Source organism: Amblyomma mixtum, chromosome 8 (assembly GCF_055824585.1).
Source record: "Amblyomma mixtum isolate Tamu chromosome 8, ASM5582458v1, whole genome shotgun sequence".
In the NCBI taxonomy this organism is placed as follows: Eukaryota; Metazoa; Arthropoda; class Arachnida; order Ixodida; family Ixodidae; genus Amblyomma; species Amblyomma mixtum.
The window spans coordinates 48,790,652-49,035,380 of NC_143019.1; the positions used below are offsets into that span (position 1 = coordinate 48,790,652).

The window sequence follows — 244,729 nt, forward strand, 5'->3', positions numbered from 1 at the left end:
TGTGTCTTTTCTCCGCTCCAAAGCATATGTCATTCATTGGAGTCAAGGCGTACGCAAGATGCACGAAAGATAAGCGGTGTGTGTGCGGAGCGGTGAAGTGGGCGAGCGAGGGAAAGGCTCTGCTGCACTACTAATTAAAACCTTGTTTTGGGGGGCTCGCATAGAAGAAAGGAAACTGAGAAGGGAGCGCGCACGCAGAGCGTCTCGTGACGTGATCACGGCGGGGGGGGGAGGGGGGGGGGGGGGCGAACCAACTCCCTCAGTTTTACTATTTTTTTACTTTTTATGGCTAGGGTTCAAGGCTGTCACCGCACGCTCCCTCCGCAGTTTTTTTTTTTTTGTTCCTTCATGCGGGTTTGTAGGCATGAGCCAGAACAGAAGGCGCTGCGGAAAGCCTTGTGCAGACGACGCGACGCCAAGGCTACGCCCAACCTTCTCCCGTCAGTCAGAACGATGCACCAATGGAGTGCCTTTAGCGAAAGTAGCCCCCCTTGACGTCAGCGGGGTGCAGAGTAGTGGGCCGGGCCCGTTTTTGAAGGAAGGAAAGAACGAACGGGCTTTGATTTGGATTTTCGCAGCTTTTCGGGGCGCGCATGGCTCTAGTATTTTGCAGAGGTTATCTTCGATGTCTCATCTATGCAGTGGGCTTGTTTTTCAAAAATGTCCGGACCCTGGGCAGTGGCCCTTTAAGGTCAAAAAGATATGACAAGTAAACAAAGAATCGCACGGTCGCCCAACGGTTAATTTTTGTTCTCTCAAAGTCGCATTCTTCTGCCTCTATAGTTTTGCAGTATGGCCGAGTATTGCCGGGGTGCTGGCGCGAGTTCCGCGGTCTCGTCGGATGCTCGGAAAGTAATGTATCCTCGAGCTATCCTGTCGGCCTCTTGGTTCCCTGCCACCCCCGTGCGCCCCGGTACCCACACAATTTCCCACTGCACAAATCTCTCAGCAGAAAGGGAGCTGTCACTTGCAGACAATTACAAACAGGCTCTTTCCCAAAGCTACATATACTAAACAAAATGCACCTTACGATATACGCGGACAAATGTGCCTGGTGCGACGAAAAACCTACCCTATGTCACATCACATGGGCCTGCCAAAACATAGACGCGGTCCCCAAAATACAAAACCCGAGTGCGGAGCAATGGGAGACTCTGCTGTCCAGCGACAGCTGTGAAGACCAACGAGGTCTGGTACAGCAAGCTCAACGGGCGGCAGTGGCCAGCGGAGCCCTGGACTGAGGGCAACCGACCATTGATTAGAGGCGGACGACTTCGACAGAGAAGGCACCTGGGGATAAAACCAACACGTCTCTGAAGATGCCCCCAAACCGCAGGAAAAAGAATTAGTGGAAATAAAGTTTTCCCTGCCTTCCTTCCTTTCTTCCTTCCTCCCTTCCTTCCTTTTTTCCTTCCTTCCTTCCTTCCTTCCTTCCTTCCTTCCTTCCTTCCTTCCTTCCTTCCTTCCTTCCTTCCTTCCTTCCTTCCTTCCTTCCTTCCTTCCTTCCTCCCTTCCTTCCTTCCTTCCTTCCTTCCTTCCTTCCTTCCTTCCTTCCTTCCTTCCTCCGCCGCGGTGGCTCAGCGGTTATGGTGCTCGGCTGCTGACCCGAAAGACGCGGGTTCGATCCCGGCCGCGGCGGTTGAATTTCTTTGGAGGAGAAATTCTAGAGGCCCGTGTACTGTGCGATGACAGTGCACGTTAAAGAACTCCAGGTGGTCGAAATTTCCGGAGCCCTCCACTACGGCGTCTCTCATAGCCTGAGTCGCTTTGGGACGTTAAACCCCATAAACCAAACCAAATCCTTCCTTCCTCCCTTCCTTCCTCTCTCCCTCCCTCCCTCCTTCCCTCCCTTCCTTCCTTCCTCTCAAAGTCGCACCACACATCAGCTTACGCAGAGCCACACAGTGGCGGAGGGGAGACGTATTTTAACACACCAAAAAGCTCAGTCGCGACTCAGGTCTGAAGCCTTGCTTACGTGCTTGCCAGAACCATAGAGTTTCTTACTATTACCTAGAGGGAAAGCTGGCGGCGCTGCACTTCAGCCACCATGGACGCTCAAAGCATCATGGGGCGGTGAGCTACTTTTGCGGAACAGTTGTAGTTTTTCAGGAACACGGAGTGTCATTACTAAGATATTTCATTCCAAAAACGCTGTCCGTGTGTGCGCAGACGACTTTCGCGCGAACGCAGTGTGCAAAAGCCATAGTAGTGAAAACGCGACGACACACGACGCCAATAAAAGGTTTTACTCTTCCGAAATGTCATTAAAAAACCTCTTAAAGTATCTAAGCAACAACATTTTTTTTGAAAACATATTTACTTTTAAAAGTGCTACTGTTAATTACGCAATATTAGTTTTTATAGTGTTCTTTACTTGGCCAATAGGAGAGCGAGTCGTCTCTTATTTTGGGCAAATTTTGCACTTAAATGCTTTTCTGCTCGTTTGTTGCAATCATTAGACAAGATAATGAATGTTAGGACGTTTGTAGTTATCAAACAGCTTTATTTTTCTATTATTTTCTGGCCAAAAGTTGCAGTTCCGCAACAAGTAGCTCACCGCCCCATGATGCTTTGAGCGCCCATGGCGGCTGAAGTGGTCTCGAGGGGTCGCCATGCAAACTCCCATAGACGGGCTGCCAGCTTTCCCTCTATAGGTAATAGTAAGAAACTCTATGGCCAGAACCGAGTGCATGACATCCGGCGCCTATTGCTCATAGACCAAGCGCCCGCTACCACTCCGGCGGAAGCAATACGGCTGAAGGAGTCTCCCGCAAGCGCCCGCGCTTTTTTGCTCTGCCGGAGGCATCACGCCTGGCGCCAGTCTTCGCAAAAGCGGATCTTCCGTGTTTCCGCAGTTGCTTGCGGCCAAGGTTGTAAGTCCGGAGCTGCTTCATGCCAAAAGCAAACATCTACAACCATGTCGCCCCAATTAGGTAACTTGACCAAGACAGATAGGACGAGCGGTACGTGGTGAATTAAATGCGGAGTCAACGGGCGCGGTATACGAGAAGAACGGAGGATAATTTGGATTAAGGTTGGTTTGTTTACAGGGTTTAACGTCCCAAAGCGACTAAGGCTATGAGAGACGCCGCAGTGGAGGGCTCCGGAAATTTCGACCACCTGGGGTTCTTTAACCTGCACTGACATCGCACAGTACACGGGCCTCGAATTTCTCCTCCAAAGAAATTCAACCGCCGCGGCCGGGATCGAACCCGCGTCTTTCAGGACAGCAGCCGAGCACCATAGCCACTGAGCCACCGCGGCGGCCACAATTTGGATTAAGCTCATCAGTTTATGGCCAAGCAGATTCGTATCTCCGTCAGATCCAGCTTCCCGATTCGCCTGCGCTACGGTATGCGTCACCGATCCCGACCTATACCGCCAAGAAACAGCGACTGGCCCTTTCCAAGCTCTGCTGTTCCAAGGTACACTTCAGCACTAGAAGAAAAAAAAAAACACCTACGCCCTCTGACGAATAAGAGAGAGCACCACGAAACCACCTCCTACTTTCGGACACATATAGAGATCCACGCGTACTGTAAAAATGTGTGCACGAATGGCCGCACACGGCGATGGTGTGTTTACTCACGTGTTCGTCGTCGAACGGCGCGGAGCAAGTCTGCACTGCTCGGCGGCAGACGAGAATGAATCACTGCGCGCGCCGATGGACATTCAAAACAGCAAAATTCCGGCCGCTTATTTCCTTTATACCCCTTCTCGTTCCGCCACTCCTTCACGCCACCTAGGAAACACCCGAGCTTGATTTGAAAGGGAGACGTTTCTCCACCTTTGTCAACGCCTCACGAGAGGGCGTGCATTGCGGTCGTCGTGTTTTTTTTTATTCTTTTTAGAGCGACAGTGTGTTATCGAATGTTCGAGACGGCGGCTGTCTCCTCCGTTTCGCAATGGCGGCAGCTCTTACGTTTATTGCGTTTGTTGTTTCTTAGCCGCGGTGGCTTCAGAAACAGGGGAAGGGAGAGGCGACCGCCGGGCAGCGGCCTCGGCCGCTCGTCTGGGCGCTCAGGCGCAATACGCTATGCTCGTCTGCCGCCGTGTATCGGTATCCCCGCGTCCCGTTATCCGTAGGCCACTCGCCTGCCTGTTCGCCGCGTTCAAAGCCCGCGATTTCGATGGCCTTGGATATCTCCACGATATAAATTTCCGGTCTGAGTGAACTGTTATTTATTCTCTGTTGTTCTCAGCCGCACCGCTACGACAGCTCAGCGCGACATTTATAGAGAAAAAGAATCGATAAAAATCATTTTAATTGGCTTTTCAGGAATGGACGAAGTTTTTATGGAAACGACGCTAAGGCGATAACACTGAGCCTGATCTTGTGGGAACTCCTATCGTCATCTTGAGAAACCAGATATGTTTAATTGCTGTGTAAAGGCGGCAACCTGAACTCAGTGCTCACAGGAGTTGTGTAAGGGCTCCTTAAATTTAACAAATTTAGTACAGGGTCGGTCAAAAGTTCCAAAGGTCTGCTTCCGAGCAATATAGTCGGCCAGTTACGACACCACCGAAGCTCAAAATATTTGCGGAGAGTAGAAGTATCCTTCTGACCTCTGAGAACCTTGATGACTTTATCGCCATCATTAGTGCCAGGATGTGGCAATGAAAAGCAGACCCTGTGGCCTGGGAACTTTTGACGAACTCTGCAGGGCTGAGGTGATCCTTAAAGATAGAAAATGACTACAAAATAGGGCACACAAGAACTAAGAATAATAAGAAGAAAAAAGCGTTCAGTTTTTTAAATTTTGTCATTGTACCTAAGTTTCAAGTGTTCTGATTGCCTGTTTGTATGAACGGAACGACAAATCTGACGTAGCAGTTTATTGTATGGTTTATGTATTCGAGTTTTGTAGCAAAAGAACCTCACCGAGAATGATCCATAATTTTTCGAATGGGTGGTGCGTCTAGCGCGTTGGATTAAATCGATCTGAGTGCATGTGTTGCCGGGTGATTTGTGAGAGTAATCGAGAGACAGCTTATGCGATGAATGAGTTTAAGGCTAGCAGATAGGAATTATTGAATTACTTTAGGGGCTGAATGCTTAGCACAAGGTATGCAAATGCGACTGAATCATGTCTTTTTCAAAAAAAGAATGGCGTGCAGTGCTGTGTTTTGACTCGTTTGAGCTGGACGGAGTGTAATCAGATACTGTGTAGACTGTGAGGAGATAAGCGAGTGTATGATGGCGCGATATAAGCGTACTGAATGGCAATATTTACCGGAGCTTGCGATGGCCGAAAAGTATCGTTTTTTTTTCTCATGCTTCCATTTAGATTCAAAAACTTTCTGCACACCGAGGCAAAACATAGATCGACACTCTTTTGCAGTTCCTGATGTACGCAGTTGGGATTGTCAACCATCACCATATAAATTGCCTCCAACTTTTATAGCGTAGGTGTATGCTGGACATTTTCCGGGTTTAATGGCCTTGGCGTTGTATGTCGTGACGGAAAGCTGCCACTTTCGGCTCTGTGCTAAAGAGAATGTTATCAACACTGCACTATCTTTGGTCTATCTTTGCACGGTTGTGCCGCTGAGCGACGCGATTCAGAGCTGAAAACAGCTACGTAAACTTCTTTACGAAACACGTCGGAAGCGCGCGAAGCGGATACGATGAGACACGGCTTCTCTACCGTCTGTTATTCAGCGAACGTGAAGCAAATACGTACTCTCACTTGAAAAACCAACACAAAAGGAAGTATCGTAGATATGGAGGGGGAACGAACAGATAGGGCGTAGAGACGAGCGGAATTCAAGAAGAAAATTTCCGCTTCCCGTCGCAGGGGCACACACATATACCACATTGCACGGAATACATTCTTGCGATCCCTTCTGTTATGTCCCTCCCTCTTTGGAGAGGAAGGAAAACTGAGGCACTTATCGCCTCTTTCTTCAATAGCGCTTGTCAGTGTCTGGGCAGAATGCTGGCACTGTCAAGACCATGTGGCCTTCCGAAGCTTCAGTGCTGGTAGACATTGAATGCCGTGTAAGTTTAAGGTGCCGGAGTGAATGAACCTTGTCTGCCATTTCGCCCCGCCTCGGTGGCTCAGTGGTTACGGCGCTGGGCTGCTGACCCGAAAGACGCGGGTTCGATCCCGGCCGCGGGGGCCGAATTTCGATGAAGGCGAAAAGGTGAAATTCTAGAGGCCCGTGTGCTGTGCGATGTCAGTGCACGTTAAAGAACCCCAGGTGGTCGAAATTTCCGGAGCCCTCCACTACGGCGTCCCTCATAGCCTCAGTTGCTTCTGGACCTTAAACTCCAATAAACGAAACGAAACGAAACTTGTCTGCCATTTCAATAGACCGATTTCACAAAGCCTACTGCGCATGCGCGCGTTTACCGGAAGTAGCCAGCCGCCATCTTGGTTGTAGTCCTTCGTGGCGTCGTCTGCACGACAGCTCACATTACTTTGCGCCTTGACAAGCATTATACCCGGCCGCACTTTCCGCAGTTTCGCTTATTGTGTTGAGCTCTATAAAGGAAACAGAGGCTCCACGGCGGAGTTTCGAGGGGTGCAATGCTGATCGCGGTAGGAGCAGCGCAGAGAGGGTGGTCAGTGCCCCTTGAAGTGGAGTGAACGTGGTGGCGACGCTGCGCTTGTTACTAGAACCTTGCTTTGGAAAATGCTGCAGGTGACGATGCAAACGCGCTTGACCGCCGCTTTCGGTAATTTTTTCAGCAGAATATTTCAACGCATAGCGATGCACGCGATTTTATTAACGTCTTCGGACAGTATTTACATTTCTTGCCACCACACTTAGCTGTTCCAGTATTCGCTGTATTCATCTAGGCATTCGCTACAGACGTGTCACACAGCGTTTGTTGTCTTTATTTTTTCGTCATAGCCCTTGCTGAAAACTGGCCATGCGGTAGTTTTTTTTTATTCACATAAACACATAAGTGTATTCACGACGTGCTCGGCGGGTCACCAGCAGGAAAGATGAGCATTCGAGCGAGCTATGACGTTTTTCTAAATGGAGATGTGACAAATGCTTGTGTTCAGTACAAAATGAGAAAAAGACAAGCCAATCGGGGAGCTTTTGAGTACGCTTAATTAGGGTTTAGGGGTTTTTAATTTCGTGACCAATAGTTTTATTTTAATTATTGATACACTAATTACTTTTTATTTAGGTTAATATAATCTGCCAGGGTGTCTCCCGTACGACTCACTCTCGCTAATTTCGCAGTACGAGTACAGCAGATGGCCTTTTTTTCGAAAACAACGGGCAAAATGGGGATGATATCTCGGCATAAATGGTATGTGGCTGATACTGGAATGTCACTTATGCTCAACGACCAGTGAGCTGGAATTATTCCACATTTCTACAGTTTTATAGCCTCGCTTTCTCATTCCGTGAAATAGAGAAAGCATTATCGCTAGTATGGCAGCTCGAGACATCAGGAGTGAATACGTGTATCAAAAGAAAATTGTGGGTTCCTGAATATGACAATAAATCTGAGCACACTTGTTCCCTTACAACCTTGCACCGGGCAGAAATCTCTGCAAGGACGGCTTGACGACGCAGCACGAAGGCAAATCCGATCGCCTTCTTTTTAACAATTTAAGGGACCGCCTCAAAGCTGAGCGGCGCGTAAAAGACATTTCATACAGCTTCAGAACTTGAACATTTTTCAATGTCCACTAATCAACAGGGACAATACGGCTAGATGCACTGAACAAGACTTCTTCACCTGCCTTTCGTGAACAGCTTCTACGCAATGTCTTGGGTACTTTTTCTCTTCTATAAAACGAAAAATCCTGGACCCTCTGCTTCGCACAGTTGTTGGAGCTCATGACACCCCTTAGGTGTCCACAGTGCCGCAAATCTAGCATTCATGCAGAGAAACATCGTGTGTCGACGCAAGCAGGGCTGCTTCTAGCGCGTGCGCCAAACACCGCGCCGACGCGGCCGCCGGCCGGAGTACCACAACTCCCAGAGTGCATCGCGGCGGTGGTGGCGTAGCGCAACTGCTTGTGAAATCGGTCTATTAGTGCGCAGCGGCTCTGTCTGTAGCACAGCTGCGGCCGCGGTGTAGTTTTATAACTGCCACTTCGATGCCCCGCCTGGTCGGACGAAGGTGGAGGATGTCAGAGTGATAGGCAGAGGTCAGCACGTTTCGCTGCTTTCCTGAACCGCTGAACTGCACCGGATACGATCTAGAATGCTACAGAACCTTTTTGGAAACTAAACATTTTGACAGATTTGCCTGCCTGGTTGGGTTTGAAGACATATAATAAACTCTAACACATCTCCAACCAGAAACTTTAATTTGAAACCCAAAGTTTCGGAGCCGGCTCGGCTGCTTCTTTAGGGGTAACTAGTTGTCCCCAGTGCCTAGGGTTGACTAGGCGTCTCCAAGAACCTTTTTGAAGGCGCCAGCATTGTTCACGAGAGATATACGTGCACGTCAAAACCGCACCGATGCGTCGGGATGATTTTTCTTGGAATACTTCTGCTCTGACCGTCCCAATACAGACATTTCTAGACACATGTTAGAGAGGAGAGGTAGGCTAGTTGGTTTTTGGAATTTTGAAACGTTGCTGCGGAGTAAAAGACGCTGGCATAGCAGATGATCAGAAAAGCATCTGAGTTACAAGCTAGCAAAGGGAAGAGTGCGTTGAGGTAGTTGAAAGCGAACGCAGAACTAAAAAAAAAATAAGAGTGGGAGAGAAAAGAAAAAGGACATTCGATTTGCGTAGTTAGGCCAGATGCCAATTAGGTGCGGTAGCGGTGGGGTTTTCACTTCGATTCCGTTGTTCTGATCCAGTGTTCAAGGATGGCAGTTGTTCGAGTAGTGATATTGATTTAATGTTCATATACTATGCGGAAATGGTCATTCGCTCCATTCATAGATCCCTGGGAGTCTTCCTATACTTTCTGGCAGTGGCGCACCTGTGAAGCGATGCGCCACTGCCCTTCAGTAGCAGGTTCTGCCATCGGTGGGTGTTGCATTGCTTGGATTTTGCGATGACTCAGTGGTTTGGTATGATCGGTATTTGCCTAAAGAAGGGGGGGGGGGGGGGGGGGGGGGGTGACTAAGGGATGAGTAATAACTCGGGATGTTACGGTAGTGTTTTAGCAGGCACCGAACCTGTTAGCTTTTCTGCATTCCGATGGGGTTAGCAATGATTCGGGATATTACGGTAATTCTGAACCTATTAGCGTTTCTTCATTCCGGTTCCGACGAAACGCAGCCAGTTAGGATGTGGAATAAACCAGTGCCCCCGTGCTCAACGACAGAAAGCCGTGTGTGTGTAGCAGTAGTGGTAGTATATGTAACTTTATTTTCCGACACATACAGGATCGGCTTCCGCCCATCCGCCTAGACGGCGGCCTGTAGTCATTGGACCAGGGCGGCGTTTTCGGTCAGTCGGACGATTCTCAGCTGAGTCTCAGAGCCTGAGCTGTGCATTATAGTCTCCCAAAGATCCTCGGTCCTAGTTTCTTTGTGTATGTCATATGTTTCAGGACAGGTCCATACAATGTGCAAGAGATCTGCCTTACCTTGATATAACCGACATCTATCTGAGAATTGCCCCGGATGCCACTGACTCGTCCGAGTGACGCGTCCGCTAAGTAACCGGACCCATTACATGCGTACAATCGAAAAAAAAAAAAAGACAACGCTTACACTTCTTGCATAAGCGTCGGTAGACGTACGGGGCGTTGACCTTGGCTCCGTGCCAACCTGATACGCAGAGCTACACAGACACGTCTGCGCGCACGCCGCGTCGGAAAGAGTGAAGCCACGCTCAAAACAACGGCTTCTTTTTTCTTTTTCTCGATGCCGGAGGAAAGGATGCGTACTCTCCAATTCGCAAAGAGATCTTTGTTTATCTGAACCGCGAGGCCGACGGAAGCGGACATCGTAGAGGCGTCTACGCGACCGGCCGTCGAGGGCGGCCTGTTCCGCTCTTCCCTCGTCCCGTTGCCTGTCGGACTTCCAAACGACTGGAAAGAGGGAAATGTCGTGCCAGTCCGCAGATCGGGTTCCCGCCATACTGTTACCAATTACCGTCCGATTTCTTTAACATCTGTGCGCTGCAAGCTTCTAGAAGACATTTTATTCAAATCACTAGTGACGCATATGGATACAAACCGATTACTCAGTCCATTTCAGCACGACTTTAGGCAAGGCTTGTTACGCAACTAACTCAATTCACCCACGTCTTGGCGGCAGCATTAGGCGACCGATACTCAGTGGATTGTATTTTTTTAGACTTTTAAAAAGGCCTACGTAGTAGTGCCCTTTTCCTTTTACTACAAAAACTAGCTTGTTATAATATTTCTCCACAAGTAATATCCTGGATTGGTGAATACTTACGTGCTCGGCGCCAGTGTGGGCTTGTGGATGGAGCTGAATCTAGCATTGGTGACGTCACATCAGGAGTTCCCCAGGGGTCTCTACTGGGGCTCCTGCTCTTTCTGATTTATATCAATGAGGTAAACGTAAAAACCCGGTCATGCGTAAGAATATTTGCTGACGATTGTATTCTGTAGAGAAAACTAAGTTAAGAATGACCTAAACAAAATACGTGACTGGAGCCAGAAATGGGGCATGAGTCTAAACCTAAACAAAATGGTGTACATGCGGTTTTCTAGAAAAAAAGTTTCAGAGAATTTTCCATACAAAGTAGACAACACGCCTATAAGATAAGTTACAGAGTATAAGCATCTGGGTGTATTTTTCGTTCCTTCTTAATCTTGGAGTCGGCACATTGACTACACTGTCCCTAAATCCTGCCAGCGGCTCGGTTTTTCGAGACGTAACACGCGTGAATTTCCTCGAAACAAAGAGGATATGTTGTACAAATCTCATGTCACGTCAATACTATAGTGTGCATGTACAATATGGGACCCTCCTACTTTAAAAGATAAAAATACACTGGGAAAAGTGCAGGCATTAACAGCCCGGTACGTGCTTGGCAGGCCAGTACGAGAAAGGCAGCTTAGTGCAACTTAGGCCCAATAAACATTGAAATCGGAAGCGCTTTAGCAACGCAGAATGATGTCTTGGTTAAAGATATACTTCATGCAATATGTTATTCACTTAATGGTATCTCCCGCAACACCTATCTCTTTACCCCTTATCACATATCGGCACGTGTGGACCACGAACATGTAATTCAGGAGTACAGATGTAACACCGTAACATTCAAAGAAGCGTCCTTTCCAAAAAAAAAAAAAAAACGATTTGGCAATGGAATCGCTTGCCTGCCGCTCCTGCGCGCATTTCTTCCAGTGACGCGATCTGTTCTTTACAAATGATACTATCTATTTGACGCTGTTAATTTTTCGGCTGTTCTCGGTGGTATTCTCGGTGTAGATAGCTGTCACTTCTGGATTTTACGCCCACCAGGTCCTTATCTACTTGTGCGTCTGCTCAGCTAGATATCATGTTGCCGTATTTTCTATGTACAGAGGGCAAAACGCTTGTCTAGAACACGTTCTGGGCGTGTTTCGGGATGAACACGTGATATATAGCGATAACATTTGGTCAAAAATGCTCTGGATGTAAGCATGTGCCGTTAAACTAATAGGATTTCATCGTCATATTTAGCCTTCCTGGTCGCAGCTGCTTTGGGATCTGCTGAACACACAGTTCGATCGTTCTAGGCATGTGTTTTGCCCTCTGTACTTCGCTCGCCTTCTTGCGACCTTGTTATACCCTTGGATGTTTTTCTATTTTTATGTCTAGCTTCGTGTGCAATGTACCTGCAAATTTGTGAAGAGTCGAATGTATTATTCTTCCCCACTCACTGTAATGCTTGGGCAAAGGTGCTGTGAGTAATAAATAAATAAATAGAAACTAATTCTTCGCACAGGAACTTTTATTACGAACACATGTGGTAAAAACATTTACATATTTGCAAATAGCTGTACATGAACGTGAGCACGGAATGTACAATGTGCATGCACTACTGCCACGTACATGCAATAACAACCGACGGTTCATTGAACTCAATTCTATACATCAGGGCACAGTTCTTAGGTGATATTCATTCAACGAATGTCTACTCAGTTGCTGAACACGCTTTTCAGTCCATTCAGTGGATGACAAAATAACGCTTTGACTTGATGTGACCCCGCTTTGACCCCGCATCCGTTTCGATCTCCAACGTTTTTTGGCATGAATCTCATTTGCTGGGGAAACTGTTGACTGCTCATTTTTCCCCACATCGAAAGTAAAAAAAAGGACATTGACTCCTCTGTCCCTGGAGTCTATGAGCCAAGTCCAACCAGCCGAATGGACTACAGTTGAACCTCGCGTTATAAAGAATTTGAAAAGGCTCGGTGATTGCTTCGTTATAACTGCAGTTTCGTTATAGCCCGTGTTGAGTGAGCTTCCAAGAAGAATCATCATTTCTTCGTTATAGTCATTATTTTGTTAGAAATCGTTTCGTTATAACGAGTTTCGACTGTTGTGCCGAGACATGCTTGAATAAATAAAAGACACCGGCGTGCCACTCAAGGCTGGAGGCAGGCGGTTCTCGTTTCTCACAACAACAGCAATCTCACTTAAATAGACATTGAAGAAATGGCCTGAAAATATGCGGAATACGTTAGATATTTCGGGCCGTCGAGACACTTGCATGGAGTTTTTCAACAGCGCATGGAAAGGTTTAGACACTCGCTTATTTCCTTCGCGACCCTTTTTCCTCACTTATCGCGTTGCATGCTGGAAACTCTATGAATGCCCTTAACCTGCTAATTCCCTATGTGTATCCCATAAAAAAAAAACTTAGACAGTCTAAAGACGTCTATAGAGTTCTGTCTCAATAGTCTATATACCCTCTATAGAGAAATCGTACAGAGCAGACCGTCTACAGACTTCTGTCTCAATAGTATATATATACTCTCTATAGAGAAATCCTAGAGAACAGACTGTCTATAGACTTGTCTCAATATTCTATATACTGTCTATAGACAAATCCTAGAGGACAGTCTATAGGCAATACATAGACAGTCTATAGATTTATGGCCATACACTTTTAGTAGACTTTTGTCTATAGACATTCTATAGACTATGAATAGACAAAAAGGCAATGACTCTATAACAAGTCTATAGTCTGTCTATGGACCATTTTTATAATTCATCACTCCTCCGATGCCTGGTGAATCACAGTTTCCATGGGGCCTCTTCTTTGTGAGCGAGGCGCTCGCGATTCAGCGCTTCTGTTCGTTAGCGAGCGGTCGGAGATGAATTGCATGTGACGTAAGAAAAGTCATCCCGACGAAGGAGACTAAACGAATATTGGTGAGGGATGGGAAGGAGCAGAAGATTGACGACGCGTGTGCTTCATCATCCTGCAAGCGCCGGCGAGCGTATGCCTCGCATGGTACCTTAAACCCAAAGAAAAGCGGATGGTGGTGTAAAACATTTATTTATACTATAGACCTCCTTCACCTCGCGACGTCACGGAGATGCGATGGCGCTGATGTCAGTAGCGACTTTCGCGTGGTAGGCAAAACAGGTTCCGCCTGGCCGTGCCTACTGCAGCTGCTGCAGCTACCGGCGGCTGCATATCGTGGCTGCGCACTGCAGAAGCAGCATGTACTGACCAGCTGGGTCACTTTTCGATCCGCATAGTAGCATAAAACGGAAAGTTAGATTAGCCTCAATAGGTTTCTAGCTTATAAACACCGCATTAGGAAATGGGCCGCGGTAGTAAAAGCGCGAAGCTTGGGTGTCGACCGGCGCTGCCAGTCAACGTACTTCATAGCAGGGAAATTGCCGCGCTCATTCACCTGAACAACAGCATGGTACGCTTAAAATTGCGCAAGGAAAAGAAAAAGCACGTATGTAGCTGCGCACACCGTTTATAAACGATGGCTGCGCACGTATTTGTCACCCTGAGCTGATGTGCACGGGCGCCGGCAGGGTCACTCTCCACCAAGGAGTGCGTTATTTTCTTGATAGCACAGCATGTTTTAACGTGTCTAGAAGTTATACGAACGTATAATGACGCGTTTTAGAGCATTTAATACATACTTCAAACTAATTCTTAACATGACCGACATAATTATTTGATTCTAGTAGAAATAAGTCTGGTAAGTTGTGACAATCTTGCGCGGTCACGTTGGCATGCTTCGAACAGCGTACTTTAAGTGTGATAAAAGCCATATGCTCTTCATTGCATCATGCATGTATCATAAGCTGCTTCATGAAGTAGTACATGATCGCGAAGCCTGTTTGGAAAGAAGCAACCGCAGACGGGCTACCAACAGAGGCACGTATGTTAGCAAGATTGACAGGGGATGAGGCAGTGAAAAGTGTTTTGTTTATTGATGCATGAGATATGTAACCAAATTTGGTGCAAATATGAAATTGCTCTGCTACTTTCAGTAATGCGTTTTATTTTCAGGTAGGTAAAGTTCTTGGATAATTATAATTAACACCTTAGTCAAGTAACCCCGGGTCTTGAATACTTAAGTAGAAAGTGCGGAAATTTTTTATGCCAGTTTCGAAAGCCCTATTCTCTATGATGGCGGTATTACTTCGTTTTTGTTAGATTCTCAGTACCTGTCTCATAAAAATAACTAGCATACTACTGCTCGTGTAGGAAAAAAAATCGAAAGATTTATTGCACTCCTCAACGTCTCTGGAATCGTTCGCGACAAATAGAATCATTTTATTTCCATTCGTTACAAATTTACGAAGGGGTGAGTGATGCCAATCGGAAAATGTGGTAGAGCACAAAACAAACCTTTAAGTGTATTATGGCCTCGTTTATGGCCTCTTCGCTTTCGCTTTGGTCAAAGAAATGCGGCGCTGAAATCAACGAAACCTCTGATCCCTGTTCTTCGTAGTGATACTACCATTGTGGTGCTCCGTCGTCGGAAACCCGCAGAATTCGCGACGCGCCAGGGCCATCAGAAAACCTATTACCTCACAATTTTTGAGGAGCACAGATCTAAAAACCCGAATTTTATGAATTTCCACTGAATATTTTACTATAATTTTTCGTAGCCAAACAGAATACCCAGGGCTAGGAAAGAATATAATTCCAGGAATCCAAACTTTTCACTAAATCGACCAGTTTAAGAAGGGAAGAAGTCGGCCAGGCTGGTGCCTGATATGACGGCTAAAAACAGCGGTTACGCGAGACAGATGAGATCGAGACACGATCGACGCTGTCCCCACTTTTCGCACTGCGCGACACGTCTGTCAACAGACGGTGAGCGCACGTCGGCTCTGCTGAAAAAACGCCAGTACTTCCCTCACCACTGTACCGAGGTAAAATCATTCTGGCTAGTGCAGAGTGTCAAAAACATTACTTTAGTCAATGCCTAGGGTAGAAACCAACGGTAGAAACGATTTCTAGCCATAATACAATACACTGTGGCGAAATACGCCGTACATGGCCAACGCGAGCCCGTGTACTTCGAGGAATACTAAGTTGAAAGCATCAACCATTGCTATGATTCTCAGAAACTCAAAACGCGCCTACAAGCCTTGAAAACCGGCGCTGCACCACCTCAACTCTCCGCCACTCCCTGGCCTCTTGCCTACCGCGAGCCCGCTAGCGACTCCAGCGCCACCTCGCTTGTTTGCAAACATGGAGGAGGTCTATAGACAAGAGAGGTACTTGCTTGGACCGTGCCTGAAGGGCCCGGCCCTCACAATCACTAGGAGGGATCCCTAGTCCGAGACCCCGGTGGCCTCCGCGGCGGCCCGGGCTCTTGTCACCAGGGCTCGTTGGTCCTGAGAGTTGAGCAGCCGAGCAGGGCAGCCTCCCAGTCCTCTCGGGTGGGGTGGGGGTGGTGTGGGAAAGCAGGATTGGCAGGGCATACCCACACCATGTGATACGTGTCCGCAAACACTTCCCCACAGTGTGGACACTCGCCCGAAAAGGCCGAATTAAAATGTTTGAGCACTGCCGGGCACAGTACCGTGTTGGTGTAGAGGCGAAGTAGCCAACGCTCCTCTGCCTTCTTGAGGCCTTTACAGGGGGGTGGGTATCGGCCGTGAGCGTTTTGATACAGGAGAGAGATCTCCCGAAAAGTAATAGCCGGATTAAAGCGGAAGCGTTCCACCACGCGATAACAAGATAGAGAAATACCGCTGTCCAAGCGGGTTTCAGTAACTGCGCGAATCGCAGTGCTAATGCCCGTCTCACATGTTCGCACGTCTAGGGGGCGCACGCTGCCTCGAACGCTGAGCGACAGTATCGTCATTATGCTGCCAGGTGTGAGTGCATCTACTGCTTTTTGCTTTCAGAAAAATCACAGCACTTTTCTAAGCCATAATTTCAACTATGTACATACAACGGTGTAGACGAATCTGAGTACCCAAAGCACGATCTTAATAAATATAAGCAATAAATATAAGGGGATAGACCGTGACTCAATGGGAAAGATTGAGCATGCGGAGAAAACAAAGTATGGCTCACGCGAAAAATTGGCACGCAGAAATATGGCCAAGCGCATGAGTAAAAAAAAAATATAAAAATAGCAGCGAAAAGAATCTAAGTTCCATCCACACTGAGGATCCACCCGCGCATTTTGGAACACAGTTAAGAACACATCCGTTCAGAAGCCGCCGTTCAGACGCAGTGCAAGCTGCAGACTGTTGTTGCAGTGGTTCAGGGCCTCCTTCCAGTACGCCGACCCTGGCTCTGCCCAAGTCCGGGAACTCAACTTATTGTACACATGTATGGCGTAGCTGTCCTTGTACATATCCCTTGTGTCTTCGCTTGCGTTGGCGACGAAGAACAGTTTCCATTTTTCGTAACGCACCGGCAGGAAATCCCGGTAGGGTAACACCTGCGTGGAAGAGCACCTCGAATAAGCAAATGTGGAGAGTTTGGTGCTGTGCAAAGCCTGTTATCCCGAAACTATAGCTTGTAAACCAAAGGAAAGGAGAAAATCGAGAGCGGAACACTACGCACTTCACGAAAACACGCGCCTATACACGCATAGGCTTTTTATTACGATATAGAATTTAAACACGCAACATTCATATGAAGCTGTGAACGTCCACTCTCTCAGGGGAAAAATTAGGCTGCGATTCGACTTGGCCGAACCAAATGAAAGCTGCGGCGCGAAGCTCTCGGTTATGTACAGCTCTCGACGCTGACGTCACACCCACACTCCATCACGCCATAGTCACGTGGTCGAAGGTCACGTGACTTCTACCGCACCTCCACACCAACTGTAAGGTCAAAGGGCAAGGGTGGTTCGCTGAGTGGACCACACATGTCCTTTGATCTCTGACCTTGACATTTGCTCTTTGACCTTACAGTTGGCGCATAAGCGCATAGCAACACCAGCCACAGGCTCGAACCAGAAACAGACATAAGCGCATAACAACACCAGCCATAGCTCCATAGTTCCACCAAGGTCAGTCAAGGTCGGCGGCTAGTCACGCGCAGTGTGAGTTAGAAGTGTGAGTTAGCGAAGTGTATGTAGCTTTCGCTACAATGTCACTTTCCGACATGATGCACTTCCACCTTTGGTTCACTTCATTCATTTCGTTCGCAGAGGAAGGACACACACAAACAGTGTGTGTGTCGTCCTTCCTGTGTCCTCATGGTTTAGCGTAGTTTAAAAATGAGCGAAATGTACCAACTCGCCTGCCAGAAGACACTTCTTGGATATGGTTCACGACAGGTCAAGTTTGTCGATAGATTTATGCTGGCCTCTATGTGCCTTAACACAAGATGCGGTTGGCCGTTTTGCATCTGCCCGCTAACAGCACTGAGCTCTCGCCACCAAACTACCGGATTGTTAGCTAAGATGAAGGAGTATCTGAAGAGTGAGCGCGTCGCTTCCGACGAAAAGGCCACCATTTACCAACGCAGTTCCCCCGGCCCTGTGACCCAAAAAGTTTGGCTATTTCTACGAATTATAACTGCGCTCGAGGAGTGGCTTTGCCTACGAGCTATTTGAAAGCGCACGCATTTTGCCGAAATGTCGGCAAAATTTGAGCCACAGCGCCGACGGTAACGGCGTTTCTGAAATTCTAAAAACTGATATGGATATTACCTATAACGATTCTCGGCGGCATATAAGGAGACTAATAGTAATAGTTAAAGTAAATTATTAAGGAATAGTTAACCATCCTGCTATATAGTTAGCACGTGTTAGTTGAATTCATATATGTTATTCCGAAAAAAGCGTCCTTTTAACTCAAAAAGCGTATATAAAAAAATTGTCGAACATTTTACATGAAACACCCGGTATATCGACTCATCTGTGGCCCCCCAAAAATTGACAGGACGGTTTCCTGTGGTAAATGCGAGATTCAGCGACAGCTGTTAAGTTATTTATACTTCTCGATATGTTGTGGTAGAAAATATGACAGCGACCTCAGGTCTGTATAGATCTAGGACACTCTTTACGCGCAACCACGTACCCGTTGCGCGTTCTCACGCTCTCGCCGTACCCTCCTTCCGTGGTAACCATCCTCCGGCTGGGAATTCCTTCGCACTCCCGGTATACCCTCTTCTTTCCACTGTAACCACCCCCTAGATGGTTCCTGTGGCATCACCATTCACTGGTTACGCATTTCTCCGCTCACGTCATACCTATAGACTTTTAACTATCCTCTCAGTGCTTAAAGGGACACTGAGGAGAGCACTATTAATATATTTTTTATAGCAAAATCCGATAGTTCGGCATGTCATGGCTTTGTTGCCACTTGGCCGGCAGCGAAAAATGCATTTATTTCTAAGAAATTTGGATTCGAAGTTGAAAAGGTTTTTCCCGCCGCTGTGATTCAAACTTGGGATTCGGCTATGACGACAGAGGACTAAGTGACGTGAAACATGACGTGCATATGACGTGATGCAGACTCCGTGATTTCTGACGGCCAGCAGTGCGGCCTAGCAGCAGCCGAAAAGAAAGCTACCGCCGGCCGCACGTTGAAGGCATCTATCGGCTATTGCGGCCGTCGCTACAGTCGCTTCGCTTACGTTTGCACCGGCGTTTTGCGAGCGTTACGATGGATCTCGTTCTCGAAGTCGTCAACGAAGTTCTTGCAAATAGACACCTTTAGCATACCGTGTACCTTGATACCGCTAGCGGAATACCGGGAGCCCGCCTAACGCCGGCGAGCAGGCGCTGATTGGTCCCTATGCTTCAGGCAAGCGCGTAGCTGCCCGGCACGTGGCGCCATCTGGCGACATCAAGGAGATTTGCGCATGCATTGGCTGCGCCTCAGTGATTTGTGTTTCTCGTGTCCTAGCGTTGCTAGAACCATTGGTTCTAGCAACACTGTTTTGTTATATGACGTCATGACGCTTGTACTTGCGAGTTTGGCCTGTGGCGGCGATACCTGTATTTTGGTTCTTGCTCTTTTCTACGTTACAAGAGCTTTGTTGTCAGTATGAATGGCGTTTTTGTAATCAGGAGCTGGTATTCTGTCGATACAAGCCAACTTCAATTTCTCCTCAGTGTCCCTTTAACATTGCAACGCACCCACCGGTTACGCCTACGACAGACTACTAAATACTGCTACTACGCGAAACCCAGGTAAATTTATCGGTTTGCACAAGAAAAAAAATTGGCTGTGGTTTAGCTCTGGTGAAACCTGGAGTGACGCGAGAGCGAGCGCTCCCCCCCCCCCCCTCCACTCCCCCCCACTCGACACGGCGCCTGCGAACAGTTGTTGCTGCTCGGTTTCGCCGGCGCGCCGCGCCGCCGGTAGCAGCAGCAGCTGCTCCGCACCACGTGACCAACCGGCTCAAGGCCACGGAGCTCAAGGGTTGCCACGCTGAAGGCTCGTAGAGCTGGCGTAGTGCAGCTCTCGCTACAAAAAAAAAAAAAAAAAGCTCACTGTGAAGTCCGCATCGCCGCCGCATCGGTGTCCGACCACTTCCTCGACGCTTCGTTTCCCGCAGTAATCCAGCGTGGCTCGGTGCAGCAGACGTGGTCCGATGGAGGCCCACTCTTGGGGCCTGTAAGCCCTGGCCGCGCGTTTCATCAGGGCCATCAGGAACGGGTCACCCCGGGGAAAGGCCATGAACCCATTGCTGACCATGTCGCCTTTTTCCTGCCGGTTGAAAATAGCGAATGGTCTTCTGTGACTGCCATCTACCAGAGGCCGATTTCCGCTAGAGTTCATCTGACACGTCATGAAGCGAGATCTTCTTGCCGCCATGCAATGCTTTCATATCCGAATTTTTTTTCTATCCCCCCGCTGTCCCAAGCCATGTGTACCAGGATAGATTTAAACAGGAGTGCAGCAAATGCGGCGGCAAAGCCACCGTAGACCACATCTTCTGGGACTGTCTGACAGATCCCGTACCAGTATCGCTTCAGAGGCTCGCGCACCCGGGCCCGTGGGAGACCTCGCTGCTCAGCTCCGACATGGAAACCCAATTACAGGTAGCGACAAGAGCCCAAGAGGTCGCCGCCAGTCTCCACTGACGGCCACCTAGCAAGGTGAACTAATCCAGTTCTTACTCAAGCCTGTAATTAAAGTTTTCCAATCCGATCTAGCCAGTCGCCTCGGGAATGGCTAGACGCGAAGCAAAGGGGAAAGAGATAGGCTTGGCTTTCGCTTTACTTGTAGTGGTTTTTTGTGACCGCTGTTTAAAACCGTGCATAATTATTTCATGAATGGTAGCCCATCATATCCAGATCGTATACAAATAGCGTTGAGCAAGCGCTTACGGACTCACCGCTGGCGACTGGCTGACAAAAGACGGCAGGGAGTCCAGCGACCGCAACATGACGACATCGAGGTCGAGGTAGACGCCACCACGTTTGTAGAGCACGGCCAGCCTGAGCGCGTCCGCCGTATGTTCGACGGGATATGAACTCTTCTCGAGTGCTCCTGACCGGTACCAAGCATACAGCGGCGTCCCCCGGAACTCCGCGAGGGGCTGTCAATGAGAGTGCAAGGGAGTAAGCACATGGAGTACAGGAAAATCGATTTTGAGTACATGGAATGATGGATCCTCAGTGGGAGAGTGTAGAGGTCGGGGCCCCAATCGCGCTGAGCTATAGTCGCTGTAAACATTTCTCCTCGTATGAAAAATATCTGCTACTTGTACAGTTCTTCTTACCTCACCCAACGACTTTCTCATGTGCAGCGCGCTGGGTTGAAACTATTGCGTTGCCGGCATATCTTTCTTGTGGTTAACAGTCACACTTGCGGCGATATTTGAAGGGGCTCTGAAAGGGGCTGTAATAAAGTTGCGGTATGGCTGGGATGTTAAAGGACGCCGCTTCAGGGATATCCTCCAGCAAGAATTTTTTGATGCGCTGTAGAGGCTGAGTTATCAGTAATAAAAATTTGAATTCTGTCTTTACGTCAGGTAAAGACGCGATTGCTGCCAAGTCACAATATGCCGCTCAAGAACGAAGCTCTTCAGAACTTAAACTGCATTCTATGCCTAGATGCCTGCCGACCGCTGTGGCCACAGTGCAGTGATCTTACTCTCCGTCATACGAGAATAGAGGCGGTCTACAGCACAGCCCAGCATTTGTTTTTCGGTGCACAGGACAGAGCGACAGTGACATACGGTCCTTGTATGCCCAGCGCCGCAAGACAGTCACGGCATATAGGCACTGTATGCAGGGAATACAAGAACAGAGTGCATGCTTTGAATAGAAAACCGCATTGAACGTCGCCTTGGCGTCTCCAGGGCTCGAGGAGGTCGGCACTGTACTGAGGCTTGTTGTGGGTTACAGGTGTTGTTGTTGCGACTGTAGGAAGGATGAAAGGAAAAGTGCACGGGCCTGCCCACTGGCTCAGCTGAACCACAATCGTTGCCACGTTTTAGACAGAGGAGAGTTGAAAGGGGATAGTTGCGCGCGTCGCAACAACCGCGTCCGCCGAAGCGACGACGCCGGTTGTAACATATATGGATTAGCCTTGCGTTAGGTTAGCCAAGCACATGAGCACAAACAAGCGTCAAGCAGCCACTGTCCTCAGCTTACTGAGTCCATGCATATACAGGGTGTTTCACCTAAGACTTTCTGCAATTTTTAAAAATAAGCTATTTGAATTAGATGCCCGCTTTTTCTCGCATTGCATTGTCAGTGGTGTAGTACATCACAATGCAGCTAAGACGTGCTAACTAGCAGGCTTGATAACCGATATTTAATAGTTAACTTTTAAACTATTACCCTTGGGCTCCTTAATTATTGAGAGGCATGTAGCCCACCGTAAGTAATGTCCATATCCGTTTTTAGAATTTCGAGAACGCGATTATCCTCGGCGCTGTGGCCCAACAAATTTTGGCTATTTCGACGAGTTAGGTTCACTGGAGAGGTTGCTTTGCCTGCAGGCTTCTCAAACAGCATGTATTTTGGCGCGATGTAGGCGAAATTTGTTGGGCCACAGCGCCGAGGATAATCGCGTTATCGAAATTCTAAAAACGGATATGGACATTATGATGTACTACACCACTGACAATGCTATGCCAGAAAAAGCGCGCATCTAATTCAAATAGCTTATTTTTAAAAATTGCAGAAAGTCTTAGATGAAACACCCTGTATACATGCGTGAGGACTCGAGTGACCAACGAGCGGTTCTTTAGATAATCCACAGACTGCTTGTGAATGGGAGCTAAGGCTGTGCTTATGACGCGGCCGCTAAGCAACTGGACCCCACACAAAAAAAAAACACGAAAACAGTCGAAGGAAGACGCTTGCTGTTCTGAAAATGGTTTTTTGAGGAGAGGAAATGGCGCAGTATGTCTCACATTTCGATGAACACCTGAACCACTCTGTAGGAAAAGGGAGGAAGGTGAGAGCGAGAGAAGAAAGAGAGAAAGAGGTGCCGTAGTGGAGCTAGGGCTCCGGAATAATTTCCATACCACCCGGGGATCTTTAACGTGCTTTTCTCAAAAACCAATTTACCGACCAATTTTTATCTTACAATGCAAAGCACACGGACGCCCTTTGCCTTTCACCACCATCGAAACGCTGTCACCGCGGCTGGGTTCGAACCCGGGAGCTCCGGCTCAGTAGCCAAGCGCCTTAACCACTGAGCCACCACGGCGGGCGGCGCTTGCTGTAAAAATTGCGAGGACACTTTGGCAACTAAAGTGTTGAGAGGCGAAAGCCGAGGACACTATGCCGTGACGACTTCCGGTGGATGTGACGTCACACCGATCCTGGTGCTATATCGATACCCAAATACTACATCTTTCGGGGATCTGAAGTGTTCATTACGCTTAATTACACATTTTTCCATCTAATTTGACACAAATCTGACGTTTTCCCGACGATTCTGTGACAATTTTCACTATGCCGTGACGACTTCCGGTGGATGTGACGTCACACCATACCCGTGGCTATATGACGTAATTTCGACATTTTTGCCTATAATTAATTAACTAATTAATCTACAGTCATCAAACATGGCTTCTAGGTTCATTTTTTCCTCCTGTATCTGAAGCAACCATTCGTTCTCTCATCTTTTTTGTTCCCGAGTGAACACGAGTTAAACACTGCGAAAGGTGTGCCACCCTGTGCTAACGGACGACAGTATGAGCCATTAAAGGCTTTCGCCTTAAAATGCGCGGTATTCGGCGACAGCCGCTGTACTGTCCGTCCCTGCGCATTGTGTGACTATAGAAGTCGTCACATGCGGCATCCCTTCACCTCCGCTTCGGCTAGTCGTCGCAGCATTGTGGGCAGCTCGCCGCTGCCGTTTCCTCGTTATCTGCACCGGGTACCGTTCTGTGTTTGCGCGGACTGCTCCGCCGACCGCGAGCGCGGCGCAAAACAGCACTTGACCTTCTCAAGGCCCTCGGAGCAGCCGGCTTTTTGCGCTGCGGGGAGTGCGTGGGGAGCTGAATTCTCAGCTGTTTCCTGTTCTAAGGGTACAGCCCAGTGTCCAACATAGCGGCGCCCTTTGGCCACTTTTATTCGAAAGCAATACTACTCTCACTTTCAAGCCCTCGCGTGACCCGGCCGCAGTTACGTTTGACCTTTAGCGGAGTGAATATGGGCGACCAACTCGCTCCTTCAGATAGCCCGGCTGCAGTTACGCCGCGCCGCGCACCTGTGGAGCTACTGCCACTGTGACGTCATACCAGCTGTAGATTATGGGCGACCAACTCGCTCCTTCAGAAAGCCCGGCTGCAGTTACGGTGTGTTTTTGCCGCGCTGCGCACCTGTGGCACTACTGCCGCTGTGACGTCATACCAGCTGTAGATTATGTTTTCTTTCTCTCAGTCGCAACAACATCAAAAACAAAATATGAAAAAAATTACCGAAGACGCTTTGAGTCGTCGCGCGGCGGAGGCCGGTAGCCACGCGTGACCTGTAGACGCGGGGCACTGCGTTCCTTCAGTTCGAGGCGCTGCGCTTTTGCTTTCGCAACCTACCAGGCTTAACCAAAGCTAAGCCTCTGCCAATTTTTTAAAGAGGCCTTCCGTGGAACATGACTTTCACTCGCGCGACACTAGCGCGCCCGTATATGGCCGCCAGGCTGAACTCCGAGCTTTCAGAGCACCGCGATTGCCGTCGAACCTACTACTAATAGCTGTCGATGTAAAAAGGCATTGTCCAACCGTCCACACGCCTTTTGCTCCCTTAAAAACACTCACCTTGATGTTTCCCAGAACGACATTCGGGATGGACTGGAGTCTTTCGACGAAAGGACCGGAACTGATAGTTCTTGTGCGGCTTCCATTGGCCACTGACAACAGGTGCACCGTCCAGTTAGGATGAAGCTTTGCTGCTGATTCGACCGCGCAAGACATGCGCGCGGTGATCTTGCCCTTGCCACCAGTTTCCAGGAAGAAGATTCGGGAAAACCAGGTACTTTTCTGAGGTGCGGAACTTCCTGCGCAAACGTGAGCCTCTCATGAGAAGACCTCTATGGTGGGGTGGTAAAACGTTTTGTTGCGGAAGCAACACTATACGCTAGGTGTGAGCGATTTAGCGGAGCCCCGGAGAGCCCCACCTGCGCATGCGCGAGGAACGAATGTGAGACAGTTACTGCGTAATTTCCTTTCCTCAAATGCAATTTTCATTTCCTTCATTACGGCTCCTCTTTCTCTTTCTTCTTTCAATCCCACTTCCTCCCTTCCTGTACGGTGCGGTTCAGGTGTCCACCGAGATGACAGAGAATTACTGCGCCATTTCCTTTCCTGAAAAAGCGTTGCGTTCGAAGGGCAAGGCATCGCGCCGAACGGGTGGTGGCGTTCCGTGGACTCCCCGGCAGCGCTACAACATGCTGTTGCATTCCACTCCTAAAGGCGAAGCTCAAGCGTCATTAATTAGCAGTTAATTAGCACTTAGTGGTTAATCAGTAATTAGCCATTAATTAGTAGTCGGTGATTCCTTGGTAATTAGTGCTTAATTATGTATGATGTCATCCAGTGATGACGTCACCAGTGCCTAGTGCTTAATTATGTATGACGTCACCAGTGCCACAGAGGCAGTCAAAGTGGTGAGGGAAACGCTTTCGCCTCTACGCACTTTAGACAGTCAAAGTGCCCCCTGAGATGCCACCGCCGCTGCGATTGCCGCGCCGTTGCTTCCGCAATTCTACTCGGGATGGTATTGGTCAAACCACAGCCAATTTATTAAAACTGTGTTTATATGAGAGGCCTAAGAGGTCGCGGGACAAAGTGACGAGGGCGCGTTGTTGGATCAAGTACCTGGAGGTGCGCAAGATGGGCCATGGTGGGAGTGGGTATAGGAACGATAGGCGGCGGACTGGAAGGCTGTGCGGCACTGTGTAAGGCAGTGTTCTATGTCTGCGTTTGTGTGTAAACGGTTTCTGCTCTGAGGTGTGGAAATGTACTGGGACGAAGTTTGGCTGGTGTATGAAGCGGATTGAATTGTATGCGGAGAAGGATTCGACTACACGGATCGATAGTGTCGGGTGTGGCGGTGGTGAATTAGCTAATTGCGTGCAGTATTCGTAGACACTGACTTTGTAAGCCGTGACAGTGAGCACCGCCGGTGGGATTGTTCTTGCGATGGCGATAGCATCGCGGCGAAGCTTGTGAGCAGCTCAATGCCGGCAATGCCCATGCCCAAAAATGCCGAAAAAAGAGGGGGAGGGGGATAAACCAGCAATTAGTCACTTGCCTGTAATTGCCTGCTTTGCAGGGGCTGTTCCGTAATGTGGCATGTTTTCGGTCCAGATAGGACCGTCCATTATAAGGAGCAGTGACAATATCCCCGAAACCAGGATACACACTCCAACTGCCTTCATCATCCTGAAAAAGATAACTTGTCAGACAGGTCAGACAGCGCAGCCTGTGAAGAAGTCGAGCTCAAAATCTAGATGGCGTGTGCTCATTTATGTTACACATTTGTGAACCCATGCAAAGTTCCCATTCTTTCTTTATCTGTGTATTTATAATGCACCTATTAAAGTATTCTAATGCAGTCGAACGTAGATATAACGAAACGGGCTATAATGAAATAATGAATATAACGAAAGAATGACGATTCTCCTTGAGAGCTCGGTCAACATGGGCTATAACGAAAATACGGCTGTAACTAAGTAATTGCCGGACCCCTTCAGCTTCGTTATAACGAGGTTCAACTATCGGTTTTATAGTTTTTGGTTTTATGGAGGTTTAACGTCACAAAGCGACTCAGGCTATGAGAGACGCCGTAGTGAAGGGCTCTTGAATTTTCGACCACCTGGGGTTCTTTAACGTGCACTGACATCGCGCAGTACACGGGCCTCTAGAATTTCGCCTTCATCGCAATTCAACTGCCGCGGTCGGGATCGAACCCGTGTCTTTCGGGTCAGCTGCCGAGTGTTCATGAGAATCTCAACAGGAACACACACATCACGTCTTAATCAGAAAATCGGTGGCAGTTTTCTTCGCCAATGCATCAGAAACGCAACTCAGAAGTCATCAGAAATACGTGATGAGTGTGATGTGCCACTGAGGCACCGCGGCGGCCAGAGGTTCAACTACTATATAATGTTGGGCGTGGCTACTTATTGCGCTTTGGCGCCACAATTAGCATTGCTTTACGATGCCAATAAGATCCCGATCCCACGCCTGTGCCTTATTTCCTGAGTTTCCATTAAACCTTCAGTTGTTAGTCAGCGCCCATGTCTTCTCTTTCGTTGGTCTTTGTGTGTTTTGCGCTGGTCCAAGATGAACTAATTCCAGATTGACTAGCACATGTAAGCATGCACTGTGAAATCGTCAGACGCCACCCGGAGCGCTGTACAACAAGCGCTTGCGTCACAATTTCGGTGCAAATGCAGCCGAGAGAACTGAAGTCGGGGCTGGTCAATGGGCGTTCCTCTGTTTAAAACTGCCCCCTCCCCCGCCTGGTCCCCCCCCCCCCCTCCAACCTCAGTGTAAGGGCGTGTTCGGTCCCTTACAAATCTTTTTAGACGGTTGATAGACTGTCTGTTTTTTAGGCAGTCTATAGAATTCTGTCTATAAAGTCTGTAGACTTTCTACAGACAAATCCTAGAGAACAGTCTATAGGTAATACAAGTGGTATAGACAGTCTGTAGACAATCCGTAGATTTATGGCCATACACTTTTAGTAGACTTTTGTCTATAGAAAGTCTATAGACTGAATACACAAAAAGAAATATCTATAGGAAGGCAACAGAGTCTACAAGAAGTCTATAGACTGTCCATATGGACCATTTTTATATGGGGTACGTTCACGGACATACCTGGGAAGCTGATTCTAACGGCGCCTCAAGGAGCGGCAGTGTACAAAGCCGCTTATCTCGCTGAGAGAGAAAGAGGGGGAGGAGGAGGAAGATAAACTTTATTTCCGTCGAGAGCCCGTCCTCCAGAGCCAACACGCTCGGAGCTGTTTCTGGCCGAACGCCGAGAGCCACAGCGCGCCGAGTCAATCAATAAAAAAATGAACAGGCTCTACATTACGCAACAAGAAGCAAGCCTATGACCTGTTTCCACCGCGATTTATTAGGAAAGGAGAGACGGAAAAGATGGTTGGTTGGTTTATGGGGTTTAACGTCCCAAAGCGACTAAGGCTATGAGAGACGCCGTAGTGGAGGGCTCCGGAAATTTCGACCACCTGGGGTTCCGTAACGGGCACTGACATCGTACAGAACCCGGGCCTCTGGAATTTCTCCTCCAAAGAAATTCAACCACCGCGGCCGGGATCGAACCCGCGTCTTTCGGGCCAGCAGCCGAGCACCATAGCCACTGAGCCACCGCGGCGGCAGAGACGGAAAAGAGAGCGAAATATTATCAGAACAAATCAAGCCCCCCTCCCCCTCTTCGAAATATTGTAACAGTTTCTGCCATCTTTCATCTACGTGATGGGGGAGGGTGGGGAAAAAAAGCCGAGTGGTTGGCTTTGCGCGCTCCCCTGAAACCTCGGAAGAAAATCCAAACTGAATAAATGAGACAATTGCGCACTCTACAACAATTAACAATTATTATTATTTCAAGATACACCTAAAGGCCCTCGTCAGGACGGTATTACATAGGGGGTGGTAAAAAATCGAACATGAATGTACAAGACGGAACATCTAACATCACTGAGAGAGAAAAAAACCAACAATGAAAGCGCAATAACTAATAGTCAGCAAGTATCAAAATGTGGCGGAACAACAAAACGCAAAATGAACATAATAAAAAAATAAAACTTAATAAACATAACGAAAAAACAAAACTCGAACAATTACGGTGAGCAGAACAGAACTAGAGGAAAACTACACATGCCTTTGAATTTTTAAAGGTTCATGAAATGATGTAGCATTCGTTTCATTTGTGATTGTGGAAGGCAACCGGTTCCAATCAATAATGGTTTTGGGTATGAATGATTTGGCAAAACTTGAAGTGTGACTTGTGATGCGTTTGATCTTGAAAGGATGGTCACGGCGTGGAAGCACTGCTGAGGGTAAGTGAAAGAAATCGTCGTGAAGCAACGAATGATGGTAAATTTTGTGGAAAAGTTAAGCGAGTCAGTTTCGTGACGCTAGTAAAACGTGAGTAGTCAAGGTACAGTCTATGTCAAAAGTTTAGAGCCCAGGGGGTTTTCTCCTAAGGCTTGCAGTGGGACTCCTGTAACATTCGTCGTAGTCCTACCCATTGGAGGAGGCAGGACCAGAAATCTTGTTACCTTCAGCAAATTTGGAGCGCCTGAGATGCATTACGAACCAGACAGTGTGCTTCAGAAGCAAACCTCCTGGGCTCCAAACTTTTGACAAAGGCTGTACGTATAGAACATATATAGAACGTATAGTAGTACGTATGTAGAAAATATACCTACAGGTTGCAGCTTCCAAGAAATCAGAAGTTTAAGCGAGAAAGCAAGCTCACAGTCTGTGCGAGACTTTTTCCTCTCTGTCAGTAATTTTTGAGAGCATTACACACAAATCAAATGTCTAAAATGTGCGCGCGACCCACCTTTCGCGAACAAATGGTTTGGTTTAGTTAGTTTATGTTTGTTTAACGTCCCCAAAGCGACTCAGGCTATGAGAGACGTCGTAGGGATGGACTCCGGAAATTTCGGCCAGCTGGGGTTCTTTTAACGTGCACTGACAACGCACAGTACACGGGACTCTAGAATTTGGCCTCCATCGAAATTCGACCGCCGCGTTCGGGATCGAACCCGCGTCTTTCGGGTCGCGAACAAATGAGAAAAAGGAAAATCAGGACTAGGCCTACCTCTATTCATCCAAGACCGTGCTCCGAGAATGACCATCACTCCTTTCTTCTACACCGAGTACTCCCTCCTTTCGAGTCACACAGCCAAAGGAATCGCATCATCGCGATGCCAAACTTCCCCGCGCTTCACCACGGTGGCCTCCGAGATGCTGTTGCACTGCTAAGAAGTTAGGATTCGTCCCGAATTCCGACCATTTTAACCGTTCCTCGCTTCTGCAAGCTCTTTACGAAAGAGAGAGACTCAGAATCTTCTCATGTGCCGCTTTCGGGAGAAACGAGCTGTCACGGCAACAGTGGCGGCACACAGTGAAGCAGCTTTGCCTCCGTGATGCCAAGTTGGCGACTCTTCACCTCGTCCGGTCGCGCCGATCACGGAGTCCAGTTCGGAGCAGGCGGACACTAAAACCACATCCAGCGTCGACGAATGTGCACGACACGCAAATGAGCGCGCCTCCAAGCGCTGCTCCGCTCCGCTTCCTCTCCCTTTCTATCCCTCTCCCAGTTACGTCTTCGGTTGCATTACCTCCCACTAATAAAAAAAAAAAGCGCTACCACTTCCGAGACATACGAGTATGAGATGTACGAGAGTGATAGTGAGCGTGAGCACGTTGTCTTCAAGGAGGTTAGTGGGTTATTTCCCTTCGGCAGTTGCACCTTCGATATCTCTATCAGAACCGCCATCACCGGTATCGAGAGCACAGCGGTGGCATTGCGACACCTCGGCTTCCTGCTCGTCGTGCACGGCGCCGCACGAGCTTCTTTGGCCGCCCGAGGCTTTCGCCGCTCTAGCAACCGTCCAGACTTCGCTTACCGCCTGCGCTGAGATACCGGGTTGTGTGTACTGTCGCCTGTGTCTGCTATTTCCTTACGTGCCAAGAGCCGCTGTCACCGCACCGCTATCACCCGCACGGACTGTGCCCGGCCGCGGTGCCTATGTTGTGGAGGCTATCAATGTGGAAGCTTCGGCTGTTACGTAGACCTGCATCACTGAGCTCCACGGGCTGTTCGAGATTGGTACACTCTAAACACGAATACGCCTATATGGGAGTAAAATGGGAGTAAGATGTCCTCTAGTACACTGTTTTTTTATGAAAGAGAGTGCCCTAGAGGACAGATTATTCCCTTTTTACTCTTTTCTCTTTAGAGTGTTGTGAACGTCAACATTTGGTATGGGAGGCGTCATTCCGGTCAGTGCCTCGGGAGGGTATACTTCGGAACTACTGTGGCTCTCGCTAGCAGAGTACAAAACTTCCAAGACTCGCGTTAAAACGAAAGGGTGGGCTGCTGGGTGGTTCGATTTTCGGAACATTTATTTTGTACAAAGTGTTTTCTGTCTGAAAGATCGCGCGGATAATTTCCCACCCAAATACATCGCCGTAATTTGGTGCAGCAAAGTGACACTTCCTTGCGCTTTCCGTATGGTTTCAGGGGCTCTATGTCTTCTTTCGCGTTCAGTCCTAGAAGATGCCATCGTGTACCCTGCCACGCAACCGCGCAACTCCCTCAGATATACACGATACGTCACTCCTCGCATTAAAACTAATTACGGTATGCAGATGATCTCGTACGCTGTTTCGGTCTTAATTAATAAACTCCCATTCATTTACACCTTGTCTCAGGACTTCAAAACTGCTCGTTCATTTAAAAGTGTTATTAAATTTTGCCTTCTTTCAAATGTTTGTACTTAACCTGGTTTTGATTCCCTATTTGCTCGATACGTTATGTTTAAGGCCTTGTCCGCTGTGTAGTGTTTCATGCAATGGGTGCCTCATGCTCCAGTGGATGCATTAATTTCCTATTTTGTGTTGATGTTTCGTTTTAAACATTGCCCCACAGTATTTCTTCTGTGAACTTATATCTGTACTTGTTTTTTTTTTTCTTTTTGCTTGGGGCCCGGGGCCCCGTCAGGCAGAATTTATGTGCATTTAGCTCCGGGCTCCAGGATTCTTGATAATCCGAAATAAAATTCAGTTCAGTTCAGTTCAGCCGCCAAATCCAGTTTCCCGATTCGCCTGCACTAGGACATGAGTGACCGATACCGACCTATACTACTGCCGAGAAGCGGCGCTTGAGCGCTCTGCAAGTGATGCAAACCCAATATACTCTAATCGCGCCCTCTACTCGCTATCATGTAGCACCAAAAAACCTACTCCTACTGCGGGACACGTATAGTATATTCTTGATTCACGGGTATACGAATGACAGCACATGGCGAAGCTCTCACCGCGTCGACGGGCGCCACGAAGCAAGGCTTCACTGCTGAGCATGCAGGCCAATGAATCGCAGCGCGCGCCGATGGATATCAAGGCAGGAATAACGGCGGTTTCGACCGCCTCTTCTCTTCGCACTCTCTCTCGTATGCTCCTCTCCTTCACTCCGCAAACAATCGAGCTTTGCATGGAAGGAAACTTTTTTCCTCCTTTCTCGATGCCTGACGGCGATGTTTCCGCCTGTAGCGATGTTTCCGCCGTTCGCAACGCCAACACAACGTTGGTCCACTGTTTCTTAGCCGCGGCATCGGAAACGGGGGACGCGAGAGGCGCCGACGCGACCTCCCGGCCTCCGCCGTTCGCCTAGGCGCGACGTGTTGGCGCTTTACTCGTCCGCCGCCGTGCACAGGCCTCGCGGCGTCCCGTTGTCCGTAAACCCTTAAGCACGAAGGCACCTACACGGGATTATAAAGGGAGTAAGTTGTCCTCTAGCGCACACCGTTTTAAAGCAGAGGAAACTTACTCCTTTTTTACGCCGTTCTGTTTGAAGAGGTCGTTGGCCCGCCCGTTCGCCGCGTTCAACGTCGGCGATTTCGATGGCCTTGGATATCTCCCCGATTGAAATTTACAGCCTGAGTGAACTGTCTCGTTATTCTATGTCGTTCGCAGCCGCACCGCTGCTCCCGCCGAGCGCAGTGTTTACAGAGAAAAATCATCGATAATAATTCTCTCATTAATAGAGTTTTCAAGAGTGGACGAAGTTTGTATAAAAATGATGCTGAGACGTTAACACTGAGGCTAATCTTGTGGCGACACCTGTTGTCGTCATCATAAATGAGATATGTTTTATTACGTGAACCGGTGGTCGAGTTGGTGAGCCACAGAGTATTAGCCTGTGTTGGCCATTTAGCTCCACTTATCCCTATTTGTCTCCTAGCGCACCAGATGCTACGAGGCGGCGCTTCTCTGGTTTTTGGTTGGTTTATGGGGTTTAACGTCCCAAAGCGACTAAGGCTATGAGAGACGCCGTATTGGAGGGCTCCGAAAATTTCGACCACCTGGGGTTCTTTTACGTGCACTGACATCGCACAGTACACGGGCCTCCAGAATTTCTCCTCCAAAGAAATTCAGCCGCCGCGGCCGGGATCGAATCCGCGTCTTCTCTACCGCCTGTTATTCTGAGGACATGAATGTGTACTCTCACTTGAAAAAAAATTGCCAGTGGTTTAGCGCTGATTAAACCTGGAGGATTGCGAAATCAACGAGGAGAGAGAGAGGCGATGGAGAGCGCGCTATGCGCCGCTACTGCGCATGCGCAACTGGCGAGCGGAGTCACCCGCGCAGCGACGGCGGCGGCGCGCCAGCTGTGCGCCGTCCTCGCGCATGCGCAGTATGGCCTTGCGTCAGCTCCGCTAAATGGCTCGGCGACTCGTGTAGTATTGCTTTCGCAACCAAACAGCACAAGAGCGATTCTCGGAGATATAAACGGGAAGCGAACCGATAGTGTGCGGAGACGAGCGGAAGCAGGAAACCCCGCGCTTCCTGGCGCCGGGGCAGATACACGTGACGTCACGTCATTCATTCTTGCCATTCTCATCCTTGCGTCGCTCATGGCAGCGTACGGACAGCTGGGACCCTATTCCGTGGCCATTTCGCATCCGTCTGGTTCTCTCTCATTGGTCACTCAGATATACCCGCGGTTTTCAAGGGTCTGTGGAAAGCGACCCGGCCATTGCGCAGAAGGCGAAGTTCAGGCTAAAGGTATACACGCTGTAGCTGTTTCCTGCCAAAGGCAAACACCTGCAACCGTTTCGTCGCGGCAAGTCCAATCAGAACTGAGGTGCAGGATTCATTACGGTGCCAACGTTTAATATCGAGTTTTGAAGATCGAAACGCGATATCAAAGGTGCTCAAAGGTGCACGATATCAAAGGAAGATCAAAGGTCCTCTACAAAAAAGCAGCCTAAACTACGGATCAACTCCGCAGTTTACGCGCTCACTCAAGCACGAATTCGTAACTACGGCAAATCTATAGTTGGTTTGGTTTATTGGGGTTTAACGTCCCAAAGCAACTTAGGCTTATGAGGGACGCCGTAGTGAAGGTCTCCGGAAATTTCGACCACCTGGGGTTCTTTAACGTGCACTGACATCGCACAGTACACGGGCCTCTAGAATTTCGCCACCCGCGTCTTTCGGGCCAGCAGTCGAACGCCGTAACCACTCAGCCACCGCGAAATCTATAGTTGCTCAGTTCGTCGGCGCTACGACAGAGTCATCGATGTTGAGATACATTGAGTTGGGGGAGCTTACAGTCTACAAGTAATAACAGACCACTTGATCCAACTATAGCTACTTCCCTCGCGATGCTCTGAGTGCAATTTGAACTGCTTGTGTTATTGCGACACCCCCCCCCCCCCCCAAGTGTTTTCCCACTTATTTCATTTCCGTACTTTTTAATGTGTAATTTATATACTACTGCTTTGCCATATATATTCTGTTCTATTTGAATCACCTGACGCTAATTTCACGTCAAATTTGTTATTCTTGTTATTTTTTGTTCTTTTGTTATGCTTTTCTATGCTTACATGCTTTTGTATGACTGTTTCACATCACTGTCTCCCCCCCCCCCCCTTATGTAATGTCCCAGACGGGATCTTTAAGGGTTCAATAAATGATGATGATGACAAGTGCTGTAAATACAAGCCTCTTCAGAACTGTAAAAAAAAAGACCGCCTTCGGCTATCGATTTAATGAGAGAGAAACCGCCCCCCCCCCCCCCCCCCTTTTCTTCACCAAAATGACATTCGGGATCCGTACGTGTGTCTACTACGGAGACACGTGTCTTCCTAATTCACGAGCGTTATAAAGTTCACGGCGCCAATGGCAGCACACAGTGGAGTTGTGTTGCTCTTTCTAGGACTAATTCAGAAGGCAGACATACCCTATAGTCGTCGGACGCCGAGCACAAGTTTCCGCTGGCACGTGGGCAAATGAATCACAGTGCGCGCCGATGAATATTCCTGGCAGCAAATGCGGCGCAGTAGTTGTAGTAGAAAGTGGACGTACTACACGAAGTGGAAGGGAAACTGCTCGGGTGGTGGCTGACGAGTTATCACTACCACCACTGTCAGCGTAAGTCGACGCCGCTTCTTTTTATATCTCTCCCTCTCCTTGACGTCACATCCGAAACAATCGAGTCCCGCACGAAAGGAAACGCTCTTCCTCCTATCTCGATGCCTGACGAGTCGGCGCGCATTGCTGTTGTCGAAGAGTATTCCTGCGTCCTCTCCGTTTCACTACGGCATATTCACGCGAGGAGGCGGCGCCGGAAGCTGAAGTTTGACGCTTGCGAAGCCTCCCGCGGCAAAACCGCATATGAAGCGCGTCTCCGCTACATGGCCGACACCAGGTGGCCTGAGAAGCTCTTCAGGTATATTTATATTACTGGCGTTCGGACACAGGGGTGTGCCCGTGTGCAATCCTTGTGTCGGAAAAACGGCTTCTTAACGCACACCGGAGATGAGGCTGCAGAGCGCAAGAATGCTATATGTACTTAAGCACATCAGGAGCATAGGTCCTCACGCTCACTCATGAGTGCACTCATATCACCTCACTCACACTCACGCCTGTGAGTGTGAGTGAGTGGTCGTGATTGTTAGTGGACGTGAGTGCTAGTGAGTGGATGCGAGAGTGGGTGGTCATGAGGGTGAGCGTGAGTAGACATTAGTGGACATGAGTGATGAGTGGTTGTGAGTCGACGTGAGTGACTGTGCGTGGACATGAGTGATGAGTGGGCGTGAGTGGCGCGTGAATGTGATTGGTGGATGGACACGACAGCGAAGAATGCCTTTTTTCAGAATGCCTTTTCACATGTATAATGTGCTCTTTAAATAAGATGTTAAAGGGTCAGTCTACTCACCGAGATGAGTGTATAAATAATGGCATATTCTGGTAGTTGGCACCCTATAACATAAATAACGAGGGGTTCGCGCCCGGTTTAGGCAGGAATTTATATTTTATTTCGGCGTTAAAAGTCGCATAAAAAAGCATGGTGGCGACCCCAAACGTTCATTTTGTTCAAGAAAGTGGTAGTCTTTTTTTGTAGAAGCATAAGTGAATATACTATGTACCATTTGTATGCCCCAATGTCAGAGAAACGCACGTTTTGTTCTAGTAAACTGTAGAAGGCGTACCGCTCGCTCTTTCTGTAAATCACATGAATATTTATAGTTACACGTACGCAAAACGCAGGCACATTCCCACTTTTAGTTCAGCGTATGCTAGCAGAGACGCAAAAATAAACTCAGCCTATAGTGGCGCCATCTGGTCGTCAGGACGGGAACCATTGCTGTAAACAAACCGACTCTCCACTTAAGCCTAGGAGCGGCAGAATAGTCACTCTAATTATTAAAATAAAGCAAATTTATCTTTTATATGTTTTCTTATAGGCGAGATGAGACGAAGCGAAAGACAGGCGCCCAATTTATGGCCAGTGAACGCACTGAAAAAGGCAGCAACAACGAGAATTCAGTCCGAAGCGAGAGGTCCGGCTTCGGCGGGCGCCGCCATGTTTGTCGCCGCGCGGCGGAAATCCAGATGGTTGCCAGATGAGACTACCATCTCATACAGATGTGTTCCCACATTAAAGGGACACTGAGGAGAGCCCTATTAATATATTTTTTATAGCAAAATCCGATAGTTCGGCATGTCATGGCTTTGTTGCCACTTGGCCGGCAGCGAAAAATGCATTGATTTCTAAGAAATTTGGATTCGGAGTTGAAAAGGTTTTTCCCGCCGCTGTGATTCAAACTTGGGATTCGGCTATGACGACAGAGGACTAAGTGACGTGAAACATGACGTAACATGACGTGATGCAGACTCCGTGATTTCTGGCGGCCAGCAGTGCGGCCTAGCAGCAGCCGAAAAGAAAGCTACCGCCGGCCGCACGTTGAAGGCATCTATCGGCTATTGCGGCCGTCGCTACAGTCGCTTCGCTTACGTTTGCACCGGCGTTTTGCGAGCGTTACGATGGATCTCGTTCTCGAAGTCGTCAACGAAGTTCTCGCAAATAGACACCTTTAGCATACCGTGTACCTTGATACCGCTAGCGGAATACCGGGAGCCCGCCTAACGCCGGCGAGCAGGCGCTGATTGGTCCCGATGCTTCAGGCGAGCGCGTAGCTGCCCGGCACGGGGCGCCATCTGGCGACGTCAAGGAGATCTGCGCATGCATTGGCTGCGCCTCAGTGATTTGTGCTTCTCGTGTCCTAGCGTTGCTAGAACCATTGGTTCTAGCAACACTGTTTTGTTATATGACGTCATGACGCTTGTACTTGCGAGTTTGGCCTGTGGCGGCGATACCTGTATTTTGGTTCTTGCTCTTTTCTACGTTACAAGAGCTTTGTTGTCAGTATGAGTGGCGTTTTTGTAATCAGGAGCTGGTATTCTGTCGATACAAGCCAACTTCAATTTCTCCTCAGTGTCCCTTTAATAAATTCTATTTTAAAATGTTCTACCGCACTCCTTGGCACCACAGCTGGCTAAACGGTAATTTGAGTAAAGAGCTATCGGTTGCCGCAAAGAAAATATGGTCGATAAAATTCAGTAGACTGACCCTTTAAAGTTGTCTTTGAAGCTTTCTCTGTGTGTTGTGCCGGTGCTCGTACTGCATTGTCTGAACAAGTGTCAACTTCTGGGAGGGGGGGGGGGCCGGGGGGGGGGATGGGGGGATGGCGCTTTGTCAAGCATCTCACTGCCTTTTCGCCATTCTCCCAGACACTTGTACCTGTCTAAATAAACTTCTTATCTTCTTAAGTTAGGCGCGCGTGATACGACGGTATCCGCTTGGCTATTTTCATGTCGCTGACAGCTAAGGGGAGCATAGTATATTCACTGCCCAGGGCGCTCGAAGGCGACGCAGCGTAAAGCAGCATTGAGTTGACCAACGCTCGAAACCGACTTGCGACACCCCCAAAATCGGTTTGGCCCATCCCCAAAATATTTCGTGCTGAGCATTGCTAAACCGCCAGCCATTTTTCTTTTTTACTATTTTCCGTATTCTCGCACCTATCGCAAAGTGACCGCTGTGTTTAAGAAAAAGCCATTCGACCGACGACCGTCAGAATGCGCCGCTGAGATGCAGCGCCAGTTGAACAGTGTCCGGGCAGTAGGAATGCGCCGCCTGTCTGTAGGCACTCCCGGACTCCGTGAGCGCCCCCGAGCTGTGCTTGTTGTAGACGTGCATGACGTAGCTGGCTGTACACATCAGCCACACCTCGCTGCTTGCATCGGCGGCAAAGAACGCCTCCCACCGTCCGGAGGGCACTGCCAAAAACATCCAGTGGGGGAGCACCTGTGAAAGATTGGCAGGTGGGATAAGGAAGGTCGCTCCGTCTGTACAGTGGCTGTGCGCATGCTCAGGCCATCACCGTTTTGAATTAAATGTTTATATTTTTTTATTTTATTTATTTGGAGATACTGTCAATCCTTTTAGGGATTTTTACAGGAGTGGATTAAGTGCCCGTATAGATTTGCTCATAGAACCATACACACGTTTGTACACAAGAGTATGCGAAGACCACTACAACAAAAAAGAGGCAAGCACATAAAAAACACACACTTAGAATACCGTCATTCATGCACTGACGTTATCACAGATTTACATTTATACATAAAAAGCAAAAGGAAGACACATAAGTGATGACATCACATCCTCGTTGTTGACAGTACAGAAATGCTAGAAAGTTCAACAAATTTGTCAATTAAAGACTGCGAGACCACACTCTGATCTAAAGAATTCTACTCACGCACAGCTCGCGGGAAAAACGAAAAACTGTAGGTATTATTGGCACAAAAATATTCTTGGAGTGTCAATTGATGCTTATGACGGGTTTCTCTGCAAGTATTGAAAGAAATGTAGGTATCAGGATTTACTTTAATCATGTTATGCAAGATAAGGTACAAAAATTTCAGACGTTGTAGCAGCGCACGGCTGGTTAGTGTATGAAGCCCAATCTCGGTCAGCATCTGCGTGGGTGAGTCGGTGCGCTGGTATCTGTTGCAGATAAAACGTGCGGCCTTCCGCTGGACAGCTTCGAGCGTAGATATTTGATTTTGGGCAAACGGAAACCATGCCACGTTCGCATATTCCAAGATCGGGCGAATACACATCACATAAGCCAAAAGTTTGGCTTCCCTCGTAGAGTACCGCAGGGCCCGTTTTAGATACATTAACTTCCGCATCGCTTTGTTTGCCACATAGTCTACATGAGCTGACCAACCCATATCTGATGAGACCACGACGCCCAAGTACTTATACTCAGTGACTGTTTTGAGAATCGTACTGCTACATCCGTACGAAAAACAACGCTTAGATTTCTTTTTTGTTATAGACATTGGCACTGTTTTGCTAAGGTTTATGGCCATTTGCCAGTCCGTGCACCATAGGGCTATCAAACCAAATTCCTTGTTGAGAGCAATTTGGTCTTGCCGGTTCAGAACTTCTCTATACAGGACGCAGTCATCTGCGAACAGTCTTATCTTGGAATCCACCTGACTAGCTATGTCGTTTACAAACAAGAGGAACAGGATAGGCGCTAAAACGGAGCCCTGTGGTACACCCGAGAGGACTGGCATTGTTCTGGAAGTATGGGCGCCGAACTGAACAAACTAGCGGCGGTCAGATAAGTAGCAGCGGATCCATTGCACAACTGGCCCATCCCCTAGAATATATTTGAGTTTAAGAAGCAATCTTGCATGGCAGACACGGTCAAAGGCTTTTGAAAAGTCCAGGTAAATTACGTCTATTTGTGTTTGGTCATTTATTGCTTTAGCGAAATCGTGTACAATCTCAACAAGTTGGGTGACAGTAGACAGACCTCTTCTGAAGCCATGCTGGTGAGGGTGAAGAATGTTATTTTCTTCGACAAACTGCGTAATAAATTTTAAAATGATATGTTCTAAAATTTTGCAGCAAGTACACGTCAGAGCATAGCATAGCCTCCGGGATCCGCGTTGTAAATTCGGCGCCGACGCATTCATTTTAGTCGCGAAATCGGCCGGCGATGGCGACACCAGTTCTGCGGTACCCTGTTGATACAGGCCAACTCGTATTTGTCGCCAGTGTACCTTTAAAAGGGCCTCTTTAGATAGACTGCAGCCATAATGACGTACACGGATTCTATTTGTCGTAACCAAAATATGTCCATCGCACGTGTAACCGTATCCAGGAAAACTTCCTCATCTCATCCGCCCACCTAACTTTCTGCCGCTCCCTGCTACGTTTGCCTTCTCTTGGAACCCACTCCGTTACACTTAAGGGCCAGCGGTTCAGGACCGACAACCTCAGCTTTCATTATTTTTCCTGAGGTTGCGACGAAGCAGGTGGGGGGGGGGGGGGGGTATAATCATTGTCCTAGCATGATCGTCTATCTGTTATCAATTACATTTTCCCCATTTGCATCATGATGACCGGCGTAAAGTTGAACAACGATCAGAAAAGCTCACCGTGAAGCCCGCGTCACCACCGCATCGACGTCCGACCAGCTCCTCAACGTGTCCTCTGCCACACTGAATGAGCGTAACTTTACGCAGCAGGAGGGGTCCGATGGAAGCCCACTCCTGAGGCCTGTAGGTCTGGGCCGCACGCTCCATCAACGCCAGGAGGAACGGGTCGCCGCGATGGAAAGCCAGGAAACCGTTGCTCACCATGTCACCTCCTCCCTGGAGTACGAGAAGAGCAATTGATTTCTAAGGAGGATTCTAAGGAAGGAAAGAGGATTTCTAGGGAGTAAGCTGTCCTCTACCGCACTCCCTTTTAGGGTCCAGGGTATGCTGCCCAAGCCCCGAGGTGGATTTTCAACATTAAAAATACGAGATACTTACAGTTGGCAACGGGAACAAAATTCCCTCTTCAAAAAATGCGAAGTTACAGCAGAGACGAAGATTTTAACCGAGGTGTCAACCTCCTATACCTGCTTACCTCAAGACCTCCGGAGCCGCGTTTAAAAGCTTCCTCCCATTGTAAACTGCATCAAGTTACTATATATGCGTCCGTTGCCAAGAGTAAACATTCCGTACAGTAAGGTGTCCACGGCTGGCACAGGACGGGGTTAGTTGAATATCTGTAGGAGCGGCCATTGTTCTGCAGTTCACGTAGTTAGGCTGCCGCTGTTAATTACGATGATGATACCGCGCGGAGCCAGACTGTCTACGTCGAGGAGCAAAGTGGACCTTGGCGGTTCCTCTTGTTGAGCATAGCAGTGCGAAAGAAGTAAAGACGGCACTGACGCAAATAGAAAGAGATGTGCTCTGGCCGGTGTAGTGTTTGGGATGCCCCCCCCTAGCCTAAGTGGATTAAGGCAGCGGACTTCCTCGACCGGGGTGGCCACGGCGGCAGCGGTGAAGGTCGAAGACCGGCGAAGGCCGCAGATGCGAATAGGGCTGGCGAAGGCATTAGCAGCGGCGGAAACAGCGACGGAAACAGCGACGGAAGCAGTAGCGACTGTGGCAGCGTCAGATGGCCGAGTTTACCCTCGGGTCGCCGGACGACGGAGTGGTGCACGCTGCACGAGGTCAAGCTGTTGCTGTTAATTGAAAGACGGCTGTGTCCTCGACAGAGGCCTCGTGTTTTGGACAGCTGGCGGGGAAGCACGAGGACGTTCATTCACCTGCTGGTAGACTGCGGGAGATTAATTTCCCGCTGTGTTTGATGACTCAGCCTCTGCCCCCTTCCCATCAACCGAGTTGCGAGAGAGCGGGACAGCCCAGCACCGCCCCTGCCGTGGGTGGTACAAACAGCGTCCACATCTGCCCATGCGATTGGACATCGTTCTTCGACCTTTATTCCCCAGTCAGGGATCTGGGGAATCCGAGCCCTATTTAACGGGAAGTTGTTTTGAGACTCCCGTTGAATCCCGTTGGCGAAGAAATTCCCTTCCACTGAGAGTCCCTCTAAGTTGCTCTTTTGTAAATCATGTAAATAGCCTGTATAAAGTTTTTCTTCTTTTATCTTCGTAACCCCGTCTCCCGACCTCATCGTTCCATTCTCCGGCCCGACCACGCTACCAGATCCCAATACCGGCAACCGAACTGCTTTGTTTTGCTTCTATACTTGTATGGGTGTCGTTCTGTCGCTTCGTGGCGTCGCGTCGTCGGTGGCGTCATCTGTGCACACCACACCCACCATCCCTATATTGACAACCTGCAGCGCCCCCCCCCCCCCGCCCCTTAAAATGCAAGATCATGCTAGGTCAGAAAATGTCCTTATGCGCCACAAAAGCCTAACACTTAAACCAGCCCCATTCCGACACCCCTTGATTGCTTAATGCACCCGGCTACTGCGAGAGTCAAAGCCGCACTCCCATAGCCACCTCCACTCCATCTCTGTTACGCAATATCGATTGATGGACCGCCATGCGTGGCTCAAAGTCTCAAAAATGAAGCATGCCTTCCCTACACCCCTACTACCACAACGCACAACCCCCGACCCTGGTGCACAAAACACTGCGACAGGCATCAAGATTTCTCTCTCGAAAGTGACAAATCAAATCTTTATTTTCATGTTCGCCAGGGACAGTAGTTTTTCTGCATGCATATTGTTAGGTGTAATCATGGCATGGGGGAAATCATGGAATTGCAACCTGAGCAAGTGAATCAATAACTGCTTTGTTCATGTTTCTATTGTTGCTAAGACGAATTTTTTTTTTGGTAACAATTTGAAGTTAAGCACAGATTCGAACAAGGACCTCCTCCTCAAATTCCCTTGGTTGTCTCACAGCAGGAGTTGGCCGGTCTATCCCCAGCGGCTGATTAGGCCTAAAAGTTTATCGTGTGCACGAACCTATCCCCACAGACGCATAGGCCTAAGCGCGACTACTTCACGCTTGACAATCTCAGGACCGGCTCACGGGCAAAGTGCGTATAATAGAGCGTAAGCTGAATGACTCACCGCTGGCGACTGACAGACAAAGGGTGGAAGGGAGTCCAGCGGTCGTATCACGACCACGTCGAGGTCGAGGTAGACGCCACCGCGCTTGTAGAGTACGGCCAGCCTGAGCGCGTCCGCCATATGTTCGACGGGATAGGAACTATTGTTCAAGACTCCCGACCGGTACCACGCTTCCAGCGGCGTCCCCTGGAACTCATCTCGGGGCTGTCGATAAAAAAAGGTGTACACTTAAGCTCCACCTTGAAAGGTATATGTCGAGACAATTGTTGGTATGCTGTCGGCATTCTTCTCCACTTCACAGTGTTATGGTTTATGGGGGTTCCCCGGAAATTTCGACCACCTGGGGGTCTTTAACGTGCACTGACATCGCACAGTACACGGGCCTCTAGAATTTCGCCTCCATCGAAATTCGACCGTCGCGGCCGGGATCGAACCCGCATCTTTCGGGTCAGCAGCCGAGCACCATAACCACTGAGCCACCCCCGTTGGCCTCCGCGGCGGCTACTTCTCCACTTAATGCCAAAGTTCCCTTTCGCAACACCGTTGTTAGCACACTCCAACAAAACTCTTGGCTATGAGATTATTTTGATTAGTTACGCTGTCATAGCGCACTAGGTGCAAGCAGTATAAAGGGAGACGCGTAGTTGACACTTGCGAACAAAAAATGTATTGTTTTTCAGCAACGAGCTTGAAAGGGGATAACTGGTACTCGTCCAGGGAAAAAGCTACTAGGAAAAAATCAGAACGCATCCTTCGCACTTGCCCAACGACTAATATGCCTAATATGTCTAACGACTTCAGAGGCGACATGTTTGTTCTGTTTGTGACTTTGACGAACCTTTCGTGAATTGGCTAGGTCAGGAATGAAACTGTCAATGCGATGCCTGGCCTCTCAGTTGCACCGCCCCTGTATTATCCGCCGTGAATGCACGAAGGCAGACGCACAAAACCGTTAAAGGAGCGTAGACACCTAATTTTGGTAGCGTGTTTTCTTCGCTATATTGATGCGGAAGACACTACTATGCATGAATCACCATGTGGTATTCGCCTACTACCGCACCGAATTTTTCTGTCATGCTGTTTCGGTTTCAGTTTTAACAGCCGAACGGTGGCTGTGACGTCAAAGAGAGGTTATAGGTCACGTGAGGCATGAAATAACTGCGATATAATCGCTGCTTCATCGTTTTGATCAACTAGTGCTGAAGCCAGCCTTCTTCAAGAGCCGGAATGACAATGTATGTAGAGGCACCGATAATATTGCAGTTTTTCATGCCACATGTTACCTAGTTACCTGCCCCAGCTTGTCTGGCCTTGTCTGTCTTCATGACTGGTATTAAAGCACCTTTCGTCAACATGTACGTTACACTATAACCTCTCTTTGACGTCACACCCATCGTTCGGCTGTTGAAACCGAGACCGAAACAGCGCAACAAAGATACTCGATTGCAAATTATTTATCGGTCGTGTTAGGATACCACGTGGTAATCCGTGTATAATAATACCTTACGCATCGTTACAAACAAGAAAACACGCACCCAAAAGTTAGGTGTCTATACTCCTTTAATGGTCCCGTCTTCCACGCATCGAACTGTCCTCCATACCTCGATGTAGCTGAGGACGACATTTGGGATGGACCTCAGCACGTCGACGAAAGGGCCGGCAGTGCCTTTGTTCTTGCCACCGGCCGTGGACAAGAGGTGCACCGTCCATCCCGGATGCAGCCTCGCCGCCGACTCGACAGCACAGGAGAAGCGTGGCTGGAGCGTTCCGGGGCCTCCGGTCTCGAGGAAGAAGATTCGGGAAAAGTTGGACTTCTCGGAATTCTGAAGGAGCGATCCTGAGCGAGAGAACAGCGATTCTGACGTTTAGGCTCCCGTTCTCCAGAACTTCTGGTGTCGCCGTCGGCGCCGCTGCGGCGGGGAAAAAGCAGATGGCTCACCTGCCACCTAGGTCACGTGACCTTGTGACGTCATCACAAACTGCCCACCGGATTGTGAGCAAACCTGCACACCATGGAAGGTGGCAGATAAAATAATGATTGGCCGCGAGAGGTTGCTTGGGAAGATCAACGTACTACCTGCGGGTCTCATAAACCCCACCGGTGGCTGTGCTTGCAGCAGCCACCTGCCGTGGCAGTGGCGTGTCGCTTAACCGCTACACCTCTGCGCCAGGAGTGTACGACTCCCAGCTATCTATGAGTGTAGAGAATGACCGTGTCAGCGAAGTAATATGCACAGAGGATCCCAGGCTGTGGTAGGGACCCATTAAAGCTATAGCGTCATATCCACTCATAAATGCATACAAGCATGCATGCATGCATATGGCCACCGCGGTGTCTCAGTTGTTAAAGGGCCCCTGCCCACCCCCGGGCAGCAGACGCTCTCTACCTCTCTTTGAGCGAGCCTCCTCTCCTTCCATTCCCTCCTCGAAATTCTTCTCTCCCGCTCCTCGTCGAGTAGGCTCGGCAAGGCAAAATCACCCCTTCTTTCTCCGACGTAAGCTGGAGGCGTGGTGTCTGTGGAGTGCGTCACAGGGTACGTCATGGCCCCGCCTTCAATAGAATTCTTTTCTTGGTTTTTGCTCCTGGGTCTGTTCGAGGGGAGGGGGGGGGGCGCTGCGGGCGCGCACACTGAACGATCGAGAGGCTCGATCGGCTCGACCACCTAGACTTGTTAGCGAGCGCATCCTTTCATACATCTGTTTGTCATTCCCAGTTAGTGAGTCACCTTTTCATTTTTTTTAGGCCTCCCCACCGCTTCACGAGCGGAGGGGCGGAAGTCGGTTCTGTTCGAAACACACGGGGAAGTGCGGGCCCGGCAACCGCTCGTTTGCTTTTCTTCATGTGTGTTTGTGTTCTGAGTGTTTGTGTCGTTTCTCCGCTCCGAAGCCCATGTCGTTCATTGGAGTCAAGGCGTACGCAAGGTGTATGAAGGATAAGCGGTGTCTGTGCGGAGCGGTCAAGTGGGCGAGCGAGGGAAAGGCTCTGCTGCACTACTAATTAAAACCTTGTTTTGGGGGGCTTGCATAGAAGAAAAAAAACTGAGAAGGGAGCGCGCACGCAGAGCGTCTCGTGACGTGATCACTGCGGGGGAAGGGGAGGGGGGGGGGGCGAACCAACTCCCTCAGTTTTGCTATTTTTTTACTTTTTATGGCTAGGGTTCAAGGCTGTCACCGCACGCTCCCTCCGCAGTTTTTTTTTTTTTGTTCTTTCATGCGGGTTTGTAGGCATGAGCCAGAACAGAAGGCGCTGCGGAAAGCGTTGTGCAGACGACGCGACGCCAAGGCTACGCCCAACCTTCTCCCGTCAGTCAGAACGATGCACCAATGGAGTGCCTTTAGCGAAAGTAACCCCCCATGACGTCAACGGGGTTCAGAGTAGTGGGGCGGGCCGTTTTTGTTGAAGGAAAGAACGAGCGGGCTTTGATTTCAATTTTCGCAGCTTTTCGGGGCGCGCATGGCTCTAGTATTTTGCAGAGGTTATCTTCGATGCCTCATCTATGCAGTGGGCTTGTTTTTCAAAAATGTCCGGACCCTGGGCAGTGGCCCTTTAAGGCGCGCGGCTGCTGACCCGAAAGACGCGGCTTCGATTCCGACCGCGGCTGTCGAATTTCGATGGAAGCGAAATTCTAGAGGCCGTTGTGTTGTGCGATGTCAGTGCACGTTAAAGATCCTCAGGTGGTCGAAATTTCCGGAACCCTCCACTACGGCGTCCCTCGCAGCCTGAGTTGCTTTGGGACGTTAAACCCCCATAAATCAAACTTACATATACATAGACCCGCGCGCGCAAGCGCACACACGTCCATCCATAAATGGTAAGCGACGCGGCCAAGCGCTAGTTCCTACCGCTGTGTCCAGAGGGCGCCATCGATCGCGGCGCAGCGCCGCTACCTTCCCTCCTCCTCGCACTCCTTCGTGTCACACCGCTTACGCCGACGACGCAAAAGAACAACGTGCCCTTAACTGCTGTCGCAGTAAAGCACAGACACGGAAAAGAGACAACTTGCCTGTAGTTTTTTGCTCCGTATGCGACTTGTCTGCAGGCCATCTGGGCCTGCCCACGATGTGGTAGCATGCGAGCAGCGTTAGCAGCAACGTCACTGCTAGGAGCGGCCTCGCCAGCCTAAAGCGGGTGGACGATATACGTGGTCAGTGAGTGCAAGATTGCGAAGCAGTGAAGCTTCACTACTTTCGCACTGAGCGAATTCTTATGTGGCATGCTCGTCTTGAAGAGATAGTTGTATGAAGAGGCTCATCTCTTGTAAACGGCTTGTGCAGTACGGCGGAGCCGAACAGAACGAACCACTCCATGATCCGCAAGTGTAGTGCTCAAAGAGACAGAGAGGAGGCTATCTCGGGAGGAAAATACGAACATTATGCTAAACTTCGCTGCTTAGCGCATAAACTTCCGGCCATGGTACGATCTGCTTCTGTCTTTATGTTTAGGCTGTTTTTCGTTTTAGCACAGTTTCCTCTCCCAACGTGGCTGATGGCTATTTGGCGGCCCACAGAGCACATGTTTTCAGTTCTGCGGCGTAAGCAATGGAAAGATCGATGACGAGCGATATACTCATACGCCTGTGGTAATGTTCGCATAACCGTGATTCTTGGTCCAAGTTCAGGCACCTATAATGTGCGCAGCCTAAGCTGCATGACTGGAAGGTAGTAAACGGAACATTTGCACCTGTTCGAACCGAAATCTGGAAACATCGAGCGTCCGCTCACAACGCCAGTGATGCTACTATACGTCCCACTCATCGCTTGGCAATGTGGAAGTTCCCTGCCACGGTGGCCGCATTTTGACGAAGGCAAAGCGCAAAAACGTGCATTTGCTGTGCGATGTCAGTGCCATACCATGTCGTGCAGTACTATGTATGCCGTACCATGCCACAGTGAGGAAATGCGGTAAGAATGCTGATGCGCGCTGCTTGCCTTTCAGGCTACTTATTAATGTGTGATGCCGAACAAAACAGAGTGTAAATGTTGTAAGAAGGCTGATGCAGGCTGCTTGCCTCTTAGGCTACTTGTTAACGTATGATGCCGAACAAAACAATGTGTAAATGTAAGAAAGCTGGTGTGGGCTGTTTGCCTGACAGGCTGCTTATTAATGTATGATGCCGAACAAAACAATGTGTAAATGTTGTAAGAAGGCTGATGCAGGCTGCTTGCCTTTTAGGCTACTTGTTAACGTATGATGCCGAACAAAAGAATGTGTAAATGTAAGAAAGCTGGAGTGGGCTGTTTGCCTGGCAGGCTGCTTATTAATGTATGATGCCGAACAAAACAATGTGTAAATGTTGTAAGAAGGCTGATGCAGTCTGCTTGCCTTTTAGGCTGCTTGTTAACGTATGATGACGAGCAGAACAATGAGTGTGTACGATAAGAAGAGTGATGCGGGCTGCTTGCCTTTCAGGCTACTTGTTAACCTGTGATGCCGAACAAAAAGCTGCTTGCCTGACAGGCTACTGTACAATGCCGAACGGAACAACAGACTGTATATCAGGGAACAAAACCATGGCTCTCACTTTCTGGTGCTGTCTTGCATGATACCTCTTCTTCCCGGAACACCGCTGCGGAGAAAATCGCTACGCAGCCGCAAATTCTTGCCGGGCCTTGAGTGGCAGCGCGTCGGTCCTTTGTGCTGTCGCGGCTAGCCTCGAACCAGATCACAGCGGTGTACTCGGAGCGCGGAATGAGGCAAGCGAGAGGAACATGTGACCCTCGTTATGCGCGCATGTGCAGTCTGACCTGAATCTCTTCACAGATAATGAAATAGATAAAAATTCGGTCTAATTCATGCTATGTCTACACTATTCCACTGCAGGATGCATGCATCCGTGCTGCGCGGCGTCTTTCCTTCCCATGCATACTGTATACGGGTGGCGTTGTTCGACGTGTCTGCATTCCTTTCTTTATTCTTTCTTTTGCGTACTAGCATGGGCGAGCTATGGAAAGAAAAATGGCAGGTGTAATGTTAGGAGACCGCAGGCGGGCGGAGTGGAGAGAGAGAGAGAGAAACAACATTATTTGCTCGAGCTAAATACGACGTCTGCTTAGACGCCGTCGATGGGAGTGGTTCCCTCTTCACGGGACCCATATGCATCCCTGGCCGCCTGGCCCCTGGAGATCAGGACGAGCTGGTCTTCCACGGCGGGGCTGGTTAGCAAGGTCTCCCATCGCTCGGTAAGGGAGGATGAGGGATGGAGTGGGGTAGTGGGACAGGTAAGAGGTGGGGGGATTTCCTTGATGAAGTTGCATACTCCAATGTCATGTTGGAGTGTGCCTAACTCAGTCTTGCAGAAATCACATTCCTTCTGGTACCTTTCCGGGTACATCTTGTGTTGAAGGTAAGGGTGCGGGAAGGATCTTGCCTGTATCTGCCTGTAGATCGCTTGCTGTTCTCTGGTAAGTGATTTGTGAGGGTGATGGAACAAACGGAGGTTAATGACACCCTAGTCGAAATCAAGAGGAAGAAATGGGCTTGGGCAGGGCATGTAATGCGAAGGCAAGATAACCGCTGGTCGTTAAGGGTAACAGAGTGGATTACAAGAGAAGGCAAGCGTAGCAGGGGCGGCAGATAGTTAGGTTGGCAGATGAGATCAGGAAGTTTGCGGGGAGGCCGCAACTGGCAAAGGATAGGATTAATTGGAGCAACATGGGAGAGGCCTTTGCCCTGCAGTGAGCGTAGTCTGGCTGCTGCTGATAATGATGATGACGATGTGCGAACAGAAAAGCACGTATGCGCCTTTTATGAATCAGCCGGGCAGGTTTTTCCACACTTGGATATTTACTTGGTTCTTCCCACCTGTCTTCCCACGCCAGCTATCCAGAAAGAATAGCTCCATTAAGTCTCGTTTTTGCACACGTAATTCTCCGTATGATGGATATTTTGCACGGAGGCCTGCTGTTGTATTAGTCATTCTCTTGTGAGTCATATATTAGTTTTTGCGGAGTCATTCTTCGTCCGGCCTCTCCTTCATTTCACCTATCAGGGGTGTGTGGTGAGTGGTGTGTGGTGAGCGGTGAGTGGTCTGTGGGGTGCGGTGTGTGGCGTGCGGTGTGTGGCGTGCGGTGTGCGGTGAGGGGTATGCGGTGAGTGGTGTGTGGTGAGTGGTGTGCGGTGAGGGGTGAGTGGTGTGCGGTGAGGGGTGTGTGGTGTGCGGTGAGGGGTGTGCGGTGAGGGGTGTGTGGTGTGCGGTGAGGGGTGTGTGGTGAGGGGTGTGTGGTGAGGGGTGTGCGGTGAGCGGCGAGCGGTGTGTGGTGTGCGGTGTGTGGTGTATGGTGAGTGGTGAGTGGCGTGCGGTGAGGGGTGAGGGGTGAGGGGTGTGTGGCGTGTGGTGAGTGGCGTGTGGTGAGTGGCGTGTGGTGAGTGGTGTGTAGTGTGTGGTGAGTGGTGAGCGGTGAGCGGTGTGTGGTGAGGGGTGAGTGGTGTGCGGTGAGGGGTGAGTAGTGTGCGGTGAGGGGTGAGTAGTGAGCGGTGTGCGGTGAGCGGTGTGTGGTGTGTGGTGAGTTGTGTGTGGTGAGCGGTGAGTGGCATGGGAGAGAGGGACACGGTTAACAGGTGGCCGGTGGAGAGAGGCGCTCTTTAACATCACGTAGCAGGAGGTGTTAAATCAGCAGATTGGGCAGCCGTCGCCGTAGCTCAGTTGGTAGAGCACAGGACACGAAATTCAGAGGTCGTGGGTTCGGATCCCACCGGCGACATGGGGTTGTTTTTTCTTCGGCATTTATTGCTCTCCCATTGATGAAAAACTGCAAAATTAAAAAAGGACGCCTGCTATGTTCCTTGGTTTTGGTGGTTGTTGGCTTCCGTCATGTATGTCACAACGAGCACATCTTTTCAGAATTCCTCCATGATAAAAAGTAGTCCGTAGTTGAAACTTTTCTTTTATACCTAAACAAGAAGCTGATCACAAGAAAAAGTAAGCGGCAGAGTTCTGATACCTGGCTTGTTTACTGTTACGATCGGCCAGCGGAGTAATACATGACGCCAACTTTTTGGAACCGTGTTTTCGAAAAATATCGCTCGTTCGACTCAGACCTGCAATTAAAATGAAGCGCGTGACTGATCACCGAGTCCTGGCTTCCACAAAACGTGTGCGCGTAGCCTTGGAGCGGCCATCGCGGTGAACTGCAGGGAGTTCAATTCATCCCGCAGGCAGGAAACCAGCCAAGTCATTTCAGCAGGAACACAATCGTGATGCCTTAGAACGTAACAGTGTTCCCCACACCATGCTAATTCTTTGAGCTGGCTCAATAGTTCGGTGCAGGAGCCCCCCTCCCCGACTATGTACAGAGCGCGTACAACAGTTTTTTTTTTACTTAAAATGTAACCCTACAGACTATAGTATACCGAAGTACGATAGCCGACTTATTCCAGCCCTTCATTTGCCGCTTGCTTTCTTTGTATATTAGTTTACGAGGTGCTCTCTTTCCAGGTAGCTATGTGCGAACAAAAAAAAAACAGACCTGCTTCCGTAGTGAAAAACCTGCTGCGACAGCTGCCCTGCGCGGGCACCTCGAGTTGCGTACTAAAAGGCCTCTTTGTTTGTTTTTAACCACTGATTGTCTGTTAGAATTCGAAACGAGCGTGTTGTAAATATGGTTAATTCCAATAGGCGATCCGGGTCGCTTTTTGTCTTCGAAGAGGCAAAAAAAAAAAAAAAAAACTGGGGACACTTAAGCTTCTCCTTAAGGGTAAATTCTCATACATGCAGAAGGTCATTCTCTACTTTACATTCATAGATCCCAGGGAGTCCTCATACCCATCGCCCGCCGCGGTGGCTCAGCGGTTACAGCGTTCGGCTGCTGGCCCGAAAGACGCGGGTTCGATCCCGGCAGCGGCGGCCGAATTTCGATGAAGGCGAAATTCCAGAGGCCCGGGTTCTGTACGATGTCAGTGCCCGTTACGGAACCCCAGGTGGTCGAAATTTCCGGAGCCCTTCAGTACGGCGTCCCTCATAGCCTGAGCTGCTTTGGGACGTTAAGCCCCAATAAACCAAACCAACCTCGTACCCACCCTGGCGCAGATGTGCAGTGGTTAAGCGATGCGCCTCTACCCTGCGATGACAGGTGCGCCCAGTGGTGGGCTTTGTGTGACCCGGTTGCTCTTCCCGAGCGGCCAATAATTATTTAACTGCCACGGACTATACGGTGGGCAGGTTGTGATGACGCTGCAAGGTCACGTGACCTAGGTGGCACACCTACCTCCTGGGCTGCTTGCTATCCGGGCACCACCTGCCAGAGTCGTGCTCGTGTGATTTTTCGCTCACAACGCCGGAAGCGCCGACGCCTGATTTTTTGGGCAACGTGGCCTTTAACGCTATAGCGCGTGAAAAGCAACTTGAGAGACATCAGTGGTAAGGCGCTTGTCTACCGAGCCGGAGTACCCGGGTTCGAACCCGACCGCGGCGGACGCGTTTCGATGGAGGCGAAACGCAAGAGGCGCCCGTGTGCTGTGCTATGTCAGTGCACGTTGAAGATCCCCAGGTGGTCCAAATTATTCCGGAGCCCTCCACTACGGCTCTTCTTTCTCTCTTTCTTTTTTCACTCCTACCTTCCTCCCTTCCCTTACGGCGCGGTTCAGGTGTCCGCCGAGATATGTGAGACAGATACTGCTCCATTTCCTTTCATCAATAACCAATTTACCAATTTACTTAGACAAACGAGGCCTACGTCATTCGAGACCATGGCGCCGCGTATTTAGCAGCAGAAGTGGGCGTAACTGGACGATGGTAACCACGGAGAAGGAATACGGTTACCGTGGAAAGGGGAGGGTGTGGCGAGAGCGGAGGGTGGTTGGTTGCCATGGGAACCACCCGCAGAGAATGGTTACCCTGCAAAATAATTGGGAAGGTTGCCGTGGTAGGAGAGTATGGCGAGAGTGGAAGTGTGTGTAACCGGTGAGTGGTTACCAGGGGGACCACCCGGAGAGTGGTTACCGCGGAAGGAGGAGGGAGAGAATGGCGAGAGCGGAGGAATGTGGCACGCTCCGTCTGCGACGGCTGCTGTGGAACGCGCCGCCCTTACAAAACAAAATTTAGACAGTCTTTAGATGGTTTATTGGTTTAGTTTATTGGGGTTTAACGTCCCAAAGCAACTCAGGATATGAGGGACGCCGTAGTGGAGGGCTCCGGCGAATTTAGACCACCTGGGGTTCTCTAGCGTGCACTGACATCGCACAGTACACGGGCCTCTAGAATTTCTCCTCCAAAGAAATTCAACCGCCGCGGCCGGGATCGAACCCGCATCTTTCGGGCCAGTAGCCGAGTGCCGTAACCACTGAGCCACCTCGGCGGCTAGACAGTCTATAGAGTGCCCATAGACTTCTGTCTATAAAGTCTAAAGACTCTCTAAAGACAAATCCTAGAGAACAGCCCATAGGAAATACAAATGCCATAGATAGTCTATAGACAATCTGCAGATTTATGGCCGTACACTTTTAGTAGATGTTCCGATATCGCGACTTGCGACTCGGAGATCATCCTATAGAAATGATCCTATGAAGGTGAAATTCTAGAGGCCCGTGTACTGTGCGATGTCAGTGCACGTTAAAGAACCCCAGGTGGTCGAAATTTCCGGAGCCCTTCACTACGGCGTCCCTCATAGCCTGGGTCGCTTTGGGACGTTAAACCACAATAACCAAACCACGTTTAGTAGACTTTTGCCTATAGACAGTCGATAGACTATGAATAGACAGCAAGCAATATCTATAGGAAGTCAACAGAGTCAACAAGAAGTCTATAGACTGTCTACAGACCATTTTTATGCCCGAGGGGAGGCTCAGTGACGGTGGCGCCGCACGCCAGGAGCGACGGACTGGAGAGGAATGATCAAAGAACGAGCATGTAAAACCAGGAATAGTGCTACCAGTGCTACTAACAACTATACATACATGCATGTCGTTGTCAAATTCTTGACAATATTTTGCGAAATGTAAATATCTGAACAGCTGTCGATCTTACATTACGGAGTATAGGAACTGTTGTGCGAGTTTTTTTTTTGTTTTTTTTTCCCCTTTTTCGCGAGCTCGTTTTTTCCCCTCGGCTTTCTTAATTCTGTTCTGACCTTTTGTAAAAATGCGCGTAACGAGATTAGTGAAAAGTTGAGATCGGTGTTTTGATAAAGCGTCGATAAGTCCTATTAGATGACCACAAAATTGACGTTGTTTTCTAATGAAATATCCGTTTGGTGAAAATCACGTAACCTCAGCCTTCGCTAAAATTCAGTGTCTATATGCATGTGCGTATAGCTTGCAGAAATGCAGGTGATAGGAAGCAAGCAACTTTCTGCGGCAAAAAAAAAAATTAATTTGCGCGAATAGAAGGTAAATAAACCCCAAATTTCCGCGAGAGAAATAAAAAAAAAATTGTTTTGGCTAAGCATGTTTCGCCATCTCAAAATCTCCCTTGATTAAATTGCAGGACTCTGGCATGGTGACCCCCTACACACATCGTGTATTCATGTCACTGCACCTACACTGCCTTACACAGGGTGCGCATCGTCCGGGCACCTGAGCACGCTTTACCCATGGTAATAAACGCGTTAATGCGATAACCCGAGAGCTTGCTCACTGGGCTCCATTGGAAGAGCTGTCCGACCCTGGCAATTAGCACCGACCGAAACACTGAATGACACCGAAACTCTTGAACATTGCAGAAACAGGAAATATTTCCCTCGCCACATCCTTCCCTTGGCCGGAGAGTAGCCGTCGCATGGTGAGAGCTTTAAACTTATCCCTTCTCCTATCTATTTACCCTTCTACCCCCCCCCCCCCCCCCCGCCCCCGATATCCCCTTTCCTGTCCCTTCTGGGGAGCAAAGCCCAGTCTACCAGTGCACCTGGGAATTCCCGCAGTGTTCTGGTTTCCCACAACTTCTTCCTGGGAGACTGCGCTGACCAGCTGAGACTCTGAGCAACAGCGACAGCTGATCCCCACAGCGCGAGCAAATGGGGCCCCGAACTGGGTGCTCCACCCCAGGGCAACTAAAAATAGTTTATTCTTTCTCTCTGTCTTGCTTGAGATAATTACCATATTTGCACGAATGTAAGGCGATTTTTTTATCGGTTCGTCTACTTGAGAACGAACCTTGTGTTATATTCGGAACCAAGGTGTGAATATAGCAGGCATGGCCCCCCTCCCCCCAAATAAAGTTAAACACCTCCCCCTTCCCTCTTGGGCTCCTCCAGAAGAAAATTCTTGGCTAAGTGCCTGTAATATAGTGCGAATTTGTTTCCTCCAGTCCTTCAAGGTATCTAAAGCGACCTTCACCACCGATCTTGCGAGCTGCTAGAAGCCAGCGTTTCAATGCCGTTGGAGCAAAACCCGCTACGTGTAAGGGCACAGTAGAAAGTGGCTACCGATGCAGAAAGAAGGCGGGGCAGGTCGTTGTGAAGCCACTGAAAAGTTGTGTGCACTAAGGGAAAGAAAGAAGGCCAAACGGGCGCAGGACTGCAGAGCAACACGAAACAACAAGCAGCGGCGGCGCTCCGATGACGACGGCCACCGTTGCCAAGGGGTCTGCGTTCATCTTTGCTGCGCTCGATTGTGGCACGCAAATCTGAAGCGTTGTCTCATAAAACTCTGTGGGGGCGCTTAAGTCTCTTTAACAGTGGAACGCAGCACAATTAGATTTCACTTTCTAGTAGTTTCTGTTGCAAGATGAAGGTAGCTAAAGTTGCCTTCACCACTAGTCTTACGAGCTGCTAGAAGAAGCCAGCGTTTCAACGCCGCTGGAGCGAAGCCCGCGGCGCACAAGGGCAGAGTAGAGTCGATGAGAAAGAGTTTATTTCCAATTGTCGGTCCATCAATCGCCATATTGGGATTACTAGCTGTAGTAGCAGGTACCCTGTGACAGTGCCGACATTTCCATATGTGACATTTTTTTCTGATTTTTTTAATTTCCATTCTCTATATAGGCTGCTCACAACCCGGTGGGAAGGTTGTGGTGCCGTCACAAGGCCATCTGACCTCTCTCGACCAATCGTTAATTGAATTGCCACCTGCCACGGTGGGCAGGTTGTGTTCACCTCACAAGGTCACGTGGCCTCTCTCGACCAATCTGTGAACTTTATGACGCTCGACGTTGGCTGGGTTTCGGAGACAACTTTAATGCTATCGCATTAAAACGCCAGCCTATTCGTCGCTTCCGTATTTTGGCGTGACTCCATGGGCGTCCGGAGGGGGGGGCAAGGGGGGGCGGCTGCACCCCCCTGGAAAATCACTCACTCGAACCGTGAGTGATGGCCGCACGTCAGGGGCGGCGGTGCGCTCAGCCAAAAGAGTAAAAGCGGCCCTGCTTCCACGCTTTGGGTCACATCTGCAAAGTGCCGCGTCCGGGGACGCGTCGTTGCAGACATACAGCGGCACCGGCGAGCATGTGTTTCGAGTCGTCTTGAGATGTGTGCCTGTTTCTTTGATCTCTAGAGAGATAGCGACACGGAGGCAGACAGTGCACACCCCGGCCACCGATGAATTCTTCAGGAGGGAGGGACAAATCAGCCGTGTCCATCCCCGCTTTGTCGGACTGCTCAGGGGCAAGCGGGCGATGAGTTGGCGCCGCCGCCGCTCGCTGTCTCCTCCGATCCACGGGAGAGCGCAGTTCGGTACAAGCGCCGCTTTCAGAATTTTCGGCAAAGGGGATTAGCTGCTTTTGTTCACGGTGACGCAGTCTCCAGAGGCGCCCCCACACCAGCGTTCCTTGCGTCTTCTCCGGAAACCAGCGCCTTTGGTCAAGGCAGCCCGATGGCGCCTGCCTGGCTCGCCTGTCACCTCTGGCTGGGCCTCAAATCCCAACAGCGCCCATGTACTGTGCGATGTCAGTGCATGGTAAAGAGACCGTCCGTCCCTCATAGCCTGAGTCGTTTTGGGGCTCTGAACCTCATAAAAACACACAAAACAAATTTTCCGACCGGAGTGGCGAGTGTCCCTTCCCCTCGGAAGTCGCGCGGCGTTCCTTGCGTGTGCGCGCCTCTTTGTTTGTGCTTCGGTGTTTTTAGTGGCCGGTTGTCAACGAAGCTGAGAACAACCAAGACAGCGGACGAGAAAACGACGAGCGGCGAGTAGTGTGTGTGCAAATACTCGACTGTGCGGTTGCGCGAGCAAGATGGAGCGAGGTGTATGAAGCTGCGAGCGTGCATTTATCTTGTAAATAAGTTTTCGCTGCATACATAGTCATGTTTTGTTTTCAACGTACGCATTCAACCGTTTTTCCAATCAATGTGTATATATTTTTAACACTACCAACCCCGAGGAACTCCATAGCCAGCTTTGTCTCGCGCGGTCCCGAATGATGGATATTCGACGCTTCTTCAAGCGTCAGCGGTTGTCTGACGAAGCATTATCCAAATGCGCCCCTGCAGATTCTGGTGTGACATGTGACAACGGTGTAGCATTTGAACAGAGTGATGCAAGCTTTTATCACCGGACAGTAGCTGATGTCGTCGACTCCATGGAAGGGACTCTGTCAACAGTGAGTTCAGGTGATGCAGCAGGCCGAGATGATTCCATTTCTCCTTTCTTGGGATTCAAGTCCGGATTTGACCAGAGCGATGAAACCTTTCATCACCGGACAGTAGCCGGCGTCAACAGTGAGTTCAGGTGATGCAGCAGGCCGAGATGATTCCATTTCTCCTTTCTTGGGATTCAAGTCCGGATTTGACCAGAGCGATGAAACCTTTCATCACCGGACAGTAGCCGGCGTCGTCGTCTCCATGGGAGGAACTCCACCAGCGAGCTCCGGTCACGCAGTAAGCCGAAACGATTCCCTTTCTCCTTGCTTGGGATCGAAGTCCGGAGACAACATCAAGAAAACAAATAACTTGCCTCAAGAATATGACTTAGGAGAGTTTCTAGGCAAAGCTAAACTCACTGGCATACCGGACTTTTTGAAGTTACGTCTTCTTACTAAGCCATGGTCGCCAAATGTCACATATGATTTTAAGAAGGATGTAACACCTGGAAAGAGGCCTTTTCGACATCAGTGGCTGGGAGATTACGCCCCCTGGCTTGCGTACTCAGCGACAGCGAAAGGCGCCTTTTGTCGTTTTTGCGTCATTTTTCCTCCGCGTGTTCACCGGGGTACTCAAGGTAGTTTTATCGTGCGCGCTTTCAGTAACTACAGAAAAATGCACGAGGCGTGCAGGGATCACGTAAAATCCCAATGGCACCAGGAGGCAATGACGGCCTCACAGAACTTTATGGATGTGATGAAAGGCAAGCAGCTACCCGTTGTACAGCAGCTGAACAGAGCACTGCACGCGCAAGTTGAAAGGAACCGTGAGAAACTATTTCCAATAGTTTCCACCATTGTCTTTTGCGCGACGCATGACTTGCCGATTCGCGGCAAGCAGTCCGATAGTGGAGTCTTCAATGATCTGCTTGACTTTCGTGTAGAAGCTGGAGATACTCTACTTCAGGAGCACTTCGCTTCTTCTGCTGGCAATGCCAAGTACACTTCTGTCCGCGTCCAGAACGAGATCATCACAATCTGTGGCGACATCCTGAGAGAGCAGATAGTTACCGAAACTAACAAAGCGTTTGCTTTTTCCGTTCTTGCTGACGAAACTGCAGATATTTCAGGAAAAGAGCAGATGTCTATAGGCGTTCGCTTTATTGACAAGGCGGAAGTCGAAGTGTGCGTTCGAGAGCAGTTTTTGGGATTTGTAGAGCTGGAGCAATTAAACTCCGCTTGCATCGCCGCGGCAATCTTGAAGCTTTTGACGAATGTCGGACTGATTCTTTCGAACCTCGTTGGACAGGGGTACGATGGATGCTCTACAATGGCTGGAAAAGAAGCTGGAGTGAACAAAATTATACAAAAACAGTTCCCGAAGGCACTATTTTTCCACTGTGCAAGTCACAAACTAAATCTCGTCATCAACGATTTGAACGACGTCTCTGAAATTCGAAACACAATTGGGATAATCAAACAAACCATAAACTTCTTCCGCGAGAGCGTGCTCCGGAGAAAATTGGTGCCCAACATTCCGATGCTGTGTGAGACAAGATGGTCTGCAAAGTACAAGTCTATTAGGATCTTCTCTCAGCATTACGTGGCCATAGTCGAAGCACTCGAGCAGCTCGCGTCCACGGAATCATGCTCGAACGCTGCAACTAGACAACGAGCTCACATCCTCTACTGCGCAACAACAAGCTCATCTTTCATCGTCTGCTTGCATATTGTAGCGAAGTACAGCGCTCGGCTCGAACCAGCTACGAACATTCTGCAAGGTGTATCCATGGACTTCCATTCTGTGCATGGCCACATCACTGAGCTACAACGTATTTTTCGCGGCCACCGGACAAACGCTGTAGAGGAGTTCTCTAACATCATGAATGCAGCAAGGGAGGCAGCCAATCACTTAAATGTGGTGATATCTGTACCAAGACAAGTCTCTCGTCAGGCCCACCGAGACAACTACGGGATTCAGTCGCCAGAGGAATACTACCGTGTGGCAATATATGTGCCGTACTTGGACTCCCTCACTGCTTCTTTAGCTCGGCGCTTTTCTGAAAGCAATGAGAGGAGCTTCAAACTTCTCCAGCTGCATCCATCAAAAATGAAGCACTTGAGCCGTGTTGAGTTCGCTGTTCTCGCCGAAGAACTCCAGTGCTTTTACGGCATCGACAACTTCAAGGAAGAGGCCATCTCTTGGTACGAGATGTGGTGCAACAAAACTGGGGACCCATCAGAAATAACTTACTGCGAGCTTCTACATCAGGCCAAGACATTCTTCCCTGGTGTTGCAAAAGCCATTGAGGTGGCTCTGGCTTTGCCAGTTACTACCTGTACGGTCGAACGCTCCTTCAGTACAATGAGGAGAGTGAAAACGTGGCTACGCTCAACGATGACAAACGACAGACTGGACGGCCTTTGTATGATGAGTGTGCACCGAGAGCGTGTAATGAAGCACAGAAATGAATTTATCACCAGTGTCATCACGCAATTCGCCCAGAAAAATCCGGGGCGTCTACAGTTTCTGTTCAAGGAAGACTGACTGAGTGACTGTCGTTGCGTGTTTGTGAACATATTGTGCTGTGTGCTGGTCATCAATCCGGGTGTGTCGAGAACCCGTATGCAGCAAGACTGAGCACTCTTCTCCACGAAGTGATAGTATCTTTTTGCATTTTTATTAATTTTAATTGTTTCTTCGTTGATAAACTCCAATGTATCTCTCCTAGCCTCGCTTTAATTTGCTGTTTGTAATTTTTCTTTCATGTGTGTATTTTACTTATTTATTTTATTTGTATATAAATAAATAAATTTACTCCGCAAATAGTGCCTTTTTGCTACGAACATACCCCCCCCCCCCCCCCCTCCGGCGCCAACAACCAATGGGGCCCCCCCCTGCAAAAAATTCTGCGGACGCCCTTGCGTGACTCTGTACATAATTTTTTTTTTTTGGGGGGGGGAGGGGGGGGCAGCTCTTGCCTGTGGTTGGCTTAAACAGCTTGAGATTAGATTATAATCGTTATAATATTTCATTTAAAATGTTTCTAATAAGGGAATGCGCAAAAAGTGTAGGTGTTTTCTCACTGTGGTGCAATGAAGCGTTCAATTTTGCCGCCATTTCATTCAACGTTTAATAAGCAGGTTGTTATTGCGACGTCCAAACAAAATTTAATCGTCTCAAGTAATTAAAAGCTACACAGCGTAACACAAATATATTTTACTTTTATGCGTCTTGGACCTTTTACGCTTTGTAGTTGAACTTGAATGGAGTCATGTTGAGCGTGTGACAACAGAAATGGCGGCTGCGTCGTCGTCAGCTGTGCGCGAGTGTGTGGCTGTTTCTACTTTCGTGCCCTGTGTTGTCAAAGCTGCCGTGTGCCAGCGCTGTGTTTCGAAACGATGACTGTTCGCACCTAATAGGACAGGCAGAAACTATGGTGGACGAAAGTGCTGCGAATTCGTCTCGGCTGACCAAGAACGGCGACGATCTCGGCTGTGACGAGGAGACCATCGGCTGTGGTTCTAATTTGTTGACAGAGTTCACCAGTCACGTGTACCTCGGTCAGTGGGAATGTGCTCGTGCCTGTGCTCTGACAGCCTTGCGAGAGCCGTTCACGTCGCCGGAGCAGAAGCAGTTTGTGAGGGAATACATTCGTGGCGTTTCGCTGCTTCCCGCAACTTTCAGGTGTGTAGCACCGGCGCGGCTGCGAATACGCCCCTTTTGCTCGAGCTCGTGTAATGTGTTGTTTGAATGTTGTGCTACGTGTTTCCGTGAGCCCTGTTCAAGGTGCAGTGCGTAGAGAAACGGATCGGGTCGCACGTAATCGGCGGCTGCTCAAACCAACGTGTCCGCGGGGTTGTGCCGAGCACTTAGCGGCTGATCCGAAAGCACGTGCACCTTCGCTATCCGTTACCTCGGGACTCAATTGAGCATTCTTCTCTGCATTCTTATCTGTCCGTGGTAGATTAAACAAAGGCATTGGTCTGTAGCAGACGTACGGAGGTTATCTCGTGTAATCTCAGTTTTGTTCTTGGCAGTACAGTAGTTGACGGTAAAGCACTCAGTGCGAAAGAGAGAAAAAAAAAAATTAACGGGACGTAATATCGCATAAAGAAGTCTGAATTTTCTGTGCAACTAAACGGTGTGTTGGCAGCTTTACATTTATCCCCGTAAAAGTTGATTCATACATATGTATTTTGTGTGTGGTTTGCCATTTTCTATGCTGGTGGAGAAAGCCAGTCAGCTTGGTTATTGGAGATGTTTTTTTTTTTTTTTTTTGCATGAAGGTGGTGTTTGCTCATTTGCTGTTGCTGTTGAGATTACACCTAGTGAACACCTTTACAGCTCTGTGTATGCATGTAATACATAATAAGTGGAGCTTGGAACATGTCCTTTATTTTAGTTCTAACAGATAACTGTGGAAACCATTGGTGGTGTTTTTATTTTTTCCAGCACATGTGCTAATCCCCTACTCCTGTCACCGAACCACCTAAGCTGGCTTGCCGCCAAATTCCTTGAAGATTATTGCTTTGAGGTTTGCCGCTTTTTTTGCAATATTCTCCACTTGTTAATTGAACAGAGCTCGGGATAGTAGGTAATCTTTCCTTCCTTCGTTTAGGACAAACCGTCAAGTTTGGCACATGACGCAGAGTTGAGGGTCCTTCTCTGCACAGTCGGTGGGGAACTCCCTGACGAATGTCGACAGGTTTGTTCATTATTCTTACCGTGCTGGAATAAACTCTGTGCCATTTGTGTTCTGAATATCTTTTTATTTAGTTGAGGTTGTGGCAGTAGAGTCTGCGGCTCTTGTGTTGCCCATCAAAACATTTGTACATTATGCGAAGCCATTGCTGTTCATTAAAGCCGCACTTTAATATGCTGCTGTGTAACAGCACTATGTGATTCATGACTAGTGCATCGAGTCAGGGAGAGTTTCTTCGAAGTTCATTTTGTATGTATTGGTAACACATTCTGTTCACATTTAAAATGAGCTGCACTTATCTTTTTAAAATTGTACAGTTCTTATGCCTTAGTTGCAATGCCACTTTGTCAGTGAGGTTTTGCTGGTACATTTATGGTTACTCAGTGGTTATGGCACTCGGCTGCTGACCCGAAAGACGCGGGTTCGATCCCAGCCACGGAGGTCGAATTTCGATGGAGGCGAAATTCTAGAGGCCCGTGTACTGTGCGATGTCAGTGCACGTTAAACAACCCCAGGCGGTTGAAATTTCTGGATCCCTTCACTATGGCGTCTCTCACAGCCTGAGTCACTTTGGGACATTAAACACCCATAAACCATAAACCAAACCATAAATTTAAAGTAAAAAACTAACATTTTGCGACATGCATCTGCATGCATGTTCTCTGTTTAACAAGCTTTTGCTATGTTTTTATACGGGGATACTGAACATGATATAGATGTCACTTGTGTCTTACGCCAGAGGTGTAATTGTTTGTCACTTACTGTGAAAATAAGAAGGCATGTTTAACTAGTTATTTTGAGAGCAGAAAAGACATCACCTTTCTTTTTGCTGCTGTTTTTGGTTGAGGTTCCAGTTCTTACGGTTTCCACTTTTTGTTTTCAAGCTGGCTTATGTAATGTAGTTTGTGATGTAAGCACGAATGAAAAAGTAAATATTGAAATGGGCTACCTTATAGAATTGTAAATCTTAGGAAATCTTTGTAAATTAGTCTTTCTGAATGTAAGGTCACAAGCAAGCAGGTGACAGTACTCTGACACAGTTCATACAACCAAGCACATTTTTAAAATGTGCTCAGCCCTCTAAGTGTAGATTGAAAAAAAATAATTAAGAAATGCTAATTTATTTTTGCATGTAACTAATTTTCTAATGCTTTAATATTGCTTTGCATACTCTTTGTTGCTGACATTCATTTGAAATTGTAGAGCTTACGGAGAGTTTTCGTAAAAAAAAAAAGTATGCTGGTGAGAGGTGAGAGGTATGCTGGTGCTCTTGCAAGGTGCTTAAAGGGCCAAGTAGTATCACCGCAAAAATGACCAAGAAACACATGTTAATCTGAATCTGTCTGCTGAGTTTGTCTGCTGCAGAATATATTTCTGTGATGTGAAATCATAGACAAACTTGCAAGTGCCGGACCTAATGCATGATGCATGCGACCTGCCGTGGTGGCTCAGTGGTTATAGTACTCGGCTGCTAACCCGAAAGATGCAGGTTCGGTCCCGGCCGCGGCAGTCGAATTTCGATGGAGGTGAAATTCTTGTGGCCTGTGTACTGTATGGTGTCAGTGCACGTTAAAGAACCCCAGGTGGTCGAAATTTCCGGAGCCCTCCACTACGGCGTCTCTCATAGCCTCAGTCGTTTTGGGACGCTAAAACCCCATAAACCAAAAATGAAACCAAGGGCATGAGAAAAGAAATTTTATTAAAGACTACATAGCGGGTGGTAGGGCAATACCGTGAGGCGATCCATGTATTCTGATATCTTGTGCGTCATTACAGTGAAGAAAACGGGCAAATAAAATCAGGTGTTTAATGTCCTGTAAATGTGTTTATCATCAAAAGGTATACAGATATCTATCCGATCTGACATCTCTGTCTTAGGTGCTTTGTGAAGTCCATCCTAAGTATTAAATATTTTGGACATTATCTACTTTGTTTCTGAATGCAGGAAAAAACCTGTTTTCAGGTTATAACTTAAGAATTCTAAATTATGCTAAAGATTTGTCAACTACGATGATCACTAAGTTGAGCACGTTGAGCAGGTTTATCAACGGCAGATCAAGATGGGGGAAAGTGATGTTGCACATGAAATGAAAGATCAGTCACTGTTTTGCTTTGGGCATCAAGTATATTCTGCATATGCTCAATTTCGCAAATGTGTCAAGCTAGCAAATTTGTTTGACATGGTTTCTATGCAATGTCTGGCTCTTTAGTGCAAAAATTTCTAATCTATGGTTCTTTCGTTCTCTCAAGGAACTGTACGAGGCCTACTGTACTACATCAGCACCAACCCTCAGTGGCGAAGTGAACAATCCTCTTTCACCAAAATGCCTTTCATCATTAAAGGACCTGTTTCTGAAGGATCCTATAAGGACCAACCTTTTGGCTGAGCACATCTTCCAGCGCCTTGGAGAGCAGAGTAGCCTTGCACACCAGCTTTGGAAGGTGCACTTGGATGCTCTACATAGTTGCGTGCAGCAAGTTGAAGGGGCCCTCTCAGCATATGAAGAAGTTGAGGACAGGCAGAGGTTCCTGCTCCTGAGGCTAATAGTGACACTGCCAGACCCACTAGTAGCACGTTGTTTAGGGGACCCACAGGTGAGTCTATAGCCGTTTTCATGACTTCTAATGTGTCATATAGCTTCAAGCTAAATATTAAACTCTTCAGGGTATTGCAGTTGGAACTTTCTTTAACCCCCAATGGACACTTTTTTTCAAAGTGTTACCAAAATCGCCGCTTAGTACCCGTGCTGTCATCTCTTGGCAAACCAAGAAAATGGTTTCGACAAATCACTAGCTTTTGGATACGAAAAAAAACAAACTGGAAATTGTTTTTCTGGACATGAAAGGCATAGTAACTGTCTTGCTTCTTGGTGGACACTTCAACCTTGTCGTGAGGGGACGAAGGTGGGAGTGAAAGAAGAAAGAGGGAAAAAGGTCCTGTAGTCGAGGGCCAGAAACACAGGATAAGCTGGACTTGTAATGAGCCAGAACAGACATTAGACTTGTGACGAGCCTGGCTTGTCCAAGTGCGCTGGGAAATTAACTTCGCATAGTTACCGCAAAATGTTTTGTGGTTTCATATAACACCTCTATGAAGGCGATATGCCCACGAAATATCAGCGGGATTAAAGGTTGTGTAGAAGTTATGGAAAGCAAAATTTTGGTATGTTGAGGAAACTAGAATATGCCGTGTGGTCAGAATGAAGACTGACCTGTTTGTCTGATTCAGAATTTGCAGTGTTGTGTGCTTTCACAGTCACCCTGCATAACTTTCTGATGTCAGTTATGTTGCTGTATGATGTGGTCATGTCTAATATGAGCTAAGCAGCTGATGACACATTATTGTCGCATCATGGACATGATGATGATTGTGAATGTTTCACTCGTGATTAGTTTCTTCACGTGCGCTGTGAAATCATTGACAGCATGATCTTACAGCAGTAACATATATTAACCACCTTGAAATTGAAAAAGAAATTAATCGAAAACCACGAGATGAGTTGAATTTCTTTGGAGGAGAAATTTAGAGGCCCGTGTACTGTGCGATGTCAGTGCACGTTAAAGAACCCCAGGTGGTCGAAATTTCCGGAGCCCTTCACTACAGTGTCTCTCATAGCCTTAGTCGCTTTGGGACGTTAAACCCCATAAACCAACCAACCAACGAGGTGATTAAATTGTGTCGTTGCAATAAATGAAAACGCATTGTGCACAACATTTTTGTTATTGTTTATTAGCACATTTTGACGCCAGTGTGAGCACACAAAAATTTTTCATCTGAGACACTTTCTGCATGTTTCTCAAGTATGAGCTGATCTTTGAAGTGTCAAATAAAAAAATGGGTCCATTCAGAATTGGAGATGTTGCTCCACGTAGTATACATAACTTGGCGTGATGAGAGCTGTACAGAAGAAGCCTGATGAAGTGAAAATTTTCATTATCCAAGTTTGATTATGCCTGTACCATGCATCCCTTGGACTGGAAAGCTTACAGAGTATGTTCTTTGTTTCTTACACTTGCTCTTTCTTTAGTGGGATGATGGCCAGTTAGATTCGATCATTAATGACCTGCTGAATCTGATTGATGGAGGCCTTCTCAGCGAGCTCTCTGTCTTCGAGTCCATTGTGTGCCGGAGGTCGCCTGTGCTGTCCAAACTTTTCGCGGAACGTGAGAACGAGAGGCATGGACGTCTTGCTCCTGCCGACAGTCCCCTCTCGCTGGCCGTGTCTGAGGAGTCTGGTCAGCTGGACCTACAGGAAGCATTTCTCAAGTCATATGTCAGAGGAGAGCATTTCTTGGAGTCCATATTTGTAAGTAGTTCCTTTTTGAGGGGTTCAGTTGACAAGGGAAATCTTAAGGGGGATGCATTTAGCAAAAAGTATTGCTTGATGTAGTTGCATCAAATTTTTGAGCAAACTAGAAATAATTTTATGACTACTCTCACAAAATTTCACTGTGCAAAAAATTGTTTTCTAATATATATTTTTCCTGTGACTCTTGTAAAAAGGCTGCAGAGCTAAGAAATTGTGGCAGGAGGCTGGTTAAAAATTCATTGCGTTCCTGCATGCTACAGGTGAAGACATTCTTTGAATTTTTTTTTTTCGCAAGCCACAAGTTTTTGTTTTGAATTTTTGCGATGCAGTGTCCGTTGCCACAGCTAGAGTGAAAAGAAAGGTTCATAGAAGAAATTTAGAATTCATAAATTTGAAAAACAAAGAATGTTTTGACCTGCAGTATGGCTTGAAGAATACAACAAACAAATGAGGTCAGATTAGATAAAATAGTTGTGAAGAAATCTGCTTTACAAGGTGAGCATCCAGCCAGAAAACCAAAACGGAGAAAAACGCAGATTTTTTAAATGTTTCCCTGCAATGCACAGCCGCCACGGTTCACGAAACTTTTTTTTTTTTTTAGACTACTACTTGGTCAATTTCAGCAATGAAAGTTCGGGACAGCATAAAAAACAGAGCATACAAGCAGATACAGCAATTATACAGAAATTTTTTGGGGTCATTTTTTGGGGATTTTAATGCGACGGCATCCACGTGGCACTGCGCACTGCTCCATCCAATTTTTGTTCTTCGTTAATCCATTGTACAACACTCCCTGGCTGTGTTTATGTTTGCTAAGCAGCAAATGATGTTTTTATTGCTGAGAAAATATGAATTTAAGAATGGAACATCTTTTTCCTGCCATTGATTCACACTCGCAAATCAAGACTGAAAACGACTGTGTGATCACGGCTTGGAAATGCATGGTGGTGTAGCCCATCCTTGGGGATCCTTGTGAGAAAAAAACTCTAAGTTTGCTTGCGATAACGGGCAGTAGTGTCAATAGCTGTATTTCATTTTTTGGTCTTCTCTAGCTTATAAAAGATTTGATCTCAATAAAAGTAGCCATATTTGTAATTAGATAGTGGCAGTCTGTTGATACAGGCCAACTTTGATTTGTCCCCAGTGCCTCTTTAAACGGGATCTGAAATGCCATTAATTCCGCCTGTAGTTCTGATTTTTGCCGCTCTGTTTCTCATTACCAGTAGCTGGCAACACCACAAAGGTGATGAAAGCGGCAACAGCTTCTAGTTCTGGCGTCGCATTCTCCACGTGGCACCGCTGTAATGTGGTGTAGCCACTCTAGCTTGCATTTGACTTTCAGTCGCTTTGTGCCAGCAGTGCTATGCAGAGAAGCCAGCTTAACATACTTGGTGCTTGGGTGTTCGTAGCCTCCCGAATTGCTGTGAGCGGCTTTGAAGCAGTGTTAAATTTTTTGGAAGAGGTATCTCCCTACTCTCTAGTAAGGGATGACTGAGTTTTCGTTCCTTCACTGGATAAATTGAGGTGCTCTTTCATTGTGTTCTTGGTGAAATTTTATATTATGCATTGTGGCTGTATTGAACTATTTTACATTTCTTTACCTGTTTACTGTGATGAGGTTCGACCGTAATGAACTGAAATGAACCCTTTGTAGTACAGCATATATTTTTTGCAAAACTGGTGAAAAACTTTTGATTTGCCGAGCCGATGAGAAAGAAAACCAAAGTAATGTTCAACAGCCTAGCAAGGGAACAGCAGTTCGCAATTGGTAGCCAGGTGCTGGGAGTAGTAAGAGAATATGTCTACTTAGGGCAGGTAGTGACCGCAGATCCGGATCATGAGAGGCAAATAACTAGAAGAATAAGAATGGGGTGGAGCGCATATGCCAGGTCCTCTCAGATCATGAATGGTACCTTACCAATACCCCTGAAGAGAAAAGTATACAACAGCTCTATCCTACCGGTACTCACCTATGGGGCAGAAACGTGGAGGCTAACAAAGAGGGTTCAGCTTAAGTTAAGGACAGCGCAGCGAGCTATGGACAGAAAAATGATACGTTAAGAGATCGGAAGAGGGTGGAGTGGGTGAGGGAACAAACGCGGGTTAATGACATCTTAGTTGAAATCAAGAGGAAGAAATGGGCTTGGGCAGGGCATGTAATGCAAAGGCAAGATAACCGCTGGTCCTTAAGGGTAACGGAGTGGATTCCAAAAGAAGGCAAACGTAGCACGGGACGGCAGAAAGTTAGGTGGGTGGATGAGATTAAGAAGTTTGCGGGGATACAGTGGCGGCAACTGACAAAGGACAGGGTTAATTGGAGAGACATGGGAGAGGCCTTTGCCCTGCAGTGGGTGTAGTCAGGCTGATGATGATGATGATGAGAAAGGTATAAAATCTATTTGGGCTTGGTCTTTCAGAGTGCCGCCATAAAGAAGTTGCATAAAGGAGAGTCTGAGGCCGCCCTTCGTCTTTTTTCACATCCTGTGCTGCGAGACTTTTATATCGTCGCCTTGATTCGTGCCTGGAATGAAGCTGTCTCTGATGATGAAGCAAGTTGTGTGTTGCAAGCATTGGATGAAACTAAGGTACGTAATCTTCCTGAAAACTTCCTCTGCTTATAGTGGTACTATTCGGCCAGGGGCCTAATAGTGGCCACATTGGAAAACGCTGTAATGCTGACCACTTTTGAGCAGATTGTAAGGGGCTGAATGATAAAAAATGTAGGCAGTGTAAGCAGTAAAATATCTGCAGAATATATTTGGGTGAGGGCTGTACTCTTGTAGGCAATGATGGGTGCCAGGCACCAGATACAGCGTCAGATTGTGTGGATCAATGAAGCCACTTTCGGTAAAGTGCCACACGCAGCCAAAACTGCTAGAAAGAAGTGCGGCGCTCAGCCACATATATGCAGATATACAGTCGAACCCGGATATATCGAACCCGCATATTTCGAATTATTGGCTATATCGAACACACAGATTACCCCCTTGAAAATACTATGTAAAAGTATAGGACAGTTGCGTTGTATATCGAATTCCATTTTCGCCGGACATTGGATATATCGAACGCCGCGCCGCGCCGCGCCCCTGGAAGGTGCGCTTTCCCCAAAGACATTCCTGTCCGGTCCTCAGCCGCCTCAGCGGAGAACATTTCCGCAGTCAGCAGGCGCAGGGCCCTTTTTTTTTTTTTTTGTTCCCCGTTTTTGCGCCCCACCGGCGCGAGCTTTCCCGCTCCTCCTCTCCTCCTGTACCGCCGGCGTGTGCTCCGTCAAGGTCATTGGAGATCAGCGAAGAGAGAGCGCCGCATGGAGACGCGCGGCGACCACTCTTCTTGGGGAAAGAGAGAGAGAGAAAACGGTCGCTCGTGGGCACATCGTGGGTCTGAGGAAAAGAGAGAGCTCAGAAAAAAAAAAAAAAAAAACGAAGCCCAGAGCGCCGATCTTTCTCCCTGCTCTTTCTTTTCCCTCTGTCGTTCCTTCGCAGCCGGGTTGACTGCCGCTCGCATAGGCTTCGCTCTTATCGCTCCATCTGCGCCTCGCGTGTTTTTTTTTTTGTGTGTGTGCCTGTGTTTCAACGCGCGACGTGAAGCAGGCCCCAGTAGCCAACTGTTTTGGCAAGTGGCCGGAGATGAATGTCCGGAATATTTAGATGACGATGAGTGCTTGGACGACGCGTTTCGCGACTTGTCCAATTTTCTCGGCGCCGTTCCGTCCGAAGTGACTGTTGAGGACTTTATCGCTAACAGCGAAGTTCAAGCGGTAGCTGGCGTTCAAGACGCCGACTCCAGCGATGACGAGGGCAACTGTGTTGTCGAAGAAACGCGTCCATGAGCAGCCACTGAACTGGCGTCAGCGTTAGCCTGATTCGGCGCTGTTGCGGCGAAATGGAAGGCACTGTGCTCTCGCACCTGGACAGTCTCGAGAAGATCGAGGCCAGTGTTTTGAACTTCGTTTCCCAGGGGAAAAAGCAGCCCAAAATTAGTGATCTTTTTTTCCGCGAAATAAAGCGCTTTCACATTGCGCGCCCATACTATGTGATTCGCGGCTGTTCCAAACGGTAAGCCACAATTTGTTATGATCGGGAGTGCAGTTTTAGCCTATATCTGTATATCGAATTTTCGCTATATCGAACTATTTTCCGATCCCCTTCGAATTCGATATATCCGGGTTCGACTGTATACAGTACACATGGCGTGCACAAGGCATACACAAGGCATTCTTTCTCATATCCACGTTTCAGTGTGTCAGATTATTTGCTTGAAAGATTTCTTTATAAAGTTTTTGTTAAAAATCGGCCGCAGGCATTGCGAAGGTTTTCTAATGTTCAAACTTCCTAATATTCAATTTAACATGTATTTAAAGTTCAGTTCAACTTCGAACACAGTGTGTTTAGGAGGGGTTGTGTAAGCTGTACTTACTGTGCAACAATATGGGCCTTATTGTATTTTCGGTTGGTTACTCACAGCACTAGTGGTATTTAGGCGCACAAATGTGTTTAATCACATCTTTTGTTTACTGCTCAGTTCTCTTCTATTCTTATGTTGACTGCAGGCAGTCAGGTGGGCCAATCGGGAAACCGACAACCTTCTCGAGGAGTTGCGTTATCGCCTGCTTGTTACGGACTGGATCATCTCTGTTCAAAGGTATTGCAGCTGCATGTTTTCAAAGAATACTGTAGCGATATCCAGTATGTCCAAGCAATGTGTTTTTTGTGTGTATTTGCTTGTGCATTTGTTTACTGTAACTGATGTATTCACAGCATTTAGCTAAGATTACTAGTATGATACAGGTTTCTATGCTCCTATACGCCTGCTATAGACATGCTTTAAAGGTGCACTGAAGAGGATTCTGAACTTGTCTTTTTGCCGCGGGAACTCAATCTACACGTTCCTAGCATTCTTAGAAACTGCAGCTTATTGCCCTGTATCCCCGATTTCCCTAATTAAATCGAATTAACGTCCGGCTCCCGCCCTTTTTTTTTTAATTCTGCCTCGTACGATGGGCGGAGCCGACCAACGCGTGAAGTTCCTTTCTGCCAGCTCCGTGGAGGCTTTGCTTTCGCTTCATTTTGTTTTTTAGGTTTCCATGAATAAATAGTTTCATTCGCAGATAATATAGCCGCAAAGTAAGCCCGCAGAAATAAAAATACGCGCGGACTATTTGCTACTACGGACTACTACGTATTACTCCGCCGACGGGACTGGGTGAAAGGCACTCCACGCGTTGGTCGACTCCGCCCACCGTACGAGGCAGAATTAAAAAAAAAGGGCGGGAGCTGGCCGTTAATTCGATTTAATTAGGGAAATCGGCCATACAGGGCAAGAAGTTGCAGTTTCTAAGAATGCTGGGAACGTGTAGATCAAGTTCCCGCGGCAAAAAAACAAGTTCAGATTCCTCTTCAGTGCACCTTTAAGCTCCTGCTAAGTTTTTTCTATGAATGAGCCTTGAGTGTTTTTTGCTACCCGTCTAGGTTTGTTTTCTAACCTTTCGCTGCCCACTGTCATGAATTTGCGACATTCCGCTTGCACGCTCTTTTCTCATTACTACATGGAGCTCGGATATAAAGTTTCATGTCAACATGTTCCAGCTGCCAACACTTTACGGCGAAAATGTGTGACGTGTGTGAAGCTGTGTGAAGGAAAAGGCGGTGCAAACATGCGACATCCAGCCGGAATTCAACAAATCTTAGCCTCTCATTTTATGACAAATGTTGTGGGGAAAATAGGAAGGCATTTGTTAGATAAAAAATAGCTACTGCCCCAATGGTGATCTAGTTTTTGGAATTCTAAAAACTGATATGGCTATTACTAACAGCTGGGTAGTTCAGGTTCAGTTTTATTTAATAATGCATGCATTAAAAATGAACACAATAAAATTAGGGTAGAAGGAGGTCCCAAAGTACACGACTGTCAGTGGTGCCTTCTTGAAGAAAGCAAGTGAGGTAAAATCACAAACAATGTTAAAGGGAAGCTGAAACGGTTTTTTGAGAATTCGAGGTTATTCAGGAATTCGAATCTATCAAGCATCTAGATAAAGCATGAAAATTATTTTTGCATTAGCATTTAAAATGGTGTCATAATCGTCGATTAAAACCGCGACGATGTTTAGGCTTCTCCTCACTACGTTGTAGGAGTGCGGAGAAACTCGGCAGTGACGTCAATGTTGCCGAAATTTCAGATTTCCGCTGCTTTCGCCTGCATGCTGCTATGTGTCGTCACATGGCGCCAAACAATGCATCGTGAGCTTCACCTTCGATGGTGTCGATTTTATTTCATGGAATAACCATTTCTTCGCTGGAAACGCACTGCTGTCATATGTGACGTCATTATCGGGGCCTCTGCTCGTCGCTGTGCACTTCAGAGAAGCCTGAACGCCGACGACGACTTTATTCGGAGATTACGCCACCATTTTAAATGCTAGAGCAAAACTATTTTGCAGGCAGTACCTGCATGTTTCGCACATTCGGCAACCTTAAACTCATCGAATTCTAAAACCGCTTCAGTAGCCCTTTAACTCTTTCGCTACCGCGGAAAAATGCCCGATTTGGAGTGTACTGAAAGAAAAATTTTTTTCACAAGAACTATTACACCCCACACATATTGCAATGCATGAAATTGTAGCTTATTAGTTGCACTTCTGAATGAAACAAACAGAAGAGTTGTGTGTGCAAAAGTAAATGAACATTTATTTGTGAAATTTGCTAAAAACACAAAAAAAGTATATAGCAAAAACAAAAATTACCGGCTGCACTAAGCCCGAGCTTGATTAGAGGAAAACTGGAATATACAAACTGTTTCACATGTTTATAGCTGTCATTATTCACAGTTTCAGCTACGAGAAAAATTTACTGCACTTTCCATGGCTTGTCAAGTCAGGGGTCATGACTGTGGTTTCACTGTGAAGAGCAATAAGGGGTGGAGATGTGAAGCAGAGGTAGACTGACAAGTGCTTCACATAAGGTTTTATCTTTGTTCCTGCCTTGTTCTCTGATAGCCGAGCTTGCATTTTGTTCTTTTTTTTTCATTCTTTTTGGTTGGTGTTGAATGGATTCTATCAGAGGATTGGGGGCGTGGACTTCTTTTCCCTCATCATACCCGAAGATTTCTTGAATGAGCTGCTCCCTGAAAGCCAGCTGATAAAATTTGGCATTTTAGGCAAGCTCTAAAACATCAGGATGGATGAAATATGTTTTATCGATGTGATTCAAAAGACAGGACACTTTCCAAGTGTTGCCAATATAAGCTGCCGCCACTGAATCATCCGGGTCCGTTACGTGCAAAAAAAAAACAAAAACAACAAATGCGAAAAACCAATTTTGAAAAATGATTTTTGATGGCAGAGGGCCAGAATAGATTATTCTGGCATTTCAGTAGAGATACAGTCGTGGCAGGTCAACAATTCCAATGTAAATGATGATTCCAATGAACATCAGAATTTCCAACAGATTCACCTCTTCCCATGAGCCGTCACGCCGAATTTGCTGAAAATCTTCATCCATGCATGCTTATTAGTGTTTCCGCACACGGTCTTCATCATTTCCGCCGTAAAGAGCATCAAAAAAAAGTCGAGAAGTCGAGCGAATCTCCGAGCGCCGCTCCGCAGCGATGTGCCGATATGGACACCTAGCTGTCGTCTTGGTTGAAAAACGCGACGCGACCTTGAGCATTTGGCAAACTGTCTTCGCTACACATTGTCAAGACCCTGAAGCACAAAAATAAACCACTGTCATCAATTACAAACCGTATGCACCGCAGAAAACACACAGCGAACGAAAACAGAACTTGCATGCAAGTACGCACTGTCGTTCCAGGCTCCCGAGGCAAAGTCTCGCTGTCGAAACCGAAATCCGATGTTTGTACATTGTTGCCCGACTAATAACCGCTGCTTTTGTAGCAAAAAACGAAACCGAAACCGGCTGACGTGCTCGGTGTCAGCTTTCGCTTTCGAGGAGCCACGCGGCGACACGGACGCCATTTTCTCCGGCTGACGCTGCTGCGGCCGTTCAAAGTTTTATTTTTCACGGCGCCCCCTCATGTCAAAACACTCAAACCAAGACTGCAATTGAAAGAGCAGTTGTTGAGCTTGCTAACTAGATGGCGGAGCACGTCCACGACGCTCCAAAATGAGCTTTTTTGCGCGGGCGATTTGCATCGATCATATGCGAACGACGGCCTATGGCGCGGTAGCGAAAGAGTTAAGCAGGGTGTCAAGTAATAAGTTTAAAAATACTACTGACAAAAAAGTGATGGTGACAGTAAATTGTGTCAATTGTGTCAATAAAAAAAAGGAAAAATTATATATGGTACACATATCAACTTAGATACATAATCTCTACAAATCTTTAATTGTAGCCAGGCACCTAAAAGTAATAGTTTAAAATTAATTAGCAAATATCAGTTTATAATCTTACTATTTAACAGTGCTCACCTGTTTTCTGAAGTCTGCGAACACTGGTATTATTGCATTGCAGAAATCGTGTTCATATCCCAAAGCGCCTATATTTAAAAATTAATGCCGGGCTTCCCTGAAGCACCTGGTATTGGTATCACCCTTTTCTGTCCACTTGGACTAAAGGAGTTGCAATACAAAAAATATTTGTGCACTGCATGGCCACATTCTGGTGGAAGTGAAATCCAAAAGAATGCATGGGTGCTATGCTGTCTCAGCGCACGTTGAAAAACCCCGGTTGGTCAAAATTATCCCAGAGCCCTCCACCACAATGACTCTTACTTCCTTTACCCTGTCCTTGATTCCTTCCCTTACGGCCTGGTTTCAGTATTTACCATGAATGAGGAAGTTACCGTGCCTTTCCTATTCTCATAACCATTCCACCTTACCACATTCGCTGTGATTAGAGTCTCGTAGGGAATTTGGCGTCAAATACTGGCACGTGTACACTTGGTGTCAAAAGTTTATTAGGCAAAGAAATATCTTTCTTTGAATTCAGTGTACATTGCTTCAGACAGAATGCTGCGCTCTGTTATTTTCATGCTCAGAATTGGTCTGCATGTATCTCTTCCAGGCTGCATGTAAAGATGATGCTGATATTAATTTTTTTGCTAGTACTGCATTCTATAAGCTTTGACTGGAGGTGTGCATAATATTATTCTTGAGAGCTATAGTTGTTATCAGAATATTATTAGTATGGCGCATGTGAACATCAGTTCATGTTTATGTTCTTGTTTATCTCGTGCTTCTAGGAAAAGAAAGTCCTCGCTGACATCCGTGGCAGACGTGAAGGGCAGGCGCCGTACCATCTTCAGCATGCTTCAGCACCAGTCAGTGCTGCGTGTGCTGCACAAGACGCTGGGCCTCGGGGAACTGGAGCGAAAATCTGTGTTCCACCTGCTCAGCGGGCAGTGTAACAACACGGTCGAGCAGGCAACAGGTGTGACCACTGCCACAAGCCCCGCACGCAGTCGAGACTGTGCACTGTACCGAGGATACCTGGCCATGCAGCATGCAATGAAGGCACTGCACTCGGCCATCGTGCTCCACCATCTGGGCTGCAGCGCCGCCAAGCTTGGGGAGCAAGATCAGCTGCAGGAGGACATTCCGGATGATGTCATCTTAGAACGATACGATTCTCTCGCCGACGCTGTTGCTGTGTATGGATTCGGGCCGGTGAGCATCGTCGTTTTTGTAATATACTTGGCTGCATAGCTTTCAGAGAGGCTAAATACCCCAAACCATTCATGCATGGCTGCATGCTTTAGGGAAGTAGCATTCACTAACCTTCTAATGAGTTCAAGCTGATTCACCTCATTTTGCCCGAATTGAGTTTTTTTTTTAACAATCTTAAAAGCACTGCCCAAGGGGTATTCTCACCAGAATTTTTGGGGGGGGGATATGAAAGTGGCTGAAGTGTAGGCATCAGATGTGGTAAAGCTCACATTGTCTCTGCGGGTATTTAGTTGCGAGGGGGTGGGGGAGTCTGTGTTAAGGGGGGAGGAGGGTCTTAAAACTGACCTTTTTTATTTGTGGCTAGAGTCTCATGAAATTTTGCACACAGATGTGTTTTTCTCTTCTGATTTCAAAAATCTAATCATAATTGAGCTGGTGGCCTTAGATCAAAAGTTATCTTAAATTCTAGAGTGTAATCAGGTAATTTCTTACGCAGCTTTAATGAACTTTCTCATTGCATTTTGTTGCTTTTAATTACATGATTTGATAGCCAGCGAATTCCCATACCCGATGCCCATACCCTGTGTGCAAAATTTCATGAGATTCTAGCCATAAATAAAAAAGTTAGTTTTAAGACCCTCGTCCCCCCTTAAAGAACTGTTACAGTAGTTGCCCCTTTCTCACTTTTTTTTTCCCCTGCATGTTGAGAATCTTCATCCTGCTTTGATGGCTTCATTTGTCATGTTGCTTTCTCACAACCAGTTCTCCGCTGCTGACATCACATCCTACCAGTTATATAACTGATTATGTAAGGGGGACTTGGTGTCACTTCCAGCAAATGCATAGTGGATTTAATTTCAATTTGTAGGCTTTCTGTGAAGCAGAGCATTGCCACCTGGTTCGGATGATCACGAATAAACGTTCTTCTGTCATATGTTCCCACAAAATATCCAAACGTCTTGGAGGACAACTCATTAAAGTGGATGCTGGGACAAACCCAGGTCTTTACTGTTTTGTGTTTGGCAGTGCAACAGTTTAGATAGCATCGCACCAAGCGTGGGTAAGAAGTCATACCAAATTTTTTTTAAAGATATAGGTAACAGTTCGATGGAATTAGGAATGACACCTCATTCTCAAAAGTTCTTTTCCCTATACCATCTAACCCTCATCAGTTAATTATTTTCATTCTACATCTCCTAATGCTGTTTTCTATGCACTTTATCAGATTGTTTCAGAATCAGGTTTATTAGTGATTCTGAAGGTGTTTGCCGGATCTTATTACAAAAGGGTAATTTAAGTGTTTGAACCTGATTTCAGCAGTAGGCCGCATTTTCATTTCTATTGCTTATTTTTCTTTTCTTTTCTGTTTGGGCCAGGTGTACAAGCATGCAGTTTTAGATGAACTGGGACGCTTTGAGGAAGAGGTTGGTCGACTGTTTCCCTTGACCTTTCGTTTGGAGCTTCTCGAGAACACCTTCTCACTCCTCTTCGTGACCCACGTCAACCTGCGAAGAGATGCTACAGATGATGAGGATGCAACTGATGCTGAGGACGACGCCCGAAGTGATGAACATCATTCGAATCATTCACCAGTGGAAGTGTCGATGACCCCTGACACGCATGAAACAGAATCGGATGAGGACATCTCTAAAAATGATGCTGAAAACCAGACTGCTGCTGCCACTGGTGAGTTTTTTATGCACAGTTTCTTTATGTGTGGTCGTTAATATAAGGTGGTTAACTAAGAAACTGTTTTGGGTTTAACTTGTCTACCTTTATAGGTTGATGTTGTTCAATGGCCGTGTGTCAGTTTTATGAGAATTAACACAACGAAGCTTCGAGTGACCATCTCGTATGAAACTTTTCAGTTTAAAGTTTTAATTTTACTTGGATCAAACTTCTCTTGTCTGCATGGTAAGCTCGTCCCAAGGCTCAGCTTTAAATACGAATAGCAGAGTCTAGTTGTTTGTCTTGTAGGGGCAGCAAAAGAATTGGAAATCGTGCTTAACCCTTCTGTGGAGGCCACTCTTAAAACAATAAAAAAATGCGTGCAATATTGATAAACTTTCTCGGCGCATAAAAAGCGTTGTGCAAAGCATTGCTGAACATCGTATCAGCATATGTTCGAATTTGTTATTGAACATATTATTTGCTGCGTCCCCCTCTTAAACGCCCAGAGATATTACTTAAGGGGTGGACAAATCTACCGAGAGCAATTTTTATGTGCAAACAGCGAGGGCAAAACAAAAGATGAAAAACAAAGACAAAAGAGGAAATACACTAGTTGAGTAGCTGCTACACATAATGAGTGTAGATGTGAAGGAGGCCAGCAGTCACTGAAACCAAGGAAAGCATAAGGGAATATTTTTTTTTAATTTGTGGTATTAACCAATGGAAAATTAAAAGTGTAACTACACTATGACTGAAAGGTGATTGATTAGGAACTAGAAGAAAAGGCAACCACATGCCACCGGTGAAATCCAAACCCATGACTACTACATACAATTTCACATACGGTGCTGTCCAACCTTTTGCTGTTGGGGGTGTCTATGCTATGTGCAACCTAACCCTGAGAGTTCACCACCCTCATCTAAAGCAGCAAACGTAGTACTTCCTGTACCACCGTGAGTATTACGACCTCCGAATTGTAAAGTCGTATAGTGCGCACGTACACCCCTAGTCAAAAGTCTTTAGGTCGTATCGTTCGCTTTTCAGCCATATAGTGGAGCACTTATTAGACCCCTCAAGCTCTGAACCCAAGTAAGGCAATAAGAACCCTCATTCTCATTCGTCAAAACCTGTTGGCTTTCGAGGGGTTGCAAGTTCTGCACTGTGCAATTAAAAAGCAAGCTATGTGGCCTGACGACCTTTGACTAAGGCTGTACACTTTATAAAACAAAGGAATAGCAACAGTGCACAAATATAAGAACACAGCATGAGAAGGAAACAAACACGGAACAGCTTGTATGGGACAGTTTTAAGGCGAAAGCCTTTAATGGCTCATACTCACAGCCATGACTCTGTCCGTCCGTTACATCTGAAGTGAGTCATAACTAGTCATTACTAGTCACAAGTCATGACTACATAGTCAGTAACCAGTCAGCTAATTAACCATGACTGACTAGTCATGAACCAGTCATGGCTAGTTAGTAATTAATCAGGCATGACAAATTAGTTATTAACCAGTAAGCTAATTAGTCATGACTAACTAGTCATGAACCAGCCATGACTTGTTAGTCATTAACCAGTCATGACTGGATGAATTAGTAATGACTAACTAGTCATTAACCAGTCATGAGTGGTTAGTCATCAGATGCATCAACAGTAGCAGCCAAAGTTGCGTGGAAAGGTTTTCGCCTCGCTCACTTTAGATCTTCAAAGGGCCCCCTGAATTTTTTGTTTGCATTTATTAACACCGTCAAGGAGACAGGCTCCTGAATCAAGGCTTGTTTGCATTGGTTCTTTATTTCCCCGTCTTTTGCCCAGCTGTGTCTGCATCCAGCAGCGTTGTGAAGGAGACAAGTGATTCGCTCTCAGGCAAAGGCAGCACAGCCAGCAGCAACGCAGGCACTCGGATGGCCACAGGCTCGGTGGGCTTCCTGTGCCCCTCGTTCCTGGTTCCCAGTCTGCTGGGCTCCCTCTCCACTATTGTCCTGGCCACACAGGCAGAGCTGTTCAACCGGTTGGCCCAGAGGAAGGCTCGGGTGAGAAGAAGTTAACGATAGTGTAATTGAGTTGGAAACTTATTCCATTCAATATTTATGTTTTCAAAAGTGCCATTTGTTCTTCTTTGAGCACAGTTGCCTTTGTGTGGCCTCTGAATTAACCGTCTTGCATAACTTGACTTACTTTTTCAAGGCTGCAAAAAGCCACTTCAACTCCTGCTATTTTTTTTCCCATTGTTCTCAGATTATGTGAAACAGTATGCATGTGTGCTATCATGAACACGTTCCTATGGCAATAGTCACATGCTTAATTGCCACTGTACTCAAGTTTTAATTCGTAGAAAAGCCAAGCAGTTCAGCAGCACTGCTGTGAGGAATCAAATAAGAGTATGGCAGTAAGGTCACATAAGACGTACATACCCAGGCTGCTCTTCATTGCATGGGATGGTTCGGTTTGGTTTTGCTTTGTTTTGTTTAATTGGGGCTTAATGTCCCAAAGCAACTCATGCTATGAGAGACACCTTAGTGAAGGGCTTCGGAAATTTCGACCACCTGGGGTTCTTTCGTGCACTGACATCGCACAGAACACGGGTCTCTACAATTTTGCCTCCATCGAAATTTGACCGTCGTGGCCGGGATCGAACCCGCGTCTTTCGGGTCAGCAGCCGAGTGCCCTAACCACAGAGCCACCATTGTGGATGGCATTAGCCTACTCCCTAAGAGTACTACATGGTTACACATACTCATGGTGTTGAAACTGAGATATTTAAAAGTTATGACTTGAAAAAAAGAAAAAAATCTTTTGCTTCAGCCAGAGGACAGTTTGTCGCAGCCTTGTCTTTTTGCCGTCATTCACCAGGAGTCGGGTGGTGGAGACGCGCTGCCTAATGAGCCGCCAGTGTCGTCCTCAGTCAGCTGGGAGGAGCTGCCTTCTCGCTTGGACCAGCTGCGCAAGCATGTGATTGAGGCCCAGTGGCGGTACGACCTGGTCACCTCCTCGGAACCTGCACTGCAGGCAGAGCCACCTGCATCGCATCCCACTCCTCTCGACATACTCCAGGAAAGCCCAAAAGGTACTACTTGAATTGTCTATGTTGTGATATAAGTGCTGTCGTGTTAAACAGTGCATTCTTTGAAAGTCCTTTATTAAGAGCTCTTATCACGCTTCTCGATTGGGGTCTGCTACCGCCTTCCTTCGACATGAAATTTTCTAAGTCCGAGGAATTCAAGATGGCGGCCCCCATAGTAATTCGATATAGCAACCAAATTGGTGATTGATTGGTGACGTCATTAGTATATCGAATTGGTGATTGACGTCACCAATTTTGCGATGCCATAATTAACTAGTCACATGACTATGTTTAATTGCATTTAACTTAGTGATTAATGAGGCATCATAAAACGAATTAGATATTTGGAATCCTCTATATGAGTAGAACAGGTTAGACACCAAAATTAACTAATGAAGTTAATGTTTAGTTATGGTTATGCTTATATTTAATCGCTTATAATTAACTAACCGATAACGTCATGATCTAACTCAGATATTTGTAACGGGCTCGATGAGTAGGGCATGTTAGACACCAATATTGTCTAATTAGGTTAATAATATTTACTTATGGTTAGGCTTAACATGGTGGCCATGTCATCAGCACTCGGAAGCTCACAATTTCATACCTCATGGCGACCGGGCACCTACCGCCTTGAGGTAAGGAAAAATGGCCCTCCAAAGAGTTGAAATGCTTTTTCGGCCCAAATTGTTGAAAAATATCCGACCTCAAGGTGGTAGGCACCCGCTCGCCGTAAGGTATGGAAAATTAGCCTAATCACGTGGCAATATATCACATGGATGATAGATGGCGCTACCGAACAGCTAACTCTCGTTACTTCGTCTTCAAGACGGTGGCAGCATTTTTGTACCCTCTCTTTTTGTGTTTTATTTTTACAGTGCTTGTTAACAAGAGTTTTTTTTTTCTCGTGTTTTTTTTTCTTTTGTCATTTGTCACGTAGTATTAGGGGCTCTTTAATATTTTAAGTACATTTTTGTGATGGCTAGCCTGCCATTCCATGCTTTTTCACATTATTGCGAGTTTCCTAATCCAGAAACAGCTGCCGTTGAATAATATGCTGTGGCCTAAATAGAACTGTGCTCTTAGGCTTTTGCAGTACCTTAAAGGAATCATTTGTAAGAAAGGCTCAGTTGAGAACTTGAAGGTGGAGGGCATTGGTGCAAAGAAACAAACACAAAAACATCAAATGCATAACAATACTGCATGAAGGAGCTCTTGATTAACTGAGAACTACTTCATAGGGGGCCTCACTAAACTTTAATAAAACAGGCAGTTGTGAAGTTTACATGTGATAGTGAATGCAAATGAGCTTCACTTCATTGTTAAATTTAAGCAGATGTGAGCATGTATGTGCTTTATGGAAATACATTAAAGGGACTATGAAATAAATTTATTGAGATTACGTAAAGATCGGCAATCCATCGCTCGCCACCCCAGCGCAAGAATTTTTGAGCTAGCATCAATAACAACGAAGTTATAGACGATTAAAAATCGCGCTCCTCCTCTCCCCCCTCAACTCGTACGCGCGGGGCACCATACAAAAATAAAGAAAACAGCTCTGGGACTGGGCTCCGCCCATGAATACATCATTCGCTGACGTTCGGTTTGCGACTTCCGGTTGTCCCACTCCCGAGTAGCAGCGTGCGTCAGCAGCGTCTCTCCGGTCTCTGCGCTTTCTTGGCTCCCGAACTCACGACAGAAAGAGGCGGCAGAGGTAAATTGAAAACATATGGGCGAAGGCAATGCCCTTGCTCGCGCTTGCCGGAGGGGGTCGCGCGGCGGCTCAAGCAGACGATTTTCACCGCTACCGGAAGTGTGCCCGTGACGTCGTAGCTGCCACGGCTCAAGCGAATGACAGCGTGTGGTGGCCCGCCGACGTCATGGGACTAGTGACGTCTGTTTTCCCGATTTTGGTTCCAAAATGGCTTCCTACGAAGACACCAAACGGCCCGCGAATTTTAAAAAACATGATTTTTAAAAATTCATAATAAATTGCCGGCTCAGTTCCGAAGACTCATACTTGGTGTCAATGCTTCTAAGCATCACTTCTGACATTTACAAGCGGCTTTTAATTCTTTGCATGGTCCCTTTAAAACAAACATGCACATTGGCACCCAGTTCGAATCGAAGTGCTATGTGCAATATAAAGGTTTGGGTTTTGATGTAAAGTTTACGTTGTAGTTCAGCTTAATTGCTCGCATTGTTTTCACAGGTAGTCCAGCGCTACAAAAAGCGGGAAGGAAGCTCAGAAAGCGACGGCGTCGGACTTCAGCCATGTTGCAGCGAGGTGACTCGTCAGTAATTGAAAAGATGCTGGCCAGTTTCGAAGCGCTGCTGAAACATTGCCTCTGGCATGGAAATTATGAGAAGGCCGAACAGGTTGTTCAGGTAACAACAATTTTCTTGTTTGACAGCGAAGGTTTTTATAAACGCGTGTGCATGCTTGACTTCCAGAATTACGTTAACTTCAATGGTTTTCTGATACTATCAAGCATGAAAGGCGACATTTTATGTGGTCGATCCTTGTTTCTGCAAGTGCCTAATTAGAGAAGGGAGAGGATCACATTGCTAACTTTTTTGTTCAACCTGTTGGTGCTCGTTCGGAAATTTTTTTTAGATGTATTTCGTTAAGGCCGAGAGACAATGCCTTGTCTTTGAAACACCTTTTTCATATCTTCGCATCGTTCAAGCTCCAATTTTGCTACATCACGTAGCTGTCGATGAATACCAAAAATAAAGCCTTAAATCTTGGTGTTTCATCGCTGTACTTTCCTATTCATAAGGGAAGTGACAGATCTTGTGGTGCATTTTGTGGAAGTTACGAGGAGTGTGTTCCTTGTTATTTCTATTCAGGTTGCTGCTGGAGAACAATTTTTATTTTTCTATTTGAAGCACGTGCTTTCATACTGTCTGCACCATGTGGCACGGCTATGTGTGTTAAATTTGCAGCTATCTTTGAGCTACGTTGCACACTCTTACTGAAAGCATGGCTAGACATAACAAGCAAATACTCCTCTTCGGTTTTGTGAATGTTCATTGTGTGCATAGCTCTGCACAAACATCTTTATCTTTGACTGGGTATTTTTCGGATATGGCCTTATATTAGCTGCACCATTTTTGTTCTGCATCACAGAGAGGTTCTTTCATTGACTTGAAAGTGAAACTTGTTTGTCGTAAATATCCTATACTATATGTAATAACGCCCCGCCGTGGTGGCTGAGTGGTTATGCTGCTTGGCTGCTGACACGAAAAGGCGCGGGTTCGATCCCAGCCGCGGCAGCCGAATTTTGATGAAGGCGAAATTCTAGAGGCCCGTGTGCTGTGCGATGTCAGTGCACGTTAAAGAACCCCAGGAGGTCGAAATTTCCGGAGCCCTTCACTACGGCGTCTCTCCTTGCCTTAGTTGCTTTGGGACGTTAAACACCAATAAACCAGTAAACTATATGTAATAACACATCGTATGTAGAGCCAACATTGTTTCCTGTAATGCTAATCATCCTGAGATTGTGCCGCCAACACTCTGCCACAGCTGTCATGAGCACTGAATGAACAAACATTTCAGTATGTGTGCAAAATGTGTTGTTATAACTGCCGCCGAAATATAAATACCGACCTTTTCAAACCACTTACCCCGCAGGTTCTTAAACTCGAGGGCACCCACGATGCCCAGGAGCTGCAGTTCAGCCGTCGTCTGGAAGAAGTCACTCGAAACCTCACTAACATTTCAACCCCTGCCAGTCGCCTGACTGGCTCCAGCCCACCAATTCCCACCACCCTCGTTGGCCAAGCAGCGCGCGAGGGCCTCCACCTGACCATGGCAACTGCTCTGGTCGATCGGCTGCTCTGCTCCGACGGAGTGCCAACCATTCCAGAGGCCGAGCTTTTGATTCGCAACAGATCGGGTTCATTTAGTGCCGGTTCTGAGGGCGTGGCCATCGCCAACAATCATGCAAACATCGCCGGTGGAAATGTGGTTGGACGGAATTTCGCGGAGGAATACGGAAGTGGCGGTCCGCATGTCGCAGCTGTAGCAGATCTGGCACTTACGGCAGATGTGCCGCGCGATGTGGCAGAGCGCCTGCTTGCGCTGTCAGTTAGCAAGCGGGAAACGGAAGTGTCGGGAAACCTTCACGGTCGAGTTCCACGCTTGACGACAACTTTGGAAGCATTGCGGCGTTTCCTTCAGGAGGCCAATGAGGATGATGGCTTTGTTGGAGCTGTAGGGTGCTGCTTGAAAGACGAAGAGACTTCACTCAAAGCCCTGCTTGTAGGCTACGTCGACGAGTTTGACTCAGAGAAGCTTCGTAGACAAAGGACTGCTTGGCAGCAGATCGAGGCTCTGTATCACAAGGTGATTCCATGGTTTCACATTGTTCAGCTCAGGGACGCGCTGTTGACCTGGGCCATTTTTCTTTGCTGTAACAGGATGCTGCGCTTAAAGATTTTGGCTCCAGTGATGTATGAGTTTCAGACAAAAAATTTTAGCATCATGGATGTACTTTTGCAACGTATACCTCAAGCAATGTAACCATATACAACATGTTGCATGGGGAGCTGTTGCAAGCCATTGTTCTATTTCGAAAATGGTTTACATGTTAAAAGGCATTTATATGTTAAAAGCACACAGTTGTGTACAAAGCGAACTCACAGGTTTTTGTGACTCTGCTACACCCAGCATTGATTTCTTTGTTTCAAGGGGATTAAGTGCCTTCATCCTTCATGTTTCAAATAGCGTGCTTCTTTACACCAACTTGCGAATGCATTAAACAATGTTTTTAAAAACAGTGAGCTTAGTAGTGAATACTCTGATTTTTATAGACCAGTGTTTGAGTATTCTGGATCGTAGAGAATGGCTGTAAAATGTGACTGGTTCTGAACGCCTCTCGGTAAAGCTGGCTGCTTGTTCACTCAGGTGCGCTGCCTTCTAGATCGTCACATGCCGTCCTTGCTATCTTCGACCTCATCTTCCTCGGGCGATGAAGAGTCGCGTGTGGAACTTCATCGTTCATTCCTCCAACTGGCCAAGGCCACGGTCTCCGAGCAGAGGTCCGAGCTGCTGTTCCTGCCAGCAGTCAAGTTTGACTTCCTCCGTTCTGTGTACGCCCATGCCCGACAGCTCCACAGGGCCATCCGGGAAGCCTCGCAGCAGTCGAAGACAAAGAGTGCGTAACAGATGGCTTGACCTCTGGGATTTATTCACAAATTTTTTATTCACTCATTCGTCGGTCTAGTCACCCACTCACTGCACTCACTCGCTTATTCACTAATCGAGTCACTCACAGCAAACATGCACGTGCACTTACTCCCGCAGTAGTCCTGTCAGTTGCATTTTACTTTAGGCAAGACCTAATGGAACAGCAAAAAGCACGTGTAAATTGTTTGACCATAAAAATGTGCTGTGCAGAGATACAAATGACTAAATGGCCTGATGCTCAAAGAACTCCTTGATGTTTGCATACGCCCAGTTTAAGCTGATATGCATTGCAGTTACTGCATTCAGTAGTGTGATAACTGTATGAAAACTGTGTGAACTGCCGTTGAATGAATTTCAGACAATATGCAGCGAAGGTTTAATATTTTACAAGGTCCTTTATCCAGAAGGGCTCACATCTTAATTTAGGCATACTCATTTGCTTAAATATATATCTAATGGGTGACGCAGTGATTGAGGTACACTCTTAAGTTCAGGTTAAAAATGTTGCCATTTCTTGCTACTATTTACTTTTCTTTTCACATGCAGTGGCTTGTATACAAGGGTCTGGAGATTGTTGATAGTATCTGTGGGTGCATTTTTAGTCTCCTCAAAGCTTGCTCTTCAGTGAAGCCGCCTACTTTTCATGGCTGTGTGACAAGATCCATAGGAGCTTCGTGGGCACTCAAATATTCTTCCAATGTATGAATTAAATCATGCCTTTTCAGTGACTAGAGATTTCAAGACCTACTGTTTAAACATCCAGTCTTGCTGAGCAACTGCAATAATTCGCAGACTCGGCAGTGGAGTGAACTGGCGCAGCTTAATATTTGGATGGCTCTCTTTTTCATACATATAAAACCAGACCTGTTAGTGGTTATGACCAGGTGTATAACTTATCCTTTGTTGCCTTGATGTTCAGTCATGTGTACTAGTGTTGAAGGGTGCAGTGCTCACACTTGGTTAAAAATCACTGTTTTAGAGGATGCAGCTAATGCTACTCCATTAAATAATTTAATGAATCAAACAATCTCTCAATCAAACAATGTCCTATCAACACCTAACTTAGGTTAGTGAATTGGAAATGTGTACTTTTAAACACTTAAGATTGTAACTACGGCAATATATAGCACTTGGTGTCAAATTTGAAACCATAGATACCACGAAACTTGGGGGCATGTATGGTGCCTTTACTTTTTTTTATTGGATCCAGATTCTTGATTTATATTCAATTTGCATGTGCGACACAGCATTTCCTGCTTTTGTGTTGAAATAAGTCCTTCGTTCTTACGAAGGTCTAGTTTTAACAGATCGTGCTGCGAGTGCTTATTGTCGACGAGTTTCTTGCTTAATTGGCTCTGAATTTCTCTTCTCCATTGAGTGGCATATGCAAGACTTGGCGTTGTGTGATTCGCAGTGGCAAGGATGTCTGACGACAGCTACTTCTGGGTGCTTGGTCAGAGTCCGTCGGCGCTGCTTGCTCGGCTTGTCCTGCGGGAAGAGGTCGCTCCGTCGCGGCTGGAAGCACTGGCTCACCAGATGAAGCTTAGCCTGGCCAACGTCCTGGCCCACGAATGTTGTCCCAGGGTCCTCCTCAAGACTGCTCGTCTGTCAGAGGATCAGGGTTCACCAGGTAACTGTCTTCTTATGCTTTTGAACTGAATACGAATATGAATAAAAACCGGCTTTGGATATCGAAAAAAGAATTTCGAAAAAGGATAAACAGATAAATGTTAATGCCCCTCCCCATCTTTTCTTCAAAATAGTGTATGGTCTTTGCATCTGAATTCACTGAAATCAAAGAAAAAAAAAAACAGCGCACTTTCTCACTGTGATTGTCGAAGTGAGTGGTAGGCCATCTTGCGCACATCAGTCGTAAGTGGGAAAGCCCACCTGCGAAATTTTGCACGAGGTTCATGCCTAGTTGTGTCCGAATACGATTGGTCCACATGGCACTTTAAACTCTGTCGTGGGATAATTTGCCCAGATATTGTGGTTTTGCCACAGTCGAGCTTACGAAAGTTGGCGTGGTATACGATCGCTGGCGAATATCCAAAAATGTCTGAAAATGCGGAAATTCTCGAGTGTCAGATTCTCAGATACAAATATGAACGAAAATCAAACATGTTCGATTTGTCTTTGAAATTTTGAATATTTGCACACCCCTACTATAAATCTGTTGCACACCTGCCGTGGTGACTCAGTGGTTATGGCGCTCTGCTGCAGACCCAAAAGGCGCGGGTTCGATCCCAGCCCTGGCGGTCAAATTTCGATGGAGGCGAAATTCCAGAGGCCTGTGTACTATGCTTATGCCAGTGCATGTTAAAGAACCTCAGGTGGTCGATATTTCCGGAGCCCTTCACTATGGCGTCCCTCATAGCCTGAGTCGCTTCAGGACGTTAAACCTCCATAAAAAAAAAAAGATTTATAATTTATGGAGTTTAACGTCCCAAAGCGACTGAGGCTATGAGAGACGCCGTAGTGGAGGGCTCCGGAAATTTCGACCACCTGGGGTTCTTTAGCGTGCACTGACATCGCACAGTACACGGGCCTGTAGAATTTCATCTTCATTGAAAAAAAAAATGTGTTGCACACTGAGGAAGCAAAGTGTGGACAGCAGTGCATAAAAGTGAAAAATTAAAACAAAGTGGTCATTTGTGCACTGCATCGTCATTGAACATCAAGGCTATGTGTTGACCTCATGCAGATTCCTAGTCTATTTTGTACTGTAACTTTGAGTGGAAAGAGAGAAAGCTCTAATGTATTTACAGACGAGAAATGAGGTGTTCGCATGTTGTTTTGGTGGTGTCAGGGCTACAAAAAAAAGAAAGGAAAAAAATAGCTGGTGGTTTGGCATTGTTTATTTTTCTTAAATATTTATTTCATAGTGAGCAGATATTCGGTTTTCGATTTTATATTCGAAGCCATTTTTTTCTTCACATTTGTATTGGATTCGTATTTTAAGATTTCAGCTTTTTCACACCCCTAATAATTATTGATCACATTAATCTGCTGTCCCTTGCTGTCTCAAAGTCTGCATAACAGTGGAATGAAGAGCCCTGCGTGCGTGCGTGCAAACAGGCGGGCGGGCAAGCGGGCAAGCAAGCAAGCGGGCGGACGGGCGGGCGGGCGGACGGGCGGGCGGGCGGGCGGGCGGGCGGGCGGCGAGCGAGCGAGCGAGCGAGAGAGAGAGAGAGAGAGAGAGAGAAAGATTGTTGTTCTTGTCGCACATTTGAATGGCAGCACTTAATTTAACCTGCTGGACTGTTTGCTCTTAACTGTGTTTTGAATGTTTTGTGTTGCTCACTCCGTGAAAAGTCGAGCGACATTCTGAAGTGCGGGGTAAAAAACTAATTTTACACTGAATAGATTTTACTCCTAAACATGCAGTCAAATCGGGCTTGTCTAGATTATAGCGTTGTTCTTATTACCTCCGCTGTCTTGCTTCTGACCTTTCTTGCACGAATTCGTTCACTCCTGCCCTAGATTGTCCCAGGGTGCTGAATGACTGCAATCAAAGTGCCAATGCCGACTCGTCTCGGCACCCGAATTATGTGGTCAAGTGTCTCTTGAAGAGCCTAATCAAGCTGATGGAAGGTTCGTACTGACTTCTTTCTTTGCTACGTTAAGCGTGTTGTCACATGGGTGAGTTTCTTTTTAGATTCTTTGGCTGGCATTCAGTTAAACATTTGACTCAGTCTTTCTCCTTGCACCTTGTTAATTGCAGTAAAACCTCAATAATTTTAACCCGGTTAATTCGTAAATCCCGGATAATCTCCCCATGTATTTGAATTGCAAATCTGGGTTGAGTTTGAGGTAAAGCTTTTCCTTAATCACGTAATGAATTGACTTCCTTTATTTTATGGTTTAATTAGTTCTGTGAGGAGTTAAAAAAAAAATAAACAGTTATAGTATGAATGTGTGCGTTATGCCGAAAAATATGCAGGACTCATGAATATTGCTTCGAGGTTATGACACCATCACAGGCTATAAGTTGTCACATTGTGCAGTTTTGTGTCATTGCAAGTAGACTGCTTTTCCTGTGTTAGAAGGAAGATGTGGGGTGTCCGAAATGACATCAGAAAGAATCATGTCTAATGAATTTTAAAATTATCTTGGCCATCAAGGGCGCATTTAAGGGCTTTTTACTTGCGTTTAAACTTAGAGACAAGTGGTTGTAATGCCTGAAACGCACTTTTATCAAGTACTGTAGGATGCCTCATTGTCTCATGATGGATGCATTTGTGGCTCTTCTTCTAAAAATTGCTGATTAAGCTTGCGTGCAGGCAATGGTATATAACTTTGATCAATTTTCAGTCAACCTGGTTAGGGCTAGTACTAAACTTTGTACTCCTCAAAACTAACTGTTCAGATATCACCCCTGGCCAAAGTTCGAGCACATGCTAGATAGGGATTTTGGCCGGAGAGGATTTGTTCCTGCCCCATCTAGATCTGCAGCATTTGATTCATGCTGTTGCTGCTTCTTTCCATCATCACCATTACCTACAACATCATCTTCAGCTGAGTTCAGTTGTGATCGCCATGCAGCTTGACGATCACAAAAGTCGTGTATATGTCTCTGAGCATAACTAAAAAAGTCAAATCTTTGTCACCAAAAAGACTGACGTGGAGATTTCAAAAGCTTTCTGCGTTGAAAAATCAAGAAACACGGGCTTGGGTATCCTGCTTCTTCCTTACGAACAAAGAGATGTATGCCTTGACAAAAGCACGTGCACCAGATAATGTGGTGATTTGGGCCAACTGGTGTGAATCAGAGTTCTGTTATTGGCCAGTGTGCTAGGTTTCAGTTTTCAGTTTCAGTTTCAGTTTATTTCCCACAACACGTACAGGGCATGTACGAGGTGTGGCGAGGGTGACGGGATAAAAGCTGCGTCAAGGGCAGCTTGACTGGCCCCGTCTCCCCGAACAACATGGCAGCAAGCACGACAGTTTAGAAGGACATAAAATATAAATGATGGGAAGAATAACAAGGAACAAATGGAAAAAAAAATATACGAACAAGATAAGTGCAAAAACAGTGAATGAGTGCATTAGTTAAAAAATACAATCAAATCTTACAGTACAGGCTAGTTAATAATGTCAAATAATTTTTTCTTGGTTAGAACCCGCAGCTGCTCTTCCGTTAGCTTATATTTGTTAAGAACTTAAAGGAAACATTTTATAGATGTGCTTGGAAGTTGCATTGTCTTTTCTGTCTCCTGAGTTCAGTAATCTTCAGTACATCTAGCGCTGTGTCCTGCGAAATCACTCCTCGTCCCCTGTGTGTTTTTCATTTTTTTTTTTTGGGGGGGGGGGGTGCGATGGTTGCACTTTCCCTGCCGGTCTCCCTTGGCCCTAAGCTTGCCCCCCTTACTCCACCGCAGCACACGTCGAGAGCAGTGATGCTGTGGTCACATTGAGGGGTGCCAGGACCCTTGGCCAGAGCGAAGCTTTCATCTTGTGGGCCGAAGGCTGCGTAGCCCTCGGCCATGTCGACCTCTCACAGCTGCACAGGGGCGTCGGGCAGCTTGCATTCTTTGTCAACCTCGCCAACCTGCTCACGCTGCACGCCGCTATCCTCCAGGCTGCAAGCATTCCTGAAGATGTAAGTATATGTGCATTGTCGCTAAGAGACAGTAAACACTACATTGTACTGTTCATACATTGTACTGGTCAACCCCACCAACTTAGGAAACCAGCAAAAAGAGAAAAAAAGTTTGAATTTCGTATTGGTCGACCAGTGGAAGCTCTGAGTCAACAAGCAATTAAGCCGATCAATATAGCACATCACATATCGGAGCCACAGCGGTGCTATAGGAGACATCAAAGGAGATGCTGCACTGCGCCGAGCACTAAGATCCTTTGTTCTGAGGAACACAGAGATAAGACGCGGGACATGAACACCTTCGTTTCATGCTATTAAAGTTCAGCAGACACCCCCCCCCCAACGTCCACAGCATTACTGATGGCTTACATTATTAGCAGTAATCCTCCATGGCTGCATGGAAATCTTAGCATCGTTATTGCATGCAAAAAAAAAGTGCTTTTGCTGTTTTTTTTAGTATTTGACATGTTTTCTGGCCACGTCGAACTTGCATGCTTCATGCATAAGATGATGGCCTGCTTAAATGCTTTTGAGAATGGTGTCCTACGGTCGGGGGACATGACTTGTCATGTGGGAGAGTGACTGGGAGCATTTTCGTTTTTACGAGGCCATGCATGCGGTTGGGCTCCATTGACGTTTTTTTATGTCAGCTTTATCTGGAAATCTCTTGGGGTGGCTCTTTTTAAAAAGAAGGAGCAACAATGGTAGCTATGGGGGTAGCAACTATTGTAGTTTGTGAAGGCTCAAAGGTGACCAGAACACAGGACTTTCCTTGGTGACATCATTGGGATCATTTTGGGATCATTTTCTTCCTTCCTTTTCTCTCTTTCTAGCTGGTTTTGAGCCCCGCCCTAGTTGTGATTCACCCGTTAGCCAACCCCCAAGTTAGGCGAGTGTGATTTAAAAAAAAAAAAGCAGGCTGACCTATACCTGAGCAAAAGCGGTAAAATGCAATGCTTGTCTGGTGCTATTTCCTGGGATTGGTGATGTTCAGGATGTGATTCTTGTATTGAACCAGGAGTTCCTGGGATTTCCTTATGTGAAAGATATGTAGAAGATGTTAAGCATGTGCATGTAGATGATAGCACTGGCTTTTGGAATGTGCTATGTTGGAAAAATTCACATAAAGCTGAGATCATGATCTATTGCAACACTACTTTTCTGCACCTATGTGGTCAGCACACCATGGCGCCATCATCTGTGCATGCACATGATGCAATGTCACATTGAATGCCAGACTTCCTGCAACTTGAACAAAAGCCACTTTGTGAAAAAGCGTTTGAACAGAACCTTTCAAACATTTTAAGAATCATACTGCACAATATTGGTTAGCTGGGCTAGTCAGTGCGGATCCATTATTGAAGAAACTATCACATGAGAAAGAATGAAGTGGGAATAGGTGACATACAGCACTGATTCTTGTGCACTCTAGTGTCTTCAATGATGCATGTTAAGAAATTTCATGGGGTGTTTCGGGATTAGCTCTGGCATTTTCGCTGTGTAAGGGAGAATGCTGGAGCTGAAATTTTCAGTGCTGTCTTCCACAACAATTGCTCACAGGCAGAATTCAGCTTTGTGGTCTACTGTGAACAAGGGAAAGCTAGTGCTTGCTGGCCATCACGCTGCCAGCTAATCTCATTGAAATTTTTTCGTGGTTCCTCCTACTTTGATAATCATTGCTTTTGCTCCCTGGGTGAATGTCGAGAAAGCCATTTTGATTTTGCAATATTCTGCCCTGTTCGAAGGAAGTCTCGGCAACCACCTTTGTGCCAGTCACCTCACCCCATCTTCACCAGAAGGCTCTCCAGGAGAGGCTAGTGGCCTACCGCGTGGGACAGCTAGGCGTTGTCTCGTGAGTTTAACCATGTTCTTCCTTTTAACTTTTTTTTTTAATGTTAAAATAACTAAGCCGAGTTTTTAGTACTGGCAAAGAAGGCCCAATTTTAAAATCCAGACGTATATTCTTTCATGTGGCTGGAATGCTGGAGTGGGCATTTGCACTATAAAGCAAATAGTGTTATGACCTGATGTTTTTGCTCTTGATAATACCTCACATTCACTAGCTGTTTCAGGGCTGAAGTACACATTTGGGATTTGCAATTTCTTGAGATGTGTGCATGAGCAAAGAAAGTATCTTAGTTCAGGAAAACAAAAAACATGAGGATTTGGAAATCAATCATGGTGGTAACTAGGCGTAAACTTGACATAGAGGCAAAAATAAAAGAGAGGACGCTTGCCATATCATAGTTATGGCTTAAATGATCTGGTTGGTTGGTTGGTTTATGGGGTTTAACGTCCCAAAGCGACTAAGGCTATGAGAGACGCCGTAGTGGAGGGCTCCGGAAATTTCGACCACCTGGGGTTCTTTAACGTGCACTGACATCGCACAGTACACGGGCCTCTAGAATCTCGCCTTCATCGAAATTCGGCCGCCGCGGCCGGGATCGAACCCGCGTCTTTCGGGTCAGCAGCCGAGCACCATAACCACTGAGCCACCGCAGCGGCAAAATACTAATACTTAAATGATCTAATACTAGTGCTAAAATGTTTTAGCTATGCCACAGTAGCAGTGATTAGTAAAGGCATTCAGCATTTAAAGACGTAAATCATTCTTGTGGTTGTTCAAGAGGTAGTTTTTTGTCATAGAACTGTCAACTCTATTGGTCCAGGTGTAGCTGTGAATCTGCCGTTCACTGTAAAAGTGTCTTGAGCACTCTTGTAGAAAGTGTGTTAATACTTGTCGTTCTAGTTCATAACTCTTGACCGTCGTTTTCCAGGTTGTTTTACATCAAAAGAAGGCTGCTGTTCTGTGATCATCAAATGGACGTTATTGGTACTGATGGACATGATCCAATTTTGAAAATGCTGAGTGAGTGTCCTTTTGCTTCATGTTTTCAGTTTTTCGGGTCTGTTTTGTGATAGAACTTTTTGTAATTAGCATAGCTCTTTTGGCACAGCCAATTTGTACTCGACTTGGGAAAGTAGGTAAATTATGAAAATCAGGTTTAAAGTTATAGTTTTGAAATCATACAAACTAGTATATTTGACTGTACTGTTGTTCACATTATGTGGTGGATATGCATAATTTGCCCTCGGCATGGGTGTTTGGAAGTTTAAAAAAAAAAAAAACTGCGGGAAACTAGAGTGCCTTGCTGAGTGTATGTGTTGTGGTGCCAAAGTATACTTCCTATTCTTTCAGTCTCCCAGGAGCCACCCATCAAACGAGAATTTGCACCCCATTTTCACCCCAAGGTTGTCTTTGCTTTGGTGCAGGGCCACATCTCTGACCCCAAGCTAGAGGTCAGTGCTCTGTTGACCTGTCATTTTGTACTGGTGCCAGCAGAACTCTCTACCACTGCCATTCAGCTGGATGCTGTCTCAAAATTTCAAAGTTTTTTTTATTTCTTGCATTTCTGATATACTAGAGCTTTCAGCAATATACTTTGATTGACTCACTGTAGTGGCAGACATGAAGGAAGTGCAAGACTGCATTCTGTCTATGAAAAAAGTCGCTGCCTGAATGACTGCAAACGGCCTTTGAGGGCATGGGCGGAGTTGCCTGTATGCACGTTTGTTTTGTGTTTCACAACAAAGAAATACAACGTCTTCATGTGCTTTTTCTTAATCCAGGTGGTTTACCCAGAGACCATAGAAAGTCAGCTTCAAGTGGCAGTGGACAGGTGTATGGCCCGCATCAAGGCCATGACAAGACAGGGAGTCAGAATGGTAACTTTTCCTGAGCAAGATTATTGTGTTTGAAGCATTTTATCTTCTTTATTTTTTTCTCGAAGTTTTTCTTGAAGTGCTAAAGCGTACTACAACAGTTTTTTTCTTTAGTTGTAGATATTTTATAATGCAAACTCCTGTGAGCTCCAACCGAAGGTTCTTGTTTTTTCTCAGGTTTGTTTGGATAAAAATAGGAGGTTTTGGGCAGAGTCAGGTTGTGCATTACTTGATGGCCGGGACATGCTCAAAAACGAAATTCAAGTGTTATTAGTAGAGAAGCCATTTGGGAGTGCACAGAGAGAATATATTTGTTTGGCAAAGCACTTACCTTGTTTTCTGTGGTTGGTTGTAAACTTTAATTAAACTTATTATTTATTATTATTTTATTCAATACTGCCAGCCTCCATTTGGTGGCCAAGGCAGGAGTGGTACAAGGGTACATCGTACATCGCGACAAAACAAAGCAAGTAAAAATGCGAATAAAGAAGCAAAAGCTAACACACAGGGTTTTATAGAAAGACAAAGAGCAAGGTTAAATGCACTCGGTTACCCAAACATACAAAAGAAAGCAAACAAAAGAGCATGAATGAATACACTGCGCTTAAAATGACGATATGACAGCAGATAAAAAAGACTTCTGATCTGTCAAACGGACCACGTCACACGGAAGCCCGTTCCATTCCAATATCGTTCTTGGAAAAAAAGAAAACTGATACGCTTTCGTTCGGCACCGTGGCACCATGATTGTCAAATTGTGTTTATTGCGCGTTGGTCGTGAAGTGTTGTATGCCATGTAGGTCTCAAAATGAATGTTTGTTAAGTTATTAACAATTCCATGCAACCCCATTGGGCAGGGAACGGTGGATTTAAGCACTGGCATTGCTTTCAAGCCAGTGATGTGCACCTTTGTAGATGAGCTGAGCTCACTGGATGAGCATTGTGGTGCGCAAGTCCTAGTCACTGGCGAAAACTGGCTGAGTGCTTAATGGGCATTCACACATGATTTGCTATGTGTAGGGCATGGAGAATGTTTATAAGTAGGGGCAGAAATTTTAGAAATTTCCACCCTTACGTTTTCGAGATTTGGTTTTAAGGGGAAAAGGGCAGTATTCTTGGCATTCAAGGCATACCTAGCTGGCTTTTGAGTGCGAGTTACGCTCAGGCAAAGGTTAAAACTGACAAAGTAGTGAAGGCAAGGGTGTGATGCAATGGTGATATTGTTGGAAGTGCGCTTATGCAATTTGAGATATTACTCCGCTAGCTTATACACCTCTGCAGATCGGGAAGCATCACTTCCTCGCTGCCTGCTTGCTAAGTGCTGTTCGTTAACTATCATCACCTGCTCGTAGCAGTTAAGTATTTTTTTCAACTGTATGTAGGACACTGACACAACAGCGTGCCTGGGCTTCGTGAAAAAGTGTCCTGTTTTGGACATCGCGATGATTGAGCGACAGTTCCTTTGCTGCCATGCACACACAGACCACGCAATGCCCCATCCTGTTGCTCAGCCCAATGCGACAATCCAACAATGCATGTTGACCTAGTTCTTAAAAGTAATCTCACGCTTGCCTTTTTGTCTGTTGGCCATCTCGTTTAATTTGCATTACTTTTCTAATTATGATACCGATTCAATGTCGACCTAGCTCTTAAAAGTAATGTCACATTTGCATTTTTGTCTGCTGGCCACCTCGTTTAATTTGCGTTACTTTTGTAATGATAATACCAATTCAATGTTGACCTAGTTCTTAAAAGTAATGTCACATTTGCGTTTTTGTCTGCTGGCCATCTCGTTTAATTTGCGTTACTTTTGTAATGATAATACCAATTCAATGTTGACCTAGTTCTTAAAAGTAATCTCACGCTTGCCTTTTTGTCTGTTGGCCATCTCGTTTAATTTGCATTACTTTTCTAATTATGATACCAATTCAATGTCGACCTAGCTCTTAAAAGTAATGTCACATTTGCGTTTTTGTCTGCTGGCCACCTCGTTTAATTTGCGTTACTTTTGTAATGATAATACCAATTCAATGTTGACCTAGTTCTTAAAAGTAATGTCACATTTGCGTTTTTGTTTGCTGGCCATCTCGTTTAATTTGCGTTACTTTTGTAATGATAATACCAATTCAATGTTGACCTAGTTCTTAAAAGTAATCTCACGCTTGCCTTTTTGTCTGTTGGCCATCTCGTTTAATTTGCATTACTTTTCTAATTATGATACCAATTCAATGTCGACCTAGCTCTTAAAAGTAATGTCACATTTGCGTTTTTGTCTGCTGGCCACCTCGTTTAATTTGCGTTACTTTTGTAATGATAATACCAATTCAATGTCGACCTAGTTCTTAAAAGTAATCTCACACTTGAGTTTTTGTCTGCTGGCCATCTCGGTTAAATCGCGTTACTTTTCTAATGACGATACGAATTCCTTTTACAAGCACAGCTCTAAGTACTACCATTTGCTCATTAAATACTGGTAAATAGACTGTTCATTCTGACATGAACTCTGAGATAGCACCTAAATGACTTTTGGCCACAAAGGAAGTCTGCGTTAAATCACTGAAAATAATATTAGCCGAAAACTTTAGTTTTGAAATAGCCCTTGACCCACTTTCTGCCCATATTCATTCTCCAGATAAATTGTGTTGCATGTATGTAGCCTTGGCTTAGAGTAAAAGCATCAAAGTAATCATTGGAGATAAATCCAACTGCTCTTGAAGAATTATCGCATCAGATGTCCAATCTGCCCGTAATTCTTATATTATTTTCCTCCTAGATCATTTTCCCTTGGCAAATGCACTTCTTCCTGACCACTCACATGCAGCTGGACGAAAGCTGCGAAGAACTGAGGAGCTCATTAGAGCAAAGTAAGCTTGTCTTTATGTTCTTGGGAGTGTACTTTGGTGCCTTGCTGCCAAGAGGTATTTGGAAGTCTAGCCTTGAGTAGCTTGACTGGTGACATTACTGTCATCCTTATTGTTACCACCTGTTTGAGATTTTTTGAGCTGAAATTGCACAGCTTTGCCAGCATTTTTTTTTTCTGAGGTGGACCAAACTAACAGGCATTGACTATGTGTGTGTCCTTTTGTATATAATGCATTGAATGAACTGCACTTCAGTATTGGTTTTAGTTAATTAAGCAAGCTTTCTTGAAGTTCTTTATGCCTTGTGCCTTTTAGTTTAACTATACGAGGGGGTACCCAAAAGAAACCGGACTAAATTTTTTGGTCGGCAAAGCTTCTGTGGTACCGCGTTTTGCCACTAGGGGCGCATAGAACGAACATTCCAGAGTCAGTAAGCCGAGTGCCGTCGTTGAAGGAGGTCAGACTAGTTTAGGCACAGTTTTAGAGTGACGACTGTTTTGTGTGAATGTCGTTTTTGCAATGGCTGATTTTCGTGAACAGCGTGCGCCGGTGAAATTCTGATTTTTGCTCGAAAAAAGTTGAATGGAAACTCTTGAAATATTAAGAAAGACTTACAAGGACGATGCTATGGGGACAACTAACTCAAGTGTTCCTGAATCGAATCCTGAATCAAAGCAACAATCATGCCAATGGAAAACTTCAAATTCACCTCGCCTCAAGAAAGCTCGTCAAGTGAAACCAAACCTCAAAACAATGCTGATTTGTTTTTCGACGTGAGAGGAGTCGTCCATTGAGAATTTGTTCCGCAGGGTCAGACAGTTAGCCAGGCTTTCTACTTGGATGTTTTGAAAAGATTGGGCAACAGTGTGCGGTGGAAGCGGCCAGATTTGTGGCGGTCGGGTGACTGGTTTTTCCATCATGTCAATGCCCCTGCTCACACAGCCCTGTCTCTACGACAATTTGGGCCAAAAATGGCATGACCCCTATGCCTCAACCCTCATAGTCTCCCGACCTTGCCCCGTGCTACTTTCTTTGTTTCCTAGAATGAAAAAATAGGTGAATGGAAAGCATTTCGCTGATGTTGCTGAGGTGAAGAAAAAAACGACGGAGGCACTGTCAAGCATCACAAAAGATGAATTTAAACAATGTTTTGAAAAATGGAATGAAAGATTCGACAAGCGTGTCATTGCAAGTGGGGAATACTTTGAAGGAGATTGAAGGTCGGTGCTTAAAATGTGAACAAATAAGTTCAAACAAAAATAAGTCCGGTTTCTTTTGGGTACCCCCTTGGAAGTTGAGGTTTTAAAATTATGGTACCGTAACAGTGGTATGTTCAACATTCTTTAAGAGCCTTTTGTGATGTACAAGCCGAGCATCATATCTTACAAAAACAGAAGTGCAGTTTTTAAGTCCAGCTACATATAGATAAGTGGTAGAAAAAAATTTTTACGTGAATTGATACTCCCAAGGTGTCAGCCCTAAGTCTTATCTGAAGCATGTGTGCATCTAATCTTAGGAGGCAGCTTGAGCTTCGGGGTATTTCTTGCAAAGGCAAAGCCACACCAGTTCATATTGCATTTTAGCAAGCTTCTTTGTATGTACTTGGGTTCCTTCATTTGAAAAGCATTCGTTGCATATGTAAAGAAGCAAATCAGTCAGTTAATGTGGACAGCCACAGTCTTAACTAAAATGTTGCTGCTCCGTAGGCCAGCATTTCTGAGAGCAAGCTCGAGTTCCGTCAGTTTCATTTTCATTCTAATATTCCTTTTCTGTTGGTGCCAGCCGCCGGTGCTTCAAGCGGCAGCTATATTTCTTATATGTCATACAAGCACTTGCGATGCTTACGGTGTTGAGGCGAAAGCCTTTAATAGCTCACACTCGTGGCCATGACTCCGTCCGTCCATCCATCCGTCTGTCCGTTACATAAAACGTTTGTGATTTGTGGAGTTTACAACAGATGGCGCCACCCATCCGAGCGTGCTAACCACTGTGGTACACCGACTTCCTGCCAACGCATATTTATTTATTTATTCAAAATACCTTACAGGGCCCAGAAGGGCATTGAGTAAGGGGGGCAAAAACAATGGATTAAGCAAGTAGTAAGAATAAATTAAAAACAACGCGTGATACAATGCAAAAATTAAACACAATTATAAATATACAGGGCAAAACGTACTAAAAGACATACATCACCGCGAGCAACAAAAATTAAATTAGTAGCAAGAATGCATCGCATGTGCCCAATACACATATGCAGTTCTCCTTGTCTAGCGTGAGGATGCTGGAGAGGGTTGCGGGAAACGCTTTCGCCTCATCGCACTTTAAATCGCCAAAGTGCCCCCTCGAAATTTTTTTCGTACCTCTGCTTGTTCTGCAGTCATTCCAGAGGAGTTTGTTGTGGAGTACCAGAAGGAGGACGCCATGTTTGGCGTGGTCCTGGAGGGTTCATTGCCCCTGGTGGCCTCACTGGAGTCTTCAGATGAGCTGGAGACCTTCGGCACCAAGGTTCCGCCGCATGTTATGAGCTACCTGGAGAACCACTGTCCTCTGCTTGTCCGCCTGCTCAAGTTCATGCTTCCAAAGGTGAACTTTTGATTAACAAATTAAATTAACTTACAGCTTGTTTTTCAGCGTGAGTCTTGTAGCCAATGCTTCAACAAGGGGACATGTCTTGGTCTGGACATACCAAGCAACTTTCATACCAAGCACCTGGAGGCTGTGGAAGGGACTGATTTTTAAAACTGCCGTTTCTTTGTTTGCATGGTTTTCCCTCTTCCCGCAGCACTGCCAGCGTGTTGGAAGGTACAGCTGCTTGCAGAAGTTTTGAAATGTGGATGTCGCCAAAAAAACTTAATTGTCTTGCAGCCTAAGCAGGCAGCTTGGAATCGAGTTTAGCACTGAGCCCTCATGTACGTGTGTGAGATGTATTGGTGAGCCCCTAATATCAAGGCTTTGAATCTGGAATGTCAGGAGATTGACCTCCTTTGTGGCTTCTCCATTCTGAAAATTTCTGCGGACTCTTGAGTAGGCTTTTGGGCAAGATGTACAACCTAAAAGGAGGTGACAACTGAAAGGAACATGAAGAGGATCTTTATATAGTGTTTTTCAGGATTGTTATAGATGCTTGTTTTTTTTTGTTAGGTGATTTTGAAAGTCATGAATGCAAAGCTCCCAACTGTTTCTGTTCTTCTGAGGTTCTGTTGCACTTGTACTCTTAGCTCCACCAGAAAGCTGTTTTACATCTCGGGTTTCTAGCCTCTGAAGCAGATGTTGAAGAGTTCGATCAGTTTGTTCCAGTATTGCTACTTCTTAAATTCGTGCCTCCGCCGGTTTGTCTGTTTGCATGCAGGCACCAAGAAGTCCACAGCTGGAAGAAGGCGTCAAGTATCGAGGTCTCCCCTTGGACAATTTACTAGCACATGTGTATGGACTGTGGATGCAACTGTTGACACCACAGAGCCATGCCGCTTGGACTGCTATGGCCCTCCGCGGTTGCTCCAGCCCCAACGTTGTCTGGGAGGCCCTTAGTGGTGCGGCAAGTCAGCGAGACTGGATCAGCGTCCTGCTCATCATGGAGTTTGTCGATGCTTTGGATGGAGCAGCGCAAGGCGACTTGGTTTTCTACAGGCGCTGCATTCTTAGCCTTCTGGCTGCTTCAGAGCTGGATGTGGAACACGACACTTCTGAAAGGTAACGGGGCTTCAGAATCAACTGCATAAGTTTATGGGACATAAAAGCTGAGGAAAATTAACTTTTCTTACACCCTGTACTCCAGTGGCGTAGCCAGAAATATTTTTCAGGGGGTGTTATTTAGCAGAAATGTTTTGCTTGAACGAACGCATCTCTCATTTCTGTGAAGCATTTCTTCTCGGAAGGTCGGCGTTTGAGACCGATGTATGAAAATACAAATGGCATTCTAGATGGACATAGAATGTTTTTATATTTGTCAATAGATCTATACTTGTTCCTCAGAAATTGCGATAGTCTCTCTTCATACTCATGTACGCAAGTATGTGCCTTCGCTGAATGGCAGTTATCGACAGCCTTTGCTCAGGTATACCACTTTTTTTTTTCCTGGTGCTTAAAACGAGACCTCTTTACCATAAAGTTCCAAGAGAATGCCCACCCAAACTATGGAGATGTGAAGAAAAAATATGCACTGTTCCAACTTTCAGGCAAAGTGCCAAAAACTAGAAAAAATTGCTGGCGGTTTAGCATCGCTCTGCACGGGATATTTTTCAAAAGCAGGTTGTGAGGAAGTTCTGAGGAAATTCAGCTACAACACAGCGCGTGGGATCAGGAAATTTTTTAGGTTACTTGTACCTGACACTACATTTGAACAGCTGTTACACAGCAGGAAATCTGGAAGTTGTGGTGCTTTCCAATGTGGGCACTGAACCCCTCTTGGATGTCCTGCGGACATCCTGAACATCCATTGGACGTCCAGGGGAGTTTCAATGCCCATTGGGTTCTAGCAGTAAAAAGGTTGTGTTTGCTTTAGTTGCAAGATCTTGTATTTTTAGTCATTTCCGACATTTTCATTCTGATGCCTTCATATTGCAATGAAGTGCCGGTTCTTCTTGCATGTGCAGTGCTGTCGGTCCCTGGACTTACGCAATGAGGATCAGGGACCTGCCTCTGCGCTTTGACTGTGTGCTGGCAAACTATGTGCACTGGCCGGACAGTCATGCACTTGAGGCTTTGGAGGCACTGAAGTCAGAGTGTCAGTATGTGGGCAACGCAGAGCTCCACAAGAAGGCCTCCGAGGAGCTTGACAGGTTCAACCTTTATCAAGAGGTGTGTGTACACTGCGTGCTAATTAGCTGAACTTTTTTAATGCGAGAGCAATGTATGGCTCTGCTGCGTCACCAAAAAGTGCCCGCAAAACATATCTGCAAATTTTGTTTGCGCGATTACGATAAATAGGTGAAAGTGTGATTGTGACAGATAGTTTGGTTGATAATTTCGTTGATAAGATGTAATTAGTTAATTAACTAAATGCAAAATAATGCGAAAGAATACACTTAGGCATCAAAATAGCCATGGCCGTCGCTATAATACATGGACGTCAGAACAGCCGCAGACGTCGTGTAGTATGTGGATGTTTTGCTTTCGCATTGTCTAATGCGGGTTGCGGCAGTGGTCTCATAGTTTTTTTTTTTTTTTGTCTTCAGCTTACTTTATTGAAAATATATGTCAGCTATTTGCAGTGACGCTCATCAGTCTTTCACAAAAGTTTATGCTGCCACTGTTGTGTGATCAGTTTTGCCGTTTCCAGTGTAGCGTTGCCTTTCATGTGCTGTGCTTATAAAGCTGCATTTTCGTTATTTGGCGCAATCACTGAGTTATTGCAAATGAAAAATGTAAAATGTGCCACCAGTACTTGACGAGACCATTCATTGACGTTGCATTGATGTAGTTGTCTCCTTCCTCTTTATTATTTTGCTGTGGTTGAGAGGTGGTAGTGACGTAGTGGTGGGAACGTCGAGTTTGATTTGAGTGACTGGAAAATTTTTAATTCAATTTTCTATGTAATAAATGCGTCCTTTGTTACTGCAAAAATATTAGTGTTCCCAGGAAGAGCTGCAGGATAAATTTTTTTGGAGAACAAAAATTGGATTGATTTACACCCGGTGTCCCTTTAAAATTTGTTACATTTAGCTTCATAATTGCCTCCTATTTTGTATATATTCCTGCATGCAAAGTCAACACAACAATTTACATCTTTGCTTTCTTATTTCACTTAGATTGCAGAAAAACTGGTGACCGGTGGAGAAGGAGACGATGACCAGCCCTGCACCTGGAAGGACATTGCACTGAAGTCAACATCGGAGCCACTTTTTGTTTTGCAGAAGCTGTTTGAGTTTTCATTATACGATGTTTCTTGCCGGTGGTCTGATCTGCACACGGTTGGCCGGGATTGTTGCAATGTGAGGCTCTTATTTAGCATTTCTCTTCTTGTAATTAGTCAGGTTTGCAGCCAGTGGATAGTACTAGCTGCCAGCTACAGCTTGTGAATATTGTGTACTAGTGTACTCGACACAGAAAGTTGTGGCCAGAGAATACTAGCACAGTCTATTGGTTTGACATAACTGAAAGAAAGAGCTAAAAGACAGGACGGATAGATGGCTACACCATCGCCATGACAGCGCTTCTTGCGTTGTCTTCTATTTATGCTGTTTTTTCTCATTTTGCAATTAGAGTTTGGTTAGCAACAGTAGCAAGAGCTTGGCATTGAGGACACTTTAGAAAGCAATGAAGGGGTGGCGTTAATGGTAATTTGAAATTAGTTCTTTTACCCTTTCAGTGATAGTTTTTAAAGTTAAATCTTTGTTCTTCAAATTTCTTTTCAGTAATTTGGACAAAACAGAATCATTACAACTGTTCTGAAACACAATTCAAGAAATTGCTTTTCACACTGTAGTCTGTTACTTTTCAGTGTGTGGTATCATGAATTTTGTTGAGCCCGGTATGTTCTACATTCAGAAAATTATTGGGTCTTGCATTATGCATTCTGTTGCTATCCTTAGACGTATTACTTTGCTTGTGCCGGCGCCTAGTTACATGCGTGCCACAAAAAAAATATGCGCCTTCACATAGGGCTTTTCATAAAACAGTCAATCACAGATAGAATTTGCCCTCAATGTGAGTCCCAATGCCAAACTATTTTTTATGTGAAGTAATATACAGATAAAAAATTGGCTTAATATACATAGAATATTACATTGTGAGCTGGGGGCTTTTATTTGTAGGGAAGTTACCAAATTCTGGTGCTTTCGTACAAGGCTGTATACCTGACGTGCATTATGACGGGTCCTCTTAGAGATCACATTGTTCATGAACGTGGTACTTCTTAATGTGCAGATTGTCACTGAGCTCAAGGCACTTCACCTGCTGACGCAGTCGCCACCAATGTCAGATGAAGCCTTCAAGGTTTGTGCTTTCTTGGATTTCTCAATGCACACCATATCAGAATTCTTGCCAGAAGTTATTGAAGTGCACTTGTAGCCATGCTGTTGTGTATTGATGTGAACAAGTTTCACTTGAAACTGCCGATGCTAGCCATCCTCACTTAAAAACCAGTCACTTGACAAAGCGTTAGACAAGATTTTGCATTGGAATTGGCTAACTTTCAGCAGGGATATGGTGTCTGCAGCTGGCAAAGGACAGGGTTAATTAGAGAGACATGGGAGAGACCTTCGCCCTGCTGTTGGTGTAGTCATTCGGATGATGATGATGACGATGAATTTTCAGCTCTCTACACACATGCCCACAGTCAAAAGTTTCTGCAAAGCAGTATTAAAAAAAAAAAATTTATCGCCTTCGCAAGAAGCCTGGAACAGGAATATGCAGCCAAATTCATAATGTGAAAATTACACAGTGCACCTTAAACCTCAAGGAACATTGGAAATGAAGGAATTAAACTTCTGAGCCAAAGTTGCATTCCATGAACTCGTGATGGCGGACATAACGTTCAATTTAGTTAAATTTGAAACCACATTTTGTTCAATTTCCTGACTGCCACATGTGCAGATACATTTCTGCCCATTCATTTTTATTACTTTCACTGCAGATATGTATCTGAATGAGCAGAATATAACCCGGTGTGACGGAAGTCATAGCTTCACTTCAGATGGCTTTGAAATTGAGGTTGGCACTAAAGAAATGAAGTGGTAAAATTTGCAGCCGTGCCAAACATTTCCTATTCTTTTGAACTTTGCTGTTTTTTCTTACTACTGCCCACCCAGCTCACTGAAGGATGGAAGAAAGACAGTGAGGCGTTCCCCCTTTGGCAGAAGGTGCTTGACCGGCTTCCCAGTGGGCCTGGAAAAATTCTGCTGCTCGACTACCTGACAGAAATGTACAAAGATTGCCTCATGGGGGCTGAGTTGGTCTCCTACCAGCGCTCGGGAATAGGCCTTAGGGTATGTTGCTGCATCTTGGCGGACACCTTTAAAGGGTTAGGGTTACACCGTCACAACAGTGCACAGGTGAAACAAGCGTGAAAAATTTCAAGTAAATCTTTGTGTTCAGGGAACTTGCTTTCTGGCTTGAGTGTCTGTTAATAGCTTTGCAATGCATCTAACATGGTTGCCTAACATGCACACACTAGCATAAATTTTAACAAAGAGCGAGAAGGAAGTCTCAGTTTGTTCACCAACGCTTTGACTAGGGGACATGATTCTGTCTGGGAAGACAAGTTGAAGACAAGACCCTTGTTAAAACATTTGTTGGTGAGCTGAAGTTTTCCTTCTTCATCTTGTTCATACATGTTGCGATTGCAGAAGGACAAGGACAAGTAGGAGGAAAGACGACACATACATTGCTGCTGCCAACTGAATGTTTACTGAAGGAAGCACATACTGTATTTACTCCACTGTAACATTGCTTAACTACTGCACCCCTGTGCCAGGAGTGGTATGAGGACTCCCAGCGTTCTGTGAATGTAAAGAATGACCAGTTGCGCATACATGGGCATTAACTCATTGGCGCTGTCGCGTCATACCATTATGGCAGAGCTGTAACAGAATCTCCAGCAACATAAAATGTGTTCATGTGATCGCCCCTCAACTTCGGGAAACAAAAATGAAATGATGTTAGAATGCCGCCTTGGCTGACCAAAGAAACTCCCAAGCCACAGATATCAACTAAGGTGAACGACACAGTGCATTACATATCGGAGCTGCAGCGGCGCAGTAAAGAACTCATCACAGGAGACAGAGGTGCACTTGTGTGCCGAGCGCATATTTTATGCTTTGTCCTGAGGAAACGCGATACCGTATGCAAGACTTGAAGGCCTTTTGTTTCATTGTGTTATAGTTCAACTCACTCCTTCAACATCCTCAGTGCTGCCAATAGTACGTAAACCATTTTGGGAGCTTTCGTTGCTTTCCTTGGGACCAGTACTTGACGCACTATTCAAGGTCATCGAGCTCGTAGGCTGCCTAGCAGTCTTCCAATAGCTCCATGGTTAAGATGATGACGACTCATTTAAATGTTGCTGAGAACAGCCAGCGACATTCAGAAGGCATGACTCACCGTGCGGTTCGGCAACTGGGAGAAGTGTCCTTTTTACAATGAGGCCTCTAAAGGACGTGGTCGATGGGGTGATGGCACGGCAGGGCTTCATGTTTATCTTTGTATCAGCCTTATTTGGAAAATCTTTCTTGCAGCTCTCTTGAAACAAAAGAGGCACGTGAGACCCATTTTTTTTGGTACCTTTGTTTGCAAACTTCTACCCTTTTTTTGCGTATACTGTGACCTTGTTCCTCGCATTAGATTCATGCTCTTTCATTTTTTCCCTTCACAAGCCCACAAAGACGACCCTTTTGTTAGTTATTTTTTTTTTTGCCCTGTTTCGTGCCCGCAAATCAACCCTTGGAACTACAGTCATAGTCACATTACATTTTGGGTAACTACAGTATGTATACACTGCTAACAAGGAGTGAAAAAAATAAAAAGTAAAAAGAAGGTAAGAAGTGGTAAAGGAACGCATGGAGGTTACGTTCAGCAAAGCAGGCATATCACGTAGCAGCACCAAAAGGCACAGTGTGTTATGTTGGCAATTTCTTGTTCAAGTTCTATGTCTCAAAGAATTACCTTCTACCTTTGATAAACACACATGCATAATATAAAACAGCATAATTACAGATGCTGTGCTAGCACTTAAAAAGGTTCCACCTGTCCAAAACGGCAGGTGGAAAAGTGATAGGTTGCTGTATGGTTGCGCTTGCATGGGCTTTAATTTCTGCCTTAAATTTAGGTTCTTCCAAATAGGTGTAGCTTCGAGTAACCTTGTTCATTCCTTGAAAGAATGCTGCGGTGCTGCTTTCCAGATGTACATGTGCATTGACCCTCTGAAACGGCACCATTACTCTGCCGTCGCCAATGATCCGGAGCTGCTGCTCGAACAGCTGCTCATGAATGCTGAGGTCAGTGCTGCTTGATTACTTTCACATTGGGCTTTGATAAGTGTTCGAAACAGAACTGGGTACATCATGATGTTATTGGTGCACAGCGTCTTGGCGTGTTGCCCAGGTTCGCGCTGCGTACGGCACGAAACTGAGGAACATGCTAAGATAAAGTGACCATATTCTTCTGGCCCCAAAGCGGGACATTAAGGGGGGGGGGGGGTGGGCATGTTCTTGCCTGAAAAGCTTCTTCAGTACAATGGAAGACGCAGCAGCTGACATATTCCGCTTGTGCTTCACGGTGCCTATGTGTTTTAAAATTTCAAGACGTCCAATGCGGGCGATGGAAAAGTCTCTTCCACATTTCTCGCAGCGGACATCGTACTCCGACTTCACTTTCTTCAGGAATAGGAACTCTTTACCCAGTTCTCCATTGAACTTGCACTTCCATTCAGGCATTATCATTGGTGCGACAAAGAAGCATTAAAACAAACAAACGCAAGCACGCGGAGGGAAGAGCGCGGACAAACGCATAACTATAGCATAGGCAAACAATTTTTGTACCCGGATTTAACTTCAGCTCACTAGCTAGCCAACACTAAAAGTTTTTGTGGTTAGGTCTAGCTATAGTTCGAGAAAAGGACGAGAAAAGACGCGACTCGCCATTGCGAGCGCTTTTCCGCGAGCCGCCTGGCAATGGCTTGTTTTTGCCATTATTTAGGCTGGTTTGTGGAGCTAGGCAGAGCGTGTGTAGCCAATGTAGTGAAGGCGGGACAAAACGCCGTCCCACAAGCATGCTGGCAGGACAGCAGGACCAGGCCCACAAAAGAGGGACATGTCCCGCCTGAATCGGGACGTCTAGTCACTTTATGCTAAGAAAAGCTAACACTTCAAAAAAAAAAAAAAAAGTAAATTCTCAGCGACTAAAGTAAGGGGTGGGCTCACTACACGAGCAGCTATGATATCATCTGCCCCAAATTCACAAATTATTGGTAGTTAATGAATGTGCATGTATTGAATAGCAGCGCCCATGCAGTTTTGATGTGCACGAGCTCGTGGTCGGCCACTGCTTAACCTAATGCCTTTTTTCTCTAATTGTATTAGGTGGACTCAGTGGGCAAAGCCCTTGAGGTGACTGCCAGTTTCCTGGATGACGAAAAGTCTCCTTTCACCCGAGATTCTGCCAATGCCATGCTCAAGTCCTATGCATCCAAAGCTTTGGAGGTGCTTCTTCTTCCACCTCGTGCAAGTAAGGTTTTTGCGGTCCTTGTTTATGTACCAAACTGCAAAATGGCAAACATAAGTTGATCGAAATTTATCAAATGAGATGCAGCTGTAGGGAGGGAGAAATCAGCATGAGCCAGGTGGAGACATCTGGTTTTATTAACATAAAAGCGTTAAGGGTACCTTATTGCAGAAACCCAGCGTCAGTGTTGAGTGAAAAATCCTAACTAAGCGGCAACGCGCGTCCTTGAAGAAGGAGCAGAAAGTTTCCACTCATCATGATATCCGTTGAGAGGCGGTGCAGAGCTGTGACGTCACCACTTGTGTATAAAGGAGGAGAAGCGTGCTCACTTTCCGAGACAAATATCATGTTTTACTCTTTATGCTTGCATAGTCATTGTCTTCATCAACTGCCTGTGTTCTTGCATGTTCAGCTAGCAGTTTCTTGCACTTTGCTTTGGAAATCATGGTAAGGAGAGTAGCGAACAAAAAGAGTTACTGCGAATAAAGGACTAACGTACAAGCACTAACATGATATGCCAGGTGCACAAAGCTGGAAGGGAATGTACTGGGCATATTAGCATGAATCCATGAACCTGTAATCCAGAATCTAAAGAATGGTGTGACCACGACTCAGACAATGCTTGTTTAGTTAGCTCCTTGTCTGTCGTAGTTTTGCCCTTTTTTTCCTTTCTTCATTTTGGATCTATGTATAGCCAGCTAGATCGGGAAGAAGCCTCACTCAGTTCCCTGATTGTTTCGTTTGCCTTCAGCGGAGCATGACGTAACTTCACAGTCTGCTGGCAGCAGCTCTTCGGCAAAGAACTCTGAAGGCAGTTCGTTCACGATGCCATTGAAGCCTCCTCCGCAGTCGGAATGGATCCCTGATGCTGCTGTATCGTGCTGCATGGCCTGTCACATTGAATACTTCAGTGTGGTGAGCCCTCCCTTTCTGCAGTCTTCCTTCTTGCATGTGTTAATTATTCATTACCAGTGGGAATCGCCTACCTCCTAAAATTACAAAGGAAGGGAACGTAGCCATATTTCAAGAACTTGTGAAAAGTGATACGCCAATTGCCTTTTTTGTATGCTTCTTGAGCTTTTAGTCTTTTTCTTTTTTGCACCATGTACAGCCTTTGTTAAAAGTTGGGACCCCAGGGGGTTTGCTTCTGAGCCACACTGTGTGGTTCATAATGCAACTACAGCGCTCCAAATTTCCTGAAGATAAAAAGATTTCTGACTTCTGGTCCTGCCTCCTCCAATGGGTAGGGCTGCCACAAATGCTTCAGGAGTCACACTACAAGGCTTAGAAGCAAACCCCCGGGGCTCTAAACTTTTGACAAAGACTGTACCTTGGTAGTTGCTTTTTTGCAGATTTTAACATAAACTTAAATTAATTTGGTGGAAAGTGAGTCATCTGCTTTATAAAGCAGGTGGCTGCCATTTTGTAAAGAAAACACACCACAACAAGCACTTTAGCATCGCAGTGTTTATTAATGCAAAAATAGCGAAACACACCCTGCTAACGCACATATTCACATTTGGCCTAAGTACGCAAGTCGGCTGCCATATGTTTTCATTGGTTGCCAGATGATGTTGAGATGTACCCACTGCAGAGTTTGTTCACGAAGCTGTCAGCAGCATACAAACTCCCACTGCTGGGCATTTCACCTCCAACAGTAGTCTTGTTAAGTGAGCGTAGTTCTGTGCGTGAGCAAAACTGGTGAGGTAAAGAGCATCAGTGGGATTTTTTTGTCCTTAAAATGAAGCGTTATTAGTGTTACGATAGCGTAACCTCCTAATTAAGTACAGTGAACCAAGTTCAGTGCTTTTATACGAGGAAACGTTCATTGTTCCGTGCGCAGTTCAGCCGCAGACATCACTGCCGCCGCTGCGGCCGTGTGGTGTGCCACATGTGCTCTCAGCACTCCATGGTTGTGGAAGGTTTTGGGCCTTACAAGGTCCGGGTCTGCGATGACTGCTTCACTCAGACCGAAAAGTAAGTGCCAGCGTCATTTGATGCACCATGCTTGAGGCTTGCCCTTCCAGTGTTCACAGCTGCATCTTTTCTTGGACGTTGCAGTCTCAAGAACGCTGATGAAACTGCCTCAGTATCCTCTGAGGAGCCGGTGCACCTTGCTCAAGTGAATGGTGTGTTGCCATGACCTTTTGAACAATGCTGACATCAACAGCACAAAAATACACTTGCGCCGCCGCGGTGGCTCAGTGGTTACGGCGCTTGGCTGCTGTCCTGAAAGACGCGGGTTCGATCCCGGCCGCGGCGGTTGAATTTCTTTGGAGGAGAAATTCTAGAGGACCATGTACTGTGCGATGTCAGTGCACGTTAAAGAACTCCAGGTGGTCGAAATTTCCGGAGCACTCCACTACGGCATCTCTCATAGCCTTAGTCGCTTTGGGACGTTAAACCCCATAAACCAAGCCAAACCAAACCAAAAATACACTTGCATTGAGATTTTAGTGTACAGTAGAGAACCCCAGGAAGTTGAAAGTAATCTGGAGCCAACCACTATAACATGACTTATTGCCCGTGGTGCAGCTTTGATGTATTAAATTCCATAAATTATATAAATTAAATTGTACAAGAACTTCCCGGTGTCTTAGACAGTCAGGCAATCGAGGAATTCTTAAAGGGGAGTAGCAGAGTGCCCCATGGTACTAAGCTGTACTTATGGTTGCAAAGTAGATTGGCATTGTTATTGCACTTTGTGCAATAAAAACAGATGTGCACTTTTTCACATTAGATGGCTGCTTTAGCTTGATCAATGCCTTTGGGTCTAACGTGCCAAAACATTGAGTTTTTTGTGTGTGTGTGTGTGTGTGTATTGGTGTGTGCAGCTGAGCAGTGCTGTCTCCCTGACGTAGCTTCCTCTGCGCAGATGACGCTCTCAGAAGTCGTTCTGATTCATTCACTGCGGCCACACGAAGCTCGTCAGTCTCCAAACGTTTCGTGTGGATGTTGACCACAAACAGCGAAGAAAATGCTGCCGTCAGAGACCAGTTTTTCTACCACCGAGTATGTCGTTTCTTGCCCACTTTGAAGGGATACTATTTATTGAGATGACTTGTCAGATGCTAAGATGCTTGTTATTGCGTGTACTACAGTAGAACCCCACTATAATAAACTCTGGCACAGTAAAAACTCTGATTTAGTCGAGTAAAACTGTGGTTCCATTTTGCTTTTCATAGACGACTTCTCATTTTTTTTCGTAAAGAGCATCTGGCCGTGGCAACGGGCTTCCCGCAGAATGACGACAACGCGGCGCGCGCGAGGCAAATGAATACCAAAGATGATAAAATGGTGCTCTTTGAGATAGCTTCGCCACATAGCTCAGAAGCTATGAGGAGAAGCCAACTTCTGGAAGTCCTTGGGGCCGTGACGTGAATGAACGCAGAAAGAAGGTGGCGCGGGTCGCTGAGAAAGGAAAGACAGTAAAAGTTCTGTAACAGTAGAGAAGATAGAGAAGAGAAGAAAAGGGTGAACATTCGCTGCAGGGCAGCCCCAAGCACAGGGAAGCGGCGCTTTGACTTTGTTCCACGAATTTAAGTATTGCCTCCTAAACGCCGCTGAGGCTGCGGAAAATGATGTCATGTTCACACGAAATCAAACTCGCATTATATTACCAGCTGCATTGTATTTGTGCAAATGTGGTGCATCCACAAGATGTTAACGAAATCGGATACGTTATTAATACGAGATGTGATAACTGAAAATAAACAGTTATCACATAAAAAGACAAGAGCAGGATGGAAGGTATTTGTAAGTGTTTCTTCTGTTAATGAACACTGTGTCTAGAAGTAGTCAATTGCCAGAGAGCATCTTCAGAGCCTTGCCATCGCCAACAATTGATATAGTAAAGACCCTGATATAGTAAAGATATTTGCTGGTGCGAGTCAGTTTACTATAGAGGGGTGCTACTGTATAAGCAGGTCAGTTTTCATGCAGCTTATACCTTGACAGTGCTCATGACTGTGCTGTGCAGTTGGTTAAAGAAGGAAAAATGGCATTTAGGCTTGTATGTTTTTTCTCAACATGCACACTGTGATCATTGTCATGCTGTATTTGCGGAGGATGTAGTTTTACAATGCTGTTGCAGCCAGAGCTCTTTAATCTTGCCAGTTGCAAAACTTCCCGGAGAGTCCATATATTTAAAAATGGTGGTTCAAGTTCCCCAAAAAGTCAGGGAGGCACTTTGTTGACCTAAAGTGTGGTGAGGCGAAAACCTTAAGCGCGGTGTTGCTGCTTATGTCACTGATGCTTTGTTAAGATGTTAGGCTTCGCCTCTAAGAGTGGAAGGAGACAGCGTCTTGCAATGCTGCCAGGGAGTCCACAGAGTAAATTGGTTTTTGAGAAAAGGAAATTATCTGTCTCGCAGGTGGACACCTGAACCTCGCTTTAACAGGAAGGGAGAAAGATGGGTGTGACGGGCACCATAGTATCACTAGACATGCCTTTGTTCATTCCAAACCATCGAGCTGGCATGGTGGAGTGGTTAGCATGCTCCTCTGTCTCGTACTCTGGAGACTGGGGTTCGATTCCCGAACTCGACCAATTTTCTACTTGGTTTTATTTATTTATCTGGCCTTAGTGGAAAGGTTAATTAGGCTAATTGGGTAATTAAGCAATTAACTAAACTCATTCCCACTTATTTGGAGCATCACTATACCAACCCTTTAATTGGTTGCATGGTTACTAGCCAAAGTACAATTGGCCCCGTTTGAAATTCGCGCACTGTGGCGTCACGTCCGTTTCGACCAATTGAAAAGTGTGACATTTCTGTCGACAACTCCTGCTTACAACGATGAGGCATTAAAGGCTTCCGCCTTAAAATTCGGGTGGTTACAGATTGCAGCAACACCTGTGGTCAATAACAAACTATGTCCAAGTTGCAAAATTCTAGATTTTTGATGAACACTCAACTGCTTGGCAACATATCAGTGAAACAGATGTGTTAACAATGATTCATGGATGTAACAGCCAGACAGATAAATGAGGAGGGAAAAGAAGCAAGAAAGAAATGCTTTTTAGAAGACAGTGGTGCTTTATGACAGCAGCTTTATTTACCGCTTCCAGATGGCAGCACCATCCGTAAGCACCTGAAATATAGCTGCTGGAGACTAGTCACTTTTTGGCGCGCAATTTCACAACTGGTATAGTTTATGTTATTGACCACAGGTGTTGCTGCAATCTGTAACCACCCGAATTTTAAGGCGGAAGCCTTTAATGCCTCATCGTTGTAAGCAGGAGTTGTCGACAGAAATGTCACACTTTTCAATTGGTCGAAACGGACGTGACGCCACAGTGCGCGAATTTCAAACGGGGCCAATTCTGGCTGGAGCAACATGTTCGTACGTCATGGTCATCAGAGCAGACTTTATGGAGGAATTGTTTAGCTCAGGGCAATTTGGCGGGCTAGTTGGTTATGGAGCATCATGAAACGAGCAGTGTGCTCTTAGACATACACAGTAGGATGATGTGTTCATCTATTTCTTCTTTCTACTGTGTGTTTCTCGGAACGTGCTGTTCACTTCATGACAAAAAAAGGGACAATGAGGGCTGGTTGGTAAATGCTGACGGAAAAGAAATAACAGCGCTTTTTGAAAACGGGACAGAGAACGAGACATACACCAGTGCAGGCGTTTGTCTTGTTCTCTGTCCCGTCTTCAAAAAATTCTGTTACTTCTTTTCTGTCACTTTGTGACGTTTAGCTCAGCGGCTGGCTTGAAAGTAAATTTCTTGACGGTGAATCCAGCCATTATCTTTTCTGCCCACAGACTCGTTACTGGTTGCAATGTAGTTACTGCTTAAAGGTACCCTGAGCACAAATTGAAATTGGCCCTGGTTGATGGATTACCACTTTTTAACTGAGAAGATGCTGCTTTCAAAGAAAATAGAATTCTTGTAAGGTGAAAAAGGATGAAAACTGAAGGGTGGGTGTCTCCACCAGTAGCTGTTTGCACTAATACACTGCAGCGATGTCAAATGAGGTTTTGTGTTGAATGAAACATTAAATGAAGGGCAGCGCAAGGAAATATTAAGGCAACTTTTCATCACTGTTGCTATTACGCTTTTTTCACACTAGGGAGACAAAAAGAACAACTAAACAGGAAAAATTAAATGAAGGAAACCCACAACACTTGACATCATCACTGTCATGAGTCTGAATCGGTGTGGTGGGATAAAATATTTCAACTTCATTGTGAAATTCTCAGCTATGGAAATGTCTTTTGCTGTTTAATGAGAACCAGCAGAGTCATAAAAGGCTTTGTTATTGGATTTTACTAAGAAAAAAAATTCTGATGAAATTGTCCTTATCGTCCTTATAATATTGAAGAAGATCATTGATGAACCTGAAAACCTTAATTGGTTTGCTCTCCTCAGGCTCCAAGTGTGTCGCTATCGCTGGCCATTCTGGAGAAGCATTCAAGCCTGGCAGACTGCGCCACGTACATTTTGTCTCTGTGCGACCGCCTGTTTGCTCTGCTGGCACCAAAGAGCACCTCCGAGACCTTTGTGGACTATGGACTCATAATTACGTGAATATCCCCCTCCCTCCTCTGTTCCTCTGTTCACTCCCCTCAGTAAACCGAAATAATCAGCTGATGGGAAAAGGAAGGCACACCCTGACATGACTTCTGATATGTGCTGTGTGAGCTTTAACTGTGCTAGATGTTGCATGTCCTTGGGTCAGGCTGGCATGAAAATGAGTTGAGTAAAACCCAAGTAAGCTTGCATATTCATTTCTATTGAGTTAGCTGACTGATTTTTGATTTCATTCATCACAGGCTGCCAGATGCTTCACCTGTCGCACGGAAGCTTAACTTTTTATGTGACAGGTGTATTACTGGCACAACTGAAGCGATCCTGACTTTACCTCTGAGCTGCTGTGCTACACAGCCCCAAGTTAATGCTCCATTCTCCCAGATCAATATATGGAGCGAAACATCTGATCATGAATCAATAGCAATTGCAAGAAATGGCAAGGTATCAAAGCTAGAGTCACTGGAAGGTTTCCCAGAGTATCGCGTTCCTCCTGTACACACCACTGGACTCTGTGGCTGTCACTGCCTGATGTTTTAAGCACTGCAATCTTATTAGTGCCCTGTTTGTTTTGCTTCACAATGTTGTTATTGTTATCAATAACTTGAAGCCCTGCATAGTTGCAGAGCCAATTTCGCCAGCATCGTGGTCAGACACTTAAGAAAAAACGGGAAAGAAAAATTTTTTAACCTCGTTTAACCTGTGCCTTATGCACTTTGCCGGCCCTAGGGAAAAGCTTGGAGACAATGGAGAGGTGTCGCTTTAAGCCAGTTACCTTCGGAAGTTGATGCTCACTGTTCTGGCAACGTTTGGCTGTGGCAGCCTTTCACACCAGGTGGCTCAAGGAAGACAAATGAGGTACTCTGAAAATTTTCCAGTGACTGTAATCAAAAGCGATTAAGGAGAGAGATGGCAAAAGCTTCAGGGGTTGTGCGAGTGCATTTGGCTTCTTGACCTTTCCTTGCTTCTTCTTTTCAGTATTCTCAAGTCCCTCATCTTGAGAGCCAAAGTCAAATTCATGAGTGCAGGCATAGCCAGTGGTGTGGCATGCAGTGACACCTACCTCAGGCGACTGGACATTGTGCGGCTGATCGTCAATGCGAACTGTCAGGACCTGCTTCCAGAGGAAATGCTTGTTCGGTAAGCAATGCTAAACAGTTTTTTGTCCTGCCCCATATATGGGCTATGCTGTATTTCCAGCAGCCACAGAATTTTGTTTTTTGTGTTTTTGTTATGTAAATTCTACCACAGTGAATGTAACTGATGTCAAGACTTGGGCTTGTGGGTTCATGTTTCCAAGCTGTAGTTCATAACAAGACAAGAGACAAAGAACGAGGTGAACACACACACAGCACTGTTGCGTTCATCTCTTGCTTTGTCCCTTGTCTTTTGATGCACTACAGCTCGGAAGTGTGACTAAGTGTGTGTGTGTGTGCGTGTGTCCTTCATTCTTGTGGACTGCTGTGCTGAAATTTCAAAGTTACTTTCTGCAGTACTGACAGTCCCAGCGATGAGCCCACCAGTCGCCGAAGAGTCGGTCGAGGCCTCAACTCTGACCCGGGACCGGAGCGCAAGTTGAGGGACCGGCTGATGGAGGCTGAGCGCATGGCCCTTGCCCTGGAAGTCTCCACCAAGTGCGGCCTCGAGACATCCGGCGTGTTTGCTGCCTGGGGACTGGCGCTGCTGCGCGCGGGCGATTGGTCTTCCGCAAGGGAGAAGTTCTCGCACTGTCTTCAGGTGCGCTCGAAAACCATTATCCAAGTCAGAGTCAAATTGGATCTCTGAACAAAGTCAGCCAAATTGGATCAGTCAAATCTGTGCACACCTAAGTATGTGCTCATTGGTTGGTAAAAACTCCTTCATTAAGGAAAAAAAAATGTGTAGGCCCCACACCAGAGAGAATTCGGGTTAATTAATTAGTATAGGAAGTTACTTAACGTTAATAGTGCATAAATACAAAGCTGTTTGGCTCTCAGTAATCCAAATGCCGTGGGCATCCTCATCAGCGACGTTCAAAGACAAGCTTGGTGTAGCCTTATACCCCTGGGAAGCCCACTGTTTATGCTTTCTCAACAAGTGCTTTTAGCCCACTCTTAACTCTGTGCAGCAAAGGGACTGCACTGAGTTAAGAAATAAAGTTTCTCCTAAAAGAAAAGAAAGAATGCCTCCTTGATGGTCCCCCATGGGTCTGAGGGTCTGCCATGAATGCATAAAGACTTTTGGCTGACATGTCAGCCTTGATTCATATTTTGTATTATATATTTTGTACCTGTATTATGATGTACCTGTATTATAGTAGGGTGTTTCAACAGATGCAAAAAAAAAAAAAATGAATGGCAAAGAAGTAGAGAAAGATTGATACAGTGAGGCTGCTTGCTTGTTAATATGTTGTTTTTTGTGACATTTGCATTCCTCGCTGCAGAAATTGAAGGACCGCAGCAACTCATCCAGTGAGAGCCCCCTGTTGAAGGAAATCATTGATAACCTGGAGAAGTCTCAATATCCTGGTATAAGCAAGGTATGTAAACAGAGGTTTTCGGTGAGAGAAGCAACCGAGTCACTCACATTTCTGTTGCAGGCTGCAGCCATCTTCTGTGCTATCGGTAGCTTGAAGAATATCAGAGATCCTGATTTTGAGGTTAGTGTCTGCTTAATTTTGCGTATTTTTTTCTTGTTCTTTTTTTTGTTGCATCCCATTAGGGCCCGATTCATTGAAATGCTTCTAATACATCTTAGCACAACTTTTCACTGCTCCAAGCAACATTCAAATCTGCCATTTTTTCTTCCCAGGCTTTCAGTGATGTAATAAGAGCCATCCTGACAAATCATTTGAATCATGAATGGCAGTTTACCAATATCCCTCAAGGGAAAAGTATACAACAGCTGCATCCTACCGGTACTCACCTATGGGGCAGAAACGTGGAGGCTAACAAAGAGGGTTCAGCTTAAGTTAAGAACAACACAGCGAGCTATGGAAACAAAAATGATAGGTGTAATGTTAAGAGATCAGAAGCGGGCGGAGTGGGTGAGGGAACAAACGCGGGTTAATGACATCCAAGTTGAAATCAGGAGGAAGAAGTGGGCTTGGGCAGGGCATGTGATGCGAAGGCTAGATAACCGCTGGTCCTTAAGGGTAGCGGAGTGGATTCCAAGAGACGGCAAGCGTAGCAGGGGGCAGCAGAAAGTTAGATGGGCGGATGAGTTTAAGAAATTTGCGGGAATACGATGGCCACAACTGGCGAAGGACAGGGTTAATGGGAGAGACATGGGAGAGGCCTTTGCCCTGCAGTGGGTGTAGTCAGGCTGATGATGATGATGGTGATGACTCTTGTGGCAGCTTGTTCGCAGTGTAATCCTGACTCTGTGTCTTAAGTGCAGCTACCGGCCTTACTCCAAAGCATTTCTTGCCTGCACCTGCTGTTATGAATGAGCATTTGTGACAAACTAAGCTTAGTGACATCATTCGATCTCTTCTGTTGACTTCTCCTCTGCAGGTGAAGATTCCTGTGGCTGAGTTGAAAGGGGTGGTGTACTCCGAGTGCAAGCACTACTTGGAAATGTACGGCAGCCATCGGTCCATGCTGGGTTTTCTGTTCCGCCATGGCCGTATCACACAGGCCCTCGAGTACTACCTTGCAAAGGTATGCTCTTGCTTCTCTCGAGTTCCATAACACTGGCTCTTGTTGTGAAGAAAGCATTTTTCTGGCATCGCCTCCATTTCTTAGTGTACTAGTTGAGGATGCTTGTACGGTTATTTATAGCACTAGCAGCTGGGTCATATGGCATTGTATGGAGAAATTAGCCTATGACGAACATGACAGACATTTTTCAAACGACTGCATGGTGAGCCCATGGTAGTCATCGTTACACCCTCCTCATGATAGTATAAGGGCCTCAAGCGTTTTGCTAAAGAGTTTTGCAGCATCAGGAGACACATCGATTAGCACAATTTCTGAGAGCATGACTATTCTGAACACTTTCGTCACATATTGAGCTGAGTTCATGAAACTGCGGAATGTCATGGGATTTGAATACAGCCTGCATTTTGATTACAGCACAGTTTATTCATAGCACAATAAAGCATTTGAAGTAAAGTATGGTGCCACTACCACTATCGACCACCTTGCTGTGACCACCCATGTTGACTTATTCTTCTAACGTCGCACATGTCTCTACCAGGCGAAGGATTTATTAGTTGATTATGGTACTTACAAATCGTTTACTATGTAAATAGTGAAGGTATCTGTGGGTGTTTATGGTGAGCACCGACACTACTCCTAGTTTTATTTTTGAAACAGCAAACTTACGTTTTATTCTTTTTAAGCCATTCGTTCATTTCACAAAGCACCATATGTATTTAACCCCTTAACCGTTTTGGACGAGCTGCGCTCGTCCCTGGCAAGCTGTCCCCAAACTGTTTTGGACGACTGTAGCTCGTCCTCGCTGAATAGGTTCTTCCCTTCAGTGTTTCGGACGATCAGCGCTCGTGTGTAGCTTAGATGTCATTTTGGTCGGCAGATGGCAGCACTGACCTGTTTATTTCGTTTTCTTCTACCGCATAAACGTTTTTTTCGTATGGCAACCTGGGTTTTAAAAATGGCACCCGGTGGAGGCGACGCGTGTATTCCTGGCCCGTCTTCGCGGAAAGGACGCTTTTCTTCGTCGTCATCTTCTTCAGACGGTGGTGACTTAGACACCAAAGTGTACATTGTTTCAGGGAGCGAGGATGACAATGATGACGTTATGCTAAGCAGTTTTTTCGATGAAGAAGAGGACAGCTCAGAAGCGAACTTTGCGGGCGCGCGTCAGTAGATGAAGATCAACGCCAGTAGCATCCCAACGCGACACCCTCAGTTTCCTTTTCTGGCAGTTCCTGGTAAGATGTTCACTGTAAGCTAGGCTTATGGTGGTCATCCTTTAATTTTTATTGCTCATTAGCAGCCTGAAGTTGGTTTTTTGTATTGTAAGGAATAATAAATTTCGATATGCTAACTTGACTTTGTGTTTGCTCCAAATATTTTTCAAAGATTGAATGCATGCTTTTTATTGCAATAGTAATCGAAATCAGGAATAAAAGAAATAAGCAGTTTTGTTAAGAAATTCGTTGATATAAAAAACGGTGAAGGGGTTAAGATGCTAAAGTGCTTGGCATTTTCATTCATTGAAAAACTTGCATGCTGAGCTGAGGTCTGTTTCCGGGCGCATCTGTCTCGTTTACAAGTTTACAAACGACAAGCTTGCCTATTCCAGTGGTAAGCTTGTCCTTTGTCAATCAGGGGCGATGGATCTGTGTTACGGAGCACAAAGTTGCAGCTTTAATGCGAAAGTATTAAAACCCTCATCGAAAAAAAAAAACACAATGGGGTCTGGCAGCATCCGGCATCATCTGTCATAATATTTGCTGATTGGTCGGCAGGGTGTGTGGCGTCATGAGACGATGTGACATGGCCAGGTTGGCAGGTGTGCTTGGCAAGTGTGCTGGTCACGTGACATGGCCATGCGCGGTGGCAGATTGTGTCAATTGGCAGGTATGCTTGGTTGTGTGCAGACGTGTCTAGGCAGCTCCGCATGTCAGGTTTGATGGAGCCAGAATCAACTCCGCATATGTTTTCCGTTGTGAAAATTCCTGCAAGTGGAGAGGATGACCACAGAAGTATGTTGCTGAAGATTGAGTATCGGCGGCTGCACAGGCTCAGCGTGTGTGGCGAGCAGCAGTGACAAAGGAGGAAAAGCAGGCTGAGCGAACTTCAGACTTCAATGCTATTGCATTCTTTCAACACGTAATGTAATTAAGTGTCCCCTAAATATTCTGTCCAGGATGTGGTGGTCATTTTTGATGAAGGCAGCATGTAGAAATGGTTTCGTACTGACCCAGTCAAAAACTATAAGTGCATCTAAGAACATAACTGGGACCAACTGGGAAGAATTTGGGATCGTTTGAAATCCAGTGAATTTTTTTTACTTGTGTGAGTCTGATATGCCAAAAAAAACCCAGGCGGCCACAGTTAATTCGGAGCTCCTCACTGCTTCAGCATAGGATTAGGCTTAGCACAAAAGGAAGATCACTGATTACTAAGGGTGTGCTTCGACCTGCAAGCCTTGTGGCATTGACCAACCTGTATCTCTCCTTTCTCTCTTGGCCTCCCACGAATGAAGGGCTGTGAAGTGGAGCTGTTCTTGGAGGAGCTGCTGCAGCCATCGCTGAAGCAGGGCACGCTGGACGTGCTGCTCTCATCACTGCACCAGATGGATCCCAGCCTGAGCCGCTGGTGGCCCACGCTGCTCGCCACTTGCCGCAGCCTCCAGAAGCGAGGACGCACGCACACCCTCTACACCCTGCAGCTCTTCATGGAGGTACATCGGAGTGTGGTGCACTTGTGCCCTTGAAAGGAGTAACGGATGGCTAGAGTGAGCGTCCAAGTTTGCATGCTCACTGTATCCTTTCAAGAGCAACAGCTGTCAGTGGCTTAAAGGGACACTGAGGAGAAATTGAAGTTGACTTGCATCGACAGAATACCAGCCCCTGATTACAAAAACGCCACTCATACTGACAACAAAGCTCTTGTAACGTAGAAAAGAGCAAGAACCAAAATACAGGTATCACCGCCACAGGCCAAACTCGCAAGTACAAGCGTGGTGACGTCATAGGACAAAGCAGTGTTGCTAGAACTATTGGTTCTAGCAACACTACGACACAAAAACCACGAATCACTGAGGCGCAGCAAATGCATGCGCATATCTCCTTGACGTCGCCAGATGGCGCCACGTACCCTTCAGCTACGCGCTCTCCTGCAGCGCCGGGACCAATCAGCGCCTGCTCACAGCGGCTCCCGGTATTCCGCTAACGGTAACAAGGTACACGGTATGCTAAAGGTGTCTATTTGCGAGAACTTCGTTGACGACTTCGAGAACGGGATCCATTGTAACGCTGGCAAAACGTCGGTGCAAATGTAAACGAAGCAACGGCCGCAATAGCCGATAGATGCCTTCAACTTGCGGCCGGCGGTAGCTCTCTTTTCGGCTGCTGCTGGGCCGCACTGCTGGCCGCCAGAAATCACGGAGTCTGCGTTACATCATGTGCACGTCATGTTTCACGTCACTTAGTCCTGTGTCATCATAGGAGAGTCCCACGTTTGAATCAGAGCGGCGGGAAAAACTTTCTCAACTTCTAATCCAAATTTCTTAGAAATAAATGCATCTTTTGCTGCCGGCCAAGTGGCAACAAAGCCATGAAATGCCGAACTATCGGATTTTGCTATAAAAAAATATTAATAGAGCTCTCCTCAGTGTCCCTTTAAACCAGGAGATTCTGGCTGTGGCGATGTCCGCGTCATACACAACAGTGGGAGAAGGCACACCCACAAGATGGCTTGCACACACCTGCCTTGCACAATGAGGAACGTATAGACTTGTGCAAGCTGGATCCTTCCCATTCATTATTGCCCTGACTACCATCTCGCACTAGTGACATAAGCATCCGGGAGGGAAGTTTGTGCTCGGGACTTCTCCGGGCGCCACACGTGGAAGCCGGCAGCGGGGAGCATGTCTCGAAATCCACAGCACGTGGGTAGAATGGCGACAAATGCAGAACCCAGCTGCAGTTAATGTTGAAGAATGGCAGTTGGTCACAGCTCACATTCTACGGTGCAGAGGGAGTGGATGTCGTTACTCCGAAATAAATCAGCTGCGTAGCATTCTCTCTCTTAGGTGTTTTACTCCGAAATAAATCAGCTGCGTAGCATTCTCTCTCTTAGGTGTGATGAGAAAGCAGGGGAAAGTAACCGACTGTGCTGCTGCATAAGCGTCATGCCTTGAATGCCTTCAGCTGTGAGACAAGTTCTGAGTGTACGTTAATGAATAGGTCCCACTTGTGTACACTCAGGTGTCGTCAGATTACAGAAAGAAGGCAGTTCTGCAAGCGAGCTCAACTTATGTGCGAGTGTACGGTAGTTGTTTGTAGTGTATTTACTTCACATCAGCATGGTCCAAATTTCATGTCTCCCTACTTCGTGAACAAGCTTAGCCCTTCGCAAGGTAAAGTTACATATGTAGGAGGCACTTACCCAAAAAACTTGTGGGCTATGTTACTTTTTAGATGGATGTTGCAAGTGCACATTACTGGTGTGCTAAGCTCCCTCCCCCACCTTGTTGATAAATGAGCTTACTCAGTAAATCATGTTCGTCATGGAAACACTTATGGTGTTCACTGAAAATCAAACATAGCCACTTGTTTGGGAGGACGCCTGGGTGATGGCACCACAAGACTTTTTGTCTCGGGAGTACTCTCGCATGTGCCAAATCTAGCTATCACTGTTACTGCTTTTTTTTTTTCTCTATGAGAGAGCAAGAAATTTATCATTTTTTCCTTGTAATTTAAAAAAAAAAGTGTTTTCCTCTCTTCCTCATACAAAGAAAAGAAGAAAAAAAAAGGCCCCCACCGTCAAGTAACGAGCTTTCTTGTCAAGTAACGAGCGAGCGTTCCCTGTTCGGTTTACTAGAATTGATATGAATGAGATTAAAGGGAGGTACACCAATGGGAATACGAATTTGTAGTTTATTTCCCCTGACATCATACTAACTTAGTTCCACCTCTATCCACCATATTGGACTGTGACGTCATCATTGGCACGCGGCAGGTGGTTGTTTCTACAATGCTATTGTAGATGGCGCTACAAGTCTTAATGCAAGATGTGCTGTTTTCTAGTTGCTACCACAGATGGCGCTGTGATCTCAGGGTGGTAGCAGACCCCACGAAATCTCAAAACGTGATGAATAGTTGCTGCCACAGATGGCGCTGTGATCTCAGGGTGGTAGCAGACCCCACGAAATCTCGAAACGTGATGAGTAAGAGCTAATGCTCTTAAAAATGAACTACCAGTGGTGGCACTCTAGCTGCAGAGTTGCCAAAGAGCTAATGAAAAATTCAAAGGGATCAACAAATTGGGACGCATTCTTTCTGTTTTGGCAAGTCTGTCTGGCACCCTTTTTCCATTCAGCATGGTCACACCCCCGTGTCTGCAGGACTACCTTCGCGCTGCCGTGACGAGCATCCAGTTCTTCGAGAGCCCTCCGGCCAGCCGGTACTCGGAGCTGCACCAGCGTCTTGGGCACCTGGCAGAGGCTCGAAAGCACCTGGAGACGTACCTGTCCAAGTACACCACCTGGGACGGGAACCGCGCGAATCGCACTGGTGCCCAAGTGCTCGCCATGGCACCCAAGGAGGTCAACAGGTATCAGGGAGCATATACTGAACTTCTTGCTTGTCTTTGCTCTTGTTATTGCTTCTGTGCTCACAAAAGAAAGCTACAACGTGAACTTCCCATGTTGGCTGTCGCAGATTGGTTTGGTTTATTGGTTTATTGGGGTTTAACGTCCCAAAGCGACTCAAGCTATGAGAGACGCCGTAGTGAAGGGCTCCGGAAATTTCGACCACCTGGGGTTTTTAACGTGCACTGACATCACACAGTACACGGGCCTCTATGTTGCAGATTTCACCCTATGATAAGTGCAGAGATCTATCTGTAGGCTTGATCAAACTCTGCAACTTGTACGGTGACTCAGCGGCCATGGCATTCAGCTGCTGAACTGAGTTTTTAGGTTTGGGCCATGACAGGGCAGTAGTGCTTAAATGGAGCCAAATGTAGAAGTGCCAATGTACGCAGATTTCGGTGCAAACGTTAAAGAAGCCGACAGTCAAAATTAATTCAAAACCGTATGATTGCATGCCTTATAGCCCACAGTGTTGCTTTGGTACGTAAAAACCCATTATCCAGCCAACATTTAACCTACCATAACTGATCTGTGTTCAGCTGTTTACCATTGAACCTAGAGCTCATTTTAATTAGCCTTTTCATTTGGCATTGCCTAAGCACTTGTTTTCGTCCTGACTTGAGAAACTTATGCTATTTCTCTTCTGTGAAATCTCTTTTTATGACCTACACCATTTGTATCATCAGCCTTTTCTTGTGTTGGGCGTAAGGAGCCTTTGCTGATCTCAGTGGTCTCAAACTATGGTTAATATTTATTTGTTGTACCAAAGCAAGCCCAAAGTATCTGAACCGTGCACACCCTTCAGATAAAAGAACAGGGCCCTTTACCATGGACACCAGATGGTGTTTGTCTGCAATTGAATAGCATATTATATACCATCCTTGCCAGAAAAAACCAGGCAGCAGTGACCGGGAAAAATGCAGGCTATCAGCTGAGCAGCAACGCTACAGTTGCCAGGCCTTTTACTCGACTGTCAAATGAAGAATTTGTGTGAGGCTGTCACTTGTCCACTTTATCTGAAGGGATAATATCATTACAGGAAGGAGAACGCATCTTGAATTTCCTTTTATTTGAATTTTACTACAGCAAACGGCATGAAAAATTTGGTGCAATTCTTGTTTTCGCGTTTATTAATTTGGAATGTGAAAACATTTACAGTTCACTGTGCCTTTTGTGCAGGAACGTCAGCATGGTGAACATGCAGATCGACATCACGCGGTTTCTGAGCGCCAGGGAGGCTGAACAGGAAAGGCTCCTGCAGCCTCAGCAAGAAAGCGGTGTGGAGAGCGTAGCACCAACTTTGTTTGGCGACACGACGATGAAGAATGAGCTAGCCTGCCTGGTAAGTGCCTTGGACTGGCAAAGTCAATTTGAAATCCTATAGATGCTTTATCTTAATAACTCCCATTGCAGCTGCTGCGTTACCATCTTGCTCTTGACTTGAGCAGAGCAAGCTGTCAAGCTTTGCTTACCTTCAAAGAAACTCTGAGAGTAGAATTTTATTTTTTATTTTTCGCTTGCAGCAGTGACATCAGCTTTTGATTCTTCTGCTTCGGGGTTTTGCTTGCGGAGGTCTCTCTTTGAGATAGTACCGTCATCGCTATTAATGAAATACATGTTTTTGAGCATTTTCGAGGTACCTAGACATTTTAACCTGTGAGCTTTTTTTTTCTCTTAATGGTTTTGGCACCCACTGTAACTTTGCAAGCATGTCAAGTGTTGATATGCGGCCTGAAAGAACAGAGGCATATGACTAAACATCTCTCAGTGGTCTCCAAGTCACATTTTCATCGCAGTAATTTATTTTTGCATTCTTTTCACCTGCCGTCTTCTGCGTGTGCTTTGCTTTCAACTGCTCTGGGTTCTACTATTGAAGAACCAAAATCATGCTGCAGACCCTTCTGTAATCGTGCAGTAAATTTATTACTTATCAATTCATGAGTGTTTGTTATATTTCATTTAGTTGTATTTCAAGTACAGTTTGACTTACTTCTATTTCCTTTACTACATGTTGCCTATTTTTGTCCCAGGTGCTTGTGAATGGAAGAAACGTGGAGGAAGGGTTCGGTCTGGCTTTCCGAATCATCCAGGTGACTACTGCTTCCAAGTTTCTCCTTTTTTGTCAGTGATAATTCATTTTCTTTGGTTGTTGCTGTAGCCACTGGCACACAATTATTAAAACACATATAATCGAGCTTTTTGTTCCCCCACAGGGTGAAGAAATGACAGCATTACATGTTTATAGTGCCCTGAAACTCGAGTCAAGTGATGTGTGCAGGGCATTACAAAACTATAGATGTGACCTGAATATCCTAAGTAAATAAGTAAAGGTATCCTGAGGGTAACAACTTTATTTCTGAGAGGTTTTAAGGAGGGGCTGGTGCGGGCAGGTATTTGTCTGTAGCTGTCGCCACGTGTTCGTTTGAATTTTAGTTAGCGACTTGTGCGTGGATGGATAGAGGGTTCGCAACAGTCGGTACGCTGATGTAATTTCTTGGTAAGTTTGGGGGCTATCCTTGGGTACAGACACCATCTCTCAATGGCACGGTGTACTCCTGCGAATGACGCTTGTCCTAAAGGTGCTTACTGATCACTTTTCGTTGACCCTGCACGGCCTTGAGCACCTGCCGGCAGTACTAGCACTCTGAAACCACATGATGAGCTAAACTTGGGCTGTGCCTAAGGATGGAATGTCCTTCAGTTTATTTAGCACTCATTTTGCCACGGTACACGACTGTCGTGCTGTGAAGCCATCCTAACTAAAACCGAGCGAAGGCCCTCACCTGGACAGGCGAGCAGGTGCTTGCAGAGGCGTTGTAGAAGGAATCATATTCTTAGCGGCAAGAAACAGACACAACACCGCGACACACACAGGACACCCGCTAGTGCAGCGGGTGTCCTGTGTATGTGTGTCGCGGTGTTGTGTCTGTTTCTTACCGCTAAGAATATGATTCCTTCAAGCCGTTACCAACTAGCCCAACTTAATGTTTTAGCGTTGTAGAAACCAACCATGCCTGAGTTTTGATGAAATTATTCTATTTATATGGCCTGCTGGTGACAGGATTATATACATCTTATGATGGGCAGCAGTGAGTTCTAAAGTACCACCCACTGCTGCTTCACTGCGAAGCAGGTTAAGCCCAGGAGCGCATAACAAGGGGTGCACTGCCCGCATGTCGGCGGGGTGGCACCTCTCTGCAGGAATCACGGCACTAACACGGGTGCAGTGTATTCTTGCTTCTAGGTTACAGACTCTACTGCCATTTTTTTGTATATCGAATTATCTATATCTCGGAACTATTTCCTGATTCCCTTTAAGTTCGATATGCCAGGGCTCGACTAACAATTTGGAAGTTTCAGATCTTTGTGCAACAACCCTAGATTTCCTTTTCATGTCTTTGCCTTTTCACTTGCAGGAAAACCATTTGGACGGGGCTGCTGTCTTTGAGCGTGCAGCTCGGTTGCTCGTCTCGGCCAGAGCTGTGGCCCAGGTTGAGCGCCTGGTGTCCTGCATCCAGAGCTGTGGCTACCCTGGCCGCTACGACACCGACACCGTGGTGCTCGCCGCCCTGCAGGAGCTAGTGCGCTCGGAAGACGATGTAAGCTCGAAGTGCAGTGTCCTCATCATACAGTATCCGGGTGAAAGTCCTAACTGGTCAAACCGGTATTAGAAACAAGTTCCCGTTTGATTCCAGCTAGTTCATAGTTCATGGCCAGACGTTAGTCTTAGCAATGGCCAGACGTTAGTCCTAGCATCAAGTGTTTCCATTGCACTCCAGGTGTCACCACTGCATGCGTGACTACAAGCACCTTCACCTTTTTTTTTTATGCAATATTTATATTTGCAACTTATCTGCCAGTGCTTGTTAATGATGGTTTGCAGTTACTCTAGCTGCGTGTCCCTCACCAAATTGTATTAGGTTGGCTGAGTGTGCAGACTTCTGTACTGGTCATTGGGACAATGCTACTTTTGTTGGGCAGTCCAGTTTCCAACACCTGCATGAAGCTCAGGGTGATTACTGTCTTTTATCAGTATCCAGTTGTTTTCATTTCTAAGAAGTGCCCCATGTACACATTGAGATTTTTCTGATTCATAACTCGTGCTAACCTAACCAGTCCTACCTACTTCCAGTGGAAATGTGGCCTATGAAACGTATGTTTGACAGTGTGTGAGCTTTTGCAGTCTGTGGAATGCCAACCTCGGTGGAACTGTGAAAACTCTTGCATTCATAAGGCTTCTGTGGGCATACAGACCAGACATGAATTAACCTTCTCAGTGGAACTGTGGTTAAGCATTTAATCTGGACAGTGTTGGGAAATGTAAATGTCATCATCATCTTCAGCCTGACTACGCCCGCTGCAGGGCAAAGGCCTCTGCCATGTCTCTCCAATTAACCCTGTCCTTTGCCAGTTGCGACCACTGTATCCCCGCAAACTTCTTAAAGGGACCCTGAAAAGCTCTTTGCCAAGGTTAGCAAAAGCCCACGAGAGATCGGTATTCCATCACTTGTCGCCGCACCGCAAAAATTGTTAAGCGAACTCCATCAACACCGAAGATATCGCCGATTAAAAATGATGTTCCTCCTCTCCCCCACATACCACCCTCAACTCATACACGCGGGGCTCGCTCCGAAAAAAAAGAAAAGAAAAAACGGGCCGATGCTCCGCCCATGCATACGTCAGGCAATGGCGCTCTGCTTGTTTACTTCCGGTGGTCGCAGACACATGTGCGAAAGTGAGTGCGATTCACTGCGGTGCGCTGCTGCGAACGGCGTCGCAACGTCCGATCGCAGCTCGTCGCCTGCGTGCAACTTGCTAGATGTCAACGACGAGCCGCGCGCGGCAGACGCAACGACGGGAAGCGGGAGCCAAAGCGAGCACGGAGAGCGGCAGCGTCGTGATGACATACAGCGCGCTCCTCAGGGCGCTCGGGGCCGAGCCACACCGGGCCGGCCTGCCAGCCTTGACGCCGGCCGCCGGCGAGTGAAAAACGCGCTAGTATTGTTTGTTCACGTTTATAGCAAGCCCTGGGATAGATGCATGTCAAAAATGCATCACTTCTGACGGTCGTTGGCCAATACCGAGCTGATCGTACAAGTGATGAATGCGATACTAGCAAATTTCATCCCATAGCCGCTTTGGCGCTGCTGCGGCGCTTCGCCTGCCGCCTGCTAGCTCCGTTGCTGAAGGCGTCGTGGAAATCGAATATACAGAGAATTCCGTTTTTATCTGCGGGAATTTAAAAAATTCCTGTGAGCAAACTACTGTCCTAATTGAGAGCAAACTTTGCTCATGGGGTAGCATATTATGGTCTACGTTATTTGAGATGTAATTAAACGTCGGTACTTGCCTGCATTTCTTTAAATTAAGAGGGAACTGCTGTCAACTGCGAGTAAAGCTGTCGCAGACGAGAGCTATACGCGAGCCGAGCAGCTGGTTTGACAGGGCGCGCCATCTGCCGGGAGGCGAGGCAAACGACGTCCCGGCTCGTCTGTTCGTCGAATCTCGCCTTCCGGAAGATGGCGCGTCCTGTCAAACCAGCTGCTCGGCTCGTGTATAGCTCTCGTCTGCGACAGCTTTACTCGCAGTTGACAGCAGTTCCTTCTTAATTTAAAGAAATGCAGGCAAGTACCGACGTTTAATTACATCTCAAATAACGTAGACCATAATATGCTACCCCTTGAGCGAAGTTTGCTTTCGATTAGGTGAGTAGTTTGCTCACAGGAATTTTTTTAATTCCCGCAGATAAAAATTGAAGTCTTTGTATATTCTATTATGGGACGAGTTCGCAGTAAAGCGATGTGAAGAGTAGGCCTTTTGATATAGCGCAAGCGACTTCCGAAGCGCCGTCAGCGATGCGAAACCATTAGGCCTAGCGACGACTAGGGCAGCCTCGGACCAGCGCGCAGTTCGTCGCCCGGCGTTGCCGCAGTCGGTGTCGTTGCCGAAAGATCCACTTTTTAACAGACATGTTGTCGTTGCTCGAATCTAGAAAGCATCATCTCTGGTAGAATGGCTGTTTTGTATTTCCTTGTGCGAATGTCAAGTACGCCGAGCATGCCGGCCGGCCGACCGGCCTGGATCAGGTCTGCCGGCGTCATAAAAAATGAGCTAAAGAGTGTTCTTGACGTAAATAATAAACCCTAGGCCAAGAAATGTGAAAAATTTGTCATTTTTGAGGATCGCTGACCAGTACTGAGCTGCTGGTAAAGGTAACAACTGTGATACGAGCAAATTTCTGGCCACAACCGCCTTGCAGCTGCCGCTGGCCTGACGTTGGGGTCCGGCTCGCCTGGCGCCCGCTCGTTTCGCGGCTGAAGGCGTCGCGGAAAGTGACCATACTATTACTTTATTGTGAGATGATGCTGTTGACTGTAAAGCGATGTGTAGAGTAAGCCTTTTATTATAGCTCAGGCGACTTCCGAAGCGCCGGCCGCTGCCTCTTCGACGCGAAACGAGCTATAGGCCTAGCGACGACCACGACAGCCAGGCAGCAGCAGAGCTCGTCGCTCGGAGAGCCCGCGAGCGGTGCCGTTGCCGAAAGCTCCCAACATAAGCAGGCATGCTTTGTCGCTGCTCGAGTATAGCTGGCAGTCTTTCTGATGACGATCGGTGCCGCGCCGTCCAAGTTTTCGCACATCTGTCTCCTGATTGCTGCTCGAACAGCATGGATCCGGAGCTCGAAGCGCGGCTGCGTGCAGCCACCGCTGAGATGGGCTTCGAGCCTTTCAGTACACGCCATACCGAGACCCACAGGGCGACGACAGCAGCGATATATATAATTCTAGTACACTATAGCAGCGACTCGTCGGCGCAGCTAGGAAACTCGCAAAGGCGGGCGCCGAGATTTGACGAAAACACATGCTTTTGTGAGCAGACGGATTTCTTTCTTTACCGGAAGTACCACATTAATTTCAAGAAATGCTTTGGATTCTTTCCTCTGTATACGTATGTTCTTTAAAAATAATAAGCAATCAATAAAATAATATTTCAAGGAGCATCAGTGCTCAGTTTCAAATGAAATGTTGCAAAAATTGCGCGTGACGTCAATGGGCAGAGCCAATGAGAAGGGTCGCCCAGTCCATGGCCAAGGCTGCCCAGTTTACGTCAAGTGGTAGGGGCGGGTAAAAACGCGCGGTGAGGTGTCGCCCTAATCGGTTGTGAGCGGCAAGTTTGAAAAATTGTTTGTAAATTATTGGTTCCACGCGCAGCTTTCTGAATCAGACTAGAATACTCGCAGAGACCACCTCTACAGAGTTGTTGCAATAAAATATGATTGAAGAAACCATTTCAGGGTCCCTTTAATCTCATCTGCCCATCTGACTTTCTGGTACCCCCTGCTACGCTTGCCTTCTCTTGGAATTCACTCCATTACCCTTAAGGACCAGTGGTTATCTTGCCTTCACATTACATGCCCTGCCCAAGCCCATTTTTTCCTCTTGATTTTGACCAGTATGTGATTAATCCGTGGTTGTTCCCTCACCCACTCTGCCCGCTTGCGGTCTCTTGACGTTACACCGATCATTTTCTTTCCATAGCTCGCTGCGTTGTCCTTAACTTAAGCTGAACCCTTTTCGTAGATGTGGTGGAGGTTAAATTTGTGGTGAAATTATGTTAAGTATGAAGCGACTTTCTGTATTGTGTTTCCAGTTCATTCTTTCCAAAGCAAACATCAGTTTTCTAAACTTTACATAATCATAATTTCAGCACACCTTAGTACGTTTTATGTATTTTTTGAAGGAGCTAGACACCGCAGCGGACATGGGACAGAGAAAGAAGACGACACAGGGCGGTACTGGCAACTAAAATTTTATTTGAAACTTCATGGCTTTATTAAGACAGAGGCACGTGTGATCTTACAATCAGGTAATAAAGGATGAATGAAAAGCAACAGATAACAAGACCTGACTGACAACAATGCACAGGAAAGATATGTGAGTCACAATGTACAGAAATCAGACTTTAAAACGTTATGCAATGCTCATCATGCCAGTCACAATGTACAGATATCAGAAGTGTTAAAAAACCGTCGACCGCATGTGGAAGCATGAAAACCACAAGACAAAGGAAGAAAAAAGAACGTCAAAAGGAAGCAACCCAACCTGTTACCTGTCAAGGAAACCCAGTTCTTTTTGGAGGATGGAAACCGAAAGCGAACTAACGCATTCATCCGGTTGCGAGCGCAAGATGGCAATGGCCTCTACAATCTCTCTCTCAAGCTGCCCCTTCCTTCTTCCAACAATCTGGGTCTGGCTGAACTGAGGGCAACAACCCCGACACTTGGAAGGAAGGGGCAGCTTGAGAGAGAGATCGTAGAGGCCATTGCCATCTTGCGCTCGCAACCGGATGAATGCGTTAGTTCGCCTTCGGTTTCCATCCTCCAAAAAGAACTGGGTTTCCTTGACAGGTAACAGGTTGGGTTGCTTCCTTTTGACGTTCTTTTTTCTTCCTTTGTCTTGTGGTTTTCATGCTTCCACATGCGGTCGACGGTTTTTAACACTTCTGATATCTGTAGATTGTGACTCGCATGATGAGCACTGAATAACGTTTTAAAGTCTGATTTCTGTACATTGTGACTCGCATATCTTTCCTGTGCATTGTTGTCAGTCAGGTCTTGTTATCTGTTGCTTTTCATTCATCCTTTTTTACCTGATTGTAAGATCACACGTGCCTCTGTCTTTATAAAGCCATGAAGTTTCAAATAAAATTTTAGTTGCCAGTACCGCCCTGTGTCGTCTTCTTTCTCTGTCCCGTGTCCGCTGCGGTGTCTAGCTCCTTCATGTCTCACCAACTGGCCTACACATCTACCCTCCTAAGTTATGTATTTTTTCTTCTTCAGAAAAAGGATTTGGACCTGCTGGTTAAGTGCCTAAAGAAAGATGTCAACAAGGTAATGTCGCTGTTTCCATTTCTGGACCCCTTTACGTGGTAGACCTGGCTTGAGGTGCTTGAGCATGAAAAATTGTGGAACTTTTACCTCAGAGATAAAATAAACGACATCATACGTGCATTAAATCATTAAGCCCTTGCTTTCTTATTATACATTACATTACTTAACGTTAGCTGTCGGGTGCTTGGGGTCTGTTAGTGCATCACTACAAGTTGCAAGTTCAAATATACTTCGTGCTGTGATTCAACTCACTTCATTCACAGCTTCTCAACTCCCTCTTCACATTTAAATTTCTGGGTTTGCATCTCAATTTTCTGCGATAGTACAGGTACAGACAAAACTAAACAATGCACTTAGCATTATTCCAGCTGCGTTCACATGTGTGTTGGCTGAAATTAAAGTGACGCTATGTTCATGCATGATTGTACAAATGACACTGTCTCACATGCATATTTCATTAAAGGTGCACTGAAGAGGAATCTGAACTCGTCTTTTTGCCGCGGGAACTCAATCTGCACGTTCCGAGCATTCTTAGAAACCTCGATTTATTGCCCTGTGTGGCTGATTTCCCTAATTAAATCGAATTTTTTGTCCAGCTCCCGCCTTTTTTTTTTAATTCTCCCTCTTACGGTGGGCGAAGTCGACCAACGCGTGGAGTGCCTTTCAGCCAGTCCCACGGCGGCTTGCCGCTCTGCCACCGGCGGAGTAATACGTAGTAGTCCGTAGAAGCAAATAGTCCACGCGTATTTTTATTTCTGCGGGCTTATTTTGCGGCTATATTATCTGCGAATGAAACTATTTATTCACGGAAACCTAAAAAACAAAATAAAGCGAAAGCAAAGCCTCCACAGAGCTGGCTGCAAGGCACTCCACGCGTTGGTCGACTCCGCCCACCGTACGAGGGAGAATTAAAAAAAAAAGGCGGGAGCCGGACGTTAATTTGATTTAATTACGAAAATCAGCCACACAGGGCAATAAATCGAAGTTTCTAAGAATGCTTGTCATTTGTAGATTGAGTTCCCACGGCAAAATGACGAGTTCAGATTCCTCTTCAGTGCACCTTTAAGCGATACATCAGTTATGTCAGAGCAGCTCAGTGTGGTGTACCGTTCACATCTGTTTTTCACCTGCACTAACATTGGCCTTCACATCTGTCCTTGTTCTCTACGTGGGCTCAGGTCGAAGCGTACATGCTGGCTGGGCGTCTCAAGACGGCCTACCTCCTAGCAGTGAGACAGAACCGCACTGACCACGTCCGACGCATCATGGCCTTGGCCGAGGCAGCTGGCCAGGAGAGCGTCCGAGCCATCTGTGAGAAACGGCTGCAAGGGGTGGCCTCGTCTCCATCTCCACAATGAAGTTCCAACCCATTATGCAGCTAGCTTTGTTGGGCAGTTGCATTATACCGGGAGTGATGTGTTTAAGAGGGGACACTGGTCTTGAAAAGAAAATTTTATTAATTTAGTCATAGCTATGAAATTTTCAGGGCACATGTATTTTTGTGCGCTGATTCTAGATATGTCATTTAATTTCATGTAAAACAATTCCTTGAGCACTTATGCACTTTTTATGCAAGTATTTTGCGGAGAGTTTTGAAGAAAATTTGCTGCAGGAAACTCGCTGAAATGTATGCCATTGGGTTCTCTTGAGACCAAGGAATACAATAAGGGGGAAATTATCATCCTGGCTCTCATAGAACTTGAGTAATAGGGTACTGAAGCTGCCACTTCAGAAAAAGGAATACACACTTTTCTTCTCATTTCTGAAGCGACAACTTCAAAACTGTATAACTTAAGTTCTATGATAGGCAGGAAGACAATTTCCCCCTTATTGTATTCCTTGGTGTCAAGAGAACCCAATGGCATACATTTCAGCGAGTTTCCCGCAGCAAATTTTCTTCAAAACTCTCCGCAAAATACTAGCATAAAATGTGCATAAGTGCTCAAGGAATTGTTTTACATGAAATTAAATGACATATTTAGAATCAGCACACAAAAATACATATTGCCTGATGATTTCGTAACTGTGACTTCATTAATAAAAATTTTTTTTTCAAGACCAGTGTCCCCCCTTAAGGCTATCCTTCTTGTCTACCGCTGACCATTTAACACGTAAATGCTGCACTGAGATCACATATTGCAGTTCATTTCCTGTGATAGTGCATGTGGTCTTGGTAGCCACCTGGATTTTCCGGCAGAAATGGGAAACCGTAGTCATCTGGTAACCCATCTGTTGGAATAGTTAAGGCGAGCCTTCCGTGTGTGCACGTTGAAATTCAGCTGGGTAGACTGAACAAGCAGTGTGCCAGTCAGTGGTCTATGGAACACTAGTTCTGTTGTTTCACACCAGATGGTGACACCAGCCCACTCAGCACCCATTCGGTACTTGCCTGGCTGGAAACAGGCAAGTACCGAACCCATATGCACTGTTGTATGAAAAACAAACTGCGAAGTGGTTCGTTTTGGAGGTTTAAGCGTCACCAGGCAAGCAGTAAAAGCGGAATTTTTAAACTAGTTGCTCCAAATACATAAGCCGGGAATGGTGTTGTTGGTTAATGTAAACTAGTGCAGAGTTGGATACAAATCAAGAATTCAGCGGCAGATACCTTTTAAAGGCATCCCTACAGCCAACGACGTCGACCGATATCGCATCTAGTCCCATTTCACGGAGGCTTCTGTCAGCCACCTCGGATGTTACGCTACACGAACATCTAACAAACTCTCAATCCCATTGGCCGGGGGCCTGCTTCAAGGGGTATTTGCTGCTGCGTCGTTTATCTATATCCAACTATAGACGTACTTACACCCAGAAATAGCACAACTTGCAGTTTGTGCTTGGCAGTGCAGTTGTACCTGTACTAGAGCTCAGCTCAGGGTGTAGAGTCATAACAACGTACAAGGGTCTCAGCTTAGAGGCAGGACTAAAAGTTTATCATACGTTCTTTTAATATTTTTGAACCTATATGTGGTGTATGTTGCGTCAGATGGATTCATAGGTTAAACAGGGTTTCTCATGACATAAATGTAACATATCTTGGCAAATGTTGAAATTTTTTTACTGTTACTAGAGTGTACAATAAACACCGAAAAGGTTAACATATGCCTTAGTTGTGCAAAATTTAACTAACTAACTATATAGTTACTTTTGGTGCGGCATGTTGCATGATAGTGCCAACTGTAATGTAGTATGTGTACTGCATTATTTGTCTTGCACGCTCAAGCCATTTATTGGTGTTGTACATAGTATACTAAAAGCTCGATATTTTACACTACCTACATGTTCAAGTGCCTTGGTCAGCTCAGAAGGAGCCTGTTTGTATTTAGGCATGGTTAAAAATGTTGCCATAGCTGCATGGAAGTTTTGATCAGCTGGGATACATTTGGAGCCGTTGTCAAGGTAGTTTGAACCTGCCATATAGCTTGCTATGGTGGGTTCTTGTTCCTTGATTTGGGAGATTCATAGCCGTGGCCTTGAGCAAGGTTTTGGAGGAGGCAATTTGTACTGCCCTTTAGGACTACATGTTTGTGCCAGCAGTAATTCCTTGGCCAAAGCCTTTCGTAAGGTCAGGGCGTCACCATGCAAAAGTAAGAAATATGCGCAAGTTTGTATTGATGGGCACCCATCTTTTATGCCCAGTGGAAGAAAAAAGCTGATCCATGTGAATCCTGATGTGGAGCAAATTTCACTCTGGCAATTATCCTGTTGACAAAAGTAGTTTGGTGTGATGCTGTTCCCAACTCTTTAGGATGGTGTACAATATCAGCTTGGTTTCATGTTGCATGTTCATGTTCAAATTGTTACCTTTGACTGACAGTTCAGCACATTTCACTGTGATTACTGTAAGAGGTTGTTTGCAGATCTATATTATACACACACTAGCAACATGTGTATAACACGCAATATTTGTGATGTGAATAGCACTTGCTAACTTGAGTGTAACAATGTCCTGTTGTGCTCCAAGAGGTGCTTTTTGTTTGTGGAAAAATGTGACGTGACTGAATAAGGACACTTCATGAAAACTGCCACAAAAGGTTGAGCAAATGTAGAAACCCCTGCCAGAACATATACCGAATGCATCTGTGTGCTATTTAAACTGCTCGTTGGTCACTTGTGATGGGCTTGAAAACAATGCAGTTTTTTGCTATTTATGTGCCTAAGGTGTGCGGAAGACTAGAGAGTTAAAGCATCCATGTCATGAGCAGTTGTATGTAGTATAGACAACTTTTGTACAGTGTGACACATCAGTGCATCTTGTGACAGCGTCGTTTCCATTGCAACGTCTTTCACGGTACCAAGAAAGCTATGAAGTACCTTGAAAGCAGTAACCTCTGCTGTGCAGCTATTACTATTGAAAATTACTTTTCTTGGGGTTCTCTTGTTTGATAAAAAATGTCAATGTACGTGTGCTCTTTTATGTCTCTTACAGCCTTGTTGGCTGTCAGGACGCACAGGAAATCTGTTGATTGCAAGCTCGAAAAGCAGAACAAACTCGAGCTTTCCTCTTTGCACTAGACATTTGCAGCCACAGTCTAACTTATTTCAAACAGCAAACAAGGATTAAAACAGTGTGCAGTAAAATGCTTTTATATACACATTTCATCAGCTTGGCAAATCTGTGACAAAACCAACATGAAGGGTCTGGTCAAAAGTACACGTCACAAAGAGTCCCAGCATGTCCGCATTCCAGTCCAGTGCTGAAACTGGCTGCTTGCCCAGTGAGGTCTTGCACAGATGGGTTAATGTGCCAGCAACGCCTTCATCACATCCGTCCGACGCCTTGCGCACTCTTTTGTCTGGATATTGGCTGGAACACAATATTGAGGCCATGTTTTTAGTTAAAGAGCCAAGAAATGCGTAACCTGTGTTGGCACAGGATAAAACGCAGCTTGTGACATGGCCATTTCACCTCCCATTATGTGATAAGTACTTAGGTGGCTCCAGCTATGTTCAAAGTTTAGCTTTTAGGTGCTTATGTTTCAAAACAGAGTACAGAGAGCTGCATCACTAATAAAAGCAATTGCATGTTCTTTACCTGGCTAAACTACATTTTCACGTTAGAAATGTTCGCAAAATAAATGGGAACAAAGAGGAGGCACAAACACGACAAGACGAGCGATAGAACAAGAACACATTTTGATGGGTCCTGTTTCTTGCAGAAATGGGACTCAGTACTCCACCAGGTATTGGTATCTGCCAGTTGTTATAAAATAAGCTGCCTCTGACATATCTATAGTTAAGTCGGACTGAAAATTCATTCCACTCTCTAATAAGCAGTTGCCACCTGTCGCTAACTGCACCCTTCAAATTTGCTTTCATACTAATGGGCTTCCCACAAACTGCAGAAAAGCCATTTTCTGCAAAAGAGTATACCCTAGCCCATTAGCACTTGGCTGGCATTTATTTCCACCTCTTTAAACATGAAAGAGTATTACAAGGCTGTTTCATCACAAACTGCTAAGCAAACACCATTCTGTGGTTTGCACTCTTATTCGGGCAGCAATCACTGGTTGAATAATAAAGATGTGCTCCCTTTAAAATAGCACCACCCTGCTGAATATTGTGGCTGACAAGGCATCAACAGCTGGATATCAATTATTAAAAGTCATGCAGACAAGCCAACTTACTATCTCCAGAGGTTGACAGTCCCAGAACCTGCGCATGTGGCAAATATGTCTCTGTCCTGTGGCAAATGTCTTGCAGCCCAGATTGTTGACTTGGTTTCTTCCTGTTGAATAAGTCAGGCCCATTTATCACATTCAAAAAATATTGCCTGCTATTCACTATCACAAGTAAGAGGCTCTGAAATATGTTTCACTACAGTTGTTATTTGCTTGTTTCTGGAACTTTTCTTTGCCTTCCACCAGCATTACTGGCATATAGGTAGGTCAACGAAAAACACTTGCCGGGTAGAGCATAGGGAGTGCTTCCAATGTTCAGCCAATAATACAGAGTGCTGCATAATAATTTAACTCAAATAAAAAAAATCATTCCATCTGGTACAAACTCCCACATGTGAGGCAGAGACTTGTAGGCGGCACCTCGTTTAAATCCCAGCACTGCAGGAAACCTGCTCGTTTTTCTAATCTGCATGTTCCGACGTGACGCTCGGCTTTTACAGGGGAAAAGCATTAATTAAAGGTACTATCTGATCTGCCTGAGAAAGCCAGCAATTTCCTTTTGCAACAATGCATTTGCAAACATACTGTCGCCTCCCCTAGTGCAGCTAAGGTGCTCGGTAAAAGCCTTCTGACACGTAATCTATGGAATGATAACGGCTCAGAAGCCAATGGGAATATCTGTGATCCCCTTAACCCAGGTGGTCAAAGTTATCCGGAGCCCTCCACTGTGGTGTCTCTCATAGACCGAGTCGCTTCGGGCCATTAAACTCCATAAACCAATCCAAACCTCTGACACGTAATCTATGGAATCGTAACGGCTCGGAAGCCAATGGGAATATCTGTGATCCCCTTAACCCAGGTGGTTGAAGTTATCCGGAGCCCTCCACTACGGTGTCTCTCATAGACCGAGTCGCTTCGGGACATTAAAACTCCATAAACCAAACCCTTTAAATTAAGCATGCCAGATACAAACATAATATGACAAGCAACAACAGGGGAACTTACAGAATGCGTCAGTTGAGCAAAGCCACTTTTTGAATGCCTCGTCCTGAGATCAAAGACGTGTATGTCAGATCCAGTTCCACTTGCAACGAGCTTATTCATGTAGATGGACTTCTGGTCAAATTCGAGACAACAAACCTGTCGAAGATATGCAATGGCAATAAAATGTAAGTGATCGATTTATCTCCCCTCTTTGCTCTGCCAGTAATAAATGCCACTGCGGGCATTAATTAAGCTGTGCGAAATGACGAATGGCAGTGAAGTGGGAAAGGAGCCAAAAAAAAAAAAACATTACGCCTGATTTAACGCAGGTCTCCCAGGTGACGGAGAGATTTCTGAGGTCGAACATTTTAATGTCCCCGTTCTCGTATCCAGCACAGACGCACCGCTCCACTGCGCTGTAGGCATTTCCTGACACGTTGGGAGAGAGAGAGAGAGAGAAAAACGATTGTTAGATAAACAACCTCTACAGCAGAATAATCGCTGGTTGCTTACCGAAGCATACTGTCCAGCAATCACGCTTCTGTTGCTCTGGTCCAGGCTCCATAACCACCGACGGTTCCTCTGGCTTTCTCGGATCCCATACTTTCAAGGAGCCTAAAGGTTCACATAAGTAAGCACGTAGCAGCTTTAAAAGTGGCGGTACTATAAAACAATCACTATAAACTCCATACCGTCTTTGCATCCTGTAACTACCGCAGGAGAGCCGTCACTACCCCCGATGCCATCAATGCAGTTGATGATGGTGCTGTGACCTCGCACGCATACAACCGGTTCATTCGGGTAGTCAATATCCCTGAATGTAAATAAACAAACATTGCAAAACGTTTCTGAACCTGTACTTCGTGAGCAAACTTACCAAATTCGCCATTTTCCATCAAAGCCACCCGTTGTGACATGACGTTCTTCCAGACTCGAAGGCGCGAACGTACCACACTTCACCCCTCGTGGGTGTGGAAGCTGCGGCAAAATCGTTCACCCGCATGAAACGCAGTATCCAATAACTGCACTTTCGTCCGCAAAGAGGTAAAATAATGGTCACCTGTTGCGTTTTGTTCACTGAACTGCCGTCCAGCTCATACACTTCGACCGTTCCTTGGCCGTCCGGACAGGCTCCAAAAGCGAGGAACTTGGCGCTCTGTGGCATCCATTTGACGTCAAATGCTGTGTAATCGATTCTATGCTGAATGTATTCATGTATTTCTGGCTTTGTCATAGCAGCGTTGCCTCGTATTCCAAGTAAACAACGTTACGGACACCGCACTGCTATCCGCGCGCACTTGAGAGCACGCCAGTTCGGTTTCAGAACCCTAACAAAAAACTGCGAAACTGTCGAGGTTTCGGTTTCGCTTACCCCTTGCTCTTGATATCTAATAACAAATTTATATAAGCTGAGCTTTTTATTTATTTACCTTTAAGAACAAAATATATGTTATTTTAATTATTAATAGATGCCCTATGTGCTGCCTAGTGTGAAATATACGTCTCAGTGTTGCTTTGTACTCGCAAGTTAAATTAGAATGTTACAATTCACTTGACTTTTGTTTCAGATATAAAAACTTCACAGAAGATAAACTTGATGTTTGAGCGAGTTTTTATTGCTGGTATTTGAAGAACGCACCTGTGCCAGTCCGGAAGTTCGGTTACCTGTTGAGGTGCCCGGATGTCGATACGTAGTGACAAGATGGCGAAGCTTTGACAGGAGTGCTGCTGGAGCAGGTAAGTTGGACGTCCTTCTCCTATTGTCTCTGCTGTGATTCGCTTCCTGTGTTGCATATTTATGTGCCTGCGATTACGTGCAATAGTCGCAGATGCTCTGTCAGCGTCACTGCATTCAGCGCAGCCTGTCACGCGACTAACATCGTTACATGTTTGCAAGTGTCGCCCCAAGCAAGGGTTACACCGCCAAGCTATTTTGCTAGAATCGTTTGTTCGCGGAATTTCGCGCGCTTATAAACGCTGCGAAGCGCATTTGTCGATAGGCGTTTCTCTGCGGTCCTTAAAAGAGTTAGAACAGCTGGTTGACTCCTTGTTGTAGACTTAGTTTTGGTTTTGTGACAGTTCGGGAAACTTGCATCGCATGTGTTCGAGCGTCTGTTGATACGCCGAGCGGTCGTCGTTTTTGGCGACCTTAATTGCTGGTGTAACCTTCAAGGTTTATGCTAATTAATGTGCTGGCTGCGCTTGGTCATACTCTCCCTGGCGTCTCCGCCAAGCCGCGACCTTGGGAGCTGACGCTACTCCAAGTTGTCCGGCGCGTCTGTGTTGTGAATGGGCGCGCCCGTCCGAGATTGGCTTTTTCCTCGTGGACCGAACTCGTGGTATTCGGTCATTATCGTTCCTGCTTGGGGCTGTTTTGGGAAGCAGGTGCCAAAACAAAGCTGAGAGCAGACAGAAGCCTCCTTTGGTGTTGTTTCTCGAAGTCTGACATTGTGTGCTTTTGCGCGGGTCAGCACGCTGACCTCCACGCTTCTAGATTCAAACGCGGTAAGCGCATCGCAACGGTGTGTTTATCTCAAGCTTTCCGTGGAAAGAACAGTCCCGTGTGTTGTTTCCGCGTGACAACTGTGACGCGCAGTCTTCACTGTTGCGGAGTCGAAGACTCCGCGAAGAACTCTGCCCGAAATTGGGAACCTTTATTTGACCTGTTCTCGGAAACCTGTGACGCACAGGTAAGCGCGTCATGCGCAAAACGCGTTGCCCACGTGCGGGCGCCGACCACGGGTCACCACATTCTTAATTAAATTAAGTAATCGAATTAAGGTTTGCGTTCGGCGAGAAGGTTAGACGAATCGTAAATGTTTGTATTGATTTCATCGGCGCTCTGTTCTACCTAACCTTGCGCTTTGAAATGCGCGCGTGACAAAAAGAAGTGTTCTAATCGACATGACACTCCTCAAAACATTTGTTCGTTACGATTGGAGTTTGTTTCGTGCCCCTTACATTTGATGCTTCTCTCACGCCTTTTTAACTCTGGTTGTTTTCCTCCAGGAAACGGGCAATGCAGTGCTCCTGCAACCGAACCTAATGTATTTCGCTTGGCTGCGTGACAGGTAGAAAAATAAAAGGCTAAGCACTCGAAAGAAAGAACGATGGGTGTTCGCGCAGTGTTATGCGCGCTATCTTTTTCCCGCATCGTTGTGTTCGCGCAAGTTAAGCGCGCGTGCCTTGAATGGGGCGTAACAGTTGCGTGGGGCACGCGCGTCTCTTAGCGGCGCGCGCGAATAACGCGAGCGGCGGCGGCGGCGGTGCGGAGGTCACGCAGGTCATCGACGTGATGCCCCGTAGTGGTTTTTGTAGTATGCGAGGCCCGCGCGGCGCTCCGCTGCCGTTGGGCTTCCCCTGCTGCTTTGCAGGTCGTGCACCTACTCCGTTAGACACGCCGTCGCGTGCGTGCAAGTTTTTTCTTTTGTTTTTCTTCCACCTTGCCGTCCATGTTTCGTGGTGTTCTGGGTCGCCGTCTTATTGCCTGCCTTTCGCTGACATTCGATAACTTCGTCGTGGTCGTTTGTGCCGAGGTGCGCTGCCGCTTCACTGCTAGATGTAGCAGTGCTAGGTTTAGATTGTTGTCTACAGCACGCTCCACGGTTAAAGGGAACAGCTAGTTCGTGCCCAACCAACGTAACTTTATATTTGCTCTAGTTCGTTGTCAAAATCAAGAAGCCTATGACTTTTTATGCAGAGGTCTATAATTTTGTTGATAAGGAGGGGCTGGTATGCCCCCTGATGTCTATTGAACCAAGTTTAGCCTGCAGGACTCTCGTTAAATCTGACCTGCAGTCAGCGTTGTAATTATATGTGGACATAGTCTGCACCGACGTCATAGAGGCCGCCATCTTTGGGGTCCAGAAATAGCGGCGAAAGGGTGGGCTTTCTCCTAATCTGCTTATTGCCAATCGGTTCCCGCGCACGCTGTGAAAAGCTAGCCTGTGTGCCCAAAGATGGCGCTCGTGACGTCACGTGCAAACTTGTCTTGCAGAAGCCTTGGGGCCCGTGTTTATCTTTGGCGACACTGCACCCGCAGGAGCTTTTCGTTTGCTTTCCCGTGGGTATACCTCTGGCTTGGTGAGAACCGCGCGCAGACGAAAACTAAACTATTGTGTACTGTCGTGTAACTAAATTGCTCCAGCGTGTGATGTGACGTCACGGGCACCATTATAGTGAATACGAAAACTTCCGCCCGTGTCCTCTGCTTCTACAGTGCTGGCCGGAGCAGCTTGCGATAAGCGAATCAGGAAGACACGCAGATTTTCGCCGTGTTCCTGGTTCGTGAACGCCACGGCGCCCGTGACGTCAGTCCAAAGTGGCTTTTGCTGAAGCTTGTGAGCCACATGCGCGCAATGCATCGATTACAGATCCGTAAACAAAGCCCAATCCATTCTGAATGCCATTTTGAGAGACAGCTGCGTCTCGCTCATGGTAGACGCAGAGTCCCCCGCTGAATCGCTGTAATGTTCAGAGTTCGTTTCTATTTCTCCAGGAAAGTGCTGAAGAATTCTTTGCAAAAAAAGTTCGTTTGACAATTTTTATTTTCTTTGAGTCGGGGAGGACCTCGCGAAATAGAATACACCTTTCAGAAAGCATAAATTCTGCTCTGTGTTTACGTGCCGTACCCTATACCGCAGTCTTAAAACGGACCCTTTGCTCGGTGACTCAGTGGTTATGGCGCTGGGCTGCTGACCCGAAAGACACGGGTTCGATCCCGGTCGCGGCGGTCGAATTTCGATGGAGGCGACATTCTAGCGCTCCGTGTACTGTGCGATGTCAATGCACGTTAAAGGAAGAACCCCAGGTGGTCGAAATTTCCGGAGCTCTCTATGGGACGTTAAACCCCCATACACTAAACGGGCCCTTAAAGGGCCACTGCCCAGGGTCCGGACATTTTTGAAAAACAAGCCCACTGCATAGATGAGGCATCGAAGATAACCTCTGCAAAATACTAGAGCCATGCGCGCCCCGAAAAGCTGCGAAAATTCAAATCAAAGCCCGTTCGTTCTTTCCTTCCTTCAAAAACGGGCCCGGCCCACTACTCTGCACCCCGCTGACGTCAAGGGGGGCTACTTTCGCTAAAGGCACTCCATTGGTGCATCGTGCTGACTGACGGGAGAAGGTTGGGCGTAGCCTTGGCGTCGCGTCGTCTGCACAAGGCTTTCCGCAGCGCCTTCTGTTCTGGCTCATGCCTACAAACCCGCATGAAGGAACAAAAAAAAAAAACTGCGGAGGGAGCGTGTGGCGACAGCCTTGAACCCTAGCCATAAAAAGTAAAAAAATAGTAAAACTGAGGGAGTTGGTTCGCCCCCCCCCCCCCCCCCCCCCCCGCCGTGATCACGTCACGAGACGCTCTGCGTACGCGCTCCCTTCTCAGTTTCTTTTCTTCTATGCGAGCCCCCCAAAACAAGGTTTTAATTAGTAGTGCAGCAGAGCCTTTCCCTCGCTCGCCCACTTGGCCGCTCCGCACACACACCGCTTATCTTTCGTGCATCTTGCGTACGCCTTGACTCCAATGAATGACATATGCTTTGGAGCGGAGAAAAGACACAAACACACAGAACACAAACACGCATGGAGAAAAGCAAACGGGCGGTTGCCGGGTCCGCGCTTCGCCGTGTGTTTCGAACACAACCGACTTCCGCCCCTCCGCTCGTGAAACGGTGGGGAGGCCTAAAAGAAAATGAAAAGGTGGCTCGTTAACTGGGAATGACAAACAGATGTATGAAAGGATGCGCTCGCTAACAAGTCTAGGTGGTCGAGCCGATCGCGCCTCTCGATCGTTCAGTGTGCGGAGAAAATGCAAAAACCAAGAAAAGAATTCTATTGAAGGCGGGTCCATGACGTCGCCCTGTGACGCACTCCACAGACACCACGCCTCCGGCTTACACCGGAGAAGGAAGGGGTGATTTTGCCTTGCCGAGCCTACTCGACGAGGAGCGGGAGAGAAGAATTTCGAGGAGGGAATGGAAGGAGAGGAGGCTCGCTCAAAGAGAGGTAGAGAGTGTCTGCTGCGCTGGGGTGGGCACGGGCCCTTTAACGACTCACTGAAGTCTGCTCTTACCTGCTCCCAAGTTTTGTCTCAAGGATAGACCGCGTAGCCGTCGTGTCAGAGGTTTTCGTTTTACCACGCCTTTGAGGAGGAAATGACGTGAGGTTTGCTTTTTAAAAACTATATAAAAAAGGCACTAAAGATAGCGCGAAGTGGCAGATATGCGCTCTATCAGTGTGAGTCAGCTGTGTGTACGGCTCGTTTAGTCCCGAATTTCCGCTAGAGCAAGCCGGCCACCATCCGTGAGTCACACCGTAGGCGGCTGCGGCCTGCGAAGAAGGGCATCTATGAAAACCGTTTTAGGCTCGCGAGGGAAACCAACAAAAGGCGAACTGGGTCAACTGGCGAACTTGTGGTCGGCTTTGGTTTCTACGAAGCCGGTTTCTTTACAAACGCATGCTCCCAGAATCAAAAGTTTACGTGGCAGGCTGTGCGCTATGACTGCAACTTAACCGAGCTTTTCATCGCGGCTGGGACGGTCCGTAAGCGTCTGGATCGTATCCTGTTAGGTTGACCTTACAGTATGTGTGGAAGTCGGCGTATCATAGACCACAGAGCTATGTTCCGATTACTTTTGGCGCGACTTGTATACTCGTAATAGAGGGATCGATGCGTGGAGGGCTCAAGCGGGATAATTATCCTTAAGCTTTGGTATAAGTTATTCCTTGTAATGTTCATGTTCAACAGTATCACAAGGGAACAGCAGTTTACAGTTGGTAGCGAGGTGCTGGAAGTGGTAAGGGAATACGTGTACCTACAGGGCAGGTAGAAGCTGCTGGGATGGGAGTAAAAAGTGAGTAAGCCCTCCTCTGGCGCACACTTTTATAAAAGGTAGTGCGTCCCTTTTTACTCCTCTCTGTTCACGAGAGGCATAACTGCCGCAAACACTCCGTAGCTGGCGTCGTCGGCCCGCCTCTCTATTTCAGTGATAGGGACGACTTCGTTGTAAGCGGTACTTCGTTAAAAGACAATACGGCGTCACACTTGCAGCGATGTTGCCCTCCCAGACAGAGAAATGCTTCAAGTGGAACGACGCTCTTTAGTTACCGCAACCGCCTGCTGTATCAAAACAGCTATGGTTGTTAACACCCATATCTCTCTCTGCAGGGTGACTCTGTGGAAGCTTCTCTACTCGCTGTTTTTTTGTCGCTTTGGAAACTGCGCACATTAACTCCTGCGAGCTGCGGCAGACGTCGTGGCTTGTGTGTGGTGGTGGTGGTGGTGGCAGTAGTAGTAGTAGTAGTAGTAGTAGTAGTAGTAGTAGTAGTAGTAGTGACGGGAAATTTGCGTTCGGTATGCAGTTTCAGGACGTCTTATCTGTTGAGTTGCCCATCAGCAAAGGTAGATGCGAAGAAGGAACGGACTTTGACTCTGAGAAAAGCTACCCCCTGTTGCACAGCGTTCAAACTGCGCGAAAACGACCGCGAACGAAGAAGCACGTACATACATACACGACGTAGACGGACGCAGTTTGAACTCCGCGCGCCGTGAGAACTCGCCCGAGGAGCCCGTGCCCCTTGCATCCCATAACAAGGAAGCGCAGCGTCTTTCGGACGGCTGAGCGTCCGCGCGATGAATCGAGAGCATCCGTCAATCCCGCGCGCTTTCTTTCGTTCGGTTCTTGCGACACTCGGCTCTTCGTTCTCGCCGTGGCGTCGCTGGAGTTGAATTCCTTTGTACCTCCCGCATCGTCTAGGTATTCAGTGCCCGAAAAAGAGTCCGTCTGCTGGGAACGAAAATGGCAGTCGCGCGCGAGGAGTTGAAAAGACTGGCGACGGCGTTGTCAGCGCGGTCGGGCTTCGTCGTCTAGTCGAACGCAGCCAAGGCCGACTGGACACTGCGCCGCCAGTCCACGGGCGGCGACGGGACGGTGATCTGATTGAACGTGCGCGGAGAGTTGCGCCTCGACTGCCTGCCTCGCGGCGAGCAAAAGCGTAAACGACCGTGACCTCTTCCAGGCCGCCGGCGCGGTTTCGCGTGGCGCGCGGAAATTGGGCCTCGCGAGCGAGAAGCGCCCGTGTGGCGCTGCGTCGTCGATGTCGCCGATGGAAAGAGTTCACTAATGTGCGACGAACGGCTCTGCCGTTTTCAGCGTGTGATGGCTTTGGCCAGAAGCGGCCCTGATTGCCTTTAGAGCGATGGCTATGCGAGCGACTCTCTCCTGTGTTCTCCTTGGTTTTCGGCAACCGCGGCGCAGTGCAAGAGATTCAAGTTGAGGCTTTGTTTCGCAAGCGGTGTCATTCAAGCTAGACTGTCATAGGGGCTTGTTGGCGATACATATTGGTAGTTTAACGCGCTGCCACTCGCTGGTAAACCACGAGATGGTTAATTGGACGCATACGAAGACCTAAGCAGCGCGCACTGACAACTGCGGTTTATTCAGATAAATCACAAGGTGCTTTTGTGCAGTTCATGAGCACGCTCAGGCGAGCTACAATTTCGTTATCGACGGTTACTTACTAGTTTTACCTCATCCGCCGTTAGTGTGATGGAGAGTTTACCTACGTCGTGTAGTTTCCTAGTAGTGGCGCGTTAAACCATCAGTGAGGAGTCACTCAGTGACGTCGCGAGTGACCAGTGGTTGTGAGTCGGGTCAGGTTAAATGTGCGAAGGGATTGTGACCCAGTTGCAGTGAGTGTGTGCATCCCACATGGATTTAGGTGAGCCTGGGCTTGCGAGTCGAGCAGTGGGGCCTCTCTGAAGGATTAGGCGGAGGGAGCTTACACTGAAAGGCCCCTCCCCCCGACAGGGGGGGGGGGGAAGGGCGATATACGCCAACGCTGCGCTTAAGATAGTCTGGGAACTAATTGTAATGAATTCATCCAATAGTTTTTGTGCGTTCATTGCGGCTTGCTTGCGGCTGCTAAGCAACCGCAGCAATGCCCTCGGCGGTGCTTTCACCTAGTGTTTCGGTATGGAGGAGCATACACAGGACCACTATCTTCCCTCGCATCATAGTGGCTGCCATGTCAGCGACCAGGACCGCCGTGAAAGGCGGCGCGTATTTACAATCCGCTTGGTTTGGCCCCTGCTGTGAGCTGCACCGTGGAAGGTATGCGCCGAGCACCATCGTGGCTCCCTCGACCTCACGTGCCTACTGTGCAGCTTTGGGGGATTGTGCTCCTCGAGGCAACTTGCCGTACCGCTCGTCCCCCTCTGAGGAGAAGGTGTTCCGAGAACCCCCTGTCAGGTTCCTTAGCTCCGCCTTTCCCGTTCGGGCTTGGTGTCCCGGCTGGGCTCTCTGCCGATAACGCAAGGGAGTCGGGTCGTTCCGGCGCGAAGTTGCAAGCGGGGTACAGTCTCGGGGGAGTCCACGACTGACCCGGGGCAGCAGCAAGGTGGCATACCTTTCCCAGAGGACATCTCCGCGAGCTGCGTGTTTGCTCGAGTCCCTCCGTGCCCGAAGGGCGCTCAGTTTGTGGGCGCAGACGCCCTGCAGCCGAAGGACCCGGGCTGGTCGGTTCTCCGTACCCGCCAGCCGTCGGCGTGCGTCCCGCACTTGTAAAAATGGTCCGTAGACAGTCGGCAGACTTCTTATAGACTTATTGCCTTCCTATAGATATTTGTTTGTCTTTTCATAGTCTATAGACAAAAGCCTTCTAAAAGTGTATGGCCATAAATCTATAGATTGTCTATAGATTGTCTAGCATTTGTATTGCCTATAGACTGTTCTCTGGGATTTGTCTATAGACTTTAGAGACAGTCTATAGGCTGTCTAAAAAAATTTTTTTTAAGGGTGTGTCGCCAGGGCGTGCTCCGCGCGCATCTTGCTTGCCCCCGTGGTTAGTAGAGCGTTTCCTGTCCAAATCCTGACGTTTGCCGTGCGGTCCGAGAGCCCCCCTTAACCCTGCCAAAGCTCCCGGCTTTGCTAGGGAGCCGGTGGCTTTGCGCAATGGCTGTCTCATTCTCGGTGGCCTCCGAAACCGCGCGCATGAGAGAAGGGATGAGTGTGGGAGTGAAAGGATAGGGGGAGGGGGGGGGGGGGGGGGCATGGACATTACATGACATGGACATTACACGGTATGGTACGATATGGTATGGTATGCGGGGTACCGTACAAAGTTGCACATGAGCTATGAGGAGAGGCGGGCCTCCAGATTACAGCGCGCTGCACATGGGCGCGTTTCGCGTTTCGCCCCCATCGAAATGCGGCCGCCGCAGCCGGGATTCGAACCCCGCGACCTCGTGTTTGGCAGCCGAACGCCGCGTCCACTGAGCCACCGCGGCCTCTGCTTCGGAGGCGGGTCGGCTGAGGCAGCTTTTGGTTGGAACATGTCGAAGGAGATTTGTTGCGATTAGCGAAGGCGGAAAAAACGGGAAAACCGTTGGCGGCACGGCCGATCCTGTTGGTAGACTGAAAATATACGATGGCTGTACCCTCTGCGTGCTGTTGATACGGGGCCAGCTGTTTCTATATCCAGCCCCGTTTTGATAAAGGCGAGGAGCTCGCGTGCCTGCTGGTCGAGTTGCACGTTAGCAGATGCAAGTTCTCGTCCGAATTGCGCTCCTGGTATCCTAAAACACTGTGGTATTGTTGTTGGCGCGTATCTCTGACCCTGTTGCGGTCTCGCTGCATTAGCGGCAGCGTATCGCGTGTTGTATACTGTACCGCGGGGAGCGTGCTCGACATCTGATACTCGGTGGATCGCGTATACGCGTCCGTGAGTCGCTAAACTGTCGCCCCGAGCAGTCGTCGTTCGAGTAGCGTCCCCGTGTACACGTGTGCCGTTATCGGCTTCCGATATCGGAGCAGGCGGCCGTAGCGCGTGCCGTCTGCGACGCGACCGGCATGTCGAGAAGCGGCGTCGGCGTTTGGAATGCCTCCCGCGTTCCCGCTGTCTCGCGCTTCGTCTAGCCTGCATTGCCTTTCCGGGTTCTGTGACGCGCGTGTTGTTGTTTTGTTTTGCTTCATTCTTTTCCTCCTTTTTTCTTCTGTTTCATCTTATTCAGCATATTGGAGCAGCCGCGCATGTACTGCGCATGCGCAGTAGAGGCAGAGTGTCGCCCCCTACCGGCCCCTAGGGGCAGCCGATCGGCTGCACCAGGAGGGGCGATTTGAGCGGGTTCGTCGAATTGTACAACTTAACACACAGCCGCCCGGGTGTGTCATTCATTCATTCATTCATTCATTCATTCATTCATTCATTCATTCATTCATTTCGCAATCGAGGTCTTATGTCTCGAGATGACGCGCAAGGCATTAGTAAACATAGACCACCACGTGAATTCGCCTGCACGTGGTACTGATTTACGATCGACCAACGTCTCCCTTGTAGTTTAGATTTGACGTCGGTTGTGTCGGACGTCGGTTGTGACGACGTCGCAAGGAGGTATGAGGTCACGTGAGGTTACAAAAGCTGTCACTCGGGCTTCTGGAGTAGGCTGGCTGAAGAGTTGAAGCGAGTTAAATGGATAAAGCGCCTATTATGTCGCAGTTTTTGCATGCTTAACGTGATCTCATACTCGTGGACAGCTTTCTGTGGCTCTGCAGTCAAGCCCGGAAGACCGAAGAGAAAGTGTCGTTCCACGCAGAATATAGTCGTTAAGAAGATGGTGGCGAGCCAAGCAAGTTTACAGAAGATTCTACCCCTCATTCGCGTTCATCAAGAAAGCGACCCATCGAGCTGCCCCTCGCAATTGTAGGATTCGGTGGCAGGGGGAAAACAGTGGACTAGGCATTGTGTCCGCGACCGATGCTTCAGTCATCTTCGGTTTCCGGGGTTGGGGGCTAAAAACCTTCGTTTGCTGACCCGACTTCTTCGTGCAGTGACACAGCACAGGGACAAAAACCCATCCCCTTCCCTTTCCTGAAAGCTAAACATTTTGACAAAATTGCCTCTCTGATTGTTAATAACTTAGAGTAAATTGTGAGGCATTTCCCTTTCCTGCGTAGCCTTGGCTTCAGTGCCAACAGAAAGTTTCAACCGGTGCTCGGTTGCTGAAACTACTTGGGAGAAAAATGCACGACTTATTTACTGGGTGTAGGGGAATTCTTCGTTGTGATTCGTTTTTGCTAGCAGCATAGTCGTTCAGTGCTTTGAAGGACTACACTAGCATCGTTTCTAGAGAAAAAAAAATACGCGGTGAGAAATTTGCGGTCCCCATCTCTGCAAAAGACAGCCATCCGGCCGGCTGTGCTTGGACTATTACTAATGCGAGAGGTCCTGTCGCGTCAGTAAAAAAGTGTCCGCAAATTTGTCCGCGCGATTGCGTCGTTCTCTGCAGATAAAGTGTGTGAACGCGCGATTGCGATAGATAGTGTATGATAAAATGTTGCTGTGGTAAAAGTTTGATTGATGTGGGGTAATTAGTGAACTAATTGAACGCGAAAAAAATACGCTCAGACGTCAAAATAGCCACGGACGACAATATAGCAAGTACGTGGACGGTTTGCTTTCGTATTGCTCCAGTGTGGGTCGCCGCAAAGTTTTTAATTCATTTTGCAAGTGATACTTAGGCAGTGCACGGGCTTCCATCTCGAGAGATAGATAGATAGATAGATTGATTGATTGATTGATTGATTGATTGATTGATTGATTGATTGATTGATTGATTGATTATTTTAAAATAGGGCTGGCGCGAAGGAGAGCGCGTGGGAGAGCGGAAGTAGGGTTAAATGGCGTGTGTCGGTAACAGAATACCCCCTGCCATTGCGTGCGTATGCTTTTTAGGCGGCAGTTGCGCGCATCGAAGCAATACTGCGGTGACGAATGAGCCGAGGCGCTTTGAAGAGGAGCCAGTCGAGCGGAACGAGGGAAACACGCTGCCAAAGCGGGCGCTGTATGTACCTTGTTTGCGGTGTGTGGGGGTATCGAAGCAGCGCGAAAGAGGTGTCGAAGAAGATTCCGCGAATGCCGAGCTGGGTTCTGCGGAGAACAATTGGACCCTGTCCACTTCATTCCGAGGTGCGTACGACCTGCGGACTGTGTGCTTTGGCCGACGTCGAGAAAGACGATCCCCTCTCCAAGGTCGAGAACGCGCGCGGCCGAAGAGCCCTTCAGACGCGGAGAACGAGATAGGAGCTTAGAACGACGCGATGCTGTCCGGCCAGTACCTCTTTCGACTCGGTTTTGTGAGTGATAAACCTCGTCGTAGCCCGATAAGTTTTTCGCGTTGATTAGCGCGGGTCTTTTTCTGAGTCGTCTTCCCGTGGACGCATGATAGCGGTAATGAATGCATGCATGAGACATGCGGAAGTAAATTTTAAAGCGAAAGCTTTACTACTTGCACTTTCAAGCCTTTGCCGTGCGACGGCGGTGCACATGAAATGACCTTTCGCATGACCTCTGTGTGACGTCACGCCGAAGAGCTGGGCGACCATCTCGCGCCGTCCGTGTGCGACGGCGGTGCACATGAACGGCGGCCTTAGATTAGATTGGATTAGATCAGATTACATTAGATTAGATTGTATTAAATTGGATTGGATTAGATTAGATTACATTTCATTTATTTTTCCCTTAAAGGCCTGAGGGCATTACATAAGGGGGGAACAAACTCAAGATTTGTACTAACAAGACAAGAACACTACAAAGAAGGAAAAAAAATAACAGTGAAAAGGAATAAAAAGTTACAGCAGGTAAGGGGCGTCGAAAAGGTTATACAATATGTAACAAGTAAAAAAAAATTGAACACATGAGTAAACAAAGGCTAAGGAATGAAAAAAAAGCAAGGACACTTGTCTGTATCAAGCACAACATATAATTGAAAAGATTGCTCTCACGAAAAATGGTCCTTTAGTATTTCACAGAATGATTTGCGATTAGTGCATGATACAATGGTGTTTGGCAGGGCATTCCATAGAGCTATTGCGTGCGCTATTGCTATTGCGTACATTGGATTGGATTGTATAACCGATGCATCACCACAAGCACCACTACCAGCTGTACCATGGCGTAGGTACGGATATTGCTTTCGCAATTACCGGGCTTAACCAAGCTAAGCCACAGCGAATTTTTTGTTTGCCGGCTCACTCTTCCCTTTCATGTAACTGTTCGTGGGGGAGGGGGTGTATTTCCGAAGCACTCTGTGACGTCAAGCGGATGCTGGTCAGAGCTTCCGTGGTGGGACGCGAACGAGCATATTATTTCGCGGGGCTATTTCTCGTCGGCGCGCATGTGGAAAATAAATAAACGGTCGATTACTTTTCGTGCACTGGTTGGTGACGCACATATTTATGTCATATTTATAAGTGTGCGTGTTTATTTATGTTTATACATGTTGTTCCGTGCCATTTGTTCCGTGAACACGCCAGTGCTCTGGCCGCGCGGTTCGGAGCTCCAGTGCGTTTGGCACAGTCGAGCATGGAAGCAAATTGATGCCGATGGGGCCTGGAAGTAGTGATTCGCGTCGTCTGCCTCTTAAAGGTGCACTGAAGAGGAATCTGAACTCGTCTTTTTGCCGCGGGAACTCGGTCTACAGGTTCCGAGCATTCTTAGAATTAGGCAAACGTAGCAGAAAGTTAGGTGGGCGGATGAGATTAAGAAGTTTGCGGGGATACAGTGGCCGCAACTGGCGAAGGACAGGGTTAACTGGAGAGACATGGGAGAGGCCTTTTTGCCCTGCAGTGGGTGTAGTCAGGCTGATGATGATGATGGGGCCGATTTCCCTAATCTAAATCGGATTAAACGTCCCGGCTCCCGCTTTTTCTTTTTTTCTTTTTTTGAACTCACCGCTGACGGCAGGAGGAGTCAACCAACCTGGAGCTTGTCCATACAGACGAACAGAGAATGTCTCATTGTAACCTTTCGCCGCCGCGGTGGCTCAGTGGTTATGGTGCTCGGCTGCTGACCCAAAAAACGCGGGTTCGATCCCGGCCGCGGCGGCTAGAATTTCTTTGGAGGAGAAATTCTTGAGGCCCGTGTACTGTGCGATGTCAGTGCACGTTAAAGAACCCCAGGTGGTCGAAATTTCCGGAGCCCTCCACTACGGCGTCTCTCATAGCCTTAGTCGCTTTGGGACGTTAAACCCCATAAAACCAAAACCAAACATCATTGTAACCTTTCCACAACTTTCCTTTACACTCGATTAGGCAGCGCCAACGAGGAAAGCCATGTCTCCAAAGCTGACGGTGACCGTTTTGGCTTCAGGTTCTCGCAGATTAGGGGGCAGTCCCCCTCACCTTTTGAAAAAGAGTACAGTGTAGGGCTTCTGACTCATCTCAAGAGTGAGTGATGAGGGGCTAGCTGGAATGCCACGTTTACAAAACAAAGCTGAGAACAAGGCCTCAGTAGACTACTGGAACGAAACAGCGCGAAAACACGGGACTACAGAAAGACTTACAATTGGGTGTATTTCGTGCGAGAAAGCATTGGATACGGAAATCATGTGTACAAGAAAAAACACACTACTGATATCATTTGCTAGTATGTAAAAAAGCTGCTTCTTTCATTCCCGTGTTTTCGCGCCGCTTCGTTCCAGTATCGTGAACCAACTAACTAGTCCCACAATCGTCCCTTTTGCAGTTAACCTCAGTAGAGTTAGTTCATAGTAAACGGCGCAAAGGCATACGGCCAGAGATAGAAAGGGAGAAGAAGGACGGGAAGGGAGACGAACACTATGTCAATCAGCGCTGTGTTCGTCTTCCTTCCCGTCCTTCTCCCTTTCTATCTTTGGCCTTGTGCCTTTGCACTGTTTACTGTGAACTTAATTAGAGGACAAGCCACGGGAGAGAAGCAAACAGGACGAGCTGTTTGTTTTTTTTCCACACCAAACGAAATCATCGTATCAAACCAAGAAAGTGAAGCTCTTTCTTATACAGGTGTACCCACGCCTCACTAACACACTTATCATCCCACAACTTACGATGTGCAAGGCTTCACTGATTTCATGTGCCTTTTTGTCTCTTGCACCGCCTATAACCTTGTTGTTGTTGTTAGCTTTTGAAAAGGTGGCACATACCCACACTGGGGGATCGGCCAAGAATCGGGGGCAGAGGTTGCTATTCACCTGTACATAGTAAAGGCAAAAGAAAAGCACACGGGAGAGCAACACCGGGGGAGTCTACCACAAGGAGGAGGGCAGGGAGTGAAAAGAGAAGAGTTTTGTATGCGTTAAATGTTGCATGCATTTTTCTTTTTCTTTTTTCTTCTTTTCACAAGACTGGTAGTGTCTTGGCAGGTGCACAGCTCGCCCTGTTTGCTTCTCTCCTGTGTCTTGTCCCGTGCTCAGTTTTATGTTTTGTAATCATGACTCCTCTCCCCTCGCGCCAACCCCTTCGGTCAGCAGAGCAAGAAGTGAAAACGCGGTGCGTGAATGACGGTGTTTGGTTGGAAACATGTTCCTGTAAGTCAGCTTGACTGCAGTTTTGCATGTTGTCCATTCTTCGGCCTGCACTTTCACAGGTTTTATAACGTGTTTAGCAAAGTGTTGGCGACCGAAACACCTGCTCGTCCACGGGCGATTCCAAGAAAGCGATGGTGGACACTCGTGGCGTGGCGCAATCGCTCGACCGACTAGCACGCCACCGCCGGTGCCGGCCCAGCGGGGTCAATTGATGCGGCTTTTGCCACGTGCCACGCGCCGCGCTGGTGTCGTCAACTCGCGGGCCGGCGACGCAACATGCGAGCACGCGCGTTGTGAAACAAAAGCGGGGTCCGTGCTGCGTCGTCTTGCGGAGTGACCATTTCTCGGCACGCCGTCTTGCGAAAGACCATTGCGGAGACGTCGCCGCCGCTGTGGTCGCTCGTAGCGTGCGCGGGGTTTGCAGGGAGCGGGAAAAGCGGTCGGCTCTGGAGCCGAATCCACGAGGCGGCTCGCTTTGGAAGCGATATCTGGGAGCCGAAACCGAGTCGCATTAGGTTGTAATTGACCACGTGCAGAATATTGAGCACCCCTCTTGAGTATAACGCATATTTTGCAAACGAAAATCCTCGTTCACGGGCCGAATTTTCGCATTCTTGTTCGAAAAGGAAGGGGGGAGATGCCCCTTTATCTTCATGAAAAGTAAGTTGTTGAAATGACACAATAGAGTAGACCAGAATGCTTTCATCATCATCATCATCAGCCTGACTACACCCACTGCAGGGCAAAGGCCTCTCCCATGTCTCTCCAATTAACCCCGTCCTTCGCCAGCCGCGGCCACCGGATTCCCGCAAATTTCTTAATCTCATCCGCCCACCTAATTTTCTTTCCAGTGAATCCAAAATTCCCGCTGACCTTAGAGTCGCGTTTACATGAATGCGACTGAGACTCCAGTCCTCTTTTTGAAGGACTGGAGTCTTTCCTTTCCTTCCCAAAACCTTCTGTCGCGTTCATGTAAACGCAACTTGTAGGCGCCATGGTCGCGCCCCTCACCAGCACTGGTCTGTAACTTATCCTTAGTAAATACTCGCTCTCCCCCCTTTTGTGTTCAGAAAAGAGGTGCGAGGGCGAGGAGCAGATGGAGACCTGTACAGTAATGCAAGAGAATGCACCATTGTACCCTTTCGACAACTGTCCTTACAGGTCTTGCCAGTGGTGCTTCAGGTTCACGCAGGCTAAGGGGCATCCCCTTTCCTAAAAAAAAATAAAAAATAAAGATGCCCAGGCTTAGCTTGGTTAAGCCAAGAATGCGTTGCATATTGCGCGGTCTTTTTGCGCGAGGTATTGCTTGGCGGCACTCGATTCTCTCAGCAGCTTTTCCTCCGTGAGGTATGGATGGATGGATAGATAGGAGCGCCCCCTTTGAAACGGGGCGGTGGCAACCGCCACCATGCTCAGTTTTTTTCTCTAGTTTTTTTGTTGTTTTTTTTAATTCATGACGTCACGTCGTGCTGTCGTGACGTCACGTCACGTGGTTCGGTGGCTGCCCGGCCGCGCCCAAGGGCTGAACTGAGTGATTGCAATATGCTACGCATAAAAGAACACAATGGAGGACGACTGACTCATCTTCCCGCACGCTAACTCCTCTTGTTGGCAGAAGTGAAAACGCGGTCTGTAAACGAGTTATTGGTTGCAAAAGTGTTCCCTTAAGTCAGCTTTCCTGCAAACCTGTAGGCTTGGCGCGTGCGCAGGTCGTTACTGGAAAAAGTTCCCGCCAAATAAATTCGGACATCATTCCTTTGGAAGAACTACGATAACGAAGTGTGCCCCGCAACGCCTAGAAAACCTGCTGGAAAATCCTATTTCAAGCCGGAAATGGGCCAGGTCTTGCCGATGTACGAATCCTAATGAGCCAAATCTGCTCTTGAGGGCTTTGTCAGCTTGAGCCTCGTAGAGTTTTTGCTGTTCAAAGCCTTGCAGCATTTATTCCTTTTCCAGCGCTACTCTACGATTAGCTAGCCGTAGCGACGTAGCATCGTTCGCGGCCTGTCGTGGAAACCCCTGAATGAGACCCCTGAAAGTGTTCGCGCATGCTTTTGCCCATGCCTCTCTCTCCTAGAACGTCGCGGCATCACTCGTTTCGTTTGCTTCTTTCCGTGCCTCATGCATGGGTATTTTTTTTTCGTTGCTCTGGCGTTAACCACCTTCGGTTTACGTCAAGCCAACGGGTGTAACGACAGGTTCCGCAGAAGCGAGAAAAGTTGAGCAGGCCTTGGCTTTGCCGGGATTGAGCTGGACCTTGGAACGCGTTGCGGCATGAGCCAAAAAAAAAAAAAAATTAAGGGCAGTCTCAGGAGGAAGTTCACCCTGGCCTTAAAACAGCCAAGACCCACAAAACTGACACGCGCCGTTCCGTGCCAGAGCGGTGCGCTGTGTTCAGGCAGACTGAAACACGAGGCTGGTCGGTGTCTCGTGGAGTACGCAGGAACGGATGTTACGGAGTTACGGGAATACAATTAAGTCAGACGAGCGCTGTAAGAAGCGCGTTGGTGGGCGTCTTTTTCTTTCTCTTCCTGCCTTTATTTCTTATTCATTGTGTAGCGACAGTCCTGTACCTTCGCCCGTTGCGGCTGCAAACAAGTCTCTCCGGTGGTTCAGCAGACTTTGCCAAGTTGGCGACGGGGGTGTGCGGCGAGAGCGGGTCTGGCGAACACCCAGCATAATTCGTCTCCGAAACCTGCGTTCCGTCATTGCGGCTAGACTGAATTGTGCCCTGCTTTTGAATTCGCAGTGGATTCGAAGGTTCCCAAACGAACCGCGGGCCCGCGCCCTGTGCCGTTTATGCGCCATCTGGTCACCGTATAAACTTGCTACACTGCCGTTCACCGCGCCTGCTCTACTGCGTGCGACATTTTTTTTTTTTAATTTTCCTCTCCATTTTCTTGCGCGAATTTCATGCGAATTCCCCTAGCCAAACCCTTCTTCCCCTTGGTGCTCCCCAACCGGGAGAGAAGTGGCGCTCGCCAACCGGCAGAGCAGGGGGTGTTGGGCAGAGAGGTGGGAGGAGGAAAGGGAAGAGGGGAAGGTGGGGAGTCACGTGACTGTCTCGTAACACAACGAGCTGTATGAGGTGCCGCATCCTTTTCTGTGGTAACGTGATGATGCCTGATGCACGGGCGTGGCCGTCTCAAGAACGCTGGGCCGTTATTAGTACTTTTTTTTTTTTTTACCGCTGTCATGTGGCTCGGTGCTAACGAGCTAACCGCCGCTTTTCTCTCGTTTTGTCGCCGCCCAAGAGCGCTCGCCGTGCCCGGCTATCGAACCCGCAGCCGCAGAAAAGGCCGCGGCGGGTGCCAGCGCGTATAGTACACACGTATGATCCACGCCGGCGTAATGGCAGTCGAGTAGAAGAAACCGCGCCCTCCACCGCGAGGTGTGCGGCGATGGCACCGACCCGCTAAAAAGAGGTGCTCTCTCTCTAGAATGCGCGTCGCAGATAAGGACGAACTCTTGACATGCATAAAAGGCAAAAAGATGCCGGAGCAGAGCGGCAGAGCAGCGCCCAGTCAGCGGCTTCCGTAAATCACGACGCCCTCCGCCCCACTTGTGCCGCCCATCTCGCTATGTGTGTCCCTTCGCAACGCATGTGTGCATATCTGAGCAGGGAGGCCGTTTGCTTAGCAATTGCTCGCGCGTGCCCGCCGCCGTTTGGGCGTGGGCGTTTTTCTGCGCGACGCTGACGGGGCCCCGGCAGAGAGAGGCATGCAACGAGCAACCGAAGCAAAAGAAAGACGAGGTAGTTGCGAGACTACGCCTTCTGGAATGCGGCTCCTGCCGGCGCGCGCGCGCGCTTCGGCGTGTCGCGCTAAGCGAGCGAAAGAAGCAGCGAACGACTGCACTCGGCGCCGGGAGAGCCCGGGGAGCCCCGCGATAAAGGCTACGCGGCCCCGCACCGCCGCCAGCGGTTGTTTGTTTGCTCGGCGTGCAAACAAACGCCCCGCTCTGCCGGCGCCCCTCACAGCTGCGAGTCGACTGGGAATTAGTAGCGGCAGTACGCGAGCGAGCTCCGGCTCCGGCCTCCGCCCAAGCGACGCCCCCGGCTGAGCCAGCGGTTCTGCCGATAGCGCTGACCGAGGGTCGTGTGTGCGGGGACTTTGGCCTCGGTACGGGGAAAGGCGTGGCGCCGCGCGCGAGCCCCTTTCGCTGTTTGAGGTACCGCGAACTAAAAAGCAGGAAGAAGGAAGGCCGGAAGCGTTGCTCGCTATTGCTTGTGGGAGTGGCAAGCAGCGGCAGTCGCCCGCAGTTGTTATTGTAACAGCTGGTGCTTTCGTCATGCCAGATGAGAGGGATGCCAACAAGGAGAGCACACCCGTGTGTGTGTTCCTCTGCGACCTCGTTTTCTTGTCGCACTATCTCAGCCAGTGACTGATAGCAGTCGCCTAATCTATTCCAATTCCCTTAGCTTTTTTTATAGATTGTTTTCATGTTGGCATATGTAGAAACTGCACTAAGCCAATGAGAAACCATTGTCCGACTGTAGAAACCGATCGTAGAAACCGATCGTAGAAACCGATCGTAGAAACCGATCGTAGAAACCGATTGTAGAAACCGATAGCAAGCAGTCGCCTAATCTGTTCTGATTCCCGCAGCTTTTTTTATAGATTATTTTCCTGTTGGCATGTGTAGAAACTGCACTAAGTCAATGAGAAACCATTGTCCGATTGTAGAGGCCTATTGTAGAGGCCTATTGTAGAGGCCTATTGTAGAGGCCGATTGTAGAGGCGGATCATAGAAACCGATAGTAGAGATTGATAGAATGTGAAGGTGTCAAAAATGTTTTCTTGTGGAAATGGTGTTGAGCACTATGTTGAGCACTATGTTGAGGGTGCATCGTTATCATTACTGACAAAGTTCCCCATACCATGACAGCTTCTGTGTCAGTCTTCACACCTGATACTCAGCCTAGGTTCCAGATTTGGTGGTGTAAACATTGCCACTACACATAGTAGTATTTCTTCCTCTGAGACATGCCATGGTAGAGCATGTATATTTCCTGAGTGTAATCCTAGTGAAGTAATCCGTGGACTTTTTGTTCTGTGCATTCACAAGCTTATGCACCTTGGGGAGCACCCTGGAAGCATGAATCTGGACCTTTATACACTGAGCCTTTATGAAAAATCATAAGTTAATCTACATGAATTCAAATATCTACCTGTGCAGATATTTTAATGCATGGCTTATCCTTGAGCACATTTCAGTTACAGGTGGTAGGAATTCCTCGGAAGCAAAAATTTTCATTTATGCATGCGAAAGTTTAGTTTTATTATGAAATTCTCGAAAGCGTTTATATTTGTTCCTGCTTAGAATTTCCAACTAATTTCAGAGTATTATTTGTACAGAGTCAATATAAAGGATTGCAAATGCAGAACTGTCCATATACAAGTCTGCCTAGATGTTCTGCTGCTAGACCCATTAAGTTATATCTTGTGCAGTGGTCCTTACTTGTTATAAAGGCAGTCATACAATAAAGCAACAAGATTTTATTCACACAATTTGAATGGGCAGCCAAGTGGTTCTTAGATTTGTTTATGGTTGTTTCTGTTGACTTCAGAATCCAGTGGCATGGTACTGTAGGCAAAAAATTTATTTTATTTTTTTTTGCTTGATGCTTTTTCTAGGTCGCTGAGCATGCACAATGCTTCAAATGCGTTCATTTGCCCCAGCTTTGGCTTTAAACTGTAACTAAAAGACTATAGACTCCTCATTTTAGTTGTTTTCTTCTCCGTAATGATGCTGAAGACATTAGAATACTGCATTTTACTTGCCTACTACCGATTATATACAATTGAATTTTTTCTCTTATGCTGTTTCGGTTTCATGAACCTAAAGACGGCTGTGTCACATAAGGGATATTAAGGTCGCGTGAGGCTTGAAAAAACAGCAGTATAACCGCTGATACTCTGTTTTTTGTTATTCCAATTTGTTATTCCAACTCTTGAAACAGGCTAGCTTAAGCATTGCAGAATTAAAACTTCATGTCAGGGCTTAGATTTCAGTTTTTTTCATGCCTTACGTGACCGAAACACTCCTTACGCATCATTAGCCATCACTCAGTTGCGGACACCGAAGCCAGAAAAAAATTCAGTTGTAAATCATTTAGTAGTTGTAGGGGAAATACCGTGAGGTGATCTGTGATTTCTAATGTTTAACACATCATTTGAAAGAAGAAGAGGCAAGGAATAATTTTGTTTTGTAGTACTTTAAAGTCTCTTCAGCATCTTGGAGCATAGCATTTGTATATGTTTTGTTTACTTCGCAGTGGCAACAGCAGTAGTGGCAGGAACCACCTGGGCCCGTGAAAGGCTGGAAAGTAGCGGGCATCCAGGATGTTTGCCAAGAAAAAAAAGAAGCCGATCATCTCGGCGCCGAGCAACTTCGAACACCGTGTGCACACGGGATTTGACCGACGAGAGGGCCGCTTTGTCGGACTGCCACCGCAATGGGCCAGCCTCATTGGCTCGGGCCAAGATCGTCCGAAGCCCATCATCGACCCTTCAAACATCACGCCCACCGAGATACTTGACATGAAGCTGCATGTGAGTCTCTTTCTTATGTTTTCTCCTCATGCTCTCCTATGTCAGTGTTAATGACATTTCCTCGAGGTGCTGAATTTTTTTCCTTAGGTCGTAAGCACAGTATTCAATTTTTTTAAAGTATGAATAGTAAGCTATTCTCTTAAAGTAGCAGGGGCACCAAATTTCAGTTGTTTTCTATCGTTGGAACGTTGCACAGAACTTCAGCAAATATGGACAGCCTTGTGCATTGCATCAACACACGATAAATAATTTAATGTTGTTTTTGTTACAACAGTGGTTTCAATCATGACGTGAAATTTTCCTTCACCAACCGAATCATTTATAATTGAATTTTTTTCCCGGGTCATTTCAACTTCAACAGCCGGACAGTGGCTGGGACGTAAAGATGAGTTAAGGTCTTATGAGGCATACCAAAAGTGCTGTACGGTCGCCTAAGTGCTGGAATGGCAAAAAAAAAGAAAAAAAAAAGCCAGCTGCTGTTATATCACAGTTTTTATATGCTTCACATGACCCCAACTCGTCCTTTACGTCACGCCACTGTTTGGCTAGTAAAACTGAACTGACATGAGAAAAAAAAAATTCAGTTACAAGTTACTTAGCTGGTGTAGATGAATTCAGCATCATGATTCGTGTATACTAATGTAGACACTAACCAATGATAATAACCTCTAGGTTCACCATTCCAAAGAAGAAACAAATGCATCCGAAAATTTGGTGGCTCTACTACTTTAAAATGCTTTCTAAGTGCTTCTCAGGCACTGCATGAGGTCGTTTCCCAGTGTATAAAATGCGTGCTCATTAAATAAATTGCCTAACTAAGGTTTGATTTTTTCCTTTTCTGATTTTGTCTAATTTCCTGTTTTGATGTGCTGCTGCACTGTGCCCCTGTAGCTGCGCATTCCGTCCCAAAATGTATGTGAACAATTCAATCGCCAACTTTGTTTTCAGCAGTCATCGGAAAAACTGGAGGGTACAGTTAAGCTCCGCTTTAAGGGTATGGCATGATAGCATTAATGGGTTAATGCCCATGTGTGCAGAATTGTTCGTTCTCTATACTTTGCATTCATAGATTGCTGGGAGTCCTCATACCACTCGTGGTGCCGTTAGCGGTGTGCCACTGCCCTGCGGTGGGCGGTTCTCCCATTGGTGGGGCTTGAGCGACCCAGGTTTCACATCCCAAGCAATGTCTCACGATGAATCATTACTTTAACTGCCACCTGCTATGGTGGTCCGTTTGCTTACAATCCAATGAACACTTTATGATGACTCCAAAAGGTTTCCCGAACGAAGTGGTGATCTTAAACAAACTGTAATTATCACAAAAACTATAAACTCTAGAAATTATTACCCTGTGCTTTGATGCATTTCATGACGCACCTCATCCATTTTCTCAGGCCTGAGAAGAAGGCTGAGGTCTTTATTTGGTTTGTTGAGCTCGTCGGAGTCCTTGTCCGGACAAGGACAAGGACTGTCACCGAGAGGACCTAATTTTTGAAAGAATTTATACCATGTGTTTGATGCATGATGGTCTGAGTTGCTTATGTGCCATGAAATCCAGTAGCAATAAAGTAAAAGGTCATGTGACCTAGACGACTCACCTAGGTTGCCTCTCTAGGGATTTTTCGCTCTCAACACTGCCACCGGATTTTGTGCAGAACAGCAGCCATAACGCTGTTGCGTTAAAATTTTTGTGTGGCAGCAGCACCTGAATGACTTTATTAGTGAATTCCTCCTGCAGGAAATAAAGCAAGCAAGGAAAGGGGAATGAGGGGCTCGTTATAAATATGAGAGAAGCCAACAGCCACTGAAACCAAGGGGCACAGGGGATTTTTAATTTATTTATTTATTTTGTGGTGTTGATCAATTTAGAATATTACTGAATATGTTATCGCTTAAAGCTAATTGATTAGAAAAGCAGAAGAAAAAACAACCACATGCCGCCGTGGGATCCGAACCCACGACCTCCGAATTACGCGTCCGGTGCTCTACCGCTGAGCTACGGCGACGGCTGTCAAATCTTCTGCTTTCGGGGGTATTTGTGTTTACAAGTAACCTAACCTTGAGAGTGTTCATCAGCGCCACCCACGTTCATAAGCGGCGGACATAGAACGTCCTGAGTTACCGCAGGTGTGACGTAGAACGTCATCGAACGGAGAGGGTGGAAGCTGCGTGAGAACCCTCTTATGCTTCCTATGGCGTCAAGGCTGCCAGAACAGAGACCCTCGCTAAGCAATTAAGCAAACAAGGAAAGGGGAATGAGGGGCTCGTTATAAATATGAAAGAAGCCAACAGCCACAGAAACCAAGGGGCACAGGGGATTTTTAATTTATTTATTTATTTTGTGGTGTTGATCAATTTAGAATATTACTGAATATGTTATCGCTTAAAGCTAAAAGCTTAAAGCCCTTTTTGGCAGGGGTAGTTACTTCAGTTTGAAAAGTTCGCGAGTTTGCACGAAAGTTTCGAGTATGTCTCATCTCAACTCTTAAATGGAAGGCTTTCGCTCCAAAGTGTTGTGCTTCATCGCTGCCCAGACCATCGTGAGGGGTGGCACTCCCGGCGGCACAAGCCCAGTGTCCCGAGGCCCATCGCGGACGGGTGGGCCCGTGTCGGTGACCCGCTCCAACTCGCTGCGCAAGGAGAGCCCTCCCATGATCCACCGGGACATGAGCCGTCTTCCGCCCCCCGTGCCCGAGCACGACACATTCCCCGACACCGTCCCGGGATCTCAGGGCCACACGTTGCCCCCGTACGTGCACTACCAGATGCAGCCGCCCAGGGGCCAACACCCACAGGTGAGCAGTCAGGTGTCACTTAACTTCCGCTCTTGTGTGACAGTCCAGCACTTTGGGTTTAAAGGGTAGGCATCGCTGAAGTTATGATACACTCCTTCTTGGGGCTTGCTGTCAAAATGAGCTCTCTCATTCTTGCCACGAAAAGTGACTGCAGGAGGGGCGGTTTTTATAAGAGGTGGACTGCCCTCTCCAAGAGTGACCCTTAAATCCGCCCCTAAACTCGGGAGGTTTCTCGGTGCGTAAGCATGGCCTATTTTTACCTGTCAGGGACATGGTGAAACATGCCACCACTGCAGGGCTGATGGAGCATTTCCACAGACAGAAACCCCTTGACTTGCTTACCCGTAAACTTGTTTTTGTCTTTCATTTCTCTTGCTGTGCGCTGTGCCATGCCTTGAAGAAATCATACTGTATATCAAGGTGAAATGGTTCGGCCACAAATAAGGCATTTGAAAGCTGGCAGATCTCGTTATCTATTTCAGGTTGCTTGCCCCGATTGTGCGTGCGCATTTCCAAAAGCGTTATGCTCCAGCCTTGCTACACATCATGTTCTGTGCCCCCAAGAGATTGTTCATTTATGTATTTTTAAGGACACACCCAAAAGACTTCTATTTTCAGTTCCTATCGGTTATATAGTAAGCATCTAGTGGTGCCTAATTAAAAGCATTACTAGCTGCAGGTAGCAGGCTGCCAGTCGCTGTGAGTGTGTCATCGTTGGGCACATTGCAGGCCCAGCATCCGATGGGGGGAGGGCGCATTCCACCCGACCACCTCCAGGGTCATCCGAACGCGTACACCCCCGGCTACATGCATCCGCAGCAGAGCCACCCCCAGCAGGACAGGTCGGGTGGCGACACACAGGAGCTCCTTCCTGAAAGTCCCTCACCCGCCCACATGCAGGGCCATCCGCATCACTTGCAGCAAACACAGGTGGGCTTGTGCCTCTGTTGACTTCCTCCGCAGCTTCAAATCAAGCTTTATTTTAACATCATGATGTTGGGTGGGCACATACAAAAAGCCAAAAAGAGGCTTGACGGGGAATGTACCCCCCTGTACAGGGCAGAGGTGGTTACATCAGTGGGGGGTGAGTTACAAATAAACAGTAAAAAAAATCATGTGGTATCTGCGTGCACCAAAGGCTAATAATTGCACAGGACCACTATACAGGCTTATTAATGGACAGAACAACAACAACAAAAAAAAACAGCAAATTCATCCATTCAGATTCGTTAAGACGGTCATTTAAGCACCACAGGAGTCATATATACTATTAAGCATTTGGGGGACCAGAACTCGAAGCATTTGGCGACCATAATTAGTGGGGGAGCATGGTATGCACCAATCATCATTAGCTCACATAGTGTACGGTTTGTCTTTGGGGGTTAAGCAAGCTTTCAGATCGCCTTTTCAGATGTAGTGTACGGTTTGTCTTTGGGGGTTAAGCGAGCTTTCAGATCGCCTTTTCAGATCTATGCACAAACTTGCACATAACCTCTACTGTGATGAATGCCACTTAGTATCTAGTGTTACGGACTATCTGTAAGAAGCAGGTTGCAGATTGCAGGCTCGTTTATTCTTCACAAATGGCATTGGCTTTTTGGGAGGGTGAGTGCTGCTGTGAACACGCCTTCACGTGAAATGCCTTGTGCTATCACAAGGACTGCACTTATCAACTCGTACTAAGATTTTGCCTTCAGTGGCCCTTCGGTTTCAAAGCTCTGTGGAACAAGGAGAATTGGCACTCTCGTTTGCATTTGATTTGCTTGTCCAATTATTTTTGCAATTAAGCCTCTGTATTTCACAGCATTCACACAGTATTCACAGCCTGCTGTGTGGATGCCTTTGCATAGCATATAGATCAGTGTTGTGTGGAATCCTGTACTTGTTTCAGTGGGACAAAAAATTTTTGAACCTTGAGACTAGGGGAACTGGGCCTAGACATAGTCTCAGTTCTGCCCTAATTTGCGGCTACAAACAAGCGTTATAGTAGAATCTCAGCATTGCTTTGAAGGAGGTTGGTTGGTTGTCCTTATTAAGGTAGGAGTGTACTAACTTCAATACAAATGTAAACGCATGGTATGTAAACGCAAAGGACACAAAGCGAGACAACTAGCTCAGACTTTCAACTCTATTTTTGGCGGTCACTTTGGGACGCGCAACCCCACAAAACCAAACCAGATCTTAAATAACTGACAGATGGCGTGCTACCGTATAAGCGGGCCAGGCCTGGGGTCATGCGACTTGAGCAAAAGCCCAGCGTCAGTCATTTGCCAGTGCGGCTTCTCCACAATGCGTAAGTGCAACAGGGCAAAGCATTCAAAAACCAGCAATGGTAGCAATGAAGGGATCCCGGCTACTATCGCTGTTATTATCGCTGGATACATTGCAATGTTTCTTTTGCACTAAGCACAAAAGCTCATCAGACCATGCACCAACAAGTGCTGAGCAGCCTTTTTAGTCTAGGGAAGTGTCGATGAATGCCTTTGTATCTCATTTTTGAGCGATTTCTAGGGGTGTGCGAATATCAAATTTTTCTAATACGAATCGAATACGAATACTTGGTTCCGAATATCGAATAGAATATCGAATAATCAAGGACAGATGCATTTAACCACTACAAAACATTATTTGAGCACCCAAGAACATCACAGTTCAACTATCAGTGATTAAATGAACACAAAAGATGTGTGTGGCTGCACAAAAAGTATCAAAGTCTCGAACATTACTCATAGAAGAGTGGAAATATCAGAGAAGATGGCTAGTACACAGCATAAGTACAAAAGCGCGTTGCTGGGATGAACATAAAAGGTTGTCGTGAAGGAAAACCGGCTGCTCCACACGGTCAGGCAGAAGTAGCTAGTTCCCTTCTAGCTGAAGCGACTTCTCCAGCCACAAAAATGCCCTCTCACTTGGCACTGAACTGGCACGTATTGCGAGGTATTTCGTGCAGAGCTCTGACTATACCAGCTTCGCAGGCATAGCCACAAAGAAGCTCACCAGCGTAGTCAGCTACTGCATGGCCCAACGTTACGCATTGCTCTGAGCACCGCTATATTGTTATGTCTCTTTTGATAGGACTTGCGGACCGAAATGAACGCCGGTGCTCGCAATAGAATATTCGTCTGGGTACGAATATTCGCATCGGATCGAATATTCGAAACAACACGAATACTTAGATTTCAAATCGAATACGAATACTAAAAATATACTATTCGAATTATATTCGAAAATTTCGAATATTCGCACACCCCTAGCGATTTCTTAAAAATCTTAAATGGTTTTGATTGAGGTGTTTTCCTAGATAAGTTTTTCCCCGCTTTTTTTGGTCTACTTTAAGGTCACATGTACTATACCAATTTAATTTATTTAAACCAAAGCAACGATTTACTTAAATTTGCATTGTACAGTCAAGTTTGGTTACTGTTTTTCCATTCTTGAAAGCATAGTGAAGGAGTGGTGAGGGCTGAAAGGGGTGTGAATGCTTACAGGGGCGCCCGCAGCATGGCACAATTACTCCGCAGCCATCTCATGGAAATTCATCACAAAATGGCAGCTACTATCCCGAACAGGTACGTGGTCATACATTTTTAACTAGACATTAGTACTGCATGTTAAGAAAAGCCTGGAAAAGAGCCAATGATGTGTGGTTTAGTATAGCACCAGTTTTCTTTGGGTGCCATTGCTCTACAGCAGCAACACGGGATTGTTTCATTGAAATTATTGGATTTGTTGGTGCACGATATCCAGTGCATTTTACAGTGCTGTTTGCATTCGTTTCTTTTTTTTTTCATTGTGATCTAGTGTGCCGATGGTGCATGTACAGGCTTGAGCAACATGAGTGGGAATGAAGTTTGAGAATTGATTTATTTATTACTCCATGACTGTTTGTGACAAGCACAGTTTTTTCTGTTTTGAAGCTAGTTTTCCTCCTGGTGTATAATGTGCCAACAGTCATTCTCAAATTCATCACAAAATTCGCAGTTTAGTGCAAAAAGTTTGTACTTGCTCATATTGCTCACGACTGCACATTTATTCTTCATGGAAGTTGCTGGGAGTTTGTTAGCAGCTGTGGCATATTGTTAAGGTCAAGCTGCATGAACACTTGTGTGACTGTCTGTGCACTACTGTGATTAGGACGTACGTTGCAGCAACAGGTTGTATGTTGCTGTCACTAACATGGATGTGTGTAAGCTCCGAGTCTAGCTGTAATGATCTGGTCTCTTCACATACATATGATTGAGTAACACGCTGATTATTGCTAATGTTTTCTGCTGAGTTAAAAGTGTTTGCCCTAAGAGTATAAACGAAGCTCAACTGTGAGATGAGTACAAGTATTTAGAAGTCATCTGTGTGTACTCTTTAATAATACATTGGTGGCTGTTACTTGTCTACATTGTAGTGGTTTCCTGGAAACCACTTATTGTGTGCGAGTATACAGGTTGAAGTCATAATCTTAATGCCCAACTTATGAATTTGTAAAGAGCACCAGGTTCGTTGACCCCTAGTTGAGCCTGGCCGATAGCAGTGTCCGTAACTCTTTGCAGGAGCTACCCCCGCACAACGGGCAGCAGCCACATCCCGGCCACTATGGCAGCCGGGACCACCTGCCCACCCCACACAACCTGCCGCCACATCCGCACCACGCACAGCCCCCACACCATGTTCCCCCACATCTCCACCCTCCTCCAACTCATGCCGGGCAGCAGCAGCCGCCACATCAGCAGCATCATCAGCTGCGGCAGTCATCGCCTCATCGGGAGAGCTGGGGTTCGGGGCAGGAACGCTACGATGCCAGCGACTGGGAGTCCTCGGGATACGGCGCTGCTGCTGCCGCCGCCGCCGCTGGGCCCCCCCCTCCTCACTCCCGACCACCTCCGCCCGGGTCGCAGCAGCCGCAGCAGCACATTGCGGGCATGCCGCCGCCTGCAGCTGGAAGTCACCCGCCTCCGTCCATCCATCACCCTGGTGCTGTCCAGCAGCACCAAGCACCTTCACCGCTGCACCCTGGCACCGCACAGCATCCCCAGCATGGACCACAGCAGCAGCAGCCGCACCACCCTCGAGGTCCCTCTCCCATGCACAGTACACACGGTGCTGTGCCCCCCCACCACCAGCCTCCCCCAGCACAGCAGCAGCACATTCCCAATGGGAAGGTTCCCACACTCAACGGCGGACACCGGATGTCCCCGTCTGGAATGCCACCGCAGTATGCTGTCAATGAGGTGAGTTGTCAGCCGTTGAGGTGAACACCATGCAAAAAAATGGCTGTGGCTTAGCTTGGTTAAGCCCGGTAATTGCGAAAGCAATATCCGTAGCTACGCCATGGTTCAGCTGGTAGTGTAGCTGGTGGTGGTGCTTGTGGTTAGACTTGTGGCGATGCATCGGTTATACAATCCAATCCAATGCAATCCAATCCAATATGCTAATATGGTAGCTACCGGCCTCGCTACGCGACGGGCTGAAAGTGCAACTAGTATTGCTTTTGCAATAAAAACATGATGCCAAAAAGGAGGTATCACAAATGTTTGAAACGTTTCCATGTATTGTTTCTCTGACCGTGTGCTCTGAAGTGCAAGTTTACCAAAATGGCTTTGCTTGCATTCTGCAGCATCCTGGCGGCTATTCCAACCCCCCGTTCCAGCACCCGGCATCCCAGCTGCCTCCTTCCCAGCAGCAGCAACAGCAGCAACAGAGGCTCTCCCCGCAGCACGGGAACTACAGCTCACAGGCGGGTCATTTGCCACCAGACGGGTACAGGCCTCCGCCCCAGAATGGACCCCCCCACCAGTACGGGCCGGCTGCCAAAGGCCATCCGGGCCACAGTCACTCGCCCGGCCCACCAACAGCTGTCGCCAAGGAGCTGCCAGCCACACCGCCAAAGCCCAAGGTGCCAAACGACCATCACCACCACTACCACCAGGGCCCACCCCAACAGCCACCGCCTGCTGGACCGACCATGGTGGATGGTGGAAGGGTCAGTGCCATCTGAGTGTACTGCCTCAGTCATGTCATGGTCGTGGGCATTTGGCCAGGCAGACCGCTCCAGTGTACTATCAACAATGAATGAAACGGAACAAGAAAACTGAGGGGACATCTCAAACACACCGTAATATTAGCGCCTGGAGTGGAAACGCTACCGAGGTTGATTAACACTTCTGAAAAAGAGTCTTCACGCCTTTGAAGTCAAAAGAACCTGAACAAGTGTTGAGCTTTCTCGGGCTAAAATATTCTTATTTTGCGTTTCGTGGCTCAGCTGTCTTGTTCGCGTTTCATTCCTTGCTGATAGTACATCAAAGAGTGCCCCTTTCTCTTTGCTGTAGGAGTCTGCACAACACTATATAGTAAAACCTCATTAATTCATATTCAGAAGGACCAGGAAAATGGCCGAATTTTCCGAATGTCCAAAACGCATCCCAGCAACGGCGATTTTTCTGAATGTCAGATGCGTACTGCGTGTACGCTCTCGGGGTTGTTATGGCAGGACTGCTGCAGAGTGTCAAAGGCCTCTGTGGCCTTTTTCATAGTGCGACATGGTACCAGTGGAGCCTCCTCACAAGCAACGGTTTCATCACATGTGAAGAGGCATCGCACACAAACTGCGATTAGCGTGTGACGAGCGCACAGTTTCACCCCAATAAAAGAACAGAAAAGTCGCACAGGCGGAACTGGGAGAAAACTTGTCGGCGCCGAAGTGGTGAGATGCCTTCTGGTGAGGTAATGCGAAGACCAGCGACTCATTAATCATGATTAGCATCTGAAACTGCGCAGAATTGTACTCGGCCGGCTGGCTAACACACTGTAGGGCTGCCATCAGTGATCTGGAGCAGAACTCGGAAAAGGGAAACTGAAACTATGCGACTGCACAATTTTGAAGCTCCAGGGCCCACGACTGTCGTCGCCTGACTTAAGAGGAACACTGGCACCTCTCTGACATAATTTTTGGCATGACACGAGATATTAGCATGATCTCTCACCCTCTTCAAGCCCTCCTTAACCTGCACCGGGAGAGACAAATCATCCGCCATTCGAGCTCACCAGCTGGTCGGTGGATACTATCCCAGACTCCTTACGCACCGATCTCTTTCCCAGGCTCACCGCAGTCTCCGATCTATCCCCCTAACCTCCGCCTCGCACCCATTCCACACAACATGTCCGTACACACACACGCAGGCTGCCGCCAAGCATACGCATACAACCACAAGCCACCCTTGGACGCTGTGGCGGTGGCCTACACAGACGCCTGTCTCACGGAAACCGCGGGCTCCACAGCAGCCTTCTTCCTCCACCTTTCCCTCTCTACAACCAGCACTCACACAACTGGTCCATACACCTCCCCACCCTCCACGCTCGCCCTAGAAATACACAGGATCGCCGATGCCATCACACACTTTACCACCCTACCCCCCGCCCGCCAATACGTTGTCTATACAGACTCGCAGGCAGCTCTGCGTGCCTTCCATGAAAGGGCCCTCCCTTTCCCTACCCGATCGGCCTTAGATGCCGCCCTCTTAGTATTAAGCCCACGACCAGTGACCCTTCGGTGGATCCCTGGTCACATGGGCATCCCGGCAATGAGCTGGCTCACCAGCTTGCCTGCGAAACTGTACACCGGGTGCCGGGGATCCCATGGACGAACCCACCGATGGAGCAGGCGGTCAGGGCTTACAAACGCGCTGTCAACGAATACTACGCGCAGCAAAAATTGGATTTAGCTGATTTACCATCACCACACCCATCCTTATCGATCCGTGAAGCTCGCATTCTTCGCCGAATACAGTTTAATCTCCTACATACACCAGCCAAACTTTACCTATACCGGTACACTTCCACACCTCAGTGCCCAAACTGTCCACACACATATGCAGACATAGAACACTGCCTTACACAGTGCCACGCAGCCTTCCAGTCCCCCGCCTATCCTTTCCCCCCACCCCCACCGTGGCCCATGTGGCTCGCCTCCCTGGATCTGAGACTGCAACGTGCCCTCATCGCCTTGGCCTGGGACGTACTGAACGCCTAATTGAACGGATGTTCTCATAAAAATGTCACACTGCCACCACCACTATGCCGTTCATATACTGTCAATGGCCTGTGGTCGGGATCGCGTCCGAAATAACGCGCATCTGACACCATAGACTTAAATGGGCATTGGCCGGGACAACGTAGTCTGTCAAATTATTTGGATTTCTGAATATCTGGAGGTCGAATTAATGAGGTTTCACTCTAGCAGCCACAAAGCAACCTCACCAACTTGCCCTGAATCTGAATCCATGAGTTGACCATCTTTTGTTTTCATTTTTCTGTAAAGTATGATGTTTTGCCTTTGCGTTTCATGTCAGTGTCGGGTCGCCTCGTAATTAGGGTGCTTCTCTCTCTTCCTCTTTGTGCTGCAAAAGTGGGACCGTCAGCCTAAGTCTGGATTGACTTATGTGTGGGTAAATGTGGTAAGTGCTGTCGGAGAATTTTGAGTTAGTGTGCTTCCTTGCATTTCGTTATCGTGCATCTTGCTCTCAATGCCCGATTGGTTGCACGATGTCAAACCTAACAGTAAAGTCTAAGTAGCACCTGTAAACTTGATTTGTGTACAATTCTCTTTCCTCCGATTCTTCAGGACGGGGTGAGCAAAGGCCCGTCAGCCATGGACCATGCGTCACCTGCGACCAGCAAGCCCCAAGCGAGCCACCCTCCCGAGCACCAGAGGCTCTCCCATGAGCAGGTCAGTCTGGCGCAATCACTGGCTTGCCCTTAGCAAACCGGCATTGTGGTTTGTTACAGGTTTTGAGCAAAGAATCCAGTAGTTGTTGTATTCAGTAGCCACTACTTTCTTCAGTTTCCTCTGGTCTTGAGAGTGTGAGAAATGCTGTAAAACCCCCTGATAATTCGATCTCGGTTAATCCGAAATCCCGGATGATACGTAGGATTGCTGCAGTCCAGTGGCTTCTCATGTAAATTTTGTCAGATGCGGTAGTTTTTCGTTAAAACGAACTCCCGGACAGGTTCTCGGGTAAGGCGAACAATGCAAACCCATTTGCTTGGTTTCTTTTAGGACTGAAGTAAAGAAATCCGGTTAAGACGAACTTTCGCAGTGACCGCGAACCACGGCAACCTTGTGCAACGGTACTCATGGGACGTCCGCATTGCACTGCCAAGGAAAGAATAAAATGTGTATGAAGTTGCAAAAAAGCGCACCCACACGAGATGGCTTCCATGCAATGCCGTTAGGTGTTGGTGCTAAGTATGCAACTCATTACGGAAGGATCAAACAAAAAACCATGCACTTTCACACTGTAGTTGTTTGCAACCAGTAATTCTCATCACATGCAATATGTGGAAAAGCTTACTTGCGAAATTTTTTCATGAGGGCAGAATTTTTGCATGAGCTCCAAGCCTATCAACGTCCGAATGTGTCCGGTTCACGTGATGAACCACTGAGAAGAAAGTGAAGAAGATGCATTTGTCTTCAACTCGATCTTCGGATAATTTGCCCTAATATTGTGATTTTGCCGCGTTCGTATTTTGTAAAAGTTGGCAGAGTATTTGATTGCTGCTGAATATTCGAATCTCGGATCGAATATGAGTCATGTAACAGAAACTGGGGGCCTTTTTAAGCACATTTTTACAGAAGAAATTGCAGTAGCGTTTAGCCTCCTGCTATGATGTCTATAATGAGGGTCTTATGTTCTTGCGATTTTCCCGGCAAAACTACTGTTGGAACTGGTTCCATTGCCCTTATATGGTATGCATGGGTCACCACGTTCTACATTGTTTGAGTCCATGTTTAAATCCAGTGTATTTTTGCAGCTGCGTGCAATCACGTTGTTGAGATCCCAACTTTCAATGTTGCAGCTCGTGCTGAAAAAGATGTCCTGTAGGTGCTTCTTTTACTTGAGCACATGGTTGTAGATGCTTGCGAAGCTGCATGGAGCGCCGTCTAATGCAGCTTTGCATGACAAACATGCAGTTCCGAGCAGCACTCCAGATGGTGGTGAGCTCAGGTGACCCGCGAGACAACCTAGACAACTTCGTGAAGATTGGCGAAGGTTCGACGGGTATTGTGTGCATAGCCACTGAGAAGCCCAGTGGCAGGCAGGTTGCCGTCAAGAAAATGGACCTTCGGAAACAGCAGCGCCGTGAACTCCTTTTCAATGAGGTGAGTGATGCTGATACCTATTCTTCCTTCTTTCTAAACTTTGTGCTGTTCTGCCATCACTTGTGCCTCTGGCTGGTTGGCTGGTTGGCGGCTTGGTTGGTTGTTAGGGTGTCGTGCTGTCACGAAGTGTCAGTGTGGTTGAAGCAAGACACTTGGTTAGAGCAGTAGTTCAATGAAGTAAACTACATGCCCTGTGGTGACTGTGTAGGTGCCATAAGGATAAATGCCAGAAAGAAAGACCAGTGTGTAAAGCTACAAAGTGTTCGAGCATGTTGTCTTACTTTGTAGTGGATGATATTGTACAGTCGAATCTCGTTATAACGAAACTGCTTGTAACGAAATAATGGATATAACGAAGCAGTGACGATTTCCCTTGAAAGCTCGGTCAACACTGGCTATAACGAAGTTACAGCTATAACGAAGTAATCGCAGGGCCCCTTCAACTTCGTTATAACGAGGTTCAACTGTAGTGAGCTTTGCAGTGGGCAACACACACATTACAGCATTCTTTGGAAGGCATATGCAAGAGATACTTGCACAAGTTTAATCATGGCACATGGATGCAGTATTCCTCATTTAATTGAAGGCATATAAAAAGAGAAAATTTCGAGATAGATGGAGCTTCGAGATAAGAAAAGTGGCAAAATTTTCAGTGCTACTGTAAAAAGCCACAGCACTGAGAATCTTGAGCATGTGTACTCTCTGTTGCTACATGTGTCACAGGTGGTGGCATAAGTGTTGCTGCGTGGTGCTGTATCATTTACTGTGTTAATTTTTTCTTATCTTTTTTTTTGCTAAAGTTTCGCAAAGTCGCTGTGCTGTTCTCCTAGCGTTTTTGCGTGTGCTTAGGCAAGCGAAGCCTGTTAGTGCCTGCTTTGCTGACATGTCCTTCAACAAGGAAATAATGAAATGTTGCAAAAGTGACTACAGCTGATGTGTCCAGAGTTTTTAAATGTTTTGTTGAGTTCACTCTATCTCCGGAAATAATACAAAGCCTTTTAGCTGCCAAACTGAGTCTGTAATAGTGTAGAACGGGGTTTGCATTACCTTGGGGAATCTTTGTGCACCGGTATGGCTCCCTGCTTATGGCGAGCTTATATAGTTTGGTGGTGCAGTCTGCGAGTCAGTCACAGTATTGTTTGCACAGGCATCACTACAAGGGCCTCTGTCATGTTTTTTTCTTTTTGCCTTGTTGTCTGGACAGGTGGTGATCATGCGTGACTACCATCATCCGAACATAGTGGAGATGCATGACAGCTTCCTGGTGGGCGACGAGCTCTGGGTTGTCATGGAGTTTCTCGAAGGGGGAGCACTCACCGACATTGTCACACATGCCAGGTGGGTAGAGCACACTTGAGCCCACTCATGATGAGCATGACCGTCGCGAGCTGTTTGTTCGTTGTATCTGGATGTTTGCAGTAAGTGGACTGGTCATATTCTAGATTACAATCACAAGGCGGACCTTGTGGTGCGCAGCCTGGGTGGTATCCATGAGTTGCCATCGGCCTCGTTAAGTTTAGACGCTGGTTAGCACATTTTTGCTATGTTCCGCTTTTCTACTTCGGTTAGCAAACAACATGAGCATTGCACATATCGCAATCAGCGAGGAAATCTGCGCCGTGCATTTAGGCATAGTCAAGGGCTGCATTTAATTATGGCACACATGTCAGCCAACGTGAAATCTGTACCTGCAAATGTGATTATTTCTACACGTGTGGCACTTAAATTTCATCAGGATGCTGTCTTTGCTGAGAACTAACTGGGCTACAGCCTTTTGCGGAAGATCATGCTGACGCTGTATGCAGGTGCAGCGGATGTAGGTGCTCGGGCTTTTTCAGCGTGTAACATTAATCAGGCTTGGCGTTAATGCGCTGCAGTGCAGGAGGAGATTGTCTCTCTTCCTGCGGTTCCGTTCTCTCGTCTTATGGCCCACCATGTAAATATTCTCAGGGTCGTGTGTTTGAAGGGGAAGACAGGTATCACTGAAAATGTGCATCGCTTTTCCTTTTCAATGCCACGAGGTTGTTTCCATATGCAAGTGTGGCCGTTATAAGTGGGCGTGACTGTATGTTGGTGTGAGTAAATAAAGAGCGTTCAAAACAATGAATTGGCTATAAGTTCAGGAAATTGTGGCTAAAGTGTTGTCTGTGCGCTGAAACATTCTTTTTGTTTCCATTTGCAGAATGGATGAAGAGCAGATAGCCACAGTGTGTAAGCAGTGCCTGAAAGCCTTGGCATTCCTCCACTCCCAAGGCGTCATCCACAGGGACATCAAGTCGGACTCCATACTGCTTGCCAGCGATGGCAGGGTGTGTCATCGATGTCTGATAACTTGCTAGTATAGCTGGCATGATGTGTCCCTTTTCTGTTTGGGCACTCATATTCTGTTCCAAAGGTCGGGCTGAAAAACTGCTTACGACAGAGAAATTCTTTGTGTTAGCCATTAGAGCCATGCAGGAGCACATTTTAGGGAGTAGTGTTTTGGTGACTGCAGATGTAAAACAGATTAATTTCTTCATCGAGGGCCGGGTGACACTGCGTTCAGTTTGTGTATAATAAAAGCTCGGTAATTCAAATTTCAAGGGACCATAAAAAATATTTGACTTATCCGAAACTTCAAATTATCAAATGACCGAGAAGAAACTGACTGGCTTATGTCACAGTAAATTTATTGGGTCGTAGACTGGGCAATGGTTGCCTGCTTTTGAGATGAGAACAGCACGATGGTGACTGTTTTTCACATTTCCATCAATGCCTTATTAACGGGCACACTGTCAGGAGCATCAAACCAGAACTGCTCCAAAATCAGGCCTCCCTGGCATCCTTCACAGTGTGACATGCAGTGAAGCCCCCTCACAAACTTCAGCAAGGAGGCTCCACTCGTCTTAAACTGCTCTTCCCGGACTAGCTCATTCTGCATGGGTTTGTTTTGACGCAAGGTTCAAAGGGGAATGCAAGGAGTGAGAAGAATGTAACGCGTTTCGTGCACTCTCACTGTGCTCACATGTTTGTGGCATGTGCTTGCAGGTGAAACTGTCAGACTTTGGCTTCTGTGCGCAAGTGTCGGTGGAGCTCCCCAAGCGCAAGTCACTGGTGGGCACGCCATACTGGATGGCCCCGGAGGTGATCTCGCGGCTCCCTTACGGCCCAGAGGTGGACATCTGGTCGCTGGGCATCATGTGCATCGAGATGGTGGACGGCGAGCCGCCTTTCTTCAACGAGCCACCACTGCAGGCCATGCGGCGGATTCGAGACATGCCACCACCCAAGCTCAAGAACACGCACAAGGTACGGGGTTATAAACTGTACTCTCGTCCACTCTTCATCTGTCTTCCCCGATTATTAGCCCATCATGCAGGAAACCTCGTTAAAGGGGTAAAGATGCCTGAATTTTTGTAATTCATTTTTGCTTTCGAATGATGCGTAAGACATTTGTAAACATTTCTCGCTACTTGAAATTCGCATGCACTCAGTGCCTAGCTTATAATTGAATTTATTCTTCCATGCAGTTTGTTTCAACAGTCAAAAGACTGTTGTGACGTAACAAGTGAGCACCAGATCATGTGAGGCATACAAAAACTGCATTATAATACAGTAAAAGCTCATTAATTAGAACCTTGTTTATTCGAAAATCCGGATAACTCGGAATTGCTGGTGCAGTCCGGGCCAACATCTATGTAAGTCTATGGCATTGCGTGCTCGCTCATTCAGACGCTACATGTCTCTCATCAGTTGATTCGAACAGACTCCCAAAGGGAGGCCGTGTCCAGTTATGACTGGCATGCAAGCGATCATCCAAATGACTGTACTCAACACTGAATTCAATGCTGAATTCCATGCTCACCCACCTCTTGACGTGCATGCAACGGCAGGCATGATGATGAACGGACAGCCGCATCTCTAAGAGCAGTCACACCACACTGTTTTTGTTTCGAATTTCTGATCTTCATGTACACCAGCGCGCATCAGCCAGTCAGCTGAGCCCAGCTGCACATCGTTCACGGTGAGCCACTATGTCATAAGTGGGCACCAAATGCATGAAGTTTATTGGAAGCTTAGTCGTCCTAAGCGGAACTAATGCTTAAGGGGGGACGCTACCTTTGAAAACCGGAAAATCGCGAAAAAGTCGATTTTTGAAAAAGTATATATTCTGTTTGTACATGTTATTAACTACCTTTTCTGTAATTATCAATGCCTAATTCGACGTAAAAATATTGAAAATTAGAAATATAACAAGCCACGGCGGCCCCTGAGCAGCGAGCAAGCGCCGAAAATGCCCCAACTTCGCGCGCGCGCCATTCCTCCCACGCTGAACCGAGCGCCGCCATTTTGGTCTTGTTTTGTTCGTGAATTCTTGCGCTTTTCTTTGCTGCTTCCGGCGGCGACGGCGGCAGCGTGCTCGAGGCGTGGCTAGCTTTTGATTGGGGGCCTCGCGGCTTCAAGACGCGACACGCGTTCGGTGCACGGATGCATTCTATGAGGTCCATCCGCATGGCGAAGCGCGCTGCCGATGACTGCATCGACGCATCCAGCGTCCTAGATATGTGCGGGTCGGTCAGCGGCGGAGAAAGATGCCCTGCGCATGGGCAAGGCTGAGGAACAGAATGAAGTGACAACTCAGAGGCGGCCAAAAAAAGAACGCACGGAGACAGCTCCAGCTATTCAGCGGGATCGTTTTAGGCCTGGAAATGTCACAACTTTCGAGGGTCATTTTCTCTGAATTTTTTATTTTTTCCTTGTATGGCTCCTCACTCCAGCAAATCTAAGAAACCACTCATCGGATTTCTGTATGATCTTTTTACCCTATACCTAAATAAATTTTGGGGGGCAAGAAAAGCCAATTTATTGAAGATTTATTGAAGATATTGTGTTTGGAATTGTTGATAAATAAAATTTGGTTAATTAGTGTATGTCTAAGTAGTAATTAAATTCAGTGATGTGCTAAAATTTTTTACCAAAGAATTTTCGAAGGGCCTTGTTGTTGCCTGAGGTGCCTATCCAGGAATTATCATAAATTAACTACATAGTGCCAACACATTCTGCATATTTTCTTGGCCTGTCCCAAAGAACCCTTGTAAACCACCTCGATATACTCCTGTAACTTGAGAACTAGAGGGCACAACTCTGTGAAACTTAGTAATTCTTCAGGTGTTTATGCTGTGAGCCTACCCTGAAAATTTCATCTAGATATCTCAAGAAACAAAAAAGTTGGTGTTCTCTCAATCTTCTAAGGCCATTTTCTCAGAATCAATATTTTGCTTGGCATGGCTGCTAGGGAAAGCCATATCTTGGGAACCACTTATCAGAATTTCATGGGGTTTCTTTTGCACCATACCTGAATAAATTTCTGAGGGCAAGACAAGCCCATTTTTTTAAGATATGGTCTCTGGAATTTGTAATAAACAATTAAAATTTGGTTAATGAAGGTCTAATAAGTAACACTAAATTCAGGGCTGTGCTAAAATTTTTCAGCAAAGAAATTTACGAAAAGGGCTTTGTCTTGCCCTGGGTTACCTATCCAGGAATGACTACGCTGAATTTCAAAGTGCCAGCACATTTTGCAGATTCTCCAAGCATGTCCCAAGGAACCCATGTAAACTACCTTGATATACTCCTATAACTTGAGAACCAGAGGGCACAGCTCTATGAAACTTGGTAGTTCTTCAAATGTTTGTGCTACAAGCTTACCCTGAAAATTTCATCCAGATATCACAAGAAATAAAAAAGTTGATGCTCAAGGGTAGCCTCCCCCCTTAAGCGATTATGCCTTGAGCGGAGACACGGGTTTTGGAGGTGAAATTTTTCATTTTTGCATGGAGCAATGAAATTTGGCACGGTTGTTGAAAAATGCACCTAATGATTAACACAAATTTTCGCTCATATACTTCAGTAGTTTTGACATTACAAATTTTTATGTGCTTCATTGCTATACCAAACTTTCAGAGAGCCTAGAGTCACTGTTGACTTTTAACCAAAGGAATGTTTGATGCAGTAACATTCTCCAAATCGTTTTATCAACCTGCTTTTTGTCAACACAGCATTATATCCATGCTTGTTTAAAGCACTCATTATTATCACGTCGAGGTAGTTGCAGAGTAAAAAAAAATGCGGAAGTAATTAAAAAATGTCGGAAGTCGCTGCATAGAGAATTTATCAAGAACTATGATGCAACAACCTCGTGAATATCCATGAGTACATTGTCATGCTACACCTTCTGCAAGTGAGCAGTTGGGCCAAAAAACGGAAAACTAGCACTGAAGTTGCATGAGCAGTTCATCAAAGTGCTACACTACACTGCTACGCAACAAACCCCATTGTCCGGTTACGCCGCCGCGGTGGCTCAGTGGTTATGGCGCTCGGCTGCTGACCCGAAAGACGCGGGTTCGATCCCGGCCGCGGTGGTAGAATTTCGATGGTGGCGAAATTCTAGAGGCCCGTGTACTGTGCGATGTCAGTGCACGTTAAAGAACCCCAGGTGGCCGAAATTTCCGGAACCCTCCACTACGGCGTCTCTGATAGCCTTAGTTGCTTTGGGACGTTAAATAAAACCAAACCAAACCATTGTCTGGTTACTTTTGACAAAGACAGTATACACTTAGATAGAGTATGCAAGCATGTCACAGAAATTAACTTTATGGTATGTGTGCCTATGTGGGATATTGCGGATTGTTTTGAATTCGCATAGTTTTAAAGTTCCGCTGCCACAGAAAACGGCGGGCCTTAGCTATAACCTCCAATTTATCAGTCCCTCCCCCCCCCCCCCCCCCCCCCCCGCTTTTTTTCCTCTCTCCCACTGTTGTGGCCTCTTGTCTACGGCATAGTGGCCGCAGTGTAACTGTAGTTCCTCTCGTTAGGCCTGACTCAGTGTGGCCGCACTCTCCCTACTCAGGTGTCCCCCCGCCTTCAGGGTTTCCTGGAGAAGATGCTGGTACGGGACCCGGGCCAGAGGGCCACGGCCTTCGAGCTCCTGCAGCACCCGTTCCTGCGGCAGGCGGGACCCCCCAGTCTGCTGGTGCCACTCATGCGTAGCTTCAGGCACAGCCCCTGCTGATGCTGCCCTCCTTCAGTTCCCCCCTCCCCCCACAAGGCGCCCTTTGTGAGGCATGCCTGCCATTTACGCTACGCTCTGTTCTGATGCACACTCTCCTCCGTTTCCGGAGGAAAAGAGCATAGAGACCAGTACTGAGAACTCGTGTAACGAGCAAGGCTGCTGGTGGTTCAGTTTGGTGCCGGAATTCCAACAAAGGGGGACTAGTCTTCATCAAGCAATAGCCATTGCCCTTGGCAAAGCTACTACGCACAACTAGCTGAAGCATGAACGAGAACAGTCGGTTTGCATTCAAGAACAGTCTTCCTTATTTCTGCACTGTACTTGAAATGCCTTGCAGTTATTATTGATCCAGAGTAAAACTATTGAGAAGAGGAAGGAAAATGAAATTGTGTGCTTGTGACTGAAACTTATTGGGTGATCATTGGTGGAACATCCATAGCAAGTTTTCTTATATGTTACCTGTACTTCCTCTTTCCCTAATTTTTCCCACTCCTGAGAGCATGGGTCGCAACGTTTTGGACATTTGCCCCGTGGGGACTGTAATCACACGAACCTTTATGGCGACAGCCAAACACTGTTGCCGTGACAACCAAGTGCCCCCTTCGTAATGCTGGCACCAGACCGAGGCACAGGCAGCCTTGTTCACCAGTAGCCCCAGTGCATGTTGTTGAATGCTTGTTCAAAATGGCGTGTACGCTGCTCTTCTTTTCCTTGGTGGCAAAAGCAGGGTGTGCATCAGAGTTGAATGCAAGTTGGGTGCTCGCAGTGGCTGAAATCGCAGTGTAAACCTTTGTAGGTTGGCGTCATTGGGCGCAGCCGTTTCGAAATCTACGCTGTCGGTGTGAAGATTTTCGCGTTGACGTTCTCACCAGGGCCAACTTTCTGCTCTTGCTTGCACAGCATTAGTGAAGTCTGTAGCGCTTTTTAGTTGTTTTTGAAACTCTGGCTTTAAACATTACTGCATGCTGAAAATGAGAAAGCTTCTGCACTAGCAGTTAAGAATGGCAGTGCCGCGGGGGATGAAATCCTTCCTAGCCAAGGGCTCGCATGCACTTTGTATGTTCATCACCAGTTCCGTGCACGTTATGATCGCATTAGGGAATGTGGCGTTCATTGCGGTGGCTTTGCATTACTTGGGCAAGGTGTGTTGCTGGGCGAGTTAGTTGGGGTACATGTTGAGAAAAACAGCGCTTGCAGACAAAGGACCAAAACGAAAAGGACACACAGTTGCGTCCTTCTTACTCTGCAGCGCAGTTGTGTGTCCTTCTCGTTCTGGTCCTTTGTCTGCAAGCGCTGTTTTTCTCAAGAATTTGCATTACTGCCCTCTTTCAATTTTCGTCATGGCTAACAAAGCTGGCGACAACCTCGAGTACACTGTAAAGTTGAGAAAGATTTAGCGGATTGAGAGCTTCTCCACTTCTAATCACACTCAGTCTTCCGATAGAGGCTCAGCGCCACTGTGGCGACATTAGTGCTAGTGGCGCCCTCCTGTAGTGCTTGACTACACTATCATTCCCAGTACTACCTGCTATACATGATCATTTGTCGGAGTCTTTTTGCTAGGCTAGATGAGGGTAATGTGGTGTTGTGACTTCACAGTGGTAGGGACAGGGCTTTGCCATTTTTATGCTGCTCAGCACCCCTTTTGCTTTAGCTTTCACCTTATTTTTCTTTTTGTTTTCTCAAGAAGTGGCCCGGGTGTGTTCAGAAGTGTTTGCATGGGCTCAGGGCTTTGTTCCTGCTATCACAACTTGAGCCGCTTGACAAATTCTTATGAGCATGAGGCATCAGGAAGGATACTCAGTACAAACAATCGGCAACTAGGTTACAATGAGCATTTTTCTTCTGGCGAAATTGAGGAAGCAAATTCAGTGCAACCACTCGAGGAATGCGGTGTTAGAATGGCAGAGCCCTCTCCCGACCTTTGCAGAGTGTTACACCGGTTGACGTCCACTTGCATGTTGTGGGAGCATTATGGCAGACAAAGATGAAATTAGAGCTGTAGCAGCTCTCTAGGAGCGACCAAATCAATTGATTAAGCTTGAGTCTTTTTTTTTTTTACGAATTGTGAAAGGAAGCAATTTTTTCAGTTGTTGAGAGACCGATGCTAACGCATCATGCTTCCTTGTACTGAGCAAAATTCATAGTTTAAGTATGCGAAGACCCTTTCAGGTGCCGTAGCGAGTTAGATGTTATTGTGCAGCTATAGAAACATTAGTTGACCACCATTTTGTGTGTCTAAGTACTGGCATCTTCAATGAAACTGATAGCTAGGGTTTATGTGATCCTGGCATAGTTTAAATGTGCGCGTACTTCCACTTTTTATGGCAATATGACCAGTGTTGGTGAAGTTGATGGATAGCAGGGTTGGAAGCGTGTGCAACAAGCTTCTAGTTATGCATAGTTGCTAAGGCGACATGTTGAATTAATAACAGTATTGTGCCCCTTTTTACCTTAGGTGTTTTTTGTGCGAGTGGCGGATGCTTTTATGGACCTCACAGGCAGTTCAGAATTTTTTTAAGCTGTCTCGTGCTGCAAGCTCGGATCTCTTCTCTTGCAGCCTAAGCTATTGGGTTTATTAGCGTTCTTTTTTTTTTGTCAGTGCACACCCTGTCACGTGCATGAATGATGGACAGGGTTATCTTTTAGAGCAAGAAATCGGGCTCAGTTTTTCTTTCACTCTTGTAACAAGCAGGCTCAAGTTCCTTTGATCAGAAATGTGCCATTCACCCTCAGTACGGTTCAGGTATCATTCTGCTACTTTGTGTGCACTTTCTGTTCAGTGTTTATCGATTTTGGGCAGAAACTTAAATCAAAGTGAACTTTACCTGTGATCTGGCCGAAATCCCAGGCGCACGCCTCTGTGGTGGGACTTTAATGCTGACACGCTAGTGTTGCATGGTAGGAGTTGATTGGGCCCTTATGCAAGGATTCGAAATTCTTTACTGCAACGATGTTTTGCGCTAATTTAAATGCAGTGAGCTCTTTGCTGTAACGTTAGCAACTGTGTAAGGGTGCACACATGACATATTTTGCTGCATTCACGATTTTTATTTGTGAATGTTTGGGGAATGGTGGACAAAAGTTTATCTGGTTATTTAGACAGCATTATTGCTGAGTTGATGTTTTCCAGGAAAAAAAAAAACACTGACCTGCAGTTGAATATGCTTCAGAAGTTACAGTTGTGTGTAGTAGGAGATGTTTGCATTTGGCAGCTGCAAGCTTTTTTGCACGAGTGACACTCTAAGAAAAATACTCCCACAGTTGTTTCCCATGAAGCCGTTGAAGAAACCAGGGTGTTTTTTTTTTTTATTTAACTGAAGCCATTCCAAAGGCGGCAATGGCACTTTTATGAACCATTAAGGGTACTTGTGCAGACAGGTTGCCTGGAAACTTCTGCTATAAAGGTGTCAAGGTGGTGAGGCTAAGTTTTTGGATGGGGTGTTTTGTGCGTGTACAAGTTTGTAACCTGATAGTGCTAGGAAGCTTTTTGATTTCATCAGGGCCTAGCGAGGACTCTGATAGAGCTTTGTAAAAATGAATTCATTACTTTGCAGAAACTCGTAAAAATTTTCAAGGTGCTTTGGGAAGCTGTGTACAGTTTGAAGTCGCCACTCACTGTTCTTGTTATTGGGCTTCAGCGTACATTTGGCTGAAGCAACGGAGTTTACTTCACATATGCTTTTCCCATCACCTATGCTAGCTCTTGTCCGCTTATAGGTACGAAGAGCACCTTTAGGGTCTTCACTTCACAGTCAGCTCTTGTCCGCTTATAGGTACGAAGAGCACCTTTAGGGTCTTGACTTCACAGTCATCAAAGTCTTTTCTCTCTAATAGCAGATCTAACTATGCCTGCCAGTGCTGCTTTCACCAAATTGACTTTTGCAGCATTCGATTTTGGTAGCTAAATTTAAGTAGCGTCCATGTTCGACGTGTGGGTGCTAAGAAGCGAGTGTGATTGATGAAGATGCAGTTCATGTAGCCCTTGTGAGCTTAACTTAGGGTGCGCTTGTAAAACTTTCATTTTTCAGTGTAGCTTCCTACAGGTTAGTGATCTCCGACTGTGTTAACAGGAAAAACAGAATAAGCATAGCTCTGCATCCCCAGTGCATGGTGCAGCATTGGTGATGTACACAACCTTGCGCACAGCGCCCAAAACAGTTAGCCATTTTTAGTTATACTTTTAGGGCTCAGTAACTATACTAGCTGGAAGGGAGGTATGGAAGTTGTTGCAAGCTAGCCCACATCATTTGTGGGATCGCTGTTTTACAATTGTATCTTTTATTGTATATACTTGTAGAGAATCTGCGGGGTGCTGCAGGAAATGTAATGCACGGCCAATGCGGACACTGCCACGAGCCATTTTGAGGAAGGATTTCTTGCTTTGGGTGGTGGCAGTGATGCCTGTTAGCTTTGAAGGGGGGGGATGCTAAGGTGTGCGTTTATGGTGCTACATCAGATTGCGTGGATCGCACTTTATGGAAGCCATTAGGTGCATCTTTATGGCAGCTAGCTCACAGGTAGCTTTTGTCCTAGTTTTTGTGAACGTAGGGGCATGGTCCGCACATTCATGTGGTTGCTCCATCGTATACAAGAAATAATGGAACACAAGAATATTTGCGCTGGTGTCAGACCAGAATTCTTTGGCTAGCAGTGGCTTGTGAAAGCCTTCAAGCTTGGTTTATTGGTAGTTATTGGTAGTGTTAGCTGTAGAGATGTCGTGTGTTTCAGGGATGGCATTTTCTGTGTGTGGTTAGCACCTGTCACATTTCAGTGTTGGGCTGGAGTTGCAAACCCTTCGATGGTTGTCTTTTACGCAATAGCGAACCTTTAAATCTGCTTCTAGTTTTACACGATCACTGCTGTGTACTCTGTGCTAGCTGCATTGTCTAGCTATTCTCTTGCTTAGGTCCTGAGCAAAGCAGGATTACGACAGGAGCTCAAAATTAAATTGCATGTGGTCAGTCCGCCTGTGGTGCCATGGATTGCTAGGGTAAAATTGAGAATACTATTTAAGGGGGGACATGGGTCTTAGAAAATTTTTTTATTTACAGACCAAATGCAATGAAACTGCACAGCCTTATTCAGTTTTTTCTGCTGATTTCAAATATGCAATTTGTATATTTCTAGGCCAATTAGTTCCTGAGATATTAATATATATCATGCCATTGTCTGCTGAAACAATAGAAAAAAAATGGGCCACCAGAAATTTAATTTTAACATGTGGGTAGACACTACAATGTGTGAGGAATGCAACGCTGGAAGCAGTTTTCAGTTTTTTGTCCGTGTGGACAAATGGGCTTAGTAGTTAGTTTTCAAGTGAGTTAACCAGACATACAGTGCCAGAAAACACACGACACACATGAAACTAACTATTAAGCCCATTTGTCCACATGGACAAAAAACTGAAAACTGCTTCCAGCGTTGCATTCCTCACACATTGTAGTATCTACCTACATATTAAAATTAAATTTCTGGTAGCCCATTTCTTTTCTATTGTTTCAGCAGACAATGGCATGATATATATTAATATCTCAGGAACTAATTGGCCTAGAAATATACAAATTGCATATTTGAAATCAGCAGAAAAAACTGAATAAGGCTGTGCAGTTTCATTGCATTTGGTCTGTAAATAAAAAAAAATTTTCTAAGACCCATGTCCCCCCTTAACCCTGAAGCGTAGACTGATAAATGCGCAAGATGTCATGTTCAGTGTAAGGGTCAGATATCAAACCAGTACAATCGTGGATGTGAAGCATGCCCAGTGATGAACTATCTGAAAGTGTATGTACCTGGCCTTGTGCACCCATGTGTGTGCATGAGCATTTTCACAGACATCTATGCTATGTGTACCACATAAGTTGTTCACTACAGTGGGAAACTTTTTTCAAACTACAGGAAGGTTTATTGCATGCAGAGGAGTGAAATGTATGTTGGCTGGAGAGAAGCAGTCTGTGTGGAGCAAAATGTTTGTATGTGCGATGCTGTCGGCGTCAATGGGGGGCACACAGTTGACGGTTCGCGCACCAACTTCTTTCACGAGGAGTGGGCTGGGTCCAAGTGTTCTTCAGTGAAGCCTACTTGGGAAACGCAGTGCAGTCTTGCGTGCAGAACTGTCAGCAAAAGTTTTTTAGTGTCCGCAACTGGTGTGCTGTGGTGATCACACCACTTGTGCCACATCTGCATCAAAGATCAGACATGCAGGGCTTGCCATTTACAGGCCATGTTAAGCTGCCATTGAAATAAGCGTGTGCTATCAGTGATGATGAAAGTTTACGTTGGAAGTTTGTGTCTGTTACGAGATATAGTTGTGGGACATTGAGTGCAGGTTTATTTTTATTTTTTTGTTTGCTGTATCGTCCACGAGGATCCTTTTCCTCTTCAGCCATTTTGGGTGTGCAAAGGCGAACGTGTTGTTTCTATTTTTGGCAAGCACTTTTTGGGGGCACGGTACATGCAGGAGATGGGGGTTACTTGCATGCTCCGTTTTCTTGCCCTAGGGGCTGAACATTCACTGTACAAGAGCCAAGTGCCTTGGGGCCGCTCTGTTTGACAGCAAAAGGGTTTCCGAGGAAGGCTGTAAGAGCCATTTGAATGTATAGGAACACGCACACACACACACACACAGCAATCATTATAACAGTGCTGTTCACGAGAAGTCTGTTGTTTATTGGAGCCGGATTATCTTGGCAGCAGTGTAAGCCGTATTAACAAGCGACACTCCCCGTTTGGAGTGCTTTCTTTGCGATGATCAAGTGGGTGCAGGATGTGCTAGTTAACAAGCAACACTTCCCGTTTAGAGTGCTTTCTTTGCGATGATCACGTGGGTGCAGGATGTGCTAGTTAAATTTGAGGTGAAGCATTTGCATGACGAAACGTACCAATGACGTGCAATATCCAGGTTCAAACGGCGGTCACTGGAATGCCCGTCTCATTGCTGCAGCTGTACAATGTGTACTGAATTCTAAGCCACCCTTAATCAACCTGCAACCCTGATGTTGTGCACTGTAAAGTCTGAGTTGGCGTCATACATTTTCTAGTGTCACGTTCACAAATTCATTGTTTTAGAGAGGCAGTTCATTTATTTCCGCAGCAAACTCTTTGGTCGACAGCCTGTGCATATTTGTATATAGAGGGTATTGACAGCAGTTATGGTTGGCTGTGTGCTCATTTTTTTTTCGCTGATTTTCCTTGCCATTCAGAAGAAAAGAAAAAAAAGCCCAAAAGAAATTAATGGTTCGGTGCCCACTTTGCTTTCTCGGAAATTGTGTCGGGCATGTTTGTTGTGAAACCTGTAGGTTTGTGGTTGTTGCATATGGTCACACATTTTTCTTCCTATTACATCGTTTGTGTTGGTGTTGTAATGAACAAATATTTGTACCATCATCGCTTTTATCATGACAATGGTGCGTTTTACATATTAGAAGGCATTGTGGATATATTTTGTTGAGCACTGTTGTGGCACGTGTTGTGAACATTTTAGCGCTGTTTAGGGGGAGTCGACAAGCAGTTTTTGTTGGTAGAGTCGGGTATTTTGTGTTTGTGTGTGAGTGAGCTTTTTTTTTTTATGTATACGAGAGCAGCTGCCTTTCAATATTAGTACAGCGTAATACATTCCAATGGTGCTGAGGGGCAGTGGGTAAGTGTTGTCAGCTTTTTGACTCGTGAACCCTTTTTCATTTTTTTTTATTAACATTTTTGCCTCCATGTGATGGTTATGTTTTGTTTTTGCTCTCTTTCGCTCTCCAACTCATTCCTTGATGTTTGTTGTCAGAAGGATGTGGGGAAGAGGAGTTCGATACATCGAGATATTGACCTCACATAGATGTCCAGATATTTGCTCTATGAATATAGTGTTGCAACACTTGTCATTTTAACAATGTTAAACTGCTGCTTGCAGAGAGCACAGTATATATAGGCAGATTTTACAAGTAGTTACTGACAGTTACCTTTTTCTGTAGGAGGACTTGCAACAGTGCGTACTCCAGCATATAGGTGATGTCGCTGAGCTGACATCAGTGGCTTTGCCTGCATGTGGTTTTCACATTGTGGGCTGTGGTTCAGTGCCTGTATACCTTGCAACATCAGAACTGTACCCAGATAAGGGCTGCTTGTACAACTTGGGTAGAACCCCAATCGCCTGATAGTAGTCACCGTACTGCGAGACAGGTACAGTTTTAGCGATTTCTGGAGTCTTCTTTATCAGCTCAGTTTTTTATGTGTAATTTTTCTCTGTGGTACGGCAGCAAAGATGCAGGTTGGAAGCATGTTTGTGTTCTCAGCCTGTCCAATTGCCGAGGATTTCAGCTGTTTGTGCAGTTGATTAGCTGCTTGTATTTGGGATGCTGAACAGTGGAGTATATACATACATGACTTCATTCTCTTACCTTCTTGATGCAATGACCTGTAAATACTTGTTCCTTGTGTACATTGAAAGTATCTTTCTTACAGAGGATGTCTACCCTTTATACTGTGCGGCACTCAAATAAATGAAATTTTGCCAATGGTTTTGAATGTTTTTTAATTGGGTGTTTTTTTTTACTGTTATTTTGTGAGACACCCTGTCAAAATGACATCATACAAGCACTCTCTAGTGTGTATACGATGGTTTAAGAGTCCTGTGGTGGCATTTTATGTGAAGTCAGCTGTATGATAAATGAAATTTTATTTTTAACCTTTTTGAGAAATGTGCAGCAAGAGAAGAATTTTCATTGGGAACAGAACAATCACATTCACTGTTCTCTTTACTTACGTTGCTAAGCAATTGTTGACATCTGAGGCAAAGAACTTTACAGGGCATTTCTGCAAACACAGACAACTTGACGGTGGTACACAGCTGACGCCTTTCGTTCGGTGCTAAAACGGTTTCTTCCCAGGCTTGGAAAGACCTTAGACGTGTTTGGCTTGTGATCAACAAGGCAAACTTAGCGAGGCACTCGATTGCACATTGCTGAATGAGTAAATAACTTGGTTTTCTGTTTTATTAACAAGGTTTTCATGTCTGTATATTTTGTTTTAGCTCATTGCTTAGTAAAGGCTGGGAATTATAAACAATGCACACATATATGCCAAGAAATACTCACAACCAAAAAGATCGGTCCATGAATTCTAACTGATCGGCATCAGTTTCAGACCTATGTTGCACCTGCATACTTAAACATGCACTGATCACCGGTGTACACACTGCAGATGTGTTGACGCATGCACAACATCACTGCTGGGTTTAGTTTTTCAGAAGCCTGAGGATGAGCAGTTCTATGTAGGGACCGGGGCCTCCGTTCCTAGTTGGGTGCCTTTCAAAAACTTCTATTTCGGCCAATCAGGCTTCGCCGAAATGGACATTTTTGAAAGAGACACAAGCAATAATACTAGCCCAGGAAGAAAAATAACCTGTTCTGCAGTCCAACCTCACATTACATTATGCATAGTTCTGTGCAATTCACTTTTATAATGGAAAAAGTAACAAGTATAATTTGGTGCTAGCTTGACACATACTTCAGTTTTCTTATAGTGAAGTTCTGCGACCTTTCTTCGTAGTGATTCCGGTGGTGGCATGGAATTGATCCAGCAATGCCTGTATTGAATGGAAGACTTTATTTCAATTGCCCTATGCACAGAATATGGTGAATATGATAGCGCAGCCTCACAAAGCAAAGGTAGCATACAAAGGCTGAGGATACTTATCTGGAAGCCCTTAAGGTTCCTATTTGGATACCAAGCTTTGATTCCTGAGGTGTATGAAAGGAGAGCTTAAGATAATCACTATTTTTTAAGTTGCTTAATTTTTTATTCCAGTGAACCACTTAAATCGCTTCATGCATTCAGTAGCATGGGCAATTGGTTGGTTTTACATGTTGAATTTTTACATGTAAGGTGCTGTACACTCTGCTGCAATAGTGTCACATTACATGGCTTTGTTTACAGAGAACTGCATTGATTTGTCAACTCTCCGCACTCTGCAAATGGTTGATGCCTCATTTCGACGTGCAAAGGTGTCATTATATTCCATTAGTTAACAATGTTTAGCTGCCTTATATATGCTGGCATCGTGCGCGTGAACTTTGGCTAGGTAGGTGTTGGTTAATGGGATGCACACCACTCGTTTCTTCCGCAAATGATGTTATTACTGTCGTGCACGTACCTTGTGTGTTGGACTTCTCCGGAAGTTACGGCAATCTTTAATGACACCCCCATGCAACAACCTTCATTCTCAACTTGCTTCTTTTGAGTCTATTTCAACATGTTTACATCAGAGGCGCTTGTGTATGTAAGGGCCTTCGAGAACCAACTGGACTAAAGTGTTTTGTGCTTCTTTGGAGAGCACTCAATACAGTAGTGGTGCAGGAAGAGGTTGCCCTCTGAACTTCGCCCTGCGTTGTCTATCGGCATTTTGATTGGCAACATTCACTTTCTTCACAGATATGGTTTATGCGTCCCAACGCTTCATCATCACACATATTGTAGTGCGGCACTAAGGTGACATTATGGCCTTGACCTTTGGTTGTAGCTGGAATGTCTGGTCCTGATACCGCTTGATGAATGCTCGAAGACTCAGTACAAGACAGCCGTACGTTCTTAAGATGTAACATGGAACATTCGATCGTTTGTTAGTTCTGCATAGTCGTAGGAAATACTGGGTGTCCACATGAATTGTTGCCTGTCCTTGTGTCATCTAACGAGAAAACCAGAAAATCCATGAAGTCAAAAGTGATTACCAAGAGGGACTAGTGCATATTAAAAAAATCAACTGGCGCTACAACACTGGTAGCGGCGCCACACTATACTGTACTGGAATGACGCCTGACGTCGCTTCCCTCCAGCCATTTGGCGAATGCTATGACCGACTATGCATTTGGACCCCAGTGGGGCTACTAATGCGATCACATTAATATGTCTCAAGACGTGAATGTTCAGACCGTGCTGACACTCACCACAAAGGTAAAAAAAATTAGCTCGCATGCCAAAAAACAGTTTGAATATTAGGCTTGGCACCTTCGCACTCGCGCTACATGCATGGACAAGCTTTATGATTCGGCAACTTTTTTGATATACCAGTGTTCTCATCGCTGCATGTTGTTTCTTTGTCCTGTTTAGCACTGCACGGGTAGTGTAAAATTCATGTGGACACCCGGCATGATCTTCTGTATGCACCGAAACAACGTCAGAAACGTAGAAACGTTCATGTCAAGTATTTAACCTCCCATATATACCCATAAGTTCAAAAACCGCCTCCTCAGCCACATCATGACTGCTCATCTTTGCAAGGAAGCTAATTGTGTGTGTTACGTACAGCCTTTGATGAATGTACAGAGCTCGAGTGGTTTGCTTCTAAGCCTCATGGTGGACTCCTGAGCTAGGATAGCTGTCACCAGTGCAGCAAAGGTTAAACCGCTATAACCGTTTTGCCCATTTTACCTCTGTTCTTAACTAACCCGTTCAAGGCTGCAAGCATGTAGCCATCCTTCAATGCTTCCCAGTTGTGACAGCCGATGTTACGACTTTGGTAGTCATCGCATCTTTGCAAGAGTGTTTAAGGCGCAGTAATCGCTGTTTCTTCATCTCCAGTCGCGTTGTTCAAAAGTGCCTAAGAAATTTATACAGGCAAGCATACGCTCCGCTACTGCAGCTGGGCTACGCCTGACGCTTCCAGTTCGTGCGTATGCACACGTGAAGGCAAAGTTCGTTGCTGGGTGCCCTGCTAATGACGTCATAAGCGTCGTGTATTGGTACTATTACGCCCCATAGTTTTTTCATATCATACCCAATTTTTTCCATTAAAATGTGGCCACCTACTGAGCGGTTTTCTGAAGCTGACAGCATTAAAAGTGTGGCTATCTTCTGAGAGCGGTTTTCGGAAGCTGGCAGACATGCAAGCGCAATGGCGTCAGTAATTGGTTGTGGTATACGAAACTTTCGAGTAGCACTGAACAGTTCGTTCATCGCGATGTATTGCAGAGTTCCGAAAATGGTAAGGCAGGTTGCCGTTTTTTAAACACGACCTATAATGAATTCCGTTACTCGTATGACTAAATAGCACTGCTTAAACCCGTTGCCTGCTCGTTTTTAGACATTGAACATTGACACAGAATCCGCTTTCAGGCACGTTTGACAGTACCCAGCAATGCCCTCCGCGGTGGCACGAACGCGGTCCTGTGTGTGCAACGAAGACGCGCGATGGTGGGGGCGCAACGCTCAGTTCATGGTGTTGTAGTCGACACGCCGCACGAAGACCGACCGGTAGAGCGCGTATCCAACGACCACGGCCACGGCAGCCACGGCGAGTGTGGAGCCCACGGCGATGGGCACCGTCTCGTCTTGCGGGAAGGGGTCCTGGACACCCGCCATGCGCACCTGGCTGCAGCGATGCGCTGCGCGGAGGAAACGAAATCTCGGGCGGCGACCAGGTATGCATTACCACAACAATCGTCCAGGCCGAGTCTACTACAGGACAAAGGTGCTTCCCACTAGTCTCCAGTTAGCACTCTGGGCAGGTATACAGCTCGCTTATATTTTCCCCCCTATTTCCTATTCTTTTCAACTTTCTTTTTAATGCGAGGGCGAAAACTGTCCGGCGTCTCTATGAAGCCTCCACCTGCCATAGTTGGCAGGTGGTGGGCATCACATACATGCCTTTGCCGCCTACTATAACACCAGTTATAATGAAACACCGGCGATATCAACTTTGTAAAGACACTTCAGTGACAGGTCGCCTCGCATGCAGAAAGTGCGAGGTTCGATCCCCAGCGCCGCCGTGTACCCACCAGTGATACAATGGGTACAAGCTTTCCCCTGCCTAGTGCTCGGCTTCTTTGGGGTGAAATGCTTGGGAAATGGGTCGTTGACCCCTCCTTGAGTAGTAAAAACAACCTTGTTCCGTGGCGCTCTTTGGCCACAGATGCCCTTGCGCCATAAAAATTCATCACTTCAGTGACAGCTAGGTGATAGTGATTGGGCTCTAGTAGTGATAATGGCTTAGTGACGTTACAAATAGTGGTCGTACCCACGAAACACAAAACGTCTTACGAACGTCTCAGAACAGCTTCAAATGACTACAAACGTCTTGCGCTGTGTTCAAACGTCTCATAGATGTCGACAAGAAGAAGTTTCCTCTGCGACGTTTCTTAAACATCTGCAGTCAGACGTTTGCTGTGAAACTTCTGTGAAACATCTGTAGTCCGATGTTTTTCTAGACTTGTTTCTAACACGTGGAACTTGAGACCACGTCAAGGAGATGCGCCAGTAATCAGCAGAGAGTTGCCACCGTGGATTAAACATGCTGTAAATCACGGCACATAAATTAGATGGTTCGCCTGCTTGACGTTTCGATGAGCAGGCGCGCCGGTGCAAAGACCGCTCTTTGTATTCGAACACAGAAAGCGCGTTTTCTCCTACGGAGCCCGAATCACGTTCCACATCGAGTGCAGCTAACCCGCCACTCGTAAGGCTGGATTTAGGTAACATATAATTGCCCTGAAAGCCGACGCGAGTGAAAAAATTTGCTTCATGTTGCGAACGCCTCTGTTACGCCTCGGCGAGCTGGCGGCAGCATGCGGATTGACATGCGCAGCGCACGCTGCCTTCGCCGCCTTCCCGCCGCCTTCGCCGGGCTCGCTCGCGCGGTTTATCGCGCAGATCACCCGCGCGCTATCTTTTCGTGGCGGCGTATCTTGGAGCCAATCTTTCTTGAGTCACGCCGCAGCTTGCTGCTTGTTGTCGCTCCGCACGGTGGCGATGCAGGATAGTTTGCCAAAGTGGTTTTAGCCGTTTAAAGCAGAAAAAAAACTTAGTGGAAGCTGCAAGTGCTTAGTTTTACATGAAAGTATTAGATTCAATTTGTTTTTTGGTTCTTTGATGATTTGTTTATTTTTACGTTTAGAAATTTAGTACTTCATTTGGTCATTTGGCGTTGCAGAGGCTAGCGATAGCTACGCGCGCGAAGCGGATGCTGTGCACGTTGTAGTACGTTTCGCGGCGCACTTTTTTCCGCGCTGGTTGGCACTTCACGCCGCTGCAGTCTGCATTTTCCTCTTTTTCTGCGGTATCGTTTACTACCTGAGATGTGAGCCTCGTTTTCCGGAAAAGTAAGTAACCTTCCATATCTCTTCTGTGGTGAAAGTGCCGCGGCTTTGCCGGCTAAGCCGCTAACGCGCCTGATTGAACCTTTGGTTTACAAATCACAAAACAGTATCAGCCATTGTTTTACATACCAAAGTGCAGCGTTGAATGTATTAAAACAGGGCATTTGCATGTATTTGAGCTTTTGTTAAGTGGATACAACTAGGCTGCTATCGCATGCGAGTTGCTTTCTTTACCAAGGCGATGACAAGGTGAACGGTATTCTTGCCAAGGACTCTCATCTGGCCACCTGTGTGCTCCAATTCTCCTTGCTGTGATTGCCGTCAGTGAAACTCGCGTTAAAAAGGCTTTGGTTATCTTAACTGCGTCAAGATTTTATTTCATTGCGATTGAGAGCCCCGGCACAAAGGTAGTTTACTCAGTGGTGCTGCTCTGTATGTGTGCAGGCTGTTTTGACAGTGCAGTGAAGTACTACGGATCTTTGCAGGCATGGCAGCTTTTATTTTTCGGAAAACCATTGCACCGTGCACAGCTGGCGTTGTCCCTACTTCACTGTGTACATTTCGTTTTGGGTACAGGCTGTTCAACAGTGGTTTTCAGAGGACCTCCTTGCCTGCTCAACTTCTCAAGTTTTGGTAAGCACGCTTTGCAACTCCTTCCTTTTCTTTCACTTCATGATTTCTTGTATAGGTCTAGGCTCTTTGCTAATGTTCATTCCACAAGCCCCATTATTTGTTTGCCCTTTAGAACTCCAACTGTTGGCCGGAGGAGCAAGGACCTGGTCTAGTTTCACGCAAATTAATAGCAGCACCTTGTACTTGGTTGTTCAGACGACTTGGCCTGGAGATTGTTTCAGTTCTGAGGTGGGAATCTGGACTAATGCTTCTTGTGCAGTGGTGTAAGTAATCTCTTGCAGTGGTGTAAGTAATCTCTTGTCCACTGTTTGAGCTTCATCGTACAGATTAGAAAGGGCTTCTTTGGCAATGCAGTGTTAGGAACCTTATACACACGCACTTTTATTTGTCTTATTTTTCAGATGTGCCCTGTGTGGCTGTCAAGTTAAGGTCCAAGATTTAACACATCTCTGGTGTTTACTGAAGTGATGCAGGCATTACCAGGACAGCAGCATCTCTGCTATGTTTTCATGCGACGGTGCAAGATGTCAAACATCAACCACTTTTGATTCAGCCACATCTTGCAGGTAAGAGAAAGCCTGTTTGCAAGATGCCGCTTAGGAGGTTCTATGAGTACAGTGTGCATCACAGTAAGGCAGTGCACTTGCTATTGACTGCTTGGCTTTCAGTGTCCATGCACGCTGTTTGGATTTTGCTTCTGTTAAAGGCCTCCACAGTGATTGACTTCTTGAGTTTATGGTGAGCCGTAGCACTCTGCTGAAATGCCGCTTGCAGTGACATCATATGCATCTATGTTTTTAATTAGCTTATTTTATTGCCTGTGCTGTCACTCCTTGCCATTTCCTGGTCTTATTTGCTTCCGACTCCTCATTGGCCATTCTACATGCACCTGACTGACTGTGCTTTTGGTTACTCTAATATTTTTCACTCCTGCAGGCTGCTGAACAGAGCTGGATTTGACTTCCCCTTGTTACCGTCTAGTTGGCATCCTCCTTGCAAGAAAAGCGATTTTTGGAACACCTAGCGAGCTCTTCAGTGTCATCCACATCCCGCCATCCAAGTGCTTACCGCTCCATGGCTTCTAGCATTAATTTCCTGGTCCCTTTCTTTTTTTGTGTGGGTGTATGCACTGGATTCAATAAAGAGTAACGCAGTGACTGAAAAGTGTGCTAGCACATACATTTATGGCTCATTACTACAGCCATACATCCCTTGTAATGTGGGCTCATTGAGTTCATTTTTGAGTTCATTTTTCATTTTCAGTTCATTTTTGAGTGGTGTATACCAGAAAAATGAACTATAACATTTTTAAAGCTTTAGAGGATTTAAAGGCAGCACTAAAATCAGTCTTGAAATGCGTAAAATAATACAGGCACCCATTTCGAAAAAAAAAAGGAACGTCTAAAAAAATTCTAGAAAAGTTCTACCTCAGAAGTTTTCTAGCCGTATACAAGCGTAGCGTTAGCAGAGCTAATAGAGGGCTAGTAAACGTCTAAGTCTAAAAAACTGCTTAGGTGAAACTTCTTCTAGATGTCAAGCTTTTTTTTCCGAGACTTTTTTTAGACGTCTATTAGCGCTTTTTGTGTTTCGTGGGTATAGTGGTACAGTTTGTGCTGCAGGCTGCATAACGATCGCGCAAAGGAACAGCAGGTAGAGAAGAATGCTCTCACATTCACTCTGCATCAATTCAATTGATCGCCTCTCACTGCTTTTCTTTCGAAAGCATACAGCAAATAAAAAAAAATCAGTTCTCGAGTTCCAGTTTACATTCCCACTTACTGCAGGGTCACGCGTATGTGCATCTGGCAGCTGCTTTGGCTCTCGTTTATGCAATTTAGAAAGAGCATCCGCATCGGGCTCGCTCATCCTGTCGGCTGCGCCAAACGTTAACTACGGCTAGTGCTCCCGCAAGAAGTATTTGCATTTATTCCACTCCATCTTCCTCCTCCCCATGTTCTTCGTCCCTCTCCACTTCTCTTGTTAACGGCTCGGGGCGATACAACAGCCTTTTATCATTCAGTCATAGATACGAGCGTTAACGCTGTCACTGCACGAAAGCGATGTTCTGATTACTCACCGGGTCCGTAGGTACCCTGAAAGTCGTACGCCTGGATACGCAGGTCCTTGAATTGCACCGCCACCTTGCGTCCGCCGCGAGAATCCGTCAGTGTCACCAGCTTGGGCGTCGGGCAGAAGTACGACTCGCCCATTGGAGTCTCGAACAGGGTCATGTTGTCCGAGCTTCGAGCTGTCCGCTTGCCAGCTGTGAGGTAGTGAGTCGACCGTGCGTTGTAAAATGTGCATCACTGTCAGTTCTATGCGTGGGGTCAGACAGTAATTTAGGGCCTTCGTTTTCTGTCTGCTCGGATTCTTGCATCCCAAACAGATTTCTTAAAAATGTGTTAAACCCGATCACTACCCAAAAATGCGTCTTCTAGAGAACGTAGTAAATTTCCAGTGGACAAAGCTGAAGACATCGGAGGATTATTAGCGGATCACTTATTCTAGAGGGTTGTCTTTCAGCTGCTGGATAATTTCAAACCTGTCTTATAGCTTCTTAGTAATTAAGCATCGCGCGACGTGTGGCCGCTACCGCAATCCGCCTGCGTGGGAGCCACTGCGCGTGCGTAAATTGTCCTGATGTCGCAAGATGGCGCCAGGTGCCGCCCAGCTGCGCGCAAGCCTGCCGCTTCGGGACCAGTCAGCACGTGCACACTGACGGCGCGCGGCAGCGGATCGCGCTGTGCCATATCTCTCTGTCATGACGCGGCTTAAATTAAGAATAAGTTTGAAATGTACGTTCAAGAAGCGAGACGCCCAAACACCTTTTGAACAGACGTCTTACTTGCATCATTGCATCAAGCGCTAGCCACGCTAACGACGTTCTGCACCAAGGCTCTTGTGAGCGTTTACCTCGCGTCATTTTCGAATGTGCAGCCTGCGAGTCGCATGCGTTCCCGCTTATCACGCGGAACTAAAGGTCAATTCACATGACGGTCCGTTCGCCCGCGGCCCGCGCACTACGTGTTCATGCGTCACCACATTGAGAGGCGCCCTGTCGGCCCGTGCGCTGTGATGCGCGGGCCGCGGGCGAACGGACCGTCGTGTCCGCGGGCTCATGCTAGAGCCCTTTCTTCATAGCCGGCGATTCAGTGCGTCCGATATTCGTTGAGATATTCGGGACTGTTGGTGACGATGTACGCGCGTTATCTGGAAAGTCCCGTGTCACGTTCAAATAGAGCCCAGCCTACTGCCACGGTCGTTCTTATTCCGATAAACGGCAAGTGCGCGCCCCACCGTCGCCGCCGCCGCCGAGTTATTTCGTTTCTTTTGAAGGCACAAGTTAGTCCAGTAGTTGCACGCCAGCTTCCTTGCTTGCTGCCGCTGTAAGACATCGTGCATTCTGAGGGAAAAAACAACTACGGCAGTAAGGTAAGCTGTGAGCTTAGCGCTCGCCCTGGGCCTTCGTTATGCCACGTCCTTTTAGTGTGCCACGTGTTTTGAACGTTGTTTTCCTCGAGAACAATAGTGTATAGCAGACAGTAGTGACCCTTGGATGCATCTGTGGTACATGGCTGGAACTTGCCTCAGCTGTGGTAGCAAAACGCCGAAGCCAAGTTATGCAGTGTTTAGGCGTTGTTCCCAGGTGGCAGAAGGGGTAAAGAACCCCGAGGCCACTGTACGTGGGGGAGGGGGGGGGGGGGGGGAGGGGGCGGGACGCGGGGGAGGAAAGAGACTCAGGGAGTAGTCAAGGCAAGAGTGTCCGGTGAAGGAGGGTGAACAGTAAGGGGAAAGGGGGAGGGAATGAGCAGACGGAGGGTGTAACCGTTGGTTCAGCTCACCGTTCGTGGCTCCCGGGAAGAAAGGGGAGTTCGTGTTGAACTGGATCTCCATTCCGCTGACTTTCCACGACCCGCGGCCTTTGTCGTTCACCGGCGGAACCTGCGGAGAAGGAAGTCACCGCTTCTTGAGTACAGCGCATCTCTCAGCACCTATTCTAATGAGCACCGGGGCATTAATAATCTTGATACCTATGTATAAAATAAGTATTCTCGAAAACGTGCACTCTATTCACTCGTGTGTCAATTCTGTCTCTTCCCGTCGCCGATTGCGAGAAGCTAGGTGTTTACCCTGGGGTCTGTACAATTGTACTAGTAAGAGTCGTGGTTAAGGCGGAAGGCTGCGCTAGTTGGTAGTTCATCCAATTATGAAAAGGATAGCGCTTCAGACGAGGAACAAGGAAGAGCTGAAGACGCTCGTGTGAAGCGTTAATCTTTTTATAACAACAACCGTGCTTCGTCAGAATATGTTCACTTTAGCATTCAGATGTTACCCCTTGGCAGAAATCTTTCCGGCGTCTTCAAAACGGCCCGTTCGATGAGAAAGCTGACTTAAGAAAGCAGTGTGTATGCTTTTTTTGTGATGTGATTGTGGTGACCTCCAACTGGCAAGAAAACAGAATAGGAAATGCGATGTGAGAGTTCTGTCGCCTGTTTCCACCTAAGTATTACTTCTGTACCGGAAACATCCGCATTTTACTTGCACGCGAGTCTTGTGCTCTGGGGCAGCCAAGTACACGCGAGCCTTTGCACTATGTACCGTTTTCAACTCGAGACGGCCGCGTGTTCATGCGTGACACACTCACCCTGGAGAACATGAGTATGAAGCGGAATACAGGCCAGGTGAGTTCCAGAACGGGCTCCTGGTCCTCCGTGGCACAGATGCCCTTGGCCTTGGCGCTTTCGGGCATTTTCAGAGTTACCGTCTGCGTTAGAGCATGGCGAGGAAAACTTCAGCAAACTTCTGCGAAGGCTGTCCCCTGTCGATGTCACACACGGCCGCCGCGGTGGCTGAGTGGTTATTTCGCGCGGCTGCTGACCCGCAAGACGCGGGTTCGATTCCGGCTGCGGCGCTCCATTTTCGATGTAGGCGAAATTCTAGAGGCCCGTGTATTGTGCGATGTCAGTGCACGTTAAAGAACCCCACGTGGTCGAAATTTCCGGAGCCCTTCACTACGGCGTCCTTCATAGCCTTGGTCGCTTTGGGACGTTACCCCCCCTCCCCCCTTTTTTGACCCACAACCGTAACGCAGTACCGAAAACTCTGAGTCTCTTGGAATGGCAGTCCTCTCCGTCGGACAGCGTCTCGTGCACTATAATGTGCGCTCTTTTACACTATAGATAAGCCAATTTCTGCAGTGATGTTTTGTTGGGGCAGAAACACTGACAAAAATTACTCTGAAGCTCGCGCCTCTGCGCTCACAAATCGCCTGGAGCGTTCTGCTCATAAACGGCGCGTACAATTCATAGAATATCCAAGCTCATAGAGGTTACATATTGTTGTTGATCCTTCCTGTGAGGGAAGGAGTAAATATAAATCTCACCCCACGGCGCAGGCTAAGTTCGTCTGTTCGCAAGTATACGACTGAAACGTCCACGTGCACATAGTGGGAAATGCAAGCTGAATTTGCAGTCATGTACAGGGCGCGTCAAAAGTCTTTGATCCGTACGTGTAGTGTGCAGGAAGGGTATCATTCTCACATCTGAGAACATAGGCAACTTTGTATGCATCTTAATTGCGCAGGAAAGCAGACCCCGTTTCCTGGGAACGTTTGACGCACCCTCTACGTATAGACACAACTTTACTGGCGTGGAGGCCATGGATTAGTCATCGGCTTTGTGTACATACCTTTTTTTTCATTTTTTTTTATAGTTCAATCACTGCCGCTTTGTATTTGCTGTACGAGAAAGCTTATGCCATGCGCTGGGTAGGAGCCGTTCGTAGCGGCTGTGCCATAGACGCGGGCCATGTTCGCTAGAGGGAACGGTGACCGAAAACAAATGCTTAACCTTCAACTGACTCTAACAATACTAATCCGCAAATGCGTTACTATGCGCACTAAGTATTGTCGGCTGGATCGCGAAGCAAACATGCGTGTACGTCACTGGCCTTCTTTTGGCAGGAATGGGTCGATAAAAGAAGTTCTGACGTTTTGCAGAAGCTCTGATCTCTAGCCAGAAGCAAACATACAAACAAAAAAAAAAACGATGGGCTAGGCCAGGTAAACATAGCAAGAAGGTTTACTCTTGTTTTCTATGCCACGCTGTTGGAAGTGGTGATCAAAAATTCGCAGGCGGTCATGCTATATGCGATGCGATAAATCAATGTTAGCAGTATTCGTCGTACATTTCGCTTATACAAAGGTCACCTTCTCTCTAAGAGGCCCTCTAAAAGGGGGAGGCGGCATCACACAACACTACAAGGACAGATTTTACGAAACTAAGGTTATAGCAATGCTAGCACATTATAAACAAACAGAGAGCGAGGCGTGGGAAGAGTGCATGAGTAAATTGCGTTGGCGGGTATAGGCTGGAACTTGCAAAGCAGACGAATACTTATGTCCTCACGCGCCGGTAGAAGGCTGTCATAGCTCTCCGTGCGCTGGGCGCACATGGGGTCAGAACGCCGGTATCTATGACGATGCAGAGCACGAGCTCGCATTGCACTGCACTGTGCTACTGCCAGTACTTGTGCGCATGCGCGGTAGTGCCGAGTCCGTACCGCCACCTGATTTCGGGTTCGCTGTAACTCTACAACGGTTGGCCTGCTAAGGGCGTCCTGGAGAGGACCTCCTCGGCTTTGCGTCAGACGCGCTATAGCAGACGATAGTTTTACCTGCAGTCCTCCCCTGCTGGCGTAGGTGATGGTGAAGAAGACCTGGAACTTGGCCAGGATACAGACGGTGCCGTCGGTGGCGTTCCACACGCCGAACGAGAACTCTGGGATTGGGGCTCGCGGGGGCACGGGTGGCGTGCCGGGCGCAGGCGCCGGAACGCCACTGCCCGCTGCGGCGCCCGCCGCCGGGGGCGCTGTGGGCAGCGAGAAGTTAGCGCTGCGCTATCCGTTACGCTAACTGTACCGCAGTGTTGAAATTTGATGCCTGCCACGCCGCTTGGGACACTAAAGGATGTTTCAGGCTTGTATTGTCAGTATACTGACGTTAAGAAGCTCACTGGTGGCAGCGCGGGGCCGAAATTGCACTATTTGGCGCACATTTTGTGCACGATGTGTCGAACTGTTGCGAGATATTTCCCGTTGTGGGTGCGCGCTTTTCATATCTGTGAATATTCTTTGTGAATAATTGCGTGACCCAACTATTTTACATGCGCTCAAGAGTAGAAGCCTCGAAAGAGGTACCGGTGCTGTGCGCGTTCGCATAGCTCTAGTGCATTTCGTTATATCCGGTCTTTTAACGTACGAAGATATAATTCGCTGGAATCGTTTTTGCGGGACGTTGTTCCTTCACGAGTGCCCAAATCAGCAATAGCTGAGAGTCTTTGTTTTGTTTTGTTCTATGCGGTCATCTCTACAGCTATGACAAATATTTGTGAAGCGGCAGTTATTTTGAACGCGCAGTGACTGTTATTACCCGTGCGACTCAGACGTTTCGTCCTTTTTTCTTTTTTTAAGGGAGAGAATCACTCGGAGATGGTCATTGTATCCTAGCGTATCTAAACCCATATACTCAAATAACTTATCAACTCACCATTTGCGGGAGGTTCCACTTTTTGAGAGTCCGATGGCGGGGCATTCACACTTGCTGATGCAGGTTCTGTTGCTGCAAGGAAGAGCAAATTTTGTTGTGAAAGCAACACTACGCTAGTCGCCGAGCCATTTCGCGGAGCCGATGAGAGGCCATACTGCGCATGCGCGAGGAGCAGTGACGTCACACGGCGCACAGCTGGCGCGCCGTTGCCGTCGCTGCGCGGGTGACTCAGACGTGCCGCCGCCGCGTTCGCCAGGTGCGCATGCGCAGTAGCGGCGCATATAGCTAGCGTGCCGGGGCCGCCGCCGCTGCCGCGCGCTCTCCATCGCCTCTCTCTCTCTCTGTCCTCGTTTCTTTCGCAATCCTCCAGGATTAATCAAACCACTGCCTATTTTTGCGAGCGCTCTTCTTCGGATGAAGTGTGAACCCCCAGAGTCAAGCTTCGCATTCGGTTTCAAGGTCACGTACGAGCTGATAGGAGCGATGTGCGTACAGATCTACGCGAAGGTAAAACGGCTACCATAGGCGGCCAAAGAAAGAACGCGATATAGGCGATTTCGACGAGCACAGCGACATTTGTGTTCGACTTCCTCATTTGTGCACTCAGAATAAAGTGACTTTGAGGACTAGTTGAAGTTGGCCCTGCGTCGGTAGGTTACCGCGTTCTAATCACAAAGACACTACTCTAACAGAAAGTAGAGCTTCTAAAACCTAGAAAAGGCCGAAAAATGAAATGTGAGTATTGTCACCATCGTCTGTTTTCGCCAAGAAAAATGTGGTAACGCCAAGAGTTTTTTTTTTTCACTGATCACTGAGGCCAGGCTACGCTGCCATCCACTTCTAGTCGGGAATCACGAAGTCCCTTTCCGTCTTGACGTCACAAGTGGCGGGAAAAATAATTGTTTCGTTTTTTAATCAGATTTTGTCAGCAACACATGCGTCTTTTGCTGCGGAATTAGCATCAACATCCCCAGAAAGGCCATGCAATTCGTTTTTAATAAGAAAAAAGAATTAGACGGCGTTGTCTTTAGCGACTTTTTTGTGTGTAATATTGATGCGCTTGTTTTAATCACTGTTAACAATGTCGTCCGAAATATCTGAACAAAACGCCGATATAAGGAAACCTGGAGAAGGATTGTTTGAGGTCGAGCACGACTTTGGCGTGCTGTATAATTTTATGTGTGTGTGTGCGGGGGGGAGGGGGGGGGGAAGGGCGAGGGTGTTAGAACAGGGTGCGAAGTGGAAGAAAAAATGCTTATTCGCTAATGCCGTGAGTCATACAGGCCTGCGTCGTGCGCATTATGTAAGGACTGAGAAGATTCTGTCGCTAAAGAGTTCGGCTACATCACATCGTGCAGACGAGATGAATTGTCTCTGTCTCCCACAAGGGCGCAGTCATTTCGCAGAACGCTTACGCAAGGGTCCTTTCTTACGTCGACACCATTTCAAAATTCAGCTGATATATAGTATTAAGTATGTATAGTTTCGGTGTATTTGGTGAGTGGGACTACCGACTTACCGTTATCGTCTGCCGTCTCCCCAAGCTCCATGTCTTTGGGTTCATCAGCTCGACTCTGGACTCGTGGTTTGACTTCCTGCGAAGGTTTGCGTTTTTTCAGATGACAGAATATGCCTACTGCCTAAGCCAACAACACCAGTGTGTGCTGTTCGAATTTCGTTATGTGAGCGCTATTGGAACTTACTTCCGGCTTTTTCCAAACAACAAACGTTGGCTACAGGTTGATTATCGTACAAACCACGTGCTTATTCACGCAACGGTTGGCTTTTAGGCGATCGACCTTTGGACATTTGACGACTAATCATGGTCTACTTTGATATACGTCATTGCTTGCATGGGAGCGCCGTCCTGCTTATGAATGTCTAAAACGAATGTCCATGACCATGGACATTCCATGACCAAAACGTCCTCCATGACCATGAATGTCCATGAATGTCCATGACCAAAACGAACGTTGCTGGAATTCAGAAGGGTGATGATTCTTAGCTCGCGCCTACACTCATACGCTGTTTCGGAGTACACTATACATTATTTTTTTTGTTACTCACCCGCAAAGCGACATACTTGTGCTGAGGGTCCGGCTGCCAAACTACAGTTTCCTCGTAGTCAATGGCTTCGGCAAAACAGGCGCATAGTATCACTGGGAATAAAACAAATTACGCGGTTACTCACACGTTTCTTTATTTTTTTCAAGCTGAGTTTTCTCATTATCAGCGTTTCAGCACATCGCCCGTAGCAACCGGTTTAGCTAATCGGCAAGGGTGGTGAGGTCTCGTGAATTGGATGTCACCGTAGAAACACTATACAGAGGGTTGCTTTCAAGCTACGCGTCACTAAACATAAATCTAATCTATTTTTTGTGCTTCCTTTTATACTGAAACTTTGCTAATTTCAATAAGTTTCAATAATTTCAATTTAAGTTTTAATAAAGTTCGTTAGAATTAAACATGTTATCGCATGCTGATAATATTTGCCCGTAAAAGCCCACTTAGAAATTATTTCAGTATACTGAAATTATGTGCAGTGATAAAAACACGTAATCTTTTGTGTTTTACTTTCTATGCATCTCTATTAACGTAAAGTTACAATATACAGCTCAAGTATTGGCTGTATTATATGAATAAACTTATTCTGATTTTGAGAGATAGGTCTAGTCATAAAAAAAGAGGGGGGGGGGGGGGGGTGACAACAACTGAAAACGGCAAGTGAGTGCTTCAAACAATGGGTTCTAGCTGTTATAACGCTCAGAAAGTGTACGCTGATTATCGTGTGTTGCTGTAGGAAAGCAAATTTTCAGGTGCCCTACAGTGTTGGAAATGAAGTTCTTTAATTTTTTTTTCAACCCACCTCATTTCATGCCATGTCTTCCTTGATAATAATTTACATTGTGTCTTTATAGAATAAGGAAGAAAGTAGGCTAGAACGTACAATGTGTGCAATGGCGAGTAGTCGCCGACTACCAAGTGTTGCGCAAATGAGTGTTTTAGTTACGCGGAACTGCGTGAATAAAATGCTACAAAGCAAGGTTTAACCGGAAACTGTGGCTGCGTTCTGAATAAGTCTCATGCTTCTTGCCGTAGGCAGCCGCAGAACGCAACAAGGAACACGGCTTGCACAGAAAATAAACTTATTAGGTTAGGTGGGGGGCTGGAAACAGACTGCATGCATCGGGAAAAGCGCTCCGATCGGGGAATGCTCCCAGCGAATCCTCACCCAAAACTAATACACTTGAGTCTTCAGTAACAAAGCTACACTTATTTTGGTTTTTATGCAGCACCATTCCACCAGTGCATTCTGAAACATTTTAAAGTCGCCTAGCACTGTTATCACACATTCGCTCCGATTTCCCCCGCTTTGCGTTCAGTGATGTGTGCGGCAGGAGCACAGAAACCTCTGCCAGGCATGAAAGTAGCTTCATAGAATGCATACTCTCACAGTCCGTTGATCGGCCAGCTCATTCAGTGTTCCTTATGCAAACTAGGTCTGAACATGAGTCGTTTAATTTAAAAACACTGCAGGAAGCACTTTCTGGCGTACTGCACATTTAATGCCTAAAGGTTGTTTTTTTATCTTACGCAATGCTTTTGGCGCGTGATGGAGGAAGAGTAAATATTTATGAGAATCAGTATATTGCAGTACGCCGTGAACGTACGCACTATCGGCCTGAATCGCTGCTAATTTGCTCAACGTGTTTTTTTTTTTTCAGAGCATGCCCCTGTAAAGAGTGCACCACTGCATTAACATGAGTTGCGCGGAGAAGCTTACCTCGCGTAGCAGCGGGCAATTTGTTATCTTTCGTTGCGCACACCTAAGGCTCTGTTTGCATAGAACATGCACACAACTTTACACGCTTCTAGAAGAGCTTTCATAATATGAGGTTCTTGCTCGGTAATGCATGTTTTGTTTGTGTCATAGCGGAAATTGAAAGTGAACCGGCTGACAAGCCATTTTCTTCACATGACTATAAGTGTTGTATGATGACTCTGGTTGCGAGAACGATCACCCGCTTCTTAATCCTCTCTAAGTGTTTTATTATGCTTTTTCTGGATATGCCGAAGCTGGAATACTTTACGTGCGCATGGAATATATTTTCATGGCGTGAGACGCTTCATTCACAAGATCAACGCCTATTAGCACCTGATGTAAATTTTTAGCGGGGATATTTTGTGCGAAATTGTTTTCCTAAATGCGTGTTTGCAGTGTGCGGATGCAACAGGGGCTTGCGCAGACGTACAGGAGGAGAAACACTCGCCGGGCTTACCTCCTACGAAAGCTGCTGCGACCGCACCGCGCAGCCCAGCGTCGCAACACCGCTTCATCATCGCGGTTGCATTAAGAACGCGACCAGACCGACGAGACACGGGTGAAGATCTCTGTCGCAGCGCACTCTTCTCATGCGAACAACTGTTATGCAGAGGACGCCATGTTGCATAGGCGGTGCGGCCGGGCGTGTCCCCGGTGACGAGGCTAGCAGGCAGCGGCGCGTCGAGGGTACGGGATCATCGATCGCGGTGCGGTCCGAGCTGCGAAGCGCGGCTCCTTCACTCCGCCGTAGTCGGCAGTGGAACACGGAGCCTAAGATCCCTGGCTGCGTTCTCGTCTCCGCGGCGCAGGTCGCTCGGGCTTGGCTCGCACAGGCACCGAGTGCCACCTGTTGATGCCTGTCGCATGCGCGTTGCTGTTCGAGGAGTTCACGAAGGGAAAGTTATTAGCGCTTTTACGTTACCAACGTCGTAAATCCTGCAGTTTTTCAGGAGTTGAAGTTCTAGCAACGATCAAATCAACAAAGACAAGGAATCGATCGTGTTGAGTAAATTGTATTGCTTGCACTTTTCTTCTGTCATTTTACCCTAAAAGGCCGGGAATAACAGAATGGAGTTACTTTCTTCTTGCTTTGTGTTCTGCTGTCTAATTGTGCTTAATTTTTTTTTTGGCCCCTTATAAGAGTAGGGTTACGGTGCTACTGAGTTATGCAGGTCAAAATCGTCCGCATGCCTGTTCCAATGAAACACTAAGTCAATTTCATAAAAGAAATAATTGCACTAAAGGATCTAGAAGCACAGAATTAATGATTGTGCATAATTTTTCCTTTAAGATTTTTAGATGGCACTTATGTTGTTTCCCAAGTACCTCTGTCAAAAACAGATTTTGTTGCTATTTCCCTTACGCTGGTTAACAAGTTTAAGTGAGAGATTAGCGAGCATATTTGTAGCACATTTTTTCTTTTAGAAAGAAGGCGAAGAATTAAGTCGGATTTTAAAAATAAAATTTTCTGCAATTATTGAAGCGCGGGGCGAAAGGTGCGTATGCAGCCTGCGCTTTCATTCACGGTATGGAAATCTACATCACAGCCTAACTTCACCTAACTGTTTCTTATTTTTCTAAATACATTTTTTCTGTTGCTCCTCGCACCGCTTCTACAAATTTTGCCGCGTTCCTGACTTTTTGTGGTGGTTGTCAATTTCCCCGGTTGTCAATAGGAGGCATTGCAGGAGCCATCTGTTGTTTCCTGTCCCATTTTCAGAGGTGGTGGTGGTGGTGGTGAAAACATTTATTACGAATGAGAGGTATGTTTGGATCAGCCCGTAAGGGACCGATCCTTACAAACACTAGGTGGAGGTCCCTAGTATGGGACCCCAGTGGCGGTTGCCGCCGCCCGGGCGCGCCCGACTAAGGCTTGTTGGGCCTGTAAGTCGTGGCAGCCGAGCAGGGTCGCCTCCCAGTCCTCCCGGTTTGGGTTGGGGATGGGGGGAATAGCGGGGTTGGAGGGGCAGGCCCACACCATGTGATAGGTGTCAGAAGACACTGCACTACAGTGGGGGCAGCTGCCGCTAAAGGAGGGGTCAAAATGTTTTAGCGCTGCCGGGCACAGCAATGTATTGGTGAGAAGGCGGAGAAGGAGCCGCTCATCCGCCTTCTTCAGGCCTTTACATGGGCTAGGGTAAAGGCGATGACAATTTTGATAATATGTTGTAATATCTTTGAATGTATAGACCGGATTAAAATCGGGCTCCTGATCGGACGGGGAGGAGAAAACAGCCCGGTGAGAGAGCGCGCGGGCGGCTGCGTCTGCTGCCTCGTTTCCTGCCAACCCCTGATGAGCAGGGGCCCATATGAGGTAACGGTGTGCGGGGTCCGTATCCCGTATGCAATTTTGGTATATTCGATAGGCTAGGAAGGGAGTGCAGCCTTGTTCGACGTTCCGACAGGCCCCTCGCGAGTCGGTGATTATGTATTTTGAATTGGAATGTGAGGCCGCGAGAGCAATCGCGACCTCTTCTGCTTGTGTTGCACTGCGGGCTCTGAAAGTTAGGCCGTTAACTGTGTTGCTGTTGTGAACTACCGCGGCCGTGTACCATCCCCCGTGGTGAGGGCCGGAGGCGTCCACGTAGTATACACCTGTTTTGTTGCCATAATATCGGGCTAGCGCTTCCGCTCGTGCCAGGCGCCGACCATTATGGTCTTCATGTGACATGTTTGCTGGAAGAGGCCGCACGTGGAGGGCACGTCTCCACAGTTCCGGGATGCGAAACCTGTCTTCCATTGGAGGGGTGTGTTGGATATGGAGTCGAGCAAGAAGGCGGCGATCCGACTCCGTTAGCGACAAGCGCGTGTACTGGTTTGTAAGGTGCGCCTCCCGGAGTTCCCGGAAAGTATTCACCACCCCAAGAGCCATAAGCCGGCTGTTTGAAGTAGTGATGGGGAGGTCAAGGGCACGTTTAACAATTTTGCGAAGGATGACCTCAAGGGCGTCCTCCTCTTGTTTCCGTAGGTGGAGATAAGGAGTCGAATAGAGAATTCGACTAGTTACGAAGGCGTTTGCCAGCCGCAAGGCATCCTTACTTCGTAACCCTCCGCGTTTGTTGCAGACCCGGCGGACCATGCGGCCCACCTGGTCCCCCACCTTACGGAGTTTGGCCAATGTAGTGTCTGGCCGCCTGTCTTTGTGGATGTAGAGTCCGAGTACCCGTATTTCATCACTTTCGCGTATGGGACCACTCTCAAGAGAGAGAGATATTTTAGTTGTGCACTTCTGTGAGGGGCGGAGGTGCACAAATTCCGATTTTTGAGGGGAACATTGAAGACCGCAGCGGCGGGCGTAGCGGTCTACTATCGTCGCCGCTGTTTGCAGGCTGGTTTCAATGTCTCCTGTGCTGCCCTGCGTGGCCCACAGGGTGGTGTCATCGGCGTACAGGGCGTGCTGCTCGCCGGCGACACCAATCAGCTGGGCCGGCAGGTGCATCATGGCCAGATTGAAGAGCAGTGGGGAAAGTACCGCGCCTTGAGGGGTTCCCCGCGTGCCGAGTAGGTAAGGACCATGGTCTCTATCTTGAATTCGAAGGTAGGATTGACGATCTATTAAAAATTGTCTTATGTATTGGAATGTATTGAGGCCACAGTCGGTGTGACTTAGGTTAGTGAGTATGATCTCATTTGTTACATTGTCAAATGCCCCTTTAAGATCCAAGGCGAGTACTACCCGGTCATTATGGGGGCGTTCGAGGGGGTCAAGGACTTCCCGATTGAGTTGCAGGAGGACATCCTGTGCGGATCTGTGTGGGCGGAATCCGAACATGGTGCTCGCAAAGACCTGTTTGTGTTCAAGATATGTAGATAACCGATCCCGCACCATCGTCTCCATTAGTTTGCCCACACATGAGGTAAGAGAGATGGGGCGGAGGTTATCTGTGTCAATTGGTTTGCCAGCTTTAGGAATAAAAGTGACCAAAGCCGTTTTCCATTCGATTGGCAGGGGGGTGTCCCCGCGCCAAATCGCATTGACGTACCGTATTTTCCGATGTATAAGACGCGGCTTTTTTTTTTAAATCTTGCTGGTGCGTCCTATACAAGGGTGCGTCTTATATGCGAATTTTTCGGCTTTTTTTTGTGGGTTCAGAAATTACTCAGGTTCATGTTGAAGCTTTTTTCATGGGAAAAATATCGCTACCAATAACGCGGTTGTAACACGGCTATAATACGGGGACCACCATGCGCAACTTTTTGTGATGAACTTTATCATGAAACGGCGGGGATGATGACTTCCGGGATCATAAACACGCGGCCGTTTCGGAGGCCCCATGCAAAAGTAATGTGAAATGTCAAAAAGATGGCGACAATCGCGCTTTTCGCCATTGTCAAGACAAGCCGGCATTTTTTTTTTAGTCTCCCTTTGCAACTTTGTTTGCACTGTGTACTTAGTTCGTGCATTGTGCCAAGAGAATATTTCAGCTGCAGTACCTCCAGAAAAGGGCAAACTTTTTGATAGCGCATCCGAAGATGAAGACTTCGAAGGTTTTAAGTGAAAATAAAATGTTATGGACATAAGGAGAATTCTTTCGTTTTTTTTTTTTTTTTTTGCTGAAACGTGGACGGGTATGGCATGAATGTTGCCTTATCGATCACTTAGCGTTGCTTAAGAACTCACAGGTACGGTGCATTTCACGGTGGTCACACAAGCATGTGTAATTAAGCCTCACTAGCCTAACTGGTTAAATTGGGGTGCGTCTTATACACGGGTGCGTCTTATATGCCAACTTTTTCAATAACAGCCTGCAATATGGCAAGTGCGTCTTATACAAGGGTGCGTCTTATACACCGGAAAATACGGTATTCCAGGAGGGACTGGTATGCCAAGTCGGGCAGGTTCGTCAAAAGCTTGGCGGTGACCTTATCCCGTCCTGGCGCAGTGCCCCGTTTCATTTTGGCGAGAGCCGCCCGCAGATCATGGAGCTGGAAAGGTTGATCCAGCTCCGTGTTCTCTCTGCCTGCATAAGAGTACGCAATTCCACGGGGGTCTTGGGCTGTACACAGATACTGGTCCCGAAGTTTCTGTGGAGCGTTCCGCAGGCCGTTAACTTAGAATGCGCTTCCGGACGCAGTTTTCTAAGCGATCGCGAAAGCTCTCGTTACGTCCCTTGCGTTCTCAGGCCAACGGAGGGCCGCTGCTGAGCGTTCAAGGAAGCACGAAACTCCGGTGACTGATGGACCGCGAGCCGCCCCCGCCACCATCGAGGAGCCCGTTAGGAATCCCGTTTCCGATCGATTCTTGAACTGTAAAAAACTTAACGGCAGCGGAAACGTATGGATGGTTGGACAACTTGGCGCGCGTTCGTTAAACAGAGTCGGAGCAAAGAAAAACGTACACATGCGCAAGATAAAAGTGCATGCCCCCAAACCGCGTAATGTTTCCGTCTTTTCAGTGTCTCTTTTACATGTTTTTTTTTTCTTTAACGCTCCTTCTTTTTGTTTTGCCTTTTTTTTATAATGTGAGGTTCGCTGCATTGGCGTCCACCACGGGATAAGGTCGTCTAAGCGATCGCTGACATATCGATTTCATTCCTGGCTCCAGTATAGTTTGTTTGTGTCTGTTTGTTTGTATGCGTGTTGGCTTGCGCAGTGCATTTTTTAGAGCAACCGAATGAGGAAGAAAGTGAAGTCGCGGACAGAATAAGACGGACCGTGCTTTGGCGGCCATTCGCTTATGACGTGTTACCTAGCGTAAACTGACCTTTTTTATATTTATTCAAGTGAATTCAGCTTGTGTGCTTTCGCATTACGGCAGCTAAGCATTCTATTTACGTTAGGCAACACGAGGAAAGAAAAATTCAGGGGGGGCACTTTGTTGACCTAAAGTGCGATGAGGCGAAAGCCTTAAGCGCGGTGTTGCTGCTTGTGTCACTGATGTGTGGTTAAGGTGTTTATTAAGTACACAATTGTTTGTGAATCTTAAATGCTGGAGACACCAGAGGGCGTTTGGGAGGCATCCGTCTGATTCGACGCCTTTCTGCAAACACTCTCCAGCGTCCTAGACAAGGAGAACTACATATGCATCGACAGGAAGTAGCCATTAGCCCGCTCGGCTGCGGAACGGAAGGATGGTGGTTCGAATTCCATCGTGCACAAAGATTTTTTTTCTGGTCTGACTAGCAAAGCGTGACAGCTCTGCTGACAACCTTCTGCTGACAACCTTCTATCGACAACGATGAGGCATTAAAGGCTTCCGCCTTAAAAAGCCGACGCGTGACCCGTATTATTCTGTCCACGACTGTACAATGATTAGCCTGATGTGATCCGACGAGCTCTAACTTGAAGCGCACCAGACCCACCTGTCTCCCAAAGCAGCGGTTTCTTCGAATTCCGTACTCGAATTCTATTCTAGAATTCTATACTTGAATTCTATACTCGCCGACAACTAGTTTATGGCATTGCAGCAAAGGCTAGGCAGGAAAGGAGGAAGACGGGTCGCTTTAGGGCGGGGGCTCCGCAGCAGTATTGACCCTTCATCCTCTCTCCAACTTTCTCTCTTCGCCCCTTCGCACCCCAAGCCTGAACAACGAAAATACCCCTCCCCACGACGCGGGGACAAGGCACCGTCGCCTTCACTTTCCTGCCCAGCTTCTGCTGCAGTGGCATAAAATCTTGTACACGGGTATAGTACACTGAAACTTACTGAGGCGGGCCCGGTATAACACGTGCAGTGCTATTAAGGGCCGGATTATTGAGGGGCTTTATTTTACAGTGCAGCTGTCAATCGCACGTTTACCGGTTGAGTGGAGTTGGTGGCGTAACCATACCACGTTACCAGTCGCAGAACACGTGACCAGGGGCCGATCACGTGGTTTATACGACGCATTCTTCCTCCTCCCTTGTACCCACATGTATCGGCAGCGCGAACACAACACAGGAAGAAGGAGAAGATAGTACAGAGATAGTACATTCTCTTGTACTCGTTGGGGATTTTGCCGTCGATATCCTAGATAACAGGAACTTTGGCGTTGGCATGACAATTAACATTAACAACATCAAGATGGTGATGTCGTAAAAGACAGTCATTACTTCGAGATAGAGCTGCATAGACCTCGCTTTCCAGAGTAAGGGAATGGTGCGACAGTTATATAAGACAGAGTACATAAGTATTCATGTCACGGGGCACAAGGCAACTTTATTAGTGGCAAAAACTGTAACTGAAAAGAAGACATGCTCAAAAACTGAAAAAAAAAAGTTTCATGAATAAATAAAAACTGGTCGAAAAAATATTGTCAACGTCTGGATAAAATGCCGCTAATACTTCAGTTTTTTGTTCAGTTTTGTTTTGTTCAGTTTTTTGTTTGTTTGTATGTATGTTTGCTTGTTTGTTTGTTTCATCCACTTTTTTTCCACCATGCGTTCAGAAACGCGCCCCAGACTACAATCACGCAGGGTAATAATGCTAACCGACAACGGTGGTTTATTTGCGGGCTACTATATATGACGCTCTTGTGCCGCTGGGACGGCAGTCTCATCAAAAGGCCGAGAACAAACTGTTGCACACAACGTCTGAAACCTCCTCACTATTGATATAAGCCATTTTGTGACGTAAATTTCTCGCAGAAGTGTGAAACACGAACTAAGGGTTGGCTGACCGTTCTCGTGTACACGTAGTCCAGGTACGACGTCCAGGCATGACCCAGCAAGTTAAAAAGACTAGGGTCAAGAGGTCGTCAGCGGTGGTGAGAGTAAATCCAGGTTACTCACTGAAAGAGCTAAAAATCTGCATGTATGAAATGACGCACACACACTTCTCTTGAATGCGCTATTTTGATTGATGAACAGAAGAATGGAAGAGAGTGAGGTGTACGAAGAAAAATGGCACAACAACTTTATTGCAAAGTAGAGGCGTAGTGAGAAAGCCTACGTCCAGGACATCTGTCCCGTAGGCTTTGGGCTGGCGTGGTTCAATCTCCAAACACTTGTTTAATGTGTTCAACTAAATTTAAGTGAGCTTCTCACGTTGAGGTTCGAGTCAGCTTCGTAGTTCCGCAGACGGCGAGAGATATCGTGATTGATTGATTGATTGATTGATTGATTGATTGATTGATTGATTGATTGATTGATTGATTGATTGATTGATTTCCAATACAAGGAAAAAACGAAGGGAAAGCTAAAGGCTACTAGCCTGACGAGGCCCTCCCTCCTTATACAGTTTCGACAGCATTACAGAAAAAATTAAGAAAAAGCCCATTTTTAGTTGCACTGTACTCAGTTCTCTGTCATGCAGGATCCAGTACATATTACTGTACACAAATATATACAACAGATTTTTTTGCCGTAGATGTGACAGGAAGAAAAGAAAAAAATATGAACAAAGATGTAAAGCTCAGTCATCGTGGCGAACACATGTACATATGAAAAGGAGAAAAAAAAAAGAAAATAAAGGCGCCATCTAAAATACACAGTAAAAGAGCACTGTTTTACAGACGCTATATACGGCTTCAAGAGAGAAGTCACTGGTAGCGAATTTCTTTCTCGATAACCATTGTTTTGACCGTTTTTTTTAATTGATTTGTTTAGGTTGACATCATCTGGCAGTTTATTTAGGAGCACTGGAATTTGCTAATTTAAATGCTGTTTGGCATAATTCGTGCGCGTTCGAAGCTTGCGCTCTTGCCTTGGAAGGGCGAGCGTGTGTGTTTCAGCGGGACTGCTACATGCGTGAAGCTTATGTTTTTGTACATACTGCAATAACTCGAAACAATAAACTTCATCAGCTCTTAGCAGAGAATATTTGCAAACAGTGGGCCTGTTGATAAGTCTTGTGGGTGTCCTGCAGTTCAAGTAACCGAAGTAAGCGCTTCTGTAAATTTAGTATTCGGAGGTAATTTTTGTTGTTGATTTTGGCAATGAGGTTTTCTCTTTTGTGTGCTGAACAGGAAATAAATGTTTTACTTAAAAAGAATGAATGGTTATTTAATTATGCTCATTATTAGGAATGGTGATTTTAATATTCTGATTATTAGAGGATGAGTGTTGTGATACTGAGCGAATTATTCGCCCATATCTTCCTCTGTGCGTTGGTGTAGTACGCCTGCACAAGCTTTTTCCCGTATGCACACCATCGAGAACTCAATTCTCCCTTTCGCACCATTTTGAACTGCAAAAGTTTATCCTTTTAAGTGACATAGTTAAACTTACATAAGCACACGCAAAAAAAAACCCCGTGACATGTTGTACTCTGCTAATTCCGTTGTTTCAGCGCAAACATATACGTGATGTAAATTCCTTCTTGAACTGCTACAGCGTGAAATGCGAAGGGGGGATCTCGGAAAAGGCAATTTGCTTCTCTCAAGTGAGCAAGCGAAGACGGAGCGCATTATAAATTCTCGCCTTTCGAGCACGACAAATACAGAAACAAGGGCGTAATAAAATAAAATTAAATGAAACAAAGGGAGCACCTCACGTCCGGCTGCCCTTTTCCGCACTCCCTCATTGTGCTTGCCCCTGGGCTGTACACCCTCGAAGACAACGCGAGAGCGAGCGAGTCCTTAATTTCGTTTTCTTTCTTTTCTGCTTCGTTCTCTTTCTTTCTTTCTGAGAACCTCTCTCTGAGAGCGTACGTGAGAGCAATGCTTTCACTCCTATGTGAGCATCTCTCCGTTTTTTTGTTTCTTTTTTTCCTTTTATAGCCGTACTAATTGCATTGCCGACCTTTCTCCTCCGGCAATATCCCCAGGCGCGCGCGCGTGTCCGGGCGCATGTTCGCAGCAAAAGGAAAAAAAAAGAAAGCTGTCGCGGTTCTCAGCTTTCTTTTGCGCGGCCAACTCTGGCGCCCGGTCACTACTGCCCTAACGTCTTCGCGCGTCTGCTGGCTCGTTGCCATGACGACTGTACGTACACGGCCCTCGGAGTGGGGAAGGGGGGGGGGGGGGGGGGAAGAGAACCCGCGCCCGTCATTGGGTTCCCCGTCCATTTATTGCCGCCTTTGGGGGATGAAATTTTTCTTGCAGCAGTTCAAATTGCGCGACCCTGTACGCGCTCTCGCTAGGCGCCCGTAGTGCTTCTCTCTCGGCCATTGCGGAGGCCGGAAATTGCATTGGGGCAGCGGAGCCCCTGGTCCGATAATCTTTTTCTCTCTCTCTGTACCTCGTTATCTACTGGGAACACCATAAGCTGATAAGGTTAACAACACGCCTCCGAAGGGAGCGTCAGAGTGACGTTGGCGTCAGCTTAGAGATAGAAAAGCTCGCGCGTTTCGCGTAGTTCAATACGTGACTTCTCACAATTTACCAGGCGACTTGACGCGCAAAAAAAAACAAAAACAACAAATATGGCTTCACTCGTGAACGACTTTTTTCGGTAATGAACGCTTGGAAAACGCTGTGCAGTCAAAAGGCGTGTGGCATTGAAGTACTTGTGCAAAGAAGTGATTTACGCGTGTACTGACGTATTCTTTATTGCACCTTGTTCCACTTTAATTATATAAAATTTAGTTAAAGCTGGAACCGTTCACAGCGCATTTCGCGTACAATGCTTTCACCAAGGCGTGCAGCAGCGATCATCTCAAGACATATGACCAGACACAAAATTGGTTTGGTTTGGTTTATGGGCTTTAACGTCCCAAAGCGACTCAGGCTATGAGAAACGCCGTAGTGGAGGGCTCCGGAAATTTCGACCACCTGGGGTTCTTTAACGTGCACTGACATCGCACAGTACACGGGCCTCTAGAATTTCACCTCCATCGAAATTCAACCGCCGCGGCCGGGATCGAACCCGCGTCTTTCGGGTCAGCAGCCGAGCGCACAAAAATGGTTTGTTTTGGTTTACGGGGTTTAACGTCCCAAAGCAACTCAGGCTATGAGAGACGCCGTAGTGAAGGGCTCCGGAAATTTCGACCACCTTTGGGTTCTTTAACGTGCACTGACATCATACAGTACATGGGCCTCTAGACTTTCACCTCCATCGAAATTCGACCGCCGCGGCCGGGATCGAACCCGCGTCTTTCGGGTCAGCAGCGGACCACCCGAACCACTGAGCCACCGCGGCGGCACGCACAAAATTAATGCGCTCTTAAGAGCTGTTAGAATCTCCATAAGAAAATATCCGCATTATTCAAGCCCGCTTCGGAATTGAGCTAAGAGCTGTTTCTCTATATTCATTTTCTTTGCTATTTTTATTTTTCACTAGGACCAGTCCCACTGATATTACAGTACCTGCTCGGGGTGTCATGCTCTCAGTCAGTTTCATTGGAAGCCGATAGTAACTGTTCAGCAATGAGCAAGGAAAATCCTTCATTGCACATGCATCTTCGATAGCGTTTACTGAAAACTACCGTGCTGAAAATGTTTGGTACGCTGAAAACTCTTATGATGGAATCGCCGACGGTTGAACTTGTGCATTGTTTCCAGCAATGACGTCATCTTCTGAACTTCACTGCTTCATGTGTTGTGAACTTCTTTTCCTCCTTTGATGGCCTTCCTCGGCCACAAAACCACTTGCTCCGATGTAGCGGTGGTTCCGGGTTCGAACCCCGAAACAGAACGAATTTTTCTTTAACTACGAAGTTTCTGTAGAAGTTGCGTAGCTTTCTTTTGTAGCCATATGACTGCGCTTAAGGTGGTTTACTCCCTTATTACAAATTTACGCCACCTAGGGGGCTTTCCGTAAGGTGCCCACGGCTGTCAGGTGATGGCAGGGTTACCGGTGACCACGTTGTTTCAGCGATGATTCAATGGGAATTTATAAATAGTTTATTAAAGTTTACTAAAGTTACTAATTGTTACTAAAGTTATGCAGAGGTAAGCTTGCACATACGGCGCAACAAGGTCCGAGTTATGAACTGCACTGGCGATTTTCAACGCCTATAGTGTAACGTGCCTTGCGAGGAATTCAAACTAGCAAGAATGGCAAGGTCAACGATGCTTTGTGTCTATGGATTCGTATGCGGGAGAACAACGACATCAAGTTAGGAGAACAGAAATAAGCGGAAATTACAATTTCACAAGAGATTGAGGTTTAAAAAGAAAAGGCCATGCGCGTGTGTAAATTAGACTCCCAAAATTCAGCGCCCTTTCCGGATATACTCGAATGCGCCCTCGACAACGGCACTGTATACCTTCGGCAGATCCACTCAAAACCGGAGTCAGTCCCGCACGCCTCATGCATGCGCAAAACCCTTCGCGACGAGTTGCCACCGGAACTCTCCGCGTTCTCGGCGAATGCCGAGAATATTTGCGCTGCGTTCGCGTTTGTCGTTTCCGGGGTTGTTTTTCTCATTGTATATGCATGAAGGTCGCCGTCTCGATTCGGTTGGAAAGCGGATTGCACGCTTGCTCGATTCCTGGCGTTCTTCTATGGCTTTTCTGAGTGCGACGCGCCGGGCCGGAGCCCAATACTAGTCGCATTCCGCTCTCTCTGTTTTTCTGCTCGCTATTATTCAGTCTGCTGCTTCGATTCACCTCCGTTCGGAGGAGCGGCCCTTCCTTAGCCGCGGGGCAGTGTATGCACATGAGCTGTCTCGGGCGTTCACTCGCGTGATCCGCGTGATTGTGTCGTCAAATAAAGATAGATGGGCAAAAGTTTGATTGCGTTAGTGCGTGATTAGATCTTGCTGTGGGAAAAAATTTGGTTCAGGAGTTGTAACTAGTTGGTTATTTTCACGGGAAAAATTACACTTGGACGTCAAAATAGCCACGGGCGTCGATATAGTATGTGGACGTCTGAACATCCACGGACGTCGATATAGTACGTGGACGTCTAAACATCCACGGACGTCGATATAGTACGTGGACGTCTGAACATCCACGGACGTTGATATATTGCATGGACGTCTGAACATCCACGGATGTCGATAGAGTACGTGGACTTCTGGACATCCACGGACGTCTGAACAGCCATGGATGTCGGTATAGTACATAGACGTCAGAAATCGCCGCCATTCAATACACGTAGCCTTTACCGAATGCTTGTTTTTGCGTAGAACACGCGTAAAGCCACTAGAAAGGCGTAGAAATGAGTCTGAATAAAGTTCTTCGGTGTGAAAACAATATGATGAAAGTTTATTGTTTAATTTTAGCCCGCTTAGCCCTTCACTTTGTGAAATTAGCTCTTCCACCTTGACACCCCGAACATATGTACGAGGGGTGTCTTTTTTTTTTCTCATTTCAGAACGTCACCTTGCTGCCATCTAGTCGACGCACACGCACACACGAGCACGCTTGGCAGAAAGAGGACTATACTGTTAGCACAGTATAACATACAAAGATATTTTCTTTACTTATTTTTGTATAAGTGCACGTCACGACACCAAAGAGGCATTGGAAAGCCGGCTCTGTTGGAAAATTGAGCGCCGATAGTGGTGCTTATTGGGCTGGCATTGTTAGGCAGCGCGAGCCGTATTCCCTCCAAGGTCACGTCATGCGCAAAATGACTACCAGGCTCTGAAAACTATTCTAGTTATTACCCTTAGCCTGCCTTCCGCTCCCTCTTTCGCTCTTTCTCTATACTATTATTTGACGTCTTCGCTCCCACGGTTAAGACCACGAAAACGTTAGCTGCTCCAAGACACTGACATAATGGGCTGTCGTGAACGAGAAAAAATACAAAGATCACTTTTATTTACTTTGTTTGCTAAAGAACCGCAACCAAGACCGGCGCGAGAATATATTGCGGGAAGCGAAGAAAAGGCCGGACTCGCTAGTGGCGTGGAGCCTGCAAAACACAGAGATAGAAAGAGAAAATAAAATTAAGGCAAGAGAAGTCAAAGCAACGGCTGAAAGCTTCCCCCCCCCCCCCCCCCTCGCACACACACAAAGCTGGGTGTCACTTCCAGCCCGATGTCAACAAAAGAGCGGAACTCGTACGCTGTCAGTGCAAACACGACGTGATCGGGAAGCTGATTCGACGCTCCCGAAGTTTGAGTAAAATATGCGAGCGGAGAGAGAGACAGAAAAGGAAGTCCGAAACGCATGCATGCCCGAGGTTTTTTTTTTTTGTCGCTACGAGTATGAATGCGGACGCTTCGCAAAGTCAAGCTAAAATAAAACTGCGCTGACCTAAAACAGCGCAAGTTAAAAATTTCGCAGACGATATAACCGTTAAAAACCCTCCATAACTGTCCATGCAGCCTACGGAATTCAATCCTGCTTTAAACGTATATTTGTACCGATAACAACCCCGAGTACTTCGAGCGCCTGATCAATAAAGGATGCCAATAGATCATTCGATAAGACGATAAATCGAAGCAGAACTGCTTCTATGGCTCAAAAGAGACCGACAATGAAATTGTAGTTCTAATTTTCGACTTTTACTGCTTAGTTAGTATAAAATATGCAGACAGGCAGCCGTGATTGTGCCACAATCACGGAAATTCATAATCCAATTATGAAAAATTGGAGGGGGACACTTAATCTTCGGCTTAAGGATATGACATGATGGCGTTAATGAGTTAGTGCCCTTATATGTGGTATTGTTCATTTTAACTTTATATTCATATCCCCATGGGAGTCCTAAAACCTCCCCTTCCGCAATGGTGCAGCTTTTAAGGGATGCGCCACTGCCCCGAGATGGAAGGCGCTGCTACCGGCGGGGCTGTTGCGACCCAAGTTGCTCTTCCCGAGCAACCTCTAGCGATCGGTCATTAATTAAACAGGCACCTGCCCAGGGTGGTCAGTTTGCTCGCAGTCCGGTGGGCAGGTTGCGATGACGCCAGAATGTCACGTGACCTTGGTAGCCCACCTAGGTTGCTTCTCCGGCAGGTGGCCACCCTATACTTTGCTCACAACGCCAAAGCCGGATTTTCTGGGTAATGGGGCCTTTAACGCTATCGCATTAAAAAGAAAATGATCACCGACGATCAATGAGATTCATGCGGCACAGTATGCGTTAGCATTCGAGTTCTCCCCGGACGGAGCAGCCTCAGCCGCTGACCGGTTCAAACCGCGCGAGCGACTAGCCGCTTAGGTGCATGATCCAGTTCGTCAATCACCGCGAGACACGCCGTACCCCCTCTCCACTCTTCCCACCCCTCGACTCTGATTGGCGACCGCGGTGCCCCACTCGTCATCCGTCTCCTGCCACCCTCTCTTCCTCTCCTCTCGCTCACTTTTCCGCTCCCTATCTCCTCTCCCGTGAAAGTGGAGAGAAGGATTTACCTCCTTCCTATTTGCCTCCTGCCAGCCGAGGCTTCACACGCCAGCGGTGGACACTTTTTTGCCTTAATGAGCGTTGTAAGCGTTTTAAATAAGAGGATAACTAGAAAGGAAGAACAAAGTATATCCAAAAAACTTCATTACTGTGTGCACTGGCAAAAAGTTCATGCAAATACAGGCGCAAAATGTTTAGATTTTTTCCTAAAAACTTCCTTGGCTGAAACCTGGCCAAAGCGTCGTCTGCAATAAGCATTTGACGCACTGCGGACAACTCCATCCAATTTTTGTTCTTAATAAAAATCCATTTCAGAGTTTTCTGGGTATGTCATGACTGGTTCCGATGTACGTACTTCACCGCTGACAATGCTGTGCCAAAAAACGCTCTTTTAACTTAAAAAACCCTATTTATAAATATGATGTAAAGTCTTAGGTGAAACACCCTGTATATATCAATACTGGTTGACTTCTACTCAGCGTCACTTTAAGCAAAAGGTCGGGTTTGCTAGCAAGTCGTAATTTGCGCAGAAAACAGGCCGAGACGACCGTTTTCGCAGAACGGCAGAACCAAGAGGTATTCTCCTCCTCCTCATATTTGCGTGTGACCTGTTGGACGCGCATTCCTTTCTTTCTGCATTTCACGTCTGCAGTGTGGTTATCGCCGCTGCGTCGGGCCCCATGTGTCGCGTCGCGTGAACGACGCAGTATGGTCCCCGCATCAGGGCTGGCAGTTAACGACGCTGCAGAGCGCCCCGCTCGCTTACGACGAGCGCTTTACGTGCCTTCACAGAAGGTCGTGCGCGCTCCTATGACGGCCAGAACTTTTTTTACGGCCGCCGGCACGGGCGAACTGCAGCACATGCCGCGTAGGCGTCATAGTACCGCATCGTTCGCTGCCTTGAACTTCCAGAGCGATCTCGCATGCTTCTGGACGTCTTTCGAGTTTCGTCGCTTTAATAAGGACGCTTGCCTCGAACTCGAATAACGCGTGCCCCTTTACGTCCCGAGTCGGCACGTGGGCTGTATAACTATAATCAGGGACAGGCATCGCGTTCCAGCAGGTCGCTCGTGTTCGAGGTGTTTATTACTTTGTATGTTTGTTTCGAGACAAATGCCGCTGTACGTTTTAACGCCGACATGCGTGGTTGCGTCAGGTAAACCGGCGCTTTATTTCGCAGTAACGTAGCCTGCGAACAGCCGAGTCGAAAAACAGAGCAGAGATTTTCGGTCGTCAAAACAGATTTCCTGTACTATTTTTGGCCATTAACGGGTAGTAACAACAGGACTTTGTGTAGATATTACAGAAAAATACTTCAGAAAAAACCTAAAACCTTTGTTGCCCTTTAAAGGGCAACTGAGGATGTTTTAGAATTTGATGAGTTTAAATAGGCTGAATTTGTGAAACATGCAGGTAAAACCTGCGAAATTGTTTTGCCCTACGATTTGAAATGCCGAATAAAGCGGCGTCGTTGTTGAGGCTTCTCTGCAGTGTGCAGCGACGGGCAGAGGCCCCGATAATGACGTCACATAGGACGGAATTACGTTTCCAGCGAAGGAACAGTTGTTTCATAGAAGAAAGCCAATGTCATTGAATGAATCTCACAAAGCATTGTTTCGCGGCATCGGACGACGCAAAGCAGCATGCAGGTGAAGGCAGCGGACATCTGAAATTTCGGCGATAATGACGTCACCGTGAGTTTCCTCGCACTTCTGCAACGCAGTGAGGAGAAGCCTGAACTTCATCGCAGTTTTAATTGACTGCTTCACAATTTCAAATGCTAGTGCGAAAAATTGGCAGAGGCTTAGCTTGGTTAAGCCTAGGGGATTGCGAAAGCAAGACTGCCTGGCTGCTGTTGAACACATTCGCCTGGCTGCATAATATGCACGCCGTTTAGCTAAACGTTGTTCCCGCTCTTCATCCGTTTCTTCCGCACGCCGCCGCTTCTTAGCTGCAGCACATCGTTGCAGCTTCACCTTATACACATCATCCGACATATCGTGGAGGATTCGCTGGGACGACTGAGACGAGCCGAGTTGGGGGGGGCGCTTTTCCACAGCTGGCATGACGTCACGTACAGCGAGCGCCCCTCGCGGCAGCGGCGCGCAGCTGCGGCATGGAGGATTCGCTGGGACGATCGCGACGAGCCGAGTTGGGGCTCCGCTTTTCCACAGCTGGTATGACGTCACACATAGGTCACGCTAAAGGTCAATGATGGATTCTCCGGGACGACGGCCAAGAGCGGGAACCTCGAGCAGTATTGCTTTCGCAATAAAACACATCGCATGCTTTGCCTAGGAGCTCCGTAGATTCGGATTTTTGAATAACCTCGAATTCTCAGAAAATCATTTCAGCTGCTCTTTAAGGCACACCGCAGCCGGCGCCAACAAAGCCCTACACACCACCGTTCAAACGAAGTGCAGCATTGCTCCGCCCACCTGGAAAGCAAAGATCGGAAGCCTTGTTGATGCAACGTACGCCAGTGGCGTGCTCAGTGCAACACTTCTCAGCGGAGCTGTTGGATTCGCGCGGAGGGGCGATTCAACCGCCGCTCGCGTGACTCTGTTCGCACTTCCTGTTGGGACATCACGCTATATTCTAGCTCTGTACGTGCAGACATACCGTCGATCGTTTGCTCTTCGCCGCGATCTAAATGCGGCCGTCGTTAAAGCGGCATCAGTACCATGCACGAATGCGCCTATATACCGGGTGTTTCAGCGAACACTTTCAAAAATTCTCATAAGTAGAATTTTCTTGATAAAGATATGGCTTTTGCAGCATAGTATTACCAATGTTGGCGGACACCAGAAAACCGGTGAATCGTATTAGGTAGTAAACTGGTTCACTAATTTTTAATAATTAATTTTTAACTATTACAGTTAAGCACCTAGTTGCAATTAGATATTTGTAGCTGGTCTTTATTAATAGCCATATCAGTTTTTTATAATTTCGAAAATGCGATTATCCTCGGCGCTGTGGCTCGACAAAATTTGGCTTTTTCGACTAGTTACGTGCACTGGAGGGGATGCTTTGCCTGCATGCTTTCGATAGCGCATGTATTTTTCGCCCGATGCAGCCAAACTTTGTCGAGCCACAGCGGTGAGGGTAATTGCGTTTTATAAATTCTAAAAACTGATATGGCTATTACTAACGACCGGCTACAAATATCTAATTGCAACTAGGCGCCTAACTGTAATAGTTAAAAAGTTAATTATTAAAAATTAGTGAACCAGTTTACTACCTATTATGATTCACCGGTTTTCTGGTGTCCGCCAACATTGGTAATACTATGCTGCAAAAGCCATATCTTTACCAAGAAAATTCTACTTATGAGAATTTTTGAAAGTGTTCACTGAAACACCCGGTAAGTATAAAGAGGGAGAAAGGTGTCCTTTCTCCCTGTTTCTCCCAGAGCTTACTCCCTTTTTACACCTTTACACCTTTCTTTTTACACCGCAACCCTCGGGTTGCGGGTCAGACACCCTACCCCCAAGTCATTGGGGTACTTTCGCTCGATTTGGTTAAAGGGAAACCTTCTGTGTCTACATGCTGCCTAGTATGCCTATACTGACGCATGTTGATGAGTGTTTATGATAAGAAAGACTTAATTAAAAAGAAATTAGCAAATTACCATGAAAGCTGTCGCGTCATATCCTTTAGGCAGAGCTTAAGTGTCCTCCTAATGTTTCCACGGCATTGTAATGCCGTATTCTCGATCTTGTTACTTTCTCAGGGGGTCGATGGAAGCTGTTTGTTGTAATGATTGCCGGGCCTCGTTCTGGTACGTTCCACGTTTAAGCAAAAGTTGCACATACAGTTGTATCGTGGATGTTTGCATTGCCTGTAAAAGAGCATTACCGCAGCTTTCTAAATGAGGTTAGAATTTGAAAAAAAAAAAATGGCATTGAAGAAATTCATTATTTTTTCGCCCGGACACTATTTTCAATGTTTCATAAGCAATTAAGAAGTGCATCCTGAATTCAACATGTATATAATCACGAATAAAGAAAATCTCAACAAGAATAAACACGTCACATTTTAATCAAGAACTCGTGTCACAGACCAGTGGAATGTTTCTGGTCAGGAATTCTCTCGGGGATCAGCCATCGGCGAACGAAGCCGACACTGGAATTCCAGGAGTGGTATGTTCTAGAGCGGTGGTACGGGTGCGCTGTGTTTTTTTTTTAAAGTGGAGAATGCAGGCATAGCCGACTCGACGACGCCTGTCACGGAAGACTGACCTTTTGCGTTCCCTCCTGCTCTCCCGCGCGGCGCTCTGAGGGAGCTGAGCGGGTTCATGCGTCCCCTCTGCCCCGTCGTCACCGCGTTGACAAAAGCGCCACAATGATGAGGGAGAGGGAAGAAGTATGCTAGCTGCCGGCCCGTCCAGCTTGCAGAGAGCGGTTGGACAGTCGGGAGGAAATAGGCAGTTGAAGAGGTTGGGTGGTGTGTTTGCGGGCGTGGAGGGCCGAGTTACCGCGCCGAGGCACGCGTTCCATCGCACAAGGCCCGCCGCCGTCGAGCCATCGTCGCATCCACAACCACCCGAACCAGAGTCATCGCCGCAGCCCCCGTATGTGAATTGTCCGTCGGACTTTCTGTTCTTTTTCCTATTTAACTTTTTGTATATTACTTCTTTTCATGCCCTGTACGCCTTCTTGTTCTCTGCAATTGGATTTGTGTGTTCTTTGTATTGTCTGTCTCTCTTGCTTGTCGCGTTTTGTATAATTTTTCGGCTACTCCTCTGTTTATTTTTACATGTTTTTGTGTTTCCCTGCATGCGATTAAATGTTTGTTTTACACCCGCAACCCCTGAGTTCCTTTGGAGTACTGACGCACCGACACACGTGCACCACGCACGGGCTGACCGACCTCAAAAAAATAAATGTTGCACAACGTTCGCTTTTAGGCCACAGGGGAGCGTAAAGCGGCCCCTGTGCCTCGACGGCTTGTACCAGGCAGCCGGTTGGTGGGCGATAGTTGTGACAATAATTGGCGTCCGCGCGACAGGACCGGTCAGCCGCGTGTCGGGGCTGAGGCTCCGAATGGACTAAGGAGAGGGTCGTGCTAGTGGTTAGATATCCACTGTTTCCTGAGCACGATGGCAGAGGTCGAGTTTGACAAATTGGTCGAGCAGGGAAGAAGCTTCGGCTTCGACGGGAAAGAACTGTTCTCGTGGATTGAACAGGAGCGTGCTAGGCGCCGAGAGGAGAGAAATGCAGAACGCACTTGGCGCAAGGAGGAAACCGAACGCGAAGTACGTATGAGAGATGAGGAGTTGGAGAGGCAACGAGAAGAATCCAATATAAGAATGGCTTTGCTAGAAAAGGAAAAGGAGGTGTTGTTGTTGAGGCGGGAACCCGCTAGTGCCTCTGAAACGGACTCCGGGTCCGGCTCGGAAGAGAGAGGGGCGGTTAAAGGGAACAAAGTGAACCCGCACAAAGTTATGCCTATTTTTAATGAGCAGCGCGATGACCTCGATGCCTATTTGAGGCGTTTTGAGCGCGTGGCAGAGAGTCAAGGTTGGCCACGGGATCAATGGGCCACTTATTTGAGCCTGTGTTTGAGCGGCGAGGCTCTAAACGTTTTAGCCGAATGTCCGCGCCCGATTGTACGAGCTACGACAAGCTGAAGCAAGCTCTGATGCTGCGATTTCGGCTGACGGAGGAAGGATTCCAAGAGAAGTTTAAGGGGGCATCGTCCATGAATGGAGAAACGTGCTCCCAGTTTGTGACTCGGCTGAGGAACTTCCTCGAGCGGTGGGTAGACCTTTCCAGCACCAAGAAGGAGTATAAGGCTTTGCTTGAGCTGATGGTGAAGGACCAGTTCCTTTCAAGCTGTGCGGCACCGCTGGAGCTCTTTCTTAAAGAGAAAAAGGACCCTACCCTCGAAGAACTGGTGGAAAGAGCGGAGCAGTACGTGGACGCTCACGCATGGGAAAATTTTTCAAAACTTGAAGCGCCAAAGAAAGAGCCGTCAGTTAGAGCCAGCTCTGATAAAAGGGGCGAAATGAAAGCCGAGAGCAAGTCGGCTGCGAAGCCGAAGGATTTGAAAATTCAGAAATGTTTCCTCTGCTCACGCCTCGGCCACCGAGCCGAAGACTGCCGCGTTGGCAGAATGGAGGGCAACAGACCACCTCCGAAGTGTTTCAAGTGCGGGCGAACAGGCCACACTAGCTGGAAGTGTTGGCAGAAGAGCTCGACGAAGCCAAAAGACGGCGCTGAAGAATCATCATCAGTATGTATCGAGGATGGATACATTGAATTGAAATATGGGACAAAGGTTCCCGTTGTTGGCGCCGCTCTGTCTAAAAAGGCTTTAACTATGAGTAAGGAGCTTCCTGTAGTCACCGGTTTGGTTGGCAACCAAAAGGTTCGCGTACTTAGAGAGACCGGGTGCAACACGGTGATAGTGAGGAGGAGCCTTGTCGAAGATGCCGATCTCACAGGATTCAAATCTCCCGTATACCTCCTCGATCGGTCGGTTCTCATGTTTCCGGAGGCTTGGGTCGACGTTGACACCCCATACATCAAGGGACGGCTCCGTGCGAGGTGCGTGGAAGATCCCCTTTACGACCTCGTATTAGGCAACGTTGAAGGAGCCAGACATGCCGCCGACCCAGATCCCAGTTGGAAACTAGAAACGATGGCTGCGAAGATGCCGTACACAAAAGGGATAGAGCCACCAGGGAGGGGTAGCGCTGCGGAGGCGGATGCCACCGGGAAAATTGGGAGAGCAGCTTCCGCAGACAGAAATGATGACCGGGCAAACGCCGTGCTGACGAGGGGGCAGGCCCGGGAGAATGGAAAATTACGAGGACTGAGAGTGTCGGTCAGCTCTGAAAACGTAAGCAGCGAAGTCCTATGCCAAGAGCAGAAGCGTGACCCCACGCTGCGGGCATGCTTTGACCGAGTGGATCGGGTGGTACACAGCAGGAAAGGAGACAGCTACCAGTTTTTCTTCCAAGGCGGAGTTCTCCAACGCAAATTCACGTCTAGATTTGGACGGGATTACATTCAAGTAGTTGTTCCCACGAAATTTCGGACAGCTGTGCTCGAACACGCTCACGGCGGTGTAATGGGAGAACATCAGGGCCCCAGAAAAACAGTGCGCAAAGTTCGGAGTGAATTTTTCTGGCCGAGACTGCAGGCCGACGCGAAACGTTTTGTCATGTCCTGCGGCTCCTGCCAGCGGACCACTCCCAGAGGCCACACACGAAGGCTTTCAAGGGCAGTGATAACATCGGGGCAGACTACATGAGTCGGTAGGCTAATACCCCTGCCACACGGCAAATTTAATGTCATTCCCATCGAATGACATTCGTTCAAAACGACATTAGTTTGCTGCCACACGAGAAAATCTAATGTCATTCGATGAAAACGACATTAGGTATCGAATGAGTTCCCTGAACACATTCGCCTGCGACGTCCGAGCTAATGTGTTCCCTCGACACCAGAGACTTGGTGAGAATATACACCGAAAAACACAATTACAAAAACGTCACAAGCACTGTAATATTTCCGGGTCCCTACGATTGTGCTGTCGTTCATTTATGTATATAAAAATGCCAAATAGAACTGGAAAAAAATAAAACTCACTCTCGCTACCAGCCTTGCGTGGTTAACATTCACAACATGGCGACGCCCAGCTCGCCCGCTTCGGACCGAATACTGCGTCGCCGCTGCATTTTTCGACGCGATAGCTTGCTCTAAACGGTTGTATTCGCTTTTATTTTGTGCATTCTCATCCCTCCGTAACAATATAGGTTTAAAATATCAGTCGCTTTTGAGATAAATTTCAGAATTTCTTGATGCTAGGCTTAACTATGTACGCGTACACTGTCGTCATAGCAACGACCCGAGCGAAGTATTTCTCCAACTTTGCACTAGAATCTACATTTTCATTTCATCCAATTGATTTACATTAAAAAAAAAACAAAGCCTTCGATTGCATTCATTACTGCCGTTAATAAAAGAGAAAAACGTTTTTTCGGCACTCAGTTCAGGAGGTTTGACTTGCTATCGTCTAGATGGCGCCACAGTATGTTATGCTTCTCGCGCGCTACGCTAGTCACACCCAACCACCGTGCTCCCTACCAAAACTGTTGTGAGGACGGGCGGCAGTGCGTGCAAGGTGCGCCCGTAGCATGCGCAAAGCTTTTGCGGACGCACAGCTAATACTGTCTAATTTCACCATAGAGAGCATTTCACAATATGACGTCCGCCATTTGCCTGACGCCGCTGGCTGAGGTTTGGCTTGGCTTGGACTTGTGGTGGATAGCAGTGATCAACACGTTGAAATCAACGTTTTTAGATCCCTCGCACAGCGCGCCTATCTAAATACGTTGATTAAAATGAGGATGAAGATTTTAGAATCGGTTTCCATTAGCAAAGCAATACTTTTTGCAATGTATTGAAGCATACATCGAAATTTTTGTATGCTGTACTCACTGTACTCTCTTTCCATCGCAATCGCCATCATTTGCAAATGACATTAGTTTTTGTCGTGTAGCAGCGCGCAGAAAAAATGACATTAAGTCGAACAAATGTCATTCGATGAGAATGACATTAAATTTGCCGTGTGGCAGGGGTATAATTGGCCCAGGCGGGTTGTTTAGATTGCTGTCACACCCTTCTAGTGTCAGTTTTCCTTTTTAAGCATGAAATGCTTTTAGCTCCCGTTGTCGGCAGTGTGGTGACGTCACGCCGAGACCGAGATCCACTCATCCGGGCACTGAAATCCACTCATCCGGGCACTGAATTCCAGTTATCCGGGCACTGAAATCCACTCATCCGGGCACTGAATTCCAGTCATCCGGGCACTGAATTCCAGTTATCCGGGCACTGAAATCCACTCATCCGGGTACTGAATTCCAGTCATCCGGGCTCTGAAACGAGAACATCCGGGCACCGTACGAGACTTAACGAGATTTAACGAGACTCTCTAAGCCCTCCTACGCGACCGGCATGCAAGCGCCGGTTGGTCTCCAAACGAGACAAAAAATAACTGCTGCCAGTGCCTTCTCAATGTTTATCAAGATATCTGTGGAGCTGTGGGTTTGATAATGCACGGAATTATAATTTCCGATTTCTAATAACGCGTGCAAAAAGCACATAAATGCCACGTTACACTTCGTTGTCATACGTGATCCGGGGGAGAAGCGCTGCGTTCAAAGGGCAAGGCATCGCGCCGAACGGGTGGTGGCGTTCCTCCCTTCCATTACGGCGCGGTACGGGTGTCCACCGAGATGGCAGAGAATTACTGAGCCATTTCCTTTCCTCAAAAAAACCTCGCGTTCAAATGGCTAGGCATCGCGCTGAACGGGTGGTGGCGTTCCTCCCTTCCTGTACGGTGCGGTTCGGGTGTCCACCGAGATGACATTAGGCCCGTAAACATTTCATGCTTACTCTACTCTCGGTTACGGGAGAGGCAGAGAATTTTTTGTGTGTCCGCTGTCTTGATTACATGCAGTGATCTTCTGTATACCCTTGACTGTGTCCACTGTGATGACGTTGTGTCGTAATATAAATGTAAGCTGTGTGCTGTTACGATGCGACACGTGTCATGTGATGCCCGAATTGGACTTCATGAGGACGTCGACAGTGAGTGCAGTGCGGTGCGCGTGAACTGACAAGCGTCCGCGAGATCGAGTGCAGATACTCTTGCATGTGTGAAGAGACTGTCATGACTGTGCGGTGGTCAAATGATTGAATAGCCGCTTGTATGGCTGTAGGTTGTAACATGTACGCCACTTTTGAGTGCTCATTGCTTTTTGTGTGTGTTTGTGACGCGGAACGGTTAAAACCTTTTTTCCATGTTCTCGTTGTTGATGGCGATTTGGCGTTGGTCTGTGCCTAGCAAAATATTATGGTATAATATTCTTTAGTGGGGGGCTGTGTCACAGACCAGTGGAATGTTTCTGGTCAGGAATTCTCTCGGGGATCAGCCATCGGCGAACGAAGCCGACACTGGAATTCCAGGAGTGGTATGTTCTAGAGCGGTGGTACGGGTGCGCTGTGTTTTTAAGCATGAAATGCTTTTAGCTCCCGTTGTCGGCAGTATGGTGACGTCACGCCGAGACCGAGAGCCATCATCCGGGCACTGAAATCCACTCATTCGGGCATTGAAATCCACTCATCCGGGCATTGAAATCCACTCATCCGGGTATTGAAATCCACTCATCCGGGCATTGAAATCCACTTATCCGGGCATTGAAATCCACTCATCCGGGAATTGAAATCCACTCATCCGGGCACTGAATTCCAGTCATCCGGGCTCTGAAACGAGAACATCCGGGCACCGTACGAGACAACGAGATTTAACGAGACTGTAAGCCCTCCTACGCGACCGGCATGCAAGCGCCGGTTGGTCTCCAAAGGAGTCACAAAAAAATAACTGCTGCCAGTGCCTTCTCAATTTGTCAAGATATCAGTCGCTGTGCGTTTGATAACACACGGAATTATAATTTCCGATTTCTAATAACGCGTGCAAAAAGCACATAAATGCCACGTTACACTTCGTTGTCATACGTGATCTCAGGGGCTTCGCGCATCGAAGCAAAGCCGCGCAGGCGCACAGGGGCCCGGGGGAGAAGCGCTGCGTTCAAACGGCAAGGCATCGCGCCGAACGGGTGGTGGCGTTCCTCCCTTCCATTACGGTGCGGTTCGGGTGTCCACCGAGATGGCAGAGAATTACTGCGCTATTTCCTTTCCTCAAAAAACCTTGCGTTCAAATGGCAGGGCATCGCGCTGAACGGGTGGTGGCGTTCCTCCCTTCCTGTACGGTGCGGTTCGGGTGTCGACCGAGATGACATTAGGCCCGTAAACATTTCATGCTTACTCTACTCTCGGTTACGGGAGAGGCAGAGAATTTTTTTTAAAGTGGAGAATGCAGGCATAGCCGACTCGACGACGCCTGTCACGGAAGACTGACCTTTTGCGTTCCCTCCTGCTCTCCCGCGCGGCGCTCTGAGGGAGCTGAGCGGGTTCATGCGTCCCCTCTGCCCCGTCGTCACCGCGTTGACAAAAGCGCCACAATGATGAGGGAGAGGGAAGAAGTATGCTAGCTGCCGGCCCGTCCAGCTTGCAGAGAGCGGTTGGACAGTCGGGAGGAAATAGGCAGTTGAAGAGGTTGGGTGGTGTGTTTGCGGGCGTGGAGGGCCGAATTACCGCGCCGAGGCACGCGTTCCATCGCACAAGGCCCGCCGCCGTCGAGCCATCGTCGCATCCACAACCACCCGAACCAGAGTCATCGCCGCAGCCCCCGTATGTGAATTGTCCGTCGGACTTTCTGTTCTTTTTCCTATTTAACTTTTTGTATATTACTTCTTTTCATGCCCTGTACGCCTTCTTGTTCTCTGTAATTGGATTTGTGTGTTCTTTGTATTGTCTGTCTCTCTTGCTTGTCGCGTTTTGTATAGTTTTTCGGCTACTCCTCTGTTCGTTTTTACATGTTTTTGTGTTTCCCTGCATGCGATTAAATATTTGTTTTACACCCGCAACCCCTTGAGTTCCTTTGGAGTACTGACGCACCGACACACGTGCACCACGCACGGGCTGACCGACCTCAAAAAAATAAATGTTGCACAACGCTCGCTTTTAGGCCACAGGGGAGCGTAAAGCGGCCCCTGTGCCTCGACGGCTTGCACCAGGCAGCCGGTTGGTGGGCGATAGTTGTGACAACTCGGTGGCCAATATTATTCAGCAATGCATGGAAAACTCAACTCAGAAGTCGTCAGAATTACTTGAGTGATAACTGAAATCATTGACTTTTTATCAGAAACCTGTGACACATTTTTTAAGGGGATGGCGTACTTACATAGCGCATGTAGTATACATAATGTGCGAATTTTGTGCGCGTGTTCGTTATAGCCTTTGTGTTTCCTGACCTAACTGTTTAGAGGAACGTGTATTAATTCTGATGAGGGTAAAGGATGAGCTTTAGCCGGCCTCTTGCGATGTCCACATATCCCGTTTCTTGTAACAGGCATTATTCTATTTCTTTTTTTTAATTATGGCTACAGTGCCCACGTTCCAGTAACGTTAAATTTAATACCATGCAAACTGTGGTGCTGGGCTTTTACTGCGTGGCCTAAATTGTTCAGCGCTAGTATTCTTGAATTTCTCCTGTAATATTTCCTTCCATAAAAAAAAACAACTGTGGATTGTACACCTGAACCCGAAAATTTGTGTTCAAAATATTAGGACTACCTCAGCACGCAGTTTTCCTTTTGCATTTCCTTGCCCCATTCTTCCCTATCTTCCCTATACTTATTCCCTAAGCCCATCCCCTCGAATTAGCGCATCGGTGGCTTACAACATACCCCGGCTGACAACTCTGTCCTTCGAAAAGATTTTTGAAGCTGAAAGCTTTTACTATGCTAGCCACAGCTGCGCATGCTCGAGTTCGCCGCGTGACGTCACTGGAGAGGCGCACGTGGTCGGCGGAGCCGCCGCCGAGCGCGGCTCCGCCGGTCGACCTTCGCCGTCGTTCGCGGGCTCTGCGCGTGTTTACCGAGTGTGCATCGGCGCGCGCTCGGCTTCCTCGTATGACGCTATTTGCAGCCGCATGTTTACCACAGTTACTACGCATGCGGAAGGAGGGCTATACAGGGTGTTTCATCTAAGACTTTCTGCAATTTTTAAAAATAAGCTATTTGAATTAGATGCACGCTTTTTCTGGCATAGCATTGTCAGTGGTGTAGTACATCATAATGCAGCTAAGACGTGCTAACTAGCAGGCTGGTTAACCAATATTTAATAGTTAACTTTTAAACTATTACCGTTGGGCTCCTTAATTATTGAGAGGCATGTAGTCCACCGTAAGTAATACCCATATGAGTTTTTAGAATTTCGAAAACGCGGTTACCCTTGGCGCTGTGGCCCAACAAATTTCGCCTACATCGTGCCAAAATACATGCGGTTTGAGAAGGTTGCAGGCAAAGCAACCTCTCCAGTGAACCTAACTCGTCGAAATAGCCAAAATTTGTTGGGCCACAGCGCCGAGGATAATGGCGTTCCCGAAATTCTAAAAACGGATATCGACATTACTTACGGTGGGCTACATGCCTCTCAATAATTAAGGAGCCCAACGGTAATAGTTTAAAAGTTAGCTTTTAAATATTGGTTAACAAGCGTGCTAGTTAGCACGTCTTAGCTGCATTATGATGTACTACACCACTGACAATGCTATGCCAGAAAAAGCGCGCATCTAATTCAAATAGCTTATTTTTAAAAATTGCAGAAAGTCTTAGGTGAAACACCCTGTATAACGCGCTTGCCTACACAGTTATCGTGGTGCTCCCAGTGCATTGTGCGCGAACTGCGACCGCTATGACGTCAAGCAAAGCATAACTGCAGCTTCTCGCTTGTATATCCAGGCTTAACCAGAGGTAAACCACTGCCAATTTTTTCTCTCTTTCTATTTACACACAATTTCACCGCGCAGGTAGAGCTGACAACGCTCCAAGATGCTTTCTTTCCCCTGCATCGAACTGTCCTCCACTGCTGCTATTACACTATAAAAGAACTTTCTCACAGTCCCTTTGCAAATGACCGCAGCACTGTGCTGCTATCGCGTTGCAAGTGCACTCGGTTTAGAGAGTGGCTATTTCAAACAAAGAAGTAAATGTGACAGGCCGAGTTCGAGTGCGTTGAGCTCTACGAGAATGACGGCGACCGACGCGGTCGAAGACGGCTACATTCGAGCTCCTTTGAGAGAGACCTCCTCCTGCCTCGGCTAAGGAGTTTCCCTTTGTGAAGTTAAGGGGCTCTGCCTGCAAGAGCTCTCCAACGCCCGCTTCGAGACGTAACGAGTCCCAGTCTTACGATTCTCCGAGCCTTTTCTTTCAAGAGCGTTCGTGACATGCGTGATGTCTCAATCCGTTGGCCTGCATAGCAGTAAAGGTCGCTTCCACCAAGACAGCAGTTGCCGGCAGTGTGTACTATACAGCGTGTTTCACCTGAGACATTACACAATTTTTAAAAAAGGCTTTTTTGAGTAACAAGAGCGCTTCTTTCGGAACATCATTGTCAGTGGTTTAGTACATCGAAATACCGCTAAGGTGTGCTAACTAGCATGCTGCTTAACTGATATTGAATAGTTAACTTTTTAACTATTGCTGTTAGGCTCCTTAATTATTGAGAGGCGTGTAGCCCACTGTAAGTAATATCCGTATCAGTTTTTGTAATTGCGAAAACACGGTTGCTTTCGGCGCTGTGGCCCAACAAATTTTGGCTATTTCGACAGGTTACGTGCACTAGAGAGGTTGCTTTGCCTGCAAGCTTCACTAAAGCGCATGTATTTTGGCGCGATGTATTAAAAATTTGTAGGGCCACAGCGCCGAGGGTAAGCATGTTTTCGAAATTCTAGAAACTGATATGGATTTTAATTACGGTGGGCTACACGCCTCTCAATATTTAAGGAGCCTAACATCGTAGTTAAAATGTTAACTATTAAATATTAGTTAACCATCATGCTAGTAAGCACTTCTTAGCTCTATTCTGATCTACTACACCGCTGACAATGCTATGGCGAAAAAAAAATTCGCTGTGGCTTAGCTTGCTTAAGCCCGGCAATTGCGAAAGCAATATCCGTACGTACACCATGGTACAGCTGGTAGTGTTGACATTTTTCAAGCGCTAAGACAACAAGGACGAAGAAGGAACAGACAAGGACGAGCGCTACTTGGAAGTAGCGCTCGTCCTTGTCTGTTCCTTCTTCGTCCTCGTTGTCTTAGCGCTTGAAAAAATGTCAAATCTGCACCAACTAGCCCGATCCGCTACCCTTCTGAGCTGGTAGTGTAGCTGGTGGTGGTGCTTGTGGTTAGACTTGTGGTGATGCATCGGTTATATAATCCAATCCAAACCAATCCAATCCAATCCCATGCAATCCAATCCAATCCAATCTCTTCCAATCCAATCCACTCCACTCTGATCTAATCTAATGTAATCTAATCTAAACTAATCCAATCAAATGTAATTCAATCCAATGAAATCCAAGCCAATACAATCCAATCCAATTCACTCAAATCCAATCTAATCCACTCATATCCAATCCAATGCAATCTAATCTGATCTAATCTAATCCAATCCAGTCCAGTCCAATGCAGTCCAATCCAATCTAATCTAATCCAATCTAATGCAATCAAGGTGAAATGAAGGTCAATGGTGGTCACCGGCCGCGGCACGGCAACGGCGTGAAAGTGCAAGTAGTATTGCTTTTGCAATAAAAGCGTTCTAACTCAAAACGGGTATATTTAAAATTTGTGTAATGTCTTTGGTGAAGCACCTGGTATATTCCTGCGTTATGTGAACAATGTTCGCGAGTATAGAAGGAGAAAAGGAGGTACCCGCAGCGACGACTAGATGACAAACGCATTTCCCTGCTGAGTAAAAGTTCGCTAGCTCTTTCACGGCCGAGGCGGTCGAATTTCGGGGGAAGGGATTTCGGTCCTCGCAAAAGAAGCCCACTTGGTCGAAATTAATTCCGAGCCGGCGTGACTCACGATCCGGAGTTGGGATTCGGCACGTAAAACTCCACTAACTTCGCGGTATTGTACCGCCCGACTGTTGAAAATTGAGAAATCTTAAAATTTTAAAATTTTAACCATTAACAGGCATGTAGCCCACCGTAAGTAAAACCCATATCAGGTTTCATAGTTTTGAAAATGCGGTTACCCTCGGCGCTGTAGCCCAACAAATTTTTGCTATTTCGACGAGTTACGTGCACTGGAGAGGTTGCTTTGCCTGCAAGCTTCTCGAAAGCGCATGCATTTTGGCGTGATGTATTAAAAATTTGTTGGCCCACAGCGCCGAGGGTAACCGCGTTCTCGAAATCCTGAAAACTGATACGGATATTACTTACCGTGGGCTACACGCCTGTCAGTAATTAACTAGCCTAACAGCAATAGGTAAAAAGATAACTATTCAGTATAGGTTAACCAAACTTCTAGTTAGCACTTCTTTGCTGTATATTGATGTACTACACCGCTGAAAATGCTATGCCGAAAAAATCTCTACTCTAACTCTGCCTATTTTTAAAATTTGTGTAACTTCTTAGATGAAACACCCTATACATATATAGTCGCTTACCTTCAGGCAAGTATGCATGACTAGCGCTCACTGATCAATGACAGTGATCAATGCCGCGGGTGACTGCCACTGCCTTGAGCTCGTTTTTCACTACCATTGAACAAATGCAAATAGCCGCAGTAGCTTACGAATGATCGGGCAGACACGTGGCTGAGGTTTGCGTTAGCGCTTAATTCCGGTTACTCAGGTTGGCTTTCGCCGTTAAGTGGAGACCAGGGTATACAGTGGCTGGGCTCCCGAACCTACAGCTTTCTCCACATGTGCTATCTTTTTTTTTTTTTTTTCTGCGGTACAGGGCATAAAGGCGGGCGACGACGGCGACGCCACCGACAACGCGAAACCGAGTACATAAGGCTAAAGGCCCGTTCACACTTGCCCAAAAATTCGGCGAGCGAGGCGGATTCGCTCGCCGCAAAAACAGGGACCTGTTCTCACTTGTTCACGCGCGGGCGACGCGGATCCGCCGCGCCACTGCTGTTTCTCGCTTTTCCACACCGCGTCGCTGCTAGCGGCATTGACATATATAAGGGGAAAAGAGCATAAATTTACGCTGTCTACGTACCATAAGCGTATGCATGCTTACGTACGTTAAACGCAGGCACATTCTCACTTTTAGTTCAGCGTATGCTAGCACAATGGCAAAATAAACTCAGCTGTAGTGGCGCCATCTGGCTGTCAGGGCGGGAACCATTACTGTCAACAAGCCGACTCTGCTGGTAAGCCTAGAAGCGGCGGACTCGTCACTCTGAATAAAAAAAGAAAGCAAATTTATCACTTCTACGTTTTCTTGGAGGCGAGGTGAGAGGAAGCGAAAGACCTGTGCCGAATTTCTGGCCAGTGAACGCACTGAAAAAGGCAGCAACAGCGAGAATTCAATCCGAAGCGAGGGGTCCGGCTTCTAAGGGCGCCGCCATGTTTGTCGCCGCGCGGCGGAAATGGGTCCAGCCCGATCGCCCTCGCCGCGCCGCTTTCCACGTCGCTCGGCGTCAAAAGCGGCCGAATCCGCTTCGCTCGCCGGATTTTTGGGCAAGTGTGAACGGGCCTTAATACAGCTAGCGCTATAAAAAATAGAGGCCTCAACACGAGGCGAGAGAGAGAGCTCTTTAATAAGAAACAGATTTCAGCCGGCGCGAATATTCGCTGACATGCTACTCTGCTTAGGGGAAGGAATAGGAGATTAAAGATAAGGAGGGTTCTATAGCAGGATAGAACTTAAAAAAAAAAAACAGCAGATGTTAACACTGGGCCACGGTCCGCGGCGCATTGTATTACTCCGCTAGCCAGTCGCAAAAGTAAACAAAAACAGCTTTTTAATGTTTGACTTTATTAAACAAGCCAGGTATAAAAATTCTAGAGCCTATAACTTTTCCTCGTGATTAGCTTCTTGCTTAGGTTACAAGAGGAGTTTTAACGCACTACTTTTTTGTCGTGAAGGAATTCTGTGCACCGGTCCCTGAATGTGGGCGGAGCTTCACCGCAGACTTAAGTTGTATCCAACTATAAAAAAGAGTGCAGTCATTGAGCAGGGCAGCAGCGCAATAGCTCACTGCATGATGGCTTCTTTGAGTGAGACTGAAGTCGAGTTCTGTGCATCTACAGCGGGGTGATTAAGTGTTCGGGCAGTTTAGTGTTTGTCTAAAACGGCAATAGCTTCTAAACAGGCAAATAAGAACATCATTGCACGGCGCTGCTGTCTGTAGCAGCCTAAATGACCTAATATAGAGTCCACTGTGAGTGGCACTTGGGTGACGGACTGCGTGAATCGTTCATAGTGCGCGCGTTCGTACGAGGCCAGTGAAATTTGAGCAGCTAAAAATATTGGTTCACTTTTACGCGCCGCAAATACGACTGGACTTTGTTACAAAGCAGTCCGCAGTGTTAAGCTCGCCATTGATTTCGAGACGTGCTCGTTCTTCGCACACTAAAATCTCGTAAGTCAAAAATGTCGTCTTCACATTCGCAGCTGACGGACCATTTGGCTTCGGTGACCCTGAAATAGCATATTCTCGACACTTAATGCTTTGTCGCAATTATTCCCTCCCTCCCTCCCTCCCTCTCGCATTTTGCCTTCGCAGTAATTTATTTATTTATTTGGAATACTGCCAACCCCCAGAGGGGTCATTACAGGAGTGGGTTGAAAAAAAAGGAGAAAAAAAACAAAACAATACACATGACGAAACAGGGTCAACAATGCGTATAAGAAAGAACTGCCTTTTCAGCGAGCGCAATAAATTTTTCCAATGTTGGCTGCGCGGTAATACATGGTTTCAAAGCGTTCCATTCGCGTACGGGCATCGGAAAATAAGAATACGAGAACGAGTTGTTATTGCAAGAAAATTGCCTGCATCATATTTGAGTGCATGTGTCTGGTTTCGCGCGTATGTCTTATATATAGAAAGTCTGAAAATTATAGTTGGAATGAGTTGTGAATAAGTAAATAAAGAAATTTCAAACGCTGCAGCTTTGCTCCTTGTCAGAGTATGAAGACCAGCGCGCTGTAAAAGCTCTGTGGCTGGATCGAAACGACTGTAGCGGTTAAATAAAAAAAAATGTGGCTAATAAAGCTACCGCGGCGTCGAACCTACGACATCATGCACAGCAGCGCGAATGGCGACGGCTCTTTTCTGTCGCTTTATCTTCCTGGGCATACTAGACAGTTATAACACGCAGAGAAAGTAATTAGAGGTCTACTGCGGAACAGAGAGCCGTTATAAGTCTGCAGGCAAGGAACCGTTGACCATTTTTCTGCGCAACCTACCAACGTCCAAAGCACCCGCCTCGCCTCGACGATCAGCGGAAGGCGAGAGGGGGCTGAAAACTGCGTATTGCTGCCACTCCTCCCTTATCTCTCGCAAGTGGTTCCCCAAGCACCACTGAACTGTCCCTTTTTATAGTGGCTTGCTTCGCCACCGCCTTCGGTGTGGTTCCGCATGCTTTGTCATCGGATGGGACACGCTCGAGGATACAGAATGCCTCTCTCTGCGACGAACTACCAGCGTCGCGCCGATAAAGGCGAACCCTGTACTGTGCCCCTAAGGTAAAGGGGTGGTCTGACCGCCATTGCTTTTTTCGAGCGGCTGGCATTCAGTTGCGTCGGGAGCAGATAAGGTATAACGTCGTTCCCCCAATGGTTCGCCTTGAATGGGAGGAGGCGCATCAGAAGAAATGGACGCGATAATTCCGCCCACTTTGTCAAGCAGCCAGCTCTTGAAACCAGCTTAGACCGGGCTCCGGCATTATACCATTGTCACTGGCGACAAGGAGTGGATTCGCACTTGGGGAGAGGGTTTGATAGTGGGCGCGCATTCGTCTTTGATCAACGAATTCTTTCCTCATGTTGCTCTGTTAGTTGTGGGACACTCAGTATAGATACGCGTACGAAGGATGCACTCAACTGGGAATTGCTTGACACGCGCAGGAAGAAGTTGCGTCTAAAGCTATTACATGCTGTTTATTATTCAACTGTTCGCGTTGAACGCGAAAGGTATGTGCAGGAGCCTTTTTATAGATCCAACCGTGTTGACCATGTTTTTAAAGTCCGCGAATTCGCGGCAAAAACTGAATTGTTCAAAATGTCTTTTTTTCCGAAAACCATTAGAGAATGGAACAGCCTACCGAGCGATGTTGTGAGTGTGACATCAAATGATGCGTTCTTTCGTTCTTTAATGATGTGATGCGATTGTGATGTGTTCTTTTGAAGTGAGATGTACAGGGCCCGTCAAAAGTTCCCAGGCCACATGGTCCGCTTTTCATCGGTGTATCCTGGCACTTAAGATTCCGATAGAGCTATCGAGGTTCTCAGATGGTAGAACGATCTTTCTTCTATTCTCTACAGATATTTTGAGCTTCGAGGGTATCTCAACAGCCCGACAATGCTGCTCAAAAGCAACCCCGTGGCCTTGGAACTTTTGACGGACCCTGTACATGGCGAACGCTTCATGCTTGTAACTCTGCCTGCGAGCGGAGGTGTCATGTGTGCTTCTTTTTTGTACATTCCCAACTCCCCCCCATAATGCCACGGCGGTGTGGGTTCCTTAATAAATAAATAGATGACTTGTACCGAGATCATAGCGGCCGTCATGTTGGTGGACGTGGAAAGGCTGCTCGTCGCCACGTGTTCCGATATGCACTGTGGAAGTTATGCCTGGTCTGCCATCATGGCACCCGTGGTCTCACATGCAAGCCATACTGT

General features: G+C 46.9%; 6 protein-coding genes, 1 long non-coding RNA gene and 1 other non-coding gene across 15 annotated transcripts; 4 read left to right on the forward strand and 4 right to left on the reverse strand.

The window, feature by feature from the left end:
* Positions 1-16,551: 16,551 nt before the first annotated feature.
* Positions 16,552-24,946, reverse strand: LOC149332338 (alpha1,4-N-acetylgalactosaminyltransferase 2-like). Its single transcript, XM_089555734.1, has 4 exons — positions 24,531-24,946; positions 20,646-20,849; positions 19,799-20,014; positions 16,552-16,785 (listed from the first exon to the last, which is right to left on the reverse strand). The coding sequence occupies exons 1-4, from the start codon at positions 24,684-24,686 to the stop codon at positions 16,552-16,554; spliced, it is 810 nt and encodes a 269-aa protein (XP_089411860.1). The 5' UTR covers positions 24,687-24,946.
* Positions 24,947-37,889: 12,943 nt separating this feature from the next.
* Positions 37,890-48,351, reverse strand: LOC149332339 (lactosylceramide 4-alpha-galactosyltransferase-like). The gene is made up of 6 exons (XM_089557508.1): positions 48,251-48,351; positions 46,733-46,848; positions 44,330-44,565; positions 42,729-42,932; positions 40,286-40,501; positions 37,890-38,132 (listed from the first exon to the last, which is right to left on the reverse strand). Exons 1-6 carry the CDS (start codon positions 48,268-48,270, stop codon positions 37,899-37,901), a joined length of 1,026 nt encoding a protein of 341 aa, XP_089413634.1. The 5' UTR covers positions 48,271-48,351; the 3' UTR covers positions 37,890-37,898.
* A 2,005-nt stretch (positions 48,352-50,356) lies between these two features.
* TRNAS-CGA (transfer RNA serine (anticodon CGA)) lies at positions 50,357-50,429 on the forward strand. Its single transcript has one exon. It is a non-coding gene; the product is annotated as a tRNA-Ser (tRNA).
* Positions 50,430-60,385: 9,956 nt separating this feature from the next.
* On the forward strand, positions 60,386-135,421 carry Sptz (zinc finger FYVE-type containing 26 spastizin). Its single transcript, XM_089557234.1, has 47 exons — positions 60,386-60,863; positions 61,632-61,713; positions 61,798-61,884; positions 64,132-64,476; positions 65,910-66,188; positions 68,609-68,776; positions 70,741-70,832; positions 75,390-75,813; positions 77,190-77,499; positions 79,300-79,517; positions 80,338-80,551; positions 82,761-82,936; positions 84,186-84,899; positions 85,461-85,710; positions 87,157-87,372; positions 89,226-89,336; positions 91,124-91,344; positions 93,090-93,196; positions 94,122-94,213; positions 94,544-94,644; positions 94,975-95,070; positions 97,841-97,931; positions 100,306-100,511; positions 101,278-101,618; positions 102,521-102,725; positions 103,676-103,858; positions 104,793-104,861; positions 105,677-105,853; positions 107,765-107,860; positions 108,944-109,088; positions 109,837-110,000; positions 110,929-111,062; positions 111,147-111,214; positions 111,961-112,097; positions 115,464-115,618; positions 116,601-116,762; positions 117,116-117,359; positions 118,045-118,140; positions 118,201-118,260; positions 119,117-119,263; positions 121,779-121,976; positions 124,644-124,852; positions 126,072-126,234; positions 126,923-126,982; positions 128,309-128,491; positions 133,732-133,782; positions 134,961-135,421. The coding sequence occupies exons 1-47, from the start codon at positions 60,613-60,615 to the stop codon at positions 135,138-135,140; spliced, it is 8,478 nt and encodes a 2,825-aa protein (XP_089413360.1). The 5' UTR covers positions 60,386-60,612; the 3' UTR covers positions 135,141-135,421.
* A 2,929-nt stretch (positions 135,422-138,350) lies between these two features.
* Positions 138,351-141,716, reverse strand: Wdr92 (dynein axonemal assembly factor 10). Its single transcript, XM_089557235.1, has 8 exons — positions 141,445-141,716; positions 141,262-141,362; positions 141,077-141,198; positions 140,898-140,999; positions 140,698-140,813; positions 140,406-140,540; positions 139,407-139,507; positions 138,351-138,586 (listed from the first exon to the last, which is right to left on the reverse strand). Exons 1-8 carry the CDS (start codon positions 141,616-141,618, stop codon positions 138,382-138,384), a joined length of 1,056 nt encoding a protein of 351 aa, XP_089413361.1. The 5' UTR covers positions 141,619-141,716; the 3' UTR covers positions 138,351-138,381.
* Positions 141,717-142,067: 351 nt separating this feature from the next.
* mbt (serine/threonine-protein kinase PAK mbt) lies at positions 142,068-188,342 on the forward strand. Of its 3 annotated transcripts, XR_016285142.1 has the most exons (14): positions 142,068-142,121; positions 163,001-163,277; positions 165,812-166,072; positions 166,802-167,002; positions 169,561-169,641; positions 170,617-171,294; positions 171,681-172,046; positions 174,684-174,788; positions 176,034-176,222; positions 177,427-177,560; positions 178,405-178,531; positions 179,250-179,510; positions 183,112-186,993; positions 187,050-188,342. XR_016285142.1 is itself a non-coding variant. In XM_089557236.1 (13 exons), the coding sequence occupies exons 2-13, from the start codon at positions 163,068-163,070 to the stop codon at positions 183,271-183,273; spliced, it is 2,775 nt and encodes a 924-aa protein (XP_089413362.1). In that variant the 5' UTR covers positions 142,068-142,121; positions 163,001-163,067; the 3' UTR covers positions 183,274-188,342. The 3 variants fall into 3 exon arrangements, 2 of the variants coding, with proteins under 2 accessions (XP_089413362.1, XP_089413363.1); XM_089557236.1 differs by having other exon boundaries at positions 183,112-188,342; XM_089557237.1 differs by lacking the exon at positions 166,802-167,002 and having other exon boundaries at positions 183,112-188,342.
* A 3,292-nt stretch (positions 188,343-191,634) lies between these two features.
* LOC149332344 (lysosome-associated membrane glycoprotein 5) lies at positions 191,635-210,163 on the reverse strand. 2 transcript variants are annotated; one of them, XM_089557239.1, is made up of 9 exons: positions 209,811-210,163; positions 207,598-207,689; positions 207,050-207,125; positions 205,531-205,602; positions 204,660-204,853; positions 202,630-202,749; positions 201,827-201,926; positions 200,062-200,247; positions 195,330-195,641 (listed from the first exon to the last, which is right to left on the reverse strand). In XM_089557239.1, the coding sequence occupies exons 1-9, from the start codon at positions 209,869-209,871 to the stop codon at positions 195,466-195,468; spliced, it is 1,077 nt and encodes a 358-aa protein (XP_089413365.1). In that variant the 5' UTR covers positions 209,872-210,163; the 3' UTR covers positions 195,330-195,465. The 2 variants fall into 2 exon arrangements, with proteins under 2 accessions (XP_089413366.1, XP_089413365.1); XM_089557240.1 differs by lacking the exon at positions 204,660-204,853 and having other exon boundaries at positions 191,635-195,641.
* Positions 196,276-199,148, forward strand: LOC149332345 (uncharacterized). 5 transcript variants are annotated; one of them, XR_016285146.1, is made up of 4 exons: positions 196,276-197,354; positions 197,796-197,984; positions 198,097-198,247; positions 198,386-199,148. It is a non-coding gene; the product is annotated as an uncharacterized LOC149332345 (long non-coding RNA). The 5 variants fall into 5 exon arrangements; XR_016285147.1 differs by having other exon boundaries at positions 196,278-197,354; positions 197,928-197,984; XR_016285145.1 differs by having other exon boundaries at positions 196,280-197,354; positions 197,837-197,984.
* Positions 210,164-244,729: the final 34,566 nt, after the last annotated feature.

Excerpts from the sequence above, each read along its gene's own strand:
- LOC149332338 (XM_089555734.1), bottom strand. The coding sequence starts at position 24,686 with ATGTCTTGCGCGGTCGAATCAGCAGCAAAGCTTCATCCTAACTGGACG. Across the intron at positions 20,850-24,530 it reads TCGTTCTGGGAAACATCAAG|CCCCTCGCGGAGTTCCGGGG; the intron begins GTGAGTGTTTTT and ends TCTCATTGACAG. Across the intron at positions 16,786-19,798 it reads GCGGCGATGCGGACTTCACA|GTGTTACCCTACCGGGATTT; the intron begins GTGAGCTTTTTT and ends TCTTCCACGCAG.
- LOC149332339 (XM_089557508.1), bottom strand. The coding sequence starts at position 48,270 with ATGCAAGACAGCACCAGAAA. Across the intron at positions 44,566-46,732 it reads TACGGAGCAAAAAACTACAG|GATCGCTCCTTCAGAATTCC; the intron begins GCAAGTTGTCTC and ends TCTCTCGCTCAG. Across the intron at positions 40,502-42,728 it reads TTGTCTGTCAGTCGCCAGCG|GGAGGAGGTGACATGGTGAG; the intron begins GTGAGTCATTCA and ends CTCGTACTCCAG.
- Sptz (XM_089557234.1), top strand. The coding sequence starts at position 60,613 with ATGGTGGACGAAAGTGCTGCGAATTCGTCTCGGCTGACCAAGAACGGC. Across the intron at positions 68,777-70,740 it reads AAGCATTGGATGAAACTAAG|GCAGTCAGGTGGGCCAATCG; the intron begins GTACGTAATCTT and ends TGTTGACTGCAG. Across the intron at positions 115,619-116,600 it reads GACTATGGACTCATAATTAC|TATTCTCAAGTCCCTCATCT; the intron begins GTGAATATCCCC and ends TCTTCTTTTCAG.
- Wdr92 (XM_089557235.1), bottom strand. The coding sequence starts at position 141,618 with ATGACAAAGCCAGAAATACATGAATACATTCAGCATAGAATCGATTAC. Across the intron at positions 141,199-141,261 it reads GATGGAAAATGGCGAATTTG|GGATATTGACTACCCGAATG; the intron begins GTAAGTTTGCTC and ends ATTTACATTCAG. Across the intron at positions 138,587-139,406 it reads ACTGTCAACCTCTGGAGATA|CCAATATCCAGACAAAAGAG; the intron begins GTAAGTTGGCTT and ends ATTGTGTTCCAG.
- LOC149332344 (XM_089557239.1), bottom strand. The coding sequence starts at position 209,871 with ATGATGAAGCGGTGTTGCGACGCTGGGCTGCGCGGTGCGGTCGCAGCA. Across the intron at positions 205,603-207,049 it reads GGAGACGGCAGACGATAACG|CAACAGAACCTGCATCAGCA; the intron begins GTAAGTCGGTAG and ends TCTTCCTTGCAG. Across the intron at positions 201,927-202,629 it reads TCATACTCATGTTCTCCAGG|GTTCCGCCGGTGAACGACAA; the intron begins GTGAGTGTGTCA and ends CCTTCTCCGCAG.
- mbt (XM_089557236.1), top strand. The coding sequence starts at position 163,068 with ATGTTTGCCAAGAAAAAAAAGAAGCCGATCATCTCGGCGCCGAGCAAC. Across the intron at positions 174,789-176,033 it reads AGAGGCTCTCCCATGAGCAG|TTCCGAGCAGCACTCCAGAT; the intron begins GTCAGTCTGGCG and ends ACAAACATGCAG. Across the intron at positions 177,561-178,404 it reads GACATTGTCACACATGCCAG|AATGGATGAAGAGCAGATAG; the intron begins GTGGGTAGAGCA and ends TTCCATTTGCAG.